The following is a 282,720-nucleotide window of genomic DNA, read 5'->3' on the forward strand; positions in this document are numbered from 1 at the left end:
AGTTCGTTTTATAAAGAATCGGCCGCATGAAAGTAAGTAAGAGCATTATATTCTGCTATATCGCACTATGAGCAATCTAACTATCCAAAAAAAAAAAAAATGAGTTTTGCGGGGTGACAGAAACCCTTTAAGGTGTAATGCTAGATTAGGTCCCTACCATTACAATTCAGTATTGTGTCATCGGCCTAAAACACCTTGAACTATGGCAGAATATAACCTAAAACACGCAACTAATATTTTCAAATAAGAGAAAAGCTACTTGAAACATATCCTTAAAAAGTAGTTTTCCAAAGACAGTCATCACGGGGGAGTCAGCAGTTGTCTTGGGCATTGTCAAGCTTGTAACCATCTACCTGCTGTGACCGGCTTAGTCAGCTGTGGAAAAGGCAGGTAGATCAAAGCCTGTACACAGCACCACCACCTGTATTGCAGGTTTCACTCTTGGAGCAGGGAAAGAGGAGCATAATACCAGTGCTTGTGTAGGCAAGACATACAACTAGAAGAGGGCTATAACACCCCCCCCCCCCCCTCCCCTCCGAAATGTTACATCGGAAGTAGAACAGGTTTCTGCAAGAAGGTAATTTCTGAATAAGCACCCTTGCAAGATTTGTGTGAACAAAAGTATATGTCAGTGGTTGTAGGGCAAACAAAGGTGGCCATACACATTAGACTAAAGTTGATCAAAATGAACGATTTCAACCAAAAGGTATATTCATCGGGTGAAATTTAACATTTAGTTTTAGCCTACTATGGGAGAACATTATCATCGTAAAGAAGTCGGCTGTGTTTAATATTTTCATCTGATAGTTGTTCGAAGGGAGATTCATGGACAGAAGGTCTTTCTTTGAAAGAACGTTCCCAAAAGACCTTTTTTCTATCACCTGGTTGCATTGAACATGTATGGCCAGTCTGAACAGTTGTAACAGTTGATATGGACTGCATCTACAAAACAAACGTTCACCAGATATTTATTCAACTGCTTTTCAACCATCAACCGACTTCTGTCTAATGTGTATGGCTACCTTTAGGTAATAAACATACATTATAGGTTAGTAACTATCTACTGCAACTCGCCTTTGGTGGTCTGTTTAAGAGTGGTACTTTTTTGAGGGCATTTTACTTCAGTATGGACACAAACATACATACCACATTCTCCATACCTGATTTGCCCAACAGCTTTTAAATTTGGCTTTAATCCTCCCTAAAGGGTGTATCAATGAAGCTGGGTGAAAGGCATTATCACAAACTTATAGGGAACCTGTCACATTGAGCATGATGTCTGATCTGCAGGCAGCATGTTATAGAGAAGGAGGAGCTGAGCAGACTGATAAATAGTTTTATGGGAAAAGATTCAATATAGCCTCGACTTAAATCCCTGCTTATTCTGAGCTTAGGAATTGAGTTGGATGGTCCTACTCTATGATTGACAGCTATCTCTGGTCATAGAGTTAAGGCTTCTAACCACTGAAGTAGGACTGCCCACTGGACTGCTAAGCTCAGAATAAGCAGGGATTTAAATGAGTAACATACAAGTTATAATAATGAATTGTCCCACAAAACCTTAGGTGGCTGTATGTCATACCCAGCATCCTTTGGGATATTCTGTAAGCAAGAATCTCAGAAAAAAGGCATCTAAGGGTATTTTCACACTTGCGGCAGAGGATTCCGGCAGGTAGTTCCGTCGCCGGCAATCTGGACGCAAACGGATGGCATTTGTCAGACGGATCCGGATGTGGATTCATCTGACAAATGCATTGAAATACCAGATCTGTCTCTCTGGTGTCACCTGGAAAAACTGATCCAGTATTTATTTTTTTCATAGATTTAAAGGTCTGAGGACCCGGCACTAATACATTTGAATGGAAATGAATGCCGGATACGGCATTCCGGCAAGTGTTCAGGATTTTGGGCCGGAGAGAAAAATACAGCATGCTGCGGTATTTTCTCTGTCTAAAAACCGTACAGTGACTGAACTGATGACATCCTGATGCATCCTGAACGGATTTCTCTCCAGTCAGAATGCATTAGGATAAAACTGATCAGTTTTTTTCCAGTATTGAGCCCCTGTGACGGAACTCAATACCGGAAAAGAAAAACGCTAGTGTGAAAGTACTCTAAGAAGAGCGAATCTCAGGAAAGAATACCCGGCCTGCTGCTAGTCATGCCATATTCTTGCACCACTATAATAATAATTCTGTATGGAGAAAATGAAACTTTCTGAGGTAAGAGATAATTTAAACAGCCAGGACAATAGCCTATCCTTACACGACAATTCCTTCAATTTTCCTAGTTTCTATGATATAATTAAAGGAGTTATTAAATTTCAAGAAAACCCTGCCATATCTTTCGGGCCCCTCACCCTCACCGCTCCTGGTCCCCGCACTGCGGATGCTGCTTCTCCCTGTTCACGGATGGAAACATCCGGTGTCGCGGGGAGCAGCCAATGGCAGACAGGGACAAGCCTCCCTAGCATTGCGGGTGACGCTAGGGAGGCTCGTTCCCGCCTGCCATTGGCTGCTCCCCCTGACACCGGATGTTTTCATCCATGTACAGGGAGAAGCAGCATCGGCAGTGCGAGGACCAGGAGTGGTGCCGGGAGCAGAGGAAGTATATTACCGGTGAGGGGCCCGGCACATGTGGGGGGGGTTCTTGAAATTGGATAACCTCTTTAGATAAAAAATGGCCACCATTTCTTTTTTTAGTGACACTTGAGATATTCAAATGTGTGATCTGCTAATAAAGATAAAGGCAAACAGTAATCACTAATGATTTTTCTGAAAATTACAGCATCCGTAAAAATCCGCTAGTATTTTGTTTACTAGTGTTAGCCTATTGCATAATGTTGTCTTACTGAACCACTATAATTATGTGCCATATACTCTGTATGAAAATGATGTGATATTTGTAGTCTAAGCCTCGCCACAGTGGGTTTCTTTAAATAGAAGCTATACTTTACTTCTAAATTGCTTAAGGCAAAGGAAGCAGAGATGATGTTTAAATGCAAATGGTACTAAGAGTGAATACTAGCTAGCTAACATCAAAGCACTCGCCAAAGTCTCTGCATTAATGAGGCTCTTTGTTTTCTAGATCAGAGCTTACAACAGGTTTCCAACTCATTGCCAAGGTTTTATCTCTATTTGGGAGGGCTGTAATTCTCAGACTGATTTTGTTCACATGCAAAACAAAAGTATTAGCTCAAAAAGCTCAAATGACAAAATAGTAATTTGAACCCATGTAACATGCAGCTGCTCAACCAATGAAAACGTTTACGTTTAACACGTCAATTATATATATGCACTAGCAGAAGGACTCGGCTTCGCACGGGTATATTTCATCTATTTTATTTAATGTTTGTGTGTCCCCCTTAACAGTGACCTCCACAGCCCCCCACCCCTTAACACTGAACCCCCCTCCCCAATGCCCTGCCTCCTTAAAATGGGACCTTCACAGCAGCCGGTCCCCTTTAACAGTGAGTTCAACAGCACCCCACCACCTTGACAGTGACCTCTACAGGGGCCCGACCCCTTAACAGTGACCTCTACAGTACCTGCCCCTTAACACTGACCATAGGTTACAGTCCTCTTAACTGTGACTTTCACCATTCCCGGCCCCCTTAACAGAGACCTCCACAGCGACTTTCCCTTTAACAGTGACTACCGCAGTACCCTGCTCCCTTAACAGTGACCTCACAGTACTCCGCTGCCTTAACAGTGACCTCACAGTACCCTGCTATCTTAAAGGGTTTCTATCACTTCGTTTCACATAATTAGCTGTCAGACACTAGCGATCCGCTAGTGTCTGCTCTGCCAAACCATCCTAATATAATAGGTTTTGGGGCAGCCGTTTTGCTAAAAAAAGAACTTATATCGATATGCTAATGAGCCTCTAGGTGCTATGGGGGCGTCATTAGCACCTAGAGGCTCGGTCTACCTTCACAAACTGCCGCCGCCCAGCGCGTCCCTCCAGCCCGCCCATCTCCTCCAGAATGCAATCCTCCCTGTGAACGTATGTATTCGGCGCATGCGCAGTGAATGTCTGACCGCTTCCCTGCTCAGACATCTCCACTGCACCTGTTCCTCGGAGCACTATGACGTCATCGGCGCAGGCGCAGTGGAGATGTCTGAGCAGGGAAGCGGTCAGACATTCACTGCGCATGCGCCGAATACATACGTTCACAGGGAGGATCGCATTCCGGAGGAGATGGGCGGGCTGGAGGGACGCGCTGGGCGGCGGCAGTTTGTGAAGGTAGACCAAGCCTCTAGGTGCTAATGACGCCCCCATAGCACCTAGAGGCTCATTAGCATATCGATATAAGTTCTTTTTTTAGCAAAACGGCTGCCCCAAAACCTATTATATTAGGATGGTTTGCTAGAGCAGACACTAGCGGATCGCTAGTGTCTGACAGCTAAATATGTGATACCAAGTGATAGAAACCCTTTAACAGTGACCTCACAGTACACCGCTGCCTTAACAGTGACCTCACAGCACCCTACTGTCTTAACAGTGACCTCACATTACCCCGCTGCCCCTTTAATAGTGGCCTCCACAGTCCCCTCCTCTCTTAATAGTGACCTCCATAACGTCCTCCCCTTTAACAGTGACCACCACAGCAGCCGCCCCTTTATTAGTGACCTCCACAGTACCCTGTCTCCTTAACAGTGATTTCCACAATAACTCGCCCCTTAACTGTGACCTCTACAGCAGCTGCCGCTTTAATAGTGACCTCCACAGTGCTTGCCCCTTTAACAGTGACCTCCACAGTGCCCACCCCCTTACAGTGACCTATACAGCACCCCGCCCCTTAACACTGACCTCCATAGCGGACCATCCCCTTAACTGTGACCTCCTCCGTTCCTTGCCACCTTAACAGAGACCTCAACAGCGCCCGCCCCTTTAACAGTGATCTCCACAGCATCCCTCCCCCTTAACAGTGACTTCCACAGCACCCGCCCCTTTAATAGTAACTTCCACAGCGGCCACCCCTTTATTAGTGATCTCCACAGTACCCCATCTCCTTAACATAATAATACTAGAAAATTTGTAGCGCCACTTACAGAAAAAATGTCCAATGTGGTGGTGGCGCCAGCGGTGATGGGAACCAGTCCGTAGTTCCCCCGTTGTTCAAGGATATTGAAGAAAACCGCAGCACTCCAAATTCTTCAAAATGTCTACATTTTATTCACCAAAATGTGCAACGTTTCGACCCTACAAGGTATTTTTCAAGCAATGGAGTGAGGTGTGCATACATAGATATACATACCCTCCCAGAGCATCACATGATCATAATAATTATGCTAATAGCAGACATTCCTCTGAATAAACAATCAACACCACTGTGTATGAATATATGCTTTTAATAATAAAAACTATCAATTGTGCCAACATAATCACTCAGGCCCAGCGTCTCCTAAGTGTCAGTGCAGGGGAGTAGGCGCACAGTGTAGGTGCTGCTTGGAATCTCCTGCTCCCCTTCAGTGGTAGGGACGCAGGCGCACTGACACTTAGGAGACGCCGGACCTAGCAGGCTCCTATACACGTGCTCAATTCATGCAGGAGCACTAACTGTTAGGAGACACCGAACAGAGCGCGCTCAACAGTGGCGTGCCTAGGGTGTTTGGCACCCGGGGCGGGTCCTTTCTCTGGCACCCCCCCCCCCCAATACTTTAAAAAAAATTGTACCCCCTCACAGTAGTATTGTCCTCATTGTACAACCTTCACAGTAGTTTTGTACAAATGTGTGCCCCCTCACAGTAGTTATGCCCACATTTTGCCCTCTCTGTGCCCATTTCACAGTTGTAATGCGCTCTTTGTGCCCCCTTCACAGTAATAATCTCCATTGTGCCCCCTTCACAGTAATAATCCCCATTCTGTCCTCTTCATAGTAATAATCCCCATTGTGCCCCCTTTATAGTAATAATGCCCACTGTGCCCCGTTCACAGTAATAATGCCCACTGTGCCCCCTTCACAGTAATAATGCCCATTGTGCCCCCTTCACAGTAATAATGCCCATTGTGCCCCTTCACAGTAATAATGCCCACTGTGCTAGTAATGCCCTCTGTGCCCCCTCCATAGTAGAAATCCCCATTGTGCCCCCTTCACAGTAATATTGCCCACTGTGCCCCCTTTACAGTAATAATGCCCACTGTGCCCCCTTCATTGTAGTAATGCCCTCTGGCTCTGTGCCCCCTCCATAGTAGAAATGCCCATTGTGCCCCCTTCACATTAGTAATGCCCCCTGTGCCCCCTCCATAGTAGTAATGCCCTCTGTGCCCCCAGCTGTTTGAAGAGAGGTCAGCGCTCATATGAGTGCTGCTTTCTCTGTTCTGTTCACCTCCTCGCCGTAGCATTTGCAGTGATGAGCAGGTAAACAGAGCAGAGAAGGCAGCACTTGTACAAAAAAAAAAGTGGACAACCCCTTTAAAGACATACTTGGAAAACATTACATACAGCGCTACAGAACACACAGGCTCATACAGCACCACATACCTCTTACATCCAGTGACTTCTCTTCTCTGATGTAGATATTCTCTTTCCTCTTCTTCTGTTAGACCAGACCACCATGGTGACTTCATTCAGGCGCACCTCGTCTCTGCAGAGTTTAACAGACATCTTACTTTCCTACTTTTCCATCACCCTCCCACCTTCTCAACACCCCATCCTGCCACCCCCAATACTGTGTCCACTGTGCTCCCCAATACTTTTTCTGCAGAAACAGTCCCCCTGAAAATACTGGTACCACACAGGGTCGAAACATTGCACATTTTGGTGAATAAAATGTAGAATCTTTGAAGAATTAGGAGTGCTGAAGTTTTCTTCAATATCCATCTCCTTAACAGTGATAAGGGTCATGTGACCGTGTGTATGGATATGTTGGGATATCAGGAGAAAGACCTGCAGGCTTCTATTGGCTAATGTAGGTCATGTGATGGTGCCATATTTGTTTTTTGGGGGAATATGTCAGAGAATATGTTAGAGAACTGAGACCCGGTCTAAAACCTGATGTACCTGTGTGGCAAATTTCATAATTGTAAATGCGATGGTGCGGATTCCTTTAGCAGACATACATACATACATACATACACTCAGCTTTACATATATTAGATGTATTTACAGAAATAGTCAAACACCACTGCTATAGTGATAAACACATATGTGTATGCCTTTTTGTTTGCAACTAACATCCCTCCCTAAAAAAAAAAAAATCCATCCAGCTCCTGGCAGCTGTGGCAATGAGCTGTTGTGCCACATATTAAAGCATGCCATCAGCCCTGGGCGAAGTTTTGAAAAATTTGATTTGGCTACTTTGTCAATTTTACTAAGAAATTCGCTTCCTGACGAATTACCTCGTCACAAAGCACATTTCTTTGTAAGTAGCAGGCACAACGACAGGGAACGGCAATTGCGTCACCCTCCATCATTGAACCCCTCAAATGCCGCATTCATCACTGATCCCAGCATCTGAGAATAAAGGCTCGTTTACACAAATGTGTGAAGCCCGTGCCCATGCTGTGGACCGCAAATTGCGGTCCGCAATGCACGGGCACCGTCCGTGTGCCAGGCGCATGGGGATCCTTCTGTTCCGCAAAAAGATAGAGCAAGTTCTATCTTTTTGCAGTGCAGAAGCACAGAACTGAAGCCCTGAAAGCACTCCGTAGTGCTTCCGTAGTGTTATGTTCCGTTCTTCCGTTCCGCACCACTCCGCATCTCCGGATTTGCGGACCCATTGAAATGAATGGGTCCGCATCCGTGATGCGGAATGGCCACGGAACAGTGCCCGTGTATTGCGGGTCCGCAAATGTGGTCTGCAGTACTACAACGGGCATCGCACGTTCGTGTGAACGAGCCCTAATAGTAAGGGCTTTCAGGGGTTAATACGTTACAAAAAAATTATAATAATACTTACCGTATCCATTTGAGCGAGCAGAGGTCGCCACGACCATCTTGATTGAAGACACAGTGCGAAATCTCGTGCCGAGAGTGGCCGGCGTAGTGATATCATACGTCACTGTGCACAAGATTTCGCACGGGATCTTATATCAAGATGGCTGCGGCGGCCTCTGCGCGCTCAAATGGATGAGGAATGTTTAGGTTTTTTTACCGCCATTTTAGGGAAAGTTACCACGAAGCACGAGGAAATTCAGCTTTGCAGAGAATTGAATTTTTGCTGAAATTCGGATTCGCACAACACTAGTACCTGCACACGTAGTAGAACGCTACCTGCACAATGACCTGCACCCGTGCGCACGTACCCTTAGGGTATGTTAATTCGATAGATTTTCAAAATCTGCCTACAAAATTCTGTGAGTTTTTTCGTCCGGTTTTTTATGTCTTTTTTCTTTTTAAGCAATGGGTATTTACTTCAATACAAAACTGCATCTTCAGCTGGAGGTACACAAAAACTGCATGTTTTTTTAATGCTTCTCATTAATTTGAGGCCTCTTGCACACGACCATATGTATTTTGCGGTCTGGAAAAAACTGATCCGCAAAAAATATGGATGGCATCCGTGTGCATTCCGTATTTTGCGGAACGGAATAGCTGGCCCTTCATAGAACAGTACTATCATTGTTCGTAATGCGGACAATAATAAGTCATGTTCTATTTTTTTGCGGAACGGAAATACAGACATACGGAAACGGAATGCACAAGGAGTAACTTCAGTTTTTTTTTTTTTTACGGACCTATTGAGGTTAATGGTTCTGCATACGGTTCACAAATAAAAAACGGAATGGACACAAAAAGAAAATAAGTTTGTGTGCAAGAGGCCTAAATGGGAGATGGATTTCACCCCAAGATATAGATAGGGGATGCTGTTTCTTTTTTCCACTCCACATGGAATAAAATGCTATCCCATTGAAATGAATGGGAGGCTGTTTAGGGCATTTTTTTAGCTGATTTTGAGGCAGAAACACTCCAAAATCAGTGCCAATAAACTCAGTGTAAACTGGCCCTTAAGACAAAACTAGTAGGTCAATGTGCAGAAAAGCCACACAAATTTCTGTGTTGAGTTCTGTGCGTTTTTGCAGCCAAACTGCACAAAAAATACTGCAATTTCTAACAGCTGATTTCATGTGGTATTACACATATTCCGCTATGTGTGCAGGTATTCTAAAAGTAATCTGAAAGCGCTCATTCCTGCAAGATCAGACAATGATCAACGGCTAAATCTGCACCACAGTTGGGCATTATGTTTGGTGGAATGGCTTGAAATGGTATGACAAACGTGTACCCCAGATTTTTGTAGTTTTATATCTATACAAATGCATAAGTCTTCCATTCATAAAAAATAATGGACTATGCTTTTCAATACAGTTGAGACAAAAGCATACCAATGTTAGGTGGTCTGTGATAGGCTATGAGCATGATAGAGATAAGGGATGAGCGAATTTCATGTTATCAAATTCATTTGCGCTTTGTTTGGTGGTAAAAGCAGAATTGCATTATGTATTCCATTACCATGGACCATAACGCAATTCCATGACTGAATGCCTTTAGAGGCATTCCGTTATTCATTCCATCATAATAAGTCTGTGGGCTACATAACGGATCCGTCCCGTTTCTGTTATGAAGGAGAGGACTCCCATGCATAACAGAAACGGGATGGATCCGTTATGCAGCCCATAGACTTCTATTATGACGGAATGAATAACGGAATGCCTCTAAAGTCATTCCGCAATTCTGCTTTTACCACCAAACAAAGCGCATACGAATTTCAAAATATGAAATTCTCTCATCTCTAATAGAGATATACTTTCGAAACATTTTCTGGCATATTCTTCGAATATTAATTCCCAACAGTTGTGAATTTGCCTAATTTGCCAGAAAGGTCAAAAGACAGTTGGCCAATCCTTTCAGTATCCACAGATTTGGCCAACTTTTCTCTCATATATATGACCAGCTTTCCTGTATAAAATGTCTTGCATATGGCCGCACTTTACATCGTTTTTCCATATTCCATTACTTGTATAATGATATAGGTTGTGACTTGAAGACTGGACCAATTTTTATAAGTAATACATAAAACTGATATACAGTATATGCACAATTCGGGACATTTATCAAAACTGGTGTAAAGTAGAACTGGCTTAGTTGCCCTTAGCACCCAGATTCCACCTTTCATTTTCCATGGGAGCTCAATTTTTCTTTACACCAGTTTTGGTAAAGCTCCCTCACTGGTCTGATCCTAAACTTAAAGGACTAAGTATCAAATAAAGTTTATTTTCTTTTACATTAAAGACCGTATTACACTGGCCAATGGCTGGTCAGACAATCGCTAACGGGCGCTCATAGGAAGTGACGATCAGGCAGTGTAATACTGCCGCCGATTACCCAATGAATGACTACCCGATCACATTAAGTCATAGAACACTACAGTACATTTGTCGTAAACTGTGGTAAAAGTTCCAAAGGTACAGTATACACCAAACATATTCATAGGGCTCTATTTACCCAACAGAGGTGCATTTTTGCCTAAGTTAGGTTGGTAATTTATATATATTTTTTGCAATCTGATTACAGGTGAACAAATCGATTCTAAGATATGGAAATTTGACCCAAATTTTTTTAAAAATTTGGATTCTAACTAATCCAAATTTTCTGTGATTTGATTCATGAGAATGAGGAAGAGACAAAGGGATAGAGAGAGACGTTTCCAGGCAAATGGGGCCCTTTAAATTTGTGTTGAATTTATTTGGACTCTATCGAACTGGTCCCAAATTGATATCAAAGAAATTGACATATCTACTCGTGATATATACCTCCAATCTAGCCTCTTAACATGATCTGAGCAGAGATGTTGAGCTGTGTCCATCATATTTTATCAATGTGTTATCTGCCTGGACCCTTTTATTGTAATCCTGCCTATTTCAATTACATGAAAAATGAAACAAGAAAACTCATTTTCTTGTCATTTTCTTAAAATATTTTAAATTGGTGTCTGTGATTTAAAAAAAATTGTGTAAGAGCAGTAAAAGATATATTAAAAGTAATCATTATTCACCTATTGCTGCTCATAAAATCACATTCGATTTGAGCGCTATATGTGCGACCCTCCATGCGTCAAACCAACTGTTAGTATGACTACTTGATAAAGGTTTTGGATGGCCTGAAATTTCCTTTCACTGTAATGTCGCTTCTCCTAACCTTAAGGGCCCTTGCAGACGAGCGTGTCCGGATTAGCTCTGGATGCGTTGCGAATGCGTTCAGTGAAAAATGCACGATTTCGCAGGCAAAGTCATTCAGTTTTGCCTGCGATTGCGCTCAGTTGTTCAGTTTTTATGGTGCGGATGCAATGCGCTTTGATGAGTTTTGCTCGCGCGTGATAAAAAACTGAATGTATACAAACAACATCTCTTAGCAACCATCCGTGAAAAACTCATCGCATCCGTACTTGCTTGTGGATGCGATGCGATTTTCACGCAGCTCCATTCACTTCTATGGGGCCAGCGTTGCGTGAAAATCACAGAATATAGAACATGCTGCGATTTTCACGCAACGCACAAGTGATGCGTGAAAACCAACGCACATGTACACAGCCCCATTGAAATGAATGTGTCCGGATTCCAATGCGGGCACAATGCGTTCGCATCACGCATTGTACCCGCGCGGAATACTCGCTCGTGTGAAAGGGGCCCAAGAGTCACTATTAGCAGCAACCTCCATTTTCTTGGAGATTTCACATATACACAGTCTAGTCACATTATTTAGACCACCAGCTAATATCCAGAGTAACCGTCGTGTGCAGTACAGACAACAGCTAGACTGGCTGGGAGTGACTTAATTAGGTCCTGGCAGGTTGTCACAGGTATATGGAGCCATGATGACTGCCGTGCATCCGACAGTTGCTGGAGGATGAGTGGGGGAGGATCCATAGAGTAAACAAGACGATCAAGGTGGTCTCACAGATGCTCAATTGGGGTGAAGTTTGTGGAATCAGAGGGCCAGAGTAGTAACTGGCAGTCTTGGTCAAGCATTTCCAACCAATGTTGGACATTTCTAGCTGTGTGACATATCACATTGTCTTGCTGGAAGATCCGATCAACCCCAGGGAAGACAATCAGCATGTATGGGTATACGTGATCTGCAAGGATGATTTAGACACAAATTGATTGAGAGTGACTTCCACATAAATGAGTGGGTCCAGAGAATGCCATGAAAACATTCCCCAGACCATAATGCTGCCAACATCAGCTTGTGTTCTTTCAGGATTGGTTGCAGGGTGTTTATTATCTGATGTTTCTTGCCTGACATGCCAACATCCATCCATTAGATGAAGCAGAAAACATGCCTTATTGGAGAAGACAACCCTTTGCCAATCAATGGAGGTCAAATTCCAATATCTTTGCATCTTCGTTACCAGAGGTGCAGTTACTGTTTGTCTGCTTAGAAGCCCCATAAGCAGTAAGGTTCCCTAAACTGTTGTTCTAGACACACGTCAGGTAGCCCTCTGGTTCATTTTTGGTGGTGACCTGCTCCACTGTAGAGTGCTGGTCTGCCCTTGCCCACCGTAACCAGTGTTCACCTCTCAGACCAATGTCACATGGTGCTCTGCAGTTTCCACATCGCTTATTCACAATGGTACCATTTGTTCACTCATGATACATTTTCAGCTTAGCAGCATGTGAAGAGTTCACAAACTACACAGTTTCAGAAATACTGCCATCCTTGACCTGAAAGCCAATAATCATCCCTTTTTGCAGCTCTGTGTTTTTTCAGACTTTTTTCCTCTACAGAAGTAAATGGAGAAATGTTTGAAAATAAAAAGGCATATCTAGACATGCTATATTTTGAATAAAACACCATAAACCCACAAAATTTCTGCAAGTGGAGAAAAACGCCAACAATCAAAACATACTGTTTGTAGTGCGTTTCATAATTTCCTATTCAATATCCTATTCAATTTCCTGTTCAATATCCTGTTTCTTTTTAAAAACAGCAGGTTCTCCAGATAGTACTCTAATGATTTGAGCCACATCACAGATTCCGTTGTTCTTGACAGCAAGAATGGCGCTGTATAACGACCAACAACGTAGCAGGACCGGACGGACCACATTATTAGTCTTTATTAGTCTGCTGGTGTCTGACATGCAAGAGATCCTTCGTGGCACCAAAGTTTCTGTTTACAATGGAAACCAAAAAACGTATGTCAACAGAGCCCGAGGGTACGACTACACGTCATGATGCGGAATTAGCAAATTAGGACTGCACTGTTTAGACGGCCTGCATGGTTAATGGTCATATGGTATTGCAGTCATTAACAATGCAGACTGATTAGTTAATTGGAGCCCACTGCAGCTCGCATGGCTGCAAGGTACTCAATCACCGCGTGGGCGCATCGCAACCGTGCCGTGTGGTCGTCCCCTGAGTGGGAAGCCTATTTGACAATTGTGGAGCCTCAGTGTGGAACCTACTTTGTCAAAAACAAAAACCTTAAGGATATTATTACACCCTCCACATTATATTAGTAAAACTGCGAGAATAAAAGTCAATACCAAAGACAGCGTGTAACGGGATATGCAGTGTTATCCCAGGCTACACACATGGAGGGCATATCATTGTAATTATTTGCAATCCAGTCATGGGAAATTATATCCTAACACAAAGCAGATGTTTTTATGGAGATAAGTGGTTTTGATTATTTGATCATCTTCGTTTCCATACTTGGTTAACGGTTTTAGTGGCATTCTTTGAAATGTTTGTTAATAAGAAATTCTTACTGTGTTTGATATATTAGTATTGTGCTCCTGTACAGGTTTACCTGCTCAGATTCCAGTATGACGTATCTAATCCAAGAAACTGGTTTGATGTGACTACTAAAATCTTCGTGTTGTTTCCTGCCCCTGCTTAGAATTTACTGGAACACTGTGTCCTGTGGTTCTAGAGGTGGACTCCACTTCAAAGCTGTACTTAAAGGGGTTTTCCAAGACTTAACTACTGATGACCTATCCTCTGTATAGGTCATCAGTATCTGATTGGTAGGAGTCCGACACCTGAGACCCCCACCCATCAGCTGTTTGAGAAGGTACATCACTCAGCTTTCCCTAGGCCATGTGACATCACATTCATTGGTCACGTGGCCTAGACGCAGCTCAGTCCCATAGATGAGAATGGGGCAGAGCTGCCATACCAAGCACAGCCACTATTCAATGTACAGCGCTGGTCTTGGTAAGCAGAGAGAATGTCGCGGCACTACTGCCGCCTGTGCCCTTTTAAACAGCTGATCAGCGGGGGTCCCAGATGTCGGACCCCTACTGTACAAATATTGATGACCTATCTGGAGGACCACATGGTGTGGTTGTGACACAGCCAAGCTGCAGTTGAGTACTGCACATCCATATGGCCACAGCGGGCTCCAGTTAATGAAGACCACACTGTTAAGTCGGTCTGCATTGTTAATGACCATGCAGTATTGAAGGTGGTATTGCGGGGGCCGCACAGTCATTAACAACAGAGAACGACTAAACAGTGTGGTCTTCATTAGTTTATTTAGAGCCTGCTGTGGGAGTCCAGCCACGCAGTACTTGACTGCAGCATGGCTGCGTTTACACTGCAGCAGCCCAAGGGGGTTGCTGTGAGGAGGATGGGAGTAGTAATAGCTCTGGTAATGATACTTGTATATACAGGTCACAGTGGCAATCTTCACACCTGGGGTCATGGAGTAACAGGAGGATGCATTCGTTCTTCCCTTGAGGCACACCCTGATGTTTAGGCTCCTGTCTGGTGGTGATAGGGGTGCGTGCCCCTGCTGTTAGTTTTTTCCCGCAGGGTGTGAGGCAGGAGTGGGCATGAGGTGGCCAGCAGATGATTGTGGAGTCAGTGACCAGGCCAGTTGTAGGGAATAAATAAGTCTCTCTTTAATAAAGTGTAGTAGGAAATCCAACAGGATCAAGGCACAGTTCCACATAGTTTACAGTGCAATTTCCCCCCAATAGCAATGTATGGCTAGCAGCAATGATGGGGGTTGTGGTGCTCCTACTCTCTGTCTTGCAAAGTCTCTCTCCCTGCAGAACCTAAGACTGGCAATGGGGCTCTTAATAGATGCTTCTGTAATTCCCAGAATGAAGTTACAGCTGGCCAAACTAGCTCACACTGGTAATGGTCTCTCTTTCTGCCACAGACTAGTGCAATACCTTGCTGACTGACTCCAATGCATGGCCTTGTACTTTCTGAACCTTCTCACTTCTTCCTTTTTTGGAGTACTTTAAGGCCTCTTTCACACGGGCGAGAATTCCGCGCGGGTGCAATGCGTGAGGTGAACGCATTGCACCCGCACTGAATCCGGACCCATTCATTTCAATGGGGCTGTGTACATGAGCGGTGAGTTTCACGCATCACTTGTGCGTTGTGTGAAAATCGCAGCAAGCTCTATATTGTGCGTTTTTCACACAACGCAGGCCCCATAGAAGTGAATGGGGCTGCGTGAAAATCGCAAGCAAGTGCGGATGCGGTGCGATTTTCATGCATGGTTGCTAGGAGACGATCGGGATGGGGACCCAATCTTTATTTTCCCTTATAACATGTGTGGCAATGTGAACATTGAGGTGTTGTTTCCCCAGGTTCCAGTCCGGGACTTGAGGCATGCTCATGTCCAGGGATCCTATTTAATCCTGCTACTGGATCTTGCGTGTGGCTCACTCTGGAGAGTCTGTGTGCAGCAGAGGCCTGGGAAGGCTCTGTCTGTGTGGTCTCAGCTGGGCGAGGCTGGGAGATAACCTGGAGTTGGGGGGACTACTGAGCCCCAATCCCCCACAAGAAACAGTGAACTAGAGACAGTGGGCATACTGTGCTCTGTACAGCCAGGAGGCTGTGGGACATTGGCTGACAAAGCCGCACGAGTTCACAGGGTGTGAACTGTGACCTAGGTGAGTCAGGAAACTCTGTGTTAGTTAGAGCCTAGCCGGGCAAGTGTTTGTTATTTTATGTGGATGTCACATGTGTTAGGTGAAGCTGCGACTTCATGATGACCTATATTGGTTGGAGTGTAAAATAAATGCACTGTTTGGACCTGAAACCTGGTGTCCTAAAGTCGTATCTGTGAGAATGACCCCCGAATAAGAGGAGATTCCATTACACATGGTTATAAGGGAAAATATAAGCATTCTTAATACAGAATGCTTAGTGAAATAGTGATGGAGGGGTTAAAAAATAAAAAAACTATTAATAAACTCACCTTAACCTGTTGGGGACACAGAGCGTACAGGTACGTCATGATGTCCCGGTACTTAAGGAGGTCTTGTGAACCCCCTCCGTATTGACGATCGCAGCAAACCGCAGGTCAATTCCGACCTGCGGTTTGCTGCGTTTCCGAGTTATTCGGGTCTCTGGTGACCCGATAACCTGGAATAGGTTCACACTAATTTTTTGGGGCGCAAGCACTTTTATTTTTTTTGTGCGTGCGCTGACTGTGGCCTGCACTCTTAGCGTCCGGCCACTGTTAGCGCATCGCCCACCCCACCGCTGATCAGCGAGTTAGATTTTTTTTTTTTTACATTTTTGGGGCTTTTTTTTAATTTAGTTTATATTTATTTTTTGCTAGTTTAGGGATAAGTACTCGAACACCCATGCCCCCACACACACGCAAACTAAATAAAGTTTTCCACACACGCACACACAGACTCCCCTAGGGCCAGCCAGACATTCTCGGCCGAGGAGGCAGGCTCGGACTGGCCCACAGGGGTACAGGGGAATCCCCCGGTGGGCCCCTGAGCAAAGTGGGCCCCTAGTCTCCCACCCCCTGCACAATTGACACATAACACATTAGACATAGGGCTCATTCAGACGGCCGTATGCTGTCCACAAAAATGTGGATCCATTATTTTGCGGACAGTTCAGCATGTCCGCAAAAAAACGGATTGCATTCCGTTTTTTTTTTTGCTGATACATAGACTTCAATAGGGCCAAGTCCTGATTTTCACTGACAAGTATAGGACATGTTTCATTTTTTGCTGAGCCGTGCAATGGAAGAAAAGGGCCCCATAGAAGTGAACGGGACAGCATCTAATCTGCAAAAAAACGGATCCGCATTTTTGTGGACAGCATACGGCCGTCTGAATGAGCCCTTACTGCACTACATACATACATGTACAGCACCTCAACCAGCCTATGTTCATATGGTGGGCCCCCAAAATAAATTTTACTGGTGGGCCCTAGGTACGCCAGTCCGACACTGCGAGGAGGCATACGCCCTGCTTGCCTCCGACTCCAAAAGCCCCAGTGAGGACGAGGATGACCCCACTTCCTCTTGTTATCCGTGTCCTCCTCATCATCTAGCGATGATGATGAGCCCCCAAGGGCGGAGCAAGGGGACCGCCAGGCGGAGCAAGGTGACCGCCATGCCAGGGACCCTGTGGCCCACACTAGTACGAGCAGCTCTGGGGCTCGTACTAGTTTCCAGCCCACCAGATAAGTCCACCTGGGTACCTCAGGGTACACTTACCAGTTTTGTGTGTACGAGGGGCGAGATTCCAGTATTGAACCCCCAGAATGTCCCCCCACTCTGGGTGTTAGCGGGAAACTTGTGTGGGACCTTATGCACACACTGCTAGATAAGGGTGGATAACTTTTATACTAGTATCCCCTTGTTCCAGTCCCTCGCCGCCAGATCCACGTCCGCTTGTGGGACTGTGTGGAAAAATCAACGCGGCCTCCCTACCCACGCCCTCAAGGTACCTATCCCCAGGGGTGAGACCCGTGCCATTACCAGTGGAAACCTGTTGCTGGTCAGATATAAGGACAAGAGGGATGTCCTTGTACTGTCCACAATTTACGGTAATGGCATCACCCCTGTCCCTGTGTGAGGTAACGCGGCAAAGGTCCTCAAGCCCAATTGTATCGTCGACTACAATCGGTATATGGGAGGAGTTGATCTCTCTGATCAAGTGTGACACGTGCCCCGATTTTTTCTTTCAAAAATGATATCTTCTAAAACTAAAATAAATAAAAAAGTAGACATATTAGGCATCGTCGCGTCCGTAAGAATCTGATATATAAAACTACCCCATGACCTAACCCCTCAGATGAACACGGTCAAAAAAATAAAATAAAAAGTCCAAAAAAAGGTATTTTTTTGTCACCTTACATCACAAAAAGTGTAATAGAAAGCGATCAAAAAGTCATATGCCCCCCAAAATAGTGCCAATAAAACCGTCCTCTCATCCTGCAAAAAATGAGCCCCTACATAAGACAATCGGCTAAAAACTATTAAAAAAAACTGACTCTTAGACTATGAAGATACTAAAATGTTATGAATATACAGGGAGTGCAGAATTATTAGGCAAGTTGTATTTTTGAGGATTAATTTTATTATTGAACAACAACCATGTTCTCAATGAACCCAAAAAACTCATTAATATCAAAGCTGAATATTTTTGGAAGTAGTTTTTAGTTTGTTTTTAGTTTTAGCTATTTTAGGGGGATATCTGTGTGTGCAGGTGACTATTACTGTGCATAATTATTAGGCAACTTAACAAAAAACTAATATATACCCATTTCAATTATTTATTTTTACCAGTGAAACCAATATAACATCTCAACATTCCCAAATATACATTTCTGACATTCAAAAACAAATCAGTGACCAATATAGCCACCTTTCTTTGCAAGGACACTCAAAAGCCTGCCATCCATGGATTCTGTCAGTGTTTTGATCTGTTCACCATCAACATTGCGTGCAGCAGCAACCACAGCCTCCCAGACACTGTTCAGAGAGGTGTACTGTTTTCCCTCCTTGTAAATCTCACATTTGATGATGGACCACAGGTTCTCAATGGGGTTCAGATCAGGTGAACAAGGAGGCCATGTCATTAGATTTTCTTCTTTTATATCCTTTCTTGCCAGCCACGCTGTGGAGTACTTGGACGCGTGTGATGGAGCATTGTCCTGCATGAAAATCATGTTTTTCTTGAAGGATGCAGACTTCTTCCTGTACCACTGCTTGAAGAAGGTGTCTTCCAGAAACTGGCAGTAGGACTGGGAGTTGAGCTTGACTCCATCCTCAACCCGAAAAGGACCCACAAGCTCATCTTTGATGATACCAGCCCAAACCAGTACTCCACCTCCACCTTGCTGGCGTCTGAGTCGGACTGGAGCTCTCTGCCCTTTACCAATCCAGCCACGGGCCCATCCATCTGGCCCATCAAGACTCACTCTCATTTCATCAGTCCATAAAACCTTAGAAAAATCAGTCTTGAGATATTTCTTGGCCCAGTCTTGACGTTTCAGCTTGTGTGTCTTGTTCAGTGGTGGTCGTCTTTCAGCCTTTCTTACCTTGGCCATGTCTCTGAGTATTGCACACCTTGTGCTTTTGGGCACTCCAGTGATGTTGCAGCTCTGAAATATGGCCAAACTGGTGGCAAGTGGCATCTTGGCAGCTGCACGCTTGACTTTTCTCAGTTCATGGGCAGTTATTTTGCACCTTGGTTTTTCCACACGCTTCTTGCGACCCTGTTGACTATTTTGAATGAAACGCTTGATTGTTCGATGATCACGCTTCAGAAGCTTTGCAATTTTAAGAGTGCTGCATCCCTCTGCAAGATATCTCACTATTTTTGACTTTTCTGAGCCTGTCAAGTCCTTCTTTTGACCCATTTTGCCAAAGGAAAGGAAGTTGCCTAATAATTATGCACACCTAATATAGGGTGTTGATGTCATTAGACCACACCCCTTCTCATTACAGAGATGCACATCACCTAATATGCTTAATTGGTAGTAGGCTTTCGAGCCTATACAGCTTGGAGTAAGACAACATGCATAAAGAGGATGATGTGGTCAAAATACTCATTTGCCTAATAATTCTGCACTCCCTGTAGTGTAAAACCTAAAAAAAAAAAAAAAAATTTAAAAAGTAGACATATTAGGTATCTCCGCATCCGTAAGAATCTACTCTATAAAAATACCCCATTACCTAACCCCTCAGATGAACACGGTCAGAAAAAAAAAAAAAACGGTGCCAAAACAGCTATTTTTTGGCAAATTTTCCATTTTAATCCATTTTTTTTCCAGTAACAAAGCAAGGGTTAACAGCCAAACAAAACTTAATACTTATTACTGTGATTTGCAGTTTACAGAAACACCACATATGTGGTTGTAAACTGCTGTATGACCAAACGGCATGGCGCAGAAGGAAAGGAACGCCATATGGTTTCTGGAAGGCAGATTTTGATGGCTTTTTTTTTTGGCACCATGTCCCATTTGAAGAACCCCTGATGCACCCCTAGAGTACAAACTCCATAAAAGTGACCCCATATAAGAAACTACACCCCTCAAGGTATGCAAAACTGATTTTACAAACTTTATTAACCCTTTAGGTGTTCCTCAACAGTTTATAGCAAATGGAGATGAAATTTCAGAATTTCTATTTTTGTTAACCTTGCCTCACAAAAATGTAATATAGAGCAACCAAAAATCATATGTACCCTAAAAATAGTCCCTACAAAACTGCCACCTTATCCCGTAGTTTCCAAAATGGGGTCACTTTTATGGAGTTTCTACTCTAGGGGTGCATCAGGGGGGCTTCAAATGGGACATGGTGTAAATAAACCAGTCCAGCAAAATGTGCCTTCCAAAAACCACACGGCGCTCCTTTCCCTCTACGCCCTGCTGTGTGCCCGTACAGTAGTTTACGACCACATATGGGATGTTTCTGCAAACTACTGAATCAGGGCAATAAATATTGAGTTTTGTTTTGCTGTTAACCCTTTCTTTGTTACTGGAAAAAATATTGGATTAAAATGGAAAATTTGCCAAAAAATTACAATTCTTAAATTTCATCTCCATTTGCCAATAACGCTTGTGGAGCACCTATAGGGTTAACAAAGTTTGTAAAATCAGTTTTGAATACCTTGAGGGTGTAGTTTCCTAGATGGGGTCACTTCTATGGAGTTTCTACTCTAGGGGTGAATCAGGGGGGCTTCAAATGGAACATGGTATAAATGAACCAGTCCAGCAAAATCTGCCTTCCAAAAACCACACGGCACTCCTTTCCCTCTACACCCTGCCGTGTGCCCGTACAGTAGTTTACGACAACATATGGGATGTTTCTGCAAACTACAGAATCAGGGCCATAAATATTGAATTTTGTTTGGCTGTTAACCCTTGTTTTGTACTGGAAAAAATGTATTAAAATGGAAAATTTTCCCCAAAATTTTAATTCTTAAATTTCATCTCCATGTGCCAATAACTCTTGTGGAGCACCTAAAGGGTTAACAAAGTTTGTAAAATCAGTTTTGAATACCTTGAGGGGTTTAGTTTCTTAGATGGGGTCACTTTTATGGAGTTTCTACTCTAGGGGTGCATCATGGGGGCTTCAAATGGGACATGGTGTAAATAAACCAGTCCAGCAAAATCTGCCTTCCAAAAACCACACGGCGCTCCTTTCTCTCTACGCCCTACCGTGTGCCCGTACAGTAGTTTACGACCACATATGGGGTGTTTTTGCAAACTACAGAATCAGGGCCATAAATATTGAGTTTTGTTTGGCTGTTAATCCTTGCTTTGTTACTGGAAAAAATTGAATAAAATGGAAAATTTGCCAAAAAATATAAATCAAAATTCTGAAATTTTATCTCCATTTGCCATTAACTCTTGTGGAACACCTAAAGGGTTAACGACGTTTGTAAAATCAGTTTTGAATACCTTGAGGGGTGTAGTTTCTAGAATTGGGTGGTTTCTATTATGTAAGCCTCACAAAGTGATTTCAGACCTGAACTGGTCCTTAAAAATGATCCAAACATGAAGTAGACATATGGGGAAAGTAAAGTAATAACTATATGTATTATTATGTATTATAGAAGTAGAGAAATATTTGGTAAATTTGGTATTTTTTATAAATAAAAAATGAATTTTTGACTCCATTTTATCAGTGTCATGAAGTACAATATGTGACGAATAAACAATCTCAGAATGGCCTGGATAAGTAAAAGCGTTTTAAAGTTATTCACACATAAAGTGACACTGGTCAGATTTGAAAAAAATGACCTGGTCCTTAAGGTGAAATATGGCCATGTCCTTAAGGGGTTATTCCACTTGAACGCTTAGCCTGGCATGTCTTCTTTCTTTTTTGATGAAAAGAACCTGTGGTGACGTCACTGCGCTCATCACATGGTCCATCACCATGGTGATGGAAAATGAGATGGACCATGTGATGAGCGCAGTGACGTCATCAAAGGTCCTTTAGCCAGGTCCTGAAGAAAGTAGAAAGAAAAGGAGATCCGCTACGCGATCAAGTGGATGGAGTGAGTTTCTTATTTTTAACCCCTCAATGGACATTTTACTAAGCTTTCTGTATTAAGAATGCTATTATTTTCCCTTATAACTATGTTATAAGGGAAAATAATAAAAATCTACACAACACCGACCCCAAACCCGAACTTCTATGAAGAAGTCCGGGTTCGGGTCTGAATACCAACCATGCAGATTTTTCTCATGCGCGAGCAAAATTCTTTAAAAGGGTTTGCACTCACGTGGAAAAATCGTGCATTTTCCCGCAACGCACCCGCATCTTGTCCGGCCCTCACACACGTCGCCCGTGTGAAAGAGGCCTAATGCAGCAGTTGTTCTTTAGCTGTAGAAACCTCAGAGGTGATGATTCTCTGAGTTCAGGCCTAGTTTTGAGGCGTAAGCACATGTAGATCTGCTCTCTTCCTCTGCTAAGCTCAGACTTTCAAGTAAATAGAGACGGACCCAGCTCCATCTCTTAGCAACCTAAAGATGTTAACCCTGACATATCCATACAGTGCTGTTAGGTGTACAATTACAGTAAGTTGGAACATTTCACTTAGCAATACAACATTGCAACAATGACACTTTTGCAGCCACCTTGTTCTGGGATGCTGCACAACGGCAACACAACAGCACCATACAGTATGTGGGTATATCTTAACCTAATTCCCACAAATACTGTCTCGACTGCGAGTCTTATGATGTGAACTGACAGCACCCGTGGTCAGGCCAGGAACTGTTGATGTAGTATGAATGATAAAATATAGCATCATGACACTTGTCTGAATTAGGCCTTACAGGATATATGAAATGGCTTTTCTAAACCAGTAAAATCTTTTTAACGTTTCCCCTTAATTACCAACCGCTGTCTAATCTGAATTTTAGGTGAAGTTGCGTTTTAAAGTTACTGCGGGCACATCCGGATGACTTTCACTTTGATACATGCACACTTTTTCTTTAATCTCTCCTATTTCCTCTACAACACACACCCAGCTTTACAGTTAGTTATAGTCGCCTGTAACTGTTCACCTGATTGTTTGGTGGAACTGCCTGCTTGCAGTTAGAAAGCGATGTCACTTAAAGGGGTGTTCTGGGGTTCAGAGAATTAATTCAAAAGAAGGCTGCAGGGTCATTACACATACTGTAGAGCAGCAGTGCAACCCTAATACTTCTTCCTAAACAACTAAAACTACTCTTTATCATAAGAGTCGTGGGATGTGCAGGGGCGTAACTACCATAGTGGACTAAGATTTGTTAAAATCCCATCCTCTTTGCTGCTGCTGTAATATGCTGCAAAACTACTTACTAATTACTATATGTTGAGGAGACCCCTTTAAAAGGGTTTTTGTGAGGAGATAACATTTAAAAAATGTCCAGAAAGAAAAAATAAATATGCACTACACATGTCAGCGATCCTCCACTACTGGCATTACGCTGCTGCTCTCAACTGGTCAGCGGTGACCTGCCTCAGTGATTGGCTAAGATATTCAGACCATTACCTGTCTGTTGAGCGAGTACCTAGAAGTGGAGAGCAGGTGAAGTGAGTGTGGCTTATTTTTAACTCTTTCTGACTCTAAAAACATTTATCTCCCCTGGAAACCCCTTTAAAATCTACTGGTCCTGCCAATGCATTTATCAAATGAAATTGTTCCGTGGGTTCAAGACACTGATAATAAGAAAAAATTGTGAACAGTGTGAAAAAATCTTTGTAGTAATTGTCTGAGGAGGTTATTGTGATTTAGATACACATACCTCATCGTCATCGCTGTACTGTTCAGCAGAAGTGAAGCAGCCAGGGCACGGCATTTGAGCAAGTACATAGCTGACTAGAGTAATGCAGGAGCCGCACAGACCACAGCCATTTTATTAGGCACCCATCTTCTATAAAATCTGTCTTAGGCTTAGTTGACATCACATTTAGCATGTATAATGGGAAAGCTCCTGACATACCCGCTAAACGTCTCCATAGGGTTACATTAGCCCAAACAGTCAGTATACTGCAAAACAGGAGGATGGAATAGTGTAGCAGACTCTGCTACTCCAACGTTATCTAGTAGCGGTATGCTAAATGTATACATTTTGTTAACATTTAGCCTCTGTGGGTGATGTCACTATTAGTGATAAGCGGCAGGGGCTATATTCTAATTTGCAATATTTCACGAATATTTGGGCGAATATTCGTTATATATTTGCGAATTAGAGATTATTTTCTTGATTGTGAAAAATCGGCAATGTAATATTTGCGTAATGCACGCAAAATACAGGCGTGGGTCACTTTTGCTACATTTTCCAGTGTGCTAGAAGTTTCCTGAGACTGGAGAAAATGGTTGGCACGGCAGAACATTAAAAACGGGTTTATATGCAGTTAGAGTGCTCCAATATATTCGTGATTGCGCTAATCGGCACTAATGATGCAAATATTTTGGCGCAATACGTAGCACCACATTTTAGCAGGTCTGCATGAATGTATGGATTGGACAGCAGAACCTATCACACTACCTAACACTCTGCACTGGAACTGGAACAGCTACACTATATCAGGATATAACCTACACTGACTAGCTCCCACTAACTATCTGTATTATATATATATATAAGCTATCTAACTATCTAAGTGTACTTTCACACTAGCGGCAGGACGGATCCGACAGGCTGTTCACCCTGTCGGATCCGTCCTGCCGCTATTTCGCCGTGCCGCCGGACTGCCGCTCCGTCCCCATTGACTATAATAGGGACTGGGGCGGAGCTCTGGCGCAGCACGGCAGTGCGCAGTGAGAGGCCGTCAGACTAAAAAGTCGGACATGCAGTACTTTTAGTCCGGCGGCCTTTCGCCGTGCACTGCTGTGCTGCGCCAGAGCTCCGCCCCCGTCCCCATTATAGTCAATGGGGACGGAGCAGTGGTCCAGCGGCACGGCGAAATAGCGGCAGGATGGATCCAACAGGGTGAACAGCCTGTCAGATCCGTCCTGCCGCTAGTGTGAAAGTACCCTAATGTAATTAAACAGTAAAGCACAGAGCACAGCAATGACACTGCTGTCTCTCTCAGAACTCCATAAAACTACAGAAAATGGCTGCTGGGGAGGTTCTTATATTGTAAGGGGTAGGCAACTTTCCTATTGGTTGCTAGGGATGTTGCTAAGCTCAGACAAAGACATTGCAGCCTTCTCATTGGCCCACAAGCTAGACCGGAGGTTACTGATGAAAAAAAAATCTAGAATATTCTAAATTTCGAATATATATCACTATATTCTAAATATTCACGAATTCTCGAAGTGCCGATATTCGCGATTCGAATATTCACGCCCAACACTAGTCACTATATGGCATCCATCAAAGGCAACATTTTTTTATCGTCGCATATATGTTAAATGGAGTTTAAACTGCATATAAAAATGCTTACAGATTGTAACAGAGTTTCTTTACAAACTTTTTAGTGTCTTTTAACTTGTGTAATTTTATATGTGTTTTGGAACCATTTTTTAAGTTTTATGAACAAGAGCATACTATGTGTTGATGAGAATACCACTGACTCCAAAACCCTATATATGGAGCCATTGTAGGATTTGACTGTAAACTTTTACCTAAGAAGTAGTAAAAAAACACAGTTGAAAACGCTGCTAAATGCTGTGTGAGAAACCAGCTCAAGGGTGGTTTTACACCCATCTCTTGGAAAAATTCCACTTAAGTTTTTTTTTTAGCCAAAGACAGAAGTAGACCCAACTGGAAGTAAAAGCAAAAGTTCTTAATTTATATTTTCCATTTCTTTTGAATCCATTTCTGGGTTTGGCTGAAAAAACTGCATAAAAAAATGAACTAGTGTTTCTCTGCTTTGAATTCATGAGTTTTCATAAGCCTTTTTAAGGATTTTTTAAAATAGTTTTGACATGCATTTTTTCAGGTGTTTTCTTGTAGAATTCTGTTTTTGGGGGAAAAAAAAGGCTGAATAAAACAATACCTAGTGCAGGCAAAATAAAAAAAGCTACCGTACTGACTAAAACACACACAAAAACACTACCAAAAGAACCCGCCATTAATAGTACTTTTACAATCTATTTCCCTTTTGACTTACAGCTAACACACTTGCCAACAGTCCTAATTTTGCCAAGACAAATCCATAAATTTGTCCATGATAGGGTTAGGGCTTATGCAAGCTTTGCCCCAAAGTGGGTATTTTATGGGCGTTCCCGGCTGTTTTGGACGTTTTGTTGCAGAGGTCCACAGGACAGGACTTAAATGTCCTGTTTTTGACATTTTCAATGTTTATAAGTATGATTCTGGCTACAGCACTTAAATAAGAGGAAAAAAACTGCAAGAAAAATACGGAAACAGTGTGGATTTTTTGTTTTAATAAAAGGTGTGAAACCACAATAAGACTGTTGCCTTACTCTTGTGTTTATAAAGAGACATGCTATTACACCATATGCTAAAGTTAATACAAGTGCTGGAAGCACCATTTAGGCAGATGGGGGTATGCTCTGATTCCATTCAGCTTACGGATCGGCCTATACATCCCTTTGTACGTTTAATTTGAGTGAGCTACAGAGGTGTTGTGCGGCTGTTGTCCTTTGCTATTATGTTATATTATTGCAATGTCATGATGATTACTTTTTAATATTGTACCAAATATAATTATATTTGTAATGATTCAGGTGTTTTTGCACTCCAATTCTTATAGTGGCTTGTTTAAAGTTAATACAAGGCACTTACTAATGTATTGTGAATGTCCATATTGCCTGCTTTGCTGGCATGATTAATTTTTCCATCACGTTATACACTGCTCTTTTCCATGGTTACAACCACCCTGCAATCCATCAGTGGTGGCTGTGCTTGCACAACATAGGAAATAGCGCAGGCCTCTCTGGCAGCCAGGACTGCAGGAGTGGGCAACTGGGCATAGTCTGGCACTTTTTTCTATAGTGCGCAAGCACGGCCACTACTGATGGATTGTAGGGTGGCCGTAACCATGGAAACGAGCAGTGTATAATGCGATAGAAAAATGAATCAAGCCAGCAAAGGGGGCGATATGGACAATTACATTAGTAAGTGCCTTGTATAAACTTTCTCTATATGATGAATGCCATTTGCTGAAGTGACACAACCCCTTTAAGCATTTTTTAGGACAGTTTTTATGAGGGGATGGTGCTGTCTGAATACTATTTTTTGCACCTTATGGATAAAAGTTATGGTCAATATATTTTTTGGACAGAGGTGTGTCCTACAGGTCTGGAATTTAGGAATTAAAGTCTCTTGTAGAAATTGGAACACCAACAACCTTCGAATAAACGGATGCCTGCATGTTTTCTTTAGGCCTCATGCACACGACAGTTCGTGTTTTACAGTCTGCAAACCACGCATCCGCAAAACACCTATACTGGCCGTGTGCATGCTGCCGTTCTTTATCCCTTCTGTAAAAATGTCCTATCCTTGTCAGCAAAACGGATGGTAGCACGGACATACGGCACTACAGCACGGACATACGGCTGTGGACAGCTCGAGGTGTGCTGTCCACATTTTCTAAAGCCCCACTGATGCAGAACAAATATATGTTGTGTGTATGAAGCCTAAGAAATGTAATAAATCATTGTATGAGATATGTTCATTTATATACTTATTTTTAAAGGGGATGGTTAACAAGCAGGGGCGTCCACAAACTAGCAGGAAAGGGAAAAAATTAAATAAGAAAAAAAAATGATTTTCTATTAAAAGTAAAGCCTGAGTGATAACTTGTGCAACAGGCCCATGTGAAAATTTGACATGCACATGAATTTGCCAAGCCGGCTGACGTTGACGAAATCGACTGTGTATGAGGACCAGTCAAGTCCCCAGTGGCAGATGTGGAAGGAAGGAGATTTCAATATGTTGGATTTGTACATGAACTGTTCTTTGTTTCTGCGGAAAATCCCCTCTTGTCACTAAAGGAAATCTACACGCCTGGCTAAGCATGCATGTTTATGGTGGGGTCAGCAGAAATAGCTGTCGGCCAACATCTATTTCATGTTTGTGGCGGAAAAGTGTTGTTATCCATTGGTCAGCGGGCCGAAAAATACATTACACTATACAGCTTGATATTGATGACAAAATGAGACTTGTCAATCTCAGAAACAATTCAGTGCCACGCTAGGTTATATACACCCAGTTCAGTCCATGCAAATAGGGACCCACTGTCCTTTCTCAAGCATATATATGTAAAAAATTCACAGAATGCCAAATAATATGAAAACTATCACACTCCACTCAAAAAAGCCGGCGATAACTGAAAAAAAAAGCTATGATGCTGAGGATTGATGGACTTTAGTGCACACAGCGGGGAAATATTTTACCATGTTTGTAAGAGGGAATAACTACTGTGTGGGGCACTAAAGGGGCATACAGGTCCCGGGCAGCATACCATAGTAAGTTTTGACTCTTTCTCTTGTCCCACACTAGTAAACATGTCTGGGGTCATTTATCAAACTGGTGTAAAGTAGAACTGGCTTAGTTGCCCATAGCAACCAATCAGATTCCACCTTTCATTTTCCAAAGGCCCTGTCAAAAGTGAAAGGTGGAAGCTGATTGGTTGCTATGGGCAGTTAAGCCAGTTCTACTTTACACCAGTTTGATAAATGACCCCTTTATTTTTATCAAATTTTTTCTTTTACATGACTAAGCAGTTGACGTGTTGTATGGCGAACATGGGCAGTCTTGACTAGCCGCAGGAGGGGGGCTGCGAGGAAGTTCCTTAGGGCAGAGTCATTCAAAAATGTGCTAAGGGGGCCATTCTTTTCTAGTTACACCCCTGGGTCACCACTTCTGACATGTCTATTTTAGTAAATATGCTAGTTCATCATTTTTAGAACTCTGAATTGTGCCTTTCCTCTGTCATTCCTTCTCGAAATTCCTGACTAAATTGACAAATATGTGGTGTGTGTACAACACAGTCTGGCACGGTTAACACTGATTGGGCGGTAGTGGCAGTGTGTGTAGGGACACACCTCCAGTTGGTGATGCCCAGTTATCAGTTTATTCATTACATTCTACGGTAGGAGGACTAACAGAGGAACTTTAAAACACAGAGTTCTAGGAAAAGATGCTCGGGACCTGAAAATATTTGCTAAATAAGAGATCTTAGGAGCACTGGCATAAGGTTTAATGAACTGACCCTAATTTGGCTGCATAGCGTCTGCATCCATGGGCCTGTGAAGGGTTAAACACACAAAGCAGATCTCTGAATGCATAAGTTACAATACTATCTGGAAGATCTAGCAGACAATGCTGAACTAACCACATCACTGATAATATCGCTTTCTAGTACTGTCCTGGCACACCGGTGTGTGTGCAGAGCCATTCAAACTGATAGGAGAAAAGCAGGGCTGCTCAGTTTTCACTTTCTTACTTTAGTACTTGCTGCTTCTTCTTGCCATGCCGTCAGCATACCCTGGTGATAAATGGGCAGAAGGTGAAACCTGTCCCTTACAAATACCAGGCAGTATGCCCTAATTATTGTAAGAGAATGAAGCGCGGTTTATTATTGTAAACTCCTCTCCCTGCATATGCCATTCACTGGCTATCCTTTTAAAACATTATACAGTATATACTAGGTTTCCCTATGTACATGTATAATTGTTAATGCATGCTACTCTATAATATTTATATTTTTATTATATCAAGCAGTAATGTATAACACATATACACATAAATATCTACTATGATTGGCTACTTTAAAAATAACAATGACGATAAAAAATGATTGTGCTGGTTAAGGTGATTTTTCTTTTTCTGCTGATGGAAGTTTAGGAATTGTTAGACGACTATTCTTTTCCGTATATGGAGTGTGACAGTAATGCAACAGGAAACGTGGATCCAATAGGTCAGATACTTATGATCCTATAGATTCCCACAAAGATGAACTGTGTCAGAGGTGTCTGGCAGGCACTCATCTGACTTGATCCCCTGGTGGATCCATGATACTGAGAAACCAAGACTGATAGCTGTATGACATTGATATGCCTAATCAGCTTGAATATTAAAAGGGGCACTTTCCTGTATTTTTTGAATTTTCAGCTGATTATTTTTAAATTAAATAAACAATATTGCCTTTCTGTAGCAGTAATCTCAAAAAGAGACAAAAAAAGTTCTCAATAGAGAGCAGCGTAATCTCAGTTTATGACCGCTGTACAGGGGACAGTTTATCTGAAAGGTAATCCTCATTAGAATAGTAGGTGGAGGACTGGAATGACAATCATATTGTTCTCTGGATAGTCCTATATAAACATGCCGACAGATCAGCCATGCATTGATTCATATAACGTGAGAAGCCCTGAAGCCATGAGTCCATAATACAGGGATAGTACAGTGGAGGTGTGGTGCTCTAGTTGAGTCACCACCCCTCACTCTTCCCTCGTCTTATTGATGGTCTGACAAAGAGTGTTAAGGATGATTCAGCTGGCTGCTCCAATTTTCATCTGTTTGTTTACTAGGTGATTGTGTCTTTTGGCTAACACCTAAAATCAATGATTTTCTCTGAGGAGAAGCAATTGCTTATATCGATTGCTTGACACCACATAGCTGAAGTGATTGCTCCATGCCAACCTAAGGTCTTATCCACACTATTATGGCTCTGTATTAGAGATGAGAGAATTGGTACTGAACTAATTGGATTTGTTTCAAATTTCACAAAGATTCTGCTGTAAAATACAAAGTTTTGGTGATTTGCTTCAGACAATTTAGACAAAACACCGTCTGTGCCATTTTACAGTGCAACAATTGGTGTGGAAAACAACAGGAAGAAAGAGGATGGAGGAATACATTACCCTGGGAGGGAGGAAGCTTGACTTGTTTGGCTCAGAGGCTGATAGACAGACTGTAAGCCAAAGGCAGGACTTTGGAAGGTCCTTCAGCCTCTGGGCTGGAGAGATGCCATTCTGAGGCTAGCTTGCTACCTGAGAGCATGTATTTTGGCTGTGTCTTCCAAAAAGCAATTACAGACACAAGCCAATAATCTAGGTATGGTAGGAAGAGTATAGGGACACATTAAATTAGGTACATCAGGGTTTTATCAGGGAAAGGATGTGGAGGGAGGGAATGTTCACTCAGAGTTCTGTGATACTGTTCATGTTGCACTGCAAATTCTGCAATGATCCTGCAACAACCTAATTTTTTCTGTAAATGAACAACCAGCCAACCTTTTTTGAAAAAAAAAACCTCACGTTTCTACAGTTCATAAGTGATTTATAAGTTTATTGCCAGCATCCATTCTGCTGCAAATGCATTGTATTGCATCAAGATACGGTGCAGTTTTAGTGAATAAGTTGTGTTGCAATAAAAGCATTTATATAGCTGTCTTAGTTAATGCATTGTATTGCATCAAGATACCGTGTAGTAATGGAGAAACCATTTTGCTGCAATAACAGGATGTATATACCAGTTAACTGTTAACACTTTCTATTGCATCACCGTGCAGTATTAGTGAATGCGTTGTATGCAATAACGGCATTTATATACCTGTTTTAGTTAATATATTGTATTATCATTGTAAATTGTCAATACCAGTGTATAGTGTGTTTGTAGAAGGTTAAGGAAGTTTAACTCCACTCTGTAAATGACATAAAATACACTTGCAATTTTACTAATACCATTTAATAATCTGTGTACCAAACCTGTGACTTTTCATTTATAGGCCTCGTAATAAAATGTCTGGAAAACTGAATGGTGGAACACAAAAGACCTAGGCCTCATTATCCGAGAGTTAGCATGTAGGTGGCTATAGTAGTGCAAACAGCAGTAGCATCACTAGCTGTCTGGCCAGTAGTAGTAGTAGTAGCAGCAGCAGGCCACAGTTCTCCCTGACTTCTGACAGGCGCTACATTATTATTGAGGACAAGGAGGATGAAATTGTAGACAGGATGGCTCACTCCTATACTCAGTCATAACAGGAAAATGTGGAGGTCATCTCTGAGTCTGACACTGTGCTAGGAGCCTGGGGTCACAGCATTCCTCCTGTTCCTCCTCCTTGCAGTAGGACCTGCTTGACCTGAGACCACCGTGGCACTGGGTAGGTGGGCACAGATGTGTTTTGATCAAAATATATTGGCTAAGTGTCTCAGATTTTATCATTAGAGTGAGGGCTTAGTCCATATATTATGTTTCCATCTACTGTTTTAGTGCATTATTTTCTGTGATTTCTCCTCCTTGCAGCCCCAGAAAAGCTTTTCAATTGCATCATCTTTGTCTTTACTGCCGTTTGCTAGAAATGTCTCCTTGTTTATGAGTTGTGTGAGAACAGTTAACACTTGGACTGCCATGAGGAGGTTCAGGGGGAGGTGGGGACCCCATGCATAGTTGTGTTGGTGGCACTTATAACCACAGTCGTGTTAGTAGTGGGGGCAGGGGTAGCCTTGGAGACAGTGGCACTTGGGACAAATACAGAGCAGGGAATCGGGAGGGGAGCTAAGAAGCCCAAGATGACATATTACAGTCTGATAAAAGTGGCAGGAAGGATGAGGACTATGATGGTGACTGTGTGTTGCACAGGACCTGGCAGCCAGATTGGGGCGGTCAGGTGACATCTAAAGAAGAGGGTGATGGCTGTGGCGGCAATAAAAAGCAAAGGTACTGCACAGCCAAAACCTATAAAAAAAATTCCAGCATCAGATCTGCTTCCATAATGGTCAGCTTGGGGACTGGTGATGCCGCTGATGCCACTGTGGGCACAGGCTCAAAACATGCAAGACCTAAGCCAAGCTCGCCTGACGCTAGCTCTATTCAAGTATCTCTCATTTGGCAGTTTTTCTCCACAGACAAAAGCATTGCCATGTTCAAGATCTGAAGGATGAAAATAAGGCATGGGCGTTCAAACACAAACATAGGCACCAGGGGTCTGTTGCAACACATAAAGCGGCATCACCTGATCCGATGGAAATATAGAACTGGCCATTAGCAATCAGAGCAAGAGTATCCTCCTTCTATCTGTCTCCTTTGTGGCAGTCAGGCTGCATCCACATACAGTACAGTTTCCTTGTCATTATCAGTTACTGCTTCTCCCGCTAAGACTACTCCTCCTTTTCGTCCTACTCTGCTTTGTTGTCAGCTGTTGTTGATAATGGAATGTGTGGCCAGGAAACTCTGACTGTCCAGCAATATGCTGGTGCACACGCTTAACTCCCACCAGGCCAAGTAGCTGTCGCTGCTGTGCCACCTAGTGGATTCTTCTGCCTTTGGGGAACTGATCCTGTGTGCTCCACCTCGCTGAAAGACTCCTAGCCGCCATTATCTCTTAAAAAAGCCACTCCTTGCAATTCTCACTGTGCGGCAAGGTGCACACTACCATGGACACCTGCAGCAGCTGTTACAGGCAGCGACAGTATAAGCCTTTCATGGCCCACTGGGTCAATGTTTTTTTGTAGCATTGGCGACACAGTATCACGTTTGTGTTTCTCTGGTACCCAGATATCTTCCCGTCCTCAAGAGAAGCAGGGCAGAGTGTTGCCTCCACTCCGCCTTCCTCCTACTATATGTGTAAAGTGAAGCATTCGCATGCTGTATTTGATCCGATCAGCCTAAGCAAGAGTAGCCACACAGCAGATCAGTTGCTAAAATGCATCAAGGAGCAAACATCGCACTGGCTGTCTCCCTGCCAACCCCAACTGGGCAAGGTGGTCAGCGACAAAGGCAGAAATTTCATGGGTAAGCTGCATTAGGGGGAAATAGCACATGCTCCTGCACGTAATAAATTTAGTGTACAATATTTTTTAAAGATACTGTGGCTTGCAGAAGGTGCAGAGCATGTCCAGTAGACTATCCTTGCATTTCAGCCATTCTTATGTAACAAGGAACTTCCTCCTGGACTTGCAGCGACAGAATGGTCTGCCATTGCACCGCTTGATCCGCGGAATGCCAATTCGCTGGAATTCCACCCTGCATATGCTGCAGTGTCTGTAAGAGCAGAATAAAGCTAATTATTTTGTCATGCACCAGACCTTCTCAGGAGGGAGCCAGTGTTGTTTTGAGGTCAGGCAGTGACAGCTCATCAGAGATGCTTGTTGAGAACTCAGGACCTTCAAAGAGCCCACTAGATTTGTCCATAGGGACATCTGTAGCATTAACAATGTCATCTGCATTGATATTTATCTTAGAGCAGACAATCATGTTGATGCAACAAGGGATGGCGAAAGAAGAACAGCTTCCGCTGGGAGCTCAAAGTGAAGGACGAGGAGCTACGTCTGGAGGAGGAGTCGGTGGTGGAGGAGCATGAAGCTGATTATGACGGCCACGCTGGCCATGATAACCAATCATTGCAGTGAGGGGCGGAGCCAGAAAGAACTGGGTCCATGGGTATGCTATATGCTTGCTTGCTTACGTAGTGACAGGCGTATTGGTAGCATCAAGCCGTCTAATAATTACTAAATAGCCATGCTTTTAGACCCTTGGTGTCAAAGCAAACTGAAAGAATATTTTCCTGTTTCTGAAAGGGAGGCCAAATAGCTATATTACCAGGATACACTGTTTACCCAGCTTGCCGCAGCTTTCGTTAAGCAGATGCCTGCTGCCTGCATGTCTGACTGGTGGCCTCTCTCTGCTACCCACTGACTCATCTACCTTTCTCCTTCTCCCTCACGTGGCAGAAGCCACAGCAGCAGCCAGTTCAGTCTCATAAACATGATGGAGCAGTTTCTTCATGTGTCGCACCAGGCTGATGACAGAGACGTACTGCTTGAACAACCGGGTACAGTCCTACCTGGACTGTGGCATTTGTCCTGCAAAAACTGTGTTACCAGAATCCATGGACTTCTAGGCAGACAGATTGGAACAGTAGCCAGGACTGGCCCAGTTTGCTCTCACTGTACTGTCTTGTCCAGCCTCCAGTGTTACCTCAGAGGGTTTTCAGCGCTGTAGGTGGTCGTCACGCCCAAACGGACAAATTTATCCATGAAGATTTGTAGGCACCTTTGGCTGAGGCCAATGAAAAGATCTGTTGGCTATTGATTGCCAGCCCCATCATGTGTACTGTATAGCTGCTGCCACCACCCAGCTGCCACTATTACTACCACCCCCTACACACCCGCACATACATCTACTGCCTTGTCTGTTTAATGCTGTACTGCTAGTGCTGCCACTACTATTGGCGCCACATGCCACTATTAACATATGCTTTTAACATTCACACTGTATGCTGCTGCTGCTCCCAATTAAAAATAATTTTTCCAGGCTTATTCAGAACAAGCCACTGTTTCTTCAGAAACACAAACACTTGTGTGTGTAAAAACAGCGGCAGCATCAACACCCATAAGTCATAATTTTTGGAATGGTTGTTGAGAACAAGGCACTGGCGGTCATTTATCAAAAACAGGTGTTTTACGCCAGTGTTTGATCGCCCCTGTGATGTTGGAGAATGCAGCACCTAGTTTATGATGAAGTGCACGCCTCTTTATAAATTTGGTACATCCTTCAGCAGTCCGTCCGCCTTAATTGAAAACTACTCTAGTCCCCAAAGGCTGCTCCTTAGTGACAAGAACGGTGTAAACATGCCCATGCAACAAATTTTGTTGCACGGATGTTCAAAAAGTTACAAAATTGGGTTATGTGAATTTTTAACAATACACAACCCCCACAGTTTTTTTTTTTCAAATAACACAGTGTGTGTTTAAACACCATCTGCCTCCAATAAGGGACAATTTTTGGAATGTTTTTTAATTTTAAAAAGAATAACAAATGAGACACAGTGTGTTTTTAAGCAGGCTGTTTGTTAACACCGTCAACCATGTGTTTACCCATAGCTATATATGTCAGTGTCACTCTGACATTATTTGCTATTGCTGTCATATCGTTAAAGAGCTTACAGTGGGAGGGAGAGCAAAAATTGAAAATAAAAAGACAAGACATTAAAAATATGAGTCCTAAGAGACCTCAGAGTCCACAAATTTCAGGGCAACTGGAGAACTTTTGATTACGGTACAATAGATTAGGACAAATTGGAAAAAATTTCAAGATATTTCAAGAAATTTGAAATCTCTACTCCATACGACCTAAAATTGTACAGAGTGGTAATATGGTGGCTGCTAAGACCATGAGACCCTATTTTACCTCTATATGGCTCTGATTTCATAGTTGTTTTTTTCCTGTCCAATAATATACTGTATGAATGTGGGGTGCACTGGACGCAAGTGTACTTTGGAGTCTGGACTTTTTTAGACATCTGCCCTATTGCTGCTATGCAGCCATAATCTCACTTTAGTGTACTTTGAAGGGTTAACTTGCACTGTGAATTATGCCGTTGCTTGCACCTACTGTATACTGTTGAACTGCATTTTATATGATATATGCTGCTTTTTTGCACTATTACTGTACTGTATTTGCAATGAATTTTGAAAAGGGTTAGTTCACACTAAGAGACTGTGAATTTCCAGCCTGAGAAGCTAGTCATTTTACACTGCTGTCATAAGGGACTACGCAGAGCTGAGTTTTGGGAATGGCCAGACACAGTGAACTTTTTTAACCATCTAATTTAGCTCTGTTAGACTGTTGTTTACCACTGAAAACTGCTTGGTCATTGCCAAATATTTTGTATTGAGGCCCAATACAAATCTATGGCAGCCATGAACCGCAACATTGTTTTTGTTAGGCTGTGCTTCTCCAGCTTCACCCCTCTCACTAGAAGATGCTAGATCAGTAAGAAACTGGAGCAGTCAGAGCCTCTAGTTGCCTATAGATAGGGACCAATGTTTAGTAGAAGAGACTTTGCCATACTGCACCAGTGATGGGAAGAAGATGCTGAGACAAGGATATTCTGCTACAGAGCCTGGGCCACCAACCCTTTGGTTAGGGTACAAGCCTTCTAAGAGAGGGACAGCTGGCTCAGGCCTTTCCTCCGCTCAGAACTTTCTTCTGCCAGGGAGGAGACTGGAGACGCCAGCTCAGTGCATTGTCCGTATTATATTGTATTTGAGTTCCTCCCGTAAAGAAGCACCCTGGTTTACTGCAGACCCTGACTCTCTGGACTTATTTCCCATTAGAGTGCACCACACCTTACCATCCCTTCCGGAGAGAGCAGCAACACGTGGTGACACCTCGATGGTGTCCGGAGGACACAGCGTACCTCTGGGGGCCACCTCAAAGCCGACCACTGCACTTGTGCCAAAAAAAAATAAAAAATCATGGCATGTTCCATTGGACATTGTATGGCAGAGCTGTTCTTCACAGTCGCTATAGTATAGATTTGTGGGGACCTTTCAGAGGCGGACTGGGGACTTAAAGTAGCCCTGGAAAAAAAAACTAAAATTGGGCCTATGTTGTAAGCAGGTCCAAATTGATGATAGAAGGAGGGGCAACAGAAGTAGGCGGGGTGAGCAATACCATAGTGCAAGACACCGTCCCATTAGAACCATATATCACAGTGCAGCACAATATATTGCCCCAAAATCTGCCTCTTTGCCATTTCCTGTCCTCTTCCACCAGCTGTGGAGCAGGGGTCTAGGGGTTGAGGTGTGGGCTACAGCAGTTGAATTCAGGAGACCAGATATATTAGTACCTGCCTTAATTACCGCTGAGAGCCCATTATCTAGAAGAGGACTTGGGCAACTAATAGCAAGTAACCATGACAAGAATATTGGACACTACAGCAATGATGCCAAGGGTCTGCCACTTTCTATAAAGCATTCTCACACCAGTCATCATCTGCAGTTTGCAGAATGAACTGTACACGTGAGGGGGAAGGGCCACTGGCAGGATGGCTCTCTGTGCAGTGTGCCTGTCGCTTTAAGAGCCTGGCTCTGCCCCCGAGTGCTCGGTGCAGCCATCAATCAGCGGGCGGTGTGCTTGACGTGCTCTGCCTCCCCCTTGTCCTCAGAAGATCACAAGCTCCAGACGGCACAGCTCCTGTCCCTACTGCTGCCAAACTTTTCCCTCTCATGCAGCAGGGCACGCATCGCCTGCCACCCACAGCCTGAGTTCTCTGCCTCAGGGGCTCCAGCAGCTACCATGCCCCAGCTGAGCAGCGGCGGAGAGGAGGACCTGGGCGCCAGCGATGAGATGATCGCCTTCAAAGACGAGGGCGACCAGGAGGAGAAGATCCAGGAGAATGCCTTCACTGAGCGCGACCTGGCCGATCTCAAGTCATCGCTGGTGAATGAGTCTGAGGCTCCCGCCGACCACCCGGAGGTAAGCCCTGTTCCCGGGCTCCTAGCCCCCTGCCCCGCCGACCCCACAACTTCTCAACCCCTGCTGTCTCCACAGGCGATCCGGCGGGCACAGGATGCGCACAGAGTTTATCAGGAGAAGCTGGCAGATCACATGGAAGATGGTAAGCAACTCCCCTCCTCCTGCAGACCTGTGGCATCAGCGGTGCCCTCACCCCCAGGACAACCTGCAGGAGACTGGGATCCCTAGAGCTCTGGCAGAGGGGTCACTGCTTGTCCTCTCCCCAAATGCCAGAAACTAACATGGTGCCATTTCACTAACCATCTCCTTGGACCATAGATGCAGTGATTGTATTAATGGCCATGCAGTGCATGTACCAGGTGCTTGTCCCACAGTCCTCCTGGCCTCTCATAGGTGGTTGTCCCACAGTCCTCCTGGCCTCTCATAGGTGGTTGTCCCACAGTCCTTCTGACCTCTCATAGGTGCATGTACCAGGTGCTTGTTCCACAGTCCTCCTGGCCTCTCATAGGTGCTTGTCCCACAGTCCTCCTGGCTTCTCATAGGTGCTTGACCCACAGTCCTCCTGGCCTCTCATAGGTGCTTGGCCCACAGTCCTCCTGGCCTCTCATAGGTGCTTGTCCCACAGTCCTCCTGGCCTCTCATAGGTGCTTGTACCAGGTGCTTGACCCACAGTCATCCTGGCCTCTCATAGGTGCTTGTCCCACAGTCCTCCTGGCCTCTCATAGGTGCTTGTACCAGGTGCTTGACCCACAGTCTTCCTGGCCTCTCATAGGTGCTTGGCCCACAGTCCTCCTGGCCTCTCATAGGTGCTTGTCCCACAGTCCTCCTGGCCTCTCATAGGTGCTTGTACCAGGTGCTTGACCCACAGTCATCCTGGCCTCTCATAGGTGCTTGTACCAGGTGCTTGACCCACAGTCCTCCTGGCCTCTCATAGGTGCTTGACCCACAGTCCTCCTGGCCTCTCATAGGTGCTTGTACCAGGCGCTTGACCCACAGTCCTCCTGGCCTCTCATAGGTGCTTGTCCCGCAGTCCTTCTGGCCTCTCATAGGTGCATGTACCAGGTGCTTGTCCCACAGTCCTCCTGGCCTCTCATAGGTGCATGTACCAGGTGCTTGTCCCACAGTCCTCCTGGCCTCTCATAGGTGCATGTACCAGGTGCTTGTCCCACAGTCCTCCTGGCCTCTCATAGGTGCTTGTCCCACAGTCCTCCTGGCCTCTCATAGGTGCTTGTCCCACAGTCCTCCTGGCCTCTCATAGGTGCATGTACCAGGTGCTTGTCCCACAGTCCTCCTGGCCTCTCATAGGTGCATGTACCAGGTGCTTGTCCAACAGTCCTCCTGGCCTCTCATAGGTGCATGTACCAGGTGCTTGTCCAACAGTCCTACTGGCCTCTCATAGGTGCATACTTGGTTCAGTTTAATAAGGAGAGTTAGCCAATGCCAGCCATCTCTGACAGCAGCACACCATCAGGATTACGTGCGGATATTCTGCGCAGAAAATCCACACCGTAGGGCTTGTACGTTGTATTATATGATGATTTTAAATTTTTATGTACATGCTGCAGATTTTGACCCAGATTTTATTTTATTTTTTCTTTTGATGCGGACTGTCCGCACATGTTTCCCTGCGGATTTCAGTGTGGATTATCTGCACATAAATCCTGAACGTGTACATTTACCCCAAAGGGGTTGTCTCACTTCAGCAAGTGGCATTTACCATGTAGATAAAGTTAATATAAGGCACTTACTAATGTACTGTGACTATCCATATTGCCTCCTTTACTGGCTGGATTAATTTTTCCATCACATTATACACTGCTTGTTTCCATGGTTACGACCACTCTGCAATCCAGCAGAGGTGGCCGTGCTTGCACACTATAGGAAAAAGTGCTAGTCCCTATAGTGGCTGGGATTGGGGGGGTGTTCATAGGCAGGCATGAGCAGCAGCTCCCGGCCACCTCATATCTGCGCTGCAGCGATGGTCGTGACTCCTGCATATGGGCAGTGTATAATGTGATGGAAAAATGATCACATCAGCAAAGGAAGCAATATGGATAATCACAATACATTAGTAAGTGCCTTGTCTACACTACAGTACTGCCTTGTGTATAGTAAGTACTTTGTCTACACGGTAAAGGCCATTTGCTGACGTGAGACTACCCTTTTAAGAATAATGGATAGGGCATGTTGAAATCCAGCTGTCTGATCCTTATTTCCCCTGACATTTGCTTCTGGAGACCACCAAACACATTAAGGCGGTTCTGTCGATGTTAATGCATGTGGGCAGCTTGTGGATTTGGCGCACAACAGAAACACTGGCACACGTGTGCTGTTATACATGTGCGCTATTTGCATAAAAGCTCTAGTTTGATGACTAGGGGGCTTGCCAAGGCTCTTGTTCACAATCCCTCCTTGCCTGCGGCATCCAGATAATTGTACATTTCACGGGTCTCGCCGCCTGCAGGTGCTGTGTTGTGGTGCCATGGGAATGACCCAATCAAAGGAGGCCACCCTGACGTGGTGAGTGGGTCTATGTATTCTTATCAAAACAAAGTGCCTAATGGAGATATTGGCCACCCTGACGTGGTGAGTGGGTCTATGTATTCTTATCAAAACAAAGTGCCTAATGGAGATATTGGCCACCCTGACGTGGTGAGTGGGTCTATGTATTATTATCAAAACAAAGTGCCTAATGGAGATAGATATTGGCCACCCTGACGTGGTGAGTGGGTCTATGTATTCTTATCAAAACAAAGTGCCTAATGGAGATATTGGCCACCCTGACGTGGTGAGTGGGTCTATGTATTCTTATCAAAACAAAGTGCTTAATGGAGATAGATATTGGCCACCCTGACGTGGTGAGTGGGTCTATGTATTCTTATCAAAACAAAGTGCCTAATGGAGATAGATATTGGCCACCCTGACGTGGTGAGTGGGTCTATGTATTCTTATCAAAACAAAGTGCCTAATGGAGATATTGGCCACCCTGACGTGGTGAGTGGGTCTATGTATTCTTATCAAAACAAAGTGCCTAATGGAGATATTGGCCACCCTGACGTGGTGAGTGGGTCTATGTATTCTTATCAAAACAAAGTGCCTAATGGAGATATTGGCCACCCTGACGTGGTGAGTGGGTCTATGTATTATTATCAAAACAAAGTGCCTAATGGAGATAGATATTGGCCACCCTGACGTGGTGAGTGGGTCTATGTATTCTTATCAAAACAAAGTGCCTAATGGAGATATTGGCCACCCTGACGTGGTGAGTGGGTCTATGTATTCTTATCAAAACAAAGTGCCTAATGGAGATAGATATTGGCCACCCTGACGTGGTGAGTGGGTCTATGTATTCTTATCAAAACAAAGTGCTTAATGGAGATAGATATTGGCCACCCTGACGTGGTGAGTGGGTCTATGTATTCTTATCAAAACAAAGTGCCTAATGGAGATAGATATTGGCCACCCTGACGTGGTGAGTGGGTCTATGTATTCTTATCAAAACAAAGTGCCTAATGGAGATATTGGCCACCCTGACGTGGTGAGTGGGTCTATGTATTCTTATCAAAACAAAGTGCCTAATGGAGATATTGGCCACCCTGACGTGGTGAGTGGGTCTATGTATTCTTATCAAAACAAAGTGCCTAATGGAGATATTGGCCACCCTGACGTGGTGAGTGGGTCTATGTATTATTATCAAAACAAAGTGCCTAATGGAGATAGATATTGGCCACCCTGACGTGGTGAGTGGGTCTATGTATTCTTATCAAAACAAAGTGCCTAATGGAGATATTGGCCACCCTGACGTGGTGAGTGGGTCTATGTATTCTTATCAAAACAAAGTGCCTAATGGAGATAGATATTGGCCACCCTGACGTGGTGAGTGGGTCTATGTATTCTTATCAAAACAAAGTGCTTAATGGAGATAGATATTGGCCACCCTGACGTGGTGAGTGGGTCTATGTATTCTTATCAAAACAAAGTGCCTAATGGAGATAGATATTGGCCACCCTGACGTGGTGAGTGGGTCTATGTATTCTTATCAAAACAAAGTGCCTAATGGAGATATTGGCCACCCTGACGTGGTGAGTGGGTCTATGTATTCTTATCAAAACAAAGTGCCTAATGGAGATAGATATTGGCCACCCTGACGTGGTGAGTGGGTCTATGTATTCTTATCAAAACAAAGTGCTTAATGGAGATAGATATTGGCCACCCTGACGTGGTGAGTGGGTCTATGTATTCTTATCAAAACAAAGTGCCTAATGGAGATAGATATTGGCCACCCTGACGTGGTGAGTGGGTCTATGTATTCTTATCAAAACAAAGTGCCTAAAGGAGATATTTATAAATGATGGTGAGACGCATCGGATCAGTGCATGCATGTGGATATGCCATCCGTGTCTTTGTCTACAGATTGGCACGTTTGATAGATGCTGCATTGAAAGCCAGTAACGCCCTTAGTTCACCTTGGTGAATTCTTGTAAGGGTACATTCACACGACCATATGTATTTTGCAGTCGGCAAAATTTGGATCCGCAAAATACGGGTGACGTCCGTTTGGCATCCGTCTTTTTTGCAGAGCCATTGACTTCAATAGGTCCACGTTGTGTAATTTGCAGATGGGACATACGGATGCAGAAAGTAAAGTACATGAAATACATACGGTCATGTGCATGTAGCCTAAATCTTTGCTTACAGTTAAGACTCCCATTATGTTCTAATAGCAGTAGTTGTATTTTCTAAGCCGTGCTGTCCACTGCCTGCGAGATTAAGGGAGATCACGTGGAGTAGGGGCAGATATGAGAAGACGTGCCTTCACTGCCAAACGTAATTGTGGAGTTATGGGATTTCAGTGTTTAGCTATGGGAGTCTGTCACTTTACAAATGATATTCAACACTTGTCCGCCAAGCTACAGGGGCTGCCCGGACCTCACCCCAACATCTAACATGAGGGGAAAGTAGATTTGGACAGCTGATCCGTCTGGATTTAGTATTTCCATATCCGACCGGAGCCCTTCACCCCATTAAAGTTCTGGGGTAATTTAGGTGTAATTGATGAAGAGCTATGCAGCTTTTGTATACTTTTGGGGGAAGTATCAAAGAGTTCTGTTTTGGTCCACAATTTGCAACTTTTCCCCCCATTTCTAGGGGGCGGATCATGGACTGACCCCCTTCCCCCCCCAGCCCAACACGTTTACCCCTGAAATCAGTGCCTTCTACGTGTTGGAGTAATTTAGTTTTCTGACACAGGGACCTCCTGAGAACTGAGGTGGCATCATTCTGGTATATCATATGGCAGCATGTTTTCTTATTAAAGGGGTATTCCCATTTCACCGAATGCTTTGTGTATTGCAGGGGAACAGGCTCTTTTCTTCCTCCTTTTATTCTTTTGGTTTTCTCTTCCCCCTCTTTGTTTACTGCTCATTGTCACAGTTATGGCCGCCCAGTGGTTGGCGCACCTGCGCAGTGTGATCTTCTGCTCACTCTGGTGGCTAGGATAGCAGGAGTGTGCACATTCTAGCGTGTGCGGCAGCTTCCGATCCGGCCATCGCTCTGCAGTGCATCATCATTTATTAGGACAGCTCAAGGGCATGTGCTGTAGCCCTGGAGCTGTTCTACAGCGCCGCCACTGCTAAAAGGTCCGGGAGCAGCGTAGGGAGCACACATGGATAGGCAAGTGCAATGGAGTCTGTCACTCACATACAAAGCTTCGGTCCACCGAATATCCAGGAAATGAAAAACTTTGGGGCTGGTGAGTAGCTGAGCCCTTTTAAGACTGGCCTCAGAAAAGCCAGACTTAATAAACTCCCCCTGTATGTTTCAGTTTTCTGCCAGTGACAAGATCTCTGTTTGCCTAAACTGCATATTCATGTGAAGTTTTTGCTGAGGTACTGACACAAATTTGTAACCAAATCCTCATTTAAAATCTTAACCATAATTAAGCAGATTTTGATGTGGATTTGTAATAGTTTAAAGGGGTTATCCCATCATAATGATCACTGTTAAATCTGTTAATGATCATTTTTGTAAATATATTTGATTACACCATTCCCACCGTTTAGGAGAAAATTAATCCCTACTTACCTCATTGTTGTCATTCGGTCTCCCCTGGTTACGGCCACCGCTCTTCTCCGGAATCCTGATGGCTGCGCTTGCGCAGAAGACTCCTTCTTTTCTCCCGGCCGGGCCGCTCGCTGTCCTGAACGCGCACGCCGCCGCGCATGCGCGATGGTGACTTCTTCCTGGCCAGAATAGTACAGAGCCGCGAACGCGCACACCGGCTCTGTACTATACTAGACAGGAATAAGTCACCATGGCGCATGCGCGGCGGCGTGCGCGTTCAGTCCAGCGCGCGGCGCGGCCAGGAGAAGACTTCAATCAAGATGAAGCCCGCCCCAGCCAGAATTCAGGAAGTGAACGGCGCGCTGGCAGCAGGTAAGTATGAAAATGCAAAGTGGGATAACCCCTTTAAGGGTACTTTCACACTAGCGTCGGGGCTCCACTTGTGAGCTCCGTTTGAAGGGTCTCACAAGTGGCCCCGAACGCATCCGTCCAGCTACCAATGCATTCTGAGTGGACGCGGATCCGCTCAGAATGCATCAGTCTGGCAGCGTTCAGCCTCCGCTCCGCTCAGCGAGCGGACACCTGAACGCTGCTTGCAGCGTTCGGGTGTCCGCCTGGCCGTGCGGAGGCAAGCGGATCCGTCCAGACTTACAATGTAAGTCAATGGGGACGGATCCGTTTGAAGATGACACTATATGGCTCAATTTTCAAACGGATCCGTCTCCCATTGACTTTCAATGTAAAGTCTGGACGGATCCGTCTGAACTACTTTCACACTTAGAATTTTTTCTAAGTTATAATGCAGACGGATCCGTTCTGAACGGATCCAAACGTCTGCATTATAGGAACGGATCCGTCTGTGCAGACAGCAGACGGATCCTCTCTGAATGCTAGTCTGAAAGTAGCCTAACTAAGGATTTTCTAGTTTGTAATATAATCTCAGTGGTGGCCATGCACATTAGATTAACGATAACGATTTTTGGCGGCGTTGGTCACCTGTCAATTGTGTATGTCTGTCTGTCTTGACAGCAGATGTTGGGGGGTGATTGGGCATGTTGAATTTCAAAATGCTTGGTTCTTTACTTCTGTGGCAGTGGCATATTCACCTCTCATTGAAAAAGTCAGATCAGCCGAGCATGCATATTATGGTGGAGTCCAGACCTATAATCGTTTTGCCAACAATGCAACCTACAGGTGAAACTCGAAAAAGTAGAATATTGTGCAAAGGTCCATTTATTTCAGTAATGAAAACTAAAAGGAATTGCATTAATGCAGCTTAAAATTAGAATTTTGTGAAAAGGTTCAATATTCTTGACTCAAAGTGTCACACTAGTCGGCTAATTAATCCATACCCCCTGAGGAACGGGTACCTCAAAATTGTGACTTTGGGGTTTCATAAGCTGTAAACCATAATCATCCAAATTATAACAAATAAAGGCTTGTAATATCTAGCTTTTCATGTAATGAGTCTATCTCATATGTTAGTTTCACCTTTTAAGTTGCATTACTGAAATAAATGAACTTTGCAGAATATTCAAATTTTTCGAGTTTCACCTGTACGGTGCATGGCCAGCTTTAGGTCTTCCATTCACAGAAATCTTGAAAATGTAGAGGAATTGAAACCCCTTGGCCCCCATCTACTGTCTATTAGTTTGTGAAAAGTTTTGCCCCATTTATCACAGATTTGGCACATCTTGCATATTGTCTACCAACTATAAATTTGGCACAAATGACAACACCATATAGCCACTTCCAATTTTGAGCAGAAGAGAAAAAAGCTCTGTGCCAAGAAAGTGGTGCAAACAATGCCACAGAAAAGCGGCACACTGGCCTTAGTAAATATAGTCCAATGTGGTCTGTATTAGAAAGTTTCGGAACGATTTTGCCTGATTTGTGTAACATACATACTTGGTTGGTCTTAACTACCCCGGACGTTGAAGGGGGAATCTGGCTATTAATTTACGGAACTTCTGTGGCCATTGTAAGAATGTAGATCTCTGCTCAACAAATGTTAGTCAGGCTTGTCTCTCCTCTCAGGGCCGCAAGAACAGATATTTGCAAACTGTAATGTGTAAGTCTTTATTCCCAAGTCATTGACTTGGTCAGTGATCTCCATCAGTGATTGGGAAACAAAACCATGTGTGGAGGCTACACAGAGATAAGGTATAAGGCGAGGGCTTGCACACTTCTGTCAACAACTGACTGTGTGAATAAGGCCTAATGCTGAGGGCAGACTATCAATAATTGGTTTTAAAAAGAATTCCTTCACTATCAGGCATGTTCCTGATAGTCCCCCATCCCCTTGATATGACTTGAGGCAAGATGTCCGCCTCCACAACATTTCCAGACACACTGCTGAACTTGCACCATCATTATGGTATGATATTACCACAGCGATGGGGCGAGTTGTGGTGGCTGCCATGGCCAGTCTCAGAGAGGCTGTCAAATGACACTGTGGGCACTAAATATGCTAAAATACTAATTCATGTGGCACATTGCAGTCCCCAAAAATAGTTATTTGCAAACGAGTAATGTTTTAGGCTACTTTCACACTAGCGTTCGGGGCTCCGCTTGTGAGCTCCGTTTGAAGGCTCTCACAAGCGGCCCCGAACAGATCCGTCCAGTCCTAATGCATTCTGAGTGGATGCGGATCCGCTCAGAATGCATCGGTCTGGCACCGTTTGTCCTCCACTCCGCTCAGCAGGCGGACACCTGAACGCTGCTTGCAGCGTTCGGGTGTCCGCCTGGCCATGCGGAGGCAAACGGATCCGTCCAGACTTACAATGTATGTCAATGGGGACGGATCCGTTTGAAGTTGACACAATATGGCTCAATTTTCAAACAGATCCGTCCCCCATTGACTTTCAATGTAAAGTCAAAACGGATCCGTTTGCATTATCATGAAAAAAAAAAAAAAAAAAAAATTATATATATATATATATATATCTATATATATATATATATATATATATATATTTTTTTTTTTGTTCATGGTAATGCAAACGGATCCGTTCTGAACGGATCTAAGCGTTTACATTATAGGAGCGGATCCGTCTGTGCAGATACCAGACGGACCCGCTCTGAACGCAGGTGTGAAAGTAGCCTTACACTGGGTACAAATAATAACTGAGAAACGGGATTCCTCCTCGGCCTGTGTAATATTGCTGCTTTTCCAGGTGGTGGGATTGGGACGGCGACGTACAGGAGCATATGAATGAGGGGAGTGTGATCTTCTGCAGATCAGCTTTCGGGTCTGGAATGTGACATATTTTAGTCTTGCAGAGTATTTAGTGCCCTCTGACCTTCCATAGTGTAATCTGACAGTCCATTAGGAAAGACCATCCCTGTGAGCCTTGCAGACAGGCTGTATGTCTGATTGTGCCACCCTGCTGGCTTCATTTCCTTCAGTACCCACCACAACCCAGCGATCCCCTTAATATTATACCCAAGTACTGATATATTTAAGGAATTATACAGTTTTACACATTCTCATGCTGAGTCTTGTACTGTGATCTGACCAGGACTGTCCAATGTGAAAATAGATGAGATAATAGCATAAAAAAATGAACTGACCTGAAAACGTGTAATGAATGTGAATGGTGATAAGGCCAAATAAGCATTATGGGGAACGGTCAGCTCTAAAGATTGTTGGGCATTTGATTGCATGTAGCCCCAGTGGTAATCTGCTCTAATCTGAAAATGTACCCACACGGGATCAACAATTGTCATATATACTGGAGTATAAATCTTCCAATTTGTCTGATGATCTATAGATTGTACAAATATCCTTTGCATCAGTTCTTACGACGCCTGCTTTAATATGCCATGAATGTCTAACCGGTCCCACCGCTATGACCCTGAAGACATGATAGCCCAGTTCCCATGTCCCTGGGAGAAAAGTGCCTGCACCGGGTTGGTTGCTATCCAATGTAGTTTATGGGAGATAGTACAACAGTTAAGATGGTGCTTTATTTATTTCTGTGGCTTCTGTGGCACCATCGTATTCCACACTCTATACAGAAATTCCATTTCTCAAACACATGAGATCTAGTAAACCTATCTGTATGGTTTATGGGGTATGGGAGAAAACCGTTGATAGGAAACCCACAAAAAACATGGTTGCCCTTGGTCAGCATACAAACCAGGACTAATGCTGCAATGTAACTGTGCTTACCACTGAGCCACTGTCCTGCCCATGTGATAGACCCTATTTATCAAAACTGACTTAGTTGTCCATAGCAACCAATCATATTTGTTTTGTTTTCTAAATCTGATTGGTTGCTATGGACAACTAAGTCAGTTTGCCTTTACAGTTTTGATAAATCCCCCCCTATGGCCACATTATTTGCTATGTAGGGCAGTATTTTAAGAGGACAGGTCAATTCTCCTAGTTTCCAAATGACACAAAAAATATTATACGTTAAAGTGGTTCGCCAGTTTCTAAGGTAATTTTTGTCAAAATGCTTGCACGCATACATGACCATATACTGTCCGCCAACTGACCTAGTAGAGGCCCGCAGTTGCGCTGGTGTCCGTGAAGTAACCGGCAACCACTTCCTCTGGATGCTCCTGGGTAACTTCTGTTCTGTGCAGGCGCTGAAGGCAAATGGATGCATCCAACACAGATATAGATGCATACATCTGCTGTTCAGAACCTTTGCAGGATAGAAGTTGCCAATTCATGTCACACTCTCATTGACCTATGAAGCTAAGATATGAGGAGCTGTATGGTGGGCTCCTCACATTGGAGCTGCTGTACCTGCCTATGAAGTGAACGGGAATGTGGAATGAATAAAATTACCATATTGCATAAATCAGTGACCACAATGTTGTCAAGGTCCAGGGCAGGCATAGAGAGAGCTCTATGAGGGCCCAACTCCCCATATCTCAGCTTGCTGAAACCATGTCCTTGTCTTTAGAGTCAATGGAAATTGGGGTGAACAGTAGTCACACCGTGTATATTCATGTTTGGAGTGAAGTTGATGAATAACTGAAAGTAAGGCCTCATGCACAGGGGCGAATTAATTGCATGATAGGCCCGGGGCTATCTACTCAACTTAGGCCCCTCCCTCCATTAAAAAAAAGAAATACATTTTGTATGAAGAGGCTGCGGTGCTTCGTGAGCGCCACAGTCTCTTCCTAGGCCATATGACATCTTCAGACAAAAAAAATACCCTAAATTACCCCAAATTGGGTCCTAAACTGAAAAATTTAGTCGCCAAATTTAAAATACATATAATTATAATAAAAAAGACATGGAGGAGAATACAGCACCACATACCTTATACATCCAGTGACATCTTTTGTCATGTAGACCTTCTCATTCCTTTTCTCCTCCATTTAACCCAGACCGCCATGGCAAATTCTTTCAGCCGCATCTTGTCTCTACAGAGTTTGTAATACAGACACGTTAGATTTCTAAATTTTTCCATCAACCTCCCCATCCTGGTGTCCCCACAGTGTCATCCTGCTGCCACTCCCAATACTGTGCCCAATGTCTCAGGTACTATATTGCTGAAAAAATAGTGACCCTATTAGACATAATTGGGGTCATTTATAAAACTGGTGTAATGTAGAACTGGATTTCCAAAAGAGCTGTCAAAAATAAATGGTGGAACCTGATTGGCTGCTATGGGCAACTAAGCCAGTTCTAGTTTACACCAGTTTGATAAATTACCCCAGATGTCCCTATAGTGTCCACAGCAGCTATAATGTCCCCTAGAGTGCTCCAAAAATAATAGAATTGCCCCTACAGTGCTTCCCCAATAGCAACGCCCCCATACAGTAATTTCCCCCACACTGCCCCCACATAGTAATTTGCCCCACACAGTAATTTCCCCCACACTGCCCCCACATAATAATTTCCTCCAAACTGCCCCACATAGTAATTTCCCCCACATTGCCCCATATAGTAATTTGCCCACACAGTTATTTTCCCCATACTGCCCCAACACAGTAGTTTCCCCCACACAGTCATTTCTCCCGAATAGTAATTTCCACCACACTGCCCTCACATAGTAATTTCCCACACACGTCCCCCCATATAGTAATTTCTCCCACATAGCAATTTCCCCCACACAGTATTTTTCACCACACTGCCCCGCATTGTAATTTGCCCCCACATAGTAACTTGGCCCACACAGTAATTTCCCCCACACTGCCCCCACATAGTAATTTCCCCCACACTGCCCCAACACAGTAGTTTCCACCACACTGCCCCACATAGTAATTTGCCCCCTCATAGTAATCCCTCCCATAATAATTTGGCCCCACACAGCCCCCACATAGTAATCCTCCCATCATAATTTCCCCCCATATAAGGCGGGATGAGGCCAGCGCGCACACGTCACAGTGCTGAAGGCTATGGCGGTGATTGGCGGTGGGGCAGGGAACTATGCGCTTCCGTGCCCTGCCGCAGTATGTGGGCGTTCGGGTCGGCGTTGGGCCCCCCAGAGATGCTGGGCCCGGGGCTGCCGACCCGAACGTCCCTATTGTAATCCGCCACTGCTCATGCACACGGCCGTTGTGCGGCCGTTCCGTGCATTGGGGACCGCAATTTGCGGTCCCCAATGCACGGGCAATGTCCGTGCGGCGGTCAGGACCGATCGAGACCCATTCAACTTGAATGGGTCCGTGATCCGTCCGCACCGCAAAAAATAGAACATGTTCTATTTTTTTTGCGGTGTGGAGGCATGGACAGAAACACCACGGAAGCACTCTGTAGTGCTTCCGCGGGGTTCCGTGCCTCCGTTCCACACTGCAGAGATGCGGGGAGCACACGGCTGATGCCGGCATATTGCGGACCTGCTGTTTGCGGGCCGCAATACGGCCACGGCCGGGCAACGGCCGTGTGTATGAGGCTTTAGGCTCCATTCACACATCCGCAATTCTATTCCGCATTTTGCGGAACGGAATTGCGGACCCATTAATTTCTATGGGGCCGCACTATGTGCTGCCCGGGTCCGGAATTGCAGATCCGCACTTCCGTTCCCCCCAAAAATAGAACATGTCCTATTCTTGTCCGCAATTGCGGACAAGAGCAGGCATTTACTATTATAGTGCCGGCGATGTGCGGGCCTCAAAATGCGGAACGCACATTGCCGGTGTCTGTGTTTTTTGCGGATCCGTAATGCGCAAAACACACACGGATGTGTGAATGGACCCTAAAGCTGTAGTTGTGTGGGCTGACAGTTTTGGGACATTTCCTGTTAGCGTGTGCAGTCTACTAGGGGAGTTGTGCTGATACACCACAGAGGAAAACAGCTTGGCAAAACACTTTCACCTCAATGGTTGCACAAGAATCTAGCGCCACTGTACCTGTGTCGTGATTTGTCATGTGTGACCCCATTGTTTTTCTCTCTTTACCTTGAAGTGACATCTTGTGGGATTAGTCATTGCTTCTCCTGTGATCAGAGTGTAAACAGCTCAAATAAATGATGTTTGAAGTACACAGATAAGTTTAATTGCTGAAGAACAAAGGCTCGTGTCTAGACAGCGGATGGTAAGGAGTGACAAAGTAAAGTCATCAGATCTTTGCACAAATTATCAGTAACCGTCTAACCAAAAACTACCAAATGTAAGGGAGCTGCATTCCTATGAAATTGGCCCTGTGTGTGACCATGTGGACAGAGGTAAATTGGATAGTAAGCCCCGCGGGCGGGAGGGCGTTATGTGATGGGAAATGTCTATGTGAAGTGCTGCAAGATAAGCAAAAGAAAATAAATCTCATAGATGTGTAGAAGCTGCCGCTCCCACTGGTTGGGTATAAGCAGAAGTCTTGCTGAATGAAGCATTATCGCTCGTCTGCTTTTTTGGTAATTGATTTGTTTATACAGGACATGGACTTATAAGGGCTTGTCCAGGATAATATTTTTTTTTCGCCCCTTTTATAAATTGAAGATAAAATGGGTTTTAAATGAAATGTCTTAAAGAGGACCTTTCACCTCTCCTGACATGTCTGTTTTAATAGCTTCATGCATTCCCCATGTAATAACAATTCTGGAACATCTATTCTTATGTCTGTATGTTGTGCCATTCCTTTATTATTTCTACTAGAAGTTATGAATGAATTGCTAGCAGTCTGCAGTAAGGGTACAGAGGGGTGGTAACAAGGTGGGGGGGGGGGTGCCTGCACGGTCTGACAATGGCAGCACCGATTGGATAGAGTGAGTCTGTGCAGGTACACCCCCCCAACTGGTTACCTCCCCTCTGTACCCTTACTGCAGACTGCTAGCAATTCATTCATAACTTCTAGTAGAAATAATAAAGTAATGGCACAACATACAGACATAAGAATAGATGTTCCAGAATCGTTATTACATAGGGAATGCGTGGAGCTATTAAAACAGGCATGTCAGGAGTGGTGACAGGTCCTCTTTAAATAAATCTAAGCCAGCGGTGTCCCATGGAGCTGAATACCGCTGCATGTAAGCATTGTGCAGCCATGTCACATACAGACACAGAAGGGGACAGCCGCAGTGGGGGCACCTTTCTGTGCTGCAGTGTTTATATGTAGTAGTCCTCAGCTCCGTGGGACGCTTTTTTTTTTTTTTTTTTATTGTGGACAACCCCTTAAAACCTACTGGAGAGATCAGTTACCATCATTATAACATTATGATAATCTGTAAGATGCAAACGCAAGTGCAAAGGGAAAGTGGAGAAGGAACCAATCAGATTTCAGCTTTCATTTTCCAAAGGGCCCCTAGAAAATGGTAGCTGGGATCCATTTGGTTCATGCAGGTTACCCCTTAACTGTGACATTGCACTAGTTTGTGTGGACTGAGAGGTAAAATATGGTGATAATTGAAATAGGAAGGTGTTTTTAAAGTGCCTTACAGAGGTGATGCTGTAGAAAGTATTATTATTAATAATATTTATTTCTATTTTATTTTGTAGGCCTTAAACATCAGGAAGAGCCCATGTACAAAGGTTCAGGATATTCCAGCTATCCATTCCTTATGCTGTCTGATCCCTATCTTTCTAATGGATCTATGTCTACACTGGTGAGTCTGTCACAGAACCTGTAATTCTAACGCCACTGACAAAAAGAGATCAAAACTACGTGTTTCCACCGCTGATTCTGAATATTGGACTTTTATTTTGGTACTCGCTGGCATTCCCCCTACAGTCAGCCCTCAAATTGCCTCCGTTCTATTGCCAAGCTTAGGAGTCCTGGGTGTGCATTAATACAAGCACATGGACTCTTTGTGGGACATCTTTACACCTATGCAGCCATTACAGTGGTTTGGGGCAGGGCGATTTCCTTTTAAATGGTTATTCCCAGCACAGGAAGTTATTAATGGGATGTGCGGTGGCTTTCTTGGTGTTCCACCAGATCATAAGAAGGGCCACAGTGCTGTTTTAGATGTTTCTCTCTGTACAGGCTGCTCCCCGCTCTAAAAGGTCCCATGGGTGAAACGACCTAAGACTGGCATTTGATATGCTGCTCGTCGTCCAAATTGCACTGGAGTAAGATGCAACAAAATTTTTAAGAGGCACAGGACATTTAAAGTGTACCTGTCATGTTTTTTTATTGTTTTAGTTTTTTTGCTAATGTGTAGGGACAGACAGCTAACTTTTTTTCTAATATACTTTATTTAGAGATTTTGTACATTTTCTAACATGAGCTATAGTAAATCTGTCAGGCAGTGAGAGGCCACACACCTCACATGAAGCCCTAGCCACATTAAAAATAAAAAGTGGCATTAATGGCATAAAAAAAAAAATCCAAAATGATGCTTGTGCAAAAATGTTAAACTTTTTTAATGCCAGATTTCTGGTGCAGAGGACAAGACAAAATCCTCCGTTATGAGTCTTTGCTACAAGTGGGAGCTCCGCTGTACAGGGAAAAAAACTTAAAGGGGTTGTCCCACAAAATATATTCTATGGTTTTCAAACCAGCACCCGGATCTGAATACTTTTGTAATTGCATATAATTAAAAATTTAGTATAGCGACCGAGTTATTCAATAAAATATATCTGCATAGTGCCACCTGCAGTTTTTTTTTCATATTTCTTTGTCCGCCTCACAGAGAAGGCTGCACATGCCCAGTTTCATCCTTCATCTGCCTCCTGAGCTGTGATAGGGAGAGCTGAGACACGCCTCCTGAGCTGTGATGGGGAGAGCTGAGACACGCCTCCTGAACTGTGATAGGGAGAGCTGAGACACGCCTCCTGAACTGTGATAGGGAGAGCTAAGACACGCCCCCTGAGCTGTGATGGGGAGAGCTGAGACACACCTCCTGAGCTGTGATGGGGAGAGCTGAGACATGCCTCCTGAGCTGTGATAGGGAGAGCTGAGACACGCCTCCTGAGCTGTGATAGGGAGAGCTGAGGCACGCCTCCTGAGCTGTGATAAGGAGAGCTAAGACATGCCTCCTGAGCTGTGATAGGGAGATCTGAGACACGCCTCCTGAGCTGTGATAGGGATAGCTGAGACACGCCCCCTGAGCTGTGATAGAGAGAGCTGAGACACGCCTCCTGAGCTGTGATAGGGAGAGCTGAGACAAGGCTCCTGAGCTGTGATAGGGAGAGCTGAGACATGCCTCCTGAGCTGTGATAGGGCGAGCTGAGACACACCTCCTGAGCTGTGATAGGGAGAGCTGAGACACGCCTCCTGAGCTGTGATAGGGAGAGCTGAGACATGCCTCCTGAGCTGTGATAGGGAGAGCTGAGACACACCCCCTTAGCTGTGATAGGGAGAGCTGAGACACACCTCCTGAGCTGTGATACGGAGAGCTGAGACACACCCCCTTAGCTGTGATAGGGAGAGCTGAGACATGCCTCCTGAGCTGTGATAGGGAGAGCTGAGACATGCCTCCTGAGCTGTGATAGGGAGAGCTGAGACATGCCTCCTGAGCTGTGATAGGGAGAGCTGAGACACACCTCCTGAGCTGTGATAGGGAGAGCTGAGACACACCTCCTGAGCTGTGATAGGGAGAGCTGAGACAAGGCTCCTGAGCTGTGATAGGGAGAGCTGAGACACGCTCCCTGAGCTGTGATAGGAAGAGCTGAGACACGCCTCCTGAGCTGTGATAGGGAGCGCTGAGACAAGGCTCCTGAGCTGTGATAGGGAGAGCTGAGACACGCCCCCCTGAGCTGTGATAGGGAGAGCTGAGACACACCTCCTGAGCTGTGATAGGGAGAGCTGAGACAAGGCTCCTGAGCTGTGATAGGGAGAGCTGAGACATGCCTCCTGAGCTGTGATAGGGAGAGCTGAGACACACCTCCTGAGCTGTGATAGGGAGAGCTGAGACACGCCTCCTGAACTGTGATAGGGAGAGCTGAGACACACCTCCTGAGCTGTGATAGGAAGAGCTGAGACACGCCTCCTGAGCTGTGATAGGGAGCGCTGAGACAAGGCTCCTGAGCTGTGATAGGGAGAGCTGAGTCACGCCCCCCTGAGCTGTGATAGGGAGAGCTGAGACACACCCGCTTAGCTGCGGCAGAAAAGACACTTCCCTTGAGCGGTCATCTTGATAGAAATCTAGCAGAACAATGAATGGGGAGATCTCTGGATCATGTGAGGTACAGGGCTGGTTCTAACTTTGTTAGAAAGAGATTATCATGTACTATGTGATGTCTGATTGTAATTTTTGACATTAGTTATCAGGGAATTAATATTGATGACCTATCCTCAGGTGAGATCAGCTATTAGAAGAGGCCTGTGCTCTTTCTAAACCATGTGACATCACCGTACATTGGTCACATGACCCAGTTGCTGCTCAGCCACATTCAAGTCAATGGGGCTGAGCTGCAATACCAAGCACACCCTCTATACGATGCATGACGCTGTACTTAGTATGCGCCCCAGAGGCTGCCGAGCTCGCCAGAGCTCTAGTGAGCGCTGCAGCTTCCCAAAACAGCTGACTGGCAGGGTGCCGGGACCTGGACCCCCGCCAATGTGATATTGATGACCTATTCTTTGAATAGATCATCAATAAATATTATTTCCCGGATAATCCCTTTAATGGAGTGCTAAGGATGCTTCAATTCCAAATCTGTGAAGATTTAGGCAGTTGATCTTTCTTTGATGGGAATAGCCCTTTAAGGACCTAGTTGCTATAAAAAAAACTCTCCCAGCCCTAGTGCAAGAAAAAAACGAACTCTGTGTTATTTTTCAGTTCCCGAAATATTTTATTAACTTACCGTTTTGCATTTATTTCTAATTATCAAATAATCCACGCATGCTTAATTCTTGAATGACTTCTGAAGTGTATGAAATGAGGCGCACTACCATGCTTATATGCCGCTGGAAGATCCGGCGCTGGCAGATCAAACATTAGTGGCCTGAGGATAGACTATCAGTATTCAAATCCTGGAGGACTCATGTAAAGTGCACAATGTTCCAGCATCCATTAAAAAAAAACTAAAATTTGGTGTATTGTTTATCACATAATGATTATCAATGTCTAATACATATAATGGAAGCACATGCCAACTACAGTTCTGAAAATAGCTGAGTGTGTATGATATAGTTGTATATTCCAGCTGCTGCAGAACATCATAATACACACCTCAGATGCTGCATATCTTATATGTGAGAAGGATTTGGATGTGTCATATGAATCAGTGAATGGTGGGGAAGTAGTACATGCTTACTGTTCAACAAGAAGTTCTGCTGCAGCTGAGGCTACTTTCACATTCAGGATGCATCAGGATGTCTTCAGTTCAGTCGTTTTGACTGATCAGGCAAAAGAGAAAACCGTAGCATGCTACGGTTTTATCTCCGGCGAAAAAAACGGAAGACTTCCCTGAATGCTGGATCCGGCATTTTTTCCCATAGGAATGTATTAGTGCCGGATCCGGCATTCAGAATACCAGAATGCCGAATCCGTCCTTCCGGTCTGCGCATGCGCAGACTGAAAAAAAGGTGAAAAAAATAAATGCCGGATCCGCTTTGCCGGATGACACTGGAAAGACGGATCCGGCATTTCAATGCATTTTTTTGACTGATCAGGCATTTTTAAGACTGATCAGGATCCTGATCAGTCTTACTAATGCCATCAGTTGGCATACGTTTTGCCTGATCCGGCAGGCAGTTCCGGATCTCTCTGCCGCAAGTGTGAAAGTACCCTGAGCTGTGTATCAGAAATGGTACAGTCTTTTTAGAAGCTCCCTTAAAGTTTTATGACGTCTATAATTTGGGTTGTATAATATTTGTGTGCTTTTTTGGGAGCAGTAGCATTCTAAAAAATCTAATTGGATGCATGGTGTTTTATTGGTAATCTATCTACTAATTTATATCAATTTAATAACCTGACTGTGATTGGAGCCGGAGCGTGATGTTACGAAGGGGGAAGGGGATGTGACTAGTCTGCAAATGATTATTGGAACCCTCCAGCTTGTAATGGAAGCCATTCAGACAATGTCATCATGCTCATGCTGTGTTCTTTATGAATTTTGCTTACATGGTCTTTCATGTGGTTTCAAAATGGATCCTCAATATATTAGGTTTCCCCATAATATTATAAATAAGGTCTATTGAAGAGAGCGTTGAATGTGGCTCCTGTGGCGTTGAGCAGAAGAATACTGGACAGAACCTTGTGTGTTGAGTGCCTCCTAAGTTGCCTTTACTTATAGAAATGTATCATTTTTGAATGGCCATGGTTATTTCATGATGTTTGCCTGATGGCTAGTGGAAACATTCATGGACTGACCTCTTAGCCTATTAAAATGTATTCTGGTCATACAAGGGTGCAAACAGGATATGTCTGTTGCAAGGAATCTATTGATGTTCCCTGCGCTAGTGATGTATAGGAAGACCTAAAGCACTGGAATATTGCAAAATAATGTGTCGCGGTGGAGTCCATCTATCCTGAGAATACTGGGTCCATCAGTCTGACTTCAGAGTGCTGGAATGCTGGTCTATGGTGAGAGGTGAATAGAGAGATGGCCGTGCATGCCTGGTGCACTCTCCATTCATTTTTATGGAAGTTCTAGAAATAGCAGAGCCAGCGCTTGGCTATTTTCGGAACTCCTATAGAAGTGAATGGAGAGTGGCCATGCTTGTGTGGTCTCCACTTTTACACTTTGGGGCCCCGTTCTAGAGATACTCTTTGACATTGGTGGCGTATCCTAGCAATATGCCACCAATATCTCAGATGCTACAACCCCTTTAATATCCAGTGAAAACTGTTCATATTGATAAGATTTTTGAGATGAGGACCTCAGGTGACTCCTCTCTGCAGTTTTACTACTGTTCCCCACTAGGGGCTAATAAAACTGCAGCTGAAGGGTTAACCCGCTGAAACGCTTCAACAGACCATCAGTGAGTTATTAAATCCTAATGAAAATGTTTTGTTGATTCATGTGCTGAGATCATGGTGACGCTTCTCTTTTTATGAGGACCTTTTTATTATCATAGACTTATAGTTCAGCCTTCTGTGCCTTAAGAAAGAACTCTAGGTTAGAAGATCTATACTGTGCATTATACGGCCAAGAGGGAAGTGGTATATTCTAGTGCAGGGATGGCCAACCTGTGGCTCTCCAGCTGTTGTAAAACTACAATTCCCACCATGCCCTGCTGTAGGCTGATAGTTGTAGACAGTCTGGGCATGCTGGGAGTTGTAGTTTTGCAACAGTTGGACAGCCGCAGGTTGGCCAGCCCTGTTCTAGTGTAAGACTCGTCTCAATAGGTACATATGTTATTTACAAAAAATATTTTTACTTATTAAATTAACTTTGTGCTAATATTTGAACTGTACAACAGGACAGCATTTGCTGCAAACATCAGACTCCTATAATGTTTGCCTACTCTCTATGCTGTATGCTGACTTTATTACGGTATATCCACCGCTACATACAAATCAATCAAAAATCCTAATGATTAATTTAGCTGGTTTATTTGCACAAAGCTGCATATAAGGGTCTAAACCATCTGCAGAGGAGGTGGTCCTAGAAGGAAACCTGTCACCTGGATCCCTTTATATTAGGCGGCTATATCTAAAGTATACTAGTAGTGTCACGGATGAGAGTGGGGGAAACCCTCATCCGTGCGATGTTATGGAATAGGGTAGCTGCTAGGCCAGGACCACAGGATCAGGGAGCAGGTCACCTCCTATCGCGTCCCTAATACTGACCTTGACTTCTAACTGTATGAACCAACCCAGATGGTAGGAGGGCTCATACTCTGGAACCTAGGGTCCCTACTATCCCTCAGGAAAACCCTGTGCTAGGAGCAGGGTAAGACGACCTGTTCCTCCAAGACACGGATGAACAGGAGTCTCACTGGCCAAGCTGCCAGGAAGGGGGAACATATACAGACATATGGATATGGCAGGTGAACTACACCAGTTCCAAACCTACCTGCCACAGCCTCGCAGACTGGAACCCATGCACCAGTACTGCTGTCCACACAAACACTAAGGACACAGCACACACCACAAATCACACAGGTAACCAGGACATCCATAGCTGCAATAAACATAGAAAGGATAACAACATCAACTTAAAGAGGACCTTTCACCGATTCTTACCCTATGAACTAAGTATACAGACATGTGGAGCGGCGCCCGGGGATCTCTCTGCACTTACTATTATCCCTGGGCGCCGCTCCGTTCTCCTGCTATGCCCTCCGGTATCTCCGTTCCCTAAGTTATGGTAGGCGGAGTCTGCCCTAGCGCTGGCCAATCGCATTGCAGAGCTCACAGCCTGGGAGAAAATAACCTCCCAGGCTGTGAGCTCTGCGCTGCGATTGGCCAGCGCTAGGGCAGACTCCGCCTACCATAACTTAGGGACTGGTATCTCCGCCTACTATAACTTAGTGAGCGGAGATACCGAAGGGCATAGCAGGAGAACGGAGCGGCGCCCGGGGATAATAGTAAGTGCAGTGAGATCCCCGGGCGCCGCTCTACATGTCTGTATAGTTAGTTCATAGGGTAAGAATCGGTGAAAGGTCCTCTTTAACATCATGCATAACTTTTATGACCACAAGGGTGGCCCTCACTGGACAGATGGTAAAAGAACCAGGAGGATGACTCCAGCATAAAGCATGGCAGGAGTACCCCTCAGACTTCTGGCTTCCAGCAGGAGCTAAATAGCCCAAGTAGCCACACCCACACCCACACACACACACACACACACACACACACCAGGAAAGGAGTTAACCCTTTCATCACCAGACAAGGTAAGTGTCACTTAAAGGAGAAGTGTACACAGAACAAACTCCCTAACACCAAACATAGAAAGTGAACACTAAAATCACACGTTGCCAGAGGCAACCGCATGCCGTGACAGCGAGCCGCCTAGCTGCTACACTGCCAACAACCATATGTTGCCAACGGCAACCACACGTGAGGCAACAAACCCAGAGCCCTCACCTGTGGTTGACAACATAGAACAAACCGCTGACAACTGCATACGACCAAAGAGTCACGACCATAACCATGGTCATGACAAGTAGGTGCAACTGTTCCCTCCTATTGGTGCACAAAGTGACTACCTGAGAGCTAGAGGTAGGGTGTCCTACCACCTGACTCTCTAAAACTAGTTCTTTATGCTTTAAATTACCCAGGGCTCTAGGGTCAGATGAATGGTGTTGGCTTTCCTGAATCCATGAAAAGCCTACTGAAGGGGGGGATGCAAGTCAACTGTCATTCAGCGGGCTCCATTGTATCATCTAATCCAGCATTATTACGGCATCTGTTAGAAGTGAAGGCAGTAGGTTCTCTTTTTAGTATCGAAAGAACTAGTGATATCAACGCTTGATTAAACTCGGTCATTATTTAGAAATCCATTAATATGTGATATAGTAAAGGAGGGTTTAGATGCTCCGATGTACAGTCGGCTGCTTGTTTAGTGCATGCAGCGATCTCCTTCACAGTACGGGGACAAGGCATCTCTATTTCGATCCCTCGTCCCCATACAATATCATGGTTTCTGGCAGATCACTGTTTAGATCGCACGATCTGCTGTCTATAACTGGTATGCCTGCAAGAACGACAGGATCACCCGATGAATGAGCATTTTGCTTGTTTGCCGGGTGATCGACTGCACATTTAGACAGGAAGATTGTCAGGAACGAGCATTTGCAGGAGCGTTCGTTCCCAGTAATCTGCCCAAATATCTGGCAGTGTGAATCCACCTTAAAGTCTATTATGTCTAAGGCTGCATTCACATAACATTAAAAAAAAGGCTGTTAAAAATAACAAAATGGACCATTTTTATTTATTTATTTTAGATTCTTTTCTAAGAAACGACTGTTCAATTTTATGGGGGTTTTTGGTCTGGGAAAATGGACAAAATAGGATGTCCTAATTTTTTAAAGGCTGTTATTAAAAAAACGGCCATATGAATGGTCTAGACTCTAGACAATAGTCTATCATTGTTCTTAAAATGGTTGTGTGAAGTCCTGTGAAAAAATGGCTGTCACATGTATTGGCATGTGAATGTAGCCTAAGGCTGGGTTCACACTTGAGCGTTTTACAGCGCGTTCAAACGCGCTGTAAAACGCTCAACACATGAAAACCAATGCTTCCCTATGGCCCTGGTTCTCACTTGAGCGTTTTACAGCGCGTTTGAACGCGCTGAAAAACGCCCTACGCTCAAACAAGTTCTTGAGATTCTTTGGGGCGTTTTGACGCGCGTTTGTGGCCATAGGACACTGCAGTCAATCACACAAACGCGCGTCAAACGCGCGTTTACTATTGCAAAAAACGCGCATAAAAACGTGCGACAAAAACGCGCGTTAAACGCGCATATCAAATACGCTCAGGTCTGAACCCAGCCTAAGCATTTTGTTCACAGCATGCTGTATTGGACCCTATTATACCAAGGTTTTAATGAATTTATGATAAAGGATTGAATTTAATCAGGATATTATATGCCACTGGCTGACAGCTTCCACGTGTTGAAGGATATGAGCTGCCGGTCTGACTACGTGGAGATAAAGCTTCTTGCAGTAATTTTAATTATTAATATTATTTATTTCATTATTATTATATTCTTAATTATTCTGTTCTCTTATGTAGATTAATACACACAATGGTCAAGATTTAATTTAAAGGGGTTTCCCAGGACTTCAGTATCGATGGCCTATCCTCAAGACTAGAGATAAGCAATCCAGTCCAGATTCGTTTTTGGTCCAGTTGGTTGAATTTTTGAAAAAGCTCGGTTCGGACCCAAATCAATTCAGGCCGAACCGAAGTTGCTCCAATTGCCCTCAAAGTTGGTATATAGCCCCCTCTAGCCTTCTAGGACTCATCATTTTTAGGAAAACTTGTTATTTCTTTTCATTTCTTTTTTATGATTTTTTATTTATTTATTTTCCCTCCCAAGCATAGCTATTGGTAAACTAATATTTGACAGTGTTTAACATACACTGTAAATAAAAACCGACACGTCTTACTCTTTCATATTCCAGAGCTTCAAAAACTGTCCCTTATCGGGGGTAGTTGATGTTTAAACACACACCGTGTTATGAGGTAAAAAAAAAAGTCGTTTGAGGGAACGTGATGGTTGGCAGGTGGCAGTAGTGGCATGATACAGGCCACAGCAGCTGTACAGAACATGATGGTAGGCAGACAGACACCAAGAGTGGCAAGGTGGGGCACCGGCAGAAAGGAGAGGTCTATTGATCGCATTCAGCCTGCCTGGACTTTGAAATAATTTCTGTATTGATGCAGTAATCGCGTACATTTATGCTGTGACCTAAACAAATTTAAAGACAATTTTTAAATTTCAACCTTGTGGAAAGTGAGTACACAGAAAGTGACCATTGAGGCATTAGTGGCATGCTAGAGGCTGGTGTTGATGCCGTGATTACATACATTTATGCTGCGCCTTAAAGGAACGCCATCCCTCCCCAAAGAAAATGTAGAAATTTCAACCGTGTGGAATGTGAGTACACGGAAACTGACCCTCAGGCATTAGTGGCAATGGTATCATGCATTGCAGGCTCCAGGTTTGCCTGGGCTTTCAGAAAATGGCGGTATTGATGAAGTAATCCACTAAAATTATGCAGCGCCAGTGCACCTTCAAAAAAATTTAACAGAGAGGGCAAAATAATTAAAACATTTCAACAGTTTTAACCCCCCATCCCCCCCCCCCCCTCCAAATTATATATTTTTTTAAATAAAAATGTTTTGCATTTCATTGTGTGGAGAGTGAGTACACCAAACTGACCCTCGGGCATTAGTATCAGTGGCATGATGCATTGCAGCACCTGGAAAAACTGATCCATCATGCTGAGGAGAACGAAATGGCTGCAGTGGCTTCTCCTGCTTGTGGCAGCAGGAGGTGTGTGATTATGCGGGTGGGGAAGTGGGGCCTCCCTTTCAGACACGCTGGTGGCAGATGTCTGCTCACCCTAAGCTGCATCAAGCTGTGTACACAGTGTTTCCTGGTAGTAATGTAATTTGGCCTTGTATGAGCATCAACGTTTCTTCAAAAATACATCTGAGGGAGATGAGGGACAACTGCAGCATGAACGCCATGAGCTGCCGGTGCCCGACCTGTTGTGGTTTTGTGTGCCCGCCATGTGGAGAAAAGCGCCATAGGTGAGTTACTCGCACAGAGCTACAGGCAGCCAAGCTGGGCTTAGCTCTGACACCTTTTGGACCTAACCCACCGACCGCTTCAGCGGCATCATCAGATCCCAAAGCTGACGTGGCCCTGGCTGTTCTTTGGAGGTACGTTGCCTCTACTCTTCATTGCTGCCACCACCGCCTTTCTCTACTGATGTTGCCTCCTCCTCAGCACCCAGATCCGGCTCCCAGGTCCTGTTCAGCACACAATCATCATCAGAGTCCTCACCCTCCCTGATGATTTTATCAGATATCATGAGATATTATGATGGACTCCTGGGCCCCCCTCCCTGCTCTGCGTTTCTGTCACTGCCCCTACCATCAGTGTCGTGGCTACAGGTGCCACTATGGCAATCACCATCAAGAGAGATATGCATGAGGTCAGCAGCCTCCTCCCCAACCTCCTCAGGGCAGTCCAAACGGTCATGGCTCTCGCACAAGTCGTCAAGACTCTCTTTACTATCTGCCGTATGGTGTGATGGGGTTTTCTTGCCACTTCACAGGAAAAAGGAAGGTGCCCCGCTAGGAAGGGGCACTGAAGACTGAGAGGACTCCACTGAAAGCCTTCTTTGGGGCTGCAAGGAGGAGGAGTAGGAGGAAGGCTGTAGAGTGAGTCTGTGCAGGTACACCCACTTCCCCTCTGTACCCTGACTGAAGGCTAATAGCAATTATTCACAACTTCTAGTAGAAATATCAGAGGAATGGCACATCATATAGAATAGATGTTTATTCAGCCATAATAATAGAGGCTCCAGAATTGTTATTACATAGGGAATGCATGAAGCTAATAAAACAGGCATGTCAGGAGAGGTGACAGGTCCTCTTTACATTGAACAAGTCCCAAAAAACATTTAAATTCCAACCATGTGGAACTAGAATTCACTAGAATCCACGGAAATGGACAAGACGCTCAGTTTTTCATTAATACACACAGGAAAATTGCTGCTAGGGATCGACCGATATTGATTTTTTAGGGCCGATACCGATAATTTGTCAACTTTCAGGCTGATAGCCGATAATTTATACCGATATTCTGGGTATTTTTATTTTTGAGGGAAAAAAAAATTCCTACACAAATCTGCTGAAAATTAATGTTTATTGTTAACGTGTATTATTATTTTATTTTTTTTGTAAATCTTTTTCATTTATACTTAATATTTTTTTTTTTTTTTTTTTTACTAACTTTTAGCCCCCTTAGGGACTAGAACCCTTGTCCTATTCACCCTGATAGATCTCTATCAGGGTGAATAGGAGCTCACACTGTCCCTGCTGCTCTGTGCTTTGTGCACACAGCAGCATGGAGCTTACCATGGCAGCCAGGGCTTCAATAGCGTCCTGGCTGCCATGGTAACCGATCGGAGCCCGAGGCTTACACAGCTGGGGCTCCGATCGGAGGAGCAGGGGAGAGGGGATCCTGTGGCCACTGCCACCAATGATTAATACTGGGGGGGGGGGGGCGGCGCACTATTGGGATGGGGGTGGGGGGCGCACTATTGGGATGGGGGTGGGGGGCGCACTGCACCAACAATGATTAATACTAGGGGGCTTGAGGGGGGGGGGGGGGGCGCACTGCGCCGCCATTGAAGATACTTTTCTTTCACATACAGGAGGCGGGAGCTGGCTGCAGAGTCACATAGCCGGCTCCCGACCTCTATGAGCGGTAGCTGCGATCCGCGGCACCTAAAGGGTTAACTACCGCGGACCGCAGCTGCCGTTCATAGAGGTCGGGAGCCGGCTATGTGATTCTGCAGCCAGCTCCCGCCTCCTGTATATGAATTAATGAAAGACTCATCTTCATTGGTGGCGCAGCGGCCACAGCCCCTCCCCTCCTCTTGTCTCCTCTCCTGTCATTGGCGGCAGCGGCATCACAGGGGGAGGAGACACTGCTTCCTTCTCCCCTGTGCTGCGGAGGGAACACAGAGAGCGCTGAGAGCAGCGCGTTCTGTGTTCCCAATACGTTATCGGAATATCTGCAAAATAGATGCCGATACCGATAACGTTCAAAATCCTCAATATCGGCCGATAATATCGGTAAAACCGATAATCGGTCGATCCCTAATTGCTGCTATACCTTGTATCTTGTATTAATCACATATATGTATATATAATGTGTTTGTGTGTGTATATATATATATATATGTGTATATATATATTGTGGCAATGTGAACAGTGATGTGTACGGTGAAGCCCTGGAAGGGGTGTATATCTCATCTAGGTGAGATAAGTAAAGTCCAGGAAGATGGCGCTGGGACCTCCCAATCCACCGCCCTAATTCCAGGGCATGTTTTCCTTTCACCTGAGGTAATCGCAGGTGAGGCCTGCTGGAATCAGGCCGACAAACAGCACCTCCCAGTGTGTCAGTCTGAGGAGGGAGAGAAAGAGTGTTTGTGAAGCAGAGTCTTGCTGAGGTTCTGGGTGGGTGGTCTCAACTAGCAAAGCTGATGGGCCACAAGGCTAGGGTATAGCCTGAAATTTGGGGGACGCAATGTCGGAAAAGGGTCACTAGGTCAGAGTCAGGAGGACTACTGGACCTCAATCCCCCAAAAAGGTACTGGAATTGCCACATGGATTGATGTTGGCTGAGGAAAGCTGCATATGATGTTCATGTGTGAACTGTGCTCTACGAGTGAGGTACGGACGTATTTTGTTTAGGTGTTGCCTAGACGGGCAGGCGTTTATTTGTGTTTTAAGTGTTGGCGGTGCGGGAACCTCACCCCACCCAGTGATGTATAACTGGGCTATCCTGTATGAGAAGTGTGCCAAAGTAAATGCAGTTTGGACATGAAAATCTGTTGTCTGGCGAGATATCTGTGAGTGTGACCCCTGAAAAGAGATGATCCCTTAATATATATATATATATATATATATATAAACACAAATCCTTTTAACCCTATATGCACTTAACACTTTCTGCACAGTGTCTATTATGTGTAATCACGTATTGAATAGAGAGATATATATTCTATTCAAATGAAATGGATGCACAGAAATCTATCTCTATATATTACTTTTGATATCATTTTGATCATTTATGAAATGTTTATATGCTCTCAATATGAGAATGTTTACTATACACTTATGTCATGTGTTTATATGGTTAATGATCACTTGACTAGATTGGAGCACGCCTAACCACTGATTGTCATTGATTTGTATTGTACTGTGGGTATATATACCTTGTCATATGCACTGTTATGTAGCTTGAGAAAGGCCTCATTGAGCAGGCCGAAACGTCGCTTGAATAAAGTTAGGGGTCCTCACCCGTTCACTCTATACTGGAAGTGCTGCCTCATCATTCGTTTGAGAGATATATATATATATATATATATATATATCTATCATTATATTTTGAGCCCCACAAAAAAAAAAATTCTGTGAAAATGGGGAAACAAAATGAAAGTATTTGCTTGAAGCTGCTTTTGAAATGTACCTACCCTTCTGATAGCAGGCGCAGCCACAGGTCCTGTCTGTCAGCTGCCCTGCTTCTCTGTATTGTACACACACAATTCTTCTTTGGAATCCTAGACTTTCCCTTCACTCTTCCTGTCAATAAGATTGATTGATTTCTGACCCTGATTGATTTTTTTTTTTTTTTTTTTTACCGTCTCCCTAAGATCGTTTTCTTGGCAGACACTGTAACACCCATCACACTTTTTAAAAACAAACTCACATTTAAGTTTGGTTATATAATGTTAATGTACAGTATATGTATGTGCTAGTTAATTAAAAAGTAGGACAGTGCAGACTCCAGTACTCCCTAGTGCTCTCTTCTGACAATACCAAACTTAGAGGACCTGTCATCTCTCCAGCCATGTCTGTTGTGGTAACTACGTGCATTCTCCATGTAATAACAAACCTGTCAGAGACGCCACTACTGGTAATGCCCAACAGTACCTTTACTGCAGACTGCTGGCAATTTATTTGTAAGCTCCAGGAATAGATGCTCCAGAATTCCTATTAAATGGGGAATGCACGTAGTTATCTAAATTGAGATGTCTGGAAAGGTGACGGGTCCTTTTTAAATCTATCCCAGACTACTTTTTTTCTCTATTAGACGCAGCAACCTTTCCCATCTGGACTTATACTGTGATGTTATTAGCTAGAGCAGTATATTCTACTGACAGATCTGCTTTAAACAGTGCATTGCCCACTCCCTTAGGCTACTTTCACACCTGCGTTCGGGGCTCCGCTTGTGAGCTCCGTTTGAAGGATCTCACAAGTGGCCCCGAACGCATCCGTCCAGCTACCAATGCATTCTGAGTGGATGCGGATCCGCTCAGAATGCATCAGTCTGGCAGCGTTCAGCCTCCGCTCCGCTCAGCAAGCGGACACCCGAACGCTGCTTGCAGCATTCGGGTGTCCGCCTGGCCGTGCGGAGGCAAACGGATCTGTCCAGACTTACAATGGAAGTCAATGGGGACGGATCCATTTGAAGTTGACACAATATGGCTCAATTTTCAAACGGATCCGTCCCCCATTGACTTTCAATGTAAAGTCTGGACGGATCCGTCTGAACAACTTTCAGACTTAGAATTTTTTTCTAAGTTATAATGCAGTTCTCCAAAAGTCTACATTATAGGAGAGGATCCGTCTGTGCAGACACCAGACGGATCCTCTCTGAACGCTAGTGTGAAAGTAGCCTTATTTCTTATGTATAAAACATGAGCATATTTTATGTGTAATCTTTAAAGAACCCTCTCGATAAGTAATGTGCCTCAAAACTGTGACCTGATATACGTAATCTCTCGTACTGTAATCTTACTGGGCTTTCCACTGTATTCCTGGGCTACTTTCACACTAGAGTTTCTATTTTCCAGTATTGAGATCTGTCATAGGGTCTCAATACCAGAAAAAAAAAAAAAAAACGCTTCCGTTCTGTCCCTGTTCATTGTCAATGGGGACAAAATGTAACTGAACAGAACGGAAAGCTCCAAAATGCCGTTTGGTTGAATTCTCATGCTGCGGTTTTCTTTCCGTCATGGGATGCGGAGCACACTGTAAAAAACAGATCCATCCCCCATTGACTTTAATGGAGTTCATGACAGATCCGTCTTGGCTATGTTACAGATAATACAACCGGATCCGTTCATAGTAGCCTTAAATCTTCAGTTTCCATTTTGCAAACGTCAGTAATTTCAAGTGTTTCTTGAGAAGGTTTTAGTAATGCCATTGCACTATACACCCTACCTGTTTGTCTGTCCATCCATTCCTTGGCCTGCTTATTGTGAAAATTCCTTCAGAAAGGGGTATTTTTTTAATTCTCTTTATCCATAGGATTTATTTAATTTATTTTGTTTTGGCTTTTATTATGGCGGTACTATGCCTTTGAAAATTTAAATACAAAATATTGTCCTTCTGTGTGACACAGAGTTCTCAATAAGAGAGTAGGGGTTAGTGCCAGTTTACAGTACTTCTGCACAGGGAAGGGTTTATCTGCAAGGTAATCCTCGCAGACAGAATGATGACAGAATGACAGTACTACTGTTCTCTTGATAGGCCTAGATAAACATGCAGATAGAGGATCAGTGCATTGATTAGTATTATGTGCAAAGTCATGATGTCACACTACAGGGATAGTAGAAGGGAGGTATGATGCTCCAAATGGGCCACCACTGCTCACTCCTCTCTGGTCTGACTCCTGTCTGTCAGCACTTTTAGCATGGTAGTGAAGAAGTTAAAGGTGTTAGCGTACACATGTAAACCTTTTTTTTTGCTGCTCATATATCTGGGGGACTTTCTTCCCTTTCTGTAGACAGGCAGCAGCTCATGACGTGAAACAATCAGCCACCTAAATCTCCCACCTCTTGTTAACTCTTTCTCTCCTGCATAGTAAATAGTCACTCAAATATAGCCAGAGATACATGTAGTATACAAAGCCCCCCTCCTATAATTTCTTTCTCCACTACCTAGAGGGTAATATAATTATATATTTCAATGAATTTAGAAGTGGGGCCAAATGAATGAAGGGTATCTGAAGTGCTTGACCTGCTTCTCTATGAGATCACTACAGCAGCATTGAGAGGAGGGAGGGAGCAGGGAAGCTGCTAAGCACTAAATGCAGCTACTAGAGAGGACCACACCTTATCTGCAATAGACTGCAATGCAGATCAGATGATTGGTGTTCAAGTCCCCTAAGGGGACTTAGAAAAATTATAAACATTCAAATCGGTTTCCTTTCCCTTATTAAAAATAAATAATAACAGGTATCACTGCATCCTACAATGCCCAAACTATTTAAATATGGACACATCCCGTACAGTGAACTTTGTAACAGAAAAATAAAATTGCTGATTCACCATTTTTTTTTTTTTTTTCACTTTCCAAAAGTGCTGCCATTTTTGTTCCTATAGTGTACAAGCACAGCCACCACTGCTGGATTGCAGGCTGGTCATAACCCCTGGATATAATGTGATGGAAAAATGAATCAAGGCAGTAAGGGAAGCAATATGGATAATCACAATACATTAGTAATTGTCTTGTATTAACTTTTTCTACTTGAGAAATGCTATTTTCTGAAGTGAGACAAGCCCTTTAACCTTTGCTTTTGATCCCCTTAGTTCCTATCTGTGGCTGTGCGTTTAGGTTTTTCCGCCAGCAAAGACCTCTCAGGACTGCTCTTAGGTCTCATGCTACTCTTTTTAGTTTAGGAAAACACTTGTTTGTGAACTGTAGATTTGTTACTCTTTGCTAGAAATATAGCTTTTATCTCCATTGTGATATTGTTTTTGTTTCTAGTTTTGTGCAGTGTACGAGTGTTCCACCTTTATGGGGACTTTATATGCTAGAAGGAGAGTTGCCTCCAGCCAGTTGAACATTTGTAGGCAGCACGGGCTTAGTTGTATAATCCTGTGTTGAAGGCAGATCTGCAGGCATGTGCGCTTGTAACATGTCAAGGGGTCCATTTCCTATTGTGGAAAAAGAGATGATTAATTGCTTTTATACTTCATGTATCCTCCTTTGAGGTGGTTTAAGACACTGGCGTTTGAACCTGTTAAAACATTATTCTTCTTAAGCCACCTTGATAGATGTTACATGTAATTCAATATAGGCTTCGGGGAATGTTCATCCTGTTGCAACATATGCTTTTCCATGAAGATTTAAGAGGAGGAAGAAGTATTGCACACATCATCAGCTCTTTAGAAGTTCACACCAAATGCTCAAAAGTTCATATCAGTAGTAAAGATTGTCAACATACTGTATTTCATAGTGAACCATAAAAATCTGGTGAATGTTTTATAACCTTTACATTTCTAACAAATCAAATGAAATTTACTTAAAACAGAATACCACATTAAACAATATTCCACAATTTTATGCCACAAAAAGTAACTTTAACCCCTTAAGGACCAGGCCATTTTTTGCAAATCTGACCAGTGTCACTTAATGTGGTGATAACTTTAAAACGCTTTTACTTATCCAGGCCATTCTGAGATTGTTTTCTTGTCACATATTGTACTTCATGACAGTGGTAAAATTGAGTCAAAAAAAATGTATTTTTATTTATAAAAAATTCCAAATTTACTAATAATTTGAAAAAATTAGCAAATTTCCAAATTTCAATTTCTCTACTTTTATAATAGATAGTAATACCTCCCAAAATTATTACTTTACATTCCCCATATGGCTACTTCATGTTTGGATCATTTTGGGAATGCGATTTTATTTTTGGGGGACGTTAGAAGGCTTAGAAGTTTAGAAGCAAATCTTGAAATTTTTCAGAAAATTTCTAAAACCCACTTTTTCAGGACCAGTTCAGGTCCGAAGTCACTTTGCGAGGCTTACATAATGGAAACCACCCAAAAATTACCCCATTTTAGAAACGACACCCCTCAAGGTATTCAATACTGATTTTACAAACTTTGTTAACCCTTTAGGTGTTCCATAAGAATTTATGGAAAATAGAGATAAAAAACTTTTTGGGCAGATTTTCCATTTGAATCCATTTTTTCCAGTTACAAAAGCAAGGGATAACAGCCAAACAAAACTCAATATTTATGGCCCTGATTCTGTAGTTTACAGCAACACCCCATATGTGGTCATAAACCGCTGTACGGGCACACGGCAGGGCGCAGAAGGAAAGGAATGCCATACTGTTTTTGGAAGGCAGGTTTTGCTGGACTGTTTTTTGACACCATGTCCCATTTGAAGCCTCCCCTGATGCACCCCTAGAGTAAAAACTTCAAAAAAGTGACCCCATTTTAGAAAATTAAATTGTTTAAAGGGGTTGTGTCACTTCAGCAGGTGGCATTTATCGTGTAGAGAAAGTTAATACAAGCCACTTACTAATGTATTGTTATTATCCATATTGCTTCCTTTGCTGGCTGGATTCATTTTCCTGTTACATTATACACTGCTTGTTTCCATGGTTACGACCACCCTGCAATCCAGCAGTGGTGGTCGTGCTTGCACAATATAGGAAAAAGTGCCAGCTTCTCAGGTGGCCAGGATCGTGGGAGCGCACATAGGCTGGTGCTTTTTTTTTTTTATATCGTGTGCAAGAACGGCCACTGCTGCTGGATTGCATGGTGGTTGTAACCATGGAAACGAGCAGTGTATAATGTGATGGAAAAACAAATCCAGCCAGCAAAGGAGGCAATATGGATAATAACAATATATTAGTAAGTGCTTTATATTAACTTTCTCTACATAATAAATGCTATTTGCTGAAGTGACACAACCCCTTTAACTTTTTTTTATTTTTCTGTTCACATATCCATACGAGGACTTGTTTTTTGCGGAACAAGTTGTACTTTCTAATGGCACTATATCATATTGCATTGTAGTGGGAGAAAAACAATTCTGCAACAGTTGTATAGCGCTTTGTTTTTATGGTGTTCCTTGTGCTGTAAAACTGACCTGTTAACTTCATTCTTCAAGTCTGTATGTTTGCACCGATGCCACGTTTATATAGTTTTTAGTGTGTATTAATACTGAATAAAAAAACTAGTTTTTCCTTTTCATCACCATATCCCAACTAGGGATCGACCGATATTGATTTTTTAGGGCCGATACCGATACCGATAATTTGTGAACTTTCAGGCCGATAGCCGATAATTTATACCGATATTCTGGGAATTTTCATTTTTGAGAAAAAAAAAAAATTCCTACACAAATCTGCTGAATATTAATATGTTTATTGTTAATGTGTATTTTTTTGGATTATTGTTAATGTGTATTTTTTTTTTATAAATCTTTTTCATTTATACTTAATATTTTTGTGTTTTTTTTTTACTAACTTTTAACCCCCTTAGGGACTAGAACCTTTGTCCTATTCACCCTGATAGATCTCTATCAGGGTGAATAGGATCTCACACTGTCCCTGCTGCTCTGTGCATAGTGCACACAGCAGCATGGAGCTGAACATGGCAGCCAGGGCTTCAATAGCGTCCTGGCTGCCATGGTAACCGATCGGAGCCCCAGGCTTACACAGCTGGGGCTCCGATCGGAGGAGCAGGGGAGAGGGGATCCTGTGGCCACTGCCACCAATGATTAATACTGGGCGGGGGGGGCGCACTGCGCCACCAATGTTTTTACTATTGGCCGGGATGGGGGTGGGGGGCGCACTGCGCCACCAATGATTAATACTGGGGGGCTTGGGGGGGGCGCACTGCGCCACCAATGAAGATAAGTCTATTGATCATTCATATACAGGAGGCGGGAGCTGGCTGCAGAATCACATAGCCGGCTCCCGACCTCTATCAGCGGTAGCTGCGATCCGCGGCACCTGAGGAGTTAACTACCGCGGACCGCAGCTATTGCTCATAGAGGTCGGGAGCCGGCTATGTGATTCTGCAGCCAGCTCCCGCCTCCTGTATATATGAATGAATGAAAGGCTTATCTTCATTGGTGGCGCAGCGGCCACAGCCCCTCCCCTCCTCTTATGTTCTATCCCCTCATTGGCGGCAGCGGCAGCAGCAGCACAGGGAGAGGAGACACTGCTTCCTTCTCCCCTGTGCTGCGGAGGGAACACAGAGAGCGCTGTCAGCAGCGCGTTCTGTGTTCCCCATACGTTATCGGTATATCGGCAAAATTGATGCCGATACCGATAACGTTCAAAATCCTCAATATCGGCCGATAATATCGGCCAAACCGATAATCGGTCGATCCCTAATCCCAACCCCCATAACTTAAGTCAGGTTAATTTTTTGCGGGCGACCTGTAGTTTTTATTGATACCATTTTGGAGTGTGTAGGGCTTTTAGAATTTTTTCCCATTAGGCTGGTTTCACACGGGCGTTGCGGGAAAAGGTGCGGGTGCATTGCGGGAACATGCGCGATTTTTCTGCGCGAGTGCAAAACATTGTAATGCGTTTTGCACTCGTGTGAGAAAAATCGTGCATGTTTAGTACCCAAACCCGAACTTCTTCACAGAAGTTCGGGCTTGGGATCGGTGTTCTGTAGATTGTATTATTTTCCCTTATAACATGGTTATAAGGGAAAATAATAGCATTCTGAATACAGAATGCATAGTAAAATAAGGCTGGAGGGTTTAAAAAAATATATAAAAAATTTAACTCACCTTAATCCACTTGTTCGCGCAGCCGGCATCGCTTCTGTCTTTAACTGTGAGCAATAGGACCTTTGATGTCACTGCGTTCATCACATGATCCATCACCATGAAGTGGATTAAGGTGAGTTAAAAAAAAAAATCTTTTTTTTAACCACTCCAGCCCTATTTTACTTTGCATTCTGTATTCAGAATGCTATTATTTTCCCTTATAACCATGTTATAAGGGGAAATAATAATGATCGGGTCCCCATCCCGATCGTCACCTAGCAGCCGTGCGTGAAAATCGCACCGCATCTGCACTTGCTTGCGATTTTCACACAACCCCATTTACTTCTATGTGGCCTGCGTTGCGTGAAAAACGCAGAATATAGAACATGCTGCGATTTTCACGCAACGCACAAGTGATGCGTGAAAATCACCGCTCGTGTGAACAGCCCCATAGAAATGAATGGATCATGATTCAGTGCGGGTGCAATGTGTTCAACTCACGCATCGCATCCGCGCGGAATACTCGCCCGTGTGAAAGGGGCCTTACGGTGTTCAGTGTATGGAATAAATACATTTATATTTTAATAGTTTGGGCATTATGGGATGTGGCCTATTTGTTTTTTATTTATTTATTTATTTATTTTAATTATGGGGCAAGGGGGTGAATTTAATTTTATATATTTATATTTGTAGCTTTTTCTTTTTACTTTTTTTATGTCACCCTAGGTGACTATAACGATTATTAGATTGATTCTCGCTTAGCCTCTTTGCGACCCTGCTGATCACTTAAGCAAAGGACAAAACACTGCTGATCGTGAAGTGATGTTGACTCCTTAAGATGAAAATACACCCAAATTCTTAAACCAACCGCCCCCTCCCACACATCTTAGCACTACAGTATTTTACTTGCTTACATAAACGACTATACAGCACCACATACCTATTACATCCAGTGCCTTACAGGTGATGTCTCCTCTGATGTAGATGCTCTTGTTCCTCTTCTACATTTGGCCATGTCTTATGCAGAGTTTCACACACGGCCATCTTGGGTTCCTCACTTTTTCACCATCCTCCCCACCCTAGTTGTAAAAAAAATACTGTTCTTGTGTAAAACTTAGGGTGGTTTCACACTAGCGTTATGGAGTCCGTTATGGCTTTCCGTTATAACAGGGTTATAACGGAACATAACGGAATCCATAGGATGGAATGCAAAACGGAAGCCTTTAAGAGGCATTCCGTTTTGCTCTGTCCTAATAGAAGTCTATGGGAAAACATAACTGATCCGTCTGAGTCCTGTTATGCAAGACGGAAAACAAAGTCCTGTCGACAGGACTTTGTTTTCCGTCTTGCATAACGGGAACCAGACGGATCCGTTTTGATTAACATAGACTTCTATTAGGACGGAGAGCAAACGGAATGCCTTTTTAAAGGCGTCCGTTTTGCATTCCATCATAATGCAAGTCTATGGGCAGCAAAACGGATCCGCCCTTCCGTCTTATGGATTCTGTTATGTTCCGTTATAACCCTGTTATAACGCAAAAGCCATAACGGACTCCATAACGCTAGTGTGAACCCACCCTTAAGTAAATAAAAAAAAGTATACGTATTAGGTCTCGCCGCGTCCATAACAACCTGCTCTATAAAAATACCACATGACCTAACCCCTCAGGTGACCACCGTAAAAAATAAAAACAATGTCAAAAAGCAATTTTTTTGGCACCTTACATCACAAAAAGTGTAATAGCAAGCGATCAAAAAGTCATATGCACCCTATTAGGCTGCGTTCACACGAGCGTGTCCGGATTAGTTCCCGATGCGTCCCGGTGTGTTGCGGCAAACCCGCGCGAGTAGGAATGCAATTGCAGTCAGTTTTGACTGCGATTGCGTTCCGATGTTCAGTTTTTATCGCGCGGGTGCAATGTGTTTTGCACGCGCGTGATAAAAAACCGACTGTGGTATCCAGACCCGAACATCTTCACAGAAGTTCAGGTTTGGGTTCGGTGTTGTGTAGATGTTATTATTTTCCCTTATAACATGGTTATAAGGGAAAATAATAGCATTCTGAAAACAGAATGCATAGTAAGTGATCAGTTGAGGGTTAAAAAAAATTAACTCACCTTCTCCGTTTGTTCGCGTAAGTCCCGGTCTCTTCTTTACTTCTCAAAAGATGAACTATGGGCTAAAGGACCTTTGGTGACGTCAGATCACATGCTCCAATCACATGGTCCATCACCGCGGTGATGGACCCTGTGATTGGAGCATGTGATCTGACGTCACCAAAGGTCCTTTAGCCCATAGTTCATCTTTTTAAAGAACTAAAGACCGGGAGAACTACGCGAACAAGAGGACAAGGTGAGTTAATTTTTTTTATTTTTTAACCCTCAATTGATCACCTACTAAGCATTCTGTATTCAGAATGCTATTATTTTCCCTTATAACCATGTTATAAGGGAAAATAATACAGTGTATAGACAGTCACCTAGCAACCGTGCGTGAAAATCGCACCGCATCCGCACTTGCTTGCGGATGCTTGCGATTTTCACGCAACCCCATTCACTTCTATGGGGCCTGCGTTGCGTGAAAAACGCAGAATATAGAGCATGCTGCGATTTTCACGCAACGCATAAGTGATGCGTGAAAATCATCGCTCATCTGAACAGCCCCATAGAAATGAATGGGTCCAGATTCAGTGCGGGTGCAATGCGTTCACCTACCGCATTGCACCCGCGCGGAAATCTCGCCCGTGTGAACGCAGCCTTATAGTACCAATAGTACCCTATTATAGTATTATAATAGGGTACTATATTTATAGTATCAAACCGTCATCTCATCCTGAAAAAAATGAGCCCCCTACATAAGACAGTCGCCCAAAAAATAAACAAAACTACGGCTTTCAGAATGTGGAAACACTGAAATATCTTTTTTTTTTTTTTTAAATGCTTCGTTATGTAAAACTGAAACAAAACCAAAAAAAGTCATATTTGGTATTGTCGCGTCCGTAACAACCTGCTCTATAAAAATAGCACATGATCTAACCTGTCAGATGAATGTTGTAAATAACAAAAAATATAAACGGTGCCAAAACAGCTATTTTTTGTTACCTTGCCTCACAAAAAGTGTAATATAGAGCAACCAAAAATCATATGTACCCTAAAATAGTACCAACAAAACTGCCACCTTATCCCGTAGTTTCCAAAATGGGTTCACTTTTTGGGAGTTTCTACTCTAGGGGAGCATCAGGGGGTCTTCAAATGTGACATGGCAGTTTAAAATTATCCCAGTGAAATCTGCTTTCCAAAAACCATATGGCGTTGCTTTCCTTCTGTGCAATGCCATGTGCCCATATAGCAGTTTACGACCACATATTGGGTGTTTCTGTAAACTACAGAATCAGGGCAATAAATATTGAGTTTTGTTTGGCTGTTATCCCTTGCTTTGTTAGTGGCAAAAAATTAATTAAAATGGAAAATCTGCCAAAAAATTCTGAAATTTCATCTCCATTTTCCATTAATTCTTGTGGAACACCTAAAGGTTTATCAAAGTTTGTAAAATCAGTTTTGGATACCTTGAGGGGTGTAGTTTATAAAATGGCATCATTTTTGGGTGGTTTCTATTATGTAAGCCTCACAAAGTGACTTCAGACCTAAACTGGTCCTTAAAAAAGATTTGCTTCTAAACTTCTAAGCCTTCTAACGTCCCCAAAAATAAAATGGCATTCACAAAAAGATCCAAACATGAAGTAGACATATGGGGAATGTAAAGTAATAACTATTTTTGCTAATTTGCTATTTTTTCCCAATTGTTTGTAAATTTGGCATTTTTTTTATAAATTAAAATAAATTTTTTGACTCACTTTTACCATTGTCATGAATTACAATATGTGAGGAAAAAACATTCTCAGATTGGTCTGGATAAGTAAAAGCGTTTTAAAGTTATCACCACATAAAGTGACATGTCAGATTTGTGAAAAATGGCAGGGTCCTGAAGGGGTTAACAGCATAACCTAATTTACCACACATGTAAGAACTAATATTCATCACCAAAAGACCTCTGTGTTTGGAAATTCCTACCACACATGCACGTAGTGAGGCGGAGAAGTCCAGCAGAGTGCAAGTGAACCAATACAGGCCGACTGTAACCCTGATTGATCATATGGGGACATACAAGCCAGTTTTATACGTACCACAGTCTGACGATGACCTCTGTAATAGCTGGCTACTGAACTCGGATACACCTTCCGGGGCTGTTTTTTTTCATGATTGCATTTTACTCATTTGGGGTGAAATTTTTTTTTTCAGTTGGTCTTTATTAAATATATTGAGCCATTCTGTCTCAAAGGGTTAACTGTTTTTCTAGCTGTGTGCATCCCACTTTCACTTTGTGCCGGTCATCTAATAACCCTCATCTCTAAATTACTGAAGGTGGATTTAGATGGGCCGGATGATTGTCGGGAAGAAAGTGTTCGGCTGCTCGTTCAGTGACATGCAGCGATCTGCTTCACTGTATGAGGGCGGGGGATTGGTATAGATATACCAGCAGAAAATATGTTAGTGACACTGCAAAGAAATTGTACTAATAAAAATAGGGCATCTCAGTGTAGTTAAAAATTGTTCTGAAGGCATAAAAAATGGCGGTATCCTTATTGGAATGGTAAAAAATTGCAATTCTGTTTTCTCATGTAAATAACATGTAAAATAATCCCCCTAAATTCCATTTGTAGCAAGGTTTAGAGCTCTACCCAGTATGCAGCAGGGCACATGGAAAGCCCTTACTGCGGGAATAAACTGGGAAGTAAATCTCAAGATGACTGTGATTTGCCTTTGGCATGCTTGAATAGTAACAAAAGTTCAGGGATATGGCATACATGAAAACGGAAAATCTTCACTTTAAAACCACACATCATACTTGAGTCATTTGAAAATCAAAATGTTGTAAATCCCTAAAAAAAACTAAATAGTAATACATTTGTAGAGCATGAAGGAATTATGTTTTATACAGAGGTGCTATTTTTTCAAAGTAAGGCCTCATGCTCACTACCGTTGTGTGTTTTGCGCTCCGCAAATTGCGGATCCGCAAAACACGGATGGCGTCAGTGTGCGTTCCGCAATTTGCAGAACGGCACAGACAGCCATTGATATAACTGCCTATTCTTGTCCGCAATACGGACAAGAATAGGACAGGTTATATTTTTTTGGCGGACCACGGAACGGAGCAACGGGTGCGGACATCTTTTGCGGCCCTATTGAAGTGAATAGGTCCACATCCGAGCCGCCAAAACTGCAGCTCGGATGCGGACCAAAACAACGGTCGTGTGTATCTATATCACCCTGTGCTTTGCTGCCCATTAAGGTACCATTACAAGAGTAGATGATCGAGTGTCGAACGAGTCCTTTCTTGGTGTAGTGAACGTTATTTTAAATGCATATTCCAAGCGAGCTTAAACACCCCCACGGTGTAATCGTCTGTAATTGTGCGTGCAGTGGACGATTCCTATTTACACGTGTGTAATCGTTACATCCAACGATGATTTTTATGCCCACACAAGCGCTCTTACAATAAGAAATCTAGTGATTGTCGGTTGTCTCTCTGTCGTTCATTGTTTTTACACTGCTCGATAATCGTGCTGTTTCTCTCGATTTAACGATAATTTACTTGATAATCGGCTCGTGTAAAGATACCTCTAAGCTTGTATTTAGGCTGAATAGAAGGACTGCCTGTCACTGATGGCAGTGCTCCAGGCTAAAAAAATATTATTATTTGGGCGCCAATTCAAAGAATTTGGGAGCCAAATGATATTATTTTTTTTCTTCTAAAATGAAAAAGATTTTCCCACATTACTACTACACTAGACCATGGACTTCTAGATAATACGAATAGACTGCTATTATTAGGTTTCATAAGGCATTTTCATATGATACTTGGACTAGATAGTTCCATATTACATGATTGGAAATGGTTTGGCCAACTTAACAATTTCTGCATTCAAATCTTAAGGACAGAAGTGTTTTCCTGACAGTTTTAACCACCACAACATTTTTTTCTCACAGAGATGAGCTGTTCTTTGACTATGAACCATATGAAACCCATTAAGCTCACTCTTGAAAAATCCACATCACTTTACCACATAAAAGGAGGATCCTATAAATAGCTGTGCTCAGAGGATGCTGGAGTAGACACAATTTCACTGATCATCAAGTGGTCTGTTCCTTGTCCATGCCTGGAACTGGGCTTCTCTAGGAATATTATGAGTAATGCTTATGTTGGGGATTTTCTTATCCGGTCTCCCCTGCACCGCTACACACAAATGGGATATCCTCTTGGTATATAAGTCTAAAAGTAAATAAACTGTTACAATAATGGATGTGGAGCCGCTCTGCCTGCTGAACAGATTTGGTTGAGGTTAATGGGCATTATCCTGGCAGGCTTTGCTCTTCACCCTTTAATTATTCCCATACAGGTAGCTGGACACCACTGCAGGGGAACCACCAGACTGCTGAACCATGAGGGTCGAGAGACATTGAGATTAGGTTAGGCAAAGTTCTTGCAATCCAACGCTCAGAGTCAGGGTGACTAACAGGCAGAAGTTGGTCGGGCATCAAAGGGTCATATACAGAGACGGGCAGATGTGGTTGCACAGGCAAATCGGCAATGGCACACTGGAAAATGGATCAGGAGAACCTACTGCTCAGACACCTTCCCACAGGGGCCTAATATACCCTTAGCTAGCTAGCCATTGTCTGGGGAACACTGAGATGCAAGGACACTGTTCTTTAAAGGAAACGTGTCAACAAAAATGTTATCTGCCATTTAAAACCAGATAACAACACACATCGGGGGTCATTTATTATCCAGAAATACTCCTATATTAGGCGTATTTCTGGCGCAGATTACAGAGCTAATAACCTCTGCGCCTTTTCCCTACTCACGCCAGGTCTAAAAAAGTGGGCAAGGACTGGTCGGCGGTCCCGTCTCATTCATCATTTTCTACACCTATTTTAGGTGTAGAAAATGGTCTAAATGTATGCCAGCAAGAAAGATGGCTTACATTTAGACTGGCGCTGGAAGCTCCTGTTTATAAGTTCGGCGGATCCACCGCCAGATATAGGGGTTAGACGCCGATCCTAATAAATGACCCCCACTCTTTTTTTCTAATCTGTTTTCATTTTCTAATTACAGATTTTTAAATTCTGTTTTCTGAACATGACTATGGGGGCGGCCATCTTGCCTGAACTGTTCTTAACAGCATTTACGGTACAAAGCACTAAGAAAATTGCTTCACGCCGGAATGTGGGCCAAAGACACAATGGTCAGGCAGGGACCTCATTGACTTCTATAGGAGAGTTTTCTAGGCATGCCCTGTGACCTGTGCAGAGGTCATTGTACAAGGAAAGAATAGATGAGCTCTGACAATCACCTACTGTGAATCGCGGATCCTGTCTTATCTGTACACAGAGGTGATATCATTACAGGCAGGATTAGAATGACAGATAAGCAGGTAACTGCCGAGGTGGGACCTATTATTAGGCTTAGTTGCCAGTGCAAAAACTGCAGGATTTTATGTTTATTTAAATATAGATATTAGTATGCAAAAATTAAAAATAGCATAAAAAATTATTTAAAAATATGTTAAACATAAAAACGTGCTTTAAACAATAGGTCATTTTCTAAGAGCGAGAAGAGGCACGTACACCCTATGAGTGGAGGTAGGCATAACAACAACAGGCCCCAACTTGTGGGCAGTGCAGAGAGCTGTCCTGCTCTGCCAGCTGATCCCACTTTAAGGAAGCAAAGGGATGCTGGATGAAGATCACAGGAGGGAAGTAATATATTAGTTAGATCATACGCGTGTATTACTGTACTGCGGCGGCACAAAGCGCACGGCGTCATAGCAACCAATGACGCTGTGCGCTCCTGCACTAAGCAGGATGTCAGTCTGATATCTCACGGACGGTGTTCCACGGACGTGTGAATGAAGCCTAACTGTAAAATACCCTTTTCTTAGAACTAGTGCAAAGATGAACAGGGCTGTATTAATTCAACTTTTTAATAAACGTGACTATATAGTCAATAACTGTAGTCAAATATTGAATATTTTGCAATATTCCATCATTGTCTTTTATACAGGTTGCACCGTCTGTACCAGAAATGTCTACACAACCATGCATTATGTGATCACTTATTGACTTCAATGATGGCAGGTAATACTATATTTCCTCCGTAAGGTAAATGTGGACATGCTGGCTTCTGTGATCACCAGGCCCGAACCACCTGCCCGAACCTCCAGGCAAGATCGGGTTCCGATCCCGAACATATAACAATTGTGATTCTGTGATCAATGGTGATCGTGGCATCACAAAGTAAAAAATAAAAGAGAAAATAAAAAGAAATTAGAAGAAAAGGATATGTGTCACTATTTGGTTTTCTCTGGCAGAAAACAAAATTCAGTGACACATTCCCTTTAAGGCATACTAGTTGACTTTGCATTCCACATTCATAAGTGTTCCAAGGCAAAATGCTAAACAATTATAACTGAACATGTAAGGGTGGGTTCACACTAGTGTTAGGGATTCCGTTATGTTATAACGGAAAATAACGGAATGCCCAGACAGAATGCAAAACGGAAGCCTTTCAAACGCATTCAGTTTGCTTTCCGTCCTAATAGAAGTCTATAGGAAAGCATAACTGATCCGTCTGGTTCCCGTTATGCAAGACGGAAAACAAAGTCCTGTCGACAGGACTTTGTTTTCCGTCTTGCATAACGGGACCCAGACGGATCCGTTTTGATTACCATTGACTTTTATTAGGACGGAAAGCAAACGGAATGCCTTTTAAAGGCTTCCGTTTTGCATTCCGTCATAATTCAAGTCTATAGGCAGAACAACGGATCTGTCCTTCCGTCTTATGGTTTCCGTTATTTTCCATAATAACGGAAAGCCATAACGGAATCCCTAACGCTAGTGTGAACGCACCCTAAAAGGCTCATGCTCATGGGCTTATCCGATCTTCAGTTTGCCAAAAGATGGATCCTTGAAAAACGGTTAGCCTCTGTGTGCATTCCATTTATTTATTTTGCTTCAATAAGGGTACAGTCACACGACCATATGTATATTACAGTCTGTAAAACGCAGATCTGCATAATATCAATCTCGTCCATGTGACATCTGTATTTTTCGCAGACCTATTGACTTCAGTGGGTCCATGGTCAAAGAACAGGGCATGTTCTATCCTTTGCAGAATTGACACACGGATGTGGACCACACATAGAAGACATCCAACGTATGCTGATTAAGGCCTCATGCACACGACTGTTGTTGTAGTCCGCATCCGAGCCGCATTTTTTGCAGCTCGGGTGCGGACCAATTCACTTCAATGGGGCCGCAAAAGATGCGGACAGCACTCCGTGTGCTGCCTGCATCCGTTGCTCCGTTCCGTGGCCCCGCAAAAAAAATATAGCATGTCCTATTCTTGTCCATTTTGCGGACAAGAATAGGCATTTCTACAATGGGCCTCCCGTTCTGTTTCGCAAATTGCGGAAGGCACACGGGCGGCTTCCGTTTTTTGCGGATCCGCGGTTTGTGGACCGCAAAAAAACGGAACAGTCATGTGCATGAGGCCTAATCCTGATATTCATGAGTTTACAGCTCTCCCGCACACCTGTTGCTGATTTCAGTGGGAAAAAAGCTGTCAATCAGTGGCAGAGGGCTGGTGAGAACTCTTAAATTTCAGGACTCATTGACATACTCTGGAGCTGTTTAGGATTTAAAGGTGCAGTTTGAAGATATTGATGACATGCCCTCAGGGGAATGGGGGGGAAGAGGGAGCAAGAGCTGAGTGAGAGAGGACTCCACCAGAGACCCAAAAGAGTCTGCTGCAGCTAAATAGAAAGTTTCTATCTCAGCTGAAGTGCTCTGTTAACATCAGTTCAGTCAGTGCTTCTCTGTAATGTCCTCCAGATCCTGGGGGCTGCGTTCTAAATGAGTATGAGAAAGTTAGGAAGCAGATTCTCTTCTACATTCTCTGTGAAATGGATGGAATCTATTCTCCACCCACTAGCTCTGGGAGAACTATTTCTATTGATTAATGCAAAGTTTGTTGAAAGTCTAGGTACGATTTAAGTTGTTCAAAGAACTGCAAAAAGTGGTGGGATGTAATTTCTTGTACAATACACTTTTATATAAATTGAACACTTAATAAAAAAATAAAAAAATTCAGGTACTGAATCTCAAAAGGCAAAAAACAAGAAACATAAAAGTAATGGCTCTTGCAATGCAGTGATAGTAAAAAAAAAAAAAAAAAAACCTGCATCCTGGAGGCCAAAATTGGTGTTGTCTTTTTACAGTGTTCCTCATATCTCTCTTCGATCTGACATTGAACATGGATAGTGCATTTTAAGTTGTTAACAGTGGGTTAAAGATTTCAGAGGAGATCTATCAAACTGGTGTGAAGTAGAACTGCCTTAGTTTCCATTAGCAACCAATCAGATTCCACCTTTCATTTTCCAAAAGAGCTCTGAAAAATCAAAGGTGGAATCTGGATGGTTGCTATGGTCAACTAAGCCAGTTCTACTTACTAGTTTGATAAATCTCCCCTTTCCAATTTTTACTTCTGGAATACAGACATCCACATTTAATATCCAGTCGCCTAACGCAAGTTTCACATCTGCAGCAGAGTTCTTCAGATCCGCCATTACCAGATACTACCACCTACTCACCGGACCTCTTTAACTATAATGGGGTCCGGTAGAGATCCGGCTGCTACCCGGCAAATGTGCTGGGAAACGGCCAGACAAAAAACGCTGTACTCAGCGGTGTTCACGAATTCCAGGCATTCTGAGCCAGAAATGCCTGCCGGAGAGGGCAGCCACAGATGTGAAACTAGCCTAAACCACCTTCCTTGATTCCTGCGCAACCCTATGAGACTTGGATATTGTCTTATTTATGTCTACAGTAACTGGCCCATGGCCACCACTGCTCTTCTATCTACTCTTCTTATTCTGGAGGCACTGACTATAGAGTATTTAACCCTTTCTCAACCAGTGCCGTACATGTACGCCCCTCGTCGGGACTTTAAAGATGGTGGACGCCCTAGCCGCCGGGTGCTAATGTAGTCCCCACCTTAGACCAATGTATGTGATAAATAACGTCGATCGCATACATTCAACCCCTCAGATGCCATGGTCAAATGTGACCACGATATCTGGGAGTGCAAAAAACTGGAAGTGTGAGCTGGATAATGTGTGTGGCAGCATCTGTACTCCTAAGTAATACGAGGCTGCCACACATTAGTTCCTATGGAAAGCTTGGCTGTGGCAGGGCTCCATAGGAACACAGTATAATCCTAATGCATTGAAGTCTATGAGAGAAGCAATCTAATGATTGCTTGTTATAGTTCAAATCATCCCCCCTTTCCCCAAAATCAATATAAAATACAGAAACAATAAAAAATAACCATAATTGGCAAAATCTAAACATATTTTATTCCATTCAATGAAACGGAAAAAAGTAAAGATAGCTGATTTGCTCTTTTTGGTCACGTCACCTAGTAACATGGTAACAAAATTTATTTATGGTCAGGGCTAGGACAACGTCGGCGTACGCAGAGAAACCTGCCCTGAACATAGTGGCTGAATTGTGCCGGAAGCCACGGGCGCGGGTACACCAGTGAGGGAAAAAGGGGGCATACCTGATGGAAACCTGAGAAAAAAGGGGCGGGAGGGAGGGGCGTGAGGCTCGGGCGCCCGGCTGAACGGAGGGGAGGTGACTAAATAGCCAGACGCCCCTCCCACAAATGCAGGCTGGTAACAGCCTTACAATTTATGGTCAGGGCTAGGACAACGTCGGCGTACGCAGAGAAACCTGCCCTGAACATAGTGGCTGAATTGTGCCGGAAGCCACGGGCGCGGGTACACCAGTGAGGGAAAAAGGGGGCAAAAAACAACAGGTAGGTACAACACTTTTATTTACAAATTACAAAGCCAGAGAACGAAAGGCATGGGATATCTCGGTTTGGGGATTGGGTATATACCTGGTAAAGCAGGAGGATCGCCACCGCCCCATGGACCGGATGACGTGGGCCGGCACCTGATGACGGGAAGCAGCGGAGGCTGCCCCTATACGAAATGAGTGCCCTGAGATTACCTTGGGGTCATAGCCTAAACCCTGGGCGAGAGCACGGATATAAGCGATGAATTGCGAGGTGCTGAGAGGCTTGCCTGCATGCGGCAAGAGTGGACTGTCGGGCAATGAACCTTGGATGAGTGCTGTCAGTTGATGCAGCACTTGAACTGGGCACCAATTGTTCAAGGTCGGGTAGAACTTGATTTCAGAGGGAGGACCCGTCTGATTGGTTTTGGTGGAGGGTAGAAGCAGAGTGTAATGGCCCTGGCCCCAGGACAGATGTTGCTTCAGAGGATGGTTTTTCCGATTTGGACCAGCCAGAACCTCTCCGGGCCGGAGGAACCCATAAAAAGCGAGATACATAGCCGCTTTCAGAATCAGGCTAGTGGAGGGCCCAAAAGGATTACCATCCAATGACGAGGAGAGATCCCTGAACAACTGGCCGGATACTGGCTGCCTATGGCTCACGGATCCCTTCCCTTCCTTTTGAATGCCCCGAAGGGTGGCTTTAATAGCTTGGATGGAAAAATAGGACCTGTGACGAGGATTGGCCAGCATAGCGTGATGTTGAAGTCCGGCCAAATAAAGTCTGATGGTACCATACGACAGAGAGAGATGCGAATGACAATAGGCCAGGAAGGCCATGATGTAGGAGATCTCGGAGTGTTGACCCCTCGGATGATTCCTAGAGAATTTATCAAACGCCCTTAGACCAGCCTGATAATTCCTCGCCGTATTACGTGACAAGGATTTGGCGACCAGGCCCTTGGCCTCCTCTAAGAGCGAACCTAAACCAGAGTGAGGGTGCTGAATTGAGGCACCGGGGTGCCTGACCGATCCGCGTCGGGCATTTCCTGAAAGAAAATTGCAAAGTTAGCACGGGAAAGCGCGTCCGCAGCCCTATTCTGCTCGCCTGAGATGTGTACGCAGCGCATGTGAAAATTATGGTGGAGGGATAACCACACTAATTTGCGTAATAACGCCATGATCCTGAGGGACTGGGCTCTGCCCTTGTTGACGATGTCCACCAAGGTCTGGCTATCCGTAACGAACGTCACGAAAGAGTTAGACCAGAGGTGACCCCAGGCCTGAGCAGCCGCCACTATGGGATATAGTTCCAAAAGGGGGGAAGATTTTAGAGCTGCAGAGTCCGAGGCTAATTCTGGCGGCCATCCGGCAGCCAGCCAATGAGATCTGAAAATGGCAGCGAACCCGAAGGAACCGGCGGCGTCGGAGAAAACCATGGGGGAAGAGGAATCCCACTGCGGAACGAACAAGGAAATGCCGTTCCAGTTAGCGAGAAAACTGCTCCACATGTCGAGATCTGCAATGGCCTGGCTGTCCAAATGGACGACAGAATCTTGTTCCGGGGCCGAGGGCAGGAGACATAGCAACCTGGAAAGGAAGGCCCTGCCTTGAGGCATAATTGTGGTGGCGAAATTAAGCATCCCCAGCAAGGATTGGAGCTCCGCCCTGGTCAGCGAGTGAGACTGGACTGCCCGGGAGATGGCTGAGCGAATCCTGAGCAACTTCTCGCTGGGGAGGCTAGCTTCCATTCTAACGGTATCAAGAATAATGCCCAGGAAGGTGACTGTAGTGGCCGGACCCTCAGTCTTGGCCGTGGCCACGGGAACCTGGAGTCGGGAAAAAATGTCCAGAAGTGAATGGGGAATGGAAGGGACCTGACTGGGCCTTTCAATGAGGAGAAAATCGTCCAGGTAGTGAACGACCATGGATAAGCGACCGTGATGGTTGAGAATCCAGTGCAAGGCTTTAGCAAGCTGTTCAAAAAGCCAGGGGCTGCTTTTGGAGCCAAAAGTAAGCCGGTTGGCAAAATAAAATTTACCTGCCCACTGGATGCCGTAGTACTTCCAAAGCTGCGGGTGTATTGGAAGCAGCTTAAAGGCATCGGCAATATCTACCTTGGCCAACCAAGCCCCGACACCTGCTTGAAGAATGTACTGGATGGCCTCGTCAACTGAGGAATATTGCATGGAATATTCCTCAGACGGAATGAGTGAATTAAGACTGGGGATGGAGGACATATGAGGCGCGGAGAGATCATAAATGAGACGTTTTTTATTTGAAGATGACTTCGTGACCAGGCCGATAGGGTTGATGCGCCACGACCGGAATGGGATCTGAAGGAAAGGACCAATGACGAACCCTTTGTCGACCTCTGCCTGAATGAGAGTGGACACCGCCTCAGGGTCACTGGAGGCGGATAGCAGATTGGGGCCCAACCAGCAGCCCTGAGGGGGCGTGATGATGCCGGTGTGAAACCCGTCTCTGCACCCATCCAATAAGAAGGCGACAAAGGAACGATCAGGGTGGTCCTGCAGGAGTGCAGCCAGTAACTCCAAGTTGAGGTCGGCTAGTCAGGAGTCCCTGGCTGACTTCCTGGGACAGGAAGGACGAGGGTGGGCCCGAAAACAAAGGGAGCAGATGTGCAGTGCCCGGCACGCATTGAAAGCACAGCCCTTGGCATTAAAATTATTGCACACCTGGCTACTGCCAAGGTACACAATGGGCCTACCCAGTTTATCTAATGATGAGGAAGACCTGGAGGACCCGGACGGACCTGGAGTGGGCGCTGACTGAGGATCTTGCACCGGATTAGGGCACCATTCCGTGGAATGAAAGATGGACTGGCAGACGGCACACAGGGGAGCCTTCAGACCTGCGAAGTGCCGGCAGAATAACTCCATGTCCAATTCTGCCCAGTTGGACATGAACTGAAATTGATTCAGGGCTGCAGCGGCTTTGGCAGAAAACGAACGATGATAATCGTAAAATGCCGAGCCGCCGTACTTGTGCCCCAAATCCGTAATCCGGTACAAGTAAGTATCTAATTCTTCCCTGCGATTGGGATGGGCGGAGCATATTACATCCCTGTAGAGGCTGAAGGCCAGGACGAACTCGGAAACCGACAACTTCCTATTTAACCGAGCATCCTTGGCCTTCAACACCACGGAAACCTCCCCGCAATTAATCACCCGGTTTTCGGAGATATCCTGGGAGGCAATCAAAATGGATGCTAAATTAACGTCCTTGCCTGCCAAGATATCCTTCTTAATATGCTCCGGAACGAAATGGGAAGGAGCAATTTGGGGGGTGGCAGAAGGCCTACCTGCAACGTCCGGAGGAATGGCAGGAATGACTGCCGAACCCGGATATTGCGGTGAGGCTGCTGGTCTGGATTCTAAAACCGCGACCCTATTCTGGATGTCCGTGACTGAGCTAACGAGTCCGGTGATGGATGACTGGATCTGAGCTAGAGCCAGCCGGATGGAGTCGCTATTGGACTGCTCAGCTGTCGGACCCGGAGTGGTCATCAGGAGCCGGTATAATTCGGCCTTGCGGGCAGTCGCGGGATGCCGGATCCCCCTGCGATTGAGTTCGGCGATTAACTTTGGCACAGTCCAGCTCCTTAGAGATGTGTTGCTACAATGCCCCGAGACGGATGATCCTGGCATGGAGAGGTTGTCCTCCATATCGGACATGTGAGACATGATAACCTGGGAAAAGAAGGGGAACTTAAGTCTACCGAAAAACGAAAAGCACAGATGGAAGTGGTAGTAGCGGCCGAAAGAAAGTGAGAGACTGAAGCGTGTGAACGTGACCAACGAAAGAACCTACCTGACGGAATGTGAACGGATTTGGAAAGACGACTTCCAAAAACCCCGATCGATTAAGTGGAAACTAATAAAAAGAACGGACTTGAGTATCAAACTGACAGTTAACCCTACCCCAGTGACCGTCTCTGAGCTGACTTACCTGGAATTGCCTCGAAATTCCTAGATGAAAACGAAGTAGGGAAGGAAAAATAACAACTGCCCAATCTAAAGGAAGGAACAACCGACATCAGAATAGAAGTAAAACCCTAAAAAAATAAAAATAAAAATGCAGACAAAACCTGGCCGATCCAGGAACATTGACATCCTGGGCGATCCAGGAACATTGACAACCTGGGCGATATTGGAACATTGACATCCTGGTCGAACCAGGAACATTGACATCCTGGGCGATCCAGGAACATTGACATCCTGGGCGATCCAGGAACATTGACAACCTGGGCGATCCAGGAACATTGACAACCTGGGCGATCCAGGAACATTGACAACCTGGGCGATCCAGGAACATTGACAACCTGGGCGATCCAGGAACATTGACAACCTGGGCGATCCAGGAACATTGACAACCTGGGCGATCCAGGAACATTGACAACCTGGGCGATCCAGGAACATTGACAACCTGGGCGATCCAGGAACATTGACAACCTGGGCGATCCAGGAACATTGACAACCTGGGCGATCCAGGAACATTAACAACCTGGGCGATCCAGGAACACTGACAACCTGGGCGATCCAGGAACACTGACAACCTGGGCGATCCAGGAACACTGACAACCTGGGCGATCCAGGAACACTGACAACCTGGGCGATCCAGGAACACTGACAACCTGGGCGATCCAGGAACCCTGACAACCTGGGCGATCCAGGAACACTGACAACCTGGGCGATCCAGAAACACTGATAACCTGGACGATCCAGGAACACTGACAACCTGGGCGATCCAGGAACATTGACAACCTGGGCGATCCAGGAACATTGACAACCTGGGCGATCCAGGAACACTGACAACCTGGGCGATCCAGGAACACTGACAACCTGGGCGATCCAGGAACACTGACAACCTGGGCGATCCAGGAACATTGAAAATATGGATGAAACAAAAGACCCTGAAAAATGAAAAGACCATGGGACAGAAGTAGATTTGAGACGACAAAACCCGCTGTCACAAAACAATAAATTGAAAACATCCCTTGCACCTAAACTGCAAATTCTGGTATTATGATGCTGCCCCTTTTTTTTTTTTTTTTGTACAGCCTAAGTATAGCTGCTCTGAGATTAAATGGGCATGTATATCAAGGGCTGTGCTTGTTTTTTTTTTTTTTTTAATTATCGTAGATGAACTGTTGTGGGTTGTGGAGCACTAATGAAACTGTGCCCCCCCCCCCCCCGAGACACAGGAATACTGCCTGCATCATAAAACCACAATTTTAGGACGCCTCCTGAGCTGGAAGCCCTGGTAGCATAACTAGATTCCAGGGAATATTTAGGAATCAGACCATGCTGAACGATAACAACTGCCCAATCTAAGCATGTTTATAAAACTCATCCTGAGCCGGCATGTGACCGGCTCAGATCGCAGAAGCTAAGATGCTGCTCCCCCCAGCCCAGCCGCCCGCAGTTCTGAAAGCGGAACATACTGGGGGAGAGCGGCATCACAACCCCGCACCCAGGGCTGGAGACCAGGACGGGCATGAGGCACAGCTGGAACGGAGCCGGCTGAGCCCTGATTACCTGGCAGGCTGCGCGTAGCGGTGCGGACGCCGGCGACACGTGACCCAGAATACCGGAAGTGAAGACCCTGGTCGGAGGAAGAAGCGCGATACGCTGATGATGCGTGAGGCTCGGGCGCCCGGCTGAACGGAGGGGAGGTGACTAAATAGCCAGACGCCCCTCCCACAAATGCAGGCTGGTAACAGCCTTACAATAAGGCTGAAAAAAGACATCTGTCCATCCAGTTCACCCTGTTATCCTGCAAGTTGATCCAGAGAAAGGTAAAAAAGCCCTGTGAGGTAGAAGCCAATTTTTCTCACTTTAGGGGAAAAAATTCCTTCCTAACTCCAATCAGACAATCATAATAACTCCCTGGATCAACGACCCCTCTCTAGTAGCTATAACCTATAATATTATTACACTCCAGAAATACATCCAGGCCCCTCTTGAACTCTTTTAGTGAATTCGACATCACCTCTTCCTCATGCAGAGAGTTCCATATTCTCACTGCTCTTTCCGTAAAGAATCCTTTTCTATGTTTGTGTACAAAACCTTCTTTCCTCCAGACGCAGAGGATGTCCCCTCGTCACAGTCAAAGTCCTGGGGATAAATAGATGATGGGAGAGATCTCTGTACTGTCCTCTGATATATTTATACATAGTTATTAGATCTCCCCTCAGTATTTTTCTAAAGTGAATAACCCTAATTTTGATAATCTTTCAGGGTACTGTAGTTGCCCCATTCCAGTTATTACTTTAGTTGCCCTCCTCTGAACCCTCTCCAGCTCTGCTATGTCTGCCTTGTTCACAGGAGCCCAGAACTGTACACAGTACTCCATGTGTGGTCTGACTAGTGATTTGGAAAGTGGTAGGACTATGTTCTCATCACGGGCATCTATGCCCATTTTGATGCAACCCATTATCTTATTGGCCTTGGTAGCAACTGCCTGACACTGGTTTCTACAGTTTAGTTTGCGGTTCACTAAAATTCCTAGGTCCTTTTCCATGTCAGTGCTAGGCCTCATGCACATGACCGTATGTAATTTGCGGTCCGCAAATAAACGGATCCGCAAAAAATACGGATGACGTCCGTGTGCATTCCGTATTTTGCGGAACAGAACAGCTGGCCCCTAATAGAACAGTACTATCCTTGTCCGTAATGCGGACAATAATAGGAAATTTATTTTTTTGTGGAACGGAAATTCGGGCATACGGAAACGGAATGCACACGGACTAACTTTTTTTTGTGGACCCAATGAAATGAAGAGTTCAGTATACGGTCCGCAAAAAAAATGGCGCGGACACGGAAAGAAAATATGTTCGTGTGCATGAGGCCTTACCCAGTGTTTTACCATTTTAGTATGTACGGGTGACTTGCATTATTCCTTCCTATGTGCATAACCTTACCTTTGTCCGTGTTAAACCTCATCTGCCACTTATCTGCCCAAGCCTCCAATCTATCCGGATCCCTCTGTAGCAGTATACTATCCTCTTCTGTGTTAATTACTTTACACAGTTTAGTATCATCTGCAAAAAGTAATATTTTACTGTGCAAGCTTTCTACAAGATCATTAATAAATATATTGAAGAGAATAGGGCCCAATACTGACCCCTGAGGTACTCCGCTAGTGACAGTGACCCAATCTGAGTATGTACCATTAATAACCACCCTCTGTTTTCTATCATTGAGCCAGTTACTTAGCCACTTACAGACATTTTCTCCCAGTCCAAGCATTCTCATTTTATATAATAACCTTTTATGTGGTACAGTGTCAAATGCTTTGGAGAAGTCCAGATATACGACATCCATTGATTTGCCGCTGTCAAGTCTAGAAATAACCTCCTCATAGAAACTGACTAAATTAATTTGACATGACCAATCCCTCATGACGCCATGCTGATATGGCGTTATTTGCTTATTTTCATTGAGGTACCTCCCAGAATTTTTTTTATAAAAAGTGATTAGAAAGTCAAACCCACCCCAAAATGGTATCATTGAAAAGTACAGATTGCCCCGCAAAAAATGGGTCCTCGCACAGCTCTGTAAAAATAACAACAAAATTGATATAGGGGTCAGAATATGGCAATATATTTCCAGCTTCCCACTACCTCGTGTGCAATATTAAATAGTGGAAGTACAACTTGTCCCGCAAAAGACAAATTCTCATATGTGAATGGAAAAATAATGGAAACATTTAAAAACCTCCAGGGCGGAAAGGGTTAACCATTTAAAAGTGGATACGATAGAGTGGGGAACTGGAAAAAAATCCAAATAGGGTGAAATTGGAAAAAAAAACGCAATTCTTCAACACTTTTATGGATTTTGTTTTTACGCCGTTCCCTATGCGGTAAAACTGACCTCTTACTTTCATTCTCCGGGTCAGTTCGATTACGGTGATGCCACATATGTATAGCCTTTTTTATTCTTTTCATCACCATATTCTGACCCCTATGACTTTTTAGTAGTTATGTGTACAGAGCTGTGAAAGGGCAAATTTTTTGTGGGGCAATCTGTACTTTTCATTGATACCATTACAGTGTGACTTTTAGATCACTTTTTATTAAAAAAAAATCAGGGAGGTGAAGCCTTAGCCATTTTGACTTTTGACTTCTTTTTTTCCCTTTCAACCTTGGGATAAATATTTTTATATTTTAATAGTGTGTGCCTTTTTTACACAAGGTGATATCCATGATGTTTTTTTTGTTTTTTTTTAATGTATTTTTATTTTGGTGAAAGGGGGCTGATTTGAATTTTAGTATTTTAATCTCTTATTATATTTTACTTTTATTTTCTTTGTAAACTCCAATGCCAATGTCTGTTGTTGGGTGGCGCCAACATCTTTAAAGTCCTACCCAGCACTATACATGTACGGTGCTGTTCAGGAAGGGGTTAAAGCACCTTCTCTTTAGGAAGGTGCATAGGCATTTTTTTTTCTTGTCCACTAGTTACCTGGATTTGACCCTTAAGCCTCATTCACACGTCAATGTTTTGGTCGTGATTTCCATCAGTGACTGTGAGCCAAATCCAGGATTGGGGCCTCCACAGACATAAGGTATAAGGGAAAGATCTGCACCTGTTCTGTGTTTAGAACATCCCCTGGTTTTGGCTCAAAATCACTGATAGAAATCACTGACTGAACACTGACGTGTGAATGAGGCATTAGTTGTCTGATCTGACCTCTGTTCTGACCCTGAGCAGCCTGTCCTTACCTTCGACTGTTTATCTGTTCACATGAGCTCTGCCTGCCCTCGCCTTGACCTGTCCCTGACTACAGTTATTGCATGTTCCTTCAGTGCTTTGCATCTGTCTTTTGACCCCCATGGGTCAGCAGTCACTAGAGCAGAGACTACCCCAAGAGGTAGCGGGTTGGTGGTTCCCCTGTACAGGAGTTAAAGAGTAAATGCCATGGGGGCCACGTAGATAACACCCAAATCAAATCTGTTTAAGTGACACAGTAATCCACATCCGCCGAGTAACACACTTATGGGCTGCAATGTTCTTTAAAGAGGTTGTCCCCCAAAAAATATTCTACAGTTTTTAAACCAGCACCTGAATCTGAATACTTTTGTAATTGCATGTTATAAAAAATTTGGTATAGCCACTTAGTTATTATTATTTTTTATATTTTTTTCCCGTCCGGCTCACAGAGAAGGCCGCACATGCCCAGTTTCATCCTTCATCTGCCTCCTGAGCTGTGATAGGGAGAGCTGAGACACGCCTCCTGAGCTGTGATAGGGAGAGCTGAGACACGCCTCCTGAGCTGTGATGGGGAGAGCTGAGACACACCCCCTTAGCTGTGATAGGGAGAGCGGAGACACGCCTCCTGAGCTGTGATAGGGAGAGCTGAGACACACACCCTGAGCTGTGATAGGGAGAGCTGAGACACGCCTCCTGAGCTGTGATAGGGAGAGCTGAGACACACCCCCTTAGCTGTGATAGGGAGAGCTGAGACACGCCTCCTGAGATGTGATAGGGAGAGCTGAGACACGCCTCCTGAGCTGCAGCAGAAAAGACACTCCCCTTGAGCGGTCAGCTTGATAGAAATCTAGCAGAACAATGAATGGGGAGATCTCTGGATCATGTGAGGTCCAGGGCTGGTTCTAGCTTTGTAAGGATGAGACTGTCATGTACTGTATTATATCTGATTTCTATGTTTTACAATAAACATGGGATAACCCCTTTAAGATCACTTGAGTGCAGGGATATTTAATAAATCCAGTGGAGGTTTTTCCCAGGATTTGAGCCCATTTCTACATTTTCTGGTAAACAATGTTCAGCTGTGTAAAATGTCCTGTGGTATTCCCTCCACTGGTGTCACAGTAGGAAGTCGGATATTTTCTTTATATGATGGGAAAATCATTTGTTTGATGCAGCATTTTGTGGGTACTGATTTCCCTTCTCAAGCGCTGAGCTCCAGAAGTCTCAGGAAATTCCAAGCATTGTCTTTTTTTTAAATTTGATTCTACTTTAATGGTGAGTAAATAATTTTTCAATATATTTGTGCAGTAAAAAAAAATCTTAACAATAAAACATTGTCTTTATTGCGGTTTAGATGTTTTATTTGACATTTAGACAGCAATTGTTTAAAGGGGACTTGTCACCTACTCCGAGAACTCCATCTGGCTGTATACCTTTGCAGCCACAGTTTCAGCAAATCTGGCCCTTTTTTGTTTTTTCTTCTAGGCTCCATTGTTCTCCTGCAGTCAGTGCCAGATACTGGTGAATCATCAGTTGGACAGTCTCCACCAACCTTTGATATTGATATTGGGTGAAGGAGACTGCCCGCCTGACACTTCAGTATCTATGCTGAAACTAATGGCATCGATTGCAGGGGAATGGTGGAGACCAGAAGACAAAAGGGTGAAGCTCCAGTTGGTGGGGCTAGTACTGTGCTATGCGATGAGCTCGTAGTGGTGTTAGTTTTCATTGTTGTTATTATTTATTCTTTTTAACACAATGTGACCCTATATGTAATATATATATATATATATATATATATATATATATATATATATATATATATAGTCTTAAAGGGATTCTGTCACCAGGTTTTGGGCTATAGAGATACGGACATGCACGGCTAGATCGCTGCTAGCATGTCTGCAATATATCTGTCCTATAAAGCTGTGTGGTTTTAATTTCTTTAAAAAATGATTTTATAGATATGTAAATGAGTCTTGAATGTGTCCAAGGGGCTGTACTAACCTTCCTGGAGCCCAGCCACGCCCGCCTGTGAGGAGCCCAGCACCGCCTGCGTCCTCCGAATCTCCTCCTTTCATCACCGATAGATTGCCGTAATCTCGCGATGCGCAGTGCCGGTATAGTGTTCCTTCCCTGTGCTGGCATCAACCTCAGGGAAAGAGCTGCGCATCGCGAGATTACGGCAATCTATTGGTGATGAAAGTAGGAGATTCGGAGGACGCAGGATTGGATACTAGAATGTCCTCTACCCCTTTAAATACAATACTGTACTTAGGGATCAAATCCTGTGCATGGCGCCTGTACAGCTCCTTTGTGGAGCTATACCCGTTCTATGCATTGCCATACAGATCCTGCAGATTGGTATATCCATATGAAAGCACAGACATAGGGAGGTCCAGTAGAGGTCTAACAGACCTCTATTGGAGCCCTGATACAGCTATGTTTTATGGGCAGCCAAGACCATGAGCATGGCAGCAAAAAGTTACAAAACGAATTAAAATTCTAGTCCCAGAATGAATAGACTTTTAATACATTTGCCCTCAGTTTAATTGATATGTGAGAGATATGTGAAGCATAGGCTTGCTACATCCTCGCTGTGATATTGGAGAAACAGCTGCATTCATTTACTACTTGGCATTTCAGACGATAAATACGTTCATTTTGGGTACAGAAAGTTTTTTTTTCTTTTGGAACATCCATTCTAGTTTTATAACATTTAATTATTCAATTACTTCAGTGTGTAATTTTAGGTTTAGTTTTTCCCACCCTGAATACATTTTAGACTTCTAACAAATGTTTTTCTTTGGGGTTTTAGAAACGTTTGTAGGCTTGGAGTCAAATAATAGGGTGTTTAGTAAAATGACATTGTCTTAATGAGCTGGAATGAAGTTCATTAGGTTTGGGCTTTATTGAAATCAGATGGAGCTTTGCTGAAGAGCATTTTAGGAAATTCAAATCCTAATGTATTTCAGGCATGTTGTACACCAAGTGTCGCTTATTCAGGGACATCTAGGAAGACCTCATTCAGTGAATTTCTTAGATATTTAACTAAGTATCGAAGTGATACAGGGCGCCACTGTAAAAGTTGAGCCAGTTGCCCCCAGTGTGAGGTCTTGTTCCTGAACCCAAAGTGGTCTATGAGGTGAGAGATCGCCTTTTTCTCTCTGTATATTGGATCCAGCTAAAATTCCTTTTTGTGGCATTGGTCTAGGTTGTGTTTTATGTTAGTTGAAATTATTTTTCTAGAATATTTTAAAAATATTGTTTCACTTTTGCCTAAAAAGTTCCATAAGCTGTGTTTATCATTGCTTTGGTCAAAGTCTATTGAGCTCTAATATCTATAAAAGTTTTAAGGTTGAACCATTGACATAGCTGTAACACTTTGCATTACAGGTTGCTAGAGCCCTTTCAAATGGAAAATCAGCACTGGTGCATATTAAAGGAAGAAATTCACGGTTAGACCAGGCACAATGCCTTGAAGGGCCAGCTCAACTGAATGTAATATTATTTTTCACATAGCAATGTGCTGCTTCATTCTATTTTTCACTTTATTAGGCGCACCCAGGATCGGACTGGCCGACAGGGGAACAGGTGAATCACCCGGTGGGCCCCTAGTCTCCCACCCCCTGCACAAGTGACACATAACACAGTGGACTTCTGTAATATTTGAATGTATCTGTACGGTGGGGCCCCAAAATAAATGTTACTGGCGGGCCCTAGACAAACCAGTCTGACACTGGGCATACATGATCATAAGACACACCTAGGTCTTAGAGGAGAAAAATTATAAAAAAAAATATTTTTCACCAAACCCCCAATCTTTCAGACCCCCAATCTTTATCAGATCTCAGATCATACATAAAATAAATAAAACCTCTCTCCTGCTCCGGATGGTGCATTCTTACTGCACTCACCGTTCCCTGGTCTTCTGCCGCCACTCTGCACTGTGACCTGACATCATTGCACAGTGTCTTAACTTATGACGCAGCCAGGACAAATCACAGCGGGTGCTCGGAGGAAGACCAGGAAGCGGTCTACTCACTGCTGCGCGTGCCTCATTCATACTAAGGAGCACTGAAAGCGCTCATTAACATTTGCTTTTTAAGACCCACTGCCATTTCCCCCCCACTTTTGCTTCTTATAAAGCGAAAAATACAGTACTTTTAATCCATATACAAAGGTACGTCAAGTGCACCCTTGCTCTTTCTACTTCCTCTGCCAGCCCTTCCCTCTCTTTGATTGACATGGCCAGGTTCCTACATAGTTATCTCGCCTGGCCCTATTAATCAAGAATGAGAGGCAGGGTCTGTCAGAAGAAACAGGAGGAGCAAGGGAAACCAGAGTGACTTGGCCCCGCCCTTGGTGCACTTAACTGCACATCTGCATGTTGGTTGAGAGCACTAATTAAGTACTAAGTGAAAGGTGCCATTACATTTATCTGCAAAGCTTTGTGCTTGGATTAACGGTGAACTACCCTTATGAAATTGTAATGGCTTGTATGAAAACAAGTAAAGCTGGAGTTTGATTTGTTAGTGCACTGTATTATGTATCTCTTCACAGTGCTCCAGCCTGGTCTCCCGGTCTTTTTTCACTACTTACAAACTTGAGTGATTATATCAGTATGTTTACTCCCCTTATATCCTTGCATATTTATACAGAATCTCTGCTTTTGGTGGCATATATTTTATAACTCCATAGTGAGAGGTGTCATCATGCATCCTTCATAAGTTGCTTTTGTTAATGGCCACGCAAAGTTATATTGGGCAGATTGCAAGCACTAACTTGCAAACCGCATGTATCTTTATTACTGATGACCTACAGAGGTTGGACAAAGTAATTAGAACCCTTTTTTAGATAGAAAAATGTAACTCTTCCTGACACAACTGCCATTCTTTCCTCGGTCACATAGCTTATATCGCAATGAGAAAAAGGTTAGTAGATTCCCACTGCTGGCCTCTGTCAAGAAATTAGCATCTGTATTATTTGAAGAGTAGCAAAATTGACATATTGATTTATATTTGTTGATTCCTCAATGTATTTCAATTAAAACGAAACACATTTCAGCGGTCTGTAGTAGCAAATTATTTCCTCCAACCCCAGTATGTTTGGTAGGAGTCCAACCTCTGATACCTTCACTGATCAGCAGAATGAAGGGGCCCCTGTGCTCATATTAGCCGACCTGTGCCTAGTGCTGCAGTCAATCAGACCCACAGGGATCATAATCCAAAAGATAGGCCATACATATTGATATCAAGTGGAACCCCTTTTACCTATGTCACAAGCTGCTACACAGTCATAGAAATGGTCAGAAATGTAAGATAAATCCACTAGAGTTGTCACAATACCAAAATTTTGATTAGATTTCGATACCATAAAAAAGTATTGGGATACTCGATACCATTTGATACCACGCAAAAAAAATAAAAGCCATGTGCCAGTTCTATCTTATTTTTTGTGGGGACAAGGTGACAAAAAAATGGTGAATAGGAACCCTGCATAGGAGATATTTTTTATATTTTAAGTTTGGACTTTTCGAACATGGTAATATATTTATTTATTTATTTATTGTTTATATATTTTATATGTAGAATTGGGAAAGGGAGGGTGATTTATACTTAATATTTTTTTGTTGTTTTTTTAAATAACTGTTTCCCCTCTTAGGGGCTAGAACCTGGGATCTTTTAATCCCTTGTCCTATTCACCCTGATAGATCTCTATTAGGGTGAATAGGACTTCACACTCTCCCTGCTGCCCTGTGCTCTGTACACACAGCATCAGGGAGCTGACTATGGCAGCCAAGGCTTCAGTAGCGTCCTGGCTGCCATGGTAACCGATCGGAGCCCCACAATTACACTGCTGGGGCTCCAATCGGAACTGCCACTGCACCACGAATGGAGGGGAGGGGACCCTGTGGCCACTGCCACCAATGATTTATTACAGGGGAAGTTGGGGGAAGGGGCGCACTGCACCCCTAATGATTTAATACTGGGGTGGGGGAGGGGGAGGGCACACTGCGCCACCAATGAAGATAACTTAAGTTTAATACAAATAAAGGCGGCTTCTGCCGCCGCCACCCGCTGCCTGTATTTGTATTAAACGTTAGTTATATTCATTGCTGGCGCAGTGGCCACAGCCCCTCCCCTCCTCCTTCCCTCTCTCCTGTCATTGGTGGCACAGTGGGGAGGGAGAGACTCTCTCCACTGTGCTGCTATGGGAACATGGCGCGCACTGCCTGCCATGTTCTGTGATAAGAGGCTGTGCAGTAGCGCAGCCTAGTATCGGTAAAAGGCAAATCCCGGTATCGAATCGATATCGGTACAAAAGTATTCATTGGGTATTGATAATTTGTTACCTGGTGCAACCTTAAAGTTTAATACAAATACGCGAGTAAAGGACATCATACTTAATGCTGTAGAAACAGAATTCACATTATTTAACATGAAGGATTGCTGTTTATCTTGGAACCTTTTACATGCAGAAATGTCTTGAGAAAATGATTTATAACTTGCAGTTAACAAGCAGCGTGCAATTTAATTGCTGCCTGAAGTGAAGCTTATATCAAATCCAATGACGCTTTAAAACGGAAAGTCGCTAATCCCTTTCTCCAAACGGACTAAATGATTTGTTTGCATGTAAATGATTGGAACAGTTCTAGTTTTACTGCTGCTTCCCTCTTGGTTTATGGATCAGGAGTCCGGGTCTTCCTATGTAATTAGGCAGCTTATAACTAATACAAAGTAAACATTGTTTTTGGTCAGTGAGGTTTTTCGTTCAGGTCTGGTTCGCTTCCTTTTATCATGTAAATCCAAATTTGTTACATCTAGTTAGATAAGGAAATTAACTTTGTATAGTTTTCTTCAGCAATATCAGCTGGCTATGGCGCCGAAACAGTATTAGAGAATCATATAACTCAAATTGACAGGCACACTTACACCTAGGAATTGCACCTCTTATTAGATGAATAAATGTTAATTTGTTAAAATTAATATATAAAATGTAACCCAAAAACAATACAAACAATATAAAAAAATATGTCTTTCTATGAGCCGACAACACCTGACCATAGTAAATTGTTATCTCAACCATTGCTATTAGAGAATCGCATTAATAACCATCCCCTAACATCCCAGATTATTGGAAAATGAGCAATACCTATTAATCTGCAGGCTTACAAGGTATATTTATTGCACCTGCCTGGTACACTCACCATTTCTGTGATCTGTCAGTGCAGTGTATCCTGCATTTATTAGCTGACACATTTGTAGGGCTAGAGCAGTCCCTGTATATTATAATTTCAACAGCATCCATTGCTAAATGGGGAGCTGCAAATTTACAATAATTTCAAAGACAGTTTCTTTAGACAAGAAGGGGTGATGGGGTGTGCCTCCATGATGTGATTGCAGGGTGACAGCCCTGGGCCTAACAATAGCCTCCGGGTCTGCTGTGTACAAAGAGATGGGCTTAGAAAACCATAAAGTAAAAAAAATAAAATAAACAACAACACATTTTTGCTTTTAAAAAATGACATTTATAACTACTGTGGGGATTCGCTGTGGTAGGAAGATTAGCGGATGCAGTACAGAGGCAAAAAAAATTCAGTGTTTATTCAGACATAAACAAAAATGACAGTTCGTCGTCTTGGTGTTCATTCACACCATGGCAAGTCCACAGAACAAAAAGCATTCACCTTGTCAACGGTTTTGGCAGTAGCAGTCCCCAACAGGCTTTAGGGCCTGCTTCCCAGCAATACAGCTCTCAGCCCTTTAGTACGGCACACATCATGTAGATCTCAAACCACAGAGACTCCACAGATCCACTGTGAAATGGAGGATAATCCACACCCAGCTGAGACTGCTGGCTGGGTATTATATCCCTAACCAAAACCTGGCCTGGAACGTGGGGAACAGCCACCCACCCTGCACTTTGGCTGCTCCCAGTAAGAGCCGGCCTGGATCGGCTTTACAGCCACACTAAATAACCAATAGTGTCAGTCAGCACTAACTGCTGCTGACACTTAAAATTACCGGCTCCTAACTCACCGAGGCCAGGAACCTCAGTGACACATACCTTCCGTCAATGACGGCCCCTTGCGCTTTCCTACACTACCCATGCAATACAATGAACACATTTATCCAGCAAGATAAGCACCATTGAAAAAATGTACCAGTGCCAAAATAGCATTTTTTTGTTCATCCAACCTCTACAGCCCCCCCCCCCCCAAAAAAAACCCCAACAACTAATAAATAAATAAATTTGTCATCGCCCACTTAATAAAGTTATTGGGCTTGGTGCTAAAACAAAACCCCAAAAAAGGGAATTGCTGCTGTTTTCCACCCCCAAAAGACCAAAAGTTAATGGGGTTGTGCAGGATGTGTATATTGATGAATTATTGTTTAAAGTACTTGTAATTACACTACACCACCGCTGCAAGGGAGATGACGCGCAGTGTAATGACCAGGAAGCAGCACTCACATGGAGCGCCGCCTCCTCTTCAAACAGCTGATCGACAGGGGTGCCGGGCCTTCTTGCAGCTCACCAGGCACAGCACCGTACATTGTATAGCGGCCGTGCTTGGTATTGCGCTCAGCCCCATTCACTTCTTCGGGGCTGAGCTGCTCCTAGGCCACCTGACACAAGAATGTGTCGTCACTCAGCCTAGGAAAAGCAGAGATAAGGACGCAGCGCTCACAGGAGCGCAGCTGCCTTCTCAAAAAGCTGATCGGTGGGGGTCCCTGGTGTTGGACCGACACCAATTAGATACTGATGACATATCCAGAGGATAGGTCATCAGTATAAGAATCTTGAACAACCCTAGGCCACATTATTATGGTAGGTCCCTAGTGTGCACATCATTTTTTTAGTGTTGTACATACTAGTTTATGTGTAACTAGAAATATTAATAATTATTGTAACTTGCTTAACATTTTTTTTGTCTTAGAGAAATGCAAATCCACAACATGGTCTCAGCTGACTACTTTCTATTAGTTTAATAGTTTGTGCTACCAGCCCTTCTATGTTCCCCCACTGTAGAAGAGTATGGAGGCTCTGGAGTATCACCCTAGTTATGTTCTCTGTTACTAAGCATTTTCATAAGTAGGTCTGAACAACTCCCTAGAGGTAGTTTACATTCCCTTTAACCTGGAATTGCTTGGCATTCCCTGGGGATCAATAATCTAGAACGTACATTATACATCCCTCATAACCCTGTTTGACTCTTGATGACAAGAAGACTTACAATAGAAAAAAATTAATTTGGGTAAATTATACACTATATACACATGAGCTCATGGGCAAAGACTTGTGGTAGCAAATATCTCATGGTGATCTTCATCATAGACAACAAACCAACACTTATTATGGAGCAGAGGATTAGGCTTTTTAACTTATCGCATGTGTGTGAATTTCCTACATTTAAGGGCAGCTGAACGAAAGCCATGGGTTGTAGTCTCCATGCAATGGTTAATAATATTGCTGCTTTAAGATTAAGGAACTTCAAGAGCTTCCCAACTGTAGTCAATTTAGTCAACCAGCATTTAGATATTTTTAAAATTCCAACCTATAATTTCATGCATTCCTGGATTAGTGCTTCTCAGAAACTATCTGTTCACTTTATTTGTATTCTGAAATGATGTTCTAGCAGACTAGTAGTGTTCATCTGTTGGTTTGAAGGTAATTGTATGATTTCTCACTGACTTACAAGAGTTGACAGGGGTCATGATAAAAATCTAACGGAGGATATACTTTCCTTATAGTGTAAACATCATAATTTCTAATAAAAAGAAACTGTATGATGTTTCAGTATTCCACATGCCAGTAGGGGGATTTTTGGTGAAGACATCTGCCATCCTATGACAACTGCCTTCTGCAGAAGAACAAGGCGGCCAGTAAACATATTGGTTAGCTCCTTACTGGAGCTCTAACTTTAGACGTGCGTGAGATCACACTACGGGGCTGACTGCCCGTGGCCAAGCCATGTCAACCTGTGGCAGCTAATTGCTGCACAATTTTGCTGTAAGATTGTGTGGCCATTGGTGGGCGAAGCTTTGCCACATGCGTACAGCTGCTCTGTGTGGTCCTGTCCTAATTCATAGGCAGAAAACACATTCCAATCGTTTTCCTCTAAGGCTGGGTTCAGACCTTAGCGTTTTACAGCGCGTTCCTACGCGCTGTAAAACGCTCAACAGGCAAGAACCAATACTTCCCTATGGGCATGGTTCTCACCTGAGCGTTTTACAGCGCGTACGATCGCGCTGTAAAACGCCCGACGCCCCAAGAAGTACAGGAGCTTCTTTGGGGCGTCTTGTCGCGCGTTCCCGTACATAGACTTCAGCGGGAACGCACGACAATGGGCGTTCGCTTGTTCCGGAGCCGCGTCTGTAAACGCGCATACAATCGCGCATACAGAGCGCTCCATCCTGTACGCTAAGGTCTGAACCCAGCCTTAGCCACCATCTACTCTTCCATGTGAATTTCAATCCTCAATAAAGTGCACAATTTGTTACCATTTTATGGACAGTACTAGTGATGAGCGAAGCGAGCGTCGGATGTTACATCTAAAGTTGCTTTGTTCAAAACTTTGGATTATACTGTATGGCTATTCATTGAATGACTTTGGTAGTTGATTTCTAAAGTGGAAAACCACTTTAAGACTTGAAACCGAACTTGGCTTTGGTTCCGAGGTACCAGTCTAAACCGAAGCTGAGTTCGGTCACGTGAGTATAGAAAATTTGTGGGCACTATGCATAATGTCTCTTAACACTATGTGGCCAGTCAAAAATGGTCAGTATGGCCAACTAAGGAAGAATGATGAAAAGAAACATGATGAACAGGGGAAGTAGAAAAAAGACAAACTGGGGGGGGGGGGGGGGGGGGCTTCCATCAGATGGCAGGCACTATAAGTGGTATTTGGTCGATTGTAAGTTACAGCTCGTAGTGCTCCATCATACGAATCAGCCAATGAACTAATAGCAACGTAATCTTGAGTAAGTAGAAATAAAAGGATATAAAGCATTATTTATAGACCAGTATCCTGTCTTTACCACTATTTAATCATATTGGGGTTGTGCCGGACAAGCCATGGGGAGAAATGGAAGGGTAAAGGGATTTCCCATTGGGTGGCAGACTGAAAGTAGGCACTCGTGTACATGTATAGGTAGATTTTTAAATAGACAGCAAAGCTCTGTTAGGAGGAGCAGGAAGGGAGCATTCCATCCAAGGTGTCCATATTTTTAAGAATTGATCATGACAACCTGCTAAAATGGAGGTAAATTTTTTGTTGACCATATAAAAATCTAGTCCACTTCAGAGAAGTCCAGAGAGGGTTTTTTCCAGGCCACTGCAACAGTTTGTTTGGTGGCCAAGAAAAAAAAAACTATTAACCGTCGGGAGAGCAGGGGGGATTCTTGGGATTCTTCTAAGTAATGCCTTCGACGGGTCCTTTCAGATATTACAACCTGTTACTAGGTTATTGAGGTTATAAACTGTGATCCAAAGTCTTTTCACTTGAGGGCAGTACCACCAAATATGCAGTATGTCCCTTACAGACTGACATCCCCTGAAACAGTTGGGAGAGTAGCCCGCTACTGCATGGGCTAATCTAGATGGAACTAAATACCAGTGGAGTAATACTTCATAAAACATCTCTAACATTAACATGTTTTGGGCATCCCAAACTTGTTTCCACTGATCATCAGTTAAGGTAGAGCCAAAGTCTGAAAATTTAAGGGCAATTGGGTTTTATAAGAGGTATGTATTACGGGGTATAAATTTCCGTGATGAGACCTCTAGCATGTGGATGATGCAGGCAGTAAGTTTCGATATACATCCCATATAGAATCGGCGATAAAAACGGTCTTGCGTTGGTATTACACACCAGACAGATTGGCACTCATGTACACTTCTGTTTCTATTCAGTGTTGGAGGAGATGGAGGAGTAAGGGAACCCTATTCCATATCCTTCGGCAATGCCCCATCATCCAGCCTTACTGGTCCGCATGCCGAGACCTGTTGGGCCAGATTGTGCAGGCAGTAAGTTTCAAAAGCAGTCAAAGATAGAGGGGTAGTTGCATTTTTGAGAAGGGGTTCAATAAAATGTTTTAGTTGGAGGTAACTGTACTTAACTAATTTTAAGGTGTTTTTGGTGTAAGTATAATTATTTTTTTATTATTATGGCGGAAGGGAGTCAGATGTAAACAGTTCTTTTAACCACAGACACACCTGACTGTGAAAAGCTGTATATTATTGTGGTTGAACCCAGAGTACAGTGAAGGGTTGTAATACCAAGAAATAAGACTTTCTTCTAAATATCATCTAAACCTAGAGGGGTCTTGGTGCTCTGTACTTAGGAGTCTTGCCCTTCATGTACTTTTACACATTAAGTAGCTACTGTATAATTGTAGATAATTACTATACAAGTTGAGGTTCTAGTTTGATAGCTAAAGAATTCTAAAGATTCCTAAATGTCCATACACCCTCAGTGTCTCTCCTGACTACCGCTTAAGGCCCCCCGACATGTATTGTCGGCCAAATCCACTGACAGTTTAATGTGTGTGGGTAGCTCCAGACTCCTGAAGTGAATAGTTTCGCCTGATCCTTTTGTTCTGCAGCTCCTGCGTTTTCACCTCTCCCCATTGAATATACTGTACATACTCATTTGGCTGAAATAAAGGTGGATGCGTATGGGGACGTCTAGAGGGATTCAGGAGAGATAGCTGTTGACCGAACAATGTGTCTATTACATGAGCATGGCCAACTTTTACACATTTTAAGAAAAAAAAAAGGATTGGGCACTGAAATTCCACACACTCTTCTCTACACTGACCTCATCTGTTAGAGGAGAGTTGAGATCCCCTCTTACACATTAGATTGCCCTTATTTGGCCGACTATAGTCTAAAGTCTATGGGAGACTTCAGTCTCGTTTTTTTGGTTGCTCCATATTGACCTGTCGTAACAATTCTGTTGTATCCATTGTGTCTCCTGTGTCTACCATTGTATCCTGTACCTATTGCAACCAGTCAGACTCCACCTTTGGAAAATGAAAGGATCAATCAAGACAGATTTCTTTTGCACCAGTTTTGATAAATCTCCCCCAGTATGTATTGTTTGCTCTGTATTGTTAACATGAGATTTATCTTTACTCTTATTGTCCTATTACAAGAAGCGTGACTGGAAACAGGTGCTATTTAATACCATCCATGTGGTGGAACATAATTTAGGTCAGATCTGTGCATTGGTCATTCTCTACTAAGAATTGCTTTTCATTGTTGGGCAGAAATGACACTGACTCATTTATGATCATGGATCATTTAGAAAAACCTGGCTGAGTATTTAGACCATTTCCTGAGGAAGAAGAGGCTTAATATACGGTGATGTTGCAAAGTGTATCTAGTTCTAGATCTTATTGTTTTAATGTGGTTTTGATGACCCAAAAGAAATTCTCATACCACTTTGTGTGATTCTGGTACCTGATGGCCAATAACAATAACCACAAGAAAAAAGACATTTATCACAGTATATAAGATGTTCTTACCTCATGGAGGCACATTGCTCCCAAACCTAACTAATAAATACCTAAATAATAAATAAAAACATAACACTATTGGTTGGGTGAAAACGACAGCAATGCTTTATTATGAATTACTCCATAAATAAATAAATTACTCATCATAAATTTATTAATTCTAAAAATAATTACAATTTCCAATACCAATTCATTGACCAATAAAAACCACAATCCACTCAGCTATAGCTGAGCAATAAATCCCACTAATAAAGCATGTGACAAGAGAAAGAGATTTTTTTTTATTTTTTTTATTTTTTTTTGGGTGGGAGGGGAGCAGGTCAGGTCAGGTCCTCTTCAAATTGGCACCAAAGCTCAGCAAAGCAACACATTATAAAGGGGCAACAATAACAGATCAACATCCAGAATTTCTCCCCCAGCAACCGGTAGCAACCAATTACCAAGTTCTCGAACTCTGCAGAGCTTCATGCTGCCCACTACTGGTCAAATTAAACCAGTGTTCTTATTTACCCTTACCCTCATGTAATAGCATCCTACTAAAAATGTTTTGTCTGGTGGCATATTCTCTCTTACTATGGTTTTCACCATCTGTCAAGGTATACTGTGGCAAGTGGCAAGCCATTTTGGTATTGGGTAACCATGGTTTTCACGGGACACAGATTGTTCACCAGAGAGAGGAACTGTGTTTAACATGGCTCATACATACATAACATAGTAACATAGTTTATAAGGCTGAAAAAAGACATTTGCCCATCCAGTTCAGTCTGTTATCTTGGGAGGTAGAAGCCAATTTTCCTCATTTTAGGGGGAAAAAAATCCTTCCCGACTCCAATCAGAATTAACTCCCTGGATCAACGACCCATCTCTACTAGTAATATTATTACACTCCAGAAATACATCCAGGCCCCTCTTGAACTCTTTTAGTGAACTCTCCATCACCACCTCCTCAGGCAGAGAGTTCCATAGTCTCACTGCTCTTACCGTAAAGAATCCTCTTCTATGTTTGTGTACAAACCTTCTTTCCTCCAGACGCAGAGGATGTCCCCTTGTCACATTCACAGTCCTGGGGATAAATAGATGATGGGAGAGATCTTTGTACTGTCCTCTGATATATTTATGCATAGTTATTAAATCTCCCCTTAGTCAACTTTTTTCTAAAGTGGATAACCCTAATTTTGATAATCTTTCTGGGTACTGTATAGGGCTGCAGCTATCGATTTATTTTAGTAATCAAGTATTCTGCCAATTAATCCAACGATTAATTGAGTATGTTTTCTATAAAAACTCATCAGCCCCCCCAGCGCCATCAGCTCCCCCTCCCTTGTGCCATCAGCTCCCCCTCCCTTGTGCCATCAGCTCCCCCTCCAGTGCCATCAGTTCCTCCCCCAGTGTCATCAGTTGCTCTCCCCCAGTTCCCCCTCCAATGCAATTCGTTTCTCCCGCAGTGCCACCAGTTCCTCCTCCAATGCCACCAGCTCCCCCACTTAGCCATCAGTGCCCAGCCACAGCGCCAGTGAACTAAAATGCTTACCTTTCCTGTAGGGGCGCTGCCAACACTCCAGAGATGTTCTATCCTATTCTTCACATGCTGCACTGGGACCTGACGTCACACACATCGTTGTCATAGTGCACGCTTACGTGCACTATGTCCTGACTATGTGTGTACGTCAGGATCCAGTGCATCGCTGTGCAAGCAGGCGGGTGACCTCGAAGCGTGAGTAATAGCAAGCTCTTCACTCACACTCTGTGCTCACATGGAACAAACGAATCATCGATGCAAAAAATTTGCATCTAGGATTTTTTTGTGTCAAGTTAATCAATTAATTTGAGTAATCGTTTCAGCCCTAGTACTGTAGTCCACCCATTCCAGTAATTACTTTAGTTGCCCTCCCTGAACCTTCTCTAGCTTTGCTATGTCTGCCTTTTTCACAGGAGCCCAGAACTGTACACAGTACTCCACGTGTGGTCTGACTAGTGATTTGTAAAGTGGCAGGACTATGTTCTCATCATGGGCATCTATGCCCTTTTTGATGCAACCCATTACCTTATTGGCATTGGCAGCAGCTGCCTGACACTGGTTTTTACTGCTTAGTTTTCTGTCCACTTAAATTCATAGGTCCTTTTCCATGTCAGTGTTACCCAGTGTTTTACCATTTAGTATGTACGGGTGACTTGTATTATTCCTACCCATGTGCATAACCTTACATTTGTCAGTGTTAAACCTCATCTGCCACTTCTCTGCCCAAGCCTCTAATCTATCCAGATCCCTCTTTAGTAGTATACTGTCCTCTTCAGTGTAAATTACTTTACACAGTTTAGTGTCATCGGCAAAAATGTATATTTTACTGTGCAAGCCTTCTACAAGATCATTAATAAATATATTGAAGAGAATAGGGCCCAATACTGACCCCTGTAGTACCCCTCTGTTTTCTATTACTGAGCCAGTTACTTACCCACATACAGACATTTTCTCCCCCAGTCCAAGCATTCTCATTTTATATACTAACCTTTTATGTGGTACAGTGTCAAATGCTTTGGAGAAGTCTAGATATACGACATCCATTGATTCACCGCGGTCAAGTCTAGAACTTACCTCCTCATAGAAACTGATTAAATTAGTTTGACATGACCGATCCCTCATGGAGCCATGCTGATATGGCGTTATTTGCTTTGAGGTACTCCAAGATAGCATCTCTTAGAAAACCTTCAAACAGTTTACCCACGACAGATGTTAGGATACGGGGGGGGGGGGGGGGGGGGGGGAATCTACAATGGAGGCTCCTATTGGAGTCTCTGCGTCTAATACCTCTGTGAACACAGAAGGAATGGTCCCATCCAAAAATCAATTTGGTATTTTTTTTTTACTTTTTCCTGTAGATGGCAGCAAAAACTTGCCATAGTTATACGGTATAATAGATTTATTAAAGGGGTTGGCCGTTTTACAGGCTAGGGCAGTGCTAAAGCACCGGGCTCACAGCTGGACTGCGGTTCCTCCTGAAAATGCCTTTGCCCTGCGCGATTCAGCGCAGGGCAAAGGAGAGCATCGGAACATGAAATGGTCATAACAGGGGGGCTGCCTGGGTGAAATTCTGGGTATGTCCGGGTTCATCTCTGAACCCGGACAACCCCTTTAACTTTTTTGACAAAATGAGTAGTGGAGGGAATGAGAAATATAAAGAAAATAATTAAGGTCCATTCACACGTCCGTAGTGCGTTGCGGATCCGCAATACACCCTGCTGGCCCCTTCATAGAAATGCCTATTCTTGTCCGCAAATGCGGGGAAGAATAGGGCATGCTCTATTTTTTTTCCGGAGCTGCTGAGCGGAAGATTGGGGCCGCGCTCCGGAAATGCGGATGTGGAAAGCACATAGTGTACTCTCCGCATTCATTCAGCCCCCATAGAGAATGAATGGGTCCGCACCCGTTCCGCACAATTGCATTAAAAACTGCCACAAAAACGATGTATGTGAGACATCACGCTTAAAGAGAACCTTTCACTAGTTTAAAAACTAAAAACTAACTATATCAGTGGGCAGAGCGGTGCCCAGGGGTCCCCCTGCACTTACAAGTATGTCTGGGCGCCGCTCCGTTCGCCCGGTATAGGCTCCGGTGTCTGCAGCTCCCTCTGTTGTACTGGGCGGAGTTTTTGTATTAGGGTTGTCCCTTGCTGCAGCGCTGGCCAATCGTAGCGCACAGCTCATAGCCTGGGACTCCCAGCTGCAGACACCGGAGCCTATACCGGACGAACGGAGCGGCGCCTAGACATACTAGTAAGTGCAGGGGGACCCCTGGGCGCCGCTCTGCCCACTGATATAGTTAGTTTTTAGATTTTAAACTAGTGAAAGGTTCTCTTTAAAGGTTATGTACACCTTTGGGGGCAATTTTTTATTTATTATTGCATTATACTTATTTTGAGCTAAAAATCTTTTTTCAATTGGTCTTTATTAAAGATATGGAATCCTTTTTTGTGTACAGAGATGTCATGCTGCCTGTGGATTTTTTTGTCCTTTCCGTCTCACATGATGGACTTCTTATCTGTGTTCTCTCACATTATAAACACTCCTTAAATCTCAATCCTTACCTTACTGATAAGAATGTGGCTTAAATAAGTGTTTATGACCTCTTAGTAGTTTAGGGATAAGGGTAATTAGACAAAGTGAAAGTACTAGTCACACAGTTAGAAAAACAATTAGCCCTTTGTGACTGAACAGCTCACTATTTTTAAAGGGATTCTGTCAGGAAGATTTTCGATATGGAGCTGTTCTTATCATCCTATCAATCTCCACGATCTAATTAAAAATATACCTGTCCTTTCATTTTTGATAAAAAAAGGTTTTATTTATATGCTAATTACTTTACTAACGAGACCAAGGGGCTGTCCCTACGGCCGTTTGTGCCCAGCCTCAGCCCTTATCTCGTAGCGCCGCCCCACTGCTAATTATGCACTCCTCTCATCGCTGATGGTGCGCCGTAATCTCGCGCATGCACCCTGGATCCACTGGTAAGCACCCGCGCGGTGTCCTGGCAGCAGCCTCAGCGAACGAAGCGCTCATGCGCCAGCTGTCTGCGCACTTCGCTCGCGGGCGCTGACCTGCCGATCCAGGGTGCATGTGCGAGATTACGGCGCACCATCGGCGATGAGAGGAGTGAATAATTAGCAGTGGGGCGGTGCTGGGCTACGAGATAAGGGGCGTGGCTGGGCACAAACAGCGGAGGGACAGCCACTTGGGCATGTTAGTAAGGAAATTTGCATATAAGTAAAACCGATTTTTATCAAAAATGAAAGGACAGGTGGGGGTAAAACTAATATATCTTTAATTAGATAATGGAGGCTGATAGGATGATATGAACAGCTCCATATGGAAAATCTTGCTGACAGAATCCCTTGATTAAAGGCCAATTGAAAATATGATTTTTAGCCAAAAATAAGTTAAATACAATCATAAAAAAAAATAATGGACATCATCTTGCAGATCTTGGACCCATTGAAGTCAGTGTCCACACAGTGATGCAGAGCGCGCATGTTCGGTGCCTGTGTTTTGCAGGTTTGTGGTTTGCATCTGCAACACTGAAACGGCCGTCCCACGGTTGTGTGAATGCGGCCTAAATCTCCGGCATAGTATGTTTGAAAGTTGCATAACACGTTATCATGTTTTATTTGCATAAGGGCTCTTTCATACTTGCGTTGTTCTTTTCCGGCATAGAGTTCCGTCGTCGGGGCTCTATGCCGGAAGAATCCTGATCAGGATTATCCCAATGCATTCTGAATGGAGAGAAATCCGTTCAGGATGCATCAGGATGTCTTCAGTTCAGGACCGGAAAGTTTTTTGGCCGGAGAAAATACCGCAGCATACTGCGCTTTTTGGTCCGGCCAAAAATCCTGAACACTTGCCCATTGAAAGGCATTAATCCGAATCCGGCCTTAAGCTAAACGTCGTTTCGGCGCATTACCGGATCCGACGTTTAGCTTTTTCTGAATGGTTACCATGGCTGCCAGGACGCTAAAGTCCTGTTTGCCATGGTAAAGTGTAGTGGGGAGCGGGGGAGCAGTATACTTACCGTTCGTGCGGCTCCCGGGGCGCTTCAGAGTTACATCAGGGCGCCCCACGCGCATGGATGACGTGATCGCATGGATCACGTCAGCCATGCGCATGGGGCGCTCTGACATCATTCTGGAGCGCCCCGGGAGCCGCACGGACGGTAAGTATACTGCTCCCCCGCTCCCCACTACTACTGTGGCAACCAGGACTTTAATAGCGTCCTGGCTGCCATAGTAACACTGAACGCATTTTGAAGACGGATCAGTCTTCAAATGCTTTCAGTTCACTTGCGGTGTTACGGATCCGGCGGGCACTTCCGGCAAATAGAGTACACGACGGATCCGGACAACGCAAGTGTGAAAGAGCCCTAAGACTGGACAAGCCTATTACCAGCTTTTTTATTCTTGCCTAATAATTTATTTCAATTTAACAAAAAATTGTCACAAGAGGAGTGGATTCTAAAATGAGAAACCAGAAAAGCATTGGTTTTCCCTAATGACTTCTGAGATCCATTCACATTATAGGTGCCACAATACCTGAGAGTAATATAGATCTCTAATACTAGAGCCCAAGCGTTAGAGAAACTGAGCTTTAAATCACTGGATATTTAAAATGTTTCCTCGCAGCTTTAGCCTTGGAAATAACAGGGCGGTTTAGATCTTAGAGTTTACATTTGTTTTCAATCAGTGTCTACCACCAACCCACGGCTGTACTGAAGCCAGATTATACGGTATGGCTTTGTGGTTGCTTAGTTGGCAACATTTGTTAGTATATCATTAACAATGGTTCTTCTTTTCTTTTGATCATTAAAAGTCCATATGGAATTGTTTTTAAGGATAACCACTTATGTCCTTGCAAAATAGACGTTTCTTTAACTCGTTTTACTGATTCTATATTTGCATGGAAATGAAAACACTGGAGACTCGTTGTCATTACTATAGACTTCTCTGATTTTCATGCATTCCCATAGGGGTACATTTATTAAGACCGGTGTATCACACATCTATTGCCCACTGGCATATACCAGCAAGTGAGCAGGGCTTTAATTCCCAAAAACTTTCTTTTTCATGCTGAATTATATTAAAATTAACATTTAATTGTGGTAACGTAAAGTGTCAGTTTGTAATCACCTTAAAGGATATGGACACCTTTGTTAAAAAAAAAAAAAATGAAAAAAAAAAAATGTAACTACCGATAATTAATTTCTTTTGTGGAGAAAATAATTTTTCCAATTCATCGTTTATTTTTATTTTTTTCGTTTTCCTTCTACAGCCTGCTGTGCTTCCTATGTACAGCAGGCTGCTCTCAGTGAGTTTACAGAGAATCAGTCATCTGACGGATTCTCTGCAACTCCTCCTTCAGGACCCTGGGATTTTCCTTTTTTGTGTTTTCGTTTTTCACTGCCCGCCTTCCCATAGTCCTAACTTTATTTTTCCATTCACATAGCATTATGAGGGATTATTTTTTGCGGGACAAGTTGTACTTTCCAATGGCACCATTTACGGTTGCATACCATGTAGTAGGAAGCAGAAAAAAAATTCCAAATGGTGTAGAATTGGTAAAAAAAAGTAATTCTGAAAAAGGGTTTTATTTTTAGTTTTTTACACTATGTGGTAAAATTGACCTACGGTATCTTCATTCTCCAGGTCAGTACGGTTACAACGATACCATACTTGTATAATTTTTCTTGCGTTTTTAATACAGATTTTTTTTAAAAAAAAGCCTTTGAGGAAAACCCAAAAAAATGTTATAACCATATTCTGACCCCTATAACTTTTTTGTACTTATGTGTATGGGGCTGTGTAATACCAATTTGAAGTGTGTGCCACTTTTTGATCACTTTTTATTAAAAAAATTATTGGGAAGTTGAAGTGACAAAAAAATGGCAAATTGGTTGTTTTTTTTTTTTTTTTAATTCCCGTTACACCATTTGCCATATGCCATTAATATTTGTTATTTTAATAGCATGGGCATTTTCGCACGCTGCGATGCCCATGTTTATTTTTTTTATTGGTTAAAGAGGACCTTTCATTGGTCCAAACATTGTGAACTAAGTATCATGATCTGTACAGCGGCGCACAGGGATCTCACTGCACTTACTATTATCCCTGGGCACCGCTCCGTTCTCCTGCTATGCCCTCCGGTATCTTCGGTCACTCGGTTATAGTAGGCGGAGGCTTAGGGGACTTGGTTATAGTAGGAGGAGACTGCCCTTGTTCTCCTGGGTGTCTTCTTCTTCCAGGCTGTAGCGCTGGCCAATCGCAGCACAGAGCTCACAGCCTGGGAGTTTTTTTTCTCCCAGGCTGTGAGCTCTGCGCTGCGATTGGCCAGCGCTACAGCCTAGGAGAAGGAGACGCTCAGGAGAACAAGGGCAGTCTCCTCCTACTATAACCAAGTCCCTTAAGCCTCCGCCTACTATAACCAAGTGACCGAACATACTGGAGGGCATAACGGGAGAATGGAGCGGCGCCCAGGGATAATAGTAAGTGCAGTGAGATCCCTGGGCGCCGCTGTACAGATCATGATACTTAGTTCACAATGTTTGGGCCGATGAAAGGTCCTCTTTTTAAGTATTTTTATTTTAAGGAAAGGGGGGTGATTTGAACCTTTTTTTTATATTTGTAAAAACTTTTTTGTTTTAGTTTTTACCCTTTTTATGTCACCTTGGGTGACAAAAACTGGCATCATTGCCATCATTGAAGACTTCATTTGCACTATACCGATACAAGGCTGCCACCTAGTGGCCTGTATTAGTATATTCATCTAATTGACTCTGAAGCCTGCTTGAGGCTTCGGTCAATTAGCACAATGTAACAGATTCCCCGATCTCAGCCGGGGAACGCTGTTACCGGAACGGAAGCGCGCGACTTCCGGTTCCGGGCTGATCAGATGCTGTGGTAACATTTGACCACGGCATCTGAAGAGTAAGATGTACCCCTTGAGGGATCTCCGTAAACCAATGTTAAGAACTTCACAATTCACTCAGGATGACTTGTTGCTTGGTAAAAAGAATCCTAAAAGGGATAAAGGAAATGGGACACCTCACAGGTTTATGTTTTCACTTAAATATAGCCCGATGGCGGTTGCCATCCGTAGGACTATATATCACAATTGGGATATATTGAGTGGTGATAAATCCTTGAAAGGCTTGACACAGAGCAAACCTATAGTTGCGTTTAGGCGTAGCCATACCTTGAAAGATAGGTTGGTTAGGAGTAGATATTCAGAAAAAAGGCCAGACACATGGCTGAAGGAATACGTAACTAGGGGCAACCGCAAATGTGGGAATTGTTCATTCTGTAGATACAATCCTCAGCATAGGATAGTATGTTTCGGAAGCTTGCAGCATAGGGTCAATCATCTTCTTATATGTCGAAGCAGGTTTCCGGTGTACTTGATAATGTGTCCCTGTGGTCGCTTCTATATTGGTAAAACTATCAGACCATTATTTGAAAGAATAAGGCCCCATTCACACGTCTGCATTTTGCAGAACGGAATTGCGGACCCATTCATTTCCCGCACTTCCGGGTCCGCATTTCCGTTCCTGAAAAAAATTGAAAATGTCCTATTCTATTCAGTGCTGGCAATGTGTGGTCCGCAAAATGCGGAACGCACATTGCCGGTGTCCGTGTTTTGCGTAGCTAATTAAAGATGTCAGAGAGACACATGGAGGCGACCCCAGGGTTCTAACATTCTCAGGCCTGGAAATGGTCCCCTTTATACCAACAGGGGGCGATAGACATACTCAATTATTACGTAAGCAAGCTAGTTGGATCATTAATGTTAATGCTATGGGCCCATTAGGTCTGAATGACCGTAATGACTTAAAGGGAACCTGTCATCTGGATTTTGGGAATAGAGCTGAGGACATGGGTTGCTAGATGGCCGCTAGCACATCCGCAATACCCAGTCCCCATAGCTCTGTGTGCTTTTATTGTGTAAAAAAAACCGATTTGATACATATGGAAATTAACCTGAGATGAGTCAGAGCTTGAAAATATGACTCTTCTCTGGTCACACAAGTAAGATATGACTCTTTTATGGTAATTTGCATAAAAGGCGGGAAGTGCAAAAATCCATAATACTTATTTAATTCGTCTGCAAATGAAATTAAAAGTGTCATTTATATGTTTAGGGTAAAACAATGAACATTTGGAAACGCTCAGTGAGGGTAGCATAGTAGAGGTGACAGGTTCCCTTTAAGCGTCTTTTTATAGGCATTATTGTATTGTTGCACCTTATTGTTAGGTTTATGTTTTTATGTATTTTATATATTACCGGTAGCGCTGCTTGTGCGCATGTCTGTCTTGGTAGCACTGATGCATAAAAGTGACGTATTGACGTCACTACATTAGCAGGCCCGAGGAAGCGTGATCTACGCGAAACGGACGTCGCCTCATGGTGCCTGTGGGGCTTCCTGCACCCCTATCGTCTGCCTGTACGTTTCTATGTCTATGTGGAACAATAAAGTAGGAATTGGATTTTTATTGGTGAGTGCCGTCTTTCATCTTCATACTTCATGATCGCATACATGTGCCGCGGGTCTCTGCTATTTAAGATAGCAGAAACCTCTCAGCTAAGGCGCCCGGTACACGTGCGAGCGGACCTCCACTGTCCTTAAGGGGTTAATGATGAAAGTAGATCTTTCAATGGATAACTCACTTTATTTTAGGGTATTTATAAGATGCCTTAAAGGGGTGGTTCAGGCTTTTAATATTTATGACCTATCCTCAAGATCAGATCGGCGGGCACCTTCTCCAATCAGCTGTATGAGGAGACGGTGTGCGCAGTGTGCACGTGCCGTCTCCCTTCTCTCTTCCTTATCACCACTGATGTCTATAGCAAAGCAGCAGTGAGCAAGAAGAGAGATGGGAGACGGCATGTGCGCACTACCAGCGTCGTCTCCTCATATAGCTGATCGGCGGAGGTGCCCAGTGTCGGACCCCCTCTGATCTGATATGCAGGTGCACGCTGCCATGGCTAGAAACACAAAGAAAAAAAACACAATGCAACAGCACTCTGCAAACCAAATAAAGTACAATAATGTCATAGTAATAGAAAATATTCTGGTGCTAATGCTACGCTTATTTTGTAAATTTGAGATTCTTGGAAAATACATTTTGTACAAAATTATTTGGGCTCTTCTGCCACACATCAAGGCGATCTCTGTAAGACGGGACCCTAACACTGAATGCTACCGGTTATGTGCCATAACGACCACCATAAAATTCAGGGAGTGCAGGTTCCACATGCATGCTGGGTCCACTCTGCTTTTTATCATTTTTGGTGCCAAAATGGCCTCCATAAAATTCAGGGAATGCAGGTACCAACATGCATGCTGAGCCCACTCTATACCTATCCTGGTGCCAGACTGCTTCCAATGAATGCAATGAGAGTCCACTCTATACCTCTCCTGGTGCCAAAAGGCTTCCAGTTAGTGCAGGGAGAGCAAGCTACAGCTTTATACTTACACTAATTAAAATCAGCCTATGGGGCAGACAGGCTGGTCAGGGGTGCAAGACTAAATGAAGTCAGCCACAATTCCAGTAGGTTCCCGTCTTACAGAAATCGCCTTGACGTGTGGCAGACGGCCCCAAATAATTTTGCACAAAATGTATTTGCCAAGAATCTCAAATTTACAAAATAAGCGTAGCATTTTCTATTACTATGACATTGTACTTGATTTGGTTTGCAGAGTGCTGTTGCATTGTGTTTTTTTTCTATCCTAAGGATAGGTCATCAATACTAAAAGCCTGGAGAACCTCTTTAAAGGGTTTCTATCACTTGGTATCACATATTTAGGTGTCAGACACTAGCGATCCGCTAGTGTCTGCTCTAACAAACCATCCTAATATGATAGGTTTTGGGGCAGCCGTTTCGCTAAAATAACAACTTATATCTATATGCTAATGAGCCTCTAGGTGCTATGGGGTGTCATTAGCACCTAGAGGCTCCGTCTACCTTCATAAACTGCCGCCGCCCAGCGCGTCCCTCCAGCCCGCCCATCTCCTGCTGAATGCGATCCTCTCCGTGCGCGTCTCTGTTCGGCGCATGCGCAGTGAATATCTGACCGCTTCCCTGCTCAGACATCTCCACTGCGCCTGTTCCTCGGAGCACTATGATGTCATTGGCGCAGGCGCAATGGAGATGTCTGAGCAGGGAAGCGGTCAGATATTCACTGCGCATGCGCCGAACAGAGACGCGCACGGAGAGGATCGCATTCAGCAGGAGATGGGCGGGCTGGAGGGACGCGCTGGGCGGCGGCAGTTTATGAAGGTAGACGGAGCCTCTAGGTGCTAATGACGCCCCCATAGCACCTAGAGGCTCATTAGCATATAGATATAAGTTGTTATTTTAGCGAAACGGCTGCCCCAAAACCTATCATATTAGGATGGTTTGTTAGAGCAGACACTAGCGGATCGCTAGTGTCTGACACCTAAATATGTGATACCTTTAAAGGGGTTTTCCAGGAATTAAGAAAATAAAAATACCTAAATATTACTTTATTTTAAATGTATTCCCAAATACCTTTCATTAGTTATAATGGCTCGTTTTGTCTGGTAAGCAATCATTAGGAGAAATAAAATGGCTGCCGTCCTATTATTACCCACAAAACCTGTCCTTATCACATAGCAGGACAAGTTACTTCGCAACATTGAGCTAAAGCGCTGTTCCTCTCTGCTCTGCTTGTCAGGGATTATGACCCTGAATACAGAGATAAGATATTTACCGTATTTTTCGCCCTATAAGACGCACCGGCCCATAAGACGCACCTAGGTTTTTGGGGAGGAAAATAAGAAAAAAAATATTTTTAACCAAAAGGTGTGCTGTGTGTTTGGTGGGTTTGGATCTAATGGTGGTCTGTGGATGGCACTATTACTGGAGATCTGTGGATGACGGACACTGTTATGGGGGGATCTGTGGATGACTGACACTGTTATGGGGGGATCTGTGGATGACGGACACTGTTATGGGGGGATCTGTGGATGACGGACACTGTTATGGGAGGATCTGTGGATGACGGACACTGTTATGGGGGGGATCTGTGGATGACGGATACTATTATGGGGGGGATCTGTGGATGATGGACACTGTTACAGGGGGGATCTGTGGATGGCACTGTTACAGGGGGGATCTGTGGATGGCACTGTTACAGGGGGGGATCTGTGGATGGCACTGTTATATATGTGCCATCCACAGACCCCCCCACCCCATAACAGTGCCATCCACAGACCCCCCCCAGCCCATAACTGTGCCATCCACAGACCCCCCAGCCCATAACTGTGACATCCACAGATGTCCCCCATAAAAAATGTCATCCATAGAACCCCCCGCCGCCGCTCCGGTATACTAATATAAGATGTCTTATTCAATTAATAGTTATTAAACATGCCCCCCAACTCCTAATAGTACCTTACATCCTAACCGCTTCAGTACAATGCCGGCAGGCAGGCCGGGCGGCCGGCGCGTCCCTCACTGACGTCACTTGCCTGCGCCGCCTGCTTCATTCATAAAGTAGGCGGCGCAGGCACGTGACATCAGGGAGTTACAGCATTCTACAGAAGCTGTTAGGATGTAAGGTACTATTAGGAGTGAGGGGGCATGTTTAATAACTATTAATTAAATAAGACATCTTATATTAGTATACCGGAGCGGCAGGGCGAGGTTATACTACACTGACTGCACCGCCCCGCCGCTATTGCCGGCCCCCAGCTCCTCCTCCCAGTCCCTCCCCGAGTCCCCGCTCGCTCGTACATCGCAGCTTACGATGTAAAACTGCAAGCATTCGCCCCATAAGACGCAGGGGCATTTTCCCTAATGCCTCCACAACGGCACTTATTGGAGGAGTGTCTCTGCCTCGGACAGGAAACAACGACGTAGAAGCAGAAGATTTAAGAACCTCCTCCCCTTTACCTAGTCAGTCGTTGTTTCCTGTCCGACGGAAGACGTGGAAGCCGCTCCTGTAGCAGGAGTATCTTTTCTTCCGCCCGGCCTCACCTCGGTCCTGGGGTTCTCCCCACTTTCATGTGGGAGGACTGGAGCAGGGAACGGGCCCTCGGGGACGCATCGCCTCCCTTCCCGTTCCTTGGAGTAAGTCCTGGTTGCAGGCGTCCCCGGGCTCATGCGCGGTAGTTTCCATGAACTATCGCGGGATCCGACGTCAGCGGGTGAGATTCTCCTTGGGCAAGAGGATCTCGCGAGAAGGCGGAGCTCCAGCGGCGCGGTTTTTAAAAAGGAGTTCATCATACACAGCGTCCTCGTGCTGCGCATAACGATGCAAAGCCCTGGAGATATGGACACCGCTAGGAAACCCGTGGATCCTTCAGCTTCTGCCCTCAGCCCGGTAAGCCTCCTCCCAGAGGAGAAATATGCTTATAAATGTGTGTTTCTTATTCTTACCTAAAGTATATACACACTTGGTGCCTGCTGCTTTCCACCACCGGTGATGGGTCTGGTCTCTTAAAACAGCCGTCACTACTGGTCTCTCTAAATATACCCCATTCTTTTATGTTGATCTTAGGCCAGAGAGACCGCGACCCTGAAACCGCCTGGTGGAGATTTGGCACGGAAAAAATGTGGCATTTGTCGCAAAGCACTCTCCTCCAAGTCAAAAAAACCTCTGTGCCCCAAGTGCACAGAAAAAATTGTCTCTGAGGAGTCCCCTTCCCTTCTTGAGTCCATGAGGTCAATAATTAAGGAAGAAGTAAATGCGGCAGTAGACCTAAGAATGCCGTCATCCCCAAGACCATCCACCTCTCAAAGATCCCTAACCTCTGACGCCGGATTTGAATGGGATGAAGGGGAGATCTTTTCTGAGGTAGTCTCCTCCTCTGAAGACGACTCGGGTAAACCCCTCTTTCTGCCGGAAGAGACAGATGGATTCTTAAAAATCATCCGAGCAACTATGAACACGAGGAAGTGAAGGAGGCTCACTCTGTACAAGACCGAATGTACCAGGGATTAGGGTAAAGGAAGAAAAGAACCTTCCCCATTCATAATAACGTCAAGTCCCTTATTGCTAGGGAATGGAAAGATCCAGAAAGAAGGGTTGCTGTATCGGGTGCTTTTAAACGCAAATACCCCTTTGATGATGCTGATTCTAACCTGTGGGAAAAAACCCCAAAGGTAGATGCACCTGTAGCTCGGATCTCTAAAAGAACCTCGCTACCCTTTGAGGATACTGGCCTCCTCAGAGACCCCATGGACAAAAAGTGTGAGAGCCTCCTAAAGAAATCATGGGAGACTAACACAGCTATGCTGCGACCAAGTATAGCCTCCACCTGTACTGCAAGAACACTCTCAGTATGGCTGAACCAGCTAGAGGATCACCTAGCGGCGGGTACCCCGCGAGAGGAAATCCTGGCTTCCCTACCAGCTCTAAAGAAGGCGTCTAATTTTCTTGCCGATGCATCTGCAGATTTAGTAAAGTTTTCTGCCCGGTCAGCAGCCTTATCTAATGCCACAAGAAGAGCTGTCTGGCTCCGCACCTGGTCAGGGGACGCAAGCTCAAAGAATCGCCTATGCTCCATCCCCTGTGAGGGCGATAGACTATTTGGGTCCACCTTGGATGATATTCTAGATCAAGCGGCGGACAAGAAGAAAGGCTTCCCTAGAGAGAACCGCTATTTCCATCAGAGGCGCTCCTTTCGGAATCAAAAAGGAAAGCCCAAGGGAGATCCTAAGAAAAGAGAAAGTTCAAAGAGGGCAGCCCTCCAGAGGTAGGGGTAGAGGGTTTCTCTTTAACCCCGAGAATGCTTCATCCTCAAAACAATGAAGCTAAACATCAAGTGGGGGGCAGACTAATCTACTTTGCTGCCGTCTGGGAAAATATAGGAGCATCTCCCTGGGTAGTGGACACCCTAAGTCATGGCCTAAAGTTAGAGTTTCTGTCAATACCCACAGATCATTTCATGATCAACAAAATCCTGCCTCATCAAGAAAAACAATCTTTCCTAGAGTCAGAAATTACGTCACTCATTCAGAAAGGAGTAATCTGTCAGGTTCCTGCGGAAGAACAGGGAAAAGGGTTTTACTCCCCTGTCTTCTTAATCCAAAAGCCCAACAAGACCTATCGACTAATAATTAACTTAAAAGGTTTAAACAAGTTTATCGTTTACAAACGCTTCAAGATGGAGTCAGTGAGATCCACCATAAATGTCCTGCCCCAAGACTGCTTCATGGCGACCATGGACCTTCAGGACGCCTATTACCACGTCCCGATTGCTGTGGCCCATCAAAAGTATTTGAGAATCGCTATCTATTTAAATAACCGGCTCTGTCATTTTCAGTTCATAGCCCTTCCCTTTGGGCTTTCCTCAGCCCCAAGGGTGTTTTCAAAAGTTATGTCTGATGTCGTCAAAGCCCTTCACCTAAGAGGCATCCAAATTATACCATACCTGGACGACTTCCTGGTAGTTGCTCCCTGTGAAGAGACCCTTCTGTCGCACCTAGCAGACATTCAGAAATTTTTTACCACCCTAGGGTGGATAATAAATTTCAAGAAGTCAGACTTAAATCCAGCACAAAGCAAAACCTTTTTAGGGGTAACATTAGACTCCCATCGATTAATGTCTTTTCTTCCACAGATCAAACAGATCGGGCTCCAGGAAAAAGTCTCGCTTTTCTGCAGTCAAAGATCCACAACGATAAGGAACCTCATGACCATTCTAGGTATCCTTACGTCCACGATCCAGTCAGTAAGGTGGGCCCAACACCACACAAGACCACTTCAAGCGTTCCTCCTATCTTCCTGGGATGGCACCTCCTCGGCCCTAGAAAAGCGAGTATTGATTCCGAAATCGGTAAAAACATCTCTTCTGTGGTGGAGAATCAGAAAACACCTTCAGACGGGTGTTTCCTGGAGACAAGTAGATCAAATGATCATAACCACAGACGCCAGCAGCATCGGCTGGGGGGGGTCACTCAGGCGGGAAAGTGGTCCAAGGCACTTGGGGAGCGGATCTACTACAAGCCTCCTCCAACTTAAAAGAACTCTCAGCGGTATACGAAGTCATGGTCGCTCTTTTTACGCCTACATCACCAAAAAGTATAAAAGTCTTCTCAGACAATACTACAGCAGTCGCCTATTTAAACAAACAGGGAGGAACGGAACCAGGAGTCGCTCCCTAGCAGCCGTAAGCGAAAAAATCTTCTCCTGGGCAGAGAGCAACCTGATTTCCCTTACAGCCTTACATGTCAGAGGAGAAGAAAATACTTTGGCCAACTTCCTCAGCCGTCAAACTCTGAAAGAAGGAGAGTGGTCCCTAAATCCACAAATATTTCACCAATTGTGTCTCAAGTGGGGGACTCCAGAAATAGATCTGTTTGCGACAAAGTCCAACAAACAGACCAAACAGTTCTGTTCCCTCTCCCAAAGGGACCAGCCACTATGGATAGATGCCCTATCCCGACCATGGCCAAACTGCCTTCTCTATGCTTTTCCTCCCTTCAGCCTAATAGCGAAGACTCTGATAAAGGTACAGGAAGAGAAGGCCAAGGTAATCTTTATAGCCCCTCACTGGCCGAGAAGATCCTGGTTCCCCTTGCTACTTCACCTTTCAGCAGGGGAGTCCTGGGTCCTCCCATCCATTCCGGATCTCCTTCATCAAGGCCCAGTAGATCACCCAAGCGTAAAAAATTTGAAACTGAGGGCCTGGAGACTGAACGCAACACTTTAAGAAAAAAGGGACTCTCGGATTCAGTTATCTCTACTCCTTTGCTCAGCCGGAAACCCATAACATCCAGAATTTATATGCGGACCTGGAAAGCCTTTCAGAAATTCGCGGGTGACGCGATTTTGCCCAACATTCCTCAAATTCTGCAGTTCCTTCAAGCCGGACTTGACAAAGGCCTCAGGCCAGCAACCCTTAGAGTGCAGGTATCAGCCCTTAGTGTGTTTTTGGACGTCAAGTTGTCAGAATCCTCTTTAATAAAGCGTTTTCTCAAGGGCGCAACGAGAGACTCCTGTAGCCCGTCCTACCATTGCCCCCTGGGATCTTAACCTAGTACTGTCTGTACTAATGTCTCCCTCATTTGAGCCTATTGAAGATATATCCTTGAGACTTCTAACATTGAAGACAGTATTCCTTACGGCCATTACAACGGCTAGAAGAGTCGGGGAGATCCAAGCCTTTTCATATAAACCTCCTTATCTGACAATCTTCGATGATCGCATAATTCTGAAACATTGCCCAGCCTTCCTACCTAAGGTAGTGTCTAGATTTCACTACGAACAAGAAATATCGCTGCCCTCGTTCTGTCCTTCACCAACCTCGGAAAAGGAGAAGAATTACAACTTGGATGTAAGAAGAGTGGTAATCTGCTACCTCAACAGAACTTCATCATTCAGGCACTCAGACCAACTGTTCTTACAGTACCAAGGGCCCAACAAAGGTCACGGGGCAAGCAAACCTACGATATCCAGATGGATAAAAAATATGATTCAGCTAGCTTACCTGCAGAAAGATCTCCAACCCCCGGTTGGAATAAGGGCTCACTCCACCAGAGCAGTATCATCCTCATGGGCGGAGGCAGCATCAGTACCATTAGAACAGATATGTAGAGCCGCAACCTGGGCCAATCCTATGACTTTTTTCAATCACTATAGGCTGGATATCCTTAAGAACCAGGACTTATCATTTGGGCGCAGGGTACTTTCTGCTGCTGTCCCTCCCTAGATCTTATTACTCTGTTAATCCTCCAATAAGTGCCGTTGTGGAGGCGTTAGGGAAAATAAATAATTACTCTTACCGGTAATTGGTTTTTCCAATAGCCTCCACAACGGCACTGGGATTCCCTCCCTAAAATATTATTACATGGGTCTAAGTTTGTAAAGACTTGTTGTTTTCCTTCTAATGATGTAATTGTCCTTGGTTATTAATACATGATTTTTCTTGGCATTACTTCCGTGTCCTCTCTTATTGACTGACTAGGTAAAGGGGAGGAGGTTCTTAAATCTTCTGCTTCTACGTCGTTGTTTCCTGTCCGAGGCAGAGACACTCCTCCAATAAGTGCCGTTGTGGAGGCTATTGGAAAAACCAATTACCGGTAAGAGTAATTATTTATTTTCCCCCCATTTTGGGGGGAGAAAAAGTGCGTCTTATGGGGCGAAAAATACGGTAGCTGAATCTCTGTAGGAATGGAGTTCATAAGGAGACATGAAATAGAGAGAGGAGGTGAGGATGTGGCTGATGAGCAGTAGTGTTGAGCAAGAATATTCGAATAGCGAATTTTTATCGCGAATATTGCCACTTCGAGAATTTGCGAATATTTAGAATATAGTGCTATATATTCGTTATATTGAATATTCAGCATTTTCTTTCCATTTGAACACATGATTCCTCTCTGCTTCTTGCTTGTGGGCCAATGAGAAGGAAGCAATGTCAAGTTCACAACAATACTTAGTGCACCAATCAGTAATCTGTAGTCAGACCTGCTAAAATGTGAAGTTGCACGTAGTGTGAAAAAATATTGCAATCCCTGCCGATTAGCGCAATCGCGAATATATTGGAGCACTTGACTCTATCTGCATATAAATCTATTCTAATGTTCTGCCGTGCCAACCATTTTCTGCAGTCTCAGGAAACTTATACCAGCTTGAAAAATGTAGCCAAAGTGACCCACGCCTGTATTTCGCGTTACGAATACATATTACGCGATTTGTACATTGCCAATGTTTCTCATTCAATTAAATAATCTTGAATTCTCAAAATTCGCGAATATATGACGAATATTCTACAAAATATTCGTGAAATATCGCGAATTCGAATATAGCCCCTGCCGCTCATCACTTATGAGCAGCAGCACTTGTATGCAGTGTCCATTACCACAGCCCCACATTACCACAGTCTGTCCTGTCCGTCCTCTCTGTACTAAATGTCTCCTCATGAACTCCATTCTTACAGAGATTCAGCTGAAGATTTTATCAGCTGTATTCAGGATTATATTTCCTGACGAGCGGAGCAGAGGTGGATGAGACACATTGGGCAGACTAGATGGGCCAAATGGTTCTTATCTGCCGACACATTCTATGTTTCTATGTGTCCTGCTGTGTGATTAGGACAGGTTTTGTGTGTACTAATAGGACGGCGGACACATATTTGCTTATAACCCAAACTTCTTGACAGCTCCAAAAAGCTGTTGCCAAGGTACTATCAGAGCTGCACTTACCTTGTGGTGATGTAGTACTATATTAGAACAGTGGGGAATCTGACTCCCAGCACTCCCACAGGTCAACATTTTTGGGACCAGATATCAAACTCTTCAGCATTGTACATTGTGCAGACTGTGACTGGTTACCGGAGCACTGCTCCCATTCAAGTCAAGACACAGCCACTACATAATATACAGTGGTGGTCAAAAGTTGTGAGACTGACACAGATTTTAATTGTTTTTATGGTGGCAATATGCATTAACTCTGGATTGTTATGGAGAATGATCCAATGAATTGCAATTACTTGCAAATTCTTTGCTATCAAAATTAACTTAATCACAGAAAACCATTCAACTGCATTTCAACCCTGCCACAAAATGACCTGCTAACAACATTACAGTGATCTTCTCATTAGCTCAGGTGAAAGTGTTAACAAGGACAAGACAAATGGTATCACTTTGTCATGCAGATTAAATTAGAAGAGCAGACTGGTTGCTTTGATAGGAGGGGTGCTTGAAATCATTGTCTTCTTCTGTTAACCAGGGTTACCTCCAAGGAAACATGTGCAATCATCATTACTTTGCATCAAAAGGACTTTACAGGCAAGGACATTGTTGCTTGTAAGAGTGCACCTAAACCAACCATTTATCGGACCATAAAGAACTTCAAGAACAGAGGCTCAGTTGCTGCGAAGAAGGCTTTAAGATACCCAAGAAAGTTCAGCAAGTGCCAGGACCATCTCCTAGAGAGGATTTAGCAACAGGTTTGGGTCACCACCTGTGCAGATCTTGCTCAGGAATAGCATCAGGCAGGTGTGCGAAGACAACTCTTGCCAAGAAAGCCATCAAGGACAGATTGACATTCTGCAGGAAATACAGGGATATTACTGCAGTGGACTGTGGTACAGTTATTTGATGAAGCCCCCTTCAGACTGTTTGGAACATCTGAAAAATGATTGCCAAGAGAAGAAAAGGTGAGCCACTACCATGGGTTTTGTGTCATGCAAACAGTAAAGCATCCCGAGACCATTCATGTGTGGGGTTGCTTCTCATCCAAGGGAGTGGGCTCACAAACAATTTTACCTAAGAACACTACCATGAATAAAGAACAGTATCCAAAAATCTACTCCCAACAATCCAGGAGCAATTTGGTATGAACAATGATTTTTAGAGCATGATGGAGTACCATATCACAAGACAAAAGTGATAACTAAGTGGCTTGGTGACCGAAACTTAAATTTTGGGTCCATGCCAGGAAACTCCCCAGGTCTCATTCCTATTGAAAACCTGTGGCCAATCCTCAAAAAGAGGGTGTCTGAACAAAAACACAGAAAATGTGATAAAATCAAAGCACTGATTAGACAAGAAGGTCAGTCAGGATTTCACCCAGAAGCATGCCAGGGCACATTAAAAGAGAAGGGACAACACTGTAAATATTGAGTCTTTGCATAAACTTGATGTATTTGTCAAGAAAAGTTAGAAAATGTATGTATTGTACTTTAGTACATCATAGAAACATCTGACTATAAGATCAAAAAACACTGAAGCAGCAAACTTTGTAAAAACCAAAATTTGTGGCCTTCTCAAAACCTTTGGCCATTATTGTACAGAAGATTTTGGTGCTCTGGTGCACTATAGCTATTGAAAACAGCTGACTGGTGGGGTGCCAGGAGTTAAACCCACACCATTTGAAATGAGAGAACACTGGGCCCCTATTTTCATGATCAGTGGGGCCCCAAACGGTCAGAACCCTGCTGATCAGACACTTATCCTCCCTATTTTGTGGATAGGGGGATACATATTTTTCATGAGACAACTACAATCCCTTTTAAAAGGGAAAAAAACTAAATCTGTGGAGTTTTGAAAATGTGTAACTGCAAATACTTTATGAAATCTCCTGCAGGGGACAAATTATCTACAGTGGAGTTCCCCTTTTAATGTTTTAGCCGCTAATGTACTTTCAACATTCTGTAACCAGAGCTTGTATAAAGAGCTACTAGCAAAATTTAGAGATATTTAGAATTCTTAAACGGGTGGTCCACCTATTATTAAGTGACGGGCTATCCTCAGAATAGGCAATGACTAGGTGATCAGTGGGGATCCGACACCCTGCACCTGTCACGACTATGGTCATGGTCGTGACTTTTAGAGCCGCATGCAGTTGCCAGTGGCCAGGTTTGGTTGTTTACCGCAGGTGAGGGCTGTTAGTTGGTAGCCTCACGTGCGGTTGCCGCTGGCAACATGGTGTTGTTGGCAGTGTAGCAGCCTGAGCTTGTTGCTAGGCGGCTCGCTGTCAATGCATGCGGTTGCCTCTGGCAACGTGTGTTTGTATGTGTGCACTTTCTCCGTTTGGTGTGCACGGGGTTAAGGTGTGTTTGCTAGGTGTGGTGGGTGTGACCTCAGGCCTCCTTATATGTTGGTGTGTTGGAGCTTGTGGTCAGTTTGATTTTGTCAGTCTGTGTAGGAGCTCTGCTCCCTGGCTGAATGTCTTAGTCTGTGTGAGCCACCCTGATTTATTATATTGTTTCCCTTGCTCTGTCTGTGTGTCCCCTCCGGTGTGTTTCTGTTTTCCCTCTCCCATCTGGTGTATGTTGTTATGGTGTGGGCCTTGTTTGGAGGTTATTGTGTTGTTGTGTGTTTCCTCTGAAAGGGGGCTGCTTTCCCAGAGGGGTTTAAGCAAACATCTAGACAGTGCGTTTCCGGTCCATCCCGTCGGCAGCAGGTAAGTTATGGTAACCTAGGTTGTCTGTTGCCTTTTGTTACTTACCTGTCGTTCGGCTGTGAACCCTGTCTAGTTGGTGGCCAGCTGCTGGGCTTCTGGAGACACCATGCATCCGTTGTGCTGGATGAATGGGTGGTCTCTGCCCTGTCTTCAGGCTTAGGGCATAGCAGGGATACCTACGGTTCTAGGTTGGAAAGCATGAGCCCCCTTACCTTCTGAGGCGGCTCATGCATTAGGAGTTTCGGGAGATCTTCACGGTCGCGTTCGGAGGTGTCCTGCTTTTTGTTCCCTGCTTTCCTGCGTTGCAGCGAATGCCGAGGCACGGTGGGGGGTTTCCCCCACTCCCCGCCGTGACAGCACCCATGCCGATCAGCTGTTCAGCAGTGGCTCCTGTGATAGACAACTCCTTTTAATGTTTTTTTTTTTTACTGTGTCTCTGCTTTTTTTTTTATATTAAAGGGAACCTGTCATCATAAAAAAGCTGAGTTGTCATAGTATGCTGAAGCATTAGGATCTCCCTTCACTTGAACCCCTGAAAAACAACCCCCATAGCATATCTCTCTTTTTTCACATATAGTATATAGGAGAAAACCTTTTTTTATTTTTTGTCTGTAAAACCAGAATCAAACAAAATGCCAAAGTATATACCTGAGTTAACAGCTCCAAAAATGCACTCACTGGAACAAGCTGATAACTACTAAAACATAACTGTTAATGATATGTTAGAACCATATAGAACAGTGATGGCGAACCATTTACAGACCGAGTGCAAAAACTGCAACACAAAACCCACTTATTTATCACAAAGTGCCAACATGGCAATTTAACCTGAATACCAATATAGTATATCTTCCATGTACTTTATCATTTAGCTATATTAGCCTGCCTACCTTCAGTGTGCTGCCTGTGCTGTTCATAGTGCGCCCTGCGCTGATGACTGGCAGGAAAAGTCTAAGGCAGACTGGTACATCATAGACTTTTTCCAGGGTGCAGGTGCCCACAGAGGGGGCTCTGAGTGCCCCCTCTGGCACCCGTGCTATAGGTTCACCACCACTGAGAGAAGGTTCTCTCTGTGAGGAGTAAAACATACCAAAAGACTGCATTAAGACAGGTACCTCAGAGTCAGTATATGCAGGTATACTTACAGTGCTTCTGATAAATACAAAGGAAAGTGTACAAATATATTTAGATGGCCTCCTACAGGTACACAAAATAGCCATGTCTGAAGAGAGTGAAATGAGGTACTGTACTAGTCCTAAATCTACTGCCTGTAATGACCCATGCAAAGTGACCACCCAGAAATGGAAAGTTTGGGATAAAAAAGGCTGTACAGTTAGGCCTCTTTCACACGGGCATTGCGGGAAAAGGTCCGGGTGCGTTGTGGGAACACGCGCGATTTTTCCGCGCGAGTGCAAAACATTGTAATGCGTTTTGCACTCGCGTGAGAAAAATCGCGCATGTTTGGTACCCAAACCCAAACTTCTTCACAGAAGTTCGGGCTTGGGATTGGAGTTCTGTAGATTGTATTATTTCCCCTTATAACATGGTTATAAGGGAAAATAATAGCATTCTGAATACAGAATGCTTAGTAGGTGATCAATTGAGGGTTAAAAAAAATAAAAAAAATTAACTCACCTTCCCCTCTTGTTCGCGTAGTTCCCGGTCTCTTCTTTACTTCTTTAATGATGAGCTGTGGGCTAAAGGACCTTTGGTGACGTCAGATCACATGCTCCAATCACATGGTACATCACCGTGGTGATGGACCATGTGATTGGAGCATAGAAACATAGAATGTGTCGGCAGATAAGAACCATTTGGCCCATCCAGTCTGCCCAATATACTAAATACTATGGATAGCCCCTGGCCCTATATTATATGAAGGATGGACTTATGCCTATCCCATGCATGCTTAAACTCCTCCACTGTATTTGCAGCTACCACTTCTGCAGGAAGGCTATTCCATGCATCCACTACTCTCTCAGTAAAGTAATACTTCCTGATATTACTTTTAAACCTTTGCCCCTCTAATTTAAAACTATGTCCTCTTGTAGCAGTTTTTCTTCTTTTAAATATTCTCTCCTCTTTTACCTTGTTGATTCCCTTTATGTATTTAAAAGTTTCTATCATATCCGCTCTGTCTCGTCTTTCTTCCAAGCTATACATGTTAAGGTCCTTTAATCTTTCCTGGTAAGTTTTATCCTGCAATCCATGTACCAGTTTAGTAGCTCTTCTCTGAACTCTCTCCAAAGTATCAATATCCTTCTGGAGATATGGTCTCCAGTACTGAGCACAATACTCCAAATGAGGTCTCACTAGTGCTCTGTAGAGCGGCATGAGCACCTCCCTCTTTCTACTGGTAATTCCTCTCCCTATACACCCAAGCATTCTGCTAGCATTTCCTGCTGCTCTATGACATTGTCTGCCTACCTTTAAGTCTTCTGAAATAATGACCCCTAAATCCCTTTCCTCAGATACTGAGGTTAGGACTGTATCACTGATTTTATATTCTGCTCTTGGGTTTTTACGTCCCAGGTGCATTATCTTGCACTTATCAACATTCAATTTTAGTTGCCATATTTTTGACCATTCCTCTAGTTTTCCTAAGTCCTTTTCCATTTGGTGTATCCCTCCAGGAACATCAACCCTGTTACAAATCTTTGTGTCATCAGCAAAAACACACACCTTACCATCGAGGCCTTCTGCAATTTCGCTGATAAAGATATTAAACAATATGGGTCCCAGAACAGATCCCTGAGGTACCCCACTGGTAACAAGACCTTGGTCTGAATATACTCCAATGACTACAACCCTCTGTTGCCTGTCCCTCAGCCACTGCCTAATCCATTCAACAATATGGGAGTCCAAGCCCAAAGACTGCACTTTATTGATAAGCTTTCTATGTGGGACAGTATCAAAAGCCTTACTAAAGTCTAGATAAGCGATGTCTACTGCACCTCCTCCATCTATTATTTTAGTCACCCAATCGAAAAAATCAATAAGATTAGTTTGACATGATCTCCCTGAAGTAAACCCATGCTGTTTTTCATCTTTCAATCCATGGGATTTTAGATGTTCCACAATCCTCTCCTTAAGTATGGTTTCCATTAATTTCCCCACTATTGATGTCAGGCTTACTGGCCTATAGTTGCCCGATTCCTCCCTACTACCTTTCTTGTGAATGGGCACAACATTTGCTAATTTCCAATCTTCTGGGACGACTCCTGTTGCCAGCGATTGGTTAAATAAATCTGTTAATGGTTTTGCTAGTTCAACGCTGAGCTCTTTTAATAGCTTTGGGTGTATCCCATCAGGCCCCTGTGACTTATTTGTATTAATTTTAGACAGCTGACTTAGAACCTCTTCCTCTGTAAAGACACATGCATCAAAAGATTCATTGGTCTTCTTTCCTAACTGAGGTCCTTCTCCTTCATTTTCCTTTGTAAAAACTGAACAGAAATATTCATTGAGGCAGTCAGCTAGTTCTTTATCTTCTTCTATATACCTTCCTTCTTTTGTTTTTAATTTGGTAATTCCTTGTTTTAGTTTCCTTTTTTCATTTATGTATCTGAAGAATGCCTTCTCGCCTTTTTTTTCCTGACTGAGCTAATTTCTCTTCTGCCTGTGCTTTGGAAGCTCTTATAACTTGTTTGGCCTCTCTCTGCCTAATCTTATAAATTTGTCTGTCATCCTCGTTTTTTTTTTTTTTTTTTATAATTCCTAAATGCTATCTTTTTGTTTTTAATGATTTTGGCCACTTCTGCTGAGTACCACAGTGGTCTCTTCCTTTTTTTGCTTTTACTGACAAGCCTAATGCAATTTTCTGTTGCCTTCAATAGTGCCACTTTTAAGTAGTCCCATTTCTCCTGGACTCCAATGAAACTGTTCCAGTTTGATAGGGACTTGTATACCACTAATCTAATTTGAGAAAAGTCTGTTTTTCTAAAATCTAAAACTTTTGTTTTTGTGTCGTGTGACTCAGTCACTGTACTTATAGTAAACCACACTGACTGGTGATCACTAGATCCCAAGCTTTCCCCTACAGTAATATCACATACCAAATTCCCATTTGTGAATACTAAATCTAAAATGGCCTCCTTCCGGGTTGGCTCCTCCACTACTTGCTGTAGAGATAATCCCAGTAGGGAATTTAGAATATCTGTACTCCTGGCAGAACTAGCTATTTTGGTTTTCCAGTTTACATCTGGAAGATTGAAGTCTCCCATAATGATAACTTCCCCCTTCAATGTCATTTTAGCTATTTCCTCAACTAGTAGATCATCTAATTCTTTGACTTGGCTAGGTGGTCTATATATCACACCTACACGAGTTACCTTATGATTATCAAGCTGCACGGTAACCCAAACTGACTCTAAATTGTTCTCGCTAACTTGTATCAAATTAGATTTTATGTTATCTTACACATACAGGGCCACCCCTCCCCCCCTTCTTGCCTTCTCTGTCTTTCCTGTATAGAGAGAACCCTGGTATTGATATATCCCAGTCATTACTCCCCTTGAACCACGTCTCAGTAACAGCCACTACATCTATATTCTCAGATGCCATTATAGCCTCAAGTTCATTGATCTTATCATGTGATCTGACGTCACCACAGGTCCTAGCCGGTAGTTCATCATTAAAGAAGTAAAGAAGAGACCGGGAACTACGCGAACAAGAGGAGAAGGTGAGTTAATTTTTTTAATTTTTTTTAACCCTCAATTGATCACCTACTAAGCATTCTGTATTCAGAATGCTATTATTTTCCCTTATAACCATGTTATAAGGGAAAATAATACAGTGTATAGACTGTCACCTAGCAACCATGCGTGAAAATCGCACCGCATCCGCACTTGCTTGCGGATGCTTGCGATTTTCACGCAACCCCATTCACTTCTATGGGGCCTGCGTTGCGTGAAAAACGCAGAATATAGAGCATGCTGCGATTTTCACGCAACGCAGAAGTGATGCGTGAAAATCACCGCTCATGTGAACAGCCCCATAGAAATGAATGGGTCGGTATTCAGTGCGGGTGCAATGCGTTCACCTCACGCATCGCATCCGTGCGGAATACTCGCCCGTGTGAAAGGGGCCTTAGTGTCCCAGGAAGAAGTAGCACGCCTTGTTGTTCAATAGAGCCCACCCACTAGGGAACAATCACCTTCTATCATAGGCACATATGTAGTGCCTGTACAAGGACAACCAATCCCCCGCCAAGTGCTTACTAGTGTATTGGATCAGAATGCCTCCATGTATAAGATTGGCATCCAGGGAAATTAGCTGTGCATGTGCCAATTGGGCAAACGGTGCCTGAATATATTGCTGTGTCTGTGTAGGGGAAAGTTGCACTGCAAGTTTAAATAGTGCAAACGCTGAAGGGCTCACTGTCTATATGGTCGCCAGACAGGAGATGCAGAGTGAAGAGGGCACAGACACCTATTGATATGGCAACCTGGGGGAGTGGATAGATTTAAAGTGCAGGCACCAAGTGTTATTATGTAAAGGGGCATAGTATCACTGACTAATGTATCCATCAGGACCCACCGCAAAATAAAATTAAATAAAGTGTTGTATGAACATACCATATTTGCGGATGCAAATAGGGCAGACATGGTGTCACCACCCCACTATTTGCATGTGCAAATTTACACATCAATAATCTACTTACCTGGAAACAGATGGACATGGATCAGTCTGAAATCCTCATACAAGAGCCAAGGAGCAACTGGATTGGAAAACGAGTCAGCAGTTGGCACGAGAATCAACCTATAAGAGTAGGATAAAGACAGTTAGGTGCGCACGCACGTAAGTGGCAGTGAAGAAACCTGCACTTGCAAGAAAAAAGGAAGACCTCCTAAAACAATTAAAAAAGCAGAAACTCACAGAGGTGAAGAATGTCTGAAGCGATGTCTTCTGAAGGAGCGCAACATCGATGAAGCGGATCTTCAATCATCTAATCCGGTATGCACAGAGCCGGACACAAGAAATGACCTCATCACTGCGCTCCGCCGCAGCAATGCTCCCCAGTCTCCACCTCCATCAAAAAGAAACCACAAAAACTATTCCCCACCTCAAGACACCATAAGACGCAAGAATACAAATTATTCTGCGTCATGCAGCATGAGAGGCAAGGAACAGAAAATCTCACCAACGGTCGCCTCCAGCAACTGCCAGTAAGGCTCTTGAAACCAACCGCATCAGATCTTCTAGCAAGACACAGGAGGGTGAGAATAGAACTAATATACCCACATTGAATAGTGACTGCTTTAAATAAATAATACTCTCATTTCTGATACATTATCCGATGAAAAATACAACTCTTTAAATAATTTATTTCTTTTATGTCTCACAAGGAGGCCAGTCAGAATCCAGTGACTGTATGGTCGTCACCAGACAGACACTCAGATTCGGAAAGTCTCAAGGAAACTGATTACATAACCACTAATGTTTACCCCCCTGGCAATTTAATTCACACCCCAAACAACAGATGTTTAATCCCATCCTTGGAAATGAGTAGTGGCATAAAAGAAACATCTGTGAAAGAACTAATGCCATGCCAAATTTCCCGGTTGGGATTTAATCTGTCGTGTCAAACTAAAGAAAAAATTTACAATAGAGAATTTATTGATGTTTTTTCTCTCTTCCCATCTTCCAAAGAAAATCTGAAAATAGGCAAAAAAGAGGAAGATGAGAGAAAAAGAAACCAACAAAAAACTTTCCTGAATTGGCTACAAGCATTCTGCATATATTCGGCAGTTCTGGGTGAAAAACAACCAAATTTATGCAGTGAGTTATTTCACCACGTAGATAGTATCCTAGAGGCGTACAAAAACTTTGGAGGATCAGCGTGGTGCAATTATGACGAATCATTTAGTCAAAAATGAGATCTTAATTGGGGGTCCAAAGACGTTGGACTGTGGATTAACCTCATGTTACCACAAAGGTCTAATCTTTTTCATCAGCAAATTACAAAGAAAGGAATTTGCTTTGCATTCAATAAGTCCACCTGCAGGTGGCAAACAAATTGCAAATACCAGCGCGAATGCACTTTTTGCAATGGAAGCCACCCAGCAACAAAATGCTTTAAAAAGCAAAACTGGCATCATTCAAATCCAAAAGAATCCAATAGATCAAGTGACGCCATCGATCATACCAAGGCTCCTCAGCTATTTATTAATTTACCCAAACACAACGATGGCTGAAATATCAATTGATGGCTTTTTTCCTGAATATAGAGTCGCTAGTCCTTTCACTAGTCCTCCTTTTAAAAATTTTAGAATATCTTCACTGGGTCTATTCCCAAAAAAGGAACATAACAGTTACTGCCTCATTCACCATTTATCATATCCCAAAGATGATTCTTTGAATGATTTCAGTGATAAAAAATCAACTATTGTCATTATTCTTAATTCGACCAAGCATTATCCTAAGAAGGGCTGGTATGAATGCATTAATGGCTAAAACGGACATAAAATCTGACTTCAGATTATTACCAATAAACCCAACGGGCTGCAACTCGCTGGGTTTTCAAATTAAAGGCAATTATTATTATGACAAAGCATTACCGAAGGTTTTCTCTTTATCCTGTTTTTACTTTGAGGCATTATCGACCGGTTCGGCTCGAGCATCTCTATGCTCGGCACGTGACGGTAGTCAGCCGAATACCACGTGTGCTCGTCGCATTGCTTGAGTCTCCTCCCCTCGCGTTTGGCGCCTCCTCAGCAGCCAATCAACGTTCAGGTAAGTAATTCCCTTCAGTGTAATGCCAGAACCATGTTAGCTATTAGCCTTACACTGATTGGCTGGCCAGAACACGTGATACCAGTTTATATAGGAGCCGATGTCCCGCGCTCGGATCATTCAGCGTCGGGGAGAGCAGACAGTATGCAGGGACAGATAGCGTTTTTTGCTGGAAATTCACAGATTTAACTCCCAAAAAAACTATTGAAAGACCAAACAGTCCTCTTAAGGACTACGGTGCGTGTTTGACAGCAGTGCAGCACCATTTTATTTATTTTTTTACCAAGGGTTAAATTCAGCAGTATCAGGGACAGCGGCTCCAGGAAGGGACAGATAGTGGAAGGCTGGAAAATCACTTTAAGTACCCAAAAGCTTTTAAAAGACAGAAAGATTTGATATTAGTGAGATCTACAGTACGCCATCAGAAAGCAGTGTGTTTAGCAGACATTATAAAAAGGGGCTTATTCACTAGAGTGTGTCTGCAAGTGATATCTACAGTACGACATCAGAAAGCAGTGTGTTTAGCAGACATTATAAAAAGGGGCTTATTCACTAGAGTGTGTCTGCAAGTGATATCTACAGTACGCCATCAGAAAGCAGTGTGTTTAGCAGACATTATAAAATGGGGCTTATTCACTAGAGTGTGTCTGCAAGTGATATCTACAGTACACCATCAGAAAGCAGTGTGTTTAGCAGACATTATAAAAAGGGGCTTATTCACTAGAGTGTGTCTGCAAGTGATATCTACAGTACACCATCAGAAAGCAGTGTGACATTATAAAAAGGGGCTTATTCACTAGAGTGTGTCTGCAAGTGATATCTACAGTACACCATCAGAAAGCAGTGTGTGACATTATAAAAAGGGGCTTATTCACTAGAGTGTGTCTGCAAGTGAGATCTACAGTACGCCATCAGAAAGCAGTGTGTTTAGCAGACATTATTAAAAGGGGCTTATTCACTAGAGTGTGTCTGCAAGTGATATCTACAGTACACCATCAGAAAGCAGTGTGACATTATAAAAAGGGGCTTATTCACGAGTGTGTCTGCAAGTGATATCTACAGTACACCATCAGAAAGCAGTGTGTGACATAAAAAAGGGCTTATTCACTAGTGTCTGCAAGTGAGATCTACAGTAAGCCATCAGAAAGCAGTGTGTTTAGCAGACATTATAAAAAGGGGCTTATTCATTCGAGTGTGTCTGCAAGTGAGATCTACAGTAAGCCATCAGAAAGCAGTGTGTTTAGCAGACATTATAAAAAGGGGAAAAGCAAGGGTTGTTTTCCAGCTCACGTTCTAATTTTTGTAGCCCCATGCACGAAGTTGGTCGAGTCAGTCCATATACTGATAGTAGCAATTTGAAGGAAATATACTCCAGCACGGTTCCAATGTGTTTGTAGTTGCACTTTATTGTTTAATTCTCCAAACAGCAGTAGCAAGTGCAGACAAAAAACTCCACCTCCACCACAACAGTACTGCGTTTAGGCCGCAACCGTATATACAGTATTTCAGCAGAGAATTATTTGTATTTGGGACACATTTAGCTACTTTTGGGCACATCTGTGTGTGCGTTTAGGCCGCAACCATATATACAGTATTCCAGCAGAGAATTATTTGTATTTGGGACAAATTTGACTAGTTTTGGGCACATCTGTGTGTGCGTTCAATCCACAAACGTTATATACAGTATTCCAGCAGAGAATTATTTTGCTGGGGAAAATTTAATTAAGTTGTCCAACATCTATTGAATAAACCTTTTAATATGAAGAAGGCAAGCACTAAGGGACGGGGAAGTGGGCGTGTTGCTGACTGTTCAAGCTAAGGCCGTGGCCCTGGGCGCAGTGAAACTGTGCCAGCTGCCGGTGAAACTGGAAACAAGAAATAATCCACCATACCCAGTTTCATTTCACAGTTAACTGGACGTCGCAGGACAACACTGTCCAAGTCGGACCAGTACGACCAGGTGGTCGGTTGGTTGGCAGAAGATAATTCTTCCACCCTCTCTTCCACCAAGACCAGTCTCATTAGCAAAGAGTCTGGTCCACAGAATCCTCACCCTGATCCTCCTTCCTCCCACCATGTAGAGTCAGGAGTCGGATAAACCGTTGATGCCACACTCGGACATTCCGAGGACCTATTTTCATCGCCATCACTAGATTTGGCCCTCTCGCCAAACACGCTTGAAGAGGCACAGATCTTGTACCCTGATTCACAAACTCTTGACCTATCACAGGGTCAAGAAGATGAGGGTGGTGAATGTCAATTATTTGTTCACGAGGTGGATGAGGATGAGACACAGTTGTCAATCACTGAGGTTGTGTTTAGGTCAAGTCAGCTGGATGGGGATGAGGAAGTGGAAGAGGAGGTGGTGGACGATGAGGTCACCAACCCAACTTGGGAAGGTGAAAAGCCGAGCGAGGACAGCAGTACAGACGAGGAGGGATCTGCAGCACCGCAACAAGCTGTAAGAGGCAGTGGTGTGGCAAAAGGGAGAAGTCGGCCCACACCAACAGGCCCGCAACCGTTACACAGAGCACCCACATGCGTAAATCTCCCTTGCCAAGGGGTAGGTGTTCTGCAGTATGGTGATTTTTTGCGGAAAGTGCAGACAACAAAAGAGTGGTAGTTTGCAACCTGTGCTGTACCAAAATGAGCCGGGGCGCGAACACCAGCAACCTCACCACCACCAGCATGATCCGCCACATGGCATCCAAGCACCCTAATCAGTGGGCCGAACACCTGGGTCCACAATCTGGGTCTGCGAGCCACCGCACTGCCTCCTCTTCCCCTGTGTTACGCACTGCTGGCCAATCCCCTGTCGAAGGCGCAGGGCCGGATGCCCCTTGCCCTGCACCTGGGCCTTCACATGCACCATCAGCAACTACATCCACTTCCCTATCCCAGCGCAGCGTCCAATTGTCTTTACCCCAGGCATTTGAACGCAAGCGGAAATACCCAGCCACCCACCCACTGTCCATAGCATTAAATGCGCAGCTTTCAAAATTACTGGTCCTTGAAATGTTGCCATATAGGCTTGTGGAGACTGAGGCCTTCCGCAGCCTGATGTCGGCGGCCGTTCCTCGGTCCACAGTCCCCAGCCGCCACTATTTTTCACGATGTGACGTGCCCGCCTTACACCAACATGTGTCCGAGAACATTACCCGTGCCCTGACCAACGCAGTTACTGGGAACGTCCACTTGACCACGGACACATGGACAAGTGCTGCTGGCCAGGGACGCTACATTTCACTGACAGCACACTGGGTGAATGTTGTGGAGGCCGGGAGTGAGTCGTACCCTGGGATGGCACAGGTGCTATCCATGCCCAGGTTTGCGGGCCCTACGTCCATCAGGGTCTCCGCCAGCAGCTATGTTACTGGCTCCAACCCCCACTTCTCCTCCTCCTCTTCCGCCGCTACCTCCACCACTTCTACCTCCAGCAGTCAGTCATCAGTCGGTAGCTGGAAGCAGTGTAGCACTGCTGTGGGGAAACGTCAACAGGCCGTGCTGAAGCTGATCTGCCTAGGGGACAAACAGCACACCGCTGCAGAGCTGTGGCAGGGTATAAAGGACCAGACCGAGCTGAACTGAACTGAACCTACAACCAGGCATGGTTATGTCGGACAATGGCCGTAACTTGGTGGCGGCTTTGGAGCTCGGCAACCTGATGCATGTGCCATGCCTAGTGCATGTATTAAACTTAGTGGTTCAGCGGTTTATTAAAACATACCCAAATTTGACAGAGCTACTAGTAAAGGCGCGCCGCGTGGGTGCCCATTTCCGCAAGTTGTTCACAGCTTCAGCCGCTCTGTCAACACTGCAGCAGCGCTTGGGGCTTTCAGCTCACCGACTGTTGTACAATGTGAGCATGCGCTGGAACTCTACGTTCTACATGTTGTCCAGGCTTTGTGAGCAGCAGAGGGCAGTTGTGGAATACCAACTGCAACATGGTCGTCTCCTTTCGAGTCAACTTCCACTATTCACAAGCGAGGAGTGGGCATTGATGGCAGACCTCTGTGAGGTTTTAAGAAACTTTCATGAATCCACACAGATGCTTAGTGGCGATAACGCTATAATCAGCGTAAGCTTCCCACTTCTGTGTCTACTCAAACGATCACTGCTCACAATTAAGGACGATGCTCTGAATGTGGCCGACGTGGAAATGGGGAAGGACTTTAGTGTGGGTGATAGCCAGACAACCCACATTTCGTCTTCTCAACGCAAATTGGACCATGGGGAGGAGGAGGAGTTGAAGACAGTTGCCTCTGCTACAGAGGGTACTACCGACGGAACTTTAATTCCATCGGTTCGACGTGGATGGGCATAAGGGGATGAGGAGGAGGATAAGGGGATGGGAGAGTCATCCTGATGTCGACATAGACGTCTTGCCTGTTGGTAATCTGGCACACATGGCTGACTTCATGTTAGGCTGCCTTTCCCGCGACCCATTTTAGATAATACGGATTATTGGGTGTTCACTCTTCTCGACCCCCGCTACAAAGAGAACTTCTCATCTCTCATTCCTGTGTTGTGAAAAGGGCAAGTAAAATGGTGCAATACCAGAAGGTCCTTGTTGAGAAATTGCTCCAAACATTTCCATCTGACAAAGCTGGCGGCAGAGTCCGTACTTCCATAGGCAAACGAGGAAGGCAGACAATGGGAACACACTCCAGTTCCAACAAAGGCAGGGCAACACTCTCCAAGGCATAGGACACTTTCATGACACCCCGCCAGCACCCTGAAGTGCGGCCTACTGTCCCAAGGAGGGAAGAGTTTTGGAAGATGGTGAAGGAATACATAGCAGACTGTGTCAGCATCCTCAATGATCCCTCAGTGCCTTACAACTACTGTGTGTCCAAGCTAGACAGGTGGCACAAACTTGCACTCAATGCCTTGGAGGTGCTGGCCTGCCCTGCCGCCAGCGTATTGTCTGAGCGGGTATTTAGTGCTGCTGGTGGCATTATAACAGATAAGCGTATCCGCTTGTCCACTGACAATGCTGACAGGTTGACTCAGCTAAAAATGAACAAGGCCTGGATTGCCCCTGACTTCTCCACTCCACCAGAGGAAAGCTGAGCTAATGAGGAACAAAAACGCAATTTAAATGTATGCTTTATAATGTACTTAATCTACAAGATTCAGATGCACCCTTTTCACTGCAAAAAAAGGGTATATGTTTGAATCTTGTTTTCTCTTCTTCCTCTTCCATACAGTATATATGCCCTCACTACAATGTTTTATAGGGTCCGCTCACATTCAGGCCCTCCCCTCCAATGTTTTATACGGTCTGCTCACCTGTAGGCCCTCACTACAATTTTTTTATATGGTCTGCTCACCTGTAGGCCCTCGCCTCTAATGATTTATACGGTCTGCTCATCTGTAGGCCCTCACCTGTAATGTTTTATGCAGTCTGCTCACCTGAAGGCCCTTACATATAATGTTTTTGACGGTCAGCTCGGCCGAGCGCACGAATATCGCTATTTGTTCGGACCGAGTACCCGAACACTTTGGTGCTTGCTCATCACTAGTGGTTATGTAATACAGTACTTGGATGATTTTCAAGTAGATGACATGCAAATTTTGTTTTTTTTTAGAAAACTTTAATGGAAAAACTATGGGGCAACAAAAAATTCTTGATTCAGATTCTCTGCAATAATATACTGATGCGGCTGCTTCAGTAGGTTACGGAGCGATTTTCAAAAATCAATGCTCATCTGAAAGGTGGACATTAAACTGGTCAAGTCAATCCTTTATTTATAACATCGTATTCCTCGAACTTTTTTCTGTACTTGTAGCATTAACTATTTGGCAAGAAGAATTTAGAAATAAACGCATTTTATTATTTTCTGACAATAAAGGAGTCGTATTCTCCATAAATTGTCTATCTGCTAAATCAGAGGTAGTAGTAAATTTATTAAGACAAACTTGTTTAAGCAATAACATATGGCTTAAGGCCATATATATAGAAGGTAAAACAAATTTAATTGCAGATTCTTTGTCTCGGCAGAATTTAGCTTTTTTCAGACATTTGGTACCAGAAGCAGAGGAGATCGGAATTCCTTGCCCACAACAACTTTGGAAGCCAATATGGAAATGATCAACGGATTAATCAGTAATTGATTAGCACAGAACACATGGGCTGTTTATACAGCAGCATGGAGAAATTGGGGGACATTTTGTGATGCCAATGATATAAAACTTTTAGACAACAATGTTGTTCATGCTATCCTTTTTTTTGAGAACTGAGAAAAAATGGCAAGAAAGCGGATTACATTCAAAAAAATTTAGCTGGAGTTTCATTTTTCCAAAGAATCTGCAATTTAATCCCCTTTTCATCTAATTTCTTATTAAAACAAATATTAAAAGGTCTAAAAAGAGGCAATACAGTCAGAATCAGAACTAGGCCTTGATCGCTAAAAAACTTTCCTTGACTACTTACCTTATATCTGTACGTCCTGTTACGAGGTTTCCTTAAGCGAATAAGCGAAATCGTAGCTGCGAATAAATTAAAAGAAGCACCATTACAAATTTTTGATTTATTCTTACAACCTGACTACATCAAATTGTACTTAAAAATATCTAAAACTGACCAATCAGCAAAAGGAACATGGATAAAATTAAATAAATTCCAATACTCCGCACTGTGTCCAGTTCAGGCCTTGAAAGGGTAACCAAACCAGGCCCACTATTTATGCACAAAGACAGATCCCCATTAAGCAAATTTAAATTCAATTCCATTTTGTGTAAATGTAAAAACAATTATGGTTTACAAAAAGAAAAAATTACAGCACATTCTTTCCGCATTGGTGCGGCAACTTTAGCTTCAAAGATAGGTTTAAAGAAGGAAACAACTATTAAGAAAATTGGTAGATGGAATTCTACAAGATATAAATTATACATCAGACCTGAATTATTAATTGAATCTCTTGCAGATTCTATAAAGAATATCTGGATAGTTGGAAATGAACTTATATTTTCCGCCAGAAAACGTTCTTCTTTTAAATTTAATGCAGACAATTTAGGTTTCGGTACTAATGTCAATATTTTCTGGAAAAGTGTTTTATGGAATTTGCATAAAAATATATATTTAAGGATTGTATAGAGTTGTTAGAAACTTGGCCGGCACCTGACATTCTAATTATTCATGCAGGTTTGTTTAATATGGGCAGATTGCGTACACACGAACTAATAAACGACTTAAAAGTTACAATGGAAAATATCCACATTCATTTCCCATTGACTAAGAAAATCTTTCGGAAATACTGCCAAGATGGGCCTGGAATTCCGAGAAAATTACATTTATGGAAAAAATCTGAATACGAATTAACAAAAATACTGAAAAATATTTGATTTCAATTCTTGGTTCTTTGTATAGACATAAAGAATTGGAAGGATATGTTAGAGGTCTATATGACAAATCTAAACAAACATTGTCAGATATTGGCCTAGATTTGTTTAACCCATATGTTTCTTTTTGCGTTTTCATTTTGCGCTCCCTGCTTTCCCAGAGTCATAACTTTTTTATTTGTCTGTTAACACAGCCATATGAGGGCTTGTTTTTTGCGGGACAAGTTGTACTTTCCAACGCCGCCATTTAATATTGCATATGATGTAGTGGGAAGCATGAAAAAAAATTCAAAATGGGGTGAAATTGCAAAAAAAAGCTATTTCACCGCAGTTTTACAGGTTTTTTTATTTACGACGTTTGAGTGCTAAAACTGACCAGTTACTTTTATTCTACAGGTCAGTACGAATCTGGCGATACCTTTATATGTACAGTTTTTCTTGTGTTGTGATAAAAAAAATTAAAAAGTGGGGGAAAAATTCAGTTTTATTTTTTTGTTGCCATATTTTGACCCCTATAACTTTTTTGTAATCATGTGTACGGAGCGGTGTGGGGACTCATTTTTTGCGATCTGAACTTTTCATTGATACCATTCTGTGGGGTGTGTGATTTTTTTGAAGTGACCAAAAACGGTTAATCGGCCATTTGGATGCTTTTTTCCGTTTTGCTGTTTGCCATATGGGGAATATATTTTTATATTTTTATACTATGTGTGTTTTCGCACATTGCGACACCCATGTTTTTTTGTTTTTGTTTTTTTTGGAAAAGGGAGGTGATTTTAATTTTTGTCTTTTTTTAAACTTTTTATTTTTATTTTTTACACTTTTTATCTATTATGCACTTGCATTGGAATCTATGATGATTTCACTACTTTCCTATGGTGCCCTATTATGGCTCCATAAATACTATGCAGCAGCCTCCTGTCATTTATAAAGACAGGGACTGCTGTATACACGCTCCTCTGATCACCACACTGTGGAGCCGGAGCACAACCGAAAGTGAAAGCTATAAGAAGCAGACGCCATCTTTAAACACACGCCCGATGACGTACATGTACGGGTTTAATGTTGGACTACAAAATGTGATTGAAGTTTGCTTCGGTGCATGTTAGCCATACAGCTTCGCTTTATGGCGGTATGGGTTAAGTCACTCTTCGAGTGAACTATGTTGTTGGTTAAGTTATTATATTTATTGGATATGGATAATTAAATTGGTTAGTTATATTATATAATAGGTAACATTAAGCACCATGGCCAATATCTTTCCGCTAATAAAAGATTTAACAAATTTAAGGTGATTAATCATTATTTGCTAACGGCTAATAAATTATAATCACAATTGGGATCTATGACACCATGCTACTCCCCATTGTAAAGTAACATCAGGTGGTTACAGTTGTCTAGATGACAGGTAACAAAACAGTTCAAATTCCAAAACATAGGAACTTTAAATGAATGTAAAAAGCTGACCAAGAGTGGGAAAGAAGGGGAAAGGGAGAGGTGAAAAGGGAGAGAGGAGCAGGAAGGAGACTCAAATGAAGAAAGTGTAAGGGCTTATGCCCAATAACTTCAATGGGCCCACAAAAGATGTAGACAGCACACAGAGGGCTCTCTGCATCTGTATGTCCATTCAGTGGCATCCGCATGTCCATTCAGTGGCATCCGCAGAAATGTAAAACATGTCCTATTCTTGTCCACATTATGCCATAAGGGCTCATGCACTCGACCGTTGCCTGGTTTGCAGTCTGCAACAACAATTTTGTGGAACAGAACGTCCGGCCCATAATAGAACTGTCCTATTCTTGTCCATAATGCGGACAAGAATGCTTTATATTTTTGTGGATGCCACGGAATGGACGTACGGTTACGGACAGCCCCAGTGAAGTGAATGGGTCCGCTTCTGACCTGCAAAAATGTGGATCAGATGCAGACAAAAAATACGCTTGTGTGCATAAGCCCTAAGTCAAAGTATCATTGAGACATTTTAGATGCACAGGGTCTATCTAGAAATTCCATCTAGCTTGCATGCTTCCCAGTTGCCTCCACATAGTGGTGTGCAGATCACCTCCGTGCCCCAAATCTAAGTTACTTCTAGAGACCTGAAGGAACTTCCCGGATGTATGTTGAAATAGGAGTTTCTCTTTTGTTAACAATATCGATGAGATGAACTTTCACCCTGCATCTAAATTTGCTGCAGGTTTTGCCCACATAATTAAGTGGTCAGATGCATGTAGCAGCATAAATCACTCCGACAGGCCTGCAGCCTAGAAAGTTTAGAATTGTGTAGCAAAGATAGATTGAGAGAAAAGCCTTGCACCCACCACAGAGAAGAACCACGGGTGATTTGTCCAACCATATACCTTTGGGGAGAAATGGCTCCTAACTAACTCTATCCTTTCCTGTAGGTCACTCGGGGTGGTGGTGGTAGTATTTCGTGCAAGTTTTTATCTAGGGGCACACCTTGAGCAATACATAGAGAGCACTTCTCTGACCTGTAACAATCCATTTCGGAAATAAACTTTCCCTGTTTGTTCAGGTTTATTCACTCCTTTCCTTTTTGTTTTCAATACTGAAATTAAATACATAAATCTCTTGGTTGATAAACGTACATGTTGTCCCCTGAATGATATTTCAAATAATTGGATGGGATTTTCCAAATATTAAAAGAAGCAGAGGAAGGATGGCAGACCCTTCCAAAGTCTTCCGTTCAGTCTAATGAGGTCTCTAATGAGATGATGGCCACCTCACACCAACTTACTCTGGTAATTTGGAAGTAGAGCGTGTCTGCATCAATGCACAGTACATGCTGAAACAGAGAATTCTCTATTTAATTGCAACTGGCACACGTACTAAGCAGAATTTGTTCTCAAATGACAACAACCCCTTTTAGATGCACCTACATGTGTAATGGAGGGGGTCTTGAAAGCATCTGTTGTTCTCGGAGCTCATTCCTCTCACGCTCTTTGTTTTTGGTAGAGCCCTAGCCCTGGTTACATCTGCAGATGGAGAAGTACACATTAATGATCAGAATTCAACTACTATGTGGCTGAAGCCTTTGGAATAAATGCCAGGAGTCGTTTATCAAATAGGTAAATAGGACAAAAATTAGTCTAACAATAGGAGAAAAAGTTATTGTGATACTTTCAGGGTGTTTTTTTTTTTTGTGCTTGATGTAAGTTGATTGGAATATCAAGATATAGCCCAAAAGGGAGAAATCTGTGTAACTAGAAAATAAAGTGGCACATTTTAGGTCAGTGTTTTATTTTGTTTTAGGCTTTTTTAAAAGAAAATTCCTGAAGGGTCTCAACTCTTACAAGTTTTACTGTCAGTTGCCAAACTATTACATATTCTGGGTTCTCAACCAGTTATTATTGATGCAGTCAAGTAGAGCATGTTCATTTTAAGTGTATAGTTTAGCAACAAGAGCTTGTTTTGTCAAATTGATGGCCTGTTATCAAGTGTCTGGACAAAGGAAAACCATAGGCTTTTTTTTTTTTTTTCCATGATTGATTTAGGGCCCAATATCTGTTGTGTATAGAACGCATTTTCTCATCACGCATTTAATTTATGAGTCCTGGATATGTGTACAAAAAACTTAAATAAGTCAGTGGCCCAGATTTATACATTTGCCTGTGCCTAGAAAAAGTGGTACAATTAGGGTTTCTCCATTTATTTATTTTTATTAAAGAGGGGGAAATGACGGCCAAAATTGCACAACAATTCTTTTGTAAACTTCTATCTCAAAGTTAGCCAACCAAGAGTTGCTATAGGACTACAAAAAGTGTCCACACATATCATCCAGCCTGAGGTACTGTGATAAAGGTCTTTAGACAGAATGTGTAAATTTATATCATCGACGGGATTAATATATTTTCACCAATCTATGCATCAGTATTTTTTCAATTGAGGAAACCAGAGACTCTGGCCACATTTCTTAATCTGCACCGTTTCAGTTGCAGTGATCGTGCTTTAAAGCGAGTATCTGTCCTTTAACACCATTTTTTTTATCAGTCGAAGTACAGTAGGGCCATGCTGAATTATTATACTGTACAGTAATATCTTCATTGCTTCTGATACAGAGCTCTTAATCTCCTGCATAACCATAGGCTTACATGTTAACATTGTGGTAACCCGCAGCCCTTCTTACCGAGCTGAGAAGATTATTGCATACTGTTTATATGTAGAACTCAATTAAATAGTATGCATTTTGCTCCTGTTCTCCCCCTAGTGCTGAATGGAGGCAGCCAGAATTCTATAATTTGACTATCTTTTCAGAAGGATTGGATCTCTGTATCAGAAAAATAAAAGTATGTTGAGAAATGAATCATCACAGAATGTTTTACCTAAATATGGTGTAACATGGCATGCATTCACACAAGAAATTATACTTAGCATTTATGTCATAGGATTGTAATTGATAACATGTTCTGTTTTCTTTTAAGTTATCAAAAATGTGTGGAGGAGCCTTATGCCTTGTTATACAGCTGTCTGATGATCTAGTTGAGTGATAACCCATTTTCTATTTTCAGACATTTCGTATATGTGACAATTTTGAATGCACCTACATTTTGGTTTAAATTATGCCAAAATGTGTCACAGCTCAGCATATCTAGGTTGTGCCTAGCCCGTCAAGGGGGTGCAACTTAAAGGATTTATCCCATGACTGATATCAGAAATCATAATACAGTACATGGCAATCTTTTTCTAACTAACCTAGAACCAACCCTGTACCTCACATGGATCCAGAGATCTCCCCATTCATTGCTCTGCTAGATTTCTATCAAGCTGAACGCTGAAGAGGAGTGTCTTTTCTGCCACAGCTAAGGGTATGTGTCTCAGCTCTCCCTATCACAGCTCACGGGGCGTGTCTCAGCTCTCCCTATCACAGCTAAGGGGGTGTGTCTCAGCTCTCCCTATCAGCTAAGGGGGTGTGTCTCAGCTCTCCCTATCACAGCTCAGGAGGCGTGTCTCAGCTCTCCCTATCACAGCTAAGGGTGTGTGTCTCAGCTCTCCCTATCACAGCTCAGGGGGCGTGTCTCAGCTCTCCCTATCACAGCTCAGGAGGCAGTTGGAAGGATAAAACTGAGCATGTGCAGCCTTCTCAGTGAGTCGAACAAAGATAAAAAAAAATCAAACAAACAGCAGGTGGTGCTATACAGATACATTTTATTGAATAACTCAATGGCTATGCTAAATGTTTAATTACATGCAAATACAAAAGTGTTCCGATCAGGTGCTGGTTTGAAAACTAGAATATTTTTCCTGGGACAACCCCTTTAATGGAAAAGGGTTTTGACTTCTCAGCAAAGCAGATGTGGCCTAATAGGCTACATTTTACACAAAAACAAAGTTCTAGTGTAAAATTCTATCTCGAAGTAGGCCAACCAATAGTTGGTGTAAAGTTTGACAAAAGCGTCTATCCCTGCACCAGATTTTGGAATCGGCTTTTTGGAATCGATGAAATAAATATCAGCAAAAATTGTATTTTGATAAACTGCATAAAGTATACTTCTTTGATTTTTATGGTAATAAATAATTTAAGGATAATAGTTATATATCTTATAAGATGTAAATGTGGCCCAAGAGGAAATATTTATTGGAACAATTTACTGTGATAAAATGAACTTAAAGGTGTTGTGTCACTTCAGAAAATAGCATTTATCATGTAGAGGAAGTTGATACAAGCTACTTACTAATGTGTTGTGATTATCCATATTGCCTCCTTTGCTGGCTAGATTAATTTTTCCGTCACATTATACACTATAAGTTTCCATGGTTATGACCATCCTGCAATCCAGCAGCGGTGGCTGTGCTTGCACACTATAGGAAAAAGCCTACGTGCAGTACCGCGGTCCCAGCCACCAGAGAGGCCAGTGCTTTTTCCTATCGTATCTGAAAACATATAGGGGAAGATTTATCAAACTAATGTAAAGTAGAACTAGCTTAGTTGATCATAGCAACCAGTAAGATTCCACCTTTCATTTTTCACAGCTCCTTTGGCATCTGATTGGTTGCTATGGTCAACTAAGCCAGTTCTTATTTACACCAGTTTGATAAATCTCCCCCGCAATGCATGTTCAGAGATACCATATCTGTAATTGGTGCAAATTTGACACAAATACGTTTACCTTATATATTATTTATTCTAGTCTATCCGGTTGAAGCAATACATGTATATGTAATATAAGACTAGTTAGAAGTTTGAGGATCTGTCACCGGTCTAAATTTTTAAAGCTGCCTACCTACATGTATTGCTCCCACTCCCCTGATTCTTCCTGTGTATTTTCTTTTCCCAGTGTTTCCATTCCTGAGATATTAGGGTTACTAGTTCTGTTGATAGTACCCCAAAAAAAATTGGTAAAATCAGGGGAGCAGCAAAAATACATGTAGGTAAAAAATTTGGTGATCAGTGACATGTCCTCTTTAAACAGGTTGTGTCACTCCAGTAAATTACATTTATCATGTAGAGAAAGTTAATACAAGCCATTTACTAATGTATTGTGATTGTCCATATTGCTTCCTTTACTGGCTGGATTTATTTTTCCATCACATTATACACTGCACATTTTCATGGTTACGACCACCCTGCAATCGAGCAGATACAAGATGTCTGGGAGCTGATGTGCTTATGTGCACTGCCCACCAGAGAGGCTAGTGCCTTTTCTTATAGTGTACAAGAACGACCAACACTGCTGGATTGCAGGGTGGTCGTAACTGCTGGAATCAGTATATAACATACCTCCCAACCGTCCCGGATCCGGCAGACAGTCCTGGATTTCAGTGACTGTCCCGCGGTCCCGGTATGGGGGAGCTTTGTCCCGCTTTCTGGCAGCTGTATCTTCGTCCATAGGAAGCAGAGACAGTTGCCCGTATTATGATGAAGCAGAGAGCTGGCATCGGCTCCCTGCTCCATCATTTCTCCCCCCCCCTGCCTGCTCTCCACACCTCTTGTCTGTGCTGGGGGCGGGGCCTGCAGCCAGCCTCAGCTCCGCCTCCTCCACAGACCAAAGCAGCCAATGTCCTGCTGCTGCTGCTAGGAAGAAGGTAAGTATGTGGTGTTTATTTTATTTTTTTACTTTTACTTTTCTGTGAGTGGCATAATGTGGGGATATTACTGGGGGGCACAATGAGGGCATATTACTGGGGGGCACAATGTGGGCATCTTACTGGGGGCACAGCTGAGCATATTACTGGGTGCACATTACTGGGCATATTACCGTATTTTTCGCCCTATAAGATGCACTCCCCTAAAGATTGCACTGCGTCTTATGGGGCGAATGCTGCAATTCGCAGCGCGGCCGGCGTGTGTATCAGCGGGAGGGAGGAGGGACTGGGGGCCGGCATCTTGTTTTGTAATGGCAGCGGGGGGGCCCGTTGCAGTAACTGTATTCTACTACACTGGGCCCCGCTCACTGTAGTAATCATATAGGCAATGTTAAACTGTAAATTCATTCATCCAGGTTGTAGTACGATACTTACTACTAACTTCCATAGCAGGCAGGAGGCCGGGCAAGCGGGCGGGAGGCGGCAGCATAACTCACTACGTCATGCGCCTGCGCTGCCTGCTTCATTCATAAAGTGGGAGGCGCAGGCTCCTCCCACCCGCTCGCCCGGCTTCCTGCCTGCTATGGAAGTTAGTAGTAAGTACCGTACTACAGCCTGGGTGAATGAATTTACAGTTTAACATTGCCTATATGAATACTACAGTAAGCGGGGCCCGGTGTAGTAGAATACAGTGACTTCACCGGGCCCTGCTGCCATAACAAAACAAGATGCCGACCCCCATAGCATAAGATGCTATGTGTCATCCACAGATCCCCCTTCCCCATAGCAGTGTCATGCCATCCCCAGATGCCCCCATAATAGTGCCATCCCCAGATGCCTCCATAACAGTGCCATCCCCAGATGCCTCCATAACAGTGCCATCCCCAGATGCCCCTATAACAGTGTCATCCACAGACCCCCATAACAGTGTTCGTCATCCACAGATCCCCCATAATAGTGTCATCCACAGACCACCATTAGTTCAAAACCCACCAAAAGCACACCTTTTGGTAAAAAATATTTTTCTTATTTTCCTTCTCAAAAACCTAGGTGCGTCTTATGGGCTGGTGCGTCTTATAGGACGAAAAATACGGTACTGGGGGAACAGCTGGGCATAATTCTGTGAAGGAGGCACAATGTGGGCATAATTTCTGCGCAGTGGCATGAAGGGGGAATAATTACTATGTGGGGGCATTAAGGGGACTGGGTGGGATTAGGTGTATAGTTATTTGTTCACAAAGTTGGGAGGTATGATATAATATGATGGAAATATGTATCAAGCCACTAAACAGGGCACTATGGATAATCACAGTACAATAGTAAGTGCCTTGTACTAACTTTTTATTTATAAATGCCATTTGCAGAATTGAGACAGCCCTTTAACTATGAAGCATAGAACTGTATGTAATACTGATGGAGGTTTTATTTTACCTTGCTGAAACCGGATTCCTTATCTCTCTGAACAAAACAGGATTAGAAAGCTGGTAACTGCCTAGAGGCAGTATGTTGGTAGTCATGTCCCTTAGTATCTATTGGATGTATAACACACATATTATACTTCTTATCCTCCCAGATAAACATAGCTGGAAGACAAAAAAAAAATTAGATTAAAAAGGTGTGACATGCTCAGACACAAATGTAGCAATTGGTAGAACATCAATGAAGTGCCAACTATTAACAAAGCACATTCCCTGCTGTCACCGAACCTGAAATAAATCATTATATGCACGTATATCCTCTTCAAAGCCTTGAACATTAACCCTTAACATTGTGGCGTTCTATTAAGTGATGCTGGTGCATGCTATGTTTCTTGCACTACCTTAAAGGGATTGTCTCATATAGGCAAAGTTAATACAAGCCAGTTACTAGTGTATTGTAATTGTCCATATTGCTTCCTTTGCTAGCTAGATTAACTTGTCTATCACATTATACACTGCTTGTTTCCATGGTCATGACCACCCTGCAATCCAGCAGCGGCGGACATGCTTGCACACTATAGAAAAAATTGCTGGACATTTACAGGCCTCGTCTACTTCTGTTGTCCCAGCCTACTTGTCTTGCTTCTCCTTCTGTCAATCTGTCTTCCTACAACATGAGCCTACTTTTAGTTTTTTTTCAGGGCCACTTTAAGTTCCCAGTCCACCCATGATGCTTGAAACTTGTGCCCAAAAAAAGCACATTTCCACATGAGGCCCCATTCCCAGCTGCTTCTGCCTCATTCCCGGCTGCTTTGGGTCAGTCAGTCACTGGCCTCAGTGGTCACGTGCTAGAATGGCACATCACTAGTAAATTCTAGTGACATGCCTTTCTAGCACATGACCGCTGAGGCCATTGATTGGCTGCAGTGTTTACGGGATCAAGGATCAAGTTAGCTGTGATCTGGTGGGGTCCTGAAGTGGTTGGCAAGGGGGCCATAGAGCAGGCAGAACAGAACTGCAGACAGGCGAGTTTTTATTTTATTTTTTATTTTATTGGGAACAGGTCAAGGATTGGGTTGGTCATCTCCTAGGCAAGAAAACACCTTATAAACTAAGTGTCCCTTGAACACTAGTTTTTATTAATATGGATGTATTCAGTTTTTCTATTATATTTTAATAGTGCTCAAAACTTAGTTTTTTTAGATGCAGAGATTTGATTTCCCTACAAGATTTAAATAGGATTTGCTAGGAGTAACTTGCTGACAGCCTATCTAAAGGTGATCAATATCTGATTGGTGGGGGTCCGTATCCCGACACCCCCACTATTCAGATGTTTGAAGAGGCTGCAGCACTCTGATGAGTGCTAAGGCCTCTTCCTAAGCCAGTGACATCTTGTTCTTCAGTCACATGGCACAGCTCCATTCCTTTCAAGTAAATTGCCTGAGCTGCTATGCAATGAATGATGCAGTACTTGGTATGCTGTGAATAGGCCACTTCAAATGGATCGGTGGCAATGCGGGGTGTCGGAACCCCACTGATCAGATATTGATGAACTATTCTGACAGGTCATCAGTATTTTACTCCCAAAGAACCTCTTTAAAAATAACGTAGGCTGCCAGCAGCCACCACTAGAGTCTATTGCTAATTGTTATACAATTAACCTAATAACAACACAGTATGCAGTAAGCTCCATTGCTCCCCCTAATGGTGGCTGCAGTTACCGGTATATTATGTTTTTAATTTGAGTCCTATATGAAAATTTACACTTTGACCACTATAAAAATATATTTGAAAAATTATAGGCTATGTAAACCTTTTTTTTGACACAATAAAAGCACACAGAGCTATGGGGACTGGGTATTGTGGATGGGCTAGCGGCCATCTAGCAACCCATGTCCTCAGCTCTATACACAAAATCCCAATGACAGGTTCCCTTTAAAAGTAAGTGGTTGCAAAGTACCAACATCATAATTATTGCAGACTGGGCCTTGAAAACAGTCACGACCACCTGAGAAGAGTCATGGTTATTCATGAATTCCTGCTCTCCCTGCCCACCGGCTGATGACTGACAGGCTTCTACGTAGTTTTCTCCCTTTCTCTCTAGGAGAGAACTGCCAACCATCAGCAGATGGACGGGGAGAGTAGGAGATTGTGAAAAACCATTACTCAGGTAGGTTTGACCCTTTTCCAGGCCCGGGCTGCAATGATTATGATGCTGGTTCTTAGCAACCACTTGCTTTTAGCTCATGAGTGACACACCGCTGACATCAGCATTTCTGTCACTATTTTATGCTGCACTCAGTGAGGTCAGCATAAAGTTGATGACAGGTTTAAATAAGTGTTTATGCCCTCTTAGTATTTTAGAGATAAGGGTTATTAGATGGCCAAGTGAAAGTAGCAGTCACACAACTAGAAAAAACAACCCAATAAAAAATATGATTTTTAGCCAAAAATTTGTAAAATGCAATCATAAACAAAAATTGCCTCCAAAGGTGTACATAGCCTTTAATAGAATTTTAGGTGTAAAAAATGCATGATTTGCTCTAGTACCCACAGATGTTATGGTCAATATTTATTTATCCATGAACATATGAGAGGCTATTTTATTTACATGGATTGAGGAAGATAAAAAGCTGCCTAGCATCTCAGGAAAAAAATAAAACTAGATAATTTTAAATCACTGAGAAGCTACATACCCGTATATACTCGAGTATAAGACGAGTTTTTTGGCACATATTTTTGTGCTCAAAAAGCCTCCTCGTCTTATACTCGAGTCTAGTCTAGCTCCGGTAATACAGGCAGTGCGGGGGGCGGCGCTCACTCACTGACGTCACGCGCCTGCGCCGCCTAGTGGGAGAAGGCGCGTGACGTCAGTGAGTGAGCGCCGCTCCCCGCACTGCCTGTATTACCGGAGCAAAGACAAAGTAAGCATACTGCTGTGAGCGTCGGGAAGGGGGATCTGTGGATGGCACTGTAGGGGGATCTGTGGATGGCACTGTAGGGGGATCTGTGGATGGCACTGTAGGGAGATCTGTGGATGGCACTGTAGGGGGATCTGTGGATGGCACTGTAGGGGGATCTGTGGATGGCACTGTAGGGGGATCTGTGGATGGCACTGTAGGGAGATCTGTGGATGGCACTGTAGGGGGATCTGTGGATGGCACTGCAGGGGGATCTGTGGATGGCACTGTAGGGGGATCTGTGGATGGCACTGTAGGGGGATCTGTGGATGGCACTGTAGGGGGATCTGTGGATGGCACTGTAGGGGGATCTGTGGATAGCAGTGCCAGCCACAGATCCCCCTACAGTGCCATCCACAGATACCCCCTCCCCTAAACAGTGCCATCATGGCACTGTTTAGGGGAGGGGGGATCTGTGGATGGCACTGTTTAGGGGGGATCTGTGGATGGCACTGTTTAGGGGGGAGATCTGTGGATGGCTCCCTGTATTTAATGCAGAGTGTGTGTGTATATAATGCACACACTCTGCATTAAATACAGGGAGTCACCCTCTTGCAGATGTGTGTATATAATGTAGAGTGTGTGCATTATATACACATACACTCTGCATTATAGCTGCATTTCCCACCCTAGTCTTATACTCGAGTCAATAATTTTTCCCATTTTTTGGGGGTAAAATGAGGGGCTCGGCTTATACTCGGGTCGGCTTATACTCGAGTATATACGGTATATCCTAGGGTTGTTTGTTACCAAAATTTTGAGTCTGTTTCGATACCATAAAAAAGTATTGCGATACTGGATACCACGCAAAAAAATATAAAACACTGAAAAAAGCTGCTTGCATTCCGCATTTTATGGAACGTCCGGCCCATAATAGAACAGTCCAATCCTATTTTTTGGGGGGACAAGGAGACAAAAAAAATTGGTGAATCGCGCATTTTTTTTATTTATTTTTTTTTTTCTGTTACGGCGCTCACCTCATAGGACATTTTTTTTATATTTTAACAGTTTGGACTTTTCGGATGTAGCAATATGTAATATGTTTATTTATTGTTTAGATATTTTATATGTAAAATATGGAAAGGGGGTGATTTATACTTAGGGGCTAGATTTATACTTAGGGGCTAGAACCTGGGATCTTTTAATCCCTTGTCCTATTCACTCTAATAGAGCTCTATCTCATACTCTCACACTCTTCCTGCTGCCCTGTGCTCTGTACACACAGCAGCAGGGAGCTGACTATGGCAGCCAGGGCTTCAGTAGCGTCCTGGCTGCCATGGTAACCGATTGGAGCCCCACTGTTGGGGCTCCGATCGAAACTGCCACCAATGAGGAGGAGGGGACCCTGTGGCCACAGCCACCAATGAGTTTAATACTGGGGGGAGTTGTGGGTGCACTGCGCCACCAGTGATTTTAATACTGGAGGGGTTTGAGGGGAGGGAATGATTTTAATACTGGGGAGGAGGAGGGGGAGGGTGCACTGCGCCACCAATGATAATATAAAATTCTGAAATAAGTATTATGATATGTACAGCGGTGCACAAGGATCTCACTGCACTTAATCCCTGGGCGCTGCTCGGTTCTCCTGCTATGTCCTCCGGCATCTTCGGGGACTTGGTTGTACTGGGCAGAGACTGCCCTTGTTTTCCTGGGCGTCTCCTTCTCCCAGGCTGTAGCACTGGCCAATCGCAGCGCAGAGCTCACAGCCTGGGAGGTTTTTTACTCCCAGGCTGTGAGCTCTGTGCTGCGATTGGCCAGCTCTACAGCCTGGGAGAAGGAGACGCCCAGGAAAACAAGGGCAGTCTCTGCCCAGTACAACCAAGTCCCCGAAGATACTGGAGGACATAGCAGGAGAACCGAGCAGCGTCCAGGGATAATAGTAAGTGCAGTGAGATCCCTGGGTGGCGTTGTACATATCATGATACATAGTTCAGAATATTTTGCCAGATGAAAGGTCCTCTTTAATGCAGGAGGCGGGTTCGGCAGCTGAGGGGTTAACTGCCGCTAATTGCAGCTCCCCGCCAGCACTCGCCTCCTGTATTTGTATTAAACATTTACTTTCATTGGTGGCGCAGTGCACCCGCCCCTCTCTCCTCATTGGTGGCAGCAGCGGCACAGGGGGAGGGAGAGACTGCTTCCTTTTCCCCTGTGCTGCTGAGGAGAACACGGAGCGCGCTGAGAGCAGCGCTCTCCTTGTTCTCTGATACTAGACTGCGCAATAGTGAAGCCGAGTATCGAAAATAGGCAAATCCTGGTATCGACCTGTATCGATTGGTTATAGAAAATTCGATATCCGAAACAACCCTAACATATTCCTGCGATTTCTGAGATAAATGTAGAGGGGAAACAGACTAAATGGAGCCTGTCATCAACTTTATGCTGACCTCACTGAGGGCAGCATAAAATAGTGACAGAAATGCTGATGTCAGCGGTGTGTCACACATGAGCTAAAAGCAAGTGGTTGCTAAGAACCAGCATCATAATCATTGCAGCCCAGGCCTGGAAAAGAGTCAAATCTACCTGAGAAGAGTCCTGGTTATTCATAATCTCCTGCTCTCCCCACCTGCTGATGATTGGCAGTTCTCTCCTAGAGAGAAAAGGAGAAAACTAGGTAGAAGACTGAATGATCAGAAGGTGGGCAGGAGAGCAGGAATTCATTAATAACCATGACTCTTCTCAGGTGGCCGTGACTGTTTTCCAGGTCCGGTCTGCCATGATTGTGATGTTGGTTCTCAGCAACCACTTACTTTTAACTTTTAAATGACAGACAGCTAAAATCAACTCACCCGTCTCTACTTTATTCTGCCGTTAGTATGGGCAGCACAAAGTTGATGACAGGTTCCCTTAATATACTGATTGTACCGGATCATCCTTGTGGAGAGGGTATAGATTTGTGTGATTGTGCCCACCATCTTTGTATGAAGACCATGTAAACAAGGACATCTATCCTTAGTTTTAGTCCCAAAAGTAATCTTAATTATTGTAGGGTGCTAATCTTTCTGTTTGATTTACCGGATGTGATTGTCTGTCTATAGCTGGTATTATGTTGTATAATGATTTGACATCTTATTTTCTGTTTTCAAAATATAAAGGTCCCTTTATACAAATTGACTATTCAAACAACTCACAAAGAATCGATATTAGGGCTTATGCAGATGAGCGTGTGTGCTGCAGAACCCAAATAGTGGTCCGCAATGCACGGGCCGTGTACACGCCGTTCACGGATGCAGACCCATTGACTTGAATGTGTCCACAATATACGGTCTGCACGACAAAAAAATAGAACATGTTCTATTTTTTGCAGTGCGAAGGCATGGAGTGAAATCCCACAGAAGCGCTTTGTAGTGTTTCTGTGGACTTCCGATATGTGCCTCCGCTCCGCATCTTGCGGATTCCGTACCCATTTAAGGCTACTTTCACACTAGCGTTCGGGGCTCCGCTTGTGAGCTCCGTTTGAAGGGGCTCACAAGTGGCCCCGAACGCATCCGTACTGCCCCAATGCATTCTGAGTGGACGCGGATCCGCTCAGAATGCATCAGTCTGCCAGCGTTCAGCCTGAACGCTGCTTGCAGCATTCGGGTGTCCGCCTGGCCGTGCGGAGGCAAACGGATCCGTCCAGACTTACAATGTAAGTCAATGGGGACGGATCCGTTTAAAGATGACACAATATGGCTCAATTTTTAAACGGATCCGTCCCCCATTGACTTTCAATGTAAAGTCTGGACGGATCCGTCTGAACTACTTTCACACTTAGAATTTTTTCTAAGCTATAATGCAGACGGATCCGTTCTGAACGGATCCAAACGTTTGCATTATAGGAGAGGATCCGTCTGTGCAGACATCAGACGGATCCGCTCTGAACGCAAGTGTGAAAGTAGCCTAAGTCAGTACTGTCTGCAATACGGGCACTGAGCAAGTAAGCTCATGTGCGTGAGCTCTTACAGCAAGACTCATTTTTTGGTTCATTTCCATCAATCCTTATTGTTGGTGTGGAGTCATTGTTTGCGTAAGAGTCATGTGGCAGACACAGAGGCCTGTTGTAAATCTTGCTGTGAGCAACGTGTACATTTAGAGATTGTGCCGATGACTTCAGTTGCAGAAACATTGACGAGGGTGAACAGTAGTTTAAAAGACTAGCTGAAGGATTAGTAGAATGAATGGTGTCAGTGAAATGGCTGGAGGAGTTTGTGAATACAACACACTCAGCAGTAGATTTATTAAAACTGGTGTAAAGGAAAACTGGCTTAATTGCCCAATTTCACATTGCATGGTCATGTAAAAATTGCAGGTTTTCCACATACATGGCATTTCAGTGCCCAATATGTTGTGCCGAGCAGGTGCCATCTGAGACTCTCACCATACTGCTTGATAGGTGGGTTCTACTAGGTACAGAAATTCCATTTTGGAAACTACACCCCTTATTTTAAGGGGTGGAGTAAACATTTTGATACCACGGGTGTTTTGCAGGAATTCATTATAATGAGCAGGGGGCTTGCAAGTTTTTTTTCCATATATGGCATTTCAGTGCCCAGCTCGTGCCATCTGAGTCACACCACGCCCTTAGATTGTTAGGTGGGTCCTACCGTGTATTGAAAAGCCACTTTTGCAGTAGAGATTTTAATGGATTGGCTATTGAAATACAATACATAGTGTATTGTAGTGCATTGTGACTGTCAGGATTACATTGACAGTTCCCTATGAGACCCAGCTTGGGCGCTGGGCCTTATGGGCTTCCATAACTGTTGGGCCCCAAGGCCTGTGTAAGGCCTAAGGCTGCCTTAGCAGTCATTAACTTCCCACAATTGCATTGTGGAGAGCCCGTCCCTCAGTAAGCAGCACCCAAGTTTACACCGATGCCGGTGGTTACAGCAGGGGCCTGACGGTCGGTAAGAGCTGGACCCCTGCTGCTGATTGGGCAAACACAGCTGCCGTGCCAGCCCAATCAGAACGATGGTCAGCAAGTCACTTCGGGCAGCATTGTACATGGGGTTAAAGGCTTTCTGCTTGCTTCCTTTCACTGCTCTGTCTCATGCTCTATTGATCTAGTCCTCCCTATGGGGGGGGTGAAACAGCCCCACCTAACAACATTTTCTAATTGCCTGTTAACCCTTTTACTACTATCACTGTACATGTACGGTGCTGGAGCTATGGGTAAACATGGTGCCCGCCATGGACTTCGGGTCTCCGCTGTTTCAAACAGCAGTGACTCGCGGCTAATGAGCACAAGCGGCAATAATGCCGATCGCAGTCATTAAAGCCTTTAGATGCCTTGACCAATACGGCAAATGTCATAACGAAAAAAAGGGACAAAATGGCTGATTCGCCATTTTTTCATTGCTTCTCGTGACCTTCATTACTTCTCTTACTGATAAAAAAGTCAAACACACTCCAAAATGGTATCAATAAAAACTAGAGATCTTCCTGCTAAAAAATCTGAAGTGGTTTAGCTATTTTTAACAGATATATTGGCAATTGCAATTTAGTTACATATTGCCAATCAATATTGCTGCACTTCCTGAAATTTTGGGCAGGAATCCTCTTTATCAAATAATTATTGCAGTTTTATTTAGATGAAAATTGCCATGTAGGCTATTGGGGTCATTTATGAATAGGCATATGCCACTTTTTGAGGATTTGAGGCTTTCACCAGTTCTTAAAAAAAAATAAGGGCCCCGCTTTTTCCTGCCGTACGGGACAACAGGGCTGGCCGGCAGGCCCGTCTCATTTATAATCTTCTATGTTTTTGAAGTAGAAAATTGTCTAAATCAGTCATGGTCCATATCGGAACCAATGGAAAAGTTAGAGGTAGGTGTAGCGTCCTTAAAAATGATTTTAGGAATTTAGGTCACAAGCTTAGGGCAAGGACCTCAAAGGTAGTGTTTTCCGAAATACTACCTGTACCACGAGCCACACAAGAAAGGCAGCGGGAGATTAGGGAGGTTAACAAGTGGCTCAAGAACTGGTGTAGGAAGGAGGGGTTTCAGTTCCTGGAGAACTGGGCCGACTTCTCTGTTGGCCACAGGCTCTATAGTAGGGACGGGCTGCACCTCAATGGGGAAGGGGCAGCTGTTTTGGGGGAGAACATGGCTGGAAGGTTGGAGGAGTGTTGAAACTAGGGACTGGAGGGGAGGGTAATTACATTATAGGAGGTGAAGATAGTGCAGATAGAGAACTAGGACGAGGTAATGGAACTGGGGGAGGCGTGGAAGGAGGGGCTAGAACAGTTCAGAAGGAAAGGTGTACGGTAAAAAATATACATAAACCTATTATTTTATGTATACTAATGCCAGAAGAATGACTAATAAAACTGGGGAACTGGAATTAGTGATGTGTGAGGAGGACTATGACAGAGTGGGAATAACTGAGACATGGCTGGATGATAGCTATGACTGGGCGGTTAACGTACAGGGTTACAGTGTGTTTTACAAAGGATTGCCAAAACCAGAGAGGGAGAGGGGTCTGCCTTTATGTAAAGTCCTGTCTAAAGCCCACATTCAGGGAAGATATAAGTGAGAGACATGAACATGTGGAGTCACTGTGGGTAGAAATCGATGGAGGCAAAAACAATAAAATACTAATAGGAGTTTACTATAAACCACCTAGTATACCAGAGTCCACAGAAAATCTACTTGTAAACAAAATAGACGAAGCAGCAAATCATAATGAGGTAATTATTATGGGGGACTTCAACTACCCAGATATACACTTGGAAACTGAAACCTGTACATCTCATAAAGGAAACAGGTTCTTGGCAATAACCAAAGAGAATTACCTTTCCCAACTGGTTCAGGACCCGACTAGAGGGACAGCCATACTGGACTTAGTATTAACCAATAGACCTGACAGAACAGCAGACATGAAGGTTAGGGGACACCTGGGAAATAGTGACCATAAAGTAATAACCTTCCAATTGTCATTCAAAAAAGTGTTTCTTCAGGGAGGAACAAAAATGCCAAACTTAAAAAGACCAAATTTATCCAAATAAGAGAGGCCATAGGCCTAACTAACTGAGACAGAGTCCTCAAAAATAAAAATACAGCCACAAAATGGGACCTTTTTAAAGGCTTCCTAACATCTAATGTGGTGATACTGTACATGGGTACATACTTTATGGGAATAAAAGGTTAAGAAACAAGAAAAAAACAATGTGGATAAATATAAATGTAAAGAAAGCATTTAAATCACTAAAACAGGAGGGTAGCGAGGAAGCACTGAAAGACTATAAGTAACAAAATAGAATATGTAAAAGAAACTATAGGTTGATAAGTTTAAAATCTGTCGTGGGTAAACTGTTTGAAGGTTTTCTAAGAGATATTATCTTGGAGTACCGCAATGAAAATAATGCCATATCACCATGGCTTTTAAGGCTGTTAGGTGCCGATGCAAGGGTATTTAGACCGGAGTCTAAAATGTCATTCTTAATAAATGACCCCATATGTTTTGTTTTTCTTGGCACAAAACCTAAGATGTCAGACCTCACAAGGCACAATTTAACACACCCCAATAGACCCAATCATCCTTTAGCAGACCACATCAGCTGTAGACCTCATGAGGCTCACCTCATGTATGGGACCTTTAGCAGTAACATACTAACACAGCAGATCCATCATTTGACTGATTGCACTATTTGCCAAGTCAAAGGCTGGCTATATACATTAGATATCTTGTAAAAGGTTGGACCGGCACTCAAAACATTAAGAGAGATGTGGAACCAGACAAATTTATTTAAACACAATGTCCCACCGTTCACATCACGATCCAGCAGTGTTGGTTTCTCTTTGCAGCGTCTCTCGAGATCTCGTCCCAATTCTCGTGGGACTTGGTCCGTCTGTAAGTTTCGTGAGTGAGGCGATAATTTGCTCCTTAGCAGTAGGATTTAATACATGGCCATGTATAATTTTGCAGTCGAATACCTGTGCGTTAATTCGACTGCGAAATTATACATGGCCATGTATTAAATCCTACTGCTAAGGAGCAAATTATCGCCTCACTCACAAAACTTACAGACCGACCAAGTCCCACGAGAATTGGGACGAGATCCCGAGAGACGCTGCAAAGAGAAACCAACACTGCTGGATCGTGATGTGAACGGTGGGACGCCACCTGATAAAAAAACTTCCACACGTAGAAAAAGAATCTTTTGATCAGCGCAACGGGTCGTGAGTAACAAAAGTGTATATTGACTCTTTAAAGCGGGTGATACCGATTGACTATGAAAGCTTGAAATTCTGGCGAAATTGTGGTCCTACATATCCAGATTGACATCAGATATCTGCTACTGGGACTTACCTATATATATGAGCCTTTGTACTGGGACTTTCACCTATATATACAAGTCTCCATAAGAAATCTTAATAGCAATCGATTCAGAATGTTTTATTGATTTTATATTTTATGTATTTGATTTTAATTGATCGATTCGTGTCATAATCTATTTTTTGTAATCGACATCGTATTATCGATAGATTGTATATTAGACGGTCACTATCTAGATACATTGTGTTTAAATAAATTTGTCTGGTTCCACATCTCTCTTAATGTTTTGAGTGCCGGTCCAACCTTTTACATTATACCATTATTGAGAGCAAGGGGTGGTTCTTTCTGACCTGAGCACCAGTCGTGATTGTCCATAGTAAGCCATCCGTTTATTGCATCTAGCTACATTAGATATCTATCTGCTAAATGGTTGTTCAGCTGACTGCTATATCTCTTGGCCCCTGCAGCTGTTGCATGTGTTCTAAATGGGAATGAAGCCTGTTTACACTGCCCAAATATTTTTTGGAGCGTTCACATGAACGTTCCTTAGCGAACATATGGCAGTGTAATATTGCTGCTGATGAACGAGCAAATGCTCGATCATCGGGCGATCCAATTCTCTTGACATGTTAAAAAAAAAAATATGGGTGATTGAGTCAGCACAACCCTGTATGTAGGTGCACATCACTATGGCGAAATACATTTACAAACGCAATATACAAATGTGATAACACTCTGCAACCAGCATTCTGCCCTGCCTCCATGCTGGATGAGGCATTGGTTTACATTTTGGCCAAAGCGTAATAAGCCACTCACCACGTCAAGGTCGCCTCTAATGAGTGGTCCCTAACACTAGTTCCTACCTGTTTGTGGGCCATGACAGCCACACAAAGTCCAGGGAATGCAGGTCAGCATGCACGCCAAGCACACTCTGCTTTTAACCCCGTCCGGTGCCATTACAGCTTTCATCGGATGCAGGGATGCAAGTACCAACATGCATGCTGAGCCCACCATATACTTCTCCTGGAGCCAAATGGCTACTGGTAGGTGCTATCACATTTGTATTTTGCGTTTGTTTAAAAAAAAAAATAGTTTGCAAGCAGCAGATCATGGTGTCTAATAACGATCTGCCGCTGGCAAACCACTATACAGCATGGGGATAAGCAATGGCATAGTGATCACTCCAATGCTGTGGAGGAGATCACTGTATGTAATAGCAGCAGTCTCCTCCACCAGCGACCAGGTTATTGCCGGGAGGGACCGCTTCGGGCTGTGTAATACAGCCTTAAGCTTCTCCCAGACGCCTCTGGAGGCAGCTTATCGACCTAAGGCCTCTTTCAGACGGGCGTTGCGGGAAAATGTGCGGGTGCGTTACAGGAACACCCGCGATTTTTCCACGCGAGTGCAAAACATTGTAATGCGTTTTGCACTCGTGTGAGAAAAATCACGCATGTTTGGCACCCAAACCCGAACTTCTTCACAGAAGTTCGGGCTTGGGATCGGTGTTCTGTAGATTGTATTATTTTCCCTTATAACATGGTTATAAGTGAAAATAATAGCATTCTGAATACAGAATGCATAGTAAAATAGCGCTGGAGGGGTTAAAATAAATAAATAATTTAACTCACCTTAGTCCACTTGCTCGCGCAGCCCGGCATCTCCTTCTGTCTCCTTTGCTGAACAGAACCTGTGGTGACGTCAGTCCGGTCATCACATGATCCATCATCATGGTAAAAGATCATGTGATGGATCATGTGATGACCGGAGTGACGTCACCACAGGTCCTGTTCAGCAAAGGAGACAGAAGGAGATGCCGGCTCCGCGAGCAAGTGGATTAAGGTGAGTTAAATTTTTTTATATTTTTTTTTAACCCCTCCAGCGCTATTTTACTATGCATTCTGTATTCAGAATGCTATTATTTTCCCTTATAACCATGTTATAAGGGAAAATAATAATGATCGGGTCTCCATCCCGATCGTCTCCTAGCAACCGTGCGTGAAAATCGCACCGCATCCGCACTTGCTTGCGGATGCTTGCGATTTTCACGCAACCCCATTCACTTCTAAGGGGCCTGCGTTGCGTGAAAAACGCAGAATATAGAGCATGCTGCGATTTTCACGCAACGCACAAGTGATGCGTAAAAATCACCGCTCATGTGAACAGCCCCATAGAAATGCGTTCAACTCGCGCATCGCATCCGCGCGGAATTCTCGCCCGTGTGAAAGGGGCCTAAGAACAGAAGTGCTCCAATCCTCATCTTCCCCAGCATATACATCAATATACTTCTAATGTGTATGACCAGCTTTAAAGTATGGAGTAGGCAATGAGGTAGAGAGAAGTAGCGACCAGCACTCTCTGCTGCACAATCTCTACTTAACAGAGTAGCCTTAAAGTAGAACAAAAGCCTTTTCTTGCATGAGGTGTCAATTTTTTCCAGCAGTCTCCCAGGCAATTTGGGAGAGCAGGCTGCCACTGAATATGCCATTGTTTGAGAGGAGCTGTTCTTTAAGGGGTTATCCCGTATTGAAGACCTGCTGTTAGAAGAGGCACTCTTCCTAGGTCATGTGGTGACACTGTACATTTGTCACATGGCCTAGTTGTTCTCTGCCAGAATTTCCCCTCCCAGAATTTAAACTGGAGATGTGAAAGTAGCCTTGGTTGAACCATGTAGCGGTAGTGGGCCTTTATGTTTAGTTATTAGCTAACCGGTAGCCTTTTCTTATCTAAGGGTACTTTCACACCAGTGTTTTTGCTGGATCCGGCAGGGTCCAGCAAAAACGCTTCAGTTACTGATAAGGCTACTTTCACACCTGCGTTAGGTGCGGATCCGTCTGGTATCTGCACAGACGGATCCGCACCTATAATGCAAACGATGGTATCCTTTCAGAACTGATCCGTTTGCATTATGAAGAACAAAGTCAAAACGGATCAGTCCAGACTTACATTGAAAGTCGATGGGGGACAGATCCGTTTTCAATTGCACCATATTGTGTCAGTGAAAACGGATCCGCCCCCATTGACTTACATTGTAAGTCTGGACTGATCCGTTTGGCTCCGCACCGCCAGGCGGACAAGCAGCGTTTTGGTGTCCACCTCCAGAGCGGAATGGAGGCGGAACGGAGCCAAACTGATGCATTCTGAACGAATCCTTATCCATTCAGAATGCATTGGGGCTGAACTGATCCGTTTTGAACCGTTTGTGAGATCCCTGAAAGCGATCTCACAAACGGAATTCAAAACGCCAGTGTGAAAGTAGCCTAATACAACCATCTGCATCTGTTATGAACGGATCCGGTTGTATTGTCTTTAACATATCTTTAACATTGCCACAACAGATCTGTCATTAACTCCATTGAAAGTCAATGGGGGATGGATCCTTTTTCTATTGTGGTAGAAAAAAAGGATCCGTCACCATTGACTTGCATTGCGGGTCATGATCCCTCCTGATCACTTTCCCAGGATGGAAAGCAAAATACAACAAGTTGCGGTTTGCTCTCCGGTCTGGAAACGCAATTAAACGGAACAGAATGCATTTTGGAGCATTCCATTCTGTTCAGTTTTGTCCCTATTGACAATGAATAGCGTTTTTCCGGTATTGATCCCCTATGATGGAACTCAATACCGGAAAACTTAAAAGCTAGTGTGGAAGTACCCTAAAGTTTGTTTCACATCTGCGTGTAACTGATCTGATCCGCAGAGGAACAGCCTGCCCGAGTTCGCCGGATAATGCCGTTCACCGCCGGGCCCCATTGACTATAATGGGATCAGTCTGGGTTTCGGTATGAGTGCCAAGTTCCAGCCAGACAAGACTGGTGCACGCAGTTAAACGCAGATGTGAAACTGGCCTTAGGCCTTTTCCCTCTATGGGTCACAAGTTGCAAGAAACCAAAACATTTTATGTCTGAGAAACTGAGAGGATCTGCCCCCACACATTTTACTGTGAACTAGTCCTTGGTGTTACTTTCTGTTGCTTGTTTTGTCAGCAGCTGTGCATTGTGTGGTGACATTATTAGCTGTTACAGGCAGGTAGTGGTTAACCCATATGTCTTACTTTTGATGCATTATGCTTCCTCAGCTGTATCCCTAGCCCTAGTTTGTGTTCAGGTGCCTAACAGTGAAATTGACCAAAGCTCAGGTGAGCCTGAACCCACAACCTACACACATGCTTGTATGGATTTATTGTGACTTGTTCCATAAATGTTCTCACTGCCCCTCCTCTGTGGCACGTCCATGACCGCCCAGCAAAGAATTATTACTGAGGCATCATTTTGTGATGCTGCAAAAGCAAGCACACGCTGCTGTCCTTTACGGATGTCATAGCCAGCCCAGCCACAGCAGGTTACTCTGGTTTTGAAGTCAAAATGTTGGCAATTCATAATGTTTTGGAAGTATAACGCATCAATTATTTTCTGATTATGATAGTCAGGAGCTGAATTGGTTCAGAGATGAAATATCCCAGCACTCCTTGCTGGCTATATGTCTTTCATGACATATACAGACATTTTATGTAGGAGAAACTAAAATATGGGATCAATAAACTTCTGGGTATTGTGTATATACAAAATTGTGTTCAAGCCTAGGATATATATACACTGCTCAAAAAAATAAAGGGAACACAAAAATAACACATCCTAGATCTGAGTTAATTAAATATTCTTCTGAAATACTTTGTTCTTTACATAGTTGAATGTGCTGACAACAAAATCACACAAAAAAAAAAAAATGGAAATCAAATTTTTCAACCAATGGAGGTCTGGATTTGGAGTCACACTCAAAATTAAAGTGGAAAAACACACTACAGGCTGATCCAACTTTGATGTAATGTCCTTAAAACAAGTCAAAATGAGGCTCAGTAGTGTGTGTGGCCTCCACGTGCCTGTATGACCTCCCTACAATGCCTGTGCATGCTCCTGATGAGGTGGCGGACGTTCTCCTGAGGGATCTCCTCCCAGACCTGGACTAAAGCATCTGCCAACTCCTGGACAGTCTGTGGTGCAACGTGACGTTGGTGGATAGAGCGAGACATGATGTCCCAGATGTGCTCAATTGGATTCAGGTCTGGGGAACGGGCGGACCAGTCCATAGCATCAATGCCTTCGTCTTGCAGGAACTGCTGACACACTCCAGCCACATGAGGTCTAGCATTGTCTTGCATTAGGAGGAACCCAGGGCCAACCGCACCAGCATATGGTCTCACAAGGGTCGGAGGATCTCATCTCGGTACCTAATGGCAGTCAGGCTACCTCTGGCGAGCACATGGAGGGCTGTGCGGCCCTCCAAAGAAATGCCACCCATCACCATTACTGACCCAATGCCAAACCGGTCATGCTGGAGGATGTTGCAGGCAGCAGAACGTTCTCCACGGCGTCTCCAGACTCTGTCACGTCTGTCACATGTGCTCAGTGTGAACCTGCTTTCATCTGTGAAGAGCACAGGGCGCCAGTGGCGAATTTGCCAATCTTGGTGTTCGCTGGCAAATGCCAAACGTCCTGCACGGTGTTAGGCTGTAAGCACAACCCCCACCTGTGGACGTCGGGCCCTCATATCACCCTCATGGAGTCTGTTTCTGACCGTTTGAGCAGACACATGCACATTTGTGGCCTGCTGGAGGTCATTTTGCAGGGCCCTGGCAGTGCTCCTCCTGTTCCTCCTTGCACAAAGGCGGAGGTAGCGGTCCTGCTGCTGGGTTGTTGCCCTCCTATGGCCTCCTCCTCCACGTCTCCTGATGTACTGGCCTGTCTCCTGGTAGCGCCTCCATGCTCTGGACACTACGCTGACAGAGACAGCAAACCTTCTTGCCACAGCTCGCATTGATGTGCCATTCTGGATAAGCTGCACTACCTGAGCCACTTGTGTGGGTTGTAGACACCATCTCATGCTACCACTAGAGTGAAAGCACCGCCAGCATTCAAAAGTGACCAAAACATCAGCCAGGAAGCATAGGAACTGAGAAGTGGTCTGTGGTTACCAAGTGCAGATTCACTACTTTATTGGGGGTGTCTTGCTAATTGCCTATAATTTCCACCTGTTGTCTATCCCATTTGCACAACAGCATGTGAAATTGATTGTCACTCAGTGTTGCTTCCTAAGTGGACAGTTTGATTTCACAGAAGTGTGATTGACTTGGAGTTACATTGTGTTGTTTAAGTGTTCCCTTTATTTTTTTGAGCAGTGTATATAAAAAGGAGGAATAGAGGCTCACCCAGCTGAAGGAATGGATTGGTGCTCTAGTGACGTGTTGACCCACCCAGTCAAGAGAAGAATCAAAAATTGATTATAGAGTAAAGTGACTGGCACTCGACCTTTGACACCATGAGTTGGCATTGTTAAAATATAAGAATCATGTGTAATCCAGCTTTATTACTTACAACAAGTTGTGTGGCAGAGAGGAGGGAGGAGTCAAGCCAGGAGGGGGGGCGGCGCGTCACTCACTACGTCATGCACCTGCGCGTGATGTAGTGAGTGACGCGCCTCCTTGCCTGCCTCCTCCCTCCTCTCTGCTACGGAATTTAGTTGTAAGTAATACATCTGGATTACACATGATTATTATATTTTAACAATGCCTAGAGGTTAGATAAGATTATACAACAGTGAGCGGGGCCGGTGCATTAGAATACAAGGACTGCACCGGTCCCCGCTGTTTTTCCTAATCCAGATGCTGGCCCCCACCCCATGTATTGGGGGTCATTCACACTGCAGGGACACTGTTATGGGGGGATCTGTGGATGGCACATAGCATAAGATGCTATATATGTGTCATCCACAGATCACCCCATAAGGCCTCATGCACACGACCATTGTGTGCATCCGTGGCCATTGTTCCGTTTTCCGTGATTTTCTGCGGACCGTTGTTCATTCGCGGCCGTGAGCAGTGTTTCCTGTCCGTCAAAAAAATATGACCTGTCCTATTTTTTTGACGGACAACGGTTCACGGACCCATTCAAGTCAATGGGTCTGTGAAAAAACACGGTTGCACACAAGATTGGCATCCGCGTCCGTGATCTGTGGCCGTAGGCTACTTTGACACAGACGGATCGCAGATCCGTCTGCATAAAAGCTTTTTCAGAGCTGAGTTTTCACTTCGTGAAAACTCAAATCCGACAGTATATTCTAACACAGAGGCGTTCCCATGGTGATGGGGAGTCGGGGACGCTTCAAGTTAGAATATACGAAGAACTTTGTACATGACTGCCCCCTGCTGCCTGGCAGCACCCGATCTCTTACAGGGGGCTGTGATCCGCACAATTAACCCCTCAGGTGCCGCACTGGCCGCCAATGATGGGGGCGTGATTTTAATTAGGGAGGGGGGGAGAGGGGAGGCCGCACTGGCCACCAATGAGTTAAATACTGGGGAGGGAGGGGGGCCGCACTGGCCACCAATGATGGGGGAAGGTGATTTTAATTAGGGGGGGGGGGGGGGGAGAGGGTAGGCCGCACTGGCCATCAATGAATATAATACTGGGGAGGGAGGGGGGCCGCACTGGCCACCAATGAGTTAATTACTGGGGAGGGAGGGGTGCCGCACTGGCTACCAATGAGTTAAATACAGGGGAGGGAGGGGGGCCGCACTGGCCACCAATGAGTTAAATACAGGGGAGGGGGCCGCACTGGCCACCAATGAGTTAAATACAGGGGAGGGGGGTCTGCCCCCTCCTACCTGGCAGCACCTCATCTCTTACAGGGGGCTGTGATCAGCACAATTAACCCCTCAGGTGCGGAGATCGGGTGCTGCCAGGCAGCAGGGGGCAGTCATATACACAGTTCTTAGTATATTCTAACTTGAAGCGTCCCCATCACTATGGGAACGCCTCTGTGTTAGAATATACTGTCGGATCTGAGTTTTGACGATCTAACTCAAATCCGATGGTATATTCTAACATAGAGGCGTTCCCATGGTGATGGGGACGCTTCAAGTTAAAATATACCATCGGATTGGAGAAAAATCTGATCCTATGGTATATTAACTCCTGACTTTACATTGAAAGTCAATGGGGGACGGATCCGTTTGCAATTGCACCATATTGTGTCAACGTCAAACGGATCCGTCCCCATTGACTTGCATTGTAAGTCAGGATGGATCCATTTGGCTCGCACGGCCAGGCGGACACCAAAACAACTTTTTCTTCATATCTGTGGATCCTCCAAAAATCAAGGAAGACCCACGGAAGAAAAAACGGACACGGATCACGGACCTACGGACCCCATTTTTGCGGACCTTAAATAAAAACGGTCGTGTGCATGAGGCCTAACAGTGCCATCCAGAGATCCCCATAACAGTGTCATCCACAGATCCCTCATAAAAGTGCCATCTACAGATCCCTCATAAAAGTGCCATCCAGAGTTCCCCCATAAGTGCCATCCAGAGATCCCCTATAATAGTGCCATCCAGAGATCCCCCATAACAGTGCCATCCACAGATCCCCCCATAACAGTGCCATCCACAGATTCCCCCATAACAGTGCCATCCACAGATCCCCTCCATAACAGTGTCATTCACAGATCCCCCCCATAAGTGCCATCCACAGATCCCCCCATAACAGTGCCATCCACAGATCCCCCATAACAGTGCCATCCACAGATCCCCTCCATAACAGTGTCATTCACAGATCCCCCCATAACAGTGCCATCCACAGATCCCCCCCATAACAGTGCCATCCACAGATCCCCCATAACAGTGCCATCCACAGATCCCCTCCATAACAGTGCCATCCACAGATCCCCTCCATAACAGTGCCATCCACAGATCCCCTCCATAACAGTGCCATCCACAGATCCCCCATAACAGTGGCATCCACAGATCCCCCATAACAGTGCCATCCACAGATCCCCTCCATAAAAGTGTCATCCACAGATCCCCTCCATAACAGTGTCATTCATAGATCCCCCCCATAACCGTGCCATCCATAGATCCCCCCCATAACAGTGCCATCCAGAGATCCCCCATAACAGTGCCATCCACAGATCCCCCATAACAGTGCCATCCACAGATCCCCCCCATAACAGTGCCATCCACAGATCCCCCATAACAGTGCCATCCACAGATCCCCCCATAACAGTGCCATCCACAGATCCCTCCCCATAACAGTGCCATCCACAGATCCCCCCCATAACAGTGCCATCCACAGATCCCGCCCATAACAGTGCCATCCACAGATCCCCCCCATAACAGTGCCATCCACAGACCCCCCCCATAATAGTGCCATTCACAGTCCCCCCCATAACAGTGCCATCCACAGATCCCCTCCATAACAGTGCCATCCACAGATCCCCTCCATAACAGTGCCATCCACGGATCCCCTCCATAAGGCTGCGTTCACACGAGCGGATGCCGTGCGTGGCATCCGCTCCGTGAAAGAGTGCCAAGACCCGATGCAGACTGCAGAGGCACGGAGCAGTAACATGACTGATAATGCTCCGTGCCTCTCTGTGATCTCTTTACTACGAAATCACAGTGACAACCCCTTAAGCTGGGCCCGCTCCATACACGGCGGATGCTGGCTATATCACATAGCCGTCACACACACACACTGACAGGAAGCGGTGATTGCGTCTCCCTTGTCATTTAACCCAGAGGCATGCGGCTCTCTCTTCCTTCCGATCGGACCCCCAGCAGTGAAATCACGGGGCTCTGATCGGTTGCCATGACAGCCTAGACGCTGCTGAAGTGCTCCAGGCCTGTCATGGAAATCTCCATGCTGAGCTATGCATGAGGCAGAGCTAAGAACAAAGAGTGTAAAAATCCTATTCACCCTAATAGATCTCTATTAGGGTGAATAGGAGAGGGGATCAAAAGATCCCATGTATGAGGCCACTAAGGGGGATGATAGTTATAAAAAAAAAAGTGAAGAAAGGTTTTAAAAAACAAACAAAAAAACACCAATATATTAAAAGTTTAAATGACCCCCCTTTCCCAATTTTACATATAAATAATAAAAAAATAAACATATTGGGTATCGCCGCATTCGAAAAATGTCTGAACTGTTAAAATATTTAAAAAGAATCCTGTGAGGTGAATGCCGTAATGGAAAAAAAAGTGAAAAACACACAATTTTTTTTTTTATCATCTTGTCCCCCTAAAAACTGTGATCAAAAAGTCTTACATACTACAAAAATAGTACCAATGAAAACTAGTTTATTATGCAAAAAACAAGCCCTCATGCAGCTCTGTAGACCGAAATATAAAATGTTCTGGTTGTCAGAATATAGCGATGCAAAGAAAATTTAGATTTTTGCAAAGGTTTTAATTTTTTTTTAAAGTAGTAAAACAAAAAAAAACTATTTAAGTTTGGTATTGCTGCATTCGTATTAAGCCACAAAATAAGGACGTCAGGTAATTTGTAGTACGGTGTGAACGCTGTGATGTCAAAACTCCAAAAACCTTGGCATAATAATAATAATTTTAATTTTTTTCAGTTTTGCCACACAAAGATTTTTTTTTCTGTTTTCTAATACAAGACATGGTAAATTACACGGTAGCATAAAAAAATGCATCTCTACAGCAAAAAATAAGCCCTTGTATGGCTATGTGAACGGAAAAATAAAAAAGTTATGGCTGTTGGAACGTGGGGATGAAAAATCCAAAATGTAAAAATGGAAATAGACCCGGTCTTTAAGGGGTTGCCAGGATTTTAAAATAATATGTCATGTGCAGGAAATGGTATGTACTAAGCATTGCTCACCTATTAAATCTCCAGCTGCTTCAATACCGCCATGTCACATGTGACCACTGCAGGAAATCGCTGACAAATCACATGACACATAAACAATGAGATCCCCAGGGCAGGTACGCTCTCGCGGCAACCATTACATATGACTACAGTCACCACTAGGGGGGCATGGGAGCCTCCTACATACATTTTATATGTTAAAGTATTAAACTATTATTTTAGGTAATTTTCAAAACCTTGTGCATAATAACACCATCTGCTTGTTTTATATGTGTGTGTGTGTGTGTGTATATATACACTCACCTAAAGAATTATTAGGAACACCTGTTCTATTTCTCATTAATGCAATTATCCAGTCAACCAATCACATGGCAGTTGCTTCAATGCATTTAGGGGGGTGGTCCTGGTCAAGACAATCTCCTGAACTCCAAACTGAATGTCAGAATGGGAAAGAAAGGTGATTTAAACAATTTTGAGCGTGGCATGGTTGTTGGTGCCAGACGGGCCAGTCTGAGTATTTCACAATCTGCTCAGTTACTGGAATTTTCACGCACAACCATTTCTAGGGTTTACAAAGAATGGAGTGAAAAGGGAAAAACATTTAGTATGCGGCAGTCCTGTGGGCAAAAATGCCTTGTGGATGCTAGAGGTCAGAGGAGAATGGGCCGACTGATTCAAGCTGATAGAAGAGCAACGTTGACTGAAATAACCACTCGTTACAACCGAGGTGTGCAGCAAAGCATTTGTGAAGCCACAACACGCACAACCTTGAGGCGGATGGGCTACAACAGCAGAAGACCCCACCGGGTACCACTCATCTCCACTACAAATAGGAAAAAGTGGCTACAATTTGCACAAGCTCACCAAAATTGGACTGTTGAAGACTGGAAAAATGTTGCCTGGTCTGATGAGTCTCGATTTCTGTTGAGACATTCAAATGGTAGAGTCCGAATTTGGCGTAAACAGAATGAGAACATGTATCCATCCTCTGATGGCTACTTCCAGCAGGATAATGCACCATGTCACAAAGCTCGAATCATTTCAAATTGGTTTCTTGAACATGACAATGAGTTCACTGTACTAAAATGGCCCCCACAGTCACCAGATCTCAACCCAATAGAGCATCTTTGGGATGTGGTGGAACGGGAGCTTTGTGCCCTGGATGTGCATCCCTCAAATCTCCATCAACTGCAAGATGCTATCCTATCAATATGGGCCAACATTTCTAAAGAATGCTATCAGCACCTTGTTGAATCAATGCCACGTAGAATTAAGGCAGTTCTGAAGGCAAAAGGGGGTCCAACACCGTATTAGTATGGTGTTCCTAATAATTCTTTAGGTGAGTGTATATATATATATACAGGCTCCATATCTAAATGCCACTTTCTGTGAGCTAAACTCTAGAAGGAATGAAAACTAGCTGCTATGATGTCTCCCATATACAGCACACAGAGAGTGTATGAAGATGTACACTGATAATCTACTTTTGGGAAACATGATGTAATGCTTAGTAGAAGATGACAGAAATCAAGATACCGGTCTGTCTAGTGCAGGGATGCCCAACGTGTGGCCCTCCAGCTCTTTCAAAACTACAACTCCCAGCATGACAGGACAGCCCACTGATATAAGGGCATGTTGGGAGTTGTAGTTTTGCAACAGCTGTAGGGCAGCAGGTTGGGCATCCCTGGTCTAGTGGATTATGACTACAAACTGTCTCCTATGTAGTCTGCAACTGCATCCTCTCTTTGATGTCACACAACCAAGAAGCATTGTCTCAGTAGCAGCAGAAAGATAGGAATGACTGAGGAGACTTTATAAGTATGTGCTACAAGGGTTGTCGTAATACCAGAATTTGACAACAAAAATCTTACAGTCCTGACATCATTTCCGGCAAAATCAATCAGCTGGACAACCCTGTACAATCTAAAAAACGGAGACCATAACCTGGAGCTGTGTTTGGCTGCCCCAATGCTTCTCCATGTGGCCTTGCCCTAAATGGTACTATTATATGATGTACCATATGGAGTTAATTTGTGAGGTACCGGATGGGGTTACTTGCTATTAATGTAAGACACAGCATCCTGGGTTCCTTCACTTTCCCTTCACTCTCTACCCTGCCTCCTGGGTTCATGTGCTCTCCCCAGCTCTCACCCCGCCTCCTGGGTTCCTGCACTCTCCCTCAGCTCTCACCTTTGCTGTCTCCTGGGTTCCTGCGCCCTCCCCTCACTCTCACACCTGCTGCCTCCTGTGTTCCTGCGCTGTTCCCCACCTCTCACCCCTGCTGCCTCTTGGGTTCTTGCACTCTCACCCGGCTTTCACTTCCGCAGCCTCCTCGGCTCCAGCACTTTCCCCTGGCTCCACTGTCACAGACGTGCGGCTGCTGATCAAAACGTGGTGTGTGCCAGATAGTGCTTGCGCTAGTCCTTTCAGTCTGACCGGCTACTAAGGGTACTTTCACACTAGCGTTTTTCTTTTGGGTGTTGAGTTCCGTCACAGGAGCTCAATACCGGAAAAAAACAGATCAGTTTTATCCTAATGCATTCTGAATGGAGAGCATTCCATTCAGTATGCATCAGGATGCATCAGTTCAGTGCATTAAGTTTTTTGGCCGGAGAAAATACTGCAGCATGCTGCAGTTTTCTCTCCGGCCGAAAATCCTAAACACTTGCCGGAATGCTGGATCTGGCATTCATTTCCATTGAAATGTATTAGTGCCGGATCCGGCATTAAGTGTTCCGGCAAAACGGATTTAGTTTTCCGCTCTGCGCATGCGCAGACCTTTAAAAGTGAAAAAAATATATAAATGCCGGATCCGTTTTTCCGGATGACACCGGAGAGACAGATCCGGTATTTCAATGCATTTCTCAGACGGATACAGATCCGTCTGACAAATGCCATCAGTTTGCATCAGGATCGAGCAGGCAGTTCAGGCGACGGAACTACCTGCCGGAATTCTCTGCTAAATCGCGCAGGGCAAAGGCATTTTTAAGAGTTCCGGTGACGGCTAGGGCAGCACTAAAGCCCGCCCATCAGAGCCGGTGACGTCACCGAACACACTGCGGAAGCTTCTACCCGGCAGTGTGTCATGATAAACAAAAGAGCCCGTGCCCTGCGCGATCTAACGCAGGGCAAGGGAGCTCATCGGAGCATGAGATTCTCCGATGCTAGCCTCAAGGGGGCTGCCTGGGTGAAAATAAGGGTATGTCCGGGTTCAGCTCTGAACCCAGACAACCCATTTAGCTGTTTAGTCATGGCTTGGATACTGAGCTCACATACACACTGGTCATGTTATGACTGCAGTTTTGGTGCTTTTCTTGTATACAAGTACATGTTTATTTTATTGTATTAGTGCTGCCCTTTTATCGCACATGATTATACACTGCTCAAAAAAATAAAGGGAACACAAAAATAACACATCCTAGATCTGAATTAATTAAATATTCTTCTGAAATACTTTGTTCTTTACATAGTTGAATGTGCTGACAACAAAATCACACAAAAAAAAAATATGGAAATCAAATTTTTCAACCCATGGAGGTCTGGATTTGGAGTCACACTCAAAATTAAAGTGGAAAAACACACTACAGGCTGATCCAACTTTGATGTAATGTCCTTAAAACAAGTCAAAATGAGGCTCAGTAGTGTGTGTGGCCTCCACGTGCCTGTATGACCTCCCTACAACGCCTGTGCATGCTCCTGATGAGGTGGCGGACGGTCTCCTGAGGGATCTCCTCCCAGACCTGGACTAAAGCATCTGCCAACTCCTGGACAGTTTGTGGTGCAACGTGACGTTGGTGGATAGAGCGAGACATGATGTCCCAGATGTGCTCAATTGGATTCAGGTCTGGGGAATGGGCGGGCCAGTCCATAGCATCAATGCCTTCGTCTTGCAGGAACTGCTGACACACTTCAGCCACATGAGGTCTAGCATTGTCTTGCATTAGGAGGAACCCAGGGCCAACCGCACCAGCATATTGTCTCACAAGGGGTCTGAGGCTCTCATCTTGGTACCTAATGGCAGTCAGGCTGCCTCTGGCGAGCACATGGAGGGCTGTGCGGCCCTCCAAAGAAATGCCACCCCACACCATTACTGACCCAATGCCAAACCGGTCATGCTGGAGGATGTTGCAGGCAGCAGAACGTTCTCCACGGCGTCTCCAGACTCTGTCACGTCTGTCACATGTGCTCAGTGTGAACCTGCTTTCATCTGTGAAGAGCACAGGGCGCCAGTGGCAAATTTGCCAATCTTGATGATCTCTGGCAAATGCCAAACGTCCTGCACGGTGTTGGGCTGTAAGCACAACTCCCACCTGTGGACGTCGGGCCCTCATATCACCCTCATGGAGTCTGTTTCTGACCGTTTGAGCAGACACATGCACATTTGTGGCCTGCTGGAGGTCATTTTGCAGGGCCCTGGCAGTGTTCCTCCTTGCACAAAGGCGGAGGTAGCGGTCCTGCTGCTGGGTTGTTGCCCTCCTACGGCCTCCTCCACGTCTCCTGATGTATTGGCCTGTCTCCTGGTAGCGCCTCCATGCTCTGGACACTACGCTGACAGACACAGCAAATCTTCTTGCCACAGCTCGCATTGATGTGCCATCCTGGATAAGCTGCACTACCTGAGCCACTTGTGTGGGTTGTAGACTCCGTCTCATGCTACCACTAGAGTGAAAGCACCGCCAGCATTCAAAAGTGACCAAAACATCAGCCAGGAAGCATAGGAACTTAGAAGTGGTCTGTGGTAACCACCTGCAGAACCACTCCTTTATTGGGGGTGTCTTGCTAATTGCCTACAATTTCCACCTGTTGTCCATCCCATTTGCACAACAGCATGTGAAATTGATTGTCACTCAGTGTTGCTTCCTAAGTGCACAATTTGATTTCACAGAAGTGTGATTGACTTGGAGTTACATTGTGTTGTTTAAGTGTTCCCTTTATTTTTTTGAGCAGTGTATTATGACTAAATGTGAAATAAATGTTACCATAATAAAATCTGTTTGCCACCACCATGTAGGTAGAATAGCCATGGTTTGAAACCACAAGCTTTGTTTGGACTGACTCTTTATATTTTTAGGTTGGTGACTGTGAAAGTCATTACAAAACTATGTGGGAGGAATTGTTTCGGTTATCAGTGAGCCTTGCAGTCCCAGGTACCAATCAAGACAGAAGATGTAAGATAAAACAGATGATAAAAGGAAGCTAAAATACATTCCAGTTTATTGTGCGTTGTGAATTACCTAAATGTGTAGGTGATAGTTCTCACACAATGACCGGTTTCAGTTATGTATGTTTCTGGAGTTACGGTTTTTCTTTGTTGAGAACACCATAGCTGGTGTATGGAGATTTATAGGTCAGGCAAAAGATATGCAGGTTAGAACTTTTCAAAAAAAGCTGTCTGTGTAGTGCCACCTAGCAGAGCTAGCTAATCTAGAGTCTATTTCCACCACATTTAACCTAATAACGACCAAGTGCCGCACATTTACAGATGCAGCCGAGCTAAATTTGATGGTTAACGCGTTAAAGGGGTTGTCCCACGAAAAATATTCTACAGTTTTCAAAGTAGCACCTGGATCTGAATACTTTTGTAATTGCATGTAATTAAAATTTTAGCACAGACACTGAGCTATTCAATAAAATATATCTGTATTGCGCCACTTGCTGTTTTTGTTTTTTCATATTTATTTGTCCGGCTCACAGAGATGGTCGCACATGCTCAGTTTCATCCTTTATCTGCCTCCTGAGCTGTGATAGGGAGAGCTGAGACACGCCTCCTGAGCTGTGATAGGGAAAGCTGAGACACACCCCCTTAGCTGTGATAGGGAGAGCTGAGACACGCCTCCTGAGCTGTCATAGGGAGAGATGAGACACGCCCCCTTAGCTGCAGCAGAAAACACTCCTCTTGAGCTTTCAGCTTGATATAAATATAGCAGGACAATGGGTGGGGAGATCTCTGGATCATGTGAGGTACAGGTTCTGGCCTTGTTAGAAAGAGGTTGCCATGTACTATCTGATGTCTGATTTTCATTCTTCACATTAGCCATGGAATAACCCCTTTAAGTAAAGAATGGCAAGAAAAAGATAATTATCTTTTCAATGGATTTAAATGGCTTTTGTCATGAGATAACCCAGATAACACTGTGCCATGTGTTACTAGAGTCAAGTTTAACTCTGCTACATCTGTATAACACTTGGTGCAGGGCTTAAATCCAGAGCGCCATACATATACATCGTGGGACTAAAGCTGTTGCAATCTAGCAGGAGCAGGTCAGGTCACTGACACCCAGGGACCCCAAGGAAAAGATGTGGTTTATTACCCCTTCTGCCTTCTCCTTTCTTTTGTACATGACACTCAATGAGGAGCAGAGATCATGTGATTGTTGGGTGTTTTTCCCCTTTCACTGGGGCATCTTTGAATGCTCCGATACAATGTAAAATTGCAAAATACATGAACAAAATGTATATGTCTTTTAATGATCTCTTAGGGAGGCATTATTATGTGCTAAAAATCAATTAAAAAATACAGTAAAAAAAAGTAATAAAATACAAATGAAATAAAACACAAAAATGCCCCCACCAACCAAAATGACTAACACTAAAACACATTTTAATAATTTATTTTGATGTCAGCTTGCATATTTTCATTTATTTTTTTAATACATTTTTTTTTTCTTCAACGATAGTTGCAAAACTTTTAGACAGAACGGAAAAAACCTTACAAACATATCAAAAGGATATTAATATAATTCTTACATCATCACAGACAGTAGCATTAAATCCAGCTCTGTAGACTCTAACCTAATACATTTAATCCCACCTAAACTTTATTTTTTTCCCCTCCCTTCCCCCCTTGGCTGCCGTCGCTGAGAACCCGAACCCCCCCCCCCCCCCCACCACCAGTCCACAAACTCCACCCATCAAGCTGGAATAGTCAGTTCACCTTAATTTTACGGGCCAAAGGCATATTCACATACCTCCCCTCCTCCGCATCCCAACCTCCTCATATAACTTTATTTGGGACATAATCCGTCTCCACTCCACAAATGCGGGAGAAATGGGGGAACCTCATTTCTTAATTATCAAAACCTTTGCTAGCAAACAGCCCTTCAGCCAGATTAGTTGGTAACCGGGAAAGTTTGAATTTTCTGGTATATACAGACCCAAAATCGCAGAGGTCATGTCCGGAGCACAAGATTGGGGAAGACCCCCTGCAGCGCTGTAAATACCTGCTCCCAAAACCGCTTTATCACACTACACTCCCATAAAAGATGAATATATCCAACATTGGGACTACCAAACTTAGCCTGCATTTGCGGTGTATAATATAACCTGTGCAAAATCTTAAACTGAATCAGTCTATAACTGGTTGCAGATACTACCTTTTTAATATTTTTAAAGATCTGTGGCCAGGGAAGAAGGGGAGATCTCAATTCCTGTTCCCATTTATGTATACTTTTGAAAGAAATAACCGTGGACAGTGAATCTCGCAATTTAGAATAAATCTGTGCCATTTTAATCCTTTTCCCTGAGTGAACAAAACAATAATCAAAAAATGAATGTTTACAAAGAAAAAGACACAAATGCAATAGCACTCTGCAACCAGCACTCCGCCCTGCCTCTATGCTGGATGAGGCATTGGTGTACATTTTGGCCAAAGCGTAATAAGCCACTCACCACGTCAAGGTCGCCTCTATGGAGTGGTCCCTAACACTAGTTCCTACCTGTTTATGGGCCATGACAGCCACACAAAGTCCAGGGAATGCAGGTGCAGCATGAATGCTGTTGAGTAATCATGTATTTTTTATTGGATGTAGCTTCGTATGCGTGTTTTAAGCGTAGATAAATCGATCTAAGAAGGTGATGTTTGTGAAATTTAAGTCCTCTAGGGCTTTAAAGCGATCTGCAACAAACAAATGTGCCACTCTGGTGATACCCCTACAACTCCAATAGGTGTGATGTGTTATTTTAAGATTTTCAGCTTGCATATTTAAAGACTATGTGACTATAGTTTGAAAAAAAATAGATAAAATTAAAATGTAAAAAATTCTCTGAAAACAGATTAATAAAAAACCCTCGGTAAAAAACATTGCAAAAATTATTTTAGTAGTCCAGCAAATGAAAATGTTGGGACTGTTAAACCACCACATTAACTAAATTACCAAAAAGTATTTTGTCATTAAAGGGGTAGTGCAGCCCATATATATTGATGACCTATCGTAAGGATAGGTCATCAATATCTCATCTGCGGGGATTCAACACCCGGCACCTCCATCAATCCATGCGAGTGCTGCTTTCTCTTCATTACTCTACGCATCAACTCCCCTGAATGGAGTAAGAACAAGTACTTGTTCTATTCGAGTGAATGGAGTGAGTACTTGTCATTACATTGCACCGCTGAAACTTCTGAGACAACAGGCCTTGTAATCAACAGGAAGTAGCGATCACATGGAGCTCCGCCTTCTCTTTAAACAGCTAATCTTCTGTGGATGGATGTCGGACCTTGCCATCCGATATTGATGACCTATCCTGAGGATAGGCCTGCTCAACCCCTTTAAGGCCTTTTTAGGTCTGGTCATTAGGGGTTAACAGACTTTGACATAGGTCTTGAAGAGTACTGCTCCTCCTTGTAAAGAACCGTAGAGCTGGCATACAGAGATGTTCCATGGGAAAAATGATATGCAGATTGGCTCTCTATCTCTATAGTTCCATCTAGTGAAGGTAATTGTCATAGCATCAATTTCCAACCCTTTAACAGGCCTTATTGAATAGATATATCAGCTAAACCAAGAGCCATCTCCAAAACGGTAGCTACCTCCACTAGATGGCACTACAGAGACATTTTTCCTTCTCTTGAAATAAAAAGCTAATCTGCATATGCTGTAGTTATGTGTGTTAGCATGTGATCGGCCCCTAAAGTGAGCTTGTATTTTACAGGATTTTTTTTCTGCTAGGTACAGTTAATTATGATCCAATATATGTAGCTCAATGGTTAACATTGTTGCCTTGAAATGCCGCGGTCCTGGGTTCTAATCCAATCTAGGGCAAGATCTGAAGAGCATAACTAAGGCCTCTTTCACACGGGTGTCCTGGGTTTGCTCCAGATGCGTTGTGTGTGCATTGCGGGAAACCTGCGTTTTGCACGCGCGTGATAAAACACTGAATGTGGTACCCAAACCCGAACCCAGACTTCTTCACTGAAGTTCGGGTTTGGGTTAGGTGTTCTGTAAATTTTATTATTTTCCCTTATAACATGTTTATAAGGTAAAATAATAGCATTCTTAATACAGAATGCTTACTAAAATGTGGATTGAGGGGTTAAAAAATAAAAAATATTAACTCACCTTATCCACTTGATCGCGCAGCCTGCATCGTCTTCTTTCTTCTATCTTCATTCATCCGGACCTGCGCTGACGTCACCACGCCAACCGCAATTACGTCATCAAAGGTCCTTTTGCAGGTCCTGAAAGAGGAAAAAAGAAAAGAAGACTATGCTGGCTGTGCGATCAAGTGGATGAGGTGAGTTAATTTTTTTATTTTTTAACCCCTGGAGACAGTGTACTGTCTCCAAAGCACTATAGACGCCTGAACTTCAGGTGCCTATTTTGGAAGGAAAACATAAAAAAATCTAATAAAGTATATTACAAGTATTACTTTTATGACATGTAGAATAGGTTACATGTATGACATGTAGAATAAGTACCGTATATTCGAAAGTTTAGGTACACTTTAATTAAAGACTGTGAGGAGAATTTTTTATTTGCAGTGGTTTTGGTGTCAGTTTTAAGTCTTTCTTTACTTCATGAATCTGTGGCAAATTTATCAAGTGGCGCACAGTAATAATGTATTTGGCACAAGTGCAATCTGGGGATGCCTGAGACATTAAAGTGTTCTCATCTGTAATCCTCACTTAATTTTCACTCCACTTCTGAAAATGGCGAGGCTCACCATATATGCACAAAATGTTGCATATAGTCTTCAGTTGTGAAATTTTTGGCCACAAAACTGCGAGCGCCAGTGCCTTCTCAAAGATCTGATCGGCGAGGATAGCTCATCAGTATAAATTCTCGGAAAACCCCTTTAATGGTAGAGCCCCCATAAGTAAATGGACCATGCCCTATATAAATAAAACCGCATGTATGTGCTGAAATATTAGACTGAGGCTACAGAGTAACTTTGGCCATGACAAGCGTTGCACGATCAAAGGTTGCTGTGTAGCCTCAAAACATAATGGAATTGGCATTTGCTGCAGTGTGTCTCCCAAGTAGCTGCGTCAGAATACCAGGAGAGCAGCAAAGTACACAAGGAGCAGTGTCACGGCTGAGGATGGGGGAAATCCTCAGCCGTGTATAGCCAGGTCATGTTATGGCCTACTCGGCCAGGAGAACAGGATAGGGAGCAGGTCACCTCCTAACAGCGTCCCTACCCTGACCCTAACTCCTAACTGCATGGGCCGACCTTAAAGGTAGGAGGACCCATGCGCAGGAACCTCGGATCCCTAACTCACCCTCCGTCCGGTCCCTGCGCTAGGAGTCAGAGTAAGACGCCCCACTCCTCCTAGGCACGGAGGAGCAGGAGTCTCAACGGCCAAGCTGTTGGGAAAATGGGGAAACACAAACAGTCCTATGGATATGGCAGGTAATGTGAACTAGTTCCACTTACCTGCCACAGCCTTGCTGACTGGATCCCTGTGCAGGCAAGCTGAAGTCCAGACAAGATTCAATGAACCCAGCAAACACACAACCACACACAGGAACCCAGATCCATAGCTGCACAAATATACACAGGAACAAATCAACTGATCATAACATAACACAGAGTATAACAATTTATGATCACAAGGGTGGCCCACACTGGCAGATGGAAAAGACCAGGAGAGTTCCTCCAGCTTACAAGGCTGGAGTACCCCTCAGAAGTCAGTCTCAACTGAGGCTTTATAGCCCAGGCAGCCACACCCACAAACGGACACACCCAGTGCACACACACTAGGAAGGAGATTAACCCTTCCAACACCAGGGAAGGGAAAACACAACTTAAAGGGGACGTGCACACAATAACATAAAACACGGTGCACACAACACACACACCTAACAGAAGGTTGCTAGGTGTGACCGCATGCCAGGGCAGCAAGCTACCTAGCGACGCTCAGGCTGCTCTGCTGCTAACAACACTGGTTGCCCGCGGCAACCACAAGTGAGGCCACAGACAAGCGGCCCTCACCCGTGGTTGAACGCCCATACAAAACCGCAGGCAACCGCATGCGGTAAAGGAGTCACGGTCATGGGCATGGCCGTGACAAGCAGGCAGAGGATCGTCAGGAATTCAGCAGGGGGTAAGTACGCCAGGAAAGACAAAGTCACAGGTGGAACCTAAATTAACAGGCAACCTGTGGCCAGCAGGCTGCCTGTATTTATAGTGGGGAGTGAGGGTCATGTGACGTGGCCAGCGTCACATGACCGACAGACCAACCAGTCGAGCACCGAGTGATCAGCTCGGCGCTCAAGGCAGACTTAGGAGCAGGGGGCCTCCCAGCTAGCAAAGCCGCCCTGGGAACGAGGTCAAACGCAGATCCTCGCTCCCGAAGCTAAGCAGCAGGTCTGCGGCTAATGGGAGACTGAGTGCACCTTCGGAACCCCATTACAGGTTGTGAGATGCTCATTATGGGCAAAGTCGCCATATAGGCACAGCCTTAAAATACTGTTAATGGCTATTGAGAAATGAATTTTAGCACCATGATCTGGGGTTGAAATTTTTTCTCATGTAGAAATATGAGCTACTTCGTGCTGTCAGGATAATCTGTTTTGTGCCTCATTTTATAAGAGGCATAATCCACCCTAAGCAAGATGTTCCTTGACATATGGTCTACCAACAAAGGGACTCACTACTTGTTTAAAAATTCTTCTCTGGCTTTTACCTTAAAATCCTTTGATGTGATGAAATAACACATTAGAAGGATATTGTTATTTAAGAAAAATATATCAAAGTGGTAATGTATCTAGTTAATGCACCTTCTGAAGATGCAAGTTCCCCTGATGGAAAAATCTGGGTCTTGAAATAAATTCTATAATGCATTGCTTCATGCATTTCTTTAACTTCTTAGTGACCACCCATACGCCTTTTTACGGTGGTCACTAAGGGGCCTTAGGCTGGGCCGCTTTTTTACAGCGGCCCAGTCTAAGTGCTGCACGTTTTCCGCGGGAGCGGGGACCCGACTCTCACATGAGAGACGGGCCCTGTTGTAACAGCCTGGACCGGCAGGAGTGCCAATCCGGGCTGTTTAACACTTTACATGCTGCAGGCAATGGCGCCTGCCACATGCAAAGTGCTGACAGAGGGAGTGGACTCCCTCTGTCTCCCATTGGCACCCTGCAAATGCGATCGTGGGGTGTCGATGTGTGTGAAGGCTGCCTGGGGTCTGATGTAGGCCCCAGACCAGCCTTGAGTAATTTCCAGCAGGCTGCACCTTTCTGGCGCAGCCTGCTGGTCAATGTCAGAATAGTATTGTCATTAAAATGCAATGCACTATAGGGATAGTGCACTGCATTTTTAAAGCAATCAAAAATCTGTCTGCTATAGTCCCCTTGTGGGACTATTAAGTGGTAAAAAAAAAACTAATTTATTCAATAAAAAAAATCCCATTAAAAAATTACGCTTTTTTTTCCCATTGAAAATACGCTTTTCAATGAAAAAAAATTGCATAAAAAAAAGCTTCCCATATGTTTGGTATTGCCACATCCGTAACAACCCTGACTACATAAATATCATGTAAACTCTTCCCTACAAGGAACGCCATAAAAAAAAACTGAATTGCTAATTTTTTCTTCGTTGTCACTGAAAAAAACGTAATAGCAAGAGATCAAAAAGTTGTCCCCCAAAAATCAAGCACTCACACAACTCCATATAAAGAAAAAGAAAAAAGTTATGGGTCTTGGGAAGTAGCAATGCAAAAACATTTTTTTCTTAAAAAAAAAAAAGGAGTTTTATTGCAAAAAAGTAATAAAAACGGAAAAAAAAACTATATGTATTTGGTATCACTGTAATCGTACTGACCCAGAGAATTAAGTTATTATGTTTTTTATACCAAAAAATGAATGCCGTAAAATTTATAACATAAAAACGCAGTGGCAGTATTGCTGTTTTTTCCCATCTCCCTCCCAGAAAGAGTTAATAAAAGTTAATCAGAAAGTTATGTGTACCCCAAAATGGCGCCATTACAAACTACAACTTGTTCCACAAAAACAAGCCCTCTTAAAGCTATATAGATGGAAAAATAAAAAAGTTATAGCTCTTGGAATGCAACGATGAAAAAAGGAAGAAAAACGCTTGGTCAGTAAGGCCCAAAACAGGCTGGTCACTAAGGGATTAAGTTGGTGAACATGCTGATGTCAATCTTTTTTATTAATATTTTATAGGAGGGGAGTTTTTTAAAACGCTCATTGTGGTTTGTATGACTTTCACAAAAGAACATACTTACCCCACCACAAAATACATCTGGCATCCCAAGGCATGTTTTTATTGTTGCAGATGACATGGGTATTTCATGTGTACTGTTTAGGAGTTATACCATGATATACTCTGGGGGCATTTCATTAGCATTTGCCCCACTTTCCAGTTGACCGGGTCCGACAGTTGCAATTCCAGACTGTTGCTAGGAATCAGTGGCAACAGCAAAGGTAAGCACTGTGCCACTCAATATCATGTCTGTTTTTTCTAGGCAGACATATAGTTGGTAATTGACTACAACAGGTCTACTGTGGGGCCTCCAAACAAAGCCACATGGAGCTTACAGAAAGCAAAGTAGCCATTGCCAGTTAGGCATTAGTGGTCTATCACAACTATAGGCCCCAAAGTATAACCTGAGTCAACCCCATAAGGAAATCAACTTTTTACTAAATAGTTGGATTCATTTGTTGTGAAATTAATTACAACAAAGCTAATGATGAATTCCTCCTGAACTCTGGAGTAATGATCAATACTGAAGGTAGCGTTTTGCTGTTATTTCTGGATGTTCTCTTCCATGTTCTGAAATACAACTAGTTCATAGAGGTGGCACATGCTGCCACTTCTTTGAACAAAACTTGGTGATTATAAATATAATTATTGTGCTGAGTGTACCTATATTATAGTTATTTTAAAACATAACTTTTATTTTTTCGATATTTAGAATATAAAAACACTTTTATTGAAACAATGCTTGTATTGCACTGCTTTCTTTAGAGGAGTGTCAGGCGTGACATAGAGATTCAGATTTTTTTAGGCAGCGGTTTTTTGTGCTGTGGTCGCTTTTTAAACGATTATTCAGGTGGGTTGCTCTGCCTGAGTTCTATCCCTACATATACTAGTCGTGATGAGTGGGGAGAACCCTATCTGGCTGTATTCCGGGCACCCGCCCTTACAAGGGCGACCTACAACCGCTGGAACCTCGGATCTATCGCTGTTTCACCCTGACAGCTAAATTCCCTCTAGATTGTCCGACGCGTTTCACCACTAGGAGCAGTGGTTCTTCAGGGACAAAGACACAAGCGTCGGGGCGCCTAGTGCAGTGGCCGCGCTCCCGCACGCATATGAAGGCAGTGGTCACGACTAGTATATGTAGGGATAGAACTCAGGCAGAGCAACCCACCTGAATAATCGTTTAAAAAGCGACCACAGCACAAAAAACCGCTGCCTGAAAAAATCGGAATCTCTGTCACGCCTGACACTCCTCTAAAGAAAGCAGTGCAATACAAGCATTGTTTCAATAAAAGTGTCTTCTAAATATCGACAAAATAAAAGTTATGTTTTAAAATAACTATAATATAGGTACACTCAGCACAATAATTATATTTATAGACACCTCTGAGTCACAATACACTGGGCCACGACTATAGACCTCCTGACCTTGAGTATTCTCCATTACTAAAACTTGGTGATTATAGGATTATAATTCAATATTTTATTTTGTCTTTTAGTCCAGTAAGGTTCCTGTGGTGCAGCCATCGCATGGGGTCCACCCTCTCACACCTCTCATTCCATACAACAACGAGCCATTCAGTCACAGTTCCCACTCGCCACATCTTCCTGCAGACCTCAACCAGAAACAAGGTAACTTGAACCCAGTGAAGAAACAATGGTGCTTAATAATCCTTATCTGTCTTTACTTCAGAAAGAAATCACAGTTCTGATAAATAAGGACATCAGAAGTCCAAGTCAGTCACTAGTGTGGTATAATTAATCCTATTATCACAGAGCACCTTCACCAGTATAAAACATAACCTTTAGGCCTCTTTCACGCGACCGTATGGCTTTTTCAGTGTTTTTTGCAGGCCATTTTTTCCGGATCAATTTTTCCGTTTTTTTGTTTCCGTTTCAGTTCCATTTTTTCGTTCCGTTTTTCTGTATGGCATATACAGTATACAGTAATTACATAGAAAAAATTGGACTGGGCATAACATTTTCAATAGATGGTTTCGCGAAAACTGTACGGATACGAAAGACATACTGATGCATTTCCGTATGTGTTCCTTTTTGTTTTGCGGACCTATTGACTTGAATGAAGCCACTTTTTTTGCGTATATGGACCGTATACGGAACAGAAAAAACGGCCCATAAACGGAAAAAAACCGGTCGTGTGAAAGAGGCCTTAATGATATTAGTTAAAATTATCCCAAAAATGTGCCATACAAACGTTTGTCGCTGCACCTGTTTTTGAGGTGCAGCAACAAACGTTTGTATGGCAAATTTTTGGGTTAATTTTAACTAATATCAGTAAAAATTTACTTCAGAAAGGCAGTTTTCGGCATTATGTAGATAAATCCAATTTTACTTTGAAAAGGTAAAGTGCAGTGCCACATATGATGAGAGTTGAGTGCAGGACGTGAATACGTAGTAAAAAATGGACGATCATCCTTTTCTGGGTGTTTGACCTATAGCATCCCACCAGTCACTAGAAGGGAAGGGGGAGTTTATAGACCCTATCCTACCTTACCAGAACCTTCCTGGGAGAAAGAAATTCTATAAAGTGTTCACAAAGCATGGGGAAGTATTAAAACAATGACGGTGGTCTACTGATCACTGGGACCTGACCTCCAACCAATCTAACATTTATCGGTGATGCACGTTAAAGGCTGGCGTACCTCTTGGGCCGTCTTGATGTCTATATTATATAAAAGTAATAATAGTACTGTGAGAAAAAATACAAAATAAAGCAGTCACCTTAAGGCCTCATGCAAACAAACATATATATTTTGCGGTCCGCAAAAAATACAGATGACGTCCGTGTGCATTCCGTATTTTGCGGAACGGAACAGCTGGCCCCTAATAGAACAGTACTATCCTTGTCCGTAATGTGGACAATAATAGGACATGTTCTACTTTTTTGCGGAACGGACATACGGAAACGGAATGCACGCGAAGTAACTTCCGTTTTTTTTGCGGACCTATTGAAATGAATGGTTCCATTCGGAACGGACGCGGAAAGAAAATACATTTGTGTGCATGAGGCCTAACCCTTAGGTTACCGGAGGTTTTTGCGTTTTCATTTTTCTTCACTATCTTCCTTGAGCCATAACATGTTTATTTTTCCATTCACGTATCCATATGGGGGCTTACTTTTTGCAGGACAAGTTGTACTTTCTAATGCCACCATTTAATATGGCATACAATGTAACTGGAAGCGGGAATAAAATTCCAAATGGGATGGAATTGGAAAAAAACGCAATTCCACCGTTTTTGTTTTTTTCCCACCTCTGGGACCCGCACCTAGAAGGAGAACGGAGCGGAGAGAGCTGTGGCTGGAGGACCCCAGGGTCCGTCCACCACCAATCGTTGCTCTCCGCTGCTCCCATACAAGTGAATGGGAGCGCCCTCCATTCATTTCCCCGCTCCGTTCTCGTTGTAGGTGCAGGTTCCAGAGGTGGGACCCGCAGCTATCAGACAGTGGGGACATATCGCTTGTATATGATGGGAAAACCCCTTTAATTCTCATTTCATGTGAAATACAATTATTTACTAAAACAGACATGTCAGTAAAGGTGACAGACCTCTTTAAACCTTTTGTCTGGCTTTATCTTGGCATATATACCGGGGAGTGGCTGGTTCCCATTATAGTCAATAAGATCCGGTGGGCAGACAGCACTAATCCAGAGAACTTCGGCAGGCTGTTTTCTGCTGAAATAGCCTGCCGGATGTCTCTAATGCCTCATTCACACGTCAGTGTTTTGTTCAGTGATTTCCATCAGTGATTGTGAGCCAAAACCAGGATTGGGGCCTCCACAGACATAAGGTATAAGGGCTCATGCACACGACCGTGTGCTGGCCGGGCCGTGCTGCAGACTGCAAATTGCGATCCACAATGCATGGACAAGACCGCGGGGCAGCCGCATGCGGATCGCGGCCCCATTCACTTGAATGGGGTCCGCGATCCACATCCAACGGTCCGCACCACAAAAAAGTAGTGCATGCACTACTTTTTTGCGGTGCGGAGGCACGGCCAGAAACACCACAGAAACACTCTGTAGTGCTTCCGGGGGGTACCAATCCGTGCCTCAGTTCCGCATCTCTGTGATTGCGGACCCATTGAAGTGAATGTGTCCGTGGTGCGAGGTGCACACAGCCGATGCCTGTGTATTGCGGACCCCTGTATGCGGCCCACAATACGGCCACGGCGGGGTAACGGCCGTGTGCATGAGCCCTAAGGGAAAGATCTGCACCTGTTCTGTGTTTAGAGCCGCATCTGGTTTTGGCTCAAAATCACTGATGGAAATCACTGACGTGTGAAGGGCTCATGCACACGACCATTGTTGTTTTGCGGTCCGTTTTTCACGGATCCGTTCTGTATCTGAGGTTTTTTTTTTCTCTGATTTAAGTCCTCTTCTGTTCCATTATTGCACAAAACATATCCGTATAGTTTCCGTATTTTCAGTTTTTTTGTGGATCAGAAAATGAAACAGTAATTTATTATTCACCAAAGACATGAGCAATATGGGCTGGGCATAGCATTTATGCAGTATGTATCCGCAAAATACGGATGACATACGGATGTGTGCCGTGTGCGTTCCGTATTTTTTGCGGACCCATTGACTTGAATGGGGCCTCGGACCTTGATTTGCGGACAATAATAGGACATGCACTACTTTTTTGCGGAACGGCCATGCGGACAAACAGAAACGGAATGCACACGGAGTAACTTCTGTATTTTCTACAGCCCCATTGAAGTGAATGGTTCCGCATACGGTCCGCAAAAAAAAAGGACCAGAAGCAGAAAGAAGTTATGATCGTGTGCATGAGCCCTAAGGCTGGTTTCACACGGGCGTTGCGGGAAAAGATGCGGGTGCGTTGCGGGAACATGCGCGATTTTTCCGCGCGAGTGCAAAACATTGTAATGCGTTTTGCACACGCGTGAAAAAAATCTGCATGTTTGGTACCCAAACCCGAACTTCTTCACAGAAGTTCAGGTTTGGGTTAGGTGTTCTGTAGATTGTATTATTTTCCCTTATAACATGATTATAAGGGAAAATAATAGCATTCTGAATACAGAATGCATAGTACAATAGGGCTGGAGGGGTTAAAATTTTTTTTATAATTATTAAACTCTCCTTAATCCACTTGTTCGCGCAGCCCGACTTCTCTTCTGTCTTGTTTCTTCAGGACATGGGTAAAGGACCTGTGGTGATGTCACTGCGCTCATCACATCGTCCATCACATGATCCATCACCATGGTGATGGATCATGTGGTGGGCGCAGTGACGTCGCCACAGGTCCTTTTCCTCACAGATGAAGGCAGAAGAGAAGCCGGGCTGTTCGAACAAGTGGATTAAGGTGAGTTAAATTTTATTTTTATTTTTTTAACCCCTCCAGCCCTATTGTACTATGCATTCTGTATTAAGAATGCTATTATTTTCCCTTATAACCATGTTATAAGGGAAAATAATAATGATCGGGTCCCGATCCCGATTGTCTCCTAGAAACCATGCTTGCAAATTCGCACATCATCCGCACTTGCTTGCGGATGCTTGCAATTTTCACGCAACCCCATTCACTTCTATGGGGCCTGCATTGCGTGAAAAACGCACAATATAGAACATGCTGCGATTTTCACGCAATGCACAAGTGATGCGTGAAAATCATCGCTCATGTGCACAGCCCCATAGAAATGAATGGGTCCGGATTCAGTGCGGGTGCAATGCGTTCACCTCACGCATTGCACCCGCGCGGAAAACTCGCCACGTGTGAAAGGGGCCTAAGGCATAATGCTGGTGTGAAATTAGCCTTTACCGTTACCTAATACTCCTGCTCACAGTCCGCCAAGGATAGAACCCAGACTATGAACTTTATTTACGTGAACCCTGAGAACATGTTTAATGCACAAGAATTTTTCTACCAGTAGAAGTGTGTAAAACAGATTGTAAATCACATCATCATTTACAGATAGACATTTTCTAAAAATGATATATTCCCTTCTCCAAATGGGAAATCCCCCCTTCCCCTCCAACTACTGATTCAATCGTAGGAATTACTTTAAATATGGAGTAAATATTCCTTAGACCTTGGCCGCAACACATGGACAATGTTTAATACGACAGTAGGTCTCTGGTGTTGTGTAGGACCCTGACCTGGTAATATAAGAAACAGTTGTCTTCATTGGTCTCCTGGACTAACCTGAGATCCTTGAGGATCCATACAGAAAAATGGAGGTGTGAATAGGACCACTATGTGTGTGCAGCACGTTGTACACACGGCTAAGGTTACTTTCACACTTGCGTTCGGAGCGGATCCGTCTGGTGTCTGTACAGACGGATCCGCTCCTATAATGCAAACACTTGCATCCGTTCAGAACGGATCCGTCTGCATAACTGTTTTTTTCAGATCTGATTTTTCACTTCGTGAAAATTCTGATCCAACAGTATATTCTAACACAGAGGCGTTCCCATGGTGATGGGGACGTTTCAAGTTAGAATATACTAAAAGAACTGTGTACATGACTGCCCCCTGCTGCCTGGCAGGTGCTGCCAGGCAGCAGGGGGCAGACCCCCCCCCCCCCCTCCCTCCCTCCCCCTAACTCATTGGTGGCCAGTGTGGCGGTCCCCCCCCGTATTTAACTCATTGGTGGCCAGTGCGGCCGGCCCCCCTCCCTCCCCCCCCAATTAAAATGACAGACCCCCCATTATTTTGTGGCAGCGGAGAGTTCCGATCGGAGTCCCAGTTTAATCGATGGGACTCCGATCGGTAACCATGGCAACCAGGACGCTACTGCCGTCCTGGCTGCCATGATTACTTAGCAATTTTAGAAGCATTATACTTACCTGCGATGTCTGTGACCGGCCGGGCGCTCCTCCTACTGGTAAGTGAAAGGTCTGTGCTATAAGCAATGCGCCGCACAGACCTTTCACTTACCAGTAGGAGGAGCGCCCGGCCAGTCACAGACATCGCAGGTAAGTATAATGCTTCTAAAATTGCTAAGTAACCATGGCAGCCAGGACTGCAGTAGCGTCTTGGCTGCCATGGTAACCGATCGGAGCCCCAGCGATTAAACTGGGACTCCGATCGGAACTCTCCGCTGCCACCAATGATGGGGGGTCGGTCATTTTAATTAGGGGGGGGAGGGGGGACCGGCCGCACTGGCCACCAATGAGTTAAATACAAGGGAGGGGGGGCGGGCCGCACTGGCCACCAATGAGTTAAATACAGGGGAGGGAGGGGGGGCCGGCTGCACTGGCCACCAATGAGTTAAATACAAGGGAGGGAGGGGGGTCGGCCGCACTGGCCACCAATGAGTTAAATACAGGGGAGGGAGGGGAAGCTGGCTGCACTGGCCACCAATGAGTTAAATACAGGGGAGGGAGGGGGGGCCGTCTGCACTGGCCACCAATGAGTTAAATACAGGGGAGGGAGGGGGGCCGCACTGGCCACCAATGAGTTAAATACAGGGGAGGGAGGGGGGGCCGCACTGGCCACCAATGAGTTAAATACAGGGGAGGGGGGGGAGGGAGGGGGCAGTCATGTACACAGTTCTTTTAGTATATTCGAACTTGAAGCGTCCCCATCACCATGGGAACGCCTCTGTGTTAGAATATACTGTCAGATCTGAGTTTCACAATCTAACTCAAATACGATGGTATATTCTAACATAGAGGCATTCCCATGGTGATGGGGACGCTTCAAGTTAAAATATACCATCGGATTGGAGAAAACTCCGATCTGATGGTATATTATGACATAGAAAGTCAATGGGGGACGGATCCGTTTGCAATTGCACCATATTGTGTCAACGTCAAACGGATCCGTCCCCATTGACTTGCATTGTAAGTCTGGACGGATCCATTTGGCTCCGCACGGCCAGGCGGACACCAATACGCTGCAAGCTGCTTTCAGGTGTCCGCCTGCTGAGCGGAACGGAGGCCAAACGGTGCCAAACTGATGCATTCTGAGCGGATCCGCATCCACTCAGAATGCATTAGGGCAGTACGGATCCGTTCGGGGCCGCTTGTGAGAGCCTTCAAACGGAACTCACAAGCGGAACCCCGAACGGAAGTGTGAAAGTAGCCTTAACACACAGCTGTAAATTGCTTTCTTGTCAATAAGGCCTTATATTGTTCTGCTTTATGTCAGGTGTTTGATATATATCTATGTATTTGCTGTAGATCTGGTTTTAGAGTATGGTACAGGTAACGAGCCAGTAACAACTCATAGTGAGCTATGCATGGGCTGAAGATAGGAAGTAGATTGTCAGCAGTTGGAGAGCTAAGTGTTCATGCGGTGATGAAAATGGAAAGTGCATTATACCATAATTGAGAGCGACCAGTCATCCTTAGAAAAAACTATGTGAAACAGGAAATAGTCTTACTTGCAGCAGCTTTGTATTTGGTTTGCTCCTGGATTTCACATACACTGAGCGGTGTTTGCCCATACATTGAAAGTTGGCTGTGGTCACCCTAAACTGCATATATATGTCAAAAAATAATAAGAGTAACAGTGCCGTCTAATAAAGAGCAGATGTAAAATGATACTCTGACCTGACCAGCAACTGTAACTTCTACAGATGGATGTTGAGAACATTGACCTGACATGTCTAACCCATACCTATCATCCCTATGACATGTCAAAAGGTTTGGCCGGTGAGGATCCGGGTGTTGAGAATCCCACCGATTGCTCAAATGCTGAGCTAGAATTGCTTGACTCTTCTGAGAGCTGAGCAGTGTGCAGACTTTCTACAGATCTCAGCACTGCTAAACCCTCCTCCCCGAAGAGCAGCCGATCAAAGCTTCTGACATGTCGCTGTGAGCATGATGAGGAATTTACATGAATAAATGACTAGTTTTACTTCAAGTGTGTTATATGCACATGTTCAAATGGATTTGAACAGAGGTCGCAATAACGCCTGTACGAGCGTCATAGATGCTTTTTACTCTAAGGCGTACCAATATGCCTTAGTCCAGTGATGGCTAACCTCAGGCACTCCAGCTGTGGTGAAACTACAACTCCCAGCATGCTCTATTCATTTCTATGGAGTCCTGAGAACAGCCAAGCAAGTGAACTGTTGTTTTGCCACAGCTGGAGTGCCAGAGGTTAGCCATCACAGCCTTAGACTTTTTCTGCCATTCATCAGCGCTGGGCACACTGTGAACTGTGTTAGTGAGCACTTCTCCTTTGCCAACATGATCCATCCCACCTCACAGGTGTGGCATATCAAGGTGCTGATTAGACAGCATGAATATTGGACAGGTGTGCCTTAGACTGCCCACAATAAAAGTCCACTCTGAAATGTGCAGTTCCCACAGCACAAGCCACAGATGTCGCAACGTTTGAGAGAGCGTGCAATTGGCATACTGACTGCAGGAATGTCTACCAGAGCTGTTGCCCGTGCAATGAATGTTCATTTCTCTACCATAAGCCGTCTCCAAAGGCGGTTCAGAGAATTTGGCAGTACATCCAATGGGCCTCACGACCGCAGACCACGTGTAACCACACCAGCCCAGGACCTCCACATCCAGCATGTTCACCTCCATGATCGTCTGAGATCAGCCACCCAGACAGCTGCAGCAACAATCTGTTTGCATAACCAAACAATTTCTGCACAAACTGTCAGAAACCGTCTCAGGGAAGCTCATTTGAATGCTCGTCGTCCTCATCGGGGTCTGGACCTGACTGCATTTCGTCGTCGTATCTGACTTGAGTGGGCAAATACTCACATTCGAAGGCGTCTGGCACGTTGGAGAGGCGTTCTGTTCACGGATGAGACCCGGTTTTCACTGTTCAGGGCAGATGGCAGACAGCGTGTGTGGCGTCGTGTGGGAGAGCGGTTTGCTGACGTCAATGTTGTGGATCGAGTGGCCCATGGTGGCGGTGGGGTTATGGTATGGGCAGGCGTATGTTATGGACAACAAACACAGGTGCATTTTATTGATGGCATTTTGAATGCACAGAGATACCGTGACGAGATCCTGAGGCCCATTGTTGTGCCATTCATCCACGACCATCACCTCATGTTGCAGCATGATAATGCACGGCCCCATATTGCAAGGATCGGGACACAATTCCTGGAAGCTGAAAACATCCCAGTTCTTGCATGGCCAGCATACTCACCGGACATGTCACCCATTGAGCATGTTTGGGATGCTCTGGATCGCCGTATACGACAGTGTGTTCCAGTTCCTGCCAATATTCTGCAACTTCGCACAGCTATTGAAGAGGATTGGACCAACATTCCACAGGCCACAATCAACAACCTGATCAACTCTATGTGACGGAGATGTGTTGCACTGCGTGAGGCAAATGGTGGCCACACCAGATACTGACTCGTTTTCTGATTACAATCACTGATCGCACACACTGACTTTTTGAAAGCACCACTTTCTTCTCTGGGTCCGAGTGCTAGTTGTGTACAGGCCATTGTACACATGGACATCATACAGATATAAGTTGCATTCATGTCTATAAGGCCTTACATTGTTTTGCTTTTATTTTTCCTCTTGCTACAATTCCAACTAACACCTCTGTATAGGTAGTGGAGGATCCACCATTCACAATAGGTGATATTGCAGCGTATCTACTCCCATCTGACCTCTGCACTGGCCACACCACATGCCTAGAAAACATTCCTATAAGTTTTCCTAGAAGTCATTGGAGTCCACCCCAGTCTAGTGTGTCTATGGCCCATGTGGCTGTTCTCCAAGAACAGTATAAGTCTTGACATATTTTAGGCCTAGTGGCCAATGTAAAAACTGCATGATTTTCTTTTTCTTTTTTAAATATAGATGGGGTCATGGAAAATATATAAAAATAAAAAAATCTAAAAAGAAAAAAAGTTTAACATAAAAACTTGATGTAGGGTACTTTCACACTAGCGTTAGAAGAATCCGGCAATCAGTTCCATTGCTCGAACTGCCTGCCGGATCCAGAAATACGCATGCAAACGGATATCATTTGTTTCCGGATCCGTCTGACAAATGCATTGAAATACCGGATCCGTCTCTCCAGTGTCATCCGGAAAAACGGATCCGGTATAAAAAATGTTCACGTTTTTAAAAGTCTGTGCATGCGGCAATGCTGCAATTTCCTGAACACTTGGTACCGGATCCGTCATTAATACATTTCAATGGAAATTAATGCCGAATCCGGCAACTGATCCTGAACATTCTGCAGTATTTTCAAATATTGTAAAAGGGATGGAACGGAGGACATCCTGATACATACTGAACGGATTGCTTTCCATTCAGAATGCATTAAGACAAAACGGATGCGTTTTTTTCCGGTATTGAGCCCCTATGACAGAACTCAATACCGGAAAATGTTAACGCTAGTGTGAAAGTAGCCGTAAATGGTTAATTTTCTCATCATGCATTTCCTTTCAATTATAACCCATTGGACCCACTGGAAACCCCAAACCACATGTAGATTAAAATCTGCTGGAACCAATGTTCCTCTCTCCAGCCCTATCTACCTAATGGGTGATAAACCTGACCAGATGCTATTTTCTACCTTTAGGCTGAGTTCACACGGGCGAGTATTCCGCGCGGGTGCAATGCGGGATGTGAACGCATTGCACCCGCACTGAACAACGACCCATTAATTTCTATGGGGCTGTTCACATGAGCGGTGATTTTCACGCATCACTTGTGTGTTGCGTGAAAATCGCAGCATGCTCTATATTCTGCGTTTTTCACGCAACGCAGGCCCCATAGAAGTGAATGGGGTTGCGTGAAAATCGCAAGCATCCGCAAGCAAGTGCGGATGCGGTGCGATTTTTCACGCACGGTTGCTAGGAGACGATCGGGATGGAGACCCGATCATTATTATTTTCCCTTATAACATGGTTATAAGGGAAAATAATAGCATTCTGAATACAGAATGCATAGTAAAATAGCGCTGGAGGGGTTAAAAATAAATAAATAATAATTTAACTCACCTTGATCCACTTGATCGCGGAGCCGGCATCTCATCTGTCTTCATCTTAGCTGTGTGGAGCAACAGGACTGTGGTGACGTCACTCCGGTCATCACATGATCTTTTACCATGGTGATGGATCATGTGATGACCGGAGTGACGTCACCACAGGTCCTGTTGCTCCACACAGCTAAGATGAAGACAGAAGGAGATGCCGGCTCCGCGATCAAGTGGATCAAGGTGAGTTAAATTATTTTTTATTTCTTTTTAACCCCTCCAGCGCTATTTTAGTATGCATTCTGTATTCAGAATGCTATTATTTTCCCTTATAACCATGTTATAAGGGAAAATAATACAATCTACAGAACACCGATCCCAAGCCCGAACTTCTGTGAAGAAGTTCAGGTTTGGGTACCAAACATGCGCGATTTTTCTCACGCGAGTGCAAAACGCATTACAATGTTTTGCACTCGCTCGGAAAAATCGCGTGTGTTCCCGCAACGCACCCGCACCTTTTCCCGCAACGCCCGTGTGAACTCAGCCTTAAAGGGCTTCAGTACTTCTTAATGTCTGCAGGCATCTGTGTAGCATACAAATAGAGATCCTGGAGCTTTCCTTGTCTGTGGTGATTCAGACTGGATAAAAAAAAATGTGGCTTAAAAAGTTAAGTGCTATTATAGCTTAAAGAGGTTGTCCGCTTTTTTTATATTGATCTATTCTTAGGATAGGTCGTCTATATCAGATCTGTGGGTAGCCCCGCCAATCAGCGGTCAAGAGAATGCAGCAATCATACGAGCGCTGCCTTCTCTTCATTGTATACCTTCTCGCCATCGCAATAGCAGCGGTGAGCAGGAGTAATTACAACTCCGCTATCCCATTTGTTTCACTGAGATGGCTGACTTCTCTTAAAACAGCTGATTGACAGGGGTGCCGGCAGTCGGCCCCCTGCTGATCTGATATTGATGGCCAGTACTGAGGATAGGTCATCAATATAAAAAAGCAAACAACCCTTTTAATTAGTATACTACATTGTACAACTGCTATATTTGAACCAAAGTTAATTATAATTCAATAAAGCCTTTTTTAAATAAAATTATAATCTGCTTCTATCAGCTGAAACATTGTGTCCAAAGTGGGTGCTGCAGTATGAGGAAGTACATGCCGTCTTGAGTGATTGGCTGCAGTGGTCATGTATGTAGATGGGCACCTCATAGCTTCAGCCAAGTAAACAAAGACCAGCAGGAGGCCTAGTGCGGGGGGGATCTAACAGGGGAATATTGGTTCTTTTACTATTTCATCACATTGCTTGCATTTGCCCAAATTTTGGGATAATCCTTTTAATAAAGGTTCACAGATTGAATCACATCATCATTTTCAGGTGTATAGTAAATTCACGAAGTAACTGAATGTTTGTCTCTAACCAGTATAAAGATCTGATTTTGTTTAAATGAATTAAATACACTTTATAAGTATGAGCGAGTGCGTGATGAGTTCCACTAGCTGTCTCTGTATTTTCAGTTATCCAGTTAAAGTAGCTGAATATTTTCTTTTTATTCCATAGGTGCACACAGACCTCCCCAAACACCAGATATTCCTGCATTTTATCCTATTCCTCCAGGAGGCGTTGGACCAATTTCACCTTCCATGGGCTGGTGAGTGTACTCTGCTCATGAGGGATTTCATTATGGACATATAATATCATCGATTTTGTCAAATGCTGTTACCCTGCTTTATCATATGATAATATAATAATGAAGCCGAAAGTAATGGACGTTTACACCGCCCCTTTGACTTTTAACATTGGAATGCATGGGTCCACAAAACATGATCGGATGAGGAGCAAAAATCCAGTCGTGTGAATGGGGCCTTAATATCATATTTGGTGTGAGTGTAATGTGGTTTACTCCTTTAGGGCCCTTGCAGACGAGCGTGTCCGGATAAGGTCCGGATGCGTTGCGGCAAACCCGCGTGAGTAGGTACGCAATTGCAGTCAGTTTTGACTGCGATTGCGTTCCGTTCAGTTTTTATCGCGCGGGTGTAATGCGTTTTGCACGCACGTGATAAAAAACTGAATGTGGTACCCAGACCCGAACTTCTTCACAGAAGTTCAGGTTTGGGTTCAAGGTTGTGTAGATTGTATTATTTCCCCTTATAACATAGTTATAAGGGAAAATAATAGCATTCTGAATACAGAATGCATAGTACAATAGGGCTGGAGGAATAAAAAAAAAAATAATAATAATAAAATAATAATTGAACTCACCTTAATCCACTTGTTCGCACAGCCGGCATCTTTTCTTCTTTGAGGAATAGGACCTTTGATGATGTCACTGCGCTCATCACATGGTCAATCACATGATCTTTTACAGTGGTGATGGATCATGTGACAGACCATGTGATGAGCGCAGTGACGTCATCAAAGGTCCTTTTCCTGTGCACAGCAAAGAAGAAGACAGAAGAGAAGCCGGGCTGCGCGATCAAGTGGATAAGGGTCCATTCACACGTCTGCAATTTCGTTCTGCATTTTGCGAAACGGAATTGCGGACCCATTCATTTCTATGGGGCAGCACGATGTGCTGCCCGGATCCGGAGTTGCGGGTCCGCAATTCCGATCCCGAAAAAAATAGAACATGTCCTATTCTTGTCCGCAAGGCATTTTCTATGAGAATGCCGGCGATGTGCAGTCCTCAAAATGCGGAACGCACATCGCCGATGTCCGTGTTTTGCGGATCCACGGATCCGCAAAACACACACGTCCGTGTGAATGGACCCTTAAGGTGAGTTATATTATTATATATATTTTTTTAACCCCCCCAGCCCTATTGTACTATGCATTCTGTATTAAGAATGCTATTATTTTCCCTTATAACCATGTTATAAGGGAAAATAATAAGGTTCGGGTCTCCATCCCGATCGTCTCCTAGCAACCGTGAGTGAAAATCGCACCTCATCCGCACTTGCTTGCGGATGCTTGCGATTTTCACGCAGCCCCATTCAATTCTATGGGGCCTGCGTTGCGTGAAAAATACGGAATATAGAACATGTTGCGATTTTCACGCAACGCACAAGTGATGCGTGAAAATCACCGCTCGTGTGCACAGCCCCATAGAAATGAATGGGTCCGGATTCAGTGAGGGTGCAATGCGTTCACGTCACGCATTGCACCCGCGCGGAAAACTCGCTCGTGTGAAAGGGGCCTTATCTGTAAAAGAGCAACAGGGGGGTGCCTGGCATAGGTTGCGACTTTTTTGCAAAAGTCACACATAGTAAATATGCCATAATCCAGGTCTAGACTCATTTTCACTTCTTAAACATAGACCACTTGGAAAACTGGTGAACAACACCAAATGTCACAAAAATTGACCAAATGCCGCAGAAAATGGCGCAGTTGCCACGACTTGCGACTTTTTTATGCCACAAAACTGATGTATCTGACTTGATAAATGTCCCTCCAAGCCTTTATAGTAATTGAACTGCAATAGTAAGCCCAGAACTCTGCTCACTGAGATTAATAGGCATCCATTGATTTCTATGAACCTGGACAGTCGAGAGGTGCCTTGATGTAGGTCATGACTTTGGCAGAAATGTTCCAATTGGAGGTAAATTTTTCTCTGGAAACATCCATATGCCTTACTTAACCGGCCACTTTTCACCTTAAATCCCAGGCCGATTTTTGCAAATCTGACGTGTCACTTTATGTGGTAATAACTTTGGAACGCTTTTACTTATCCAAGCCATTCTGAGATGGTTTTCTTGTGACACATTGTACTTCATGACAGTGGTAAATTTCAGTTGATATATTTCACCTTTATTAATAAAATAATCCAAAGTTTACCAAAAATTTGGAAAAATTCTCAATTTTCTAAAATTGAATTTCTCTAGTTTTAAGACAGCTAGTAATACCTCATAAAATGGTTATCATTCAACATTCCCCATATGTCTGCTTTATGTTGGCATAATTTTGTAAATGTCATTTTATTTTTGTAGTATGTTAGAAGGCTTAGAAGTTTAAAAGCTATGTTTAAAATTTTTTATAAAATTTCCAAAACCATTTTTTTAAGCACCAATTCAGTTATAAAGTAATTTTGAGGGGCTTACGTAATGTAAACCACCCATAAATGAACCCATTTTAGAAACTACACCCCTCAAATTATTCAAAACTGATGTTACAAACTTTAACCCTTGAGGTGTTCCCCAAGAATTAAAGGAAAATTAGGTGAAATTTCACTTTTTTGGTAGATTTTTTTATGTTAATCATTTTTTTCTTGCAACATGGCAAAACAAACCTCAATATAGATTACTCTGATTCTTCAGTTTACAGAAATACCCTATATGTGGCGGTAAACTGCTCTATGGGCACGTGGCAGTGGTCAGAAGGAAAGGAGCACCATTTGGATTTTGGAGGCAGATTTCACTAGAATGGTTTTTAGGCACCATTTTGTATTTGAAGAGACCCTGACATACCCCTACAGTGGAAACCCTCAAAAAGTGACTCCATTTTGGAAACTACACCCCTTAAAGAATATATTAAGGGGGAATACTGAGCACTTTGAACCCCTTTGGCTGTAAAAATTAAAAGTTTCGTTTCTTCCAATAAAATGTTGCATTAGCCCCAGATTTTTCATTTTCACCAGGGGTAACAGGAGAAAAAGCACCCCATAATTTGTTACCCATTTTCTCCTGAATACGGCAACACCCCATATGTGGTGGTGAACTGCTGTGGGGGCACATGGCAGGACTCAGAAGGAGCGCCATATGGCTTTTGCAGTGCAGATTTTGATGGATAGGTTTATGGGTGCCATTGGTTTTTATTTTTTAAGTGATTGTCTTATGTGGGGCTCATTTTTTACGGGATGAGGTGACTGTTTGATTGGTACCATTTTGGGGTACATAAGACTTTTTGATCACTTGGTATTACAGTTTTTGTGAGGCAAGGTGAAAAAAAATGGCTGTTTCAGCATAGTTTTTTTTTTTTTTTTACATCATTCACCTGAGGGGGCATATAATGTGATATTTTTATAGAGCAGGTTGTTATGGACACAGCGATACCGAATATGTCTATCTTTTTTTATTTTTGATAAGTTTTACACAGTGAAATAATTTTTGAACATAATAAAATCTTGTTTTTGTGTTGCCGCAAAACAAGATTTTCCTAGGTAGAGGCTCGGGATGAGGTGACTGTTTGATTGGTACCATTTTTGTGTACATAAGACTTGTCTTAGGTAGGGGCTCATTTTTGGCGGGTTGAGATGACTGGTACCATTTTGGGGTACATAAGACTTTTTGATCACTTGGTATTACACTTTTTATAAGGCAAAGTGGCTTTTTTGACACTGTTTTCATTTTTTACTTTTTATTTTATTTTATTTTTTAAGGCGTTCACCTGACGGGGTGGATCATGTGATATTTTTATACAGCCGGTCGATACAGACAGATACCTAATATGTTTACTTTTCTTTTTTTCCCCTATTTTTTACCAAAAAAAAATTCTTTATTTTGGGAAAAGGACGCTTTATTTTTTTTTAGTTGAAATTTTTAATTTTTTTGTAAAAGTTTATTTTTTTCAACTTTTTTTTCCACTTTATTTTTTGTCCCACTCTGGGACTGATCCCCTTTACAATGCATTACAATACTTCTGTATTGTAATGCATTGGCTGTAAGTGTATTACTCACTGTAAAACACTTACACTAACACTTACACTGGATCTAAGGAAGGCATCGGGCTGCCTTCCCTGCCATCGGGTCCCCGTCACAACAACGCGGGGACCCGAAGCACATCCCGCACCCAGCAGGATACCGCTCGTGCTGCGGTCAGCGCTGACTGCGGCAGTGCAAGGGTTAATGCACCCGCATAGTTTTCACCTGTCGGCACATACAGCAGGGGTCTGGCTATCAGTGACTGTCGGACCCCTACAGCTGATTTGGCGGGCACAGCTCCTTCGCCCGCCTGATCAGAGCGCTGTAACTGTATGGCGCTGGGATTTGTGTCCCAGTTTCCAGCACCGTACATGTACGGCGCTGGTATCCTACGGGTTAATGGGAGATATTGTGAATTCAAGCAAGGTATTTTCCTTTAGAAAAATCTTTATATAGTATATATTTTGGTCCTCTAACAAGCAAGTGGAATCATTTCAATGTGACAGTGTGTCTAAGGGATTGTCCAGGACTAGTAAAAAGGGTCTGCTGTTTTTCCAGAAACACTGCCTTGTCGGTCTATATCTGTTGTGTCTGGTATTGTACGTTAACTCCATTCACTTGAATGAGGTTGAGCTGCAATACTAGACACAGCCCATGGACAGATGTGGAAGTTTTTTGGGGAAAAATAGCGGATACTTTTTTTCTAGTTTTGGGCAATCCCCTTATGAACTATCAGGAGTCTACCAAGTGTGATATAAAGCAACAGTGATATCACATAGGTGGTCTTCTTAAAAAGAAAGGTCCACCCAAATGTGTAGGCACACCTACTAAATGTTAAAAAATGGAGAGTAAAACAAATTTTAGATGTGTATATGTCAGGATTGGACAGATCCAATGAGCTAGGTTGCCAGTGCACCTTAAATCTACTACAGGTGCCTTTTTGGGCACTTTTATATTAATGTTTGAATAGTGGGGTTCTCACCCTCAGTCACGACAATCAATATATCGAAGGGGCTGCAGTGCTCGCTGGATTTAAAGGGATTGTCTAAACTAAGCTAAAAGAAAACTCAGACAGCCTTTGTAAATGGTCTAAAATAAGAAAGTAACGTATACTCGCCCCCTTTTTCCCCCCAGTTGCTTCCGGTGCTATGTTCCAGTCCTCCCCTCTGCTGTTTGTTTTCTTGGCTGCATCGGTGATGTTCCATCCTGTGTACTGCTGAGGCCAGTGATTTGCTGTGTGCACAAAATGTCTCTGCAGCATACAGGATGTCCGTGGTGTGGTGGGAAGGACTGAGACACATCGCTGGAAGCGTTAGGGAAAAAAGTGATTATTACTTCTTTTGATATTTTAGCAAATTTACAGTGGCTGAGTTCTTATTTAGCTTAGACAACCTCATTTATGGACAAGCATCCCGTCCTGACCATTGTTCTGCTGTCCCGAACTCACAGCATCTTAGACCCTTATGGTACAAGTCAGTAGACTTGTGACCAGACTGGGACAGTCATCTATAATATGTCAGCATTTAAAGGGTTTCTATCACTTGGTATCACATATTTAGGTGTCAGACACTAGCGATCCGCTAGTGTCTGCTCTAACAAACCATCCTAATATGATAGGTTTTGGGGCAGCCGTTTTGCTAAAATAACAACTTATATCTATATGCTAATGAGCCTCTAGGTGCTATGGGGGCGTCATTAGCACCTAGAAGCTCCGTCTACCTTCATAAACTGCGGCCGCCCAGCGCGTCCCTCCAGCCCGCCCATCTCCTGCTGAATGCGATCCTCTCCGTGCGCGTCTCTGTTCTGCGCATGCGCAGTGAATGTCTGACCGCTTCCCTGCTCAGACATCTCCACTGCGCCTGTTCCTCGGAGCACTATGATGTCATCGGCGCAGGCGCAGTGGAGATGTCTGAGCAGGGAAGCGGTCAGACATTCACTGCGCATGCGCAGAACAGAGACGCGCACGGAGAGGATCACATTCAGCAGGAGATGGGCGGGCTGGAGGGACACGCTGGGCGGCGGCAGTTTATGAAGGTAGACGGAGCCTCTAGGTGCTAATGACGCCCCCATAGCACCTAGAGGCTCATTAGCATATAGATATAAGTTGTTATTTTAACAAAACGGCTGCCCCAAAACCTATCATATTAGGATGGTTTGTTAGAGCAGACACTAGCGGATCGCTAGTGTCTGACACCTAAATATGTGATACCAAGTGATAGAAACCCTTTAATACTACGCTTGAATGGAAACTGGCCTAAATTTGTACTCACAAAGACTCGGTACATTGTGACATTGGGGAAAAAGTTGTGATTTCCAGATCATGATGTAAGTCATCACTGATGAGAATAAGCCCTCTAAAGATGTAGGCCATCAAGGTGAAAGGAAAATATTTTCCTTCCTATCCATCAACTTTGATTTCCAATCGCAATAATTAATGTGTCAGACTCGTTTAGGGAAAAGGTGTGAAGGACTTAATCCTTTTGTATTCTAGTAATTTGTCCCATGGAGTTACAAATGTCACTGTTGGATTAACTTTGCACTTTTCTGTTCTGCTTCGGGGACGGAATGTGGAACTTCAAAGTAAGCTGAAGAACTGCAGCTCTTGGGTATTTGTTGGTGTGATTACAACATACACGATTAACTTTAAGTAGTGTGGGAGTGATTGTTGTACGACAACCTGTAAACAGAATGGCAGCTCTGATGTAAACCCAAACTGGCCGTGATTAGTGGAGTTTTGGCGATGCTTGGACATATAACTATTGCTCATTCTCTCAAAATATGCCTGGTATGATGGAAAAAATGTGTTCCTACTTGTCACATCATGAACAGACACAGAGGATTTTTCAGTTTGAGAAATACGGGTGGAACACTTTGACACGTGGTCCAGTATTTTTTGTTTTTATTACAATTTTTGCATAAGAAAATACAAAAAAAAAAGCAATATAACAGCATTCTGTGCAACCCAGTGTGAGATGACACAGCGTGGCTGGGAGTTTAAAGTGGCCCTGGAAAAATATCTAAAAGTGGCCCAATGTTGTTGGCAGATCCAAATTGAAAAAGGCAGCACACCTCAAGGAGACAGGTATGACAGAATTAGGGGCCTGCAATACTGAGGAGCAGCAAAAAAAATACTGCCTCAACAGAAGCAAATACCACGTTCAGCACAAGCTACTGCCCCCCTCACCACAGTATTCAACTATGTCACCATCCTGACGTTGATACAGTTGAGTTCAGCCATTGGCATAAGTACCTGATGCATCAGCCCACCAGGGAATTTCCCTGTAGGGTCTATGGCAAATCTGCCCCTGGATGGACTGCAATTCTATCAATTATTTGTATCCTTATACTTGTGGGTACAGTTATGAGTTATATTACGTAACTGGATATTTACAGAGTTAGGCGTCGTGCACTTGACCATATGTATTTTGAGGTCTGCAAAATATGCATACCTGTTTTTGGCTGACCCATTCCCTTCACTAGGTTTGTAGACCAGAATAGGGCATGTTCTATCATTTGCGGAATGGACATACAGATGCGGACAGCACACGGATACATCGATATGTAATGAGTATATTTAACAAAAGTTTCAGGAGTCTGTCAACCCGACAGTCTCCCAACTCAATTATACACCTGCAGCAAAATACATAGAAAATCAAGGAGAGCAGGCCCATGCTGCTTTTCTTCAATCCAGTCTTCAAATGTAACCATAAAGGTGAATGAGAGGAGAAAGCAAAGCAGAAAGGTAAATAGAATGATTACCGTAGCTATTGATATACAGTCATGTGAAAAAATTAGGACACCCTTTGAAAGCATGTGGTTTTTTGTAACATTTTTAATAAATGGTTATTTCATCTCCGTTTCAACAATACAGAGAGATTAAAGTAATCCGACTAAACAAAGAAAACTGAAGAAAAGTCTTTTAAAGATCTTCTGTAAATGTCATTCTACAAAAATGCCTATTCTAACTGAGGAAAAAGATAGGACACCCTTGCCCCTAATAGCGAGTGTTACCTCCTTTGGCTGAAATAACTGCAGTGAGACGGTTCTTGTAGCCATCTACCAGTCTTCGACATCAGTCTGAGGAAATTTTACCCCACTCCTCAATGCAGAACTTTTTCAGCTGTGAGATGTTTGAGGGGTTTCTTGCACGTACAGCCCTTTTCAAGTCACCCCACAGCATCTCAATGGGATTCAAATCTGGACTTTGACTTGGCCATTCCAGGACTCTCCATTTCTTCTTTTTCAGCCAATCTTTGGTTGATTTACTAGTATGTTTTGGGTCATTGTCATGTTGCATGGTCCAGTTCCGCTTCAGCTTTAATTTTCTAACTGATGGTCTCACATGTTCTTCAAGCACCTTCTGATACACAGTAGAATTCATCGTGGATTCTATGATGGTGAGCTGACCAGGTCCTGCTGCAGCAAAGCAGCCCCAAACCATGACACTTCCACCTCCATGCTTCACAGTTGGTATGAGGTTCTTTTCTTGGAATGCTGTGTTTGGTTTACGCCAAACATGTCCTCTGCTGTTGTGTCCAAATAATTCAATTTTGGACTCATCTGTCCAAAGAACATTATTCCAGAAGTCCTGGTCTTTGTCAACTTTATCTCTGGCAAATGTCAGTCTGGCCTCGATGTTTCTCTTGGAAAGCAAAGGTTTCCTCCTTGCACACCTCCCATGCAAGTTAAACTTGTACAGTCTCTTTCTGATTGTAGAGGCATGTACTTCTACATCAACAGTAGCCAGAGCCTGCTGTAGTTCTCGAGATGACACTTTAGGGTTTTTGGAGACCTCTTTTAGCATCTTGCGGTCTGCTCTTGGGGTGAACTTGCTGGGGCGACCAGTCCTGGGCATGTTGGCAGTTGTTTTGAAAGCCCTCCACTTGTAGACTATCTTCCGGACAGTGGAATGGCTGATTTCAAAATCTTTTGAGATCTTTTTAAATCCCTTCCCAGACTCATAGGCTGCTACAATCTTTTTTCTGAAGTCCTCTGACAGCTCTTTTGCTCTCACCATGGTGCTCACTCTCACTTCAACAGTCAGGAGCACACCAAACTAAATGTCTGAGGTTTAAATAGGGCAAGCCTCATTCAACATGCAGAGTAACGATCTACTAATTATGTGCACCTGGTGTGATATACCTGTGTGAGATCTGAGCCAATTTAAGAGGGAATACATGTGAGGGTGTCCTATCTTTTTCCTCAGTTAGAATAGGCATTTTTGTAGAATGACATTTACAGAAGATCTTGAAAAGACTTTTCTTCAGTTTTCTTTGTTTAGTTGGATTACTTTAATCTCTCTGTATTGTTGAAACGGAGATGAAATAACCATTTATTAAAAATGTTACAAAAAACCACATGCTTTCAAAGGGTGTCCTAATTTTTTCACATGACTGTAGCTGAGGTGGAGCATAATGTCAGTTGGTAGGTACCCTGCAGGGGCAGGGGCAATATCGCCTGGTATGAGCAGGGTTCTCCGAGAACAAGGGGATGCCGTCCTAAGTGATCATACATTCTAGTCATTCTCTGTTTTGGAAATCTGTGCTGTGGCAGGATGTAACCGAATGTATTTTCGAGATTTCATTTGGTCAGTATTCTCAATCATGGTCTCTACTAACCATTCAGAAAGACTGATTCCCAGTAGTTTTAAGTGCCTTCACCTTGATCTAAACTTCTTTCAAGTTAAATTATATGCATCATGGTTAAACGTTCGATGATTCTACATTCCCCCAAAAAAAAATATATATTCTGTATTCCAAAACTTGTAAATAAATATTCCACCTTATTTTCATTCAGGTTAATTAATCAATATGAGTCCAAATCAGTAATTCATAAATGACTCCTTTATGTTTGAGACACCACATTGACTCCACGGATTATTTTCTCCCACTCACAGGCAAAGTCAGCCTGTCTATCCTCTATCTTCTTGTGGATTTAGACAGCCATATTCACCAGCACTATCTACAGGTGCATCATACTCCAGGTAAGTATCGGACCAGTGAGACAGCGCCTCCCTGTGTTCAGTGCTTTGCAGCTTTTTTGTCCTTATCCATCCTGCAAGTTGCACTTGAAGCCAGCTTCCAATCTTTTCATTGTTGCCTTCGTCTACTCCTGGTGTCCACCTCTGGAGAAATGTCACGTCCCAGTCTCCCTTTGCAGAAAAAAATGCAGCCAAATAAACCAGCTTTACCGCATTCTTATGCAGATTTTATGTCGTGTGTGTTTCTCCATATTGGCATTCCTCTTATGGTCCAAAGTTTGTGTTTAATACCTGAGGGCACTTGTGTGGATATAGCCGGAATCTGAGCATACAGGAAGTTATCAAATATTCAGTTTATATTTACTACCTCTTATTTTATGATATCATAGCACTTTTACTAATTTAATTTCAAGTGGTCTAATACTTATCAGTTATTAAAGGGGTCTTCTAGGATTTTATATCCTCAGATATTGATTGGTGGGGGTCCGACATCTCACCCCCCTGCCTATCAGGTGTTTTAGAATAGCTCAAGTGTCGGAACTACATAGCCCCGTCCATTGTGTAGTGGATGGAGCTGGTAACTGCAGCGCTGCTCCTCTGCACTTTAATATTAATGTCTTATCCTGACCATAATTATCAATATTAATATTCTGGAATACCCCTTTAAAGGGGTTATCTGTGATTTATATTTTGATCTATCCAACTCCCAGCACTCACGCCAATCAGCTGTTTGAGGAAGCTGCGGTGCTCATCAGAGTTCCAGTGAGTGATGCGCCTCCTTGCTAGCACAGTGCCATCTATATGATAACGGCTGTGGCCTCTTCGTGCTGCTTATCATCTGATCCTGGGAGTCGGACCCCCATCGATCAGATATTAATGACCTACCCTGGGTATAGGCCGTTAATATGCAAATCCCAGGAAACCTTTTTAAAGGGGTTACCCGGGAATTAATATTTATGACCTATCCTCAGTGAGCCGGACAAAGAAATTAGAAAAACAAACAGCAGATGGCGCTATACAGATATATTTTATTGAATAACTCAGAGGCTATACAAAAATTTTAGTTACATGCAATTACAAAAGTATTCAGATCCAAATGCTGGTTTGAAAATTGTACAATATTTTTCTTAGGACAACCCCTTTAACAGCTTCATGGTAATCGATTCTTTGCTTTAACCTCCTAAGGACCAAGACCATAACTTTTTTATTTTTTGACATAGCCATATAAGGCATTGTTTTTTGTTGAAGAAGTTGTATTTCTTAATGGCATTAATTAATGTTCCATAAAGTATAATGTATTGAGAAACTGTAAAAAAAATAATTTGTGGGAATGCAAAAAAAGTACAGTAATTTTGCCATTTACTTTAGCTTTATTTAAAAGAAAAATAGGCAAAATTTTCACTTGTGACTGTGAATTTTATATATTTTTTTGATAATAAATATATGAAGGTTTCTTTTTTTAGACCTCTTTAGCATTTTTTTCCCAGCTGAATCGGGTAGTATCTGAATCTCCACCATACCCCACTATAGTTAATAGGGCCGGCAGGCATTCCAGTAAAAGCTATGTACACCTTTGGGGGGCTATTTTTTTATATTTTTGCATTGTACTCAGTTTTTTTCAATTAGTCTTTATTGAAAATTTGTAGCCCTTTTCTCTGTACAGGGCTGAAATTATCCAGTAGCACTGGATGACGGGGACGAGCATCGCGGATGATACTAGTGAGGCTCGTCCCCGCTTGCAACTGGCTGCTCCCCCCAACAACGGATGTTTTAATCCGCGCATGGGGAGAAGCAGCAGTGGCGGTGCAGGGAGCCAGATAAGTATATTCATTGTGAGGGGCGTATGGGGGGCATTTAATAGTCTTGGATAACCCCTTTAAATGATGTGATAAATTTCAATGGATTTTACAGAAGAGATAATAACGTATAGTATAGATAAGTGGATAGTTGTCCTCCTGTTTTGCTCTACTTGATATTTCTTAACAATTGAACAGCTAATAGCTTTTGCATACTATTTACCACCAAATGGCACACTGCAGAATTGTCTGACCCATGGAATTTTCTGTGTGTGCATAGAGACGTTTTCTGTGTGCCACTACATTGGATTACATGTCTAGCTATGATATATTCCTTCAAACTTCATTACATTGCCTCATTATAAGTGCAGACGGTTGTGTCTTATGGAAGAAAACTGGTTGGTGCATGACCGGAAATATTTGAATAATTTTAATTTCTATGCAGAAAAGCAGTACTGGATCTAGTGGCCAGGTGGTATATGCCCTTGGACATCACCATTTCTGTTTTATTAATTTAATGAAAATAATTAAAAGCTTGACTGTATCATCAGAAATTTGCATCTTTGGTATCTCATGACAGTGGGGTGAGACTTGTGGGTTCTGTGAACCTTATAATTTTCTGAATAGCTCACACACAGCATTAGTACTAACCCAGAATATTGTATGAGCAGGAGCCATGTCTTCCTCACAAAAAGGCAGTGATATTAGTGGTCCTTGGACAGACCATCCACAGAGCCATACTCCAGCAAATAACATCTGAATATAATAGTGATGTACTAAATGACCCAGTGTGGTGTTCTCAGCTACAGAAGACCACATCATCTTCTACAATGCTCCAGTAAGTGGCTGCATGAATCCCATACCGGTGCATTTGGGTTGGAAAGGATCTACTGGTCTCCTTTACCTCAGAATTCAGCACAAGCAATGCATACCCATGCTGTATGGAGACCACATTTGTTTTTTTAACACAGTGAATATTTTAACCCATGCTCATTATGGACCTGGTGATAACATGGGTTACCAAAATATTGTTCCATCCAGATTTCCTCTCCATGTCTGTCAATGATTCATGTGCTACTGGATATCTTACTAAAATGGTGCACCCTAGTGCAAGGATGTGTTCTAGGAACATAGGAGAACAGAAGTGAAACTTACAATTGGGGGAAAAAATACAGCATGCATCTCATCTCACCCCAACCCCTTCTACCTTTTAGAAAGGGGGGTTAGAAGTAGGGATCTGAGCAAAAAAAGAAGAGCAAAAAAATTGGTTGTTAAACATTTTCACAGAGCAAGCCGTCTTTATAGTTTGTGTAGTAACTCCACCTTGTGGTGCACACAGGTATTACATCAACAGTGGAAAGTTGTTATATGTAGAAAAACCTGTAGTAAACAAAAAATAAACTGCACTTAGTCTCTCATACTTGTAATATTTCTGAAAATTCTGCAGTAGTTTTAGAAACAGATCCACAATGGAACTGTCTATAATTATACATGAGTGAGTTTTCCGTCCAGATGTGATGTGTGTAGTGAGCGCATTGCATCCGTACTGAATCCTGACTTAATAATTTCAATGGATCTGCATTCAGGAAAAATTGCAGCATGTTATATAATGTGCATTTTCCACACAGCCCTGGCCTTATAGAAGTGAATTGCGCTGCGTGAAAAATGGAAGGCATCTAGATGCAATGCGTTTTCACTGATGGTTGCTGGGAGATGTTGAGTGTTATTATTCAGTTTTTCCGAATCGCTCATGTGGAAAAGGCCTTTTAGTTTTGCCAGAAAATGACATCTGGATGTGATGTATTATAAGGAGGAATCAGGGATGCACATGGGATTCTACTATATATATATATAAAATCTTGCAAGTTTCTGAGTTTCAACGTAATTTTAGGATTATTAAATGATGTGCTATCTTTCTAAAATTTGTGCATGTTTGCCAAAATTACCGCACTCCAAAACTAAAGTTATGGACCTCGACAAGATGCTGGTTTTAGCATAAACTTGTCACGTTGTATCTAAGAACCATTGGATTGGAAAGATTATAAATTATATAAAACCAGGGATAAATACCCGGATTAGTACAGTTAGGTAAGTGTACACAGTGGCACAATGAAAACAATACATATGGACACAAAGCCATTGGACACCATGAATGAGTTTCGGCCAGTTCCTTGTGTCCAACATACACAATAGTAATTTAGTCTCCAAGACAGCCACTGGGGTGTGTGTGCATTGGCAGTGCTTTGTATGACTACCATGAGTTATCTGATATCTGAGATAGTTGAGCAATATACAGTAATACAAAGTTTCCTGTACATGTGCTCATTTCATATAGCGCTTTTCCTCTATACTGGGTGTATAAGTTGGCAAAGCTCCAAGCACATATGTGGAATGCATCCTTATGGCCCCAATTACTCAGTGTATGCCCAAAGAGAACCCTTTTGGCATACATTGGGGAGATATGTGTCGCCATGCTTTTTTTTGTTTTTTAATAACATACTGTATATCAGAAACTGGGCCAACAGAATGTGTAATCTATTACTCATTCTTGACCAAAAAAGAATTAATCTGTAGGAAATGTCTTGTTTTCAGGTTTACCCATCCCCTAATGCTTGGGTCTGGTGTACACACAACAGGAATTCCTCACCCAGCGATAGTGCCTTACTCAGGGAATAAAGACATGGAATGCTATGAGAGGGGCATGTAAGTAGCCGGAGAAGCAGTTGGGGGTTGTTGTTTTTTTTTATCAGTCATGTTTTCATAGAATTGTTTGCATTTTGGTAATATTCTTAAATGGAGTATGTGAACCCTTTGGAATGATAGGGATTTCTGCACAAATTGGTCATAAAATGTGATCTGATCTTCATCTAAGTCACAACAATAGACAATCACAGTCTGCTTAAACTAATAACACACAAAGAATTAAATGTTACCATGTTTTTATTGAACACACCATGTAAACATTCACAGTGCAGGTGGAAAAAGTATATGAACCCCTAGACTAATGACATCTCCAAGAGCTAATTGGAGTGAGGTGTCAGCCAACTGGAGTCCAATCAATGAGATGAGATTGGAGGTGTTGGTTACAGCTGCCCTGCCCTATAAAAAAGACGCACCAGTTCTGGGTTTGCTTTTCACAAGCATTGCCTGATGTGAATGATGCCTCGCACAAAAGAGCTCTCAGAAGAACTACGATTAAGAATTGGAAAGGGTTATAAAAGTATCTCCAAAAGTCTCGGCCCAGTTCTCCAGGAACCCAAACCCCTCCTTCCTACACCAGTTCTTGAGCCACTTTTTAACCTCCCTAATCTCCCGCTGCTTTTCTTGTGTGGTGCGTGGTATAGGTAGTATTTCAGAAAACCCTACCTTTTGAGGTCCTTGCCCTAAGCTTGTGACCTAAAACCCTAAAATCATTTTTAATGACACTCCATCTACCTCTAACTTTGTCATTGGTTCCGATATGGACCATGACTGCTGGATCTTCTCCTAGTAATCTGTCAACCCGATCTGCGATGTGTCGAACTCGAGCACCAGGAAGACAACACACCGTTTGACGATCCCAGTCTTTGTGACAGATCCCCCTGTCTGTACCCCTAATAATGGAGTCACCCACTACCAGCATCTGTCTGGCCTGCCCTGCTCTCCTGGTCCTCTGCTTACTGGAGCTGACATTCCCTTGACTGGCAGAGGAAGTGTCCAGCTGCAGCAGTGCTCTCCCTGAACGGACATCCCCCTCATCTGCCAACCTTGCAAACTTGTTGGGGTGTGCTAGATCAGGGCTGTCCTCACTGGCACACTTCCCTCTACCCCGCTCTCTAACGGTTATCCAGCTACCTACCTCACTTTCCGGAGCCTCCTTGCTACCACCCTCCCCCACATCTACCCCATAGAGTGCTTGCTCATTGAGCAGCAAACTCTGTTCCAAATTGTCAACACTTCTTAGTGTTGAAACTCGGTTAGATACACGATGTGTGATTCCAAACGGGCAATTTGATCACATTTTGAACAAAGATATGCACCCTCAAACGTCTGTGCCAGGACTGCATACATTAGACAAGAAGTGCACTGGACTATGCTGTCAATAATGGAACACATACTAAATGGGGATAACACAAGAAAAGAGAAAAAATACAATACAGTGCAGTGATAAGAAACTGATTTTCTGTAGTCCCCTCCTAAAGAATTAGAAAACAATTGTGTGGGCTGTGCACTGATTTTCATTGGGTTGCACTGCTTAATATGGTCAATCTGGCACTTTTGGGCATTCAATGCTGCAATTGCCTGGATTCACACATGACATGTCTCTTTGGTTCTTCCACAACAGTCAGATGTTATATTGTAAGGAATTAGATTTAATAAAATGTTTGAAAACTGAACATTTATAAGGCTTTTTACATAGCAAGCTCTATCCATCTAATTTTTGTTGCAGTCATCCCCCTAGACTTTTACAGCTTTTACTGTATGCCACATTAATGGAGGGTATCGTACTATACATGTACCCATTCCTGGGAGTCGATTAGAGAGGAAATACAGTAGTTGTGCTCTCTCTGGGATAGGAAGGTTGTTGTAGGGATGGTCAGGCTTCACGCCCCTGTGGTTAGTATGCTAACAGACAAAGACGAGAGAGAAGGGAGCGAGCGTTCCACTTGTCAGTTTGCCTTCCTATCAGCAGACTGACCAGTAGAAGCCAACTATCCTAAAGATGTGTCTCTGGAACAATGAGGGAACTGGTCCCCTAAGTATCTTCCCGCCAAGAAGTACTGTGACTACAGCAATGTGTCAGTGTATGTTTACATGTGTCAGTTTTGCATTTTGCATATTAGACATATATTTATTGCTGACGCTTAGATTTCATCCACAAATGTGCCGTTTGATGTGGTGCAGATTCACAGATCCCACTTAGTAGGACTGATATTTGTGTCACAAATCACTGGCTATTCTGTGCAGAATCCACAGAAATCTTTAGCAGGATACTCCTCATCATAGACTTTATTGCAGGTCTACTGTACTGTATTTTATCCCTGCTACTTTGAAAGTGGTGAAATCCATGGTGAAAATCCACAACAGGCTCCTTTTTTCCTTGCAGAAAATGGCTGTAGCGTGTGGAGCGGAGTTGTGCAATGTCCTTATACTGTAATCCTTCGTGGATTTTACCTGATAAAATCCACGGCAAATGCACCGCATCTGAATTCCCCCTTAGACGCACAGATAAGAAAGTGCTTGTTTAGTTAGATAAAAATTGCATCTAATAGTGTAAAAATACTGTTAATATTCTACTTCATCCCATCATTATTGTTTTATTAATCATCATGTTTTACAGGAAACCTCACTCGGAACCAAAAAGAGAAAGAGAACCCAAGAAGCCGACCATAAAGAAACCACTGAATGCTTTTATGTTATATATGAAAGAGATGCGTGCAAAGGTTATTGCCGAGTGCACATTAAAAGAGAGTGCGGCTATCAACCAGATTCTGGGAAGGAGGGTGAGTGCCTAATGCTACAGCCTGAGGACTCCAATTACCTTACATTAATACCCCTACAATGCTTACTGGTACATCGCCATGTGAGTGGCTACATACTGTCAAAACCTATGGGCAAGCAGCTGTAGGACGTGTCAACCCTATTGGGAGTATTGGGTCACAACCTTCTTCACCATGCTGGACACCAATTTATCAGTAGTACACAAACTCTGCATACCATTACTATGGACATGCATATAAAACTTTGGCCCAGATTTACTAATCCTGTAGATAGTGTAATCTTAGATGGACTGTCTAGACCTGCACCAGACTTATCCCAGTGGATCAGGCTGGATGATAAATCTGGAGCAGAGAGAGACACTTTTCACTGATTCTATACCAACTATTGGTTGGCTTACTTTGAAACAGGTTTTACAGGAGAATTGCTCTAAAAATGTGAAGCATCTTAAGCCCTGACCCCTTTCCTGTAAAGCTCCACCCACTTTCTGCTAAGCCCCACCCCTTTTTTGAGCATGTAGAAAAAGAAAAAGTGAAACCCTAGATGCGCCATTTTTTTATTTATTTATTTATTTTTATTTTTTACATTTTTGGTAGATACATTAGTAAATCTGGGCCATTGTTTTAGGAGCCAACTAATAATTGGTTTTAAAGTTCACAAGTATAAATAAACTTTAATTATATAGTCAGAAAATATACCTTAAAAGGAAGATATTGAAAAGATTCAGTATAATTTGTAAATGATTAATTTAAACCTCTGCTTACTCTGAGCTTAGGAGTCCAGTGTGTGGCCCTACACAGAGATTGACAGCTATGTCTGTATGCACTGTTTGTATAGGGAAGTCTGTCAGTTACTGAGAATGACCGCCCACTGGACTCTTAAACCCAGAATCAGCAGAGATTTAAATTACCAGTAACAAATGACAAGTTATACTAAATCTTTTCCCATAAAGCTATATATCAATCTGCTCAGCTCCTCCTACTCTATTCCATGCTGCAGTTCAGTTTCTGCTGTTCTGCTGCTAATGATGCAAGTGATCTATTGCTAACATATCTCAGTATGGCTTGAGTACCTGCAAGGAAATGGATTAATTCAATTAATACGTTTTACATGGACTGATGATCAGGCTTTAATGCTTCCATGAACATGTCTGATCATTGCCGTGTTTAAACACGCTACAAGTCATCCGACAAACCAGGAATCACATCTTTTATGTGACATGAAAAATGCTTGTTTGTTGGCGTGTCGTCTTGTGGAAACAAAACTCTGCAGGATCAAATGACTGTATTAGTGATTTTTCTAGCCCCATACTGTAGCTCTTTCCCCAAGCTCTGTATATTTTTCTTTTACTTTTATCTCCTCTATTCACAGCGCCACTAACATTACTAACCCTGGGATAGATTTAAGACAACTGCTGGCCTAACTGGTCATCTATTCCGGTCTACTCAAGCGTATATGGTTATTTCAGTATTGTCAAGGTACCGCAAAATACTGATTAGTGTTACTTTTTATATTTCTAGTGGCACGCACTATCCAGAGAAGAACAAGCGAAGTACTATGAACTGGCTAGGAAAGAAAGGCAGCTCCATATGCAGCTCTACCCTGGCTGGTCCGCGCGGGACAACTATGTAAGATGCCACTTATCTGTCTCATTTGAATTTTGTAAATAGTCGGTACTAATAATAATTCAGACTATATGACACGATCTGTACATGTGTGATGTTTGAGGTATGTACAAATGTGGCAAGAAAACTGCGGATTTGCCTTCTGCAGCATTGTACAGTTCCAGGAAAGTGGATGAGATTTTAAGACATATGATCCACACATAAAAAGATATGGATGGGCACTCATATACGGAAATATAGGACAAAATTTATTGAGACATATATCATATAACAATACAATAAAATACAATAATTTAAAATATAAATGAGAGAAATTGATATCTTTTAGGTGGAGATAAATAGCACAAAAAGTCGCACAAAAAATGCGCACAAAAAATACTCCCTGGGTTTTTTTCTACAAATCTGTAGATTGACAGGGGGGAGGACAATTGTGCAGTTAATCTCTGCCCAAAACGGATGATATTCCAAAGCTTATATAAATTTTGTAAAAATGGCATATACACTCACCTAAAGAATTATTAGGAACACCATACTAATACGGTGTTGTACCCCCTTTTGCCTTCAGAACTGCCTTAATTCTACGTGGCATTGATTCAACAAGGTGCTGATAGCATTCTTTAGAAATGTTGGCCCATATTGATAGGATAGCATCTTGCAGTTGATGGAGATTTGAGGGATGCACATCCAGGGCACGAAGCTCCCGTTCCACCACATCCCAAAGATGCTCTATTGGGTTGAGATCTGGTGACTGTGGGGGCCATTTTAGTACAGTGAACTCATTGTCATGTTCAAGAAACCAATTTGAAATGATTCGAGCTTTGTTACATGGTGCATTATCCTGCTGGAAGTAGCCATCAGAGGATGGATACATGTTCTCATTCTGTTTACGCCAAATTCGGACTCTACCATTTGAATGTCTCAACAGAAATCGAGACTCATCAGACCAGGCAACATTTTTCCAGTCTTCAACAGTCCAATTTTGGTGAGCTCGTGCAAATTGTAATCTCTTTTTTCTATTTGTAGTGGAGATGAGTGGTACCCGGTGGGGTCTTCTGCTGTTGTAGCCCATCCGCCTCAAGGTTGTGCATGTTGTGGCTTCACAAATGCTTTGCTGCATACCTCGGTTGTAACGAGTGGTTATTTCAGTCAACGTTGCTCTTCTATCAGCTTGAATCAGTCGGCCCATTCTCCTCTGACCTCTAGCATCCACAAGGCATTTTTGCCCACAGGACTGCCGCATACTGGTTGTTTTTCCCTTTTCACACCATTCTTTGTAAACCCTAGAAATGGTTGTGCGTGAAAATCCCAGTAACTGAGCAGATTGTGAAATACTCAGACCGGCCCGTCTGGCACCAACAACCATGCCACGCTCAAAATTGCTTAAATCACCTTTCTTTCCCATTCTGACATTCAGTTTGGAGTTCAGGAGATTGTCTTGACCAGGACCACCCCCCTAAATGCATTGAAGCAACTGCCATGTTATTGGTTGACTAGATAATTGCATTAATGAGAAATAGAACAGGTGTTCCTAATAATTCTTTAGGTGAGTGTATAACCAATTCCTAAAAACACACCAAATATTGCAATCTGTCCTATATTCAAATATAAAACACACACACATGTGCTAAATTGCCACTGAATATTCTTGATTCATATAAAGTGTATCCAAGATTAAGTGTACAGGTAGCGCTCCACATATAGTCTTTGCAAAGTGTCCAGTCTCTATTGTATCCACAAAGTAATGTTGCGATTCCACTGGCAAGAAAAGTCCTTAGTATGTTGCTAAGTGTAATTCATTATTTCTCCTTCTAGTAACTTAGTAATTTGCCTCATGAGTTTTTACCCAATATATGGGCTTACCTTTGCCTGGTTCTTAGTTTGCTGGGGCTTGCGAATATGCTTTTAGTCCGTGTTGAATGCTGGCGTCCCGGCTATGGAGTTCGTCGTGTCCCACGTGAGCTTCACAGCTGATTCCAAGCGCTGATTCGGTTTGAGAGTCACGCACTTACAGCTTTAGGCGCAGGTCAATGACGTCTTGAGGTCTTTCTAAGATAGCCACTTGCTCCTGATGAAGGGGAAACATTGATCCCCAAAACGCGTTTAGCCACTTATCTGCTAATAAAGGTGATTTGATCAGAAGCACACTGCCTTGCTGCCATCATTCACTGAGACTCTACACACGATCCTGGCCAGGGGGGAATTGTCACAGGTGTTTTATGCTTATCCTGCTGATGACCCCCAGTGAAGTAAGTGCCTCACTGGATGTTTATTCATCCATTTTATTCCTGGCTTTTAACCTTGGTTTTTAACCTCCACCTTCAACCCTCTGTGTTTACCACAGCAGGGACCTCATTTTATTTCAACTATTTTATTTCAACCATTTTATTTTATCTTTTTTTTTAAAAAAGCAATTTTTTTTTCTTTCAAAAAGAGTTTTTTATTTATATAAAGGGTTTTTTATATGAAAAGTTTTTTATATATAGAAGCTTTTGACCTATATGTATACTATATGTATAATATGCCAGCACTTTAGCACCATGATATAAAAAAAATTATGCATTTTTGCTCGGTTTGGCGCCTTTCCTATACCTCCTCCCCACCCCTATTTTTGTTTTTTCAAAATCTACATTGAGTGCCCTGCTTGGACATTTTTTGGCTGCCACCCTTGCGCTACTTAGACTCCAGTCACCACCACTGTCGGCGCCTACTGTCAGACACAAGGGGATTTTCCTCTCTAGATCCTTTAGTGTCCAAATAAACTTCCTCCTTTTTTCCTTCTTCTTCCCATAAGATGGCAAGAGTCTTTTATCTTCTTCTTTATATTGCACTTATGTCCATGGAAAACGGGGTATTTGAGATTTCACACCAGACGCGTTTCGGGGAGACGCTTTCCCCTTCCTCAGTGGTATACCCCGATTTTGAAGGTCAGTGTAATTTATACTGGATCTTGATCTTGCTCAAAATCTGGTCTGGACCCAGAGTTACACCAAAAAGCCGATCTGGCTCAAATTTCTGGATGTCATTTTTTATCATTGTAGCTTACTTGCGGTTTCAATGCGGCATTTTCCCTAAACGTTTTTTCTGTTATATTTGCAATTTTGCATTTATAGTTTAATCCATTTATAATTAATCAAATAGGACATTTTGTTCTTAAGTTATGGTCCATAATGTATTATAACTACCATTTATAGCTTGAATTATAAAAAATAAATAAAAATACATATAAATGATGTGTATTAAATAAACATTAAAAATATCTAGAACATATATAAAAATATGAAAAATGTATAAAAATGTATAAAAATACATATGTATAAAAAATGCATATAAATATATATATATATATATATATATATATACATGAGCTAATTGCAGATTTCCACAGTTTCTATATATGGAGGGTATTTTATGATCCACACACTTTGGAGAAAGCTTGCAGCATAAACTGACTTGTGCTTTGGGTTTTCAATCCACAGCATGTCGGTTTATGCTGCAGGTTTACCTACAGCTTTCAACCTGTGCAATTCCAAGGCTTCCAAGTGTTTTTGCAGAGGCAGTTTCATTCTGATTCACTGCAGATTTTACACAGTGGACTCGCCACATTTGAACCTGCCCTTAAATTGGGCACCTGTGCCCTATCAAATGCATTTGCTAGTGATGAGCGAAGCGAGCTGCGGATGTTACATCCGAAATTCCATTGTACGGTATTAGAATGTATGGGCTCCAACGAGCCAAAGTTAGTTATCAGTGAAGTCGTGCGTGACTTCGTTGAATTACTTCTGTAATTGATTTTTAAAGTAGAAAACCACTTTAAAACTTGAAACTAAACTTGGCTTTGGTTCTAACTAGTACCCCGGAACCGAAGCCGAGTTCGGTTTCAAGTTTTAAAGTGGTTTTCTACTTTAAAGATCAACTACTGAAGTTATTTAACAAAGTCACGCATGACTTCGCGAATAACTTCGGCTCATCGGAGCCCATACATTCTAATACTGTACAGAGACGGATCTCTGTACAGTATTAGTGCGAAGTTTTAAACGAAGCGACCTTGGATGTAACATCTAAAGCTCATTTCACTCATCTCTAGTATTTGCCTCACATGGACTGGAATGTTGTGGCATATAGAATTACAGGTAAGGTCACCTGGCTGAAAACCATGCCGGGCTACATTTTTACTGCAAATCACAATATTTCTGAAATGCTTATGTGTGCACAATAAAATAAACCAATATAATACTATCATAAAGCTGCACCTACTTGTGGTAAATCCTCATTCCAAGGTGACTTTTGCTACATGTGGCCTCTCCTTTACTCCAGTATGTTACCTATGGCCTCACCTTAACTCCAGTATTTATGTTATTGAGTAACCAGTATAAATATATTCTTTCATTCATAGGGAAAAAAGAAACGAAGAAGCAGAGAAAAACATCAGGATTCCGGCTCAGGTGAGGATTGATATTGAAAGGGCTCTATAAGAATATATTACAACTTGTTTGGTTATTAACAGAAAGACATTGCTACCTGCTCAGCCACTTCTATTCATACAGGCTGGTTTGGGAACAATCCTTGTACTGCTACTGTGGTACTGGGCTGCGGTTTCGTCACTGCACTTCTTATACATGTCTTCGATATATAGCAGTTATAAGGGATTTTCAAACAGTCCCCCATTGACTGTAATGAAACATCTGACTGCTCTAGTAAATGGTAGTGAAACACTGCATGTGAGTACAGGCCATAGGATAACTGGACAAAAATGGCTCATTAAGTTGCCAAAACAACTACAGAATCCACCTTCCTTTAAGCCCAATACACATCCATTGGATGGGTGCTTTCACCCAGTGCCTGTGAATGGCATTCAGCTGTCACTAACCACATCAGGTCCTATCCTGGCCGAGAGCACAAATCAGCTGTCATATCGTACTTCTGTTAGTATTTGTGGAAATGGGGGGAACTGCTGTAAATACTGGGTAAGAGGAAAAGGCTCTGCTGAGACTGCTGGGGGAAGAGGGTGCACTGTTGCTATTGCCGGATAAGAGGGGGATACAGTATGATTATCAGTGTATGATGTGAGGCACTACTTGGACTAGAGAAGGACTCTGATGACCATTTGATGGTATAGCTGCATCTGTTGCTAAAGGAAGCATGGCTGTGCAGTGACTATCACAGAAAAAGATGGGGAGTGAAATCTGCAAGTGATATGCAAGTCCAGGATCACTAGTCGTTTTCTTTTATTACCGTCTGCCATTTTGAGGGTAAAAAGTATAAGATAATGGGGATAGGGGAGATGCTGGATTGGGCACCCATATTAATGATGTCCATATACTGTACCTTTGTGCATATGAACAGGGACCGTTCTGATGGAGTGTTCTGTTTGTTCTGATACAAACGTTGTATATATCAATAATACAGTTGAATATAAGGAACTTTGTAATATATTCTATCAGTTTTTTTTTATCTTCACGTCTACTATTGATTTATGAAAAGTTTATTGAAAGTTTTTCTCTTATGGCATTTAACTCCTTTTGGTTTTAAAAAAAAATGTTTTTCATTTGGTCTTTATAAAAAATTTTCAACAGTTTTTTTCTGATAAAGCATTCGCTTTCAGTCCATTTACAGTGACTCCGGGAGAGCGGCTCTGACTGCTCCATGTGTAGTCTTTATCTCTAAGCTCCTGGCAGCTCATAAACACTCACTGAAGCGAAATTTGTATCAAACAGGGTGGTATTACACTGCCTGATGTACGGGCAATGCGAGCGCCTATGGATGATAACACATCTATCTCCGCTGTTTGTACCGGCCTGATTACACAGGCCAATGCAAACAAAATGCGAGAGGAACTATTTGCTTCTCCCTCAGTCTGTTCTATTCTATTAATGCAATACATCCCTGATTACATGGGAAGATGTGCTGCCGATAATTGGGCATCTTTCATCCTCATAAATGAACGAGCGTTTGTTGATCAGCTGCTCAATTATAGGAGCCAGTTATCACAAACAAGCGTTCCTATGAATGTTTGTTCCCAATAATTTGCCAATAATCTTGCAGTCTAATAGAGTGTTTATGAGCTGTTAGGAGTTCAGAGATAAGGTCTATACATCCATCCCTCAGAGCAAGCGTTTGATGGGATTCAGTTTAAAAAAAAGCCTGCTTGTTTGACAAGGCACTTAAAATGAATGGTGTATAAAAAAAATGTCTAAATTTTGTAATAAAGACCGTTTGAAAAAAATAGTTTCCAAACCAAAATGAGTAAAATATAATAGAAAAAGTGCCTCCAAAGATGCCTATGTCCTTTAGGTAAACTGATACAAGTAATCTTAGTCACTCACAATGAGGTATAAGCCTTCAGACATGATGCAGCTGCTTCTGCATTGTCTGTACTTCTACACTTTTGTATTCACCCCGTCTGCACTGCATTGTACAGTACCAAGGAAGAATTTCAGCAGAATTGAGAGCAAACTCCAGACGTTTAAAATCTGCTGCATATTTGTTCTAGATGTGCTGCGGATTTGACCTGTTACCATGCAAAGGGTGCATCAAAATCTGTGGCAAAATCAGCATGTAAGGAGTGCCAGTTTTTCAACAGAAAAGATCTCCTGCATGAATGCATGACTTAACAGGCCCCATGTCTGCATGCATCTAATGGCTGAAAACCTGCTATGGTTTCTGTTCACTGGCAACAAGCAAATAGTGAGGAATTTCAGTTTAAAGTATATGCGAAGGTTGTATCACTTCATTATATCAGACATAAGCATCCCTCCAACCAGTCAAAGTCCACAGCGCTCCTGATTTCTCATGTGAAGTGTTTATACCAGGTTTTTGTTGTATATTTTTTTACCATAAGAAAACCACACCCTATAACCTGATAAATAAATTGTAAAGGTTTCTGGAAGGGTAGTGATGTTTCTAGTATTGCATAGGTCGCTGAGCAGCTTCACTTATACGCAGTTATTTAAAAACGGATTTAATGCTAGATTTTTAGCAATCAAACATAACACATTGCTAATGAGGATGGGTTCACACATTACAGAAAACCGGAGGAAAAACCTGATCGCAGCCTCAATGTGTGAACCCGGCCAAAAGATAGGGACACATATTGCAGTGTCCACATGCGGGTGAAAACCCACTCACTTGTGGAGGCCAGTGGCTGCACAATTTTGAGGTTAACACCTCAGTTTTAGGGGGGGGGAGGTTTAACTGCAATGGGACGGCATATGAACGTGTATTACATACCCACTGGAGGTGATGGTAGATTCTGAAATCTGAAGATTTCCAAGTGAGAAGATGAAGGGAGACAGCCAGTGCCTCACATTTTTAGCGATCAGTGAGGGTGATAGGTCGAAGACCCCTATGCCTTTAAAATTAGAAAGCAGACGTTGGGTTGCTTTCAGGGAAAGGTTTGTATTAAATGTCCTGGTTTTTGGTACTTTGTCCTTGGCAGATACTTGCATCTGTTTGTCTGTATCTTCAAGTTTAAGTGGCTAAACATCTGTTGCATCTTTTATTTCCTTTTTTGTGTGCCTCTGCCTCCTCCCTGCGCATGTTTCTATACTCAGATCCTGGCTCCCCTAAGAAATGCAGAGCTCGCTTTGGCCTCAACCAACAAACGGACTGGTGCGGCCCATGCAGGTGTGTATGACAAACTGTGGCGTCTGCTTCTGTGGCTTTCCTTCCTTCACTCTTCTGCATGCTCATACTTTTAACATGCTTGCTAGTCTTAGACAGTAAACACCAACTTCTGATTCTCATATGGTTTTATTTGGTGCTTTTTTTTTTAACACAAAGGTGCTTGTGCCTGTGAAAGATTGTAGAAAAATGTTGTAGTCAATAAGAGCCCCACCGATGACTTAATATCTGCCACTTCTGGCTCCATTTAAGATGCATTTCATCAGCCCCAATGGTATATGTATTAGGGCCTCGGCCTGGCCACACAAGTGGCGCGTCCCAGCAGGTAACGTGTTCCTCAGAGTCCGAATATACAGTGGGGCAAAAAAGTATTTAGTCAGCCACCAATTGTGCAAGTTCTCCCACTTAAAAATATTAGAGAGGCCTGTAATTTTCATCATAGGTACACTTCAACTATGGGGGAAAAGAATACAGGAAATCACATTGTAGGATTTCTGATGAATAAATTGGTAAATTCCTCGGTAAAATAAGTATTTGGTCACCTACAAACAAGCAAGATTTCTGGCTCTCACAGACCTGTAACTTCTTCTTTAAGAGGCTCCTTTGTCCTCCACTCATTACCTGTATTAATAGCACCTGTTTGAACTTGTTATCAGTATAAAAGATACCTGTCCACAACCTCAAACAGTCACACTCCAAACTCCATTATGGCCAAGACCAAAGAGCTGTGGAAGGACACCAGATACAAAATTGTAGACCTGCACCAGGCAGGGAAGACTGAATCTGCAATAGGCAAGCAGCCTGGTGTGAAGAAATCAACTATGGGAGCAATTATTAGAAAATGGAAGACATACAAGACCACTGATAATCTCCATCAATCTGGGGCTCACCCCGTGGGGTCAAAATGATCACAAGAACGGTGATCAAAAATCCCAGAACCACACGGGGGGACATAGTGAATGACCTGCAGAGAGCTGGGACCAAAGTAACAAAGGCTACCATCAGTAACACACTACGCCACCAGGGACTGAAACTCTGCAGTGCCAGACGTGTCCCCTGCTTAAGCCAGTACATGTCCGGGCCAGTCTGAAGTTTGCTAGAGAGCATTTAGATGATCCACAAGAGGATTGGGAGAATGTCATATAGTCAGATGAAACCAAAGTAGAACTTTTTGGTAAAAACTCAACTCATCGTGTTTGGAGGAGAAAGAATGCTGAGTTGCATCCAAAGAACACCATACCTACTGTGAAACATGGGGGTGGAAACATCATGCTTTGGGGCTGTATTTCTGCAAAGGGACCAGGACGACTGATCCGTGTAAAGGAAAGAATGAATGGGGCCATGTATTGTGACATTTTGAGTGAAAACCTCCTTCCATCAGCAAGGGCATTAAAGATGAAACGTGGCTGGGTCTTTCAGCATGACAATGATCCCAAACACACCGCCCAGGCAACGAAGGAGTGGCTTCGTAAGAAGCATTTCAAGGTCCTGGAGTGGCCTAGCCAGTCTCCAGATCTCAACCCCATAGAAAACCTTTGGAGGGAGTTGAAAGTCCGTGTTGCCCAAAACATCACTGCTCTAGAGGAGATCTGCATGGAGGAATGGGCCAAAATACCAGCAACAGTGTGAAAACCTTGTGAAGACTTACAGAAAACGTTTGACCTCTGTCATTGCCAACAAAGGGTATGTAACAAAGTATTGAGATGAACTTTTGTTATTGACCAAATACTTATTTTCCACCATAATTTGCAAATAAATTCTTAAAAAATCAGACAATGTGATTTTATGGATTTTTTTTTTCTCATTATGTCTCTCATAGTTGAGGTATACCTATGATGAAATTTACAGGCCTCTCTCATCTTTTTAAGTGGGAGAACTTGCACAATTGGTGGCTGACTAAATACTTTTTTGCCCCACTGTAATTGGTGTGTGAGTTGGTGCAATAGTATCCAAGTAAAATATATACATTCATGTGATTGTAGCTCTATGCCATACGTTCTGATAGAAGAGAACTTCGCTTTATTGCACTGGGTCATCTCTGGAAAAAAATCCACTATCCACTGGCCGATTAGAATCTTACTAGAGTGCATTCTGTGCCTACAGGCTCCTAAATCCAGTACCACTTAGGTGTTCACCCTAATGTGGTAGTGACGAGAAGCCCTGTACCTGTGTCCCAGGGCAAGGCTGCATACAACAATAACAGGAGAGAAGTTGGTCTGACCCTGGCGCATAAACCTTCTGGCCAGAAGTCTAGAGGGGAGATTTTTTAAAACTGGGAAAAAGTAGAACTGGCTTAGTTGCCCATAGCAATCTATCAGATTCCACTTTTCATTTTTAGGTAGAATCTAGTTGCTATGGGCAACTAAGCTAATTTTCCTTAGATGTTCTATATTTTATGCTTATTACAATCTCCTTTTGTCAGCACAATTGGGTTTTTGGATTTTTGAGATACTTCATATTATTCTGTACATAAGACATTTTGTCCTGGGTTTGTATAAGAATGACACAGAAGTATTTAAGTATTTGATTTGCCCAAGTCCATATAGAAACTTTTCCAGACCTTTTGGCACCAGATGTTTACATGCCATCAAACCAACTGCAAAACTAGATTAAATACATACAATCTACTGTAGACTATCCATAAAGTTCTTCCTTATTAATTTTTTTTAAGCTGTTATACCATATTGATGTAAAAAAAATGAAAACCAGACATGATATAGTCCATGACAATCTCTTTCTTACAAAGCTAGAACCAGTCCTGTACCTCACATGGATCCAGAGATCTCCACATTCACTGCTACAATTGTTCTGCTAGATTATCTTCAGCCTGGCAGCTGAGGTGACATGTCCTTTCTGCTGGAGCTCTCTCCATGTAACTGCCACAGCTTCTAACAGAACATATGGCGGGTGGCAGTTGAAGATTTAAACTGAGCACGCTGGACCAGTTCAGTGAGACAGACAAAAAATAAGGAAAAGAACAAAGCAGGTGGCACTATACAGATACATGTTATTGAATAACTCACTGGCTATACTATATTATTAATTGCATGCAATTACAAAAGTATTCCGATCCAGTTGCTGGTTTTAAAAATGTGTAATAGTGCAGCCATTGGCCACATGTGTTCAGCTGTACTGTGTGGTTCTGCCCTGTCATATCACTAAGTGGTTTAAAGTGAGAGGATTTATATCCAGTGAAGAAAGTACACACAGCAATACAGACCTAGATACAGAAGATGAAGAGTCTCTTCAGTAGGAAGAGAACTACAAATGTACTCTCTATTTAGTTATTAAAGTAGGCTATGATAAAGGATGTCCTGTCAAGTTTTAACACACTGACCGGTTAAACCTGTTCGCCAAGCTTTAGTAATTACTGACTACATTGTACAAAGAGCGTCCCTTGCTTGTGTCGTGTGGGAACCAGTAGACGTAGAGAGGATTAGCAGCAAGGTTCTTTCATGCCCCAATTACCGTAATAACTGTTTATTACTCAAAGGTGCTTCAAGAAACTTTGTGGTGTATATCAACTTTTTCCATCTCAGTACAGAGGAGGTCACAAAGTGGAAAATGCACTAAGCAACATCAATTTTGCAAGTCAGACTATGTTAAAACAATTGAAAAAGTAGGATTAATACTTAATGGGCCATTAAAGGGGTTGTCCCATGACAGACTTATCCTTTATCCACAGGATAGAGAATAAGTGTCCGTTTAGTTGGGGTCCAACCACTAGAGCCCCTGCCAGTCATGAGAATGGCGGCCCCATATTCCCTCATTTAAATGAAGTAGTCTTGCATGTGCACTGCTTCTCCATACAGCTCTATGGAATTGCCAGAGATAGCAGAGTACAAGCACTTGTCTCTCTCCACCAGTCTTGTAGCGTTCAATAAAGCAGTATCACACATGTGTAACCACCACTCTATTTAAATGGGAGAACACTGGGCCCTGATTGGCGGGGGCCCTAGTGGTTGGAGCCTGCCAGATTCTTATTCCCTCTCCTGTCTTGGTCATGGGACAACCCCTTTAAAGTTTCACTAAATAAACAGATTAGTTTTCTAATAAAATTTTATTCTTAAAGGGTTTCTATCACTCGGTATGACATAATTAGCTGTCAGACACTAGCGATCCGCTAGTGTCTGCTCTGGCCAACCATCCTACTATAATCACTTGTGGGGCAGCGGTTTTGCTAAAAAACTAACTTTTATAAATATGCTAATGAGCCTCTAGGTGCTATGTGGGCGTCATTAGCACCTAGAGGCTCCGTCTACCTTCATACACAGCCGCCGCCCAGCGCGTCCCTCCAGCCCGCCCATGTCCTCCTCCGTGTGACGCAGCGGCCGAATTCTCGCGCGTGCGCGGCTGTATTCGGCGCATTTGAGATGTCTGAGCTCGGAGCGGTCAGACATTCAATGCGCATGCGCGGATGTATTCGGCGCATGCGCATTGAATGTCTGACCGCTCCGAGCTCACATCTCAAATGCGCCGAATACAGCCGCGCACGGCGCATGCGCGAGAATTCGGCCGCTGCGTCACACGGAGGAGGACATGGGCGGGCTGGAGGGACGCGCTGGGCGGCGGCTGTGTATGAAGGTAGACGGAGCCTCTAGGTGCTAATGACGCCCACATAGCACCTAGAGGCTCATTAGCATATTTATAAAAGTTAGTTTTTTAGCAAAACCGCTGCCCCACAAGTGATTATAGTAGGATGGTTGGCCAGAGCAGACACTAGCGGATCGCTAGTGTCTGACAGCTAATTATGTCATACCAAGTGATAGAAACCCTTTAATATACTTTTTGTATCGATTCCTCATGGTTTTTAAGATCACTGCTTGCTGTCATTCAGTAGAAACCTTCATTGATTACATATACAGTTGGGTCCGTATATATTTGGACACTGACACAAATTTAGTTTTTATTACCTGTTTACTAAAACATGTTATAGTTCTATAATGGACATGAACATAAAGTCCAGACTTTTAGCTTTCATTTGAGGGTATCCACATTAAAATTAGATGAAGGGTTTATGAGTTTCAGCTCCTTTACATGTGGCACCCTGTTTTTAAAGGGATCAAAAGTAATTGGACAATCGACTTAAAGGCTGTTTCATGGGCAGGTGTGGGCAATTCCTTCATTATTTCATTCTTAAATAAGCACATAAAAGGCCTGGAGTTGATTTGAGGTGTGGTGTTTGCATTTTGAAGATTTTGCTGAGAAGTAAACCATCAGTCAAAGGAGCTCTCCATGCAGGTGAAACAAGTCATCCTTCATCTGCGAAAAAAGAAAAAACCCATCCGAGAAATTGCTACACTATTAGGAGTGGCAAAATCTACAGTTTGGTACATCCTGAGAAAGAAAGCACTGGTGATCTCAACAATGCAAAAAGACCTGGACGCCCACGGAAGACAACAGTGGTGGATTGTCGCAGAATAATTACCATGGTGAAGAGAAACCCCTTCACAACAGCCAACCAAGTGAACAACATTCTCCAGGATATAGGCGTATCAATATCCAAATCTACCATAAAGAGAAGACTGCATGAAAGTAAACAGAGGGTTCACTGCACGGTGCAAGCCACTCATAAGCCTCAAGAATAAGAAGGTTAGATTGGACTTTGCTAAAACATCTTAAAAAACCAGCACACTTCAAATACAGCCAAACTGATTGGTCGGCATTTCATAATACAGATGGACAATGACCCAAAACATAAAGCCAAAGCAACCCAAGAGTTTATTAAAGCAAAGAAGTGGAATATTTTTGAATGGCCAAGTCAGTCACCTGATCTGAACCTATTAGAGCATGCATTTCACTTGTTAAAGACTAAACTTCAGACAAAGGCCCAGAAACAAACAGCAACTGAAAACTGCTGCAGTAAAGGCTGGAAGAGCATTAAAAAGGAGGAAACACAGCGTCTGGTGATGTCCATGAGTTCAAGACTTCAGGCAGTCATTGCCAACAAAGGGTTTTCAACCAAGTATTAGAAATAAACTTTTTATTTACAATTATTTAATTTGTCCAATTACTTCTGAGCTCCTGAAATGATGGGATTGAGTTTAAAAAATGTTTTAGTTCCGCACATTTTTATGCAATCATATTGTTCAACCCATTGAATTAAAGCTGAAAGTCTGAACTTCAACTGCATCTGAATTGTTTTGTTCAAAATACATTGTGTTAATGTACAGAACATAAATTAGAAAAATGTTGTCTCTGTCCAAATATATATAGACCTAACTGTACGGGCTAAAATTCAGGTCATGTGGCGCACAGCTTATTAACCACCTCCCGTCCGCCCGTTGACTATAAACGTCCGGGTGGTGGATCTCTATCTCTGAATGGACGTTTCTGAACGTCCATTCAGAGATGACACCTCCACACTAATCGTGCAGCTGCAGAGCGGGTTGCCCGCTGTCAGTGACAGCAGGGCAACCCAGAGAAGGCAGGGACAGTTCCCAGGTGTCCATGCCTTCTAGATCGCTGTATACACAGCGCTCACCGCTTCTCTGGGGGTGTGTTTCCCCTGTAACTTGGGCTACTATGTCAGCCCCAGTTACAGGAGAAATCAATAGTGAAAAAAAAAAAAGTGAAGTTAAGTGTCCCCCAGAGGTCTTGTATAACCTTATGGGAGACACAAAGTGTAAAATAAAAAAATAAGAAATAAAGTGTTTAAAAAAAGAATAATTTTCACATGTAAAAAAAAAACAAATTCCCCAATTAATAAAAAAAAAAGTTAAAAATAAATAAAATAGACATTTGGTATTGCCGCATCCGTAACGACCGGCTCTATAAAAATGCCACATGATCTAACCTGTCAGATGAATGTTGTAAATAACAAAAAATAAATCACATGATCCACCCTGTCCGATAAACACCTTAAAAAAAAATTGTCAAAAAAAGCAATTTTTGTCACCTGCCATCACAAAAAGTGCAACTCCAAGTGATCAAAAAGGCGTATGTCCCACAAAATGAGTCCCTACATAAGAAAAAAGCCCAAAAAAATAAAATAAATAGCTCTTACAACATGGACACATTAAAACATAATTTTTTTGTTTAAAAAATGCTATTATTGTGTTAAAGTGAAATAAAAAAAAAATATATACATATTAGGTATCGTCACGTCCATAATGACCAGCTATATAAAAATATCATATGACCTAACCCCTCGGTTAAGCACCGTAAAAAAAATTAAAACTGTGCCACAAAAGCCATTTTTTGTCACCTAACATCACATAAAGTGCAACACCAAGCGATTAAAAAGGCATATGCCCCCCAAAATAGTACCAATCAAACTGTCACCTCATCCGGCAAAAAATGAGACACTAAGGGTCCATTCACACGTCTGCAAAATGGGTCCACATCCGTTCCGCAATTTTGCGGAACGAGTGCGGACCCATTCATTTTCAATGGGGCCGGAATGTGCTGTCCGCATCCGTGCTTCCGTTTCCGCAAAAAAATAGAACATATCCTATTCTTGTCCGCGGACAAGATTAGGCATTTTCTGTTTTAGTGCCGGCGATGTGCGGTCTGCAAATTGCGGAATGCACATTGCCAGTGCAATTTGCGGATCCGCAGAACACTTATGGACGTGTGAATGGACCCTTACTAAGACAATCGGTAAAAAAAAAAATATATATATATGGCTCTCAGACTATGGAGACACTAAAACATCATTTTTTTTGTTTCAAAAATGCTATTTTTGTGTAAAACTTAAATAAATAAGAAAAAGTATACATATTGGGTATCGCCAGGTCCGTAACGATCTGCTCTATAAAAATGTCAAATGACCTAACCCCTCAGGTGAACGCTGTAAAAATAAAAACTGCCAAAATGAACAATGTTTTGGTCACCTTGCCCCATAAAGTGTAATAATGAATGATCAAAAAAATCATATGTACCCAAAAAATGGTACCAATAGAAACGTCAACTCTTCCTGCAAAAAACAAGCCCCTGCACAAGAAAGTAGACATATTTGATATTATTGCGTCCGTAACAACCTGCTCTATAAAAATAGCACATGATCTACCCTGTCAGATAAAGATTATAAAAAATAAAAACAGTGCCAAAACAGCCATAATATAGAGCAATTAAAAATCATATGTACCCCAAAATAGTACCAATAAAACCTTATCCCCTAGTTTCCAAAATGAAGTCACTTTTTGGGAGTTTTTACTGTAAACCGCAGAATCGGGGTAATAAATATTGAGTTTTGTTTGGGTGTTAACTCTCGATGTGTTAAAGAACAAAATGGATTAAAATGGAAAATCTGCCAAAAAAATGAAATTTTAAAATTTGATCTCCATTTTCCTTTAATTCTTGTTCAACACCTAAAAGGTTAACAAAGTTTGTAAAATCTGTTTTAAGTAACTTGAGGGGTGTAGTTTCTACAATGGGGTCATTTATGGGGGTATCCACTATGTAAGCCCTACAAAGTGACTTCAGACCTGAACTGGTCCTTCAAAAGTGGATTTTGGCAATTTTCTTAAAAATTTTATGAATTGCTTCTAAATTTCTAAGCCTTCTAACATCCTAAAAAAATAAAATGACATTTACAAAATGATCCAAACATAAAGGAGACATATGGGGAATGTTAAGTAATAAATATTTTATGAGGAATCACTTTCTGTTTTAAAAGCAGAGAAATAAAAATTTTGAAAATTTCAGGTAATTTTGGAATTTTTTCATAAATAAAAGTGAAACATATTGACTCAAATTTATGACTATCATGAAGTACAATGTGTCACGAGAAAACAGTCTCTGAATGGCTTGGATAAGTAAAAGCGTTCCAAAGCTATTACCACATAAAGTGACATATGTCAGATTTGCAGAATTAGGCCTGGTCAGGAAGGGGGCAAATGGCCTGGATGTGAAGTGGTTAAAAGACCCCATACTGTAACTGTAAACAGCTGTACACCTATGACCATCACATGACAAGGACAGATTTTTATCCCCTGAAAGTAAGGGCCTATTCAATGATGGCAAGAAGAGATCTTGAAAATCATGACAATGTGATAGTGTACTGGAAATTTCTAAAAATTATTTTGTTAGAATATGAGTTATTTACAAAGGCTGTGTACAAAAACTTTAAACTTTTTGCCTTTCTCATATTTACACCAGAAAACAATATGGCATAAATGAGATGTGAAATGTATGCCAGCTCCTGACCGGTGAAGGTTTCAGTCTCTGGCACACACATCAGCACGAGACAGCAGCACAGAACTCTAGCCCTGTGGCTTCTCTTCGACTGCTATCAGCAATATGCAGGCAACATTTCTGGTGAAAGGTGAAGGGCTTCACTGTAACAAGGATCTGCTTTTAAAGGCAGTCTGCCAGCAGTTCTGATCTGCTAAACTACTGACAGCACTAGGTATGGGAAGAGCTAGGGAGATCAGGACAAACATACCCTTTTCAGAGCTTTTATTACAAGTGCCCAGGAGGCAGAGCTTCATTTCGAAGTGCTCACAGACCCTCCCCTCTGCTCTGAGTGACAGCCATAGTGGTCTACTGGTTGGATACTACAGCTGGGGAGGGGCTGTAAAGCAGCTCACTGCTGAGAGCATGTAAGTGAAGCTCCGCCTCCTGGGAACTTGCATGAGGAGTGCCTGAGGGAATAGAAGTTTGTATTCACAATACTCTTGATGAAAGCTCCACAAAAGGTATGTTTGTCTGTCCCTAGCCCCAACCTTGCAGACGCCATTCATCACTCTTGTCTCCGTAATAACAGTATATGTATCAGTATGAGAAGACTGTAGGATTCTGCCTTTTTTCATAGTTTTGGATCTGTCATTAGACTATGCTGCGATCTAAGGGCAGCATAGTACGGGGACAGGTCTGGTGTATTCATGAGGTCCGCGCTTCCTCCAACCTTCTTCACGGTGACTGACTGCCTGCGGTATGTGCAGATACACTGCTGAGAGGGGGGGTGCTCTTATGGATACTGCGCCCGATGTATTGTATCTGTACTGACCAGCTCGTGCACGTCTTTGCTGTTTTCTCTCTTCAGCCCAGGTATATACCCGGTTGTATAAATACAGGTCTGGTTTATTCATGAGGTCTGCGCTTCTTCCAACCTTCTTCACGGTGACTGACTGCCTGCGGTATGTGCAGATACACTGCTGAGAGGGGGGGTGCTCTTATGGATACTGCACCCGATGTATTGTATCTGTACTGACCAGCTCGTGCACGTCTTTGCTGTTTTCTCTCTTCAGCCCAGGTATATACCCGGTTGTGTAAATACAGGTCTGGTGTATTCATGAGGTCCGCGCTTCCTCCAACCTTCTTCACGGTGATTGACTGCCTGCGGTATGAGCAGATACACTGCTGAGAGGGGGGGTGCTCTTATGGATACTGCACCCGATGTATTGTATCTGTACTGACCAGCTCGTGCACGTCTTTGCTGTTTTCTCTCTTCAGTCCAGGTATATACCCGGTTGTGTAAATACAGGTCTGGTGTATTCATGAGGTCCGCGCTTCCTCCAACCTTCTTCACGGTGACTGACTGCCTGCGGTATGTGCAGATACACTGCTGAGAGGGGGGGTGCTCTTATGGATACTGCACCCGATGTATTGTATCTGTACTGACCAGCTCGTGCACGTCTTTGCTGTTTTCTCTCTTCAGTCCAGGTATATACGCGGTTGTGTAAATACAGGTCTGGTGTATTCATGAGGTCCGCGCTTCCTCCAACTTTCTTCACGGTGATTGACTGCCTGCGGTATGTGCAGATACACTGCTGAGAGGGGGGGTGCTCTTATGGATACTGCACCCGATGTATTGTATCTGTACTGACCAGCTCGTGCACGTCTTTGCTGTTTTCTCTCTTCAGTCCAGGTATATACCCGGTTGTGTAAATACAGGTCTGGTGTATTCATGAGGTCCACGCTTCCTCCAACCTTCTTCACGGTGACTGACTGCCTGCAGTATGTGCAGATACACTGCTGAGAGGGGGGGTGCTCTCATGGATACTGCACCCGATGTATTCCCTGATATCTCCTATAGAATATTATATGCTGTGTGTCTTTGTGTCTCTTCCTATTAGGCACAAGGCAGCATCGTCTGATGACAGACTACCCTATACTAATAATTGGATTTCCAGCTGATTAGCTGACATTTTATGTGGGATAATGCTGATATTAATTCTCTACTTGCAGTTGTGTATATGATGCAGTGTAGTCAGAGTGCATTGCAGTAGCAGGTAGATCTACCACAAGGTTGTCTATTTAGCTAAAATATACAGTAATACAGCATATATAACGTAATAGAGGCTATACAGTTCTAACACCCATGGATAGCCATCTGTTTGCTTGTGAATAGGAATACTGTACAGAATCTTTGTCTTCACATGAAAGGAAAGTTATATTATAATGTTTTCCTCCTAAATGTATTGATTTCAGTGTGTCTGTGCTGTTCTGCCCTTATTGTGGTCAAATCCTGCCAACATGAGGGCAGAACTGCCAGGATCAGAGGTTTCAATGCCCATCTCTGCTGGGCTCCCTCTAGGATCTGTGTGTATATCACAAACCTTAAGGCAAAGTAGTCTGTGACCGAAATGTACATCCGGGTGCACCCCTTGTCATAGTCCTTTTTTTTTTTCTTACCGACAATTGCTATGATAGTTTGTAGGATCATCTAATGTTTTTATTATGAACAAAAGTGGAAGATTTGCCCATGAGAAGGATCTGCAGTTAGATTTGTTAAGGTTCTATGTCATGAGTTCTTTCCCCAGTGGCGGCCTTATTCAGATGTATAGCCATCAATTTAATACAAGGGCCGCTCAAGTCCTCGAGAATGGGAACTGCTTGTACATATAAAATTTCTACCTTTGCTCACAGTGGGGGGTCCTGATCAGGGAATACCCCTCTATGATATACACCATAATAGGGAATTTGTAAGTAAAAAGCAGAGTAAATCCCAAAAGGAACCCCTTGAGAGACAATGAGAATTCCAGTCTTTTCTCATGTATTCTATGTAGAGGCTGGCAAACACTGCAGTCCATGTAGACATACTCTACTGTATGAGTATGATGGACGCATCCCACATATATGGACAGCACACAGACAGTCTTCTGCGGCCACAGCGGGTGTATTATTGGGTGATATTTGTTGATAGATGTTTATTCTGTGTGTTTTATACAGTATTTCTTATATTTTGCTTCCTATCGGTATATGAAATGATGGCCTTGCCCTTTATTTACAGATAACTCTCTTCACTGTTCTTAGGAGGAAAAAGAAGTGCATTCGGTACTTACAAGGAGAAGGACGCTGTGGCAGCCCACTTTCTTCCGATGGAAGTGCTGTAGACTCGCCTTCCCCTCCAGTGACTGCACTCCAATGCATATCAAGTTCTGCTTATTATTCTTGCAAGCTTACTATCCCAGCTGATTCTGCACAAAGTGAGCAAAAGTGTTCTCTGCCCGCTTCTATTAAGGCCATATCTGCACAGGTAACTACTGGACATATAACCACATGTCATCCATCGAATGCCTCTGAGGAGTCCGTGGCAGGAGTCAGTCCTACTATCTTGGCAACATAACGTTGTGATGAGCTCGCCCTCCCCCTTCCCTCTGCCGTTGACTATGCTGCATTGGACACTTTTCTGAGCCTATATACTGAGACTTTCTGAAGACAGAGCTCCAGAACACAGTTTTGTCTACCATCATCTGAATCAAAAGAGAAGGAGAGAGTAGATTTTCTGAGGAACATTGCTTCGTTTTTTTTCTCCTTTATGCTTATTTTTTATTCTGCCAATGGACTTGTTTAGCTAATCTTTCTGAAATCCTATTTTTATTTTAATGACAGGACAATCTGTTAGTTCTTGTATTTCCAGAAGTATATGTTTTTCTGTATTGTTTACAAATGTTTGGCCAAGCAGGATTTATTAAAAAATAGCACTTGAAGCACATATGCATTTGTCTGCTAAATGTCATACTATATCATAAGGTAATACAAGCTGCCGTACCTGGCATAAAATGGTATAAGGTTCTTCAATTTGGTTCTGATGACTATTTTTAGGTTTTCATTAGTTTGTCCATGAAATGTAATTGTGTGTAATCTTTGTTAGTGCTATATGTTCATTCGGCAGGACTGGCTTCAGACAGGATATTTGAAGAAGATTGCTCACGTATCACACCCCCTGCAAGTTTGACCTGAAATAAATGTTTTTGTACCACATAAAGCTGGCCCTACATATGGGAGAACAACTGCCAGCACTATCTCTTTTAATCCCCCCATTAACATGCATGCTCAGCCAACCATGTACAGTATGTATTGTGAATGAGAGTGGAGCGGCTTATCTCCTCTTGAACAAAAGGATAGGGCATGTTGAAATCCATGCTTGACCCTTCTCTCCCCTGGTATCTGCCAAGGCGGGATGACCTCATACACATCATATATACTGTATATATATATACAGGGAGTGCAGAATTATTAGGCAAGTTGTATTTTTGAGGATTAATTGTATTATTGAACAACAACTATGTTCTCAATGAACCCAAAAAACTCATTAATATCAAAGCTGAATCTTTTTGGAAGTAGTTTTTAGTTTGTTTTTAGTTTTAGCTATTTTAGGGGGATATCTGTGTGTGCAGGTGACTATTACTGTGCATAATTATTAGGCAACTTAACAAAAAACAAATATATACCCATTTCAATTATTTATTTTTACCAGTGAAACCAATATAACATCTCAACATTCACAAATATACATTTCTGACATTCAAAAACAAAACAAAAACAAATCAGTGACCAATATAGCCACCTTTCTTTGCAAGGACACTCAAAAGCCTGCCATCCATGGATTCTGTCAATGTTTTGATCTGCTCACCATCAACATTGCGTGCAGCAGCAACCACAGCCTCCCAGACACTGTTCAGAGAGATGTACTGTTTTCCCTCCTTGTAAATCTCACATTTGATGATGGACCTCAGGTTCTCAATGGGGTTCAGATCAGGTGAACAAGGAGGCCATGTCATTAGATTTTCTTCTTTTATACCCTTTCTTGCCAGCCACGCTGTGGAGTACTTGGACGCGTGTGATGGAGCATTGTCCTGCATGAAAATCATGTTTTTCTTGAAGGATGCAGACTTCTTCCTGTACCACTGCTTGAAGAAGGTGTCTTCCAGAAACTGGCAGTAGGACTGGGAGTTGAGCTTGACTCCATCCTCAACCTGAAAAGGCCCCACAAGCTCATCTTTGATGATACCAGCCCAAACCAGTACTCCACCTCCACCTTGCTGGCGTCTGAGTCGGACTGGAGCTCTCTGCCCTTTACCAATCCAGCCACGGGCCCATCCATCTGGCCCATCAAGACTCACTCTCATTTCATCAGTCCATAAAACCTTAGAAAAATCAGTCTTGACGTTTCAGCTTGTGTGTCTTGTTCAGTGGTGGTCGTCTTTCAGCCTTTCTTACCTTGGCCATGTCTCTGAGTATTGCACACCTTGTGCTTTTGGGCACTCCAGTGATGTTGGAAATATGTTGAAATATGGCCAAACTGGTGGCAAGTGGCATCTTGGCAGCTGCACGCTTGACTTTTCTCAGTTCATGGGCAGTTATTTTGCGCCTTGGTTTTTCCACACGCTTCTTGCGACCCTGTTGACTATTTTGAATGAAACGCTTGATTGTTCGATGATCACGCTTCAGAAGCTTTGCAATTTTAAGAGTGCTGCATCCCTCTGCAAGATATCTCACTATTTTTGACTTTTCTGAGCCTGTCAAGTCCTTCTTTTGACCCATTTTGCCAAAGGAAAGGAAGTTGCCTAATAATTATGCACACCTAATATAGGTTGTTGATGTCATTAGACCACACCCCTTCTCATTACAGAGATGCACATCACCTAATATGCTTAATTGGTAGTAGGCTTTCGAGCCTATACAGCTTGGAGTAAGACAACATGCATAAAGAGGATGATGTGGTCAAAATACTCATTTGCCTAATAATTCTGCACGCAGTGTATATATATATATATATATATATATATATCGAATGCTGCCAAATATGCTAATTCAGTCAATATACATGAAATGTAATAAGTAACATATGCGTTGTATAAGTGCATTGTACCTGGCACATATTATGGCCACTTCTGTAGGGATACCTACTCGTGTATGGACAGTTTAATGTTAAAAGGGTTTTCCAAGATTTTATTTTTTAACTGAAGACCTATCTTGAGGATAGATCATCAGTATGTGATCAGTGAGGGTCCAACACCCAGGACCCCTGCCCACCAGCTGTTTTGAGAAGGCAGCAGCAATCCTGTAAGCGGCGCTGCCTTCTCACAGCTTACCAAGCACAGCGCCGTACATTGTTTAGTGGCTGTGCTTGGTATGGCAGCCCAGCCCAATTCACTTGAATGGGGCTGAGCTGCTCCTAGGCCATGTGATCGATGAACATGTTGTCACTGGCTTATGAAGATCAGAGAGAAGGCCACGGCGCTCACAGGATCAACGCTGCCTTCTCAAACAAATGATTGGGGGGGAAGTCCCAGGTGTCGGACCCCCACCGATCAGATACTGATGACCTTTCCTGAGGATAAGTCATCAGTGAAAAAAAAAAAAAAGAAAACCCATTTAGGCTCAATTCACACGTCCGTAGTGTGTTTTACGGATCCGCAAAACACTGACACGGCAATGTGCGTTCCTCATTTTGCGAACTGCACATCGCCAACACTTATAGAATATGACTATTTTTGTCCGCAATTGCGGACAAGATTATCTATTTTTTTCGGGAACGGAAATGCGGACCCGGAAGTGCAGGTCCGCATTTCCGGAGCCGGGCTGCACATCGTGCGGCCCCATAGAAATGAATGGGTCCGCAATTCCTGCGGAACGAAATTGCGGACGTGTGAATGGGCCCTTAATAGTATTATATACTGGCCCTATTGTTTAATCCCCTTACTTGTTTGTCATTGCAATTGTACACAGTGCAATCCCTGCTGAAACCCGGTGGTGACTTCTGGTCTTCTGCTGTAATGGCCGCAGAAGATAACTCTAGTTTGGCCATTCATAACCTTAGATTTCTAACCTTACACCCTGCAAGAAAGCACATGCATGCATGTTGACTTCATCACACCTCCCTATGCTGGAGACCCCTTGACCCCTGCTTACGGCCACAGTCCCGGGCGCCGTGCTTCCCATTCACCGCAGTCCTGGGCTCTAGCTGTGTGGGTGCTGTTGTTCTGGGATCCGCTCCACAGTTTCCTCTCAGCCGTGGCCACAGCGTGCTTGCTGTTTGTTTTCTGCAGCACTTCCTTAACCCCTTCAACCCCGGGCCTGTTTTCACCTTCCTGCCCAGGCCATTTTTTGCAAATCTGACGTGTCACTTTATGTGGTGATAACTTTAAACGCTTTGACTTATCCAGGCCATTCTGAGATTGTTTTTTCGTCACATATTGTACTTCATGACACTGGTAAAATGGAGTCAAAAAAAGTAATTTTTATTTATAAAAAAATACCAAATTTGCCCCAAAAATTTTGGGGGATGTTACAAGGCTTATAAGTTTAGAAGCAAATCTTGAGATTTTTCAGAAATTTTCAAAAACCCACTTTTCAAGGACCAGTTCAGGTCTGAAGTCACTTCGTGAGGGATACATAGTAGAAACCACCCAAAAATGACCCCATTCTAGAAACTACACCCCTCAAGGTATTCAAAACTGATTTACAAACTTTGTTAACCCTTTAGGTGTTCCACAAGAATTTATGGAAAATAGAGATACAATTTCAAAATGTAACTTTTTTGCCAGATTTTCCATTTAAATAATTTTTTTCCAGTTACAAAGCAAGGGTTAACAGCCAAACACAACTCAATATTTATGGCTCTGATTCTGTAGTTTACAGAAACACCCCATATATGGTCGTAAACTGCTGTATGGGCACACGGCAGGGCACAGGAGGAAAGGAATGCCATACGGTTTTTGGAAGGCAGATTTTGCTGGACTGGTTTTTTGGCACCATGTCCCATTTGAAGCCCCCCTGATGCACCCCTAGAGTAGAAACTCAAAAAAGTGACCACATTTTGGAAACTACGGGATAAGGTGCCAGTTTTGTTGGTACTATTTTGGGGTACATATGATTTTTTTTATTGCTCTATATTACGTTTTTTGTGAGGCAAGGTAAAAAAACCTAATATGTCTACTTTTTCTTATTTATTAAAGTTTTACACAATAATTTAATTTTTTAAATCAAAATAATGATATTTTAGTGTCTCCATAGTCTGAGAGCCATATATATATTTTTTTTTTGACTGATTCTCTTAGGTAGGGTCTCATTTTTGCGGGATGAGGTGACGGTCTGACTGGTACTATTTCGGGGGGCAAACGCCTTTTTGATCACTTGCTGTTGCAATTTTTGTGATGTAATGTGACAAAAATTGCTTTTTTTACACTTTTTTTCTTTTACGGTGTTCACCTGAGTGGTTAGGTCATGTGATATTTTTATAGAGCTGTTTGTTACGGACTTGGCGGTACCTAATATGTATACTTTTTTTTATTTTTTTCAGTTTAGCACAATAATAGCAGTTTTGAAGTAAAAAAAATAATCATATTTTAGTGTCTCCATAGTCTGAGAACCATAGTTTTTGTATTTTTTGACCTATTCTCTTAAGTAGGGTCTCATTTTTTGCGGGATGAGGTGATGGTCTGATTGGTACTATTTTGAGGGGAATACGCCTTTTTTGATCACTTGCTGTTGCAATTTTTGTGATGTAATGTGACAAAAATTGCTTTTTTTTTGCCGTTTTTTTGTTAGTTTTTTTACGGTGTTCACCTGAGTGGTTAGGTCATGTAATATTTTTATAGAGCTGGTTGTTACAGACGTGGCGATACCTAATATGTATATAATTTTTTTTATTTATTTCACTTTAGCACAATAATAGCAGTTTTGAAACAAAAAAATGATGTTTTAGTGTCTCCATGTTCTGAGAGCTATAGTTTTTTTATTTTTTGGGCGATTGTCTTAGGTAGGGGCTCATTTTTTGCGGGATGAGGTGACTGTTTTATTGATACCATTTTGGGGGGCGTACGCCCCTTTTGAGCGCTTGGTGTTGCACTTTTTGTGATGTAAGGTGACAAAAATGGCTTTTTTTTACACAGTTTTTATGTTTTATTTTTTATGGTGTTTATCGGACAGGTTGAATCATGTGATATATTTATAGAGCCGGTCATTACGGACGCGGCGATACCTAATATGTGTGGGTTTTGTTTTGTTTTTTCAGTTTTTTATTATAAAATGAGGGGAAAGGGGCGTTTTTTTTTTTTCTTTTTTACTTTATTAATTTTATTACTTTATTAATTTTATTAAAAACTTTACTTTATTTATGACATTCACTTTTGGGGGTCTGATCCCCTCTGCAATGTATTAAAATACATCTGTATTGTAATGCATTGCCTGTTAGTGTATGACACTGAGTCATACACTAACAGGTTGCCTAGGAGACCAGGCCTCAGGCTGAATCTCCTCGGCACCCGTAGAAGGCAGTTCCCGATGCCGTGCCCGGGCTGCCTTGTGTCGCATCGGGTCCCCGCCACAGCAGTGCGGGGACTCGATGCGATCGTTCACCTGACACAAACCTCTTCTATGTCGCGGTCAGCGCGGACCGCGGCATAGAAGGGCTTAATCCGCCGGCACCGGCTTTTACAGCGATGCCGGCGGATACAGCAGGGGCCCGGCTACCACTGACTGCCGGGCCCCTGCAGTGATCGTGCGCGCACCGCTCCAGTGCCCGCGGGATCACTATGACATACTATTACGTCAAATTGCGGGAACTCAGTGGTTCCCATGATGTAACAGTACGTCAAAGGTCGGGAAGGGGTTAAGGGTCAGCGGCAGTGTTGGACTGGGGTGCCTAGGGCCCACCAGTGGAAATTATTCTAGGGCCCACCCTACAGCTACCAAAAATAAATATTACTTGTTCATTTTTCGGGCTCATGCACATGAATATTTGCAGTTTAGCACACAATACAGTGTGCAAAACAGAACAGTATTGTGCACTGCTCTATATCAGATTGTTTCTCCTTAAGGCTACTTTCACACTTGCGGCAGTGTGATCCGGTGGACAGTTCCGCCGGATCCGCAGATTTGGATGTGACTGAAAGCATTTGTGAGACGGATGCGGATCCGTCTCACAAATGCATTGCAAGAACGGATCCGTCTCTCCGCTTGTCATGTGGACAGACGGATCCGTCTTGTATTTTTTTTCACATTTTTACCGGTCTGCGCAGGTCGGAAGGACGGATCTGGCATTCCGGTATTTTGAATGCCGGATCTGGCACTAATACATTCCTATGGGTAAAAATGCCGGATCTGGCATTCAGGCAAGTCTTCAGTTTTTTCGCCGGAGATAAAACCGTAGCATGCTACGGTTTTATCTTTTGCCTGATCAGTCAAAACGACTGAACTGAAGACATCCTGATGCATCCTGAACGGATTACTCTCCATCCAGAATGCATGGGGATATGCCTGATCAGTTATTTTCCGGTATAGAGCCCCTGTGACGGAACTCTATGCCGGAAAAGAAAAACTCTAGTGTGAAAGTACCCTAAGCAGCTCATTGTAGTTGATAACCTAATCACAGGGCGACAGAGCAGGAGATTGTTGGGAAGGAAGCTTTCCTTCCCGACAATTGCCTGCTCTTTTAACGTATGAGAGCGCTGTATTTACTTGCAGTGATCACCATTGTGTGATCACTACTGTCAGTGTTCTTCCCCATACTGACTAGTTGTTTGCCGGCAGCAGATCGTGATTACACAGCACAATCTACTTCCAGTAAATGATCATTTTTATGTGCGCACAAATGATCAAATTACGGTACCCGCTGAATGAGCGTTTGGTTCGTTTATCAGGTAATCAGCCTGCACGGCATCCACCGCAGCCAGTACGCCCAAGAGATATTAAAGAGAGCAACACAGTAACCCGTGTTACAGTGAACTACACTGTGACAATATGTCTATTTATATATTTTTTTACATAACAAAGTTTTTTTTTAAATCATGTTTCCATTTCTGAAAGCCATATATTTTTTATTTTTCTGCCAATGATCTTGTGTAGGGGCTCCTTTTTTGCAGGAAGAGTTGACATATTTATTGTTGCATTTTTTGGATGCATATGATTTTTGATCGTTCAATATTATACTTTTTTGGGGCAAGGCATTCACCTAAGGGAATAGGTCATGTCATTTTTATAGAGCAGGTAGTTACAGACGTAGCAATGCCTAATATGTCTACTTTTTTTTATTTCTATTAAAGGGATTGTGTCATCTCAGACAATGGGGGCATAACGTTAGGATATGCCCCCACTGTCTTATAGGTGCGGGTCACACCGATGGGACCCGCACCTCTATTGAGAACGGAGCCCTGAAAGTGGTGGAGGGCGCGCTGCTCCATTTATTTCCTATGGGGCTGCCACAAATAGCCATGCACTGGCTCAGCTATTTTCGTCGGGCCCATAGAAGTGAATGGGAGCGGTGACTGGTCATGCGCATTGCGCTCCTATTCACTTCTATGGGGAGAGAGCTTGGAGTCCTCCAGCCACCACCTTGCGGGGCTCCGTTACTGATATAGGTGGGACCCACATCTATAAGACAAGCCATATGCCCCCATTGTCTAAGATAAGACAATCCCTTTAAGTTTTACACAGTGAAAAATATATTTTTGTGTTACCATTTTATGAAAGCCATATATTTTTTTATTTTTTGGCCAATTGTCTTATGTAGGAGCTTGTTTTTTGCAGGATGAGGTGACAGTTTGATTGGTACCATTTCGGAGTACTTTGTTTTGGCACAGTTTTTATTTAGTTTCTTTTATGGCATTCACCTAAGGGAGTAGATTTTTATAAAGCAGGTTGTTACAGACGCATCGATACCTAATATATGTCTGTTTTTCTTTTTTCACTGTTTATAATTTTATATGACTTTATTATGGGAAAGCTGCGTTGTTGTTTTTTTTACTTGAAACCTAGGTATCATATAGGTTAATACAAAAAAATATATATATACTGTATTTTTTTACATTTACGTCTATGGAGCTGTGTGAGAACTCCTTTTTTTGAGGGGCTGATCTGTACTATATTGATACCATATGTTGGAGCGTGTATGACTTTTTTTTTAGCAATGTTTACTCAAATTTTTGTAGCATACAATCATAATTGTGATATAAAATTACAGCATGTTGCAGGACAACTACAACTCCCAGCAGGTCCTGAAGATTTGCATCTCACAGGGCATGCTAGGAGTTGTAATTTCCAGAGGGGAATGCAGTAAAATGTGAAATTATATTTTTATTAAACTATAGATTTACCTATATTATATTATACTGTCTTGGGGGACTAGCAGCAGCCTGTGATGTCCACCACTGAGTCACAGGCAGCTTCTGTTTCATGGGGGACACAGCAGCACCACCAGCATGTCTGCACACTCAGGAGCACAGTAAAAGCCCGCCGCGCTCTGCAGACTCTAGAATATGGGCAGGGCTCTGTGAGGACGCAGCGTGCATGCAGCACAGGGAGTGAGAAGGAAGCGCAGGCACCGCACCACATGTATCAAGAGGCGGGTACTGCCGCCCACTGAAAGATGGCAGCACAAGCCGCCAGCATCACTGCAGGACAAAGTAAGTGGCGAGATGATCAAGATCATCTCGCCACCTTCTGTATGTCTGTGTAGCTCTGCTCTTCCTATTGAAGCGGCAGGCGGTGGCGCTTGCCAGCAGAAACCTGGGGCTCCTGCCACTGCTGATTAATATGTAGACCAGAGGTCGCACTACATTTTTTCCAGAAGAGTAAAAATACTGCTCTTAACAATTTTGAGGAGTATCTTTAGCCGAGGAGTACAAATTTTGCCGTAATTCACTTATATAATGCATATGAAACTGTCACGTCCACACACACACAGGGGGAAGGATAGTGACCACTGCGCTCCACCCTCACCCCTGGCCCTGCCTACTTGCCTCACGAGTCCTGATGACAGGGGACAACTGGACGACAGTCCCTAACTTAGGATATGTGCAGGGAAGACAGACAAGACAAAATACGGAACATGAACGGACCGGGTCAGAACCAAGAAAGCTACGCAGTACAAAGGATTAAGCAAAGAATGGTCAGGAGAAGCCGGGGTCAAATACCAGGAGAGCAGAGAAGTACAAGAGGAGTCCTAAGAGAGTAGTCAGGTGGGAGCCGAGGTCACAATACCAGGACGGATGCGCAGTACAGGAGGAGCAGGCAAAGAATAGTCAGGGAACAGGATCAGGTAAGTATTCAGTAGTCCAACAAATAGCCAGGAACCTAGAAATTAACAGGCAACCTGTAGCCAGCAGGCTGCCTGTATTTATAGTGGGGAGTGAGGGTCATGTGACGTGGCCAGCGTCACATGACCGACAGACCAACCAGTCGAGCACCGAGTGATCAGCTCGGCGCTCAAGGCAGACTAGGAGCAGGGAACCACCCAGCTAGTAAAGCCGCCCTGGGAATGAGGTCAAACACAGATCCTCATTCCCAAAGCTAAGCAACAGGTCTGCGGGAAATGGGGAACCGAGTGCACCTTCGGAACCCCGTGACAGCATAGGCCCAAATAACGTTATGAGGCTGATATTTCTGCAGGGAAACCATTGCTAGTCTTCCATGCAGAAATAAATGTAGACAATTTTACATTTATCCAACATCATACACTAAACATAAAACCACTGCTGCCACACAGAGCGCCCACCTGACGCTGCCATACACAGGGCCCGCCTGACGCTGCCATACACAGGGCCCGTCTGACGCTGCCATACACAGGGCTCACCTGACGCTGCCATACACAGGGCCCGCCTGACGCTGCCATACACAGCGCCCCCCTGACGCTGCCATACACAGGGCTCACTTGACGCTGCCATACACAGGGCCCGTCTGACGGTTCCATACACTGCGCCCCCCCTGACGCTGCCATACATAGGGCCCACCTGACGCTGCCATACACTGCGCCCAACTGACGCTACTATATACATATTACATACACAGCTCTACCACTTGCCCTTTACTCAGATAGTTTACTATATACACATTGCACACACAGCCCTGCTACATGTCCTTTACACAGATAGAACTACTGTGTGCACATTAAACACAGAAAACTACAATAGACTGGCTACACTGACATAGCCCTGCTTTATACACACCTTCCACACATAAAGTACCTCTGCATTCTCCACCAGCACAGTCCTACACGGAGCCTGTGTTCCCCTAACTCCTCCAACACACATGGCTGATCACATGACTGTGACATCACCACAGGTCCTGTAACCACAACCTAGTGTTTAGTCCAGTCTCTGGAGCTGCTCCTGGTGAGAGAGATGTCTGTGAGGGGCGGGGTTTCAACTAGGCCGGAGCCCACCGAGCACTTCCCCTGCTCTCCGGGGGGGCCAGTCCTAGCCTGGCCGGCGCGCATCACTTCCTGGTCTTTTTGGGTTAGGTCATGTGACCTCGCTGACCAATCCTAGCCCTCCTGCGCATATATAAGTGGATCAGCCCCCCTTCCCAGATGCCTCAGTGTCAATGTCCTTGTGTTCTGCTAAGGTTCCTGATTCTCGCCTGTGTTCCTGGGATCCGCTTCACAGTTTCCTCTCAGCCCTGGCCAAAGCATGCTTGCTGTTTGTTTTTTACAGCACTTCCTTAAGGGCCGACGCACGTCACTTCCTGGTCTTTATGGGTTAGGTCATGTGACCTCGCTGACCAATCCTAGCCCTCCTGCGCAAATATGAGTGGCTCAGCCCTCTTCCCAGATGCCTCAGTGTCAAGGTCCTTGTGTCCTGCCAAGGTTCCTGATTCTCGCCTGTGTTCCTGACTCGTATTTGTATTCCTGGACTCTGCTACTTGTTAGATCCCTGCCTGTTTGCCTTGACCCTCCTGTTGCTGACCCGGATTGCCTGACCCGTACCTGTGCCGCCTGCCCTGACCTTTTGCCTGTCTGACTACGCCTCTGTCTCATCCTTCGGTCCTGCACCTCTGGTACCTACCTGTATCTCAGGTACCTCCTGGTCCGCATGGACAAGCTGCTTCGTGTACCTATCCTCAAGAGGTAGCGACCTGGCGTTCCCCTCGGAAAAGTCTATCCCCACCATCAGGGGTATTGTGAAGATCCAGGGTTCACTTGGACAACAACCTTAGAGGAGGTAGGACACGTGGCACAGTGGGTTCACACCTGCTGGTTCATGACAGTACATTGAGGCCATGGACCCCGCTGGTCACCCCAAGCTTGTCGTTCAGGAATTGAGGCTACATGAAGTGAGGCGTCAGAGTGAACGTCAGGATGTCATGATGCAGTTCATGCAAAATGTTGCTTCTTGTCTGGATGCCATCTCTCCAGCTACTGCAGGGTCGCCAGTCGCTGCTACCCCTAAAATACCTACACCGGTGAATCTGGATTGGTGTGCAACTCCCTCTGCCATCCCGCTATGGTGGAGATCCCAAAACCTGTCGTGGATTCCTGAATCATTGCCTGATCCACTTTGAGTTGCATGGGCAGAAGTTTTCCACTGAGTGGTCCAAGGTTGCCTTCATTGTGTCCTTGCTGTCTGATGAGGCCCTTGCTTGGGCAAATCCTATTTGGGAACATGGAGGTCCAGAGACCACTTATCTGCAGTCTTTCCTGGCTACATTCCGGCTGGTCGCAGTTGGTAAACGATATCTTCCTGGACCTGCTCTATGTCTGTGTGATAGTGTACCTGAACGATATACTGATCTATTCTCCAGATTTGACCACTCACCGGAAGCATGTACGTTTGGTTTTACAGCGGTTGAGAGAGAATCGACTTTATGCCAAACTCGAGAAATGCATTTTTTAAAAATCTACCGTACCGTTCCTCGGATACCGGGCTGCAGATGGATCCTGAAAAATTAAATGCAGTAATAGACTGGCCCCGCCCACCAGATCTTCGTGCTATACAGCGCTTCCTTGTATTTGCTAATTTCTATCGTCAGTTCATCCCACATTTTTCATCTCTTAAATCTCTGATCTCTGCTCTTACCAAGAAAGGGGTGAATGCCAGAGACTGGACTCCTGCGGCGGAGGGCGCCTTCATCCAATTAAAAAGGTCCTTTGCTTCTGCACCTGTTCTGCATCCAGGGCCGGCCTTTGGGGTGTGCGGGCTGTGCGGCCGCACAGGGCGCCATAGTAACAGGGGCGCTGGGCGGCCGACAGCTCGCAATGTAATCTGCGGCAGACGAGGCTGCACTTGTGTTCTCCCTCGGGGCGCCCCCTCCATCTCCCTCTCCCCTGTCTGACCTGCCTGCTGCCCCCGCCGCTGCCAATAAGAAGAGGCAGGAGGAGGAGGGGAGGGGCTGTGGCCACTGCGCCACCAATGAAAAAAACTGACCTGAAATACAAATACAGGAGGCGGGTGCTGGAATCAAATAGCCGGCACCCGACCTCTGTGACAGGGAGCTGCGATCAGCTGCAGTTGAGTTAACCCTTCAGGTGCGGTACCTGAGGGGTTAACTGCCGCTGATCGCAGCTCCCTGTCACAAAGGTCGGGTGCCGGCTATTTGATTCCGGCACCCGCCTCCTGTATTTGTATAAGAAACGTTGGTGGCACAGTGCGCCCCCCCCCCCCCCCAGTATAATAAACGTTGGTGGCACAGTGCGCCCCCCCCAACACCCCAGTATAAGAAACGGTGGCACAGTGCGCCCCCCCCCCCCCAACACCCCAGTATAAGAAACGGTGGCACAGTGCGGCCCCCCCCCCCCCCCCCAACACCCCAGTATAAGAAACGGTGGCACAGTGGGAAGTGCCAGTGAGGGTTAAAAAATAATAAAAAAAAATTAACTCACCTCCTCCAGTTGATCGCATAGCTGCCGGTCTCCTGTTTTCTTCAGGACCTGTGGTGACGTCACTGAGCTCATCACATGACCCATTACCATGGTGATGGATCATGTGATGAGCCCAGTGATGTCACCACAGGTCCTTTGACAGGTCATGAAGAAAGAACAGAAGACGATCAATTGGAGGAGGTGAGTTAATTATTTTTTAACCCTCATTGGCACTGCCCACTGCGCCACCAATGTTTATTATATTGAGGGGGGGCGCACTGCACCACCAATGTTTATTATATTGGGGGGGGGCGCACTGCGCCACCAATGTTTATTATATTGGGGGGGGGGCGCACTGCGCCACCAATGTTTATTATACTGGGGTGTTGGGGGGGCGCACTGCGCCACCAATGTTTATTATACTGGGGGGGCGCACTGCGCCACCAATGTTTATTATACTGGGGTGTTGGGGGGGGGGGCGCACTGCGCCACCAATGTTTATTATATTGAGGGGGGGCGCACTGCACCACCAATGTTTATTATATTGGGGGGGGCGCACTGCGCCACCAATGTTTATTATATTGGGGGGGGCGCACTGCGCCACCAATGTTTATTATACTGGGGTGTTGGGGGGGCGCACTGCGCCACCAATGTTTATTATATTGGGGGGGCGCACTGCGCCACCAATGTTTATTATATTGGGGGGGGCGCACTGCGCCACCAATGTTTATTATACTGGGGTGTTGGGGGGGCGCACTGCGCCACCAATGTTTATTATATTGGGGGGGCGCACTGCGCCACCAATGTTTATTATATTGGGGGGGCGCACTGCGCCACCAATGTTTATTATATTGGGGGGGCGCACTGCGCACAACGATGGGTTAGGGAAATTTCACAGCAGAGTGCGCATGCGCTGGGAGCCTCGCCGGCGGTTAGGGTAGGGAAAAATTATGGGCCAGTGCACAGGTGCGGTGATCGGATGGATGTTCTCAGCTGGACACCGGCCGACACTGCGCATGCGCTGGGAGCCTCACCAGCGGTTAGGGTAGGGAAAAAGCACTGGCCTGTACGTAATTTTTCCCTTCCCTAACCGCTGGTGAGGCTCCTGGCGCATGCGCACTCTGCTGTGAAACTTCCCTAACCTGTCGTTGTGCGCCTGCGCGGCGCTGCACACCTCCTCACGTCATGTCCGGTGCGACTGGAAGTGACGAGGGTAGGGAAATCTCACGAAGTAGGGAAGTATAACATTACACCGGCCTTTGGGGTGTGCGGGCTGGTAACTACTTGGTTGGATAGTCAGCCAGCCTATGCCATGATGCCAGCAACAAGCAGTGTTTTGTTTTTTTTTTGGGGGGGGGGGGGGGGGCGCCACAAGGTTAGCTCGCACAGGGCGCCTGGACACCTAAGGCCGGCCCTGTCTGCATCATCCCGATGTCTCCTGCAAATTCTTTTTAGAAGTGGACGCCTTCATAGGAGCCGGTGCTGTTTTTCTACAGAAAGTTTCCATGGGCAAGATGTTTACATGTAGATTTTTCTCCAAACTCTTCTCCCCTGCTGAAAAGAATTACTGTATAGGAGACAGAGAGCTTCTGGCCATAAAATTTGCCTTGGAGGAGTGGCGTTATCTATTGGAGGGGGGCCAGCATCCAGTAATAATCCTCACCGACCACAAGAACCTTACATATCTGCAGACGGCCCAAGGTCTGAACTCTCGCCAAGCCAGATGGGTACTCTTCTTCTCCCATTGTGATTTTAAGCTTCACTTTCGCCCGGCCGAGAAGAACATCAAGGCGGATGCTCTGTCTCGATCATTTGATTTCCCCCGACCAGCAGGAGGATCCCCAGTACATTGTAGATCCTGCTCGCTTGATCACAGTGTCTCCTGTTCTGGTGAAAGACATCCCTCCTGGGAAGACATTTGTGCCATCTGCCACGAGAAAACGTATTCTAGTTTGGGGGCACAACTCCAGAATGGCTGGTCACCCAGGGATCTGCAAGACCACAGAACTTTTGTCTCGCCACTACTGGTGGCCCACACTGTTTAAGGATGTGCGTGATTATGTGTTTGCCTGCACCATCTGTGCTCAAAATAAAGTCTCCTGGACCAAACCACTCGGGCTGTTGTTACCTCTTCCTGTTACTGGTGCCCCATGGCAACACATTGCTATGGACTTTGTTACAGATCTGCCCTCTTCTGCCGGATGTACAGTTATCTGGGTGGTCGTGGACCGCTTCTCCAAGATGGCACACTTCGTTCCTTTGGCTGGACTGCCCTCGGCTGCTGAACTTGCTAAACTGCTTGTGAAACACATATTCAGCTTGCATGGTCTACCTAGGCATATTGTTTCCAATCGCGGAGTCCAGTTTACCTCTAAGCTCTGGAGAGCTCTTTGCCAGCTGCTCGAAATTGAGCTGGACTTCTCCTCCGGTTATCATCCCCAGACCAACGGGCAAGTAGAGCGGTTCAATCAAATATTAGAGAACTATCTTCTGCATTTTGTTTCAGCCCAACACGACAACTGGGTACAATTGCTACCTTGGGCTGAATTCTCCTATAACAACCACTCTAGTAAGTCTACTGGATCCTCTCCGTTCTTTGTCGTTTATGGACAACACCCTCGTATTCCTCTCCCTGTTCCTACATCTTCTGGGGTACCAGCTGCGGATTCCTCTTGTAGAGATTTTTTGAAGATTTGGCGTGACACCAAGGACTGCATCAACAAAGCAGTGACCCGCATGAAAGTGAATGCAGACAAGAAGAAAACCGTCTCAGTTCTCGTCTGGAGATAAGGTATGGCTCTCTTCTAAAAACATCTGCTTAAGGGTTCCCAGTTTCAAGTTTGCTACTATGTTCCTTGGACCCTTTGAAATATTGAGGAGGATCAACGAAGTGACATATATGTTAAGTCTGCCTCTCTCTCTCTCTACGTATTCCTAATGCCTTCCACGTGTCCTTACTAAAACCAGTAGTCCTTAATCGCTTCTCGACGGCTCCTTCTACTCCAGCTCTGGTATCTGTGGATTCTGACAAGACATTTGAGGTCAAAGACATCCTGGACATCAAGAGGCGTGGCAAAAAGACCTACTATCTTGTGGACTGAAAGGGATTTGGTCCGGAGGAGAGGTCTTGGGAACCAGAGGAGAACATTCATGCTCCAAGCTTGATAGAAAAGTTTCTGTCTCGTCATGGTCTCAAGAAGAGGGGACGTAAGGGGGGGTACTGTAACAGCGGCTGCGGTTCCCCTGCTTAGCGCTGTGGTCCCAGGGGCTGTGTTCAGCGGCGATGTGCGGCTGGTGCTTCCCATTCACTGCAGTCCTGGGCTCTGTCTGTGTGGGTGCTGTTGTTTTGGGATCCGCTTCACAGTTTCCTCTCAGCCCTAGCCAAAGCATGCTTGCTGTTTGTTTTTTACAGCACTTCCTTAAGGGCCGACGCACGTCACTTCCTGGTCTTTATGGGTTAGGTCATGTGACCTCGCTGACCAATCCTAGCCCTCCTGCGCATATATAAGTGGCTCAGCCCTATTCCGAGATGCCTGAGTGTCAAGGTCCTTGTGTCCTGGTAAGGTTCCTGATTCTTGCCTGTGTTCCTGACTCGTATTTGTATTCCTGGACTCTGCTACCTGTTAGATCCCTGCCTGTTTACCTTGACTCTCCTGTTGCTGACCCGGATTGCCTGACCTGTACCTGTGCCGCCTGCCCTGACCTTTTGCCTGTCTGACTACGCCTCTGTCTCATCCTTCGGTCCTGCACCTCTGGTACCTACCTGTATCTCAGGCACCTCCTGGTCCGCATGGACCAGCTGCCTCGTGTGCCTATCCTCCTCTAGAGGTAGCGACCTGGTGTTCCTCTCGGGAAAGTGTTTCCCCACCATCAGGGGTATTGTGAAGATCCAGGGGTTCACTTAGACAACACCCTTAGAGGAGGTAGGATACGTGGCACAGTGGGTTCACACCCGCTGGTTCGTGACACCCCACACATATACTTTGCTCCTGCAGTTGTTACCTCTGTGTCCCATCAGTTATACAATGAGAGGAAGAGCACACACAGCTATATGTATCACCTGGTTAAAAGCAACCTGTGGAATAGGTGAGATAATAGGAGTGCATTCAGACTCGGAAGCAGCCATACTTCTAAGTACACATCCAGGGCCGTCTTTAATATTGATTGGACCCTGGGCAAGAATTTACTTGGGCCCCCTGGATCCTGCCTTCCCACACCCTAAAAAAAAGCTAAAATCTTAGACTCACCTGTGTCCTTTCACTGGCGCTCACTAGCTGCTGGTACGGCGAGGGATGGTGCAACGTAGACGCGCACACCGCGTCCTGGCACAGGCAGGCTTGATGACATCATCATGCCTGCCTGCGCTGGGATTTCACTACCAAATAGACCTCAGGCCTGTAGCCTATGACAAGGCTTGTCGCCATCTGCAAATTTTAAGGCGCATTGGCGATCATTTTGGTTGCAATCTGTAGCGCTGTATTGCATCAGTGACATGAACACTCTCCACATATAATGATATATTACATCAGTGACATCACTGCTCTCCACATATAATGTTATATTACATCAGTGACATCACCGCTCTCCACATATAAGTGATATATTACATCAGTGACATCACCGCTGTCCACATATAGGCGATATATTACATCAGTGACATCACCGCTCTCCACATATATGTGGAGAGCGGTGATGTCGCTGATGTAATATATTACTTACCGGTATATGTGGACAGAAGTGATGTCACTGATGTAATATATTACTTATGTGGACAGCGGTGATGTCACTGATGTAATATATTACTTATATGTGGAGAGTGGTGATGTCACTGATGTAATATATTACTTATAAGTGATATATTACATCAATGACATCACCACTCTCCACATATAAGTAATATATTACATCAGTGACATCACCGCTGTCCACATATATGTGATATATTACATATGTGACATCACCGCTCTCCGCATATAAGAGGCATATTACAGCACTGTAAAATGATCGGGCAGCAGGGTTGGTCTCCATACAGTATATATATCTATATGTACACGGGATGAGGCACCTGCTCCGCTGCTATCTGCTTGGCAGCCGCTGACGCCATCTTCCTTCTCTTCTAGCTGAGAGTCGTTGCTCTGCACAACGGAAGCTCTGACAGTCACGTGACTTTCGGTCACGCTCCTGGGCTCCTGCAGTCATATTAAGGGAAAGCGCCGGATGTGTGTGGGGTAGAGATGGGAAGTTTGGATCTTTCACATGAATTGGTTCATTTGAATCAGTTCATTCAAATGAACCGATTCATGAATCGAATCTTCGGTTCATTCGCTGAGCTGACAAGAAGCAAGTGAACCGAAGCTTAGGATGCGCGGATGCTTCGATTCACTTGCTGACTCGCTGAGTCGGCTCTTGGTCTGAGTCAGGAATAGGGATGAACGAACCCGAACTGTATCGAACATTTTCGTAAAAGTCCGGGTTCGGTGTTCGGCGCTTTCTTGGCGATTTTTGAAAGGCTGCAAAGCAGCCAATCAACAAACGTCATACTACTTGCCCCAAGAGGCCATCACAGCCATGCCTACTATTGGCATGGCTGTGATTGGCCAGTGCAGCATGTGACCCAGCCTCTATTTAAGCTGGAGTCACGTAGCGCCGCACGTCACTCTGCTATGATCAGTGTAGGGAGAGGTTGCAGCTGCTGCTGTTAGGGAGAGATTAGGCAGGGATTTACTCAGCAAAAACACTTAATTCAGTGATCGATCTACAGCTGTGGATCATTGAACTGCTGCTATTTAATTGCTCACTGTTTTTAGGCTGCCCAGAGCGTTTTTATGTCACTTTTTTCTTGGGTGATCAGCAGCCATTTTGTGTCTTGTGGTGCGCCAGCACAAGCTGCCACCAAGTCCATTTAACCATCAATAGTGTGGTTATTTTTTTGCTGTATCCTACATCAGGGGCTTGGCTGTGCTTGCTATTTTATTGAGGGGTAAAATACAATTGGCCAAAATAGCAGTACCCTAAATCTGGTGTTTCAGCTGTGGCTAGCCAATTGTAATACTGTCTGCAGAAGCACAGTTTTTGTTCTGGGTTGAATACAATTCCCAACTTAGCAATCCCCTAAATATTTTTTTTCTGCTGTATCAGGCCAAGTTTAAATTGATCCATAAAAGGGTATATTAGATTGAAGGTGCGGATAGGGTCATCCTCAATAACTTCACACGCTACCGTGCATCTCCAAGTCTAATTCTGTCCGTAAACGTATAACGGTCATCCAGCGCCTAAATACTAGGCCTACAATTTATATTCAGCTAAATCTGTTGATACTGCTGTGGCTGGTCAATCTATTTAGTGTCTGCCAAAGCACAGTTTTTGTTCTCGGTTGAAATACAATTCCCAACTTAGAGCAGAAACCACAAATTTAGGGAATTACTATCAGGCCAAGGTTAAATCTATCCATAAAAGGGTATATTAGATTGAAGGTGCGGATAGTGTCATCCTCAATAACTTCACACGCTACCGTGCATTTCCAAGTTTAAATAATTCTGTCCGTAAACGTATACCTGTCACCCAGCGCCTAAATAATAGGCCTAAAATTTTTATTCAGCTAAATCTATGTTTATTGCTGAGGCTGGTCAATTTATTTAGTGTCCTCCAAAGCACAGTTTTTGTTCTGGGTTGAATACAATTCCCAACTTAGCAATCCCCTAAAAAAAAAATTTCTGCTGTATCAGGCCAAGTTTAAATTGATCCATAAAAGGGTATATTAGATTGAAGGTGTGGATAGGGTAATCCTCAATAACTTCACACGCTACCGTGCATCTCCAAGTCTAATTCTGTCCGTAAACGTATACCGGTCATCCAGCGACTAAATACTAGGCCTACAATTTATATTCAGCTAAATCTGTTGATACTGCTGTGGCTGGTCAATCTATTTAGTGTCTGCCAAAGCACAGTTTTTGTTCTGGGTTGAAATACAATTCCCAACTTAGAGCAGAAACCACAAATTTAGGGAATTACTATCAGGCCAAGGTTAAATCTATCCATAAAAGGGTATATTAGATTGAAGGTGCGGATAGTGTCATCCTCAATAACTTCACACGCTACCGTGCATTTCCAAGTTTAAATAATTCTGTCCGTAAACGTATACCTGTCACCCAGCGCCTAAATAATAGGCCTACAATTTATATTCAGCTCAATCTGTCGTTACTGTTGAGCCTGTATTAGTGTAATACGGTACCTAAATAGATAGCCAGATAGTGTTAGGTGCCTGTAAAAAAAAGGCCTGAATTTGAATTCAATACATTGGGCCAAATAATTTTTTTATTATTGTGGTGAACGGTAACAATGAGGAAAACATCTAGTAAGGGACGCGGACATGGTCGTGGTGGTGTTAGTGGACCCTCTGGTGCTGGGAGAGGACGTGGCCGTTCTGCCACAGCCACACGTCCTAGTGAACCAACTACCTCAGGTCCCAGTAGCCAGCAGAATTTACAGCGATATTTGGTGGGGCCCAATGCCGTTCTAAGGATGGTAAGGCCTGAGCAGGTACAGGCATTAGTCAATTGGGTGGCCGACAGTGGATCCAGCACGTTCACATTATCTCCCACCCAGTCTTCTGCAGAAAGCGCACAGATGGCGCATGAAAACCAAGCCCATCAGTCTGTCACATCACCCCCATGCATATCAGGGAAACTGTCTGAGCCTCAAGTTATGCAGCAGTCTCTTATACTGTTTGAAGACTCTGCTGGCAGGGTTTCCCAAGGGCATCCACCTAGCCCTTCCCCAGGGGTGGAAGAGATAGAATGCACTAACGCACAACCACTTATGTTTCCTAATGATGAGGACATGGGAATACCACCTCAGCACGTCTCTGATGATGGCGAAACACAGGTGCCAACTGCTGCGTCTTTCTGCAGTGTGCAGACCGAACAGGAGGTCAGGGAGGAAGACTGGGTGGAAGACGATGCAGGGGGCGATGAGGTCCTAGACCCCACATGGAATGAAGGTCGTGCCACTGACTTTCAGAATTCGGAGGAAGAGGCAGTGGTGAGACCGAGCCAACAGCGTAGCAAAAGAGGGAGCAGTGGGCAAAAGCAGAACACCGCCGCCAAGAGAGTCCGTCTGCTACTGGCCACCGCCATCTGGGACCCAGCACCCTAAAGGCAGCTTCAAGGAGTTCCCTGGTGTGGCAGTTCTTCAAACAATGTGCTGACGACAAGACCCGAGTGGTTTGCACGCTGTGCCATCAGAGCCTGAAGCGAGGCCTTAACGTTCTGAACCTTAGCACAACCTGCATGACCAAGCACCTGCGTGCAAAGCATGAACTGCAGTGGAGTAAACACCTTAAAAACAAGGAACTCACTCAGGCTTCCCCTGCTACCTCTTCTGCTGCTGCCGCCTTGGCCTCTTCCTCCGCCTCTGGAGGAACGTTGGCACCTGCCGCCCAGCAAACAGAGGATGTACCACCAACAGAGGAGCACCTCAATCATGTCACACGGCCGCGTTCAGCTCTCCATCTCACAAACATTTGAGAGAAAGCGTAAATTCCCACCTAGCCACCCTCGATCCCTGGCCCTGAATGCCAGCATTTCTAAACTACTGGCCTATGAAATGCTGTCATTCAGGCTGGTGGACACAGACAGCTTCAAACAGCTCATGTCGCTTGCTGTCCCACAGTATGTTGTTCCCAGCCGCCACTACTTCTCCAAGAGAGCCGTGCCTTCCCTGCACAACCAAGTATCCGATAAAATCAAGTGTGCACTGCGCAACGCCATCTGTGGCAAGGTCCATCTAACCACAGATACGTGGACCAGTAAGTACGGCCAGGGACGCTATATCTCCCTAACTGCACACTGGGTAAATGTAGTGGCGGCTGGGCCCCAGGCGAAGAGCTGTTTGGCGCACGTCCTTCCGCCGCCAAGGATCGCAGGGCAACATTCGTTGCCTCCTCCTCCTACTCGGCTTCCTCCTCCTCTTCTCCCACCTGCTCATCCAGTCAGCCACACACCTTCACCACCAACTTCAGCACAGCCCGGGGTAAACTTCAGCAGGCCATTCTGAAACTCATATGTTTGGGGGACAGGCCCCACACCGCGCAGGAGTTGTGGCGGGGTATAGAACAACAGACCGACGAGTGGTTGCTGCCGGTGAGCCTCAAGCCCGGCCTGGTGGTGTGCGATAATGGGCGAAATCTCGTTGCAGCTCTGGGACTAGCCGGTTTGACGCACATCCCTTGCCTGGCGCATGTGCTGAATTTGGTGGTGCAGAAGTTCATTCACAACTACCCCGACATGTCAGAGCTGCTGCATAAAGTGCGGGCCATCTGTTCGCGCTTCCAGCGTTCACACCCTGCCGCTGCTCGCCTGTCTGTGCTACAGCGTAACTTCGGCCTTCCCGCTCACCGCCTCATATGCGACGTGCCCACCAGGTGGAACTCCACCTTGCACATGCTCGACATACTGTGCGAGCAGCAGCAGGCCATAGTGGAGTTTCAGCTGCAGCACGCACGGGTCAGTCGCACTGCGGAACAGCACCACTTCACCACCAATGACTGGGCCTTCATGCGAGACCTGTGTGCCCTGTTGCGCTGTTTCGAGTACTCCACCAACATGGCCAGTGTCGATGACGCCGTTATCAGCGTTACAATACCACTTCTATGTCTCCTTGAGAAAACACTTAGGGCGATGATGGAAGAGGAGGTGGCCCAGGAGGAGGAGGAGGAGGAAGAGGGGTCATTTTTAGCACTTTCAGGCCAGTCTCTTAGAAGTGACTCAGAGGGAGGTTTTTTGCAACAGCAGAGGCCAGGTACAAATGTGGCCAGCCAGGGCCCACTACTGGAGGACGAGGAGGTGGAGGAGGATGAGGATGAAGCATGTTCACAACGGGGTGGCACCCAACGCAGCTCGGGCCCATCACTGGTGCGTGGCTGGGGGGAAACGCAGGACGATGACGATACGCCTCCCACAGAGGACAGCTTGTCCTTACCTCTGGGCAGCCTGGCACACATGAGCGACTACATGCTGCAGTGCCTTCCGCAACGACAGCAGAGTTTCCCACATTTTAACGTGTGCGGACTACTGGGTTGCCACCCTGCTGGATCCACGGTACAACGATAATGTGCCCACCTTACTTCCTGCACTGGAGCGTGATAGGAAGATGCGCGAGTACATGCGCACATTGGTAGACGCGCTACTGAGAGCATTCCCAAATGTCACAGGGGAACAAGTGGAAGCCCAAGGCGAAGGCCAAAGGAGGAGCAAGAGGTCGCCAATGCAGCTGTGTCACGGCCAGCTCCTCTGAGGGCAGGGTTAGCATGGCAGAGATGTGGAAAAGTTTTGTCAACACGCCACAGCTAACTGCACCACCACCTGATACGGAACGTGTTAGCAGGAGGCAACATTTCACTAACATGGTGGAACAGTACGTGTGCACACCCCTCCACGTACTGACTGATGGTTCGGCCCCATTCAACTTCTGGGTCTCCAAATTGTCCACGTGGCCAGAGCTAGCCTTTTATGCCTTGGAGGTGCTGGCCTGCCCGGCGGCCAGCGTTTTGTCTGAACGTGTATTCAGCACGGCAAGGGGCGTCATTACAGACAAACGCAGCCGCCTGTCCCCAGCCAATGTGGACAAGCTGACGTTCATAAAAATGAACCAGGCATGGATCCCACAGGACCTGTCCATCCCTTGTGCAGATTAGACATTAACTACCTCCCCTTAACCATATATTATTGTACTCCAGGGCACTTCCTCATTCAATCCTATTTTTATTTTACCATTATATTGCGGGGCAACCCAAAGTTGAATGAACCTCTCCTCTGTCTGGGTGCCGGGGCCTAAAAATATCTGACAGTGGCATGTTCCAGTGTTGGGTGACGTGAAACATGATTCTCTGCTATGACATGAAGCCTGAATCTCTGCTATGGGACCTCTCTCCTCTGTCTGGGTGCCGGGGCCTAAATATCTGACAATGGACTGTTCCAGTTTTGGCTGACATGAAGCCTGATTCTCTGCTATGACATGAAGCCTGAATCTCTGTTATGGGACCTCTCTCCTCTGCCTGGGTGCCGGGGCCTAAATATATGACAATGGACTGTTCCAGTTTTGGCTGACATGAAGCCTGATTCTCTGCTATGACATGAAGACTGATTCTCTGCTGACATGAAGCCTGAATCTCTGTTATGGGACCTCTCTCCTCTGCCTGGGTGCCGGGGCCTAAATATCTGACAATGGACTGTTCCAGTGTTGGGTGACGTGAAGCCTGATTCTCTGCTATGACATGAAGACTGATTCTCTGCTGACATGAAGACTGATTCTCTGTTATGGGACCTCTCTCCTCTGCCTGGGTGCCAGGGCCTAAATATATGACAATGGACTGTTCCAGTGTTGGGTGACGTGAAGCATGATTCTCTGCTATGACATGAAGACTGATTCTCTGCTGACATGAAGCCTGAATCTCTGTTATGGGACCTCTCTCCTCTGTCTGGGTGCCGGGGCCTAAATATCTGACAATGGACTGTTCCAGTTTTGTGTGACATAAAGCCTGATTCTCTGCTATGACATGAAGACTGATTCTCTGCTGACATGAAGACTGAATCTCTGTTATGGGACCTCTCTCCTCTGCCTGGGTCTAAATATCTGACAATGGACTGTTCCGGTGTTGGGTGACGTGAAGCCTGATTCTCTGCTATGACATGAAGACTGATTCTCTGCTGACATGAAGCCTGAATCTCTGTTATGGGACCTCTCTCCTCTGCCTGGGTGCCGGGGCCTAAATATATGACAATGGACTGTTCCAGTGTTGGGTGACGTGAAGCATGATTCTCTGCTATGACATGAAGCCTGAATCTCTGCTATGGGACCTCTCTCCTCTGTCTGGGTGCCGGGGCCTAAATATATGACAATGGACTGTTCCAGTGTTGGGTGACGTGAAGCCTGATTCTCTGCTATGACATGAAGACTGATTTTCTGCTATGACATGAAGCCTGAATCTCTGTTATGGGACCTCTCTCCTCTGCCTGGGTGCCGGGGCCTAAATATATGACAATGGACTGTTCCAGGTTTGGATGACGTGAAGCATGATTCTCTGCTATGACATGAAGACTGATTCTCTGCTGACATGAAGCCTGAATCTCTGTTATGGGACCTCTGTCTGGGTGCCGGGGCCTAAATATCTGACAATGGACTGTTCCAGTTTTGGCTAACATGAAGCCTGATTCTCTACTATGACATGAAGACTGATTCTCTGCTGACATGAAGCCTGAATCTCTGTTATGGGACCTCTCTCCTCTGCCTGGGTGCCGGGGCCTTAATATATGACAATGGACTGTTCCAGTGTTGGGTGACGTGAAGCATGATTCTCTGCTATGACATGAAGACTGATTCTCTGCTGACATGAAGCCTGAATCTCTGTTATGGGACCTCTCTCCTCTGCCTGGGTGCCGGGGCCTAAATATCTGACAATGGACTGTTCCAGTTTTGGCTGACATGAAGCCTGATTCTCTGCTATGACATGAAGACTGATTCTCTGCTGACATGAAGCCTGAATCTCTGTTATGGGACCTCTCTCCTCTGCCTGGGTGCAGGGGCCTAAATATATGACAATGGACTGTTCCAGTTTTGGGTGACGTGAAGCCTGATTCTCTGCTAAGACATGAAGACTGATTCTCTGCTATGACATGAAGCCTGAATCTCTGCTAGGGGACCTCTCTCCTCTGTCTGGGTGCCGGGGCCTAAATATATGACAATGGACTGTTCCAGTTTTGTGTGACATAAAGCCTGATTCTCTGCTATGACATGAAGACTAATTCTCTGCTGACATGAAGCCTGAATCTCTGTTATGGGAACTCTTTTTTATTATAAAATTACAAAACGCTACATAAATAATTACAAGTACAGACATACAAAACTTAAACATAGACAGCATTCCAGCTGCCCCAGCCACATTCACACACACATTCATACCTACACATAAAACTACAAACCTACAATCTACAATAAATAACCTACAATAAATAACCTAAAATAAATAAAACTTACCCAGCCGGTTCGGCCGAAATAACCTAACCCAAAGGAATTGAAATAAAACACAGAATAAAATCAAACTCAAACGAAAATATGGCTACTTCGCCGTAACTCAACTCCAGGCAACTTGCCCCTAAGCAAAAAAAAAATATATATATATTTTTTTAAATTTTAATTTTTTTTTATTTTTTTTATATATATATATAAACAACACTACAAACTACAAACTTACCCTAACCTAACCTGTCCCTAGCCATTCCCTATCCTAAACTAAAACTAAAACCCCCAGGACTGACCTCCGCCTCATGTCCTCTGCATGTCCGCATAGTCCGAGGCCAGCCCTACCTCCACCACCCACATCCAGCCCTCGCCCCATGTCCTCCCATGTCCGCGTAGTCCAGGACTGGATGTAGGCCTCCCCACACTTTGTAAGTGTCCCCCCCCTCACCCTAACCCACCCAACCTAACTAACTAACCCCCGCTTACCCTATCCTTCAACATAATATACACAATATATACAATATACCATACAATAAACATTACTATAACCACACATAACCACTCCCGAAGGACCAAGTTCAGCCTTTGCAAGCCTTTTAAAAACCATACACTTTATCCAAAACAAAAATCTAGGGTGAGAGTATCAGCCCACCACCAGGAACTACTAGGCTATGGTACGCTAAAAGCAAAACCTCTCCAGAGGAGAGAGGCCCTGCTGGTACCCAGTCTTTCGTACTCGAGAGAACGTACCTTCACCAGGTCTCCCAGAATGTTCCTACACACCTCATCCACTGGGAGGACTTTCTGCCTTGTTGAAACTAAACACCGTGCGTTCCACGTGTAGTACCTAACCACTATGCTAACTAAAAAACATGTGCACAGGTCCCTTCTGCCCAGGTCTCTGAGCACTCCATAGGCCCACTCCGCATAGGAGAGGCTGGCTAGCCTAGGCCAGCCAATGGAAGCTCCCACCCGTTTGTACACCTCTGTATTAAAGGGACACTGGAGCAGGAAGTGCTCCATACTTTCCAGTATGGAGCCGCACTCCTCCCGGGGACAACCCCTTTCATCAGAGTTCCTGTACTTCAGATTGTCCCTTACATACAGCCTCCCGTGAAAGCAGCGCCAAGCCAAGTCCCAAAACTTCAAGGGGATCCTTGCAGAATTTAGCAACTGTAACCCCTTGTCTAGATCCCGGCTTGGGCAATCCTTGAGGGCCAGGGGCTTCTGGAAGTGGGACAACAAGACCCCCTCGTCAAGGGACCTCCTTGACAGAGTCCTGATTTCCCCTACCTCCAAACCCCACCGGCGGATTACCTTCAGAATCGGGGTGACGTAAGCCGGAAGATATCCGTGAGGCGTACGCAAGTCCTTCACTTGCCCTCCTGTCTCCCATTCCTGGAAGAAAGGCCGAAACCACCCCCGGCAGGAGACTACCCACGGAGAAGCCCTCTCCATCCAGAGGTTCGCCAGATTTACTTTAACAAATGTGTTTACAAGAAACACCACGGGGTTGACCATAGATAACCCCCCTAATCTCCTCGTGCGGTAAGTCACCTCCCTCTTGATCAGGTTCAGTCTATTCCCCCATAAGAGCTGGAAGAACAGACTGTAAACCCGAGTCCAGAGAGGCTCTGGCAAGATACACACACTGCCCAAATAGATAAGCAGAGGGAGCAGGAAAGCCTTGATCAGGTGCACCCTTTCCCTGAGGGTCAAAGACCAGCCCTTCCACTGGTCGACCTTCTGAGCGGCGATCTTAAGCCTGTCGTCCCAATTTTGAGTGGGATAATCCCCATGACCGAAATGGATGCCTAGGACTTTGGCTGACGACTGGGGCCCTGGGAGGGTGTCCGGGAGATCAAAAGCTGGATCACCCCCTCCCAGCCAGAGACTCTCACACTTATCCCGGTTGATCATGGACCCGGATGCTTCCGAGTAGCGATCCACCTCAGACATCACATATTCCGCCTCCCCTTTCGAGGACACGAAAATGGTGACATCGTCGGCGTACGCTACTGACCTCAGAGTGGCTTCCGGCGCCGCCGGATCCATCCCGACTCCCGCCAACGGTCCACGATTGACCCTCTTAAGAAAGGGATCAATCGCGAACACGTATAAAAGCGGGCTCAAAGGACAACCCTGGCGAACGCCGGACCCAACCTCAAAAGGGCAGCCAGACCAACCGTTCACAAGCGGGAAACTCTCCGCCCCCGCATACAAGATCTTTAACCAATCGACAAACCCCCCCGGCAGGCCATACTTCAGAAGGACCGACCAGAGGTACTCATGGTTCACCCGATCAAATGCCTTTGCTTGATCTAAGGACAGCATGTACCCCCTCCAGTGGCCTGCTCTACTCTGTTCCACTGCCTCTCGGACACCGAGCACAGCACTAAAAGTGCTGCGGCCTGGAACCGAGCAATGCTGAGCCACCGAAAGGAGTTGAGGCGCAAATTTCACCAGCCTGTTAAACAGTATCTTGGCCAGAATCTTTCTGTCCGTATTGAGAAGTGCTATGGGACGCCAGTTCTCAATACGGCTCGGATCTTTACCTTTTGATAGGAGGATCAGGGCTGACCTCCTCATTGACTGAGGCAGAGTGCCCGAGGATAGACACTCATTGAATACCTCAGTCAAGAGGGGACATAAAGAGTCCTTAAAGGTCTTATAAAACTCGGATGTTAAGCCATCCGGGCCTGGCGACTTCTTCAGAGCTAACCCTTCCACCGCCAGGATAACTTCCTCCTTCCTGATCTCTTCTACCAAACCGTCAAAAGAGAGGTGAGCTTCTGACTCAGGGGTGATTTCAGCCAGGAAATCCGACATCTTGTCCCGATCCAGATCCCTCTTTCCCAAGAGGCACGAGTAAAAGGATCTGACGACTTCCAGGATCCCTGATCTGGACCTGTTCAGGGAACCCGTACTGTCAACCAGTCCTGTCACTAACTTACTCTTCACTGACATCTTACAGTTTCTGTAGGGGTCGGGCGAGCGGTACCTCCCGAAGTCCCTCTCAAAAACTAAAGATGTGTGCCTATCATACTGGCACCTCTTGAGCAAAGATTTCACCCTGGAGATATCCTCGCGGCTACCTCCAGTCGAGACCAGATCTTCGAGTTTCCTCCTCAGACCCTGATACAGGCGGTACCTGTCCAGGGACCTGAGGCTCGAGAGCTGGCGGAAGAATTTTGCGGCCCGGTCTTTGAATATCTCCCACCACTCTGACTTAGTGTCACAGAGATCCAGCAAAGCTACCTGACTCTGAAGAAAGTCCTCAAAGGATTGTCTTACCTCTGCTTCCTCCAGGACTCCCGCATTCAGCTTCCAGTAACCTCTTCCCATTTGGGGGGATTCTGAAATATTCAGAGAGAACATAATCAGACAGTGGTCGGAGAATTCTACCTCCACAACCCTCAAGGGCGAGAAAGTAGCCTCCTCCTTCAAAAAAAACCTGTCTATTCTAGACCTAATCCTATCTCCTCTATAGAAAGTGAAACCCCCGTGGTCTGGGGTGTGCCTAATGTGGACATCCACCAGACAAGCCTCACTAGCTATGCTATTTAAAGCTATACTATCATAAGCCAGCGGGTTTCTGGTGCCTCCCCTATCTTGGGACCTTATGATGGTGTTAAAGTCCCCACCAAAGACCACTTGCCGGCTTGTAAAAAGGAAAGGCTTGATCCTCATAAAGAGACATTTCCTGTCCCACCTGGACTGGGGCCCATAGATATTGATCAGGCGCAGTTCCTGTCCCTTCATGAGGATATCCAAGATCAAACACCTCCCCATTTCCAGCTCAACCACCCGTCGGCATTCTACCGGTACGGTGAAAAGAACCGCCACTCCGCTATACGACTCAGCCGCAAGAGACCAGAAGGAGGGCCCAGATCTCCACTCCCTCTTCGCCTTGTGGACTTCTGCCAAGTTTGACAGTCTGGTCTCCTGCAAAAATAAAACATCAGCTTCAACTCGGCTGAAAAAATCAAAGGCTGTGTAGCGAGCCGCATCAGATTTAACGCTGGCGACATTAATGGTCGCCAGTGTCAGCTGAGTGGGTACCGCCATACTTGGTGTTTAAGCTGAATGTCCTCCTTCCTTCCCGACCCTCTTACCCCTCCCGGGGCTATCCTCTAAGGCGGCGCGTCCTCTTTTGAGAGAGACGGTGGTGTCCATTCCATCTGTCACCACCGCTCCCTTTTGCGTACCGCCCCTGTCTTTCTCAGTTCCAGGAATCAGATTTGCCTCCTCTTCTGGGGACCTTACATCCACACCAGAGAGGGGCACGGGGCCTCCTGGAAGCCCTCCCACCTTCGCCCCCGGTACCCCACTTCTTACCTCCTCCCCACATGAAGAGGAGGCAGAGGTCTCATCCAAAGTGAGATACCGGTTGGAGAGCTCAAGAGGGGAGCCAGTTACGCCTTCCCTGGCTACTTTGGTCGGGCTCTTTTTTTTTGAGAACCGTTTCCGTCTATTGATATTAGACCCAGTCTCACTACCCTCTGCACTTTCGTAGTTTGAAGACTGGGTCTCATCGGCCCGGTCTAGTCTCCTGATCTCCACACTTAGCTCCCTGTCCCCTAGGGTCTCCGAACTACGGGAGCCCGCCACTTGGGGAGGGGCAGACATCACCCCATTTTGGTGGGGTTCCTTCTGTTCCCTCTCCGCCTGGCGCCTCTCCCTCCGCCTCTGCCGGGACGGACCGCTCTTGGTCTTCACTGACCCCTTAACTCGACTGTCTCCGCCAGCACCCGCCTCAGCCGAAGAGACCTCCCGGCCCACTCCTGCGTGAGCTCGGGCCGCATTGACCTCTGAGAGGGGACAGCGACTAAATGGGTGTCCGAGCACACCACACAAGTTGCACCTAATTTCCACACAAGATGCGGCAAGGTGACCTGTCCCTCCACACAACGCGCACTTCTGCACTTGGCAGCTGGCGCTGAAGTGTGAAGGGCTGCCACACTTGTGACAGAGCTTAGGCTGCCCCCTGTAGAAAACGAGAATCCTATCCCGGCCGATGAAGGCAGAGGATGGAATGTGGGAAACCGTGCTTCCTAGACATTTCAACTTCACATTGAAAGTCCAGGCTCCCGACCAAATGCCAAATTCGTCCAGGTTTTTCGATGGTACACCCTGGACGTCCCCATACCTACTTAGCCACGTCAGAATATCAACGCAAGAAAGCGATTCATTACGGGTCAAAACGGTCACTTTCTTGACGTTGTTCTGCCGGGTTATCGCCTGAGCGAAAAAACCCTTCCAATCCGGTAAGTTCTTTACCAGCTCATACCCGGACCAGAAAAGCTCTAGGCCCTCCGGCCGGGCAAAGCTGATGTCAAACTCCCTGGAACCATAGGGATGTATCAGGGCGAAGATGTCAGCCACCCTGAAACCCATCTCAAGCAGGAGCTCCACCACCCTCTTTCTCGTAGGGCAGGCATCATTGCTTCTCCACTTGAGACAGACTACATTCCGTCTGGTCCCAGGGCCGGTTGTGGGCAGGGACCAGGTGGTCTCGCCCCCCCTTTCCTCTCGGAAAGCTCGCAGGCCGTGCCTGTCTATCCATAAGGATAGGTCCACCTTCTCACCCTCTACTGTCATTGAACTCTCCCCCTTTTTCAGGGCCTCCAGGAGCCGCCGCTGCAAGTCACCAACCGCGACTCCTGGGAATGAGGAAGCCAACGAGGATAGCCCCTCCCCCCCCACGGCCGCAGCCACACTGGCATAACTTCTGCCAGGTGTTACGGCCGCAGGAGGGGCAACCGAACCGGCCCCCCCCACTACACTAGCACCAGACACCACACCGGACCCCTCCGGAGGGCGGACACCAGGAGCCGCAGCCATCGCTTTCTCAGCGACGGTCCGCTGACTCCCAGCATCCATCCCACCTTTGGGACCAGATGCAACACCTCCACCAACACCCCTACTACTACCCTGCTCACATGCACCCTTTCTCTCTGCTGGGACAGATGGTGCAGCAGGTGCAGCAGGTGTCATTTTACCTTTATTTTTTTTATTATTATTTGCCTTATTTTTTCCTCTACTATGCTCCTTGCCACCCTCATTGCCACTGGTCAAGCCCCCCCCTGCTGCCCTTGAGACCTGGGCAGTGATCATCACACTCCTCCCCTCCCCAGCACTTAATTCAGCGCTGGAGGAGGAGGCCGAGACAGAGGGGGCGTGTCCAGTGGCAATGTACATGGCCACCTGTTCTGGTGCAACACAACCTTTCTTAGTGGACCGGAGCACCGTAGTCATATCCTCCCCGGCAGCTCCGGCCCCCGACTCTTCAATACGCAGGCGCTTACTGCCTGCACCTGTACTCCCAGCTTCGGGAGCGCGTCCAGACACACCCCTGGCCACGCCTCCTTCTTCATTCACCGCCGCCGCCTCCCTTGATCCCCGCCGCACGTTGGCAGCTGCAGGCGGGGACCCAGAACTATCACCGCCGTGGGTAGGAGGGACGGTGACCTCATCGTCACACCGCTCCAGCACCACCCCACATACCTGAACGGCAGGCAGGGCGGTAGCCAGAGCAGTGGACGGAGCGGCTGGCAGAGTGGTGGGCGGGGCCTCCTGATGTTTTTGCCCGCCCCCTCCACTTTCAACAGATGACTGCCGGATCCCGCTTTCTGCCGGCACCTCCTCCCTGCCTCCGCATGCAGGGACGGCGTCCTGCGCCATTTTGGGCTGCACAATCTCCCCGCTCCTCCGCTCAGGCACCACCTCAGATGCCGAGCCAGGGAGTTTAGCGGGATACACGCCTGGTGAGGACTTTTCAGCCCCCACCAAGCGTGTATAGACATAACGTGTCTGGATGTTTTCTTCACTCTTTTTCTTGTTCTTCTTGTTCTTTTTCTTCTTGCCGCAGCTCTCGTCCTCGTCCAGCAGGTCTTCTCCGAATGCAAAACCCCGAAAGTCCACCGCGGGCGACTCCAACATCCGGATCTCTCTTAGCAGACCACCATCCTCATCGCTGCCCTCCATAGCTGATGCCTCATCCGAAGATGGCAATGCTGGTAAGCGCAATTGTTCTTGCTCTGGCGGAATGCCACTGTATGCCTCCGTTACTGGGGTTACCGGGAGGGCCGGTTCAGACTGCGAGGTTTGGGGACCTGCCTGGGATGCCAGAGATTTGGAGTTTTCCAACTCCTCCACCTCGCTCTCCACACCCCCGCACGGCTCCCCTCTCCTCGCAGCCTCCATCTCCCTAAATCGATCCCCGTTTAATAACTTTTCTCTGAAGGGCCCACTGCCCTCAAGCAACTGGTCCTGCCGCTTCAGGGAGGTCTCCAGGTCCTCTTTCAGGACCCTAATTTTTTCTCTGAGTGGGGGCCTCTTCGAATTAGAGGAGATAGTGGACCTGGCCCTCGTCTCCTTCAGATCCTTCCTTACGGCTTTGAGGTGCCGTCCCAGCTCATCGTATTCTCGCAGGTGGGCAGCTATACGAGAGCTGTAGGTGAGGGTACTCTCTCCCTCCCACCGAGACCCCCAACCTACCTGGGACGACACCTCTCGGCTTCCTGCTGGTAGCCTTTTTCCTTTTGATGTCTTCGGGTCCTCAGGGGGGACTTGGCTACCACCGCGTCCAGATGTTTTCACCCCCTCGCCGCCATCGCTCAGAGTCGGTCGCCGCCCGTCCATGCTCCCCTCCGACCCAAGCCGGGGAGCAGGGGCACCCTTCCGGGAGCTCATGGCCACAGGACCCCACCAGCTCCCTAGGGAGAGGCAGGGCCTGGGCTGGGGGAAAAGGTGTCACACTCCCCCGCAAGCCTGGAACTCCTCCTGGGGAGCAGATGGTAGGAAACTCCCCGGAGAGGCCTGTGCTGTGGAGGTTCAGGAGCTGCAGCAGACACACCCTTTCACCTCAGCTGCAGACACCAGACACACCCAAGCCTGAATCTCTGCTATGGGACCTCTCTCCTCTGTCTGGGTGCCGGGGCCTAAATATCTGACAATGGACTGTTCCAGTTTTGTGTGACGTGAAGCCTGATTCTCTGCTATGACATGAAGACTGATTCTCTGCTGACATGAAGCCTGAATCTCTGTTATGGGACCTCTCTCCTCTGCCTGGGTGCCGGGGCCTAAATATCTGACAATGGACTGTTCCAGTGTTGGGTGACGTGAAGCCTGATTCTCTGCTATGACATGAAGACTGATTCTCTGCTGACATGAAGACTGATTCTCTGTTATGGGACCTCTCTCCTCTGCCTGGGTGCCAGGGCCTAAATATATGACAATGGACTGTTCCAGTGTTGGGTGACGTGAAGCATGATTCTCTGCTATGACATGAAGACTGATTCTCTGCTGACATGCAGCCTGAATCTCTGTTATGGGACCTCTCTCCTCTGCCTGGGTGCCTGGGCCTAAATGTGTGACAGTGGCCTGTTCCAGTGGTGGGTGACGTGAAGCCTGATTCTCTGCTATGACATGAAGACAGATTCTGCGCTGACATAAGGCCAGATTCTCTGTTACGGGACCTCTCTCCTCTGTCTGGGTGCCGGGGCCTAAATGTGTGACAGTGGCCTGTTCCAGTGGTGGGTGACGTGAAGCCTGATTCTCTGCTATGACATGAAGACTGATTCTGCTGCTGACATAAGGCCAGATTCTCTGTTACGGGACCTCTCTCCTCTGTCTGGGTGCCTGGGCCTAAATGTGTGACAGTGGCCTGTTCCAGTGGTGGGTGACGTGAAGCCTGATTCTCTGCTATGACATGAAGACAGATTCTGCGCTGACATAAGGCCAGATTCTCTGTTACGGACCTCTCTCCTCTGCCTGGGTGCCTGGGCCTAAATGTGTGACAGTGGCCTGTTCCAGTGGTGGGTGACGTGAAGCCTGATTCTCTGCTAAGACATGAAGACTGATTCTCTGCTATGACATGAAGCCTGAATCTCTGCTATGGGACCTCTCTCCTCTGTCTGGGTGCCGGGGCCTAAATATATGACAATGGACTGTTCCAGTGTTGGCTGACGTGAAGCCTGATTCTCTGCTATGACATGAAGACTGATTCTCTGCTGACATGAAGCCTGAATCTCTGTTATGGGACCTCTCTCCTCTGCCTGGGTGCCGGGGCCTAAATATATGACAATGGACTGTTCCAGTGTTGGATAACGTGAAGCATGATTCTCTGCTATGACATGAAGACTGATTCTCTGCTGACATGAAGCCTGAATCTCTGTTATGGGACCTCTCTCCTCTGTCTAGGTGCCGGGGCCTAAATATCTGACAATGGACTGTTCCAGTTTTGGCTGACATGAAGCCTGATTCTCTACTATGACATGAAGACTGATTCTCTGCTGACATGAAGCCTGAATCTCTGTTATGGGACCTCTCTCCTCTGCCTGGGTGCCGGGGCCTAAATATATGACAATGGACTGTTCCAGTGTTGGGTGACGTGAAGCATGATTCTCTGCTATGACATGAAGACTGATTCTCTGCTGACATGAAGCCTGAATCTCTGTTATGGGACCTCTCTCCTCTGCCTGGGTTCCGGGGCCTAAATATATGACAATGGACTGTTCCAGTTTCGGCTGACATGAAGCCTGATTCTCTGCTATGACTTGAAGACTGATTCTCTGCTATGACATGAAGCCTGAATCTCTGTTATGGGACCTCTCTCCTCTGTCTGGGTGCCGGGGCCTAAATATCTGGCAATGGACTGTTCCAGTTTTGGCTGACATGAAGCATGATTCTCTGCTATGACATGAAGACTGATTCTCTGCTGACATGAAGCCTGAATCTCTGTTATGGGACCTCTCTCCTCTGCCTGGGGGCCGGGGCCTAAATATATGACAATGGACTGTTTCAGTGTTGGGTGACGTGAAGCATGATTCTCTGCTATGACATGAAGACTGATTCTCTGCTGACATGAAGCCTGAATCTCTGCTATGGGACCTCTCTCCTCTGCCTGGGTGCCGGGGCCTAAATATCTGACAATGGACTGTTCCAGTTTTGGCTGACATGAAGCCTGATTCTCTGCTATGACATGAAGACTGATTCTCTGCTGACATGAAGCCTGAATCTCTGTTATGGGACCTCTCTCCTCTGCCTGGGTGCAGGGGCCTAAATATATGACAATGGACTGTTCCAGTTTTGGGTGACGTGAAGCCTGATTCTCTGCTAAGACATGAAGACTGATTCTCTGCTATGACATGAAGCCTGAATCTCTGCTATGGGACCTCTCTCCTCTGTCTGGGTGCCGGGGCCTAAATATATGACAATGGACTGTTCCAGTGTTGGCTGACGTGAAGCCTGATTCTCTGCTATGACATGAAGACTGATTCTCTGCTGACATGAAGCCTGAATCTCTGTTATGGGACCTCTCTCCTCTGCCTGGGTGCCGGGGCCTAAATATATGACAATGGACTGTTCCAGTGTTGGGTGACGTGAAGCATGATTCTCTGCTGACATGAAGCCTGAATCTCTGTTATGGGACCTCTCTCCTCTGCCTGGGTGCAGGGGCCTAAATATATGACAATGGACTGTTCCAGTTTTGGGTGACGTGAAGCCTGATTCTCTGCTAAGACATGAAGACTGAATCTCTGCTATGGGACCTCTCTCCTCTGTCTGGGTGCCGGGGCCTAAATATCTGACAATGGACTGTTCCAGTTTTGGCTGACATGAAGCCTGATTCTCTGCTATGACATGAAGCCTGAATCTCTGTTATGGGACCTCTCTCCTCTGCCTGGGTGCCGGGGCCTAAATATATGACAATGGACTGTTCCAGTTTTGGCTGACATGAAGCCTGATTCTCTGCTATGACATGAAGACTGATTCTCTGCTGACATGAAGCCTGAATCTCTGTTATGGGACCTCTCTCCTCTGCCTGGGTGCCGGGGCCTAAATATCTGACAATGGACTGTTCCAGTGTTGGGTGACGTGAAGCCTGATTCTCTGCTATGACATGAAGACTGATTCTCTGCTGACATGAAGACTGATTCTCTGTTATGGGAACTCTCTCCTCTGCCTGGGTGCCAGGGCCTAAATATATGACAATGGACTGTTCCAGTGTTGGGTGACGTGAAGCATGATTCTCTGCTATGACATGAAGACTGATTCTCTGCTGACATGAAGCCTGAATCTCTGTTATGGGACCTCTCTCCTCTGTCTGGGTGCCGGGGCCTAAATATCTGACAATGGACTGTTCCAGTTTTGTGTGACATAAAGCCTGATTCTCTGCTATGACATGAAGACTGATTCTCTGCTGACATGAAGACTGAATCTCTGTTATGGGACCTCTCTCCTCTGCCTGGGTCTAAATATCTGAATATGGACTGTTCCGGTGTTGGGTGACGTGAAGCCTGATTCTCTGCTATGACATGAAGACTGATTCTCTGCTGACATGAAGCCTGAATCTCTGTTATGGGACCTCTCTCCTCTGCCTGGGTGCCGGGGCCTAAATATATGACAATGGACTGTTCCAGTGTTGGGTGACGTGAAGCATGATTCTCTGCTATGACATGAAGCCTGAATCTCTGCTATGGGACCTCTCTCCTCTGTCTGGGTGCCGGGGCCTAAATATATGACAATGGACTGTTCCAGTGTTGGGTGACGTGAAGCCTGATTCTCTGCTATGACATGAAGACTGATTTTCTGCTATGACATGAAGCCTGAATCTCTGTTATGGGACCTCTCTCCTCTGCCTGGGTGCCGGGGCCTAAATATATGACAATGGACTGTTCCAGTGTTGGGTGACGTGAAGCATGATTCTCTGCTATGACATGAAGACTGATTCTCTGCTGACATGAAGCCTGAATCTCTGTTATGGAACCTCTCTCCTCTGTCTGGGTGCCGGGGCCTAAATATCTGACAATGGACTGTTCCAGTTTTGGCTGACATGAAGCCTGATTCTCTGCTATGACATGAAGACTGATTCTCTGCTGACATGAAGCCGGAATTTCTGTTATGGGACCTCTCTCCTCTGTCTGGGTGCCGGGGCCTAAATATATGACAATGGACTGTTCCAGTTTTGGCTGACGTGAAGCCTGATTCTCTGATATGACATGAAGACTGATTCTCTGCTGACATGAAGCCTGAATCTCTGTTATGGGACCTCTCTCCTCTGTCTGGGTGCCGGGGCCTAAATATATGACAATGGACTGTTCCAGTTTTGGCTGACGTGAAGCCTGATTCTCTGCTATGACATGAAGACTGATTCTCTGCTGACGTGAAGCCTGAATCTCTGTTATGGGACCTCTCTCCTCTGTCTGGGTGCCGGGGCCTAAATATATGACAATGGACTGTTCCAGTTTTGGCTGACGTGAAGCCTGATTCTCTGCTATGACATGAAGACTGATTCTCTGCTGACATGAAGCCTGATTCTCTGCTATGGGACCTCTCTCCAATTGATATTGGTTAATTTTTATTTATTTTATTTTTATTTTAATTCATTTCCCTATCCACATTTGTTTGCAGGGGATTTAACTACATTTTGCTGCCATTTGCAGCCCTCTAGCCCTTTCCTGGGCTGTTTTACAGCCTTTTTAGTGCCAAAAAGTTTGGGTCCCCATTGACTTCAATGGGGTTGGGGTTCGGGTTCGGGACGAAGTTCGGGTCGGGTTCGGATCCCGAACCCGAACATTTCCGGGAAGTTTGGTCGAACTTCTCGAACCCGAACATCCAGGTGTTCGCTGAACTCTAATCATGACCAATGCAGTTACTGGGAAGGTCCACTTAACCAAGGACACATGGACAAGTGCATTCGGCCAGGGCCGCTACTTTTCCCTGACGTCAAACTGGGTGAATGTTGTGGAGGCAGAGAGCGAGTCGTACCCTGGGATGGCACAGGTGCTACAGACGCCAAGGATTGCGGGTCCTACATCGATCAGGGTTTCCGCCAGCACCTACGCTAGTGGCTTCAACCCCCAATTCTCCTCCTCCACCTCCTCCTCCACTTCCACCTCTGAATTATCATCTTGCAGCACCAGTCAGTAGCTGGAAGAAGCGTAGCACTGCAGTGGGGAAGTGGCAACAGGCCACACTGAAGCTCATATGCTTAGGGGACAAACAGCACACCACCGCAGAACTGTGGCAGGGGATAAGAGACCAGACTGAGCTGTGGCTCTAGCCACTCAACCTAGAACCAGGCATGGTTGTGTCTGATAATGGCCGTAACTTGGTGGCGGCTTTGGAGCTCGGCAAGCTCACAAACATCCCATGCCTAGCCCAAGTCATAAACTTAGTGGTTCAGCGGTTTCTCAAAACCTACCACAATTTGCCTGAGCTACTGGTGAAGGTGTCCCATGTGTGTGCACATTTCCGTAAGCCTTCGACAGCTTCTGCTGGTCTGTCAACGCGGCAGCAGCAATGGAAATTGCCAGCTCCCCGGCTGTTGTGCAACAAGAGCACATGCTGGAACTCGACGTTCCACATGTTGGCCAGGCTTTGTGAGCAGCAGAGGGCAGTAGTGGAATACCAGCTGCAACATGGTCACTGCCTTTCCAGTCAGCTTAGGCTATTCACAAGCGAGGAGTGGGCATGGAAGTCTAACCTCTGTGAGGTTTAAAGAAACTTTGAGGAATCAACACAGATGGTGAGCCGCGATAACACTATTATCAGGTTAACCATCCCACTTCTGTGTCTACTGAAATGCTCGCTGCTCACAATTAAAGGGACACTGACAGGCCAAAACAGCATATATAGTTAGATATATCACATTACAGGTCTTATACAGTCTTTTAAAAGCATATAAGTATCCCCCCTGTCCACCTTATAAAGAGCGAAATATAAAGTTTTATAACCTGCTTCTCTGGTCAGCAATCTGCCCAAGGGGCGGCGTTTCATGTGAAAATGCGCCCAGCCAGCCTTCCCAACTGCCGTTCTTAAGCCCCGCCCAGCTCATCATTATTCACTTCGCTGGGCGGCGGCTAGAACTCTCCCCAGTCCCGATCCTGCGCCTGCGCAATTCAATCCTCCGGGCATCGTTCATGCCCAATCTTCTGCGCCTGCGCCCCACCGTGCCGTTAGATCGCGCCTGCGTACACACACCAGCCTGCGTCTTCGGCACGATCTAACGGCAC

General features: G+C 44.2%; 1 protein-coding gene across 8 annotated transcripts; it reads left to right on the top strand.

Moving 5' to 3' along the window:
• Positions 1–37,970: 37,970 nt before the first annotated feature.
• On the top strand, positions 37,971–242,811 carry TCF7 (transcription factor 7). 8 transcript variants are annotated; one of them, XM_040442462.1, is made up of 12 exons: positions 37,973–38,347; positions 38,423–38,489; positions 53,306–53,412; positions 191,389–191,521; positions 203,361–203,451; positions 213,333–213,419; positions 217,805–217,915; positions 220,533–220,695; positions 222,211–222,318; positions 226,709–226,757; positions 229,866–229,938; positions 242,114–242,194. In XM_040442462.1, exons 1-12 carry the CDS (start codon positions 38,168–38,170, stop codon positions 242,115–242,117), a joined length of 1,173 nt encoding a protein of 390 aa, XP_040298396.1. In that variant the 5' UTR covers positions 37,973–38,167; the 3' UTR covers positions 242,118–242,194. The 8 variants fall into 8 exon arrangements, with proteins under 8 accessions (XP_040298403.1, XP_040298358.1, XP_040298396.1 ...); XM_040442477.1 differs by lacking the exon at positions 213,333–213,419 and having other exon boundaries at positions 242,114–242,195; XM_040442451.1 differs by lacking the exon at positions 229,866–229,938 and having other exon boundaries at positions 37,974–38,347; positions 242,137–242,811.
• Positions 242,812–282,720: the final 39,909 nt, after the last annotated feature.

Source organism: Bufo bufo, chromosome 1 (genome assembly GCF_905171765.1).
Source record: "Bufo bufo chromosome 1, aBufBuf1.1, whole genome shotgun sequence".
Lineage (NCBI taxonomy): Eukaryota > Metazoa > Chordata > Amphibia > Anura > Bufonidae > Bufo > Bufo bufo.

Coding starts and splice junctions, on each gene's coding strand:
- TCF7 (XM_040442424.1), top strand. CDS start 38,168: ATGCCCCAGCTGAGCAGCGGCGGAGAGGAGGACCTGGGCGCCAGCGAT. Junction 203,452..213,332: donor ATTTCACCTTCCATGGGCTG/GTGAGTGTACTC, acceptor TCCCACTCACAG/GCAAAGTCAGCCTGTCTATC. Junction 226,758..242,136: donor ACATCAGGATTCCGGCTCAG/GTGAGGATTGAT, acceptor CACTGTTCTTAG/GAGGAAAAAGAAGTGCATTC.